The sequence below is a fragment of the Dermochelys coriacea genome, chromosome 13 (assembly GCF_009764565.3).
Source record: "Dermochelys coriacea isolate rDerCor1 chromosome 13, rDerCor1.pri.v4, whole genome shotgun sequence".
NCBI lineage: Eukaryota > Metazoa > Chordata > Testudines > Dermochelyidae > Dermochelys > Dermochelys coriacea.
In genome coordinates, this window is record NC_050080.1 from 30,617,539 (window position 1) to 30,905,896 (window position 288,358).

Sequence of the window (288,358 nt, forward strand, 5' to 3'; positions counted from 1 at the left end):
TTTCACATACCTATGTCAAACAAAATAGAAAGTGGCTAAAACTTAGAGTCTCTCAGTCTCTCTTACTGAAGCTGTTTCTCTGGCAGAGAGAGGTGACTTGAACCTGGCTATTTCACAATGCACAAGGGCTGTACCCCAGGGGTTGAAAGTTACAAGGTGGGCAGCACTACTTCTTCCCCCCATCCCCTCGTTTGGGGGAGGTAGACATCTACCTTATTATTTTTACAATAAATGCCAAGCCACCTGACTCCAGGAGGAGGGTTCTCACTCATGGGTTGCTAGCAGATACGCACCTCTCTGCAGCCTGTACCTATCTCAGAGAGGAGTGGGGCTTAGGACACTCCCCTTTGGTCAGCCTCTCACAGGGCCAAGGCCCTTCCATTTTAGGTTTTTACCAAAACATTCCCAGGGTTTACAATAGCTATTACTTAGTTTTTAGCAATTTTCACCACAATTTGGATCATTAAACTACATGAAAATACTGATTGTTAAGCAAATCCAATAAATTACATTAGATAGGTGTTTGTTGTTAATAAATTAGTCTGACTGTAAATGCAAGGCTAGCTGTTTAAAGTAAGGCAATGTAGTGGAAGACACACAAACCAGTGCTTGAGTCCTAGAAAAAAGTAGCAGAACTCCCAAGACCCAGCTCCACACTCCAGGAGAGATGACAGCTATGTAACTTGGACAGACCCTCTGAAAGGAGATGGCAGCTTGGTAACCTGGGCTGCCAAGCCACCATTTCATCTTCCAGAATGGAGAGCCTGATCAGAAGTACTCTTTCCCCCCACCATATCCTCCCATCCCACAGTATTAGCCCTGGTATTTACCCTGAAAAATGTGAAGTTAACTTTTTGCACCAATTCTCACTCTTTTAAAAAATGTTGTAATGAACACTGATAAATTTACAGGAAATTTTAAACAAAATAAACTAAAACAAAGGGCCTTGACCATTGGCTACCTTGGTTTCTCCGTACCTAGCCTGCTGGCTTTTGTGAATCAATCTAAGATACCTATCGCTCCCCATTGATAGATAAGGAGAGTAGGCGTCTAACTCAGGCTTTGTGAATTGCAATGTTGCTCCTGTGATTTTCTAAGTGCCTAGAAGTTAGGCATTTTGATGCCTACCATGGCAATGCCTAAATCCCTTTGTGAATTTGGGCCTAAGTACTCAAGGTATGACAGCCAAAGTATTGTCATGGATCAGAAACTGAGTATAAGCAGAAAACAAGTAGGTCAGAAGAAATGGTCAATTTTCATCATGGCAGAAGGTTAACTGCAGTTGCTTCAAAGGTCTGTACTAGGCTATTCAATGTATTTACTAACAATATTGAAGAGGATGGCCACATTTGCAGATGACAAAATTATCTGGGCTAATCAAGACAGGAAAGGGGTGTGAAGAGCTTCACCAAGATCTAACTAAGCGACGTGAATGGCAGCACGATGGGAGATTAAATTCAATTCTGATGCCAAGTAATGCACATTGTAGGGAATAATCTGAACCTCTTAAACAACTTATAGGATGTTCTAAATTAACTATCAGCTCAGTAAGAGATCTGTTCTGCTTAATGAAAACCTCTCTAAGTGTGCAACAGCAATCAACAGCAAACAAAATGTGAGGATGTATAAGGAATGAGAGACTACTGGCGTGGTACACCTCACCTGGAAGGGGTTCAATTCAAGTGCTGTATCCATATAGAAACTGAATCCTGATAGTTTTGTTATATCTCTCACATTGTTTAGAATGACTCTTGAGGAAGCGTGTGTGTAGTACATGTGACAATTCCACTGAGCAATATTTTAAAGATCAAGATAAATTCTTTTCACTCTAGTAACTTGATAATTGTAGGAAAGAAAATTAAGCAAAATAATCTACTTGGCTTTTGTCTGTTGGGGGACAAAAATCTGTCAGTAAAATGAATTTAAACAGTTCTCAGAACTTAAACACTGCATCCTTTTCTCATTCTTATTCCCTGTTGCCATCTATTTGGCATTATTTTACTCCCAGGCCCTGTCTACACAAGGAAATTGATCTGTGGTTGACAGATGTCAATCATAGGATCCAGGGTTTTAGTTGCTTAAGTAAATAAAGCCAATTTAAGCATAACATTACTTACAGAAAGCATGATTCAAAGGTAATTTTCCTAGTATACGCAAGGCCACTGAAAACTACAGGATTTTTTTTAAAATTCTAACATTTCACCTTTTTACTATTGTTGAAGGGCCAAAATCCATACGCTGTTTATGTATAGACTATGTCAGCTCTTTTTACAGGCTCAAAGTCCAGAGTTTGGTCAAGAGGCTGGAGGCCTAGCAAATAGTAAACAATATTAGCTAAGAGAAGCAGAACAACCAAAAGACAACCTTGCTTTTTGCTAAAATAAGCTTGGTCAGCAAAATGCCAGGTGACGAGCCATAATTGGTGTCTTTATTTGAAGCTGCAGACCGACCTAAGGAATGAAAGGGGCCCTGTTTCTTCTGTAGGAAGAGATACTTTCTCACACATCAACCTTGAGTTTATGGAAAAGGTTCAAGCGTGTCAGGATGAGATATCACATCCTCCCTCTCACAGATGCACACCCCTCCTCCCAAGCAACTACCAGTGCCTGCCTTAGAAACACAAATGAGCAACTGAAAAACAATTTCTATCGCCATATACTTTTCACTGTTTTTCTGTTTTAACCCCCAAGGTATGTACCACTTGGACAATTAGAGGAGCAACTTCATTCCTATGGACCCCAAATCAGAATTCAACATATATATTTTATACTAATACACTTATACATTGTTTGAAGTACTAATTGTATGTTACTTGTTAACTTGAAACCATGGGCAGAGACATTATATAATCTTTGACTATTGGCTACTGTGCTTATCTTGTCTTGCTGCTAGACCTAGTCACTTTCCTCCGCCCATGGAAAATCCATATAATCCACTGTAATCAATTGATTGGCAGTGTCTCTGAGCCTGATAAGCAAGGTGACACTCCGCCAGCGCTGTGTGTAATAAACCGAAGTGCTTGATTCTATATGGTGTCCATTTTGTTCCATCAATTGACTTAAACTTAGTTTCTCTCTGTCACTCAGGCAGGAGCATTATACTTGCTCTTTGAGATGGTACATTTATTGACTGAAGTACAAGCAATCTGGAAAAATATGGATAGAAAATCTGGGGAGATAACTGCATACAGAGGAACATGAACATTTACCTATTTGTCACAGAGATATAATTAGACTCTAGAAAGCAGGCATAAATTACTACAGACAGACAATGTCAGTCATCACACAGTTTTAAAGAACTTTTTATGGTAAAATACATATTTACAAATGAAGGCACTTTTAAACCATAACAAAACTTTAAAACCTAACAGTTTGGCAAACTGTTCAAGTCCAAAATTTACTTTGCTCTATCAACATTAGCATCTATTCTGGGTCAAATTTATTATGAAAAGGAATTAAAAATCCAACCAATACTTTAAGTTTTAATAAAAAACACTAAACCTAATCATAACAAACAAATTTCAGAACTATTATTTTAATTCAAGATCAGAGAAACTGAAACAGTCTACAGGGCATACCTCTTAAGAAATAAAGTAGGTTTACACATGATGAGAAATTAAAACCAAGTGACTAAATTATTGCATCATCCAATACTGCTGAGTGACAGCTTTACTGTCCAACAGACTATCCTAGCCTAGTTTTCTTGAGGAATATAACCCTCATGCAGAGATTCAAGCACAATTGACTCCATTTACGTGAAGTCTAATTCAAGATCTCTTTCCACAACAAGGTAGGTTTTCCAGGGCTGTGCTCAGGACCATGATTACCCATGCACAAATGCATCTTGTCAGTAACTCAAGACTGGAAGTTGGTATTATGTCTTTTTTCAACTGTTAACGTTATCACATACTTAAAAGGAGTTAACTGTAATCTGAGCTAACATTAGTATATATTTTGTTATGCCACTTTATAAGACTGCTGTCTTCATTTTCAAAAGGCAAAATACATTTTTCAGAGCAGTTAAAACAATGGCAGCCTTCAAAAAGTTAATCAAAACCTTAGGGGACTTGTGAACTTTCCCTTTACTGCTGATTACCAAGGTGAATATGTAAACCAAAGTGCTCTCCTTTATAATCAATTTCATCCACCAGATTTCCAGTTCTGTTACCAGATTAATTGAGTGAGACTGTAACATGTGACAAAACTTCTTCCTTCCACTGAAAATTATGATGCATCAAATCCTGGTGTGCTCAATAACCAAGCTAATAAAAGCTAAGTAAAATAGTCAGAGCTCTAGAAAAAAGTTGTCCATTAAAAAGACTGTTCACGTTTGTAAGTATAAGATACTTATAGCAACTTTGAACAGAAAAGTTCAACACAGAATTACCTTCTGGCTCTAAGCTTTAAAAAAAAATCACAACGGTTAAAATTAGACTACACTTATAAACAGTATTATACAAACATTAAGTTTTCCTCATCTTGATAAAACAATCCTATCAAAATTATCTCTAACATTTAAGATGTAGGAGTTTTGCTGGAATTTTACACATTGCCATTGTAACAAAGCTAAAACTACACATCTGTACTAGCTATAAAAAAAAAATGTACAAACATGCCTCGTCTGTTTGGGCTTACAATCTGTGTAGATACTACACAACATAGGAGAGTACACGTGTCAGAAAAAAATATAAAAATCCTAAAAAAAAAAGAAATTTTAAGTTCATTAAGTGAATCATCACACATTGTTACATCAGTAACTGATGGCCAAAGCCCAGAACTGTTTAACCATTATTGATACACGCTTGCCTTTTTCAGTTAAGATACAGTATCTAGGAATATTTAGTGCAGCAGCGGCTGCGTGCAGAAGAAAGGAGTGCTTCAGATCTGTTGCCTGTGGCAGCATTCACTGCTCTGGAGGAAGCTGAATTCAGAAGAGGCTCCTAGAAACATCTCCCCGACACTCTAGGATAAGTGTGCATTCAATTTATGCCTCTGCAGTTGTACTTGCTGATTTCTCTCCCAAACCATAAGAAACATATTTAATCCATGTCACAACATTCACTTTAGTTGACATCCTGAAAGTAGCTGGAGAACAGCATTTTACCAGTTACACTCAGCTACAAAAGCCAAAAATTAACCCTGGTCAAATCACGTCAAGTCTTTCATAAAAGGTGACTTTTTTCACGTAATATAGAATGCAGAACGAAGAACAGATGGGTTTATCTAACCCTTAATGTAGTAAAACAAACAAGTTGTCTCCTGATCTGTCCACATTAAAGTAATGCATAAGATTCAGTAATCTTCATGTAAAAACAAAAAGGCACTTGAGGTGTTTCCCTGCAAACAGATCCGCAAACGCTGAGTATAGTGATTGCCCCTTCTGCTTTCCTACATCCAGTCAATTCAATTTCAAAAACAGAACCACTGAAACTAGGAGCTGGCCCTCATGCTCAAAGCAGAACCGCTAAACTAGAAGATTAGAGGTGAATATCTGACATGGCTCAAAGAACCATTTCAACATGCTAATCAGCAGATAGATTCAAAGCAGGCCTGACAGCAATAAAGTTAATGTGATCATAGCCTCTAATTCCCCACAGTTCAGTCCTTAACCCTTCCTTTTTGCATTCCTACTGAAGTCAGGTGACAGTACAATTTTACACATTAATTATTAAACTGCCTGCACACACCACAGCTGGAAAACTGGAAAAACTGTGTCCCAGGTGTGATGAACTCGAGGCTTCAGTCCCTTGTAGATGTTAGTGATTTGCTCTTTCACTGACAACATTCTGAAGACGTTTTAGTAAGACATCATCATTTTCCTGGCAGAGTCGTTTTGCTGGAGACTCACTGTCACTGTCAATTGTAATTGCTCGCTTCTTACTCCTGTGTTCACCTTGTTTTATCATATTGTTGATGTCTTTCAAACTCTATCAATAAGAGGAGATTTATAATTAAAATCAAATATTCAAGCCACTATAATTACTCAGCATGACTCTCGGTTTTCAACATAGTCTAAAAACAGTATTCCTACTCTGGACGAACACAGCATCTTCCATCTGAGAAGCACTAAGTGTTTTATCCTTTACTTCAGGAACTGCAAGACCAGTTTGAAGAAAGTCTTTGCAGCACTCTCTTATGAAAAACCCCAAAGCCAGTCAGAAATTTGGAAGAGGGAGAAATCTTTAAGCTTTGCAATCACTAAAGGTCTTTTGTGAATGTCTTACCTTAGAAGGGCTCCCATTAAACTTGTATAGTAGAGCAGTCTGAGGCGTCAGGCAGGCACCATTCTTGTGTGGTGAAACATAAACAGAGTGTTGCTGGGATATCCGCCGAGGAGACACTGGCTGCTGTTTAATGTAGGGGAATGGGGAAAGTGCTTCCACCTTAAAAAAAAATGGTGCACACACAGTTTGTCTGTAAGAATTTACCAGATGCATATTAAAGAATTAACTTTGTAAATAAATGAACACCTTAAAAAAAAATGGTGCACACACAGTTTGTCTGTAAGATTTACCAGACGCATATTAAAGAATTAACTTTATAAATAAATGAAACGCACATCCATTTTTATCAATGTGTCCTTTTGGGCCTTCTGCTCCAGGTTAGTTACATTCTAACATTCCAATTCAGTATTCAGCCTGGCAATCACAAAGGAAACTTTTATTTTTCAACTGTTTCACATGGATGAACTGAGGGGCACTTAAATGCCACTCAGTTTCCCATATTAATATGGCACCCACTCATCAGTTTCTGCTCCATTTCAATGGATAGCCTGTTAGCAGGACAGACATGCAATCTTGCTGCTGTAGTATGTTATAGCCCAGAACTATGATTATTTTATTTATGCAACCATGTAGAAACAAACACAATCAGATGATGAGGTGGATCCATTTCATGGTGAGCGTCAGAGGGTGGGTTTAGACATATATAAGACTACAAAGTTTATGATCTACAGGGCAGAGACAGCAACAGCATGAGTTTTTAAAAGCTGACATTTTATGTCTAAAAGTCAATAAAACTACCACTAAGCATCCACGCACACTATTAAATATATCCAAAATTAGAATGTTACTTACTACATGATCCTGGTTTGTGACATCATACTTGAGTGCAAACGATTTTACTCTTCCTACATAGACTGCATTATAAAATTTTATCAGATCTCCTCTCTCCTCCTTTCCTGATTCATTGGAGTTCTCTGGTGTTGACCTTACAGGTGAAAGACACACTTTCCCAGGAGAGTCTATCACAGTAGGAAAAAAAAGAAATGTCAGATTTAAAACCCTTCATGTCAGCAATCTAAATTAGATTGTTAAGATACAAGCTAATACAAAACCAGTCACACACACTATAAAAATTCCACTTGTAAAGAGTTAATAAAATGATTAAGAGAAGGTTACTCATCTGGTGCAGTAACTGAGGTTCTTTGAGATGGTTATCCTTGTGGATGCTCCACTTTAGGTGTCTATGCGCCCTAGCTTGTAATTGGAGATTTGTGGTAGCAGTGCCTGGTTGGGTCACTCATGCACCGTCACGTCCCACTCCAGGCGGTTACATAGTGCTGCACGATCGATCATCCCTTGGTTCCTTCTCTACTGCGGAGAATCTATGTGAAACTCCGAAGCAGAGGGAAGGAGTAAGGGTAGTGGAACACTCACAGAGACAACCATCTCAAAGAACTTCAGTTACTGCACCAGGTGAGTAACCTCTTCTTTGCGGAGTGTCCCCTGTGGGTGCTCCACTTCAGGTGACTGTTGAGCACTGCCCCTCTGTGGAAGGGAAGGGCTTTGGAGATGTGTTACTGATGGTGGATAACACGAGTCTAAAGCAAGCATCCGATACTGACTGTTACTCTATAGCAATGTTTCATGAATATGTGGGTGTGACGGGTTCCCCACCTCCAGGGTGCCACCTGGGACTGGGGTACCACTGAGCCTGCCTGACCCACCAGCCTGGGCTCCCTTTCACCCTGTAATGCTGTGACAAACGGCAGACGCTCCCAGTCTCACACTTTCACCAGCACACAAGTAGGGACACACCCAGCTGCAGAAACACACGAACACTGAAATTAGCTCTGCCTGTGAAGGCTCAGTTAAGGAATTGTCCAGTACTCAACTGCACACCCCCTTTCTAGGGTATAAACCCAAAATTATACGGTCTTGCACTGCACAAAGAACTCATGAAATTCACCCCTTCCCTCAACATGGAGAGAGATATACACAGCTTTCTGCCCCAAGTAAGGATTTTTACACACACTGGTTTTAGATAAAACAAAAGTAAGTTTATTAACTACACAAGATAAATTAAGTGATTATAAGGGACAGCAAACAGATCAAAGCAGATTACCTGGCAAATAGAACCAACACGCAATCTAAGCTTAAAAGCAGAAAATTCTCACCCTAAATGTTGTTCTAGGCAGATTGCAGAGATTCTTGAAGGTAAGCTGCCCTTGCTTGCAGCTTAAAACTCCAGATACTCCTTTTACAGGCCAGACATCCTCTAGCCTGGGCTCAGCCCTCCCCACCCAACTTAGTCTCTTGCTTCTCAGGTGTTTCCAGCAGCTTTCTTTCTTGGGCAGGAGGGTTAGTGAAGAACAACCCACAACGATGTCACTCTCTTAAATAGTTTTTTGCATATGGCGGGAATCTTTTGTTTTCCAGCGATCCCCACCTCTGGTCAGTGGAAAAATACTAGTATTATCATGAGTCCAACACCAGGTGATTTGGTCACATGACCCTACAGCCATAATTCAGAGGCTGTTTGTAACGTTCCCCAGAAAGGCTTCTCCGTGGGTGATTAGCATCTTCTAAGAACTATTGTTCTCCCTAATGGCCCTTCCCAGTGAGACACCTAGATGGATTGCATTCTGCCTAGTAGGTATTCCCCAGGTGTAAACATATTTGTAATAGATGCATAGAAAATATTCCTAACTTCAGATACAAAAATGATACATGCATACAAATAGAATAATCATATTTAGTAAATCATAATCTTTCCAATGATATCTCACATGACCCATTTGCATAAAACACATCTTAGTTATGCCATAATCATATCATAACCATATCTCTATGAAGAATGTGGAGTATAATGCCACAGTGGGCTGATGCCCAAGTTACTGCTCTGCAAATGTTGATAACGGGGACATCATTGAGAAAAGCTACGGATGCTGAAAGTGCTCTGGTATAGAGTATGTGGATGCCATTGTAAAGGAAAAAGAAAAGGAGTACTTGTGGCACCTTAGAGACTAACAAATTTATTAGAGCATAAGCTTTCGTGAGCTATAGCTCATGTAGCTCACGAAAGCTTATGCTCTAATAAATTTGTCAGTCTCTAAGGTGCCACAAGTACTCCTTTTCTTTTTGCGAATACAGACTAACACGGCTGCTACTCTGAAACCTGTCATTGTAAAGGAAGTTTTTGATAAAGGTGGATGCATCCTGATATCCACTGAACGTTCTATTATAGAAGTGGTTCTCAAACTATTGTACTGGTGACCCCTTTCACATAGGAAGCCTCTGAGTGCAACCCCCCTTATAAATTAAAAACACTTGTTTATATATTTAACACCATTATAAATGCTGGAGGCAAAGCGGGGTTTGGGATGGAGGCTGACAGCTCGCGATCCCTCATATAACAACCTCATAACCCCCTGATGGGTCCTGACCCCCAGTTTGAGAACTCCTGTATTATAGAGACAAATAGTTTTGGTGACTTTCTAAATGCTTTTGTTCTTTCAGTGTAGAAAGCTGATGCTCTTCTAATGTCCAATATGTGGAGTGATGTCTCTCTTTCGTCTGCATGTGGTTTTGGAAAAAAATTACGGTACTTAGTTCCTTCATCCATCTGGTGGATGTGATGGCGATGAGGAAAGCCACCTTCTTAGATAGGTGGAGTAGTGAGCAGGTGGCAAGTGGCTCAAACAGTTTTCCCATAAGATCGCGAAAGATGAGGTTGAGCTACCATGTAGCTACCACGTAGAGGGATGGATTCCTTATTTCTGGATAAGTGTTCTCAATGCCCTTGAGGAAACGTTTAGTTGTTGTGTGGGTGAATATGGTGACATCATCCACCTTATTATGGAAAGCTGTGATCACCACCAAGTGTACCTTGATGGAGCTTGTGGACAGCCCGTTTTTATATGTAATCCAGTACCCTTGGTAAAGGGGAGGATGTTGATAAGATCTGTTTATCTTGGCACCAAGTGCTGAACCATTTCCACTTATGCACATATGTGTCTTTCTTGTGCTCTGTCAGGGTTCCTTCCCCACTCTGAACTCTGGGATACAGACGTGGGGACCCGCATGAAAGACCCCCTAAGCTTATTCTTACCAGGTTAGGTTAAAACTTCCCCAAGGCACAGATTCCTTTCTTGCCTTGGGATCGCTGCCACCACCAAGTGATTTAACAAATAATGAGGGAAAGGACCACTTGGACTCCTATTCCACCAAGCCTAAACCCCTCTCCTGGGGAAGGCTTGAACATATATCCTCACCAATTGGTTACAAAGGGACTACAGACCCAAACCCCTGGGTCTTAGAACAACGGAAAAATCAGTCAGCACAGAGGAACCCCCTCTAGCTTTAGTTTCAAAGTTACAACGAAACAGGGATAAACCTCCTGCTAGCAAAGGGAAAATTCACAAGTTGAGAAAACAAAGATAAACTAATACGCCTTGCCTGGCTGTTACTTACAAGTTTGAAATATGAGAGACTTGTTTAGAAAGATTTGGAGAATATGGATTGATGTCCGGTCTCTCTTAGTCCCAAGAGCAAATGGCCACAGAAACAAAGAACCCAAAACAAAACCTCTCCACCCCACCAGATTTTAAAGTATCTTTTGTCCCCATTGGTTCCTTTGGTCAGGTGCCAACCAGGTTACTTAAGCTTCTTAACCCCTTACAGGTAAGGAGGAATTTAGGCTACCCCTATGGTTATGACATGTTCTTTCTATGGCTGTTCATTAGTATGTCTTTTACTTCCTCTGAACAGGGTGTCTCAACTCCTCTTTGCCATGGAGAAAAGCCAGGCCTTGAGATGGAGTATTGTGAGGTTAGGATGGTGAACATGCCCCTCATCTTGTGAGAAGAGGTGAGGTATTAGGGGAAGGATCTGAGGTAAGCGTACTGCTATCTTTAATAGGAATGGAAACCATGTTTGCCTGGGTCATGTAGGTGCTATTAGAATGATTCTGGATTTGTCTCTCGATCTTGTGTATGAGCGAGTTTAGGAGTGGAGTCGGGGGAATGCATATATTAACAATGCATCCCATTTGATGAGGAGAGCATTGCCTAAGGAATGATGTCCCAGTTCTGCTTCGGAGCAATATTGTGGGCACTTGGTGTCCCTGTGCTGTTGCAAAGAGGTCTATGAGGGAATCCCCATAGTTTGAGTATCGTAAAATTCTGGGATCCATCTCCCATTCATGACTGTGACAACTCTCTGCTTAGTGCATCTGCTGTTGTGTTTTGACATCTCAGAAGACAGGATGCTGATATGTTGATGTTGTTGCTGATGCACCAATTCCAGAGCTGCACTGCCTCTGTCCATAGGGAGTGTGACTGTGCCAACCCCCTCCCTCCCGGCGGTTTATGTAATACATGCACACTATATTGTCTGTGAGGATTCTGATGGCTTTGTTTATGAGTATAGGTAGAAAGTGGTTGCATGCGTTACAGACTGCCCTTAGCTCCAGCAAGTTTATGTGCATGTTGGACTCTGATAGGGACCATTGGCCTTGGATTGTGTTGTGGAGTTGATGCACTCCCCAAACTATTAGCAAGGCATCCGTAGTGAATGTCATTGTTGCAGTCCTTTGTAGAAACGGGACTCCTGTTCAGATGTTCTTGGGTTATGTCCACCATTTTAGGGAGTCTTTTTTTACCCTGTGTGGCATCATAAAACATCTGCTTAGGCTGTGCCTGTGTGGCATGTACACTGTTTGAAGCCAGGCCTGCAGGCATCTCACGCGGAGTCTGGTGTGCTTGACAACAAATGTCCGTTGCTGACACATCTCCCAGTAGTTATACACATGTTCTGGCACATATTTGTGAGCTGTCCTTTACCATTGAAATTAAATTGACAAGTGTGATGAAGCGTTGCTGAGGTAGTGTTGCTGTTGAACAGTCTAAACAAGCTCCTATGAATTCCAATTTCTGGACATGAATCAATGTGGGCTTTTGTGCGTTATTTGTAACCCTAAACTCATGAAAAGGGTTATCGTACTCTGTGTGGCACTATTGCTTCTTGTTATGTTGATGCCCTTATGAAGCAATCATCCAAATATGGAAATATCAAGACTCCATGTCTGTAAAGCTCAAATTTCCTATAATCTATTAAAATAATTCAAATAATAATATTCAAGCAGTATGTTTGCTGCCAAGGTTTTAAAGAAATCCAAACGCCCTAAACTGATGAAAGTCACTGGCTAAACTCCTGGAACCAGACCTTTGCAGATCAGTAGCTTCCTGTAGCTGCAGAGAAACTATTTTCTTAATTTCTGTTTATTCAAACTAATTCAGTTCAATGATTAGTTCATTCAGAGTTCAAAAACTGATTGGGAGTTGAAAAAAGAAGGAAAGATTGTTTCCTTCTTCCAATCTATAAATACATATGAGGTATAAGAGGATGTGATCTACTAGTTCTAAGATCTTGAAGGACATAGTAACTAGAAGCAATCAGTTCAATTCTAACTATAGATAATACTTCCTCTGTTTAATATATCAATTAGCTTTAAATACAAAACATGTTCTGATAAATATTTTTCTTCTTATGTGTCCAATACATTAAGGTAGGTTATATTTATTTAGAAAACACTTTTAAAATGCTGGATTTGTGCACTTTAATTAGATTTCTATCCAAATGCAACTTGACACACATGACAAGTGAAAATACCTAATCTAATAAAGAAATGCATCATTCACCATTTTCTAACAATAAAAAAGTAAAACTTAAGAATCTGAATGAATGTATATTAAGCTAAATAATTGCTTAAGTAACTGTGTATAAACAGAACATATCCTCCTCGTGAGTAAAAAGTACCATCAAATACAGAGTAAAGGCTATATTTAGTTGCAAATCAACATGTTTTAATGGGAATCAACCTTTCTTTGGGAAAGTAATTATAAAGTACAAATACAAAACAAGATTCAAATAGATTATTTAAATAAAGATTTCCTGTTTACTGATTTAAATCATTTTGATTAAAATTAATCCACCATAGGGGCAAGGGAACAAAGATCACGTCGCTCTTTATTTAAATAATGTTAGAGACAGCATCTCTAACTTGCTGGGCTAATGTCAAGACACTGATCTCTTTGAAATTACTGGTCAACAGCTGTAGTATGCTGTTCTCATTTAAAGCCCCAGACTGCTATGAGGTAACTCTAGCTTGCTGAGCTGATGTTGAGAGAGAGTCCTCTGAGGTCAGTGGCTCAACGTCTCTCACTGACAAGATAACAGAGACCCCAAGATGATTATATGGGCTATAGACCAACTAAGGATAACTTTTCTGGATAAATTAGACTTCTGTTGATTACTTTTATGGTTTGTAATAGTTAATGCCTTAATTTGATCAACTGTGTAGCAGCAGAAACTAATTTACATAGCATCGCTTCGAAAAATCTATCTTGCATTTTGGAGAAAGAAAAATGCTTTAAGAAAAAATATAGACATTTACCCACACTCTTCGCAAAAATCAAAACAGCAGACATACTAAAGCCAAGACTCCTATCTACGTCAGGACAGTAAGTGTTTCAATGAAAGAGCTCCTCATTGAGCCTTCCCGAAGAAGTGAATCAAACCAATCTACCTTCTGACATTTTAAAAAGATGTTTCTAATCAGTCTTTAGAATATCCCATCACTCACTCTCTTTCCGTTTATTAAGTGTTGTCTCAAGAGAGCTGCACTTATATAGAATCATCATCAGTTGCTCATTTAAAAAAATTACGGTTCAACCAACCTAATTTAAAAATAGGGATTCTTAAAGCATTTGTGAAGTTCTATCCTATTTGTTCCAATTGTGAAATGCATCTTCCATGTCCTAGCCTACACAGCATCTGACTATGAGTGTCTGTCTCCTTATGTCAATACTGTTGCTTTTTAATCGGTTTATGATAAAATTAAATGCTAATGTTTTCCTCTTCGCAATTAGATGCAACTATTCTAATGGATTTTATATTACACATTAGTTCTTTTAAATCCATTTAAATATTATTTTAAAAACAGCAGGTTAACTTTATGAACTTACCACCATGGCATGCATCCGATGAAGTGAGCTGTAGCTCACGAAAGCTTATGCTCAAACAAATTTGTTAGTCTCTAAGGTGCCACAAGTACTCCTTTTCTTTTTGCGGATACAGACTGACACGGCTGCTACTCTAAAACTTACCACCACCTGTCATCTCCACATCTTGGTTTGAATTTGTATTTTCTGATGTGACCTCTTTGGGACTATTTTTCAACAAAACACTCCTGTAAACCTGCAGTACATGGGGAAAAATGCAGTTGTCAAGTAATACAAGAAACTCAAACTTAGATTAAATCACAGTTCTCAGGTTAAATGCGTGTAACATTCATTCTCCAATATTAGTATGAGCCTACTTGAAAGAGAGCTTGTATCAAACATTTATCTACAGGGAAGACACTGTTATTTACTCACATTGCTGTTTGCTTGTGGCTGGTTTCTGTAGCTTTTCATTATGTCCTGAAAAGTTCTTTCCTCTTTGGTCACCTGGAAAAGAAAAAATCCAAGAGGAACTATTTAAGACAAAACATAACAACTATGATTGTTATATTACAGCACATGAGTACTTATGCTTGTTTAAAAGCGTAATTTTCCAGTGTTTTCTTGATCTCACTTAGTCTGAAAAAAGTAATGAATCTACGAAAAGTAAATGATATATAAGAGTAGGAATAACTCACGTATTTTTTCTGGCCTACAAAAAGGTGATCTTTAGTTTAATGAACAGCCTGCTCCAACTTTCCTTTCCATTACAGAGAAAGGGAATACTGTGCCACATTCAAGAACTCTTAGTATGTTGAAAGACTTTGGGGGGTTATGTAGGGCTTCACAGTAGTGGGAATAGAAGCTAGCCCACCCTAAGCCCTCACTTTCCAGCCCACACACAATACAACTTCTAAATAGGGAAGGATGGGAAAGCAGATTAGCCTTACTTCAGCAGGAGAGAAAAAGATTAACATGTTTGATTCCAACATGCTTTATTCTTGTATAACTCAATTTGTGTAGTTTTGCTGTGATGTTGCATATTTCAGAAATATGCTTTGTACATTTGATTTCAAATCCATACTGTACATTTTTCATGAGCATTATATATAGCTTGAACTTATACATTTAAAAATGTAGTTCTGACATCTGAATATGACAACATGAGGAGAACAGTTTTTAGTTAACAATTCCTGCTGCTCATCTGCACTTGTAAAATTATTACTCCCTTAAACTGAAGCGTAAAAAATAATTCTTCCCTTTCCCCTTCAGAAGCTACATTTATTAAGTCTTAGTGGGTAAGTAAAAATTTTAGTGATATTTGAAAATTGGATTTCTTATCCTTTGTTACTGGTATCTTCCTTATTTTCCGGAACAAGATGCAAGGTTACAAGGACACACACATTCAGCTCTGTTTCAAGGTAAATGACATGAATCACCAATTTGAATAGAAAATGATCAACAGTTTTGCAGTGGAACTACAAGAAAAATGTATCAAGGTCCACTTGCTGCAGTTGGGCTGTCAGGTCTCATTGCACTGGAGGCAACACTTCAGAGAAAGGCAGGAATCATGCAGCTGGCCCACCTACTCAGTAAGATAAGGGAACACAGAGATCATTCAATGGTGGTATTTTTCTGCACACCTTGTAGCAGTGTCTAAACTAAGATTTAAGAATTGCTTACAATTACTAAACGTATAAGCAAGTAATTGTATTCCATAGCAGCTTCATTCCACAGGTAACACCTCTTCTCATTTTGTCTTTCCTATTAAGGGCTCATTGGGCAAATCAATTTAATATTCTCATCCCATTCAGCACAATGGAGTCCTGGTTCATAACTATGGCTCCCAGGTGCTACAGTAATACAAATAATTACATTGGCACCTTGCCTAGTTTGAGTCCTGTGTTTTGTTTTATTTTTTCCCTGAGTTTGCATCAGTCAGAAATAAGATTACAAAACTCCCATTTGTGTGATAAGTTGGGCTGTTTATAGCACCTCAAAACATAATGTGAACAAGCTTGCACATCCCTTTTTATTTCTTAGCAAACGTTTTATTGTGAAGATAGATTCTTAGCTAGGTTCCTCAACCTTAATATCCTGTGTATGCAACTGCTAGAAGAATTGTTTTACTGAAGAAAGTGAAGTGTGGATATATAAAGTAAATTATTCCAAGGAGGTGCAAGCCCCAGCAGCCTTTTAATTAGTGCTCTGCATAACTACACAGATGCACAAAACTTTCTAGTCATAGTCTCTCACTTCATAGACCAGCAGGGGTGCAGGCAGAGCACCAAAGATAAACAATGTGAGGCAATCCCTTCTGGAGACAGAATATAACTATGTCCTTTCAACTGACAACGGAACAGTGTGAATGGGCTCAAAAAAAGAAGTACCATCCAGTCCTGAGTCAAAAGGATTGTTGATATAGGACCTTGAGGGAGAATATGTAAAGGAAAAGAAGACTTCAGGGCTTCATCAACATCTTGAAAGCACCTCCCCTCCCCAATAAGATATCAAGAGTAAAACAATTGGATAGGAGATTTGCAGTTTATTTTATTTACTTCCTGGAAATAGCTTAAGATATAATACTTCCTAAAATCTATACGTTACCTTTGCCATAATGTAAAAGGCACAAAGGAGGAGCTGATCCAAATGTCTGTCTTTCATCAGATCAGTGCAATGAACTAATGTGAACTCAAAACATGTCCATATCTTCCTGAGCAACTCAATGGAAACATCCAGTTTTAAGCACAAATCACGCAAGCGCACACTTGCCAAATGATACACCTGGGATGGAAAACAGCACAACAGAGAGTGAAGCCAACTGAATCTTGAAATCTAGTTTTATCGCAATTGTGAGTCTTAAAACAACAAAGCATGCTAGCAATTAAAGGGAAGAAAGCAATTTTTTTTTTTAACCTGTACATGTTTCTGCATCTCAGAAACAGCAATTTGAGATGGTTGGAGTGTATGTACTCCAACTCCATGATTGTATAGCTAGATAAGTTCTGCTACCTGTCAGTTAAGCACCTTTTGGACCCCAATTCCAGCTCTTTGTTTTCTAGTTCCAGACGAATCCTCCACAGCATAAACACAAACATTCAAAATGTTAAAGCAAGGAAAACAACAAATCAGAATCCTACTTAGCAAAATACCATTTCCTTAACCAGAAGCAATTTACCTTCACAACACAGAACAGATGTCTAGCTCCCACTCCACCAGTTTTCTTGTCTCTTAGCAACCAGAAACTAGAATAGAAAACTTCCATTCCTATATTTGAAACTCAAATATCTACAGGTAAAACCCTACTTTCAGCATGTTCAAATTTATAAGTCCAGAACTGACAGGATCTATGCAGCAATCCCTTCATACAGAGACCAAATTCGAGAGTGGCTAAAAATGAGAATCCATCAACTAAAAGCTACTCTAATAAAAAATGCTAAATGTACCCAAGTTGCCATCCTACCAATCTCTGCAAAGGGTTCTGCATGGGAGAATGTACTCAAATACTAAGTTGTCATCTGTGCCTTACAGGCTTCAGAAATACAAAGTTTGATCCATCTGGCCAGTATAATTTGACAAGCATTGTACCTAACTACTCCATCTACCTGACCACATACCTTGGGACCCCTCCAGATGAGCAGGAAGTTTGAAGAGGTCATATACTTTACTTACACCCAAGGAGAGTCTTGGATTAATCTACACAGTATTTATCAGGTTTCTTTTTAAAAACACCTACTTCAGATGAAAACATGAGATGACCTTGACAAGTGCAACATGATTAACAGTCTTTCATTAACTTTAGAAGTTCTTTCCCTCCACGAAGAACTAAGAACACAAAGGCATTTATATCTGGAAGTAAAAAAAGAAGACTTTTAATGATCTGCTCTATTGAAAAGTTCCACAAGACAGGCAGAAGAGAAGAATACCCTTTTGTGCACAAGGGTTTGAGTTTGTAACCTGTAACCAAAAGATCAAAACTCCCCTAAAGATGGGGTTTCATCAGAAGCTTGGATTTTAACTTTCTTAGCAACAGGGAAGAGTAGTTTTGCTTATTATATAATTTTCCAAGCACACAGTGAAAGCAGATAAAGATGCATAAAACCATTGTATGATTGAAAATTAAGCTTGCACGTTGGTTGGACATTAATTTGGACCAACTTAATTCTCAGCCCTCCTCAGACAAGAGGTGGGGATAGCAGCCGTTTGATTGAAAGCAGAGAACCAAACTCCATTCTGCCTGTGAGATCCTAAGAGAAATCAGAATCTCTAAGAATAAGTTTTATTTTCTCTCTCTATAACAAAGCACTCCAATGAATGAATCTCTCACTGCTAGTGTTGCTGGCTGAAACTATGGCCACCAGGAATACAATTAAATAAAGAAGCAAGAAAACTCCAACAGGGAAGCATACAAATAGTGCAGGTACTATGATTTAAGTTTTTGGAAGGCAGATTAAGACTGATCTAATCAGGTATACTCAGGGGGTCTGCTCATGTTTATGGATAAAGAAATCTTCCCTCACCTTGTCTCTTTCTAAAATGAAAATGCAAGAGAAAGGCAGCAAAACTCCTATAAGTTATTCATGCTTATTCATCCCTCAAATTCCTTCCTTCCTCTGGTAAGCAAACATGTTATTCCTCTTTCTGAATACTGTCCCAGAGGGCTTAAGTATCCAACATTGCTTTGTGAAACCCCACATAAGCAGCCAATTCTGGACGGGTCGGTGGGTCCAGGAAACAGATGTTACTTCCAATAGAAGAGATGACAGAATGGAATTTTCAGAGACAGGAGAAGCCGAAATAAGAGTGTGTGTCTGAATACTAATCAGTTACAGGAGGACAGTCTTCCCTTCAGCATGTCTAATCCATGCATCTGAGAGAGGGATGATGAAAGTTTCCCAAGTCCTAGTTCAAAACCCATTAGAAAAGAAAGAGCTCAGAGAGATTTAGAAGAGAAAACACCCTGATTTGAGGCCTTACCCCAGCCTACAGGGTCTATGTGCATTATCTCCTCTCTCTGAGAATTTCTGGCAAAGCACTAAGGAGTTGGAGCTAGTACAGCTATCTGCATCCTCAGCAAAGCTGGGAGACAATAAGAGCAGGAATAAGGAACCAAAAAGCACCAACAATTTGTGGTTAGCTATTGGAGATGCTGCCTGTCAACCAAGGAGATCAGAGAACAACACATCTGGCCCTAATTAGTGGATCTGAAAAGCAATTTTTTAGTAATAGGATTTTAAAGCATTTTCTGGCACAGGTGCCTTTATTAGTGCCAAAGGAAATGTAACTGAATAACACAGGAGTATAATGGAACAGTTTGCTGAGAGACAGACAAATTTAAATATAATCAAGCATTAACAAAACAGAGCACTTGGTCAATAAAAGATTACTTCACCCACCTTGTATCTCTAAAATAGAGAAAAAACATTTAATACAAAGCAACTCTTAGCCAAGATATTTACCTTTCTGTAAAACAGTGCCAGGGAGCCAGTTTTCTTTGGTTTGCTTCCTGCTGACTGATGTGCTTCCTGTGCTTGATTCATACGGGAATGGTTTGGAGATGCACCAGTTAAAGCTTGAGCAGTGAGAGGTACTTGTCCATGACTCTCCACTTTAGACTGCTGAGATAAATTCACTGAAATGGGAATCAAGGTGATCCCTCCAGTGTCGTTTGCAATCCCTGAAGACATAAATAGAAACATTATTTTACAGCCAAGCTGCACAGTTTAATTGCAAATATAATCATAATTCACAGAAACAGTTAATGTTAAGATTGTTCTGCAGTGTTTGATGTCAAAGGAATCCTTGTTTCCCTGGCAGTGCATTCATAAAGGAACAACTTTATCATACTCTTGAAAATACTTGAAGGGAGGGATACTGTAAACGTGAAAGATCACACTTCCGTCTAAAAATATTGTTGGTACAAAATTTACAAGAAACATTAAAGAGTCCTATAACTGAAAGCTAGCAACATCTTGCTTATTTTTTTCCAGTTTATTTTGTGCAGTCAATTTCACTGTTTCCCCTGTTATAAGTTTCTCTATCAAGCGCCAAAGGGGAGAGAAAGCACATACATATTTTTAAATCAATTTCAGAATAAACCTCAAGACCTACTGTTTAATTAGAAAGTGTAATCTATCAGAAATAAATATCCTGAAATCGACACATTTACAATAACCTAGAGCTGACTGTCCCTTTAAGAAAGCAGTTACTTACTGCCACTGTGATTCTTCGAAATGTGAGGCAGACATGTATTCTAGTTAGGTGTGTGCACTCCCAGTGCACTGGAGCCAGAGATTTTTGCTAGCAGTACCTGTAGAGGGGCAGGTTTCAGAGTAGCAGCCGTGTTAGTCTGTATTTGCAAAAAGAAAAGGAGTACTTGTGGCACCTTAGAGACTTCTCTAAGGTGCCACAAGTACTCCTTTTCTTTTTGTAGAGGGGCAGTGCTTGTGTCTTATGGCTCCTCCCCTGGCTATATGAGGTGGCGCCGCCCCCACCCCACTCAGTTCCTTCATAACGAAATCCCATGAGAGGAGACTCCGAGTCAGAGGGGACAGAGGGTGGGTCATGGAATACACGTTCTCAGCATACTTTGAAAAACCAGAGTTACAATAAGTAACTGTTTCTTCTTCTTCTTCTTCGAGTAGATGCAGATGTGTATTCCAGTTAGGTGACTTATAAGCAGTACCACAATCTGTAGGCAGGGCTCAGAGTTTACTGGAATAGGAATCACAGGACCGTCCTTCTGAGACCTGCATCAGCTCAGGAAGATGTGGTAATAGCATAATAGTCCATAATCGTACATATGGATGACCGTGTGGCCACTTTCCAAAAGTCCAGTGAGGAAACGTCACTGAGGAATGCTATCGATGTTGCTTGCACCCTCGTGGAGTGAGCCTGTATCCATTGAGGAGGCATAGCCAAAGCTATCTCAAACATAGTCTTGATACAGGATGTTATCCATCTAGAGATGGTCTGTGCAGAGACTGCTTGACCCTTCAGCAGTCTGTATATGACACAAACAGGTAAGATGAAGCACAAATGGCTTAGTCCTGTGTGGGAACATGGTGTATCTGTGAGCTAGTTAAGAATATTTATGAGCTAGTTAAGGTCGCGGTGAACCTTTAATGAACTTTGAGAAAGAATTACAGGCTGGAACGTGACCCAGGCAAACTGGCAACATCAGACTTTGTTGACAACAGATAGCGGACAGCTGTGCTCCAATCTTGTGCTCCAATCAAGAGGAAGGACGCACGTGTATAGCCCATGCTGAGGCTGCTCGACCAACGAGATGTCTCCGTGACTGGGTGGTGGACTTTGGAGGGGGTTGAAAATATTATGTAAAAGGAGTGAATAAAAGCAATGAGAAAATAACAGATAAACGGCTTAGCTACCAACCATATTGGCTGTTGTGCTTTGTCCGGCTCGCATGAAAACCCCACAAATGGTGACCCCGACATGATCCCTTCTGAAAAGGCGAGGGTTCTAGCCGCGGCAGGAGGCACCGGCTTTTCGGCTCCTGGGCGTCCGAGAGTGACGCAAGTGCGCACAGGTGAGCAGCTTTAAGTAGCAATGGGTACCGCTGTATCAGCTGAAGAGAAAACCATGCATGAATTTTTACTTGGTATCATAGAGAGACAGGGCGAGAAAGTAACTGCAGAATCCTTGTCTCATCTGCTGAAATGGGGACAGAGGAGAGGGTTTCTGAAGAGGCCAAACCATGCTTTTGATGGACAAGTGTGGGAGCGATTGGGACAGGATCTTTGGGACTCCGTTGCCCATGGGAATAAGGAGGCTGTGTCCCTTAACCAGACCTGGCGCAAGGTTAAGAAAGCTATAGCGGCCCTTGCAGCTGAGGCGGAGGTGCAAGCGACCGTTTCTGAGATGTTCTGCCCCAAACCTAAGGATGATCCCCCACAGGTTCTTCCTGTGGGGGCCCGAGACTTTTTTGGTACCCCCGAGACCGTGATTCCTGTGGCTCCCTCTGCGCCCGTCCCGGCGCCAGACCCAAGTACTGTTCCGCTCCCACCAGATGATGTGCCTATGGATGCCACCGAGCATGTCGACTGTTCTTGGGTTAGAGATATGCCTACATATGACCCCCACCCTGTCGTTTCAGATACGCTTCAGTGGGATCCAGGGCAGTCAGTGCCCTTTGCAAATACTTCTCCCGCTGTTGTTCCCCAACATGCCACCCAGCCTGCCTCTCCCGATCTTACTAAATTGACTAAATCCGACACGTTTCTGCAGGAGATGCGCCAGCAGGGCCAGCAGCTGACTGACATGCTTCGGCAGTTGGCCCTTATGGCAGGCGATCCGCCTTCTGGCCCTTCTCAGGTGGCGAAAGTATTAGGGACTCGGGGTGGTTCGCCCCCACCCCCGGTCTACTCCTCTGATGAGGAGAAGGAATCTCCTGAGTTCCCGGGGCAGAAGCGGGGAAAGGGCCCCCCAAATCCGGTGCGACGCTGGCACGGGGTGATAAAGGATGCGATTATCGAAGGGGAGTTTTTCCCTTCGGCGTACCCAATAGTGCTTGAGTCGCCCGTGCTTTACCCTGTTACTATGGAGGCCAACAGGCGCCGAAGGTGGGCCCCCCTTGATTGGAAATTGATTAGAGAAGCACAGAAATCCGTTATGGCGTATGGCTTAGATAATCATTATGTCCAATCTCTAATTGAGCAAGTGTTCTCTAGTCAAGTTATGTGTCCTTATGACGCGCAAAAATTTGCAGATATGCTGTTGACCCCGACCCAGCGCCTGCTATGGAAGGATAGCTGGCGTCACAGGGCTGAGGTGGCGATTCTGCGTAATATGGATCAGCCGGACTACAGCCCCTTACGGGCGGTCACCCTAGATGTTTTGATGGGAACTGGGGAATATACCAACCCTCAACTCCAGGCCCGCCTAGACCCTGGCATCCTGCAGCAGGCGCAGGGTCTGGCGTTGGCGGCGTTTAAAGAGGTACCCCAGATGGGAAAACCTTCCCCTCCTTATGCAAAAATTGTTCAGGACGCATCGGAGCCATATTCCGCCTTTTTGGACCGCCTACGGCAGGCCTTAGAAAGATCTCCTAACTTAACGGAGGACGCCAGAACGGCGGTGGGAATGGAATTAGCAACGCAGAATGCTAACCCTACTTGCCGTCGCATTTTGGCCTCATTGCCAAAAACAGCCTCCTTAATGGAAATGATTGAGGCATGTAACCGTGCCACGGCGGTTGAGGAGGCGGAAAAGGCTACTATTCATGCGCAGGCCCAAGCGACAGCCTTAGCCGTTGCTCTTAAACCACTCATTGGCCGTGCCCCTGGGGCTCGCGGGCCCATTCGACCCCCAGGTTCGTGTTTTGCCTGCGGGCGCCCCGGCCATATGAAGCGAGATTGTCCCAACAGAAACGACAGGGGTGGGCAACGGGTTGTGCCTTCCATCTCTTCTCGCCCATTTGCTGGCACATGCAATCACTGTGATAAGTTTGGGCATCGTGCTTCGGAATGCCGTTCTTGCTATAAGAAGGATGGAACCCCCCTACCGGGAAACGGACAGATGAGCGCTCAACGGAGGGGCGCACGGATACAAATGCCTCCCCCTCGACCGGCTGTTTGGAACACCTCACAGGAGCTACCGCCGGCAGTGCCGGAGTGGACCTGGCCCTCGCCACTGACACCTCCATAAATGATGAGCAAGTGCTTGTTCTCCCGTCCACAGCCACGGGACCCTTGGAATATGGACTAAGTGCCCTGATAATCGGTCGCTCCTCCGCCTCCCGACAGGGTATTTTTGTTCTTCCGGGCCTTGTCGATGCAGATTTTACCGGCCCGATAAAGATCATGGTGCGTGTTTTTTGTCCTCCTGTCCTCATTTCAGCAGGCACTCGTATCGCACAATTAATCCCTTTTCAGAGCGCAGTTCCCCATACTAATCCAGTTCATTGAGGCTCTGGTGGTTTTGGGTCTACTTGAATTCCTGAGATCGCTTTTGCAATGAAAATAACTGCCAACAAACCGCTTCGAGCTGTATGTTATAAGGGCCCCGACGGACATTTGCTTTCTCATGATGCCCTCTTAGACACCAGGGCCGATGTTACTGTTCTCCCACTCCAGTCATGGCCTTCAAATTGGCCCCTGCAAGAACTTAACACCCCCGTGCGTGGCATCGGGGGAACTCAGAACACCCGTATTAGTACCGAATTTATTGCTGTTACTGACACTCAAAACCCCTCTACTGTTGCGTGGGTACGCCCATATGTTATTGCTACTTCTGTTTGGCTCCTAGGCCGGGACTGTTTGAACCAATGGGGCGTCACGCTACAAAATGAACTCCTTTTTGCTTAGCGGTCACTGATGGGCGACCGACCCCTCGACTCGAATGGTTGACCGACTCTCCTGTGTGGGTTGCACAGTGGCCGCTTACAACAGAAAAGCTCGCCCATGTTAAAAGACTTGTAAACGAACAGTTATTGGCGGGTCATTTGGAGCCTTCCACTAGTCCCTGGAACACTCCTATTTTTACTATTCCCAAAAAATCTGGACAATGGCGCTTATTACAGGACCTCCGTGCGGTCAACGCTGTTATGAAAGATATGGGTGCCTTGCAGCCTGGGCTGCCAACCCCTACCATGATCCCCTGTGATTGGCCCCTTCTTATTGTTGATTTGAAAGATTGCTTTTTTACTATTCCCCTACATCCAATGGACCACGAGAAATTCGCCTTTTCGGTCCCGTCACTGAATAAAGCTGAGCCTGCTGCTCGTTTTCAGTGGACCGTACTCCCACAGGGCATGAAAAATTCTCCTACCATTTGCCAGCTTTTTGTGGCCTGGGCTATTGCTCCCCTTTGCCACGCGCACCCTCGCTGGCTTATTTACCATTATATGGATGATCTCCTATTTGCTGGTATTGATTTGTGTCCCGATACAGTTATTCAAGAAATTCGATCCACCCTCCAGGCGGCTGACCTTGTAGTTGCCCCTGATAAAATTCAGCAGAGTTCCCCTTTTCAATACTTGGGCATGGAAATTACTGATGCCGTTGTGCGGCCCCAAAAACTTACCTTTCATACTGATATCCGCTCCCTTTACGATGTACAGCGTTTGCTTGGAGATCTCCAGTGGGTCCGCTCTATATGCGGTATTACTAATGATGATTTGCAACCCCTCTTTAGTCTGCTTCAAGGCGGACAAACTCCTACCGATCCCCGATCCCTTTCTCCGGCTCATATTGTGGCCCTTCAAAAAATCGCAGATAAGGTTGCGTGTCGATATTCTGGCCGTATTACCCCTGATCTCCCCTTTTGTATTGCCCTACTCTCCCACGATACCTCCCTGGAGGACCTTTTATTTCAGTGGGACCCCAGTCTCTCTGATCCTCTCATTGTGATAGAATGGATCTTCCCGCCCTCACGTTACCCCTGTACAATCACCACTCGTGTCGATGCTATTGCCCGGCTTCTCGTAAATGCTCGAGACTGCTTGGTGTCCCTCGCGGGTTGTGACCCGTTCATTATTTATCTCCCCTATGATTCCCGCACCCTTACTCGTTTACTTGCGGAATCTTTGCCTTTTGCGTTGGCCCTCTTAAATTACGCTGGCCGTCTGGACAATCATTACCCCCCACACCGCCTTTTTTCTGCTCCCCTTCCGTTGGAACGTCTACCGCTCCTTTCTCTGGCACCTCTCTCTGGCCTTACGGTCTTTACTGACGCCAGTGGCCGCGTTGCCCGTGCCGGCCTTTTTTGGCGTAGTGCTGACCGCTGGTGCCATGAGGCCGTTGTGGCAGAAGGTTCTGTCCAAGTTCTCGAATTTTGTGCCGTTATTCGTGCTTTTGAAAAATGGCCTACCACACCTCTTAATATTGTTACTGATTCACTGTATGTTGTTGGGGTGGTATGCCGGATGGAACGTGCCTTTCTTCGCCGCGTTCCTAATCCTGTTCTCTGGCGTGCCTTTTTACGATTATGGCACCTCCTTAATGCTCGTTTGATCCCCTATTTTATTATGCATATCCGTAGCCATTCCGGTCTTCCTGGGCTCCTCGCGGAGGGTAACGCGCGAGCCAATGCGTTTGTTAATCCCCCACAACTGTATGCTCAGCTTCCTAACTCCTTTGCCCAGGCTCGCCTTTCCCATGACTTTTTTCACCAATCTGCACGCGCTCTTGCGCGTCAGTTTCGATTGCCCGTTGCAGACACCCGTGCAATTTTTGCCTCTTGTGCAGATTGTCAGAGGCATTCTCTACCCCTTTCTTTCGGTGTTAATCCTCGCGGTCTTGCCTTCCTTCAGCTCTGGCAGACTGACATTACTATTTTCCCTGAGTTTGGCCGCCTTCGCTCCGTTCATGTGTCTATTGACACTTTTTCCAGCTATGTCTGGGTTACTGCCCTTTCTTCAACCGGCACTCGTGATGTTATTCGCCACTGGCAAAGTTGCTTTGCCACTATGGGCGTTCCGGCCACCATTAAAACTGATAATGGTGCTGGTTACGTATCCCGCTGTACGGCTCATTTCCTTGCTCGTTGGGGTGTATCCCATATCACTGGGGTTCCCGGTAATTCCACGGGTCAAGCTATTATTGAACGTACTCATGCTTCCCTTAAATCTTTATTACTTAAACAAAAAGGGGGAGTAACCCCTGACCCACATCCAGATGCACTTGAGCATACCCTGCAGGCCCGTCTGTTAAAGGCATTATATGTTTTAAATTGGTTACAGCCTGGCCAACATGACGCACCCCCTGCGTTCCGGCACCACTTTGGGTTGACCCGGGACGAACAAATCGCCCAGCCCCAAATGCGCTGGTTTGACTATCGCCAACAGATGTGGAAAGGGCCGGTGGAATTGTTAACCTGGGGAAGGGGATATGCTTGTGTTTCTACTGATGCAGGTCCCCGGTGGATCCCGGCCAAGTGGGTACGTCCGTGGCTACAGCAACCTCGCTCGCCCTTGAACCCGGCGCCTGGAGAACAAGATCCCGCGCTTGGAGAGGAAGCATCAGAGGAGGTTGTGCTTGCGGCCATATCCTGTTTATTTCCAGAATGAGGATGTGGGTTGCCAAAATTGTTATAGTATTATTGCTTGGGTTGCAAGGCGGGCTCCTTGTACCCCTACGCGTGCGAATGACATATAACCTATGGGAACGTCTAGCATTGATAGCCAATGTCACACACTTTTGTTTGTCTGATTCTGTGGCAGCCGGGGAACTACTGGGCTCTTGTCTTGTGCCCATATGTCATCTTCCCGAAGAAATTGGCAGTCACACCATGCTTGCAGCTTATGCCAATTTGTCTTCACAGTATTCGACTATGGCAAATTGGGGCCCCGCCAATTATTCCTTGCCCCCTGGGGCCCTATCTTTACATACCCCGTATCCAGCCGGGGTGAATAATGTAACGTGTGCGCGAGTGGTTAATTGCACACACGCAAAAGTACCCTTGGGCTGCCAAACAGTAAGCGCCCCCTTTTTGAATTGTACTAATGTGGTTAATGTTTCTTTTAATTATGGACATATTATTTTGCCATCTGGTTGGTTTTTTACCTGCGGCGCACGGACTTTCAGTTATATTCCCGCTAATTTAAGTCATAATACCTTATGCTGCCTTAGCCGAATGACTCTTTTGTTGCCTTCAGCAGCGAAGTCGGCAAAGCACGGCCCTGCAAAACACGTGTTCCGCTGATGTTACCTTATATAGTCACTCGGAATGTTTGGCTTTGATGAATGCCGTTGCAGGCATTCCTGGCTTTTCAACTTATTACACGGTACAAACCTTGAATGCATTAGCTTGTTTTGCTGTTAAAGCGCTTAATGCTACTTCACAGGCTATTGCTCTTTTGAATAGGGAACAGGAATTGAGAGATGCCATTTTAGATAATCGAGCTGCGATTGATTTTCTATTGCTTAAGCATCATATGGGATGTGAATCTTTTAAACATATGTGTTGTTTTAATCTTATGGATAATAGCCGATCCATTGAGGAGCGCCTGGATGAGTTGACTTCTCTCACTGAGCACATCCGTCAAGATACCGGGTTTGCGGGATTTTGGGACTGGCTTACAGGGTGGTTGCCTTCTTTGGGGTGGCTTCGGCAATTATTTGGAATCATAGTTTTTGTATGTATTGGTCTTATTTGCCTTTGTTGCTGCCTGCAATGTCTCCCCTCCTTGTTTGATATATTCCGTAAAATGCATCACTCCGCCCCCGTTAGGTCACCCCTGTTAATGAACGAGAATTGGATGGAACTACGCAAGTGACCAGTGGTCTGTGTATCATGTGATAAAAAGGGGGGAGATGTGGGAACATAGTGTATCTGTGAGCTAGTTAAGAATATTTATGAGCTAGTTAAGGTCGCGGTGAACCTTTAATGAACTTTGAGAAAGAATTACAGGCTGGAACGTGACCCAGGCAAACTGGCAACACCAGACTTTGTTGACAACAGATAGCGGACAGCTGTGCTCCAATCAAGAGGAAGGACGCACGTGTATAGCCCATGCTGAGGCTGCTCGACCAACGAGATGTCTCCGTGACCGGGTGATGGACTTTGGAGGGGGTTGAAAATATTATGTAAAAGGAGTGAATAAAAGCAATGAGAAAATAACAGATAAACGGCTTAGCTACCAACCATATTGGCTGTTGTGCTTTGTCCGGCTCGCATGAAAACCCCACAGTCCTGTGCAGATAAAAGGCTAGATATGACCTGACATCCAGGGTATGGAGACGCTGTTTCTCCAGAGAAGTGTGTGGCTTATGGAAAAACATGAGTAACTGCACTGCCTAATTCAGACGAAACAGAGACCACCTTGGATAAAAACTTTAGGTGTGGTCACAGCATCACCTTGTCCTTGGAGAACTGAATGTAAGGTGGCTCAGCCATAAGGGCCTATAACTCACACCTTTCTTGCAGAAGTGAAAGCTATCAGGAACACAGTTTGCTGAGACAGGAGGAGCAGTGAACAAGATGCAAGGGGTTCAAATGGAGAGCCCATTAGAACAATCAGAACCATATTTAGGCCCCAAAGAGGAACAAGTACTTGGATCTGAAGATGTAAGCGGAGAAGCCCTTTCAGAAATCTCATCACCATGGCATTGGAAAAAACAAATGCTGATATTGCTGCCAAATGTACTCTTGGCGAACTGAATGCGAGGCCCGATTTCTGACGATATAACATGTACTCAAAGATGCCCTGGATGGAAGCCCGTCAGTTGGGTCCTGCAGGCCAAGGACCACATTGAGAACCTCTTCCCTTTACGTAGGCTGTCTTAGTGGAGGACTTCCTACTGTTGAGTAGGACTTGTTGGAAAGCCTCTGAGTATTGCTCTTTCTCTTCATTCAGTATAGCAAGATGGAGGGTGCAGCCATGGTGCTGAGTGAGCAGGTTGGGATGGAAAGGAAGCAATATGGGAGGCTGAATTGACAGAGCAAGGAGATCTGAGAACCAGGACTGTCTCTGCCATGCTTGGCCCAATCTGCCTTGAGTTTGTGGATGACCTGAGGAATGATCGGAATAGGTGGAACGGCATACAAAAGAGTTGACTGCCAGCTGCAGTGGAAGGCGTCAGAGCGGGAGCCCAGACTGAGGCCCCCTCAAGAACAGAATAGTCGACACTTTCTGTTTTTCCTCATCACGAACAGATCAATCGCGGGGATATCCCATGTTCCAGTGATGACCTGGAGGACACTTGTGGCTTGTGGAAGAAAAGCCTGCTGAGATGGTCTGTGAAACTCCTATGCACCCCATGCAAGCGGATTGCTACTGGAGTGATGTCTTCAATGCAAAATTGCCACAGGTTGATCGCCTCCAGGCAGAGTAACCTGGAATGTGCTTCCCCTTGTTTGTTCACACAGTACATCGTGGCAGTATTGTCGGTGAGTATGTGAACCATTGAGTGTCTGATGCAGTTCCAGAAGGCAAGACATGCATTGTGGATGGCCCCAAGTTCCAACACATTGACATGGAGTAAGGCTTCCTGTTCCAACCACTGGCACTGCACCCTCAATTAATCCAGATGTACTCCCCAACTCAGATGGGAAGCATCGGTAACCAATGACTTGGTCTGAGAGGGCCAAGTGAAAGGGACTCCTTGGCACACACTGTGTAGGGACTCCCAAGAGCGCAAGGAATCTAGGACTGGTGGAGAAAGGCAAATCAATCTGTTCAGAGAATGCAAGGCAGGGTAGTAGACCATCCTTAGGTACAGCTGAAGAGGGCGAAGGCACAGTTTACTGAACAGGACTAGTTGCATGTAAGTGGGCACATGACTCAACATGCTTAGACACACACAGACAGTCGTGGAAGGCTAAGATTGTACACTGAGGCAGAGCTGTTGAATTGCTTGGAAGTGGTAGATCAGCAGGAACACCGTTTACCTCGTGGAATCTAACAGGGGTCTAATTAACTCAAATTTTTTTTTTTCAGTAGGAACCGTGATTGTCTTTGTGGTGTTTAAAGTCAGTCACAGACGGTCAAGCAAATGCAATGTGGTGTTGACATGGGTGAGAACCTCCTCTCTGGAGCCACCCTTCAGCAACCAGTCGTCGAGGTACAGGAGGATGTAGATTCCCTTCCTCCTGAGATATGCCATGACACCACCATGCATTTGCTGAAGACTCAGGGGGCAGAAGAGAGGCCGAATGGGACAATAGTATAATGAAAGTGGCATTCTCCTACCGCACAATGCAGAAATTTCCTCTGTATCAGTAGAATTGCCACATGAATGTAAGTTCCAGAGTAACAAATCAACCATTCTGAGACCATGTGAAGAGTTTAGCCGAGAGCGAGCATTCGAAATCTCATGTATCTGTTGTAGAAGTAGGAAGAGGGGAAAAAGAGGATTTGAGTGCAGCCATCTTAGTTTGTTAGAGAAAGAGCAACAGTCAGGCTAACACAGATCCATAATAACGTGAGATTTGTAGAGGCAGGACTGGTGAAGCGTATTGGAAACTGCAAGCAAAGCTGTTTTTAACCTTGCCTTGAGATAACAATGGAATGTAATTGTTAGCAGAAAATGTTGAAAACAAATAAGATATCAGAAAGAAAAATGTATAAACAAGACACAGGTTTATATAATGAAAAGGTATAAATACTGCTTTATATTGTTTTGTATTTTGAAGATTTGCATAAAGACAGACACTCTGTCAAACTGCTGTCTTCCCTGCAATTGCATGAATAAAATTGTCTCTGACCTGTTGCAAACAACCTAAGAGTGAAGACTGAGTTTTCTTCCACTCCGATTAACTTGCTGAGACCGTGAAAGTTGAGAATGGGCCTCATCCATCCTTGGATTTCGGTATCAGGAAGTGCTGGAAGTAAATGCTGTGGTCCTGGTGCTCCAGGGGAACTTCCTCCACCACTCCCAATGTCAACAGAAAGCAGATCCGCTTGATGAGCAGACTCTTGTGAGAGGGGTCCCTGAAGATGGATTTGGAGGTGGGATGCGTAGCCTGATCTGATAGTGTCTAGGACCCAGCTGTTGGGAGACAACTGAGTCCCAAGTACTGCAAAAGCAGACCAGCCAGTCCCTAAAGAGACAGAGAGGGTGGAGTATTGACTGAATCAGTGCTCTGGACTAAGGAGTCAAAATGGGTGATTAGCCAGCACTGAGGGAAGGCGTGTGGATTGTCCAAAGCCAGAGCCTGACTGATTCCTCTTGTGGGATCTATCCCTCTGCCTATGGTAATCCTGCTGTTTCAGGGGGAAAGGCTGTGTGAAGAAATGCTGTGGGCGATATTGTTGCTGCTGCTGTGCCCCATAGTGGCATCTTTGTGCAGATGGCATGCACCCTCCCAAGGACCTCAAGGTAGCCCCAGAATCTTAAAGGAGTGCAAAATGTCATCAGTCTTGTCCAAGAACCAGACCTGATGCTCAGAATAAGCAGTTTAAGCAATTGCTTAGGGCCCCAACCAGCTCAAGGAGGCCCCCTAGTAACTACTGGCATGTGTTGTGTGCCACCAATAAACATTCTTCAAAAAATGCTGGAAACTCCTCATGCAAGGTCTTGGGCAACTGGTTCTTGAATCTAGACACGGCTGACCAATTGAGGAAATCATACTTGGACAGTAAAGCTTGATTTGCGATCCTCATCTGTAGGAATGATGAGATATAGATCTTTCTGCCAGAATATCCAATCGCTTGGAGTCTCTGTCCTTGGGGGCAGACTTCAACCTACCTTGGCCCCATCATTTACTGCCATTATGGCCAGGGAATTTGGGGCCAGGTGTGACTAGAACCCCTCAAATCCCTGCCTGGGAAAAAGGAGTGCTTTTCCACGTGCTTAGCCCCTGGTGGTATCGAGGCCAACGTACTCCATAGGGCTCTCACTGGCATGAGGTGCATATCATTGATCAGGAGGGCCATTCTCCAAGGGATGGCAGTCTGTAAAATGCCCACCAGTTTGTATATGTTCTCTTGGAGAAACTCCGCCTGGACGCCCAGGGATGCAGCTACCTGGTATAAAAGGTCCTGATTCATCTTAAAGACCTCCAGAATAGAAGGGGAAGACGAACACGGCAGCATGGCATCATCTGGAGATAAGAATGAGGGTCTTGGCTAAGACATAACTGGCTCTTGCTCCCGGGAAGACATACCCAGAAGGGAGGACTCCAGCTGCTCCGCAGGAAGATCGCTGATGCCTGAGTTTGCGGCTGATCTGCAGTCACCACCGTCAACCTGTTGGGTGATTTCAGCTTTCAATGGGATGAGGAGCATCCCACTGAGTCCAAAAAGGCCACTGATAAAGGTAGGCACATTGGTAGCCAGTAGGAAGCGCGCCAGGGACCGCCATCGCTACCATGGGGCACATGCCAGCCCTGGGAGCCATACTGCTCCACAGGTAGGCCTCAGAGCTTGTCAGGTGATGTGGAGCAGGAAGATGACGATCCAGAATTGGATTCTGGAGAGCCCTGAGATCTCAGGAATATGGGCAGAACGACGCCCCAGGAAGCCAACAGATGGTCCGATTCATCTGTCGCCCAGAACAAGGCAGGAATCAGTGCCCCTGATGAAGGCGGTATCATTGGTGCCAAACATGCTGGTGCCACAGGCAGTGTCGGTCCTGGTGCAAACAGTCGTACTGGAGTGCCCCAGTGCATCAACATTGAGGGTGGTGAAATTCTCCATTGGAACATCTGCAGCGTTGAAAGCAGAGGGGCCATAAACGGTCCTGGTGCCAAGGTCCCTGGTACCAATACCAGTACCAGCTCCATCCCCACCAAAGGAAGAGGTGCATCTGAATGCAATGTTGATGGATACGAGAGTTCAGTGGCTCACTTCATCTGAGGGGCTATAGGTGGTGCATCCCTGGAAAAGTCCTGGATCAATTATAAGGGTTGGGACTGAAAAGTAGAGGAGGTCTGCGGCTGCCTGATATGACGATGATATGGACAAAGTATCAGCATTTCCCTTGTTGGTACTGGACTCAATGACGCTTGGAGACCAGAACCAGAGTCGATGGTACAGGGTTTCTGTCCTTTCCACTCAGTACTGGGGAAGAGTCAGAGGTACCCATGTCATCCCGCACAGTGGAACCGGTGTTGGGACAGTCCGCACTTATCCTGGGGGAGGCAGAGGAGTTACCCCATGATCTGGAATGGTCCCGATCGGTCTTAGAAGACCCCTTCCTTGGACTGACAGAACGGCTACTGCACATCTTCAGAGAGGTGCCTGCCCTGGATTGAGAAGCAGCAGCGCTCTCCAAGCCTGAGGGTGATCTTCAACCCGAGGAGGACTGTGCTACCAGATCAGGCTGCATGGCCTGTTCAAGCAGAAGCTGCTTGAGACAAAGGTCCTGTGCCACCTGAGTCTGCTTCTTGAATGATCTATAGATCGAATAAGGTTCTTTAAGGGGCCTTGCCACCACAAGCAAACACCATGTGTGGGTGTCACCACTTGGAATCGCCTCTTCACAAGAACAGCAATGTTTAAATCTCGGTTGACACTATCTACTGACTACTAACGATAAACAATAAACTAGGCTAAGATTAAACACGTGGTTGTGAGACAACAACCACACAGTTCTGACTTCAGCCACAGAGATTGAGAAGGAACTGATGGGGGTCAGGGTAGCGCTGCCTCTGCCTCATATAGCCGGGGAAGAGGCCATAGCTATGTGTCACCCCTCTATAGGTACTACTAGGCAACAGTCTCCAGCTCTGGAGTGTTGGGAATACACACACCTAACTGCAATACACATCTCTATCTACTCGAAGAACAACCCTGGCACTTATATGTGCTTTTCATTCATCAATCAAAGAGAACTTTATAAAGCAGGGTAATTACCATCATCATCATCCCCCCACTCCCTAGTTTTACAGATAGAGAAATTAAGACAGGGTAACTCATCCAATATCACAGTGAGTCAGTGCCAGCGTCAAGAATTTAACTCGTTTCCTGATTTCCAGTCCTGTGCCTTATCCACTGGCCATGCTGCCTTTCATACCACCCCCCAAACCTTGCATTTATCCAAGATCGCTTTTTTTTTTTCTTTTTGATCACAGCTCCTGTAAGCTGCATGGACACTTTTCAAAAACACCATAATAGAGGCTCAACTTAAATGTATACCTCAAATTAAAAAACACAGTAAACAAACTAAAAAGAGCCACTATGGCTTAATAACCATGTAAAAGAAGCAGTGAGAGATGAAAAAAGCATCTTTTAAAAAGTGGAAGTCAAATCCTAGTGAGGTAAATAGAAAGGAGCATAAACACGGCAAATTAAATTTAAAAATGTAGTAAGAAAAGCCAAAAAGGAGTTTGAAGAATAGCTAGCCAAAAACTCAAAAGGTAATAACAAAATGTTTTTTAAGTACATCAGAAGCACGAAGCCTGCTAAACAACCAGTGGGGCCCCTGGACGATCAAGATACAAAAGGAGCACTTAAAGATGATAAAGTCATTGCAGAGAAACTAAATGAATTCTTTGCTTCGGTCTTCACGGCTGAGGATGTTAGGGAGATTTCCAAACCTGAGCCATCTTTTGCAGGAGACAAATCTGAGGAATGGTCACAGATTGAAGTGTCACTAGAGGAGGTTTTGGAATTACTTGAGGAACTTAACAGTAACAAGTCACGGGGACCAGATGGCATTCATCCAAGAGTTCTGAAAGAACTCAAATGTGAAATTGCAGAACTATTAACTATGGTTTGCAACCTGTCCTTTAAATCAGCTTCTGTACCCAATGACTGGAAGATAGCTAATGTAACACCAATATTTAAAAAGGGCTCTAGAGGTGATCCTGGCAATTACAGACCAGCAAGTCAAACATCAGTACTGGGCAAATGAACTGAAACAATAGTAAAGAATAAAATTGTCAGACACATAGAAGAATATAAATTATTGGGCAAAAGTCAACATAGTTTCTGTAAAGAGAAATCATGTCTTACTAATCTATTAGAGTTCTTTGAAGGGGTCAACAAACATGTGGATAAGGGGGATCCAGTGGACAAAGTGTACTTAAATTTCTAGAAAGCCTTTGACAAGGTCCCTCACCAAAGGCTCTTATGTAAATTAAGGTTGTCATGGGATAAGAGGGAAGTTCCTTTCATGGACTGAGAACTGGTTAAAAGACTGGGAACAAAGGGTAGGAATAAATGGTACATTTTCAGAATGGAGAGGGGTAATTAGTGGTGTTCCCCAAGGGTCAGTCCTAGGACCAATCCTATTCAACTTATTCATAAATGATCTGGAGAAAGGGGTAAACAGTGAGGTGGAAAAGTTTGCAAACAATACTAAACCGCTCAAGATAGTTAAGACCAAAGCAGACTGTGAAGAACTTCAAAAAGATATCACAAAACTAAGTGATTGGGCAACAAAATGGCAAATGAAATTTAATGTGGATAAATGTAAAGTAATGCACATTGGAAAAAATAACTCCAACTATGACTTATATATGACTTATGCCCTATGGAACTCTAAAAGTGAACTGCAAAAGCAAATAATTCAGACTAGGTGGACACACTTGCGAGTTTCAAAATAAAAGTGCACTTGGGCATCTGATTGTGCACAGGTCATCCCATTTACTCACTAAAATTCCTACTCAAGGCTAACCGTTTGCCAAGCCTGACATTGCAATTGCCAAGACTTACTGTCAGTATCTTCAGCATGTATAGTAATGGTGCATCTTGTATACGGGATTATAGTCCAGCTCAGCTCAACTAACACCTCTGGTTTTATCATTTTATGAATGGGACTGATAGCAGGATTTGTTTAAAATACATCTTTGTCAGTCCAATCATTTCCTTCTCGGAGAGCTTTTCCATGCTTCTGTCAGGTGGAGAAGTTTCTATGGTTCGCCCTTGGAAAATCATGGGCCCTTTGTATTTCCAAAACACAGATTTCCAGCTCGGCCACGGGACCACCTTGACAGTCTAGTGCAGGAGTTCTCAAACTGGGGGTTGTGACCCCTCAGGGTGTCGTGAGGTTATTACATGGGGGGGTCACGAGCTGTCAGCCTCCATCCTAAACCCCGCTTTGCCTCCGGCATTTATAATAGTGTTAAATATATTTAAAAGTGTTTTTAATTTATAAGCGGGGGTCACACTCAGAGGCTTGCTATGTGAAAGGGGTCACCAGTACAAAAGTTTGAGAACCACTGGTCTAGTGCAATTTAGCTGCACTACTGTCCACGAGCATCTGACAGACAATGACACCATGATGCCCCATGCATTGTCCTCGCACGTTACCATGGTATACAGAGCTAGAGAAACATGAAGCAGCAAGGGAGAAGCCTGGAGGACTAACAGAAGATTCACCCCCAAATCCAATTGCTTGTGTCAAGAATTATGGCATTTTTATGCTGTTACTATGATTGAGGTGATGAAAGTTGTCTTCTCAGCCTTAACTTCTGCAAAATCCAAATCAGAGGAAGCATTCTGAATTGTGGGCAGTCTGATTAACCCAGATTGTCTCAGCAATGTAAAATCAAGTGTTTCTCACATGAATAGTAGTCAACGTACACATCAGATAATATAAACTGGAATTCAGTCAGTCAGAGCTGACCACTTCAATAGGAACAGTACAAGAGTGGGAGATAAAATATGCCACCTGTACTGGGTGGCTCTCAGATGGTTTCTCTTGTTGAGGTTTTGGTTGTAACCCCAAGCAAATCACATCATGTATGGAAAGGGCCCTATGTCCTTCATGGATGATGAAAGCAATGGAAAAGACAACAGGCCCATTATTGTCAAAGATTCCTAATGCCTCCATTAGGGATAGCAACATACTAATAACATTTAAATAAACAGTGCTTAGGACCTTGCTCAAGAAACCATATTTGATTAACACACAGTTTTGTCTTGCCTTGAATCTTCCCTTTTAAAAGAAGGTAACTGAAAAGATAGTGATGAGCCACTTCCAGTACTGATTATACAGATTTTGATACCTAACTTCTGGGTTCAGGCTTGTTTATGGAAACATCTCTATTGATATGGATGATCTTCTAGTGATGATGTAAAAGGTAAAGTTCCCAAGCTGATTTTAATAGATTTACCAGCAGCTCTGGATAACATTGTGACTGTAAGGTCTGACTGACTTGCCTGCAAGATATTGCAGGAGTGGACTGAGGAATCTTTCAGTGGGTTTACTTCTTCTCAGAAACTTCCAAAAAGGGTAGTGCTGGGCAATCTCTTCTTCCCTTGGCCCCGCAAATGCAGGGTTCCATAGCATACCATTTTGTAATCCCTTCTGTCTGACATTCCTATTAAGCCACTTGGAAAGATCAAGAGTTTGGACTACTGGGTCATCAGTATAACAATACTCAGCTCTTTGCCACCATCTCAAACTCCATGACGTCTATAGTCTCTTTATTCTGCCAGCATACAATATAGAGAGATGGATGAAGATTCAAGCTGGGAAAAGCTGCAGTTTTGTTTCCTGGTAAGGAGAAGGAGATGGGGGGATTAAGCCAATGGTATGTCTGCATCAGCTAATAAGGGTGTAATATCTGACTTTCACCAAAATGGTTCACATCCTCAGGGTCTAATTGGATTTATCGCTGCTCTTTGACTTAAACTGCATTGGTGACACATAGTGTGGGTGAGTTTGCTATTGATCATGGACCATTCTTCTTCGATCTGGATCTCACACAGTCATCCACACCTTTGTTACTACCAACTGGGACAAATGTATTTTAGGACCAATTCCTCCAGCTACTTCAGAACCCTTCTGCCTTCCTTCTAACGGCTGCAGGATGCCTCAAACACAGGACCTGAGATCCAGTCTCTACACTGGCTTTCTGTTTTCTTCTGGCTGTAATTCAAAGATGTTGGTAATCATATTCAAAGCCTAAATGGTGTGGAGCCAAGGTATCGAGAAAATACCTCTCACCCTATACACCTGCATACCAATTAATATCTATTAAGATCAGCTGGGAGACTGCTGAAATTGAACACTCAGGGCATGATACTATGCAATGCAGTTGTAGGGTGCTGCAAGTACAAGCCTAGGTAATAAAGTAGTACAGGGAGTGCAGTGGAACGTACTCCTAGATTAGTGAGATAGACATTATGACTGCCAAGTCACTTCTGTCTAGGAGCCTTTAGAAAAGAAGGCAAAGGTAAGTGTCTGAGTTATATTCCATGGATTGTTGTGTACTGCTCTATAACTTTCAAGAACATGGTTTTCCATGTTTGGCAGCATGGCTCTCAGTCAAAGGTACTACCCTTAGAATTTGCTCCTCTTGGTATCACGAACATATAACGGTTTCTGAATGAATTTAATTTAGAGAGCACTTGACTGACTATTATCTTATTTTCTGTGGATGGCATATCTAATTTTATTTTGCTCCTTTAAAGGTCGCCATGGCAATAGACCTTACAGAAATTTGTAAATATTAAACTTTAATATGCTTTTTTTTATTGGAAATTAGAGAGAGCTCCATTAAATCATCTAGTCCATTCCTCATGGGCCAGAGCAGGATATGGGGAGTTGCCATACAACCAACTTCAATCTGTCAGAGTCAAGTACTGTGAATCTTTCATGTATCAATTTGTTTCTAAAATCTATATCCCCTTATCCTTAAGTAAAATCATGACATACTGAGTAAACAGATAGGAAAACAGATAAGGATACAGCTGTACCTGAGGACCTAAGCATTTTAAATCCCCAAGAATTACTTGTGTCATACATCTTCATAAGGCTTCATCTGTGATGAAGCAAAATTTACAAAGCAACTACTTCACAAACCCTGCTCCAGCCTGCAGTAGACGCATTACCAGGATAATCTGTAAGCAACAAGACTTTGTTTAGACACTAGCCCATGCAATAATAAGCACTAGGGATGGCAAAGTATATTTTCTCTTAATTTTTCTTTTCAAAACAATTTTCTTTAGATGTTACTTGTTTAAAATGCAAAGCCCTCCAAACTGAATCTACATTATGTTTGATAGTACAACCAAACCCCAGAAAAAGGACATAGTAAAATATTCAGCACCATTATAAAGTGCAGTGAAGTAAAATGAATGGATATCTTACCATGCAGTGGGATTGTAACTTTCTGTCCCATTGTCCCTGTTACAGTAGCTGTTGCCATGGTCAAAACTGTCTGTCCCGTTGAGAGAGACACGTTTTCAGCGGCAATGCTTGAAGCTGGGGCAATTTTCAATTTAGTTCCTTCAGATAGAACCTTTTCTACCTGCATGTCTTTTGGGCTGTCATCGCCAAAGAGCCTTCTCTTAGCACTTCCAGCTGTAGGAGAACTGTAGCGCTCATGAACAGAGATCGGAGACAACGGCTGCATGTCTAATATGCAAGAAAGGAAAAAACATCATTACAATATGCAGCAGTTTAATAGAAATACAATTTCCAAACTGGGAGAACTGCTAGTCCCCAAGCTATAAAACAGAAGTCAGAATCACAAGAAACCTTCCACTGACAGAACAGTAGCACCATAATACACAGATCAAAGTCCTCTAGCCCTTCAATTGCTTCCCCTTATTCTCTACTATTCCCAAACAATTTCATTTGATTGACAATATGTTTGGATTCTTAGTCGCTGGAAAGCAATGGAGACCTCCTCCTCCTCCAGTCGCATCTTCTCTGTGCTCTAGCTACTTGGACATCTTGTGTCTCTGTCTCTTCCTCTTTAATTCCCTCGCTATTATCCAGCCTGAATCCTCCCTCCCTTTGCTCATTCCCTTATCTTTACTGCTCAAAAACTCTGCTCACTTTTGCTGCTGCCCAATAGCATGAGCGGAAGCAGTTAAACTGATCAGTACAATATCAGTTTCACTCTTTTCCTCCATGGAACCCTTTGGAAGCTCAAGATAACCGCCAGCTGCTTAAGATACTACATCCCACAAAGCAGAAGAGCTTTGTGTCCCTCTCCATCCCACAAAGCAGAAGAGCTTCTGAGTAAACAGCAAAGTGAAACTGGCTAAAAACTTGGAAGTTTCACTCTGCCTCTAGCTCTCACCCACTCCCAGCGGACATTTCCTTGTCAGCAGAGGCAGGTGCATTTTTTCAAGCTCTGCTCTTCTCCCCTTCAGTATGCTTCTTTACTTTCTGTAAATTTCTTTGAATGGTAACAACAGGTCATACAGTTCAGTGGACAGAAATGTTTGCCTTTTTGTGAAAAAATAGCAAGTCCAAATTGTTGGCTGTGGGGTTTTTTGTTTTGCTTTGTTTGTTAAAAATAAGTGTCCATTTAAGAACTAATGAGATAGAGGATAGTATTTTTTTAAAAAAGAAATTGACCAGTCAAATCTGAGAGCGGAGGCATAAAGATAGAAAATACAGGACAGAATCAAACTGCATAGTGAACTATTGAATAGATTAGAACAGCAGGAGAAGCAGAGCTACCAGCTGTCAAGGATTACAGCTACACCATCTGAATCACTATAGACAACCCTAGAAAAGGCACAAAGGCAAATATTACTCTGATTCAAGTTAGGCAATGTGGACATAAACACTGGTGTGTCACTCACTGCAATACAACTGATGGAAGCACAAGCAATTGAGTGTTATGGAGAGAAAGCCATGGAGTTAGGGAGAAGATTTCCAGACAGAAAGTTTGAAAAGACAAATGACTAAGATTCTAAGCAAACACAATTCAAAGACACCCAGGATTTCTCTATGTATTACTATGAATGGTTTGAAATACTATATACTACAAACACATCAGAACTCTCTACTCACCCCGTCGTAAACTCCCACCAAGATCTGTGCGAACCTCTTTCACGCGGGGATGCACAATAGGCGATACTGGCATCATAGGGAGGTGCCCTAGTCCACTTCCTCCATTACCGGCTTCAAAATTACTTGGGTATATTACCTGGGATATAAGAGATGCCATTTTATGAATAAATAATCTTCACCTCTTTGTACCATCTACCATTATTAAAAAGGGTGTGAGAGAACACTGTATCTTCATTTTATACTTATTTCACTACTGGATAAATTGTTGCATTAATATCCTATGCAAAATATCAGCCCTGGAAAAGGAGTACATTTGCATTTTCTGGTAATTTATTTTCCCTTCAACATACTTCTTCACAGGTTGGGACCTTGTTTTCTGAGGCTTGCAGAGCTTTCCATAGGGCAGAGTCACTGGTCCAGGCTAGACTCTCCAGAATCTGTTCTTCAATGTTGTTGAGGTGCTTCACCATGTCTCTGGAGAGTCCTTCCTCAGACCGAATCAATACTTCAATCACCTAAAGGGAAGCAAGGCAGTTTAATCAGCCATGCTAAAAGCAAAACCACCTCACCCATTCTTAAACACACTCTGACAGAATGCTAGTCATAGCACCCTGGTCACTGACATTGCTGCAGCTCAGAAAAGGTTGCCGGCACAACTGGGAATAATTAGCTATTTTCTGTTGGTGGATTATGAGTACCTGGGTTGTAATTACTAGACTACTGATACATTTGGGAGAATATAAGTGGGAGGAACAGGAAGCAAGAGGGGAAGCTCAGAAGATGAGCTGTACAAAGGAGAGAAGCAGTGTGGAAAGCTCCTGCTGCAATATGTCTGTGTCATGTTCTGTTTAAAAAAGAACTGTGGAATAAAAGATACATGTGATGAAAGGAAAATGACCTGGGTGTGTTTATGACTGTGAGACTATGGGAACAGGCTAGAAAGCATGGTACACTCATCAACTGACCATTCATTTCAGGTCCAGTTCAACCCTCCCTCCTTGTTTTTAAAAGCTCCAGCTTCTATTACATACCTTGCATGTTTCTGCTCCTCTTTCTGATACCTCTGCTCATCCCACACACTCCCCTCACCCCAAAACATACCATTTTGTCATAGCTGATACAAAAGCATTCTATGCTGGAATCCTGTGGTCTGGAATAGCTTCCCTACATCAATTCTCCATCTGATTTCAAGTCCCACAGGGCCTGTGTTATACAGGAGTTCAGACTAGATGATCATAATGGTCCCTTCTGACCTTAGAATCTATGAAGACATTTCCTCCTTTGATATATATTTGTTTCTTTCTCCCTCTCCTTCTTCATCTTCACTGAGCGAAAATATAGTTTTGTTTAGAATTTTAATACCCAGTATAAAAGGTTTCATGTGAAATGGTGATTATATATATACACACACACACATATCATCATTTCCAGTTTACAATTAGATTTAAATTTAGTTTTTAATAGATGCTCTACCACTTTATAACTAGGTGATGTTCACAAATACCATTAGCCATCAATTTAAACCTTCATTTGAAAAAAGGTTAAAGCCCTTAAGGTTGTGAAGCTAGCTTTACAAAGAATAATCTGACACGACAGATATTAGTGACATCACTTAATGCACTGACACAGTACAGTGAGGAGTGTGGTTTAAGAGCCTATATCAAATACAAAATGTGATTCAAGTATAAACCAATGCTGTGGAAGAGAAAGTTACTCACCTTGTGCAGTAATATAGGTTCTTCAAGATGTGTCCCCCTGCGGGTGCTCCACTTTTGGTATTCGTGTGCACCTGCGCTCGTAATCAGAGATTTTTTATAGCAGTGCCCGGTTGGGTTGCACATGTGCGGTCCCCATCTCGCGCTGTTTGAGGTGGGTAACTGGTGCTGGTTCTATTCCTTCTCTACTGCAGAGACTAAGTAATAAACTCCAAAGTGGGACACATTTTGAAGAACTTCCGTTACTGCACAAGGTGAATAACTTTCTCTTCTTCTTCTTCTTCTTCTTCTTCATCGAGTGCTGTCCCTGTGGGTGCTCCACTTTAGCTGACTTCAGAGCAGTGCCCTCCGGTGGAAGGAGGGGCTTTGGAGTTGAAGTTGTGATAGCAGACAGTACAGTGAGTCCAAAAGAGGCACCAGACGTTGCCAGTTGTCTTAATGCGTAGTGATGCGTAAAAGTACGGACTGAGGCCCAGGTTGCAGCCCTACACATGTCCATGATGGGCACGTTGTTAAGGAAAGCAATAGAGTCAATAGGGCTCTGGTGGAAACGTGCGAATCCCCGTAGGGGGTTGTCTGTCACATTGATGGTACATAAGAATGGACGTACAGGGTCAGACCAAAGGTCCACCTAGCCTAGTATCCTGTCTTCCAACAGTGGCTAATGCCAGGTGCCCCAGAGGGAAGGCACAGGAAATCAACAAGTGATCCATTTAGTGATAGTGATTCATCAAGTGATAGCATAGATTTATGCAATCAGAGATCCACTTGGAGAGCCTCTGTTTGGATATGGCACTCCCTTTGGAGCGTTCAGTGATGGAGACGAACAGTCTGGGTGATTTACAAAATGATCTTGTTCTGTCTATATAAAAGGCCAATGGACTCCGTATATCGAGAGTATGAAGTATGGACTGCCTTCTATCCTCGTGGGATTTGGGGTAGAATGTCAGTAGGTAAACGGGTTGACTAAGGTGGAAGGCTGAAGATGACTTTAGGTAAAAGCTTGGGGTGTGGTCTTAGGGATGGATACTTTATCTTTAAAAAAGAGTGTATGAGGGGGGTCTGCAAAGAAAGCACCCAACTCTCCTACACTTCTAGCAGATGTCATGGCCACTAGAAATGCCACCTTCATAAAAAGGTGTAGTAGTGAGCATGTAGCCATGGGTTCAAATGGAGAACCAGTGAGGGCCCGAGGGACTAGGCTGAGGTCCCATGGTGTAGTAGGATCACGTAGTTCTGGGTAGACATTGGTGAGGCCTTTGAGGAAACATTTGTTGAGCAGGTGAGCAAAGACAGAACATTGATACACTTTGTGGTGAAAAGCTGTGATAGCGGAGAGGTGTACTCTTATTAAACGCATGGAGAGGCTTGACCTTTTAAGTTCTAAGAGGTGATCTAATATTGAGGGTAAAGAGCTAAGTTCACTGTATGCTGCACGGCCGTGCAGCAGCCTATTTAGCGCCATGCAGATGCTCAGGGAACCTGCCCGGGGACCTGCCAGGGGAGGGGCAGCCTGAACCCAGCCCGCACCTTCTGCAGCTGGGGGCACTCCTCTCCTGGCTCCAGGCATTCCCATCAGGGGAGGCTTTTGCCCCCCCTCTCCCCCCCGAGAGGCTGACTATATTAAACGGTAAACTGAAATCTAACTTCTAACGAGAAGTTATAAAAATAACTTAATAAAAAAAAATTTTTTTTTTAGAAGAGGTAACGAGGACAAAGAAAAAAACCCAAATCAACTATCTAAACTAAATAATGGTAGCAAATAGGCTAAAAGAACTAAGCAGCAAGGCGCTGCTAAGTGCTCTGACTTGTAGCCCAGGGCGGTAGAGAAGGAACTGAGGGGAGTGGAGGGGGTTGGTCGTACAGCGCCAGTTGAAGTGGTGTGAGAGGGGACTGCGGATGTATGACACAACTGGGCACTGCTACCAAAAATCTCAGATTACGAGCGCAGGGGCGCACAAACACCTAAAGCGGAGCACCCATGGGGACAGCACTCGAAGAAGAATGTAAGTCTGCAGACAGCCAGAGCTCAATTGCCTCTGCTGTGGCTCAGAGCTTCCACAAGCAGCACAAAGCTGAACAATCTTTTTTTTTCAGAGTCGCAGCCGTGTTAGTCTGTATTCGCAAAAAGAAAAGGAGTACCGGTGGCACCTTAGAGACTAACAAATTTATTAGAGCATAAGCTTTCGTGAGCTACAGCTCACTTCATCGGATGCATTTGGTGGAAAAAACAGAGGAGAGATTTATATACACACACACAGAGAACATGAAACAATGGGTTTATCATACACACTGTAAGGAGAGTGATCACTTAAGATAAGCCATCACCAGCAGCAGGGGGGGGAAAGGAGGAAAACCTTTCATGGTGACAAGCAAGGTAGGCTAATTCCAGCAGTTAACAAGAATATCAGAGGAACAGTGGGGAGTGGGGTGGGAGGGAGAAATACCATGGGGAAATAGTTTTACTTTGTGTAATGACTCATCCATTCCCAGTCTCTATTCAAGCCTAAGTTAATTGTATCCAGTTTGCAAATTAATTCCAATTCAGCAGTCTCTCGTTGGAGTCTGTTTTTGAAGCTTTTTTGTTGAAGTATAGCCACTCTAAGATCTGTGATCGAGTGACCAGAGAGATTGAAGTGTTCTCCAACTGGTTTTTGAATGTTATAATTCTTGACGTCTGATTTATGTCCATTCATTCTTTTACGTAGATTCCACTCATGATGCATTAAAAAGGATCTGCTGAGCCTGTCTGCAAGCTGGTTCTGCACCCCTGGTAGGTAAGAGGCCTCAACCGCAATCGAGTGACTAATGCACAACTCCCATAGACGAACTGCTTCTCAACACAGGGGAGAACAGTGAGCCCCTCCTTGCCTGTTGATGTAGTACATGGTCGATGTATTGCCTGTGAGGATCGAGACTGCTCTGTTCGTGATGTATGGTAAGAATGCCTGGCATATCAGCCAGACTGCCCTGAGCTCCCTGACATTGATATGGAACAGTAGGTCCTCTGCTGACCAATGACCCTGCGTCTTGAGTGACCCTAGATGGGCTCCCCAGCCCAGTTCCGAGGCATCGGAGACTAGAAATACTGACGGCTGAGGCTTTGTGAAGGGAATCTCTTCGCAGACTACTCGGCGATGCAACCACCACAATAGGGAACCAAGGATGTGTGGGGGCACAGTGACAACCCTGTCCAGGTGGTGTCTTGTGGGGGAGTACACCGTAGCGAACCAGGCTTGGAGAGATCTGAGTCTGAGCCTTGTGTGCCAAACAATGTACATGCACAAAGCCATGTGGCAGAGTAGACTCAAGTAGAGCCTGACCGTAGTGATTGGTTGGGATTGCATGTGACATACCAGGTCTATGATCGCCTGGAAGTAATCTTCTGGCAGAAGGGCCTTCACTCATGGGGTGTCTAGGAGTGTTTCTATGAATTCTATTCTCTGCAAGGGTACCAGGGTGGACTTCTGGACATTGATGAGAAGTCCTAGTGCCTGGAAGGTTGACTGAATAAGGGCAATGTTCGCCTGCACTAGTGCCCGAGACCTGCCCTTGATGAGCCAGTCGTTGAGGTACGGGAATACATGAACTCCTCTCCTTCTGAGAAAAGCCACCACCACCTCCATGCATTTGGTAAAGACTCTTGGGGCTGCTGCGAAGCCGAATGGCAGGGCTGCAAACTGGTAGTGTCTTTGGTTTTCCCTGAACCTCGAGATTTTTCTGTGGTCTTGGAAAATCGATATGTGGAAGTATTCATCTTTTAAGTCAAGGGCAGCATACTAATCCCCTGGATCAGGTGACGGGATGATTGATCCCAAGGAGACCATGCAGAACTTCAACCTCTTGAGATATTGATTGAGATGACACAAGTCTAAGATAGGTCTGAGACGTCCCTTGACTTTGGGAATCAAAAGATTACGGGAGTAAAACCCCTTTCCCTTTAGATAACCTGGGACCTCCTCCACCGCTCCCTTTTTGAGGAGGGACTGAACTTCTTGCTCTAGCAGAAGCTCAAGAGAAGAGTCCCTGAAAAGGGACGGGGAAGATGGGTGGGAAGGTGGGGTTGAAATAAACAGGAGGGTATAACCAAACTCCACTGTGTTCAGAACCCATTTCCAGGCCTGGAGGAAGTGGGAAAAAACAGTTGAAAAAACAGTTGAAAAAATGGTTGAAAAAAACAGGATTGTGAGGAAGTGGTGTGCTGTCCTCGACAAACCCATCAAAATGGGTGTTTCGAGGTACCTGAGTGACACTGGGCTGATTGTGAAGGACCCGGAAAGGAGGAGGAAGAGGAGGTAGCCTATGCCCAGAACCCTTGTTCCTGCACCTCCTATGATCATAATGATTCTGGTGAGGGTAAAAACGGCCATACTATATTGCCTCCTAGGCTGCGACTGGGACTACAAACCCAGGGATTTCAATGTTGCCTTGGTGTCTTTAACCCCATGGAGCCTGGCATCTGTGTGCTCCAAAAAAAAGCGAAGGCCCCTCAAATGGCAGATCTTGTATTGCCTGCTGGACTTCTTGGGGGAAGCCTGCCACTTGTAACCACAAGCTCCTAGGCATAGTCACAGCTATGGCCATAGATCTGGCCACCAAGTCCACAGTGTATAGGGCCACCTGCCAGGAGGCTCTGGTCACTGTTTTGCCCTCATCCACAAGGGTGGAGTACTTCTGCTAACTATCCTGGGGGAAGTCTGTCTCTGAATTTGTTCATTTCCTCCTACGTTATAGTCATAGCAATCTAGCAGCGCTTGCTGGTTCACTATCCTCAGCAAGAACCCCATGTCGAATAGGATTTTCTCCGCAGAAGATCTGTTTTCTTGGGTTCCTTTGGTTTGGGGGTAGACCCCATCTGACCCTGGCGGTACTTTTCATTGAGAGCCACCACCGCGAGGGACCCGGGAGGAGGATGAGAGAACTGAAACTCTCAGCCTTTGGCAGCCACAAATTACTTCCTTTCTGTTCTCTTTGCTGGGGGTGGAATAGAGGCAGGAATCTGCCAAATGGCCTTAATCAGTTCCAAAATGGCATTGTGTAGGGGCAGGACCGCCTTAGCAGGGGCTGCGGCTGACAGAATGTCCAGGAACCCATCTGAAGTTGAACCCTGCAATCTAGATGTCACCCTCTTTAACAAATCTTGGTGGGCCCTTAAGTTGTCCTGAGGCAGGGAAGACCCCTTGAGCATAAGCACATCCTCTGGAGACAATGAGGTGATGGCTCATCTTAAGTGATCACTCTCCTTACAGTGTGTATGATAAAACCCATTGTTTCATGTTCTGTGTGTGTGTATATAAATCTCCCCACTGTATTTTCCACCGAATGCATCCGATGAAGTGAGCTGTAGCTCACGAAAGCTTATGCCCAAATAAATTTGTTAGTCTCTAAGGTGCCACAAGTACTCCTTTTCTTTTTGCGAATACAGACTACCACGGCTGCTTCTCTGAAACCTGTCAAAATGAGGAAGAGGTGTGCGCTGCCATAGCATCCCTTGCCGCCTCTTCCCTAGGACCACAGACTTGGGTACTGGTATCAGTTCTGCTCTCGGTACAAGGGAGCATCCCCGCTTTGGCGCTGGCAATGGTGCTGGGATCTGCTCCGGCACTAGTCCCGGAGGTTAGCTCTGGGGTACCGCCTCCTGTCTCCTGTCCGAACTTGGCACTGACAGAGTCATTAGCTCCAAAGCAGCAGCGTAGGCTTCCAGGGCCGAAGGCAACGCAAACTGGTCTTCCAGGTGCTGACCTGTCAGTTGGTCAAGTGCTACTGGGGTCCGTGGTGCTGGCAGTGTTGTTGCGGTGCCAGGGAGGGAGAGCAGCCCAGCACAGGTCTCGCTCTATCCCGCTGTGCTCGCTTGTCTGCCTTCGGTGCCAGCGAGCGTGTCTTCTCCTGGAGGCCCCAGTGCTTCTTCAGCACAGGTGAGGAGGACCGGTGCCAAGAGCCCCTAGCGGTGCACTTTGTACTGATACCGAAGTACTCGGTGCGGAATCTGATCTCAGCTCCGAGGTGGATCTCAGCGTCGCCTCCAGAAGTAGGACTTTCAGCCTTGCTGCTCTGTCCCTCTGCGTACGGAGCTTAAATTCCCAGATGTTACAGCGCTCTTTTCTACAACCCTCTCCCAAACACTTCAGACAACTCAAGTGAGGGTCACTAGTAGGCACAGGCTATGTTTAAACCCCGGCGCCCAAGGCATGTCCCGGTACCAGGGGAGGGATGGACCAACTCTCTGAGTATGAAAAGGAGTCAAAGTCCTAATCTATAACTAACAAACCTACTGGAACTACTAACACTATGAAACTAACTATTTACAATGCAAGAACAGTGGAAACCACTAAAACCACTTTGCTCAAGGCAAAAGGGGAAGTTCCGACAGCTGCATGGGTGGTAAGAAGGAACTGAGGAGTGTAGACTTGGCAGGAGCCCCATATACTGGTGCTATGAGTGCACAATACCAGGGGGTGCCAGTGCTGAGCCTATGGATACCACTAGGGGAAAGTCTCCGACAGCTGTGCTTGGGGCAGTCGCACATTTAAATCGGAATGGACATGTGCAATCACTCGAAGAAGAACTGCAAGCAACAGCAGAGGCACACACACTGGGGCTATTGCCTGAGGAAAGGGACTCTAAAATGAAGGCTAGGGGAATGTTTCCACTACTCTACTCTTGCAGCTACCCTAAAGCTGAGGAAGTGGTAGAGTAGCAGACACACCCCAACCTCCAAACATCAACAGCCAGGAGGCAATGGAAGGTCGGAAACAGAGGCTTTGGGAAGGGAAAAAGAGAGCGGGCAGGGAAATACACCTCATATACCATACTGACAAGAAAGGCTGGAGTCCCCAATGAGGGTCCAGGAACAGCACTGTGACTAGAGTCTCAACACCCTCTTGGTTTCTCAAAGGCTGGCTTCTATCTTGGGCATTGCTCCTGAAAAGCAGGGCCCCCACATCTTAGCTGGCTGGCTAGACCTCTGACTATTAGGGCCTGGAAATTTTCACTGGATGCTTAGGTATTGGTATGTCTGTAAGAGAGGCCAAAAGACAGAGAGACTGAGATAAGGTAAGTTAGTAAAGAAGAAAGATACAGAATTTGTGGGGGAGAAGGGGAAGAATAACGGTGACAAAAAGGTGGAATTGGGGAACAAGAAGAGAAGACGGTGCTCTGTTGCAGGAAATACAGTTAAGTAAAGACAGGAAGGGAAAAAGATTTAACAAATGGGATGTAACAAGTAGGACTGATCAAACAGTACTCAACAAATATATTATTTTGAAGTATTTTATCAGTATTAGTTTAAGAATTTCCCTCAGACTTTTGTGGTATGTGACCAGTTCTATAACTGTTGAAATATTTAGTAAATTTGAATACTGGTAGAAATACCAGTCAAATATAGTCTAAGAATATTTTATTCCACTATTTGACCAACCACAGTAGTAAGTCAGGTTTGCAAATCATTTGTTACATCAAAAATTAACTGACAGCATGTTACAATTAAATAAAGTACACAAACCATGCACAAGTGCTTTATTCCTTTACGTTACAAGGGAAAGAGTGTCACAAGTATTCATATGTTGGATAATAGATGTCAATTCTTCGTAGCATATTCAAGGGCAGTGTGGTGGGGCAGTGCCCCACCCCCATGCCAGATTGGGCTACAGCAGGCCAGAGCAGCTGTGCAAGGTGGCAGCCAAGCAGGGAGGGTCTGTTAGAAAGCCAATCAGGGCCAGTATTACAGGCAGCCAATCAGGGCTAGGCTAGGCCCTATATAAAGGCTGTCCAGGAAGGGGGCAGGCAGTCTGTCCCAGACCTTCATGGGGGAAGGTCTGTCTCCTGAGCAGGAGACAGACACCTTGGACAGAGCAGTGCTGGGCAGGTTTGGGGGAGCATAGAAGGGCTCCGGCCCAATACCTGCCAGACTGAAGGCCCTGATAGAAAGGGCCTAGAGGATGTGAAGGGCCAGAGGGGAAGTGGCCTAGGGACAGTTAGACAAGGGGAGAGAAGGAGGGCAGGGAGTTGTCACTAGAGGGTCCCTGAGTCGGGACCCAGAGTAGTGGGTGGGCCTGGGTCCCTCCCCTTTCTCCTTGTACAGCACCTAGCTGTGGAAGGGTGGCTGTGACAGACTGCAACTGGCCCTTGAACAGAGGGGCTAGACTTGAGGGGTTGTGGTTGGCCACTGTGGCAGGAGCGAACTGGAAAGACTGCTGTTAATGCCCCCCTGGAAGGGGTCGAGTGTGGACTTGGGGGCACTGCAGGAGGGCAGTGTGCTGAAGAGGATGCCAGGAGCTGGGAGCAACTGGGTTGAGATGCCACTGGCAGGGGGTGCTCTGCATGAACTGACCTAATTCCCAGAGTGAACAGCAGGAGGCACTGCGGTGGTGAGTCCCAACCCCGTCACAGGCAGCCTTAGACTAAAATAGCACACGTTACAGGTCAGCACTAGCCCCTCTGCTATACCTAACTTAGGAATAGAGGGCTTCTAGGACTGTCAATCTAATACTAAATAGAGGTACTTTACAAGTTTATAATTCAGATCCAAATATTTGAACACTATGTTTATGCTTACCTTATAAAAATAGAACGGTCGGAGATCAAGAACCTCAATAATCCAAGGGAAAGTTCGCAGTGAGCTATATGCAAATAGCACAATCTCCAAACAACATGCCATCAGGGAACGATGGAAAATATCTTGCTCCAAGAGAGCCTAGGTAGGACATAGAAATGGCTTTCAGCCACATCACTGAGGAATTACTCATAAATATGTTTTCTTAAATGATACCAGAAAGACTGAACTTCTGAGAAAGAACAGCATTCTCATCGTCACACACACACAAACTATCCACACTCGATGAAGTATGATGATTTGATCTGCTAAGGCCTGCATTAAAAAAAATTTAGAATAGGAATTTAAGTTTAGTTTTAAATCATACCCTGAATTTACTATCCATTAATTAAAACTTAACTGAATTAAGATTTGGGATATGGAAAAAGTTACAGAAGAGCAAGCACTGAAAAAGAAGTCAAGAGACAAAGAACATAGATTCCAAGGCCAGAAGGCCTTGTGATCATCTAGTCTGATCTTGCTTATAACAAAAGCCAGAGAACTTCCCCAAAATAATTCCTAGAGCAGATCTTTTAGAAAAACATCCCATCTTGATTTAAAAATTGTCAGGGATGGAGAATCCACCATGATGCTTAGTAAATTGTTCCAATGGTTAATTATCCTCACTGTTAAAAATGTATCCCTTATTTCCAGTCTGAATTTGTCTAGCTTCAACTTCCAGACATTGGATCATGCTATACTTGTGTCTGTTAGACTGAAGATCCCATTATCAAATATTTGTTCCCCAATGTAGGTACTTCTAGACTAATGAAGTCACCCTTTAACCTTGTTTGTTAAAATAAATAGATTGAGCTCCTTGCGTCTATCACTATAAAGGCACAAAAATGATTAAAGGTCTAGAAAACATGACCTATGAGGGAAGATTTAAAAAATTAGGTTTGTTTAGTCTGGAAAAAAGACCGAGGGGACGTAAGTTTTCAAGTACATAAAAGGTTGTTAACAAGGAGGATGGAGAAAAATTGTTCTTCTTAATCTCTGAGGATAGGACAAGAAACAATGGTCTTAAATTGCAACAAGGGAGGTGTAGGTTGGACATTAAGAAAAACTTCCTGTTAGGGTAATTAAGCACTGGAATAAATTGCCTAGGGATGTTGTGGAATCTCTATCATATGGAGATTTTTAAGAGCAAGTTAGACAAAAACCTGTCAACAATGGTCTAGATAATACTTAGTTCTGCCATGAGTGCAGGGGACTGGACTAGATGACCTCTCAAGGTCCCTTCCAGTCCTATGATTCTATGTTTTGTAATCTATTAATCATTCTTGTGGCTCTTCTGTGAACCCTGTCCAATTTATCATGTCATTTAGCATGTCTGTTCCACTCTTTACAGCCAGACTTGCTGTCTTATAAGCAGTACAGGTGCTGACACACTGGAGAAAGAATAGCAGATAAATCAATTGTATTACAACTAGCACATTGCTAGATTATGACAGTTTAAGCTACAAAAAGGAAACTTCCAATGGCATACTTAAGTATTGTACTACATTCAACTACTTTACATATTTGTTCCCTGAAAGATTAATTACTGTTTCTTTTGCCCTTTCCATTACTTCCCGCTTTTCCAAAAGTTTCAAATGGTAAAGGCTGGTTTTATACTTGTTTATCTAGTAATAATGCAAGTTGAAAGGGAAGCAGACCCTCACTGCCAATGACAGTAAAGCTGCTTTGATACTATGGGTAAAAGGATAAAAGCCTGCTCATCAGGAGTTAAAGCAGAATGCAGGGTGTACTATCTGCAGTTACTGCAAAGCAACAGACCTTTTTTTGAAGGATAAAGTGGAGAACAAAAATGCCTTGCCCAGCATCTATGTTCTAAAAGACAATATAGGCTAAGAATTAGCAGTTGTAGGCACCTTCACATATAGTTCTTATTATTGTCAAACGCTAGTCTATTCAGGTATATATCACATATCAACACATACGAGCTGGGGGAAAAAAAAGGAGATATCAGTATTAAATGCAGATGAAAGGAATCATTTCAGATGCAGGAGAGAAGGATAACATGCAAATATTTCTCTCCAAGATTGATTTTCTTCTGTAAGTCACTTTTCTTTATCAGTTCAAATTACTTGACAATCCAGTTTTTGATTTAAAATCAGGTAAGTTCACCTTTGTTGTAGTTAGGGATGTAAAATATTAAACAGTTAACTGGTAAGCATTAGTCTTACCAGTTTACTGACTCTAACCATTAGCCCCCAGGCCCGAGCCGGACAGCCAGAGCAATCCCAGCCCCTCTCCCTTTAATCTGTTAATTGGTTAAATGATGTAATTTTAATAATTTAAACAGTTAATTTTTAAAATATTTACATCCCTAGTTGTAGTACAGAAGAGTGTGTAGGATTTACTACACAGCCATAAGGAAGGAACTATGTTAGTTGAAAGACTAGTAACACTGAACAAATATTGAGCTCTCAGGAAACGACGACTGGGTCAAATGTCTTGAAATCTCATTTAAGGAATAAAATTAATATTAAACTGGAAAATTGAGCCCATCAATCCACTATTAGCTAGTCAACAGACTGAGGAACCAATTCTGCCTTCAGATTAATTTAAATGGGAGCTCTGTGGATTGACCCAAATATAGAATTTTTCTGAGAGTATTCACGAGGGTGAACTTAAAGAAGAGGAGGCTCTACTTACTGTCATGTCCTTCCCATGCAATCTTCGTGTTTCTTGTACCACTGTCGTCTCCAAAATTTTGTAATACAAAATCTCTGCCAGTTTTAGTCTGTTAACAGCAAAATCTGCAATTGAAACCAAACATTGCTGAAAGCTTGTATTCCAAATCAGCAGTCTGGGGGGAGGGGAGGGGATGAATAAACAGCTTTGATTAAGTTAACCAGTATTTTACTTTCCATAACAGAAACACGTGTGTTATAAGCCAAGAGGAAATACTACTCTGAACGTCTTTAGCAATGCCATGTGATTCAAATCTTGCATGCAATTAATGTATTTCATACTCTTTAGATGTTCAAACTTTATAAATGCTTATGTGTAAGGTCTCCACTCCAATTTTGTAAAAGTTTTCTGAATTTCAAATATGCAATGTGTTGCATTAACACCCATACAGGGAAGTTCATTTAATTAGGAAACCTTGTTTCCCACTTCTTATGTAGTTTTTGTGTATACTATTTCCTTTTAATTTGATCTCTTAAAAATAATTGTTAGATAAATGCAAATTTACAGTCTTAAGAGTTTCAATACAATTTCTTTCAAGAGCCATCCATTTTGAACTACAGTAACTCCTCGCTTAACATTGTAGTTATGTTCCTGAAAAATGCTATGGTAAGCAAAATAAGTGAATCCAATTTCTGCATAAGAATTAATGTAAACGGGGATAGTAGGTTGTAGGGAATTTTTTTCGCCAGACAAGATTGTGTATGTATGTACACACACACAAGTTTTAAACAAACAATTTAATACTGTACACAGCAATGATTGCGAAGCTTGGATGAGGCGGAGTCAGGGTGGAAGAGTGTGATATTTTCCAGGGAATACCTTGCTTCTAAATGATGAACTAGCACTCAATTGAGCCCTCAAGGGTTAACACATTGTTGTTAATTGTAGCCTCACACTCTACAAGGCAGCATGAATGGAGGGAGGAGACACAGTGGCTACAACCATTCCCTGTGGAAACTGAACATGATGATGAACCCATGCTATACCACTGGAGCGCACCACTCCCTCCACTTTCCAAAGTCCTGGGGGCTGCAAGTGTGAGAGAGACATGGCAGTGGGGGGAGGGACACCTGATTGATAGCCTGCTGGGTGGCTGCCGCACAGGGAACTTAGGGAAGCTGATGGGGGGGGGGCCTGGAACCCTGGTTCCAAGCCTCCAACAGCTAGCTCCAACAGGCCGCTCTTCCTGCAAGCAGTGGACAAAGCAGGCGGCTGCCAAACAACGTTATAAGGAAGCATTACGCAACTTTAAATGAGCATGTTCTCTAATAGATCAGTGACATAACAATGACACAATGTTAACCAGGATGACCGTAAGGGAGGAGTTACTGTATAACCTTGCATGGTTTCATTCAACTCTGTACAATGTCCTGTTTGGTAGTTATTGACATTTTGCAATGAAAAGATGCAACAAGTTTTGAACCAATGAGTAGAGGCTCAATATTTTAGTTTATTGTTGCCTTTATTTTAATAAATAAGGGATGCCTTAGTAAACTTTTTAAAAAGATACTCTTTAGTTTGATTGCTGACCTCCTCAATGCAATATTCTTACTATCTTATAAATGTCTCAATAGGAGTTGTACTGAAGGCACCTTCACCTCCATGGAGTTGGATTGACGTATGGATGAAATGTCCCAGAAAACACACTCTAAGGACATTTATCTCTTCAAAATTTTGATCAGCCTGGCCCAATCAATGAGGAGTTGGGGTAATATTAGCACATTTCTATGCAGCAAGTGGTCCTTTCATTGAAAATTCAGTTTCCATCTACACCAATTGTTCATTTTATTTAGTACATGAAGAATCAGCCCAAGCATTTTTCTTCCCATAAATGTGTTGCCTTTGATACTAAAGTGATGCACTTCAATATGCTGAAACATTCTATGCGTTTCACATATTCCTACCTATGTGAGATCCTGGCTGGTCATCTGTTGACTTAGTATAACTCCGACAGAAAGCCTCACCTATTTCTTTAACTCGGTTCATGATGCTTTCCAGAGGGTTGCGTATGCAAGATCTACAGCAGGACCCAGAAAGAGAGAAACTTCATTTGTATATTACAGAAACATAAAGCCCTTAGAAGATTCATTTCACCAACCTTTCCTCTTGGCAACCAATGTCCCATCCTTTGACGTATTTTTACACTCTGGACAGTGCACATTCAAACAGGTTTACAAGATAACCAGAAAAAGACAGTCTGTTGGTTTTATTACTGTTACTTGCAACTCCTATTCTGAACTGTAACCTTGCCTTATTTCATTCCGTTCTGTACAACATTCTGTTCAATGGTTACTGACCTGTTGTACACAAAGAAAAGATGCAACATGTGTTCCAGAACAGAGTAGCAGTACAATATTTTTAAAAGGCCATACAGGATCTGATAGTTTGAGAAGTGGAGTAATGCACACTATGGAGGTATCAGAGTAGCAGCTGTGTTAGTCTCTAAGGTGCCACAAGTACTCCTTTTTCTTTTTTGCGAATACTGACTAACAAATTTATTTGAGCATAAGCTTTCATGAGCTACAGCTCACTTGATCGGATGCATCCGATGAAGTGAGCTGTAGCTCACGAAAGCTCATGCTCAAATAAATTTGTCTCTAAGGTGCCATAAGTACTCCTTTTTCTCTTTTATTATGGAGGTAAGATTTCTAAAGGGAACTAATTATTGTGGATTAACTACTCTGAGTAGACCCTGCTGGTGCACACTAAAGATTTCCTAGTGCACTTTAATGTAGTAAGTACTAGTGCTTATTATGTTAAAGTGTACTAAGAACTTTTAGTATGCATCAGCAGGCACAGACCAATTAATCTGTAACACGTTAGGGTACTTTAGGAATCTCACCCCATAGTGTGCATTACTCCACTCTGTAGATAAGCCCTGACTAACCCCATTATCACTCTTGTACATGAGGAGTGCTTGATAAAGAATGTGCTTATATAAACTGAATTCTGTTCTCCACAGCAGTGCACTGGTTCCCCTCTTTAGAAATAACAATGGACTTTTGTTTCTTTTAACCTTACATTACTTCTACTTTTATATTACCTTAAAGGTATTAAATTACTATGTAAAACTCTGAGCATCCAGACAGGGAGATTGTGGGAGGATTTTATAAATTATTTTAAATTACGCAAATTGCTACCCCACAATTAAGACCAAAACAGATGGGGTTTGGTTTTGTTTTGATGCGGGGAGAAAGGAGGAAGAGAGACAGAAGAAACGTATTGATTCAAATAAAAAAAAAAAGAGGAAATGGATGGAAAGTAATACTAGTCAGAATATAACACCTCAGTACTTTGATATCCACATAATATTTGCACCAGAGATAACTTGGGCTACCAATAATTTACCTTTCAGTAGCCCAATCGATTAAGATACAACTAGAATGTTCCCCTAGAGCAGGGGTAGGCAAACTATGGCCCGTGGGCCAGATCCAGGATGTGGTGCCAGCCGCTTCTGGGAGTGGTGCGGAGCCTGCAATCGCTACCCCGAGGCACTGTGGGCCCCATGCTGCTCCCAGAAGCAGCTGGTACCACGTCCCTGCAGCCCCTGGGGGAGGAGAGGGCAGAGGGGTTCACGCACTTCCCTCGCCTGCGTGGACTGCCTCCTACTGCTCCCACTGGCTGGGAACGGGGAAACGCGGCCAATGGGAGGTACCCGAAGGCGAGGACAGCACAGAGCCCTCTGCCTCCCCTCCCCCAGGGTCCGCAGGGACGTGGTACCGTCCGCTTCTAGGAGTGGCGCGGGACCAGGGCAGGCAGGGAGCCCACATTAGCCCTGCTGCACGCCGTTGCCACCCTGGAGCCACTCAAGGTATGCGGTGCTGGACTAGAGTCCGCACCCTGAACCTGCTGCTGCACCCCACATACCTCCTGCACCCCAAACCCCTGCCCGGAGCCTCCTCCTGCACCCAACCCCCTCCGTGAGCCCCCTCCTGCACTCTGCACCACTCCCTGCACCCCAACACCTGCCCTGAGCCCTCTCCCACACTCAGTGTCAATAAAAAGTAGATGCACAAAGTATGTTTAGCTGATGAGTAAAACAAATTTGGCCCTATTAATCTAACAGTAAGTAATGAGGTTTTTTTAAAAGCCATACTTTTCAAGAAACACAGATTCATTAAGAAATAAAAGGTTTAGGTTCTCACAATAAGGCCTTTCAAATGGAAACACTAAGAAGATGGGTCGCTCTTTTTCCCCAGCAATCCTCATAAAACCCTTTAAAGAGACTTGAGTATGGAGCAAAAATGTAGTAGCTTAACAAAACCAAGTCTGAAGAGAGGGGTCATCTTTTGTAATGAAAGTAGGGGTTAGTGACATGCTTACTCAAAGATAGCTATAAGCTGTTCACTTGGTGCATTTTTCAACCCAGCCACAATGCTCTGTAAACGGCTCACACTTTGTGTTGCTGAAGCAACAGGAGTGATTATCGCTTCCTTCTCTCTCAGGTACCTCCTTCCTGTCAGTGGTGTAGAAGGTGCAAATGATCTTTTCTGCCAGGTAAGATAGAAAATAAGTTAATCATCAAAAATTATGTTTCTACAGATGTTTTGAGACATGAACTGCAAAGTCATTCCCAAAACTCACAGGTACACCACAAACCACAGAGAAAATGAATATACACTACTACAGTCACTACTACAAAATAGGCTGAGATTTAAAGTAAAGTGTGTTTAAGGGCAAGTTCTATAATAAATTACAAACTTAATAAAATCCCCAAACTAAAAGTCAGAAGTTTAAACAAAGAGAGAAATCAATAAAATACAAGACTTAAACGTCTTAAACATAGACAAGAGGTTTAAGATCACTTAAACACTGACAAATGGTAAAGGCAAGACCACTCCAATGCATAGCCATAACTATACAGATGATGATGACACAGAACTACTGTATAATCAACCTCCCCTTTTAATCTTAATATATTTATCCTACATGCTGCAATTACAATTCAGTTCCAAAGCTCTTCTCTGCATGCACCGCATTTGGGTTTAAACTATGCTTATATTTTACAAAATGTACTAATATTTCAAGTGAAGCAATGACATCCAAAGAAAGCTGAAGCAGTATTTGTAAACACTGAAAGACTATATATAAACAACCAACGTTTTTCGCACTACCCACTTAAAGCCTCTACTCTCCTTCATGGAAAAACACTTCCCCCTATTCTATCCTTGCCTCACTCCACTATCTACAGACCCCAGTTCACTCCTTAGCACAAAAGTTTCCCATTCAGAAGACTGAGATTCCTTTAGAAGTGAATTAATGTAATTTTAAGAAACAAGCTATTTGATATTAGCAATATTTTGGGACAGATTCCCAGCTGCAATCAAGGAGCATTTGACACAGAGGAGGGGGATTCCCCATCCACTTCCAAAGGTGCCCAATTCACTACCAGTCACAGGACTGCTCTGTGCAAGTCTCCCGGTCCAAGTTAAACCAGTCTGAAGGCTGCTCTAGCCTGCACCACATGCCTGCAACCTCATTATAGCATGCTGTAGTGATTCACAGCTAAAGAAGCCCCACCTATGCCATCTTCCCCACCAGCCACTGAAATGGCACTGAAGCTGCTATACCATCTGAGGATCCCCTTACATGGGAAGAGATGCTCTGGGGGATGGATCCATCTATTTGAAAGCCACTTAATACCAATGGAGTGGCACAAAGTGGCTAGAGCACAATCCTGGACTGTATTGATTATATTTTCCATTTCCACAATTCAAGATGTGAATAATGTAAGAAAATATTATTTTGTAATATTAAGGTGGCTACTTTTCAGAAAAGTTGGAAGGATCAAGGTTAGCCAGAGCCTTCCAAGTCACAATTTATAAGTAAGCAGAAAGCATAAGAAAGGATCTGCTGTGCTATGAAAAGTTCAGAATGGGCAAAATGAGTCAAAATCACTGCTCATTCACTCAGTAAATGTCAAATATAAAGCCCAATAGCTTCGCACTGTATTGAAGAATGATTTTACAAAATTGATTTGTACCTGTGCTAGCTTCTAGGAACAATTCTTTTTCAGCTGTATCCAACTTATTTTTGAAACTGTCTAAGCAGCATGAAACTAGTAACACTTGTCAACTGTAATTGACACACCATCCTTCAGAGAGACAAGATGCGTACGGTAATATCTTTTATTTGATCAACTTCTGTGGGTGATAAAGAGAAGCTTTTGAACACCACACAGCTCCTTCTTCAGGTCTGAGCATCACAGCTAAATGCAAGGTGGAACAGATTGTTTAGCGTAAGTAGTTAGCATATATTAAGGCATTCTCAAACTGGTGGGTGCAACCCCCCGGGGGGGTGTGCAAAATGTATTCTGGGGGGGCAGGTGTGAGAAGCTTTAGGGAAAAACCAAAAACAAAAAACCCCTTAGTGCACACATTTTACCCACAGCAATGAATAACTTGCAAAGCTGATTCCTCCAGACATATCAAATCCTCAGATGGCGCTGTGCATTTTGACGGATTTCTGTTAAGCTGGCACAGCATTATATAAAGTTGTTGCCATCTGTACGTTAAATCTGTTTGCTACAATGTGGTATGCTCATTTAATTGTAAGCATTGACCACAATCGCAGTTTTGCTTTTGCTCTTATTACAGTGGCTCATTGGCTCATTTGTGCAACAGAAAAAAAACACCCCAACTCAAGTGAAAAACAAAGCCAAAACTTTTCTGAACTACTTTACTGTACATTAAAAACTGACAACGATCTCATCTTCAGGGACAAAGAGATCTCCAGATAGCTGTCTCAAGCATCCAACCCAAGATGGAATTGCTCTGCTCCAAAAATCGGTGCACCCATCATACTAGTAACAACAGTGTGATGCCAATAAGCAGTATATCACTAAAAATTTAAATTACTATATACTTAAATGGCTGTTTGAATAACTGCCTTACTGTTTTTAATATTTAGTAAGAGTTGCACGGTGATTTTTTTTTTTTAAATTGGTGTATGTACTGTGTGGTGGCAGGGGGGAGGAATGTAAACTACTACAGACACAAAGAAGGGGAGCATGGTCAAATAAGTATGAAAACCAGTGTATTAAGGGACCATTCAAAGCAGAGTGGCCCCTCTGCAGTCATAGGACAAAAAGAGGGGGTTATTGGTTACAGATTGTTGTAATAAGTAGGGCCCTACCAAACTCACAATCCATTTTTGTCAATTTCACAGTCACAGGATTTTAAAAATTATAAATTTCATTATTGCAGCTATTTAAATCTGAAATTTCACGGTGTTGTAATTGTAGTGGTCCTAACCCAAAAAGGAATTGGGGGGAAATGGGTGGAGGGGTTTGCAAGATTATTGTAGGTGGTACTGTTTCTGCTTCTTTTCTGCACAGCTGCTGGTGGTGGTAGCTAGAGAGTGGTGGCTGCTGGCCGAGAGCCCAGCCCTGATGGCAGAGCTCCTGCCAGCAGCAGCGCAGAAGTAAGGATGGCCTGGTGTGGTATTGCCACCTTTACTTCTGTGCTGCTGCCTGCAGAGGTGGGCCCTCAGTGAGCAGTTGCCACTCTCCGGCCACCCAGCTCTGAAGGCAGCAGCACAGAAATAAGGGTGGCCTGGTATGGTATTGCCACCCTTACTTCTGCGCTGCTGCTGCTGGGGCGCCATTGTCAGAGCTGGACGCCCGGCCAACAGCCGCTGCTCTCTGGCCACCCTGCTCTCAAGGCAGCACAGAAGTAAGGGTGGCAATACTGTGACCCTCCTAAAATAACCTTGTGATCCCCCCCCCCCCGCCGCAACTCCCTTTTGGGTCAGGGCCTCCAATATGAGAAATGCTCATCTCCCCCATGAAATCTGTATAGTACAGAGTAAAAGCACACAAGACCAGATTTCACAGGGGGAGATCAGATTTCATGGTCCATGACACGTTTTTCATGGCTGTGAATTTGGTAGGGTCCTAGTAATAAGCCATAAATCCAGTGTCTCTGTTCAGTCCATGATTTTTAGTGTCTAGTAATTATGAATTTAAGCTCCCAGGCTCGTCTTTTGAAAGTATCGTGCAGGTTTCTTTGAGGATGAGGACCAATAGGTCAGAGTGATCAGTTTGGGAAAGTGTTCACCCACAGGAGATAGGGTGTTTTTGTCTTTTATCAATTCTTGAATAAGATCATTTTAGAGCATAGTGATTGTCTGACTTCACCCACATAGTTGTTATTGGGGCATTTTGTGCACTGGATGAGGCATGCCACATGTCATGATAGGCAGATGTAAGATCCATGGATCTTGAAAGGTGTGGGGTCATGTTGATCAGTGTAGCAGTGGAGATATGTCTGCAGGTTATGCAGCTGTTCTGTCAAGGTCTGATGCTGCTTTGAGTTGGTGTGTCCTGATCTGTGGCAAACCTGCTTATGATGAGCTTAGCAAGGTTGGGGGGTTGTTTGAATGCCAGAATTGGGGGTTCAGGAAAGATTTCTTTGCAGGATTGGGTCCACATCAAGTATGGGTTGTAACTGTTTGATGATACCCCATATAGGTTCCAGTGGGATGGTAGGCAACAACTAGGGGTATGTAGTTGGAGGGGGTTTTATTTCTGCATTGAAGCAGGTTCTCCGAGTATTTAGGTGGCCCGTTCCACGATGTGATCTATTTCTCTGGCGGAGTGTCCTTGTTTGGTGAAGATAGTTAAGTGTGTAAAGGTGTATACCCCAGACTTTCTCCTTGGAGCATATTCTTTGGTATCTGGCTGTAGATAACAGATTCTTTGGTGTGTTTTGGGTGGCTACTAAATCCATAAAGGTAGGTGTGGTGGGTTTCTTGTCTATGTTTCTCTATAGGATTTCACTTCTGAATCTGATTGTGGTTCCCAGGAAGTTGATGTTAGTGTGGAAGTGTCCCAGAGAAAGTTTAATGGATGGTGGTGGTGGCTGAAGTTTTGGTGAAAATCTAATTTGGTGACAGACAGCTTAAACTCTCTCAGAGAATGGAAATATCATTGATGTATCTCAGGTATATCATTGGTTTTGTGGTGCATTTTTCCAGAAATTCTTCATGAACAGGTTGGCATATTGGGGAGCCATCCTAATACCCATGGCTGCTCCCATGGTTTGGGCAAAATGTTTGTTGTTGAATATAAATTGTTATGGGTATGGATGAAAAGGATGAGAGGGTTGTCTATTGTCCTGTAAATATTTGAAGCAGGCAGCTATGCTGTCATTGTGATAGATGTTTGTGTATAGAGAAGTGACATCCATGGTGGCAAGAATGGTGTTCTGAGGGAGGTTATTAATGATGTAATGTCTGTGGAGTAAGTCGTTGGTATCCTGGAGAAAGCTGGCCCTTTTTGTGGTGGATGATTTGAGGATGATTTCTGAGAGTACCAATATTCCTTCTGTTAGAGTGCCTTGGCCAGATATGATGGGTCTGCCTGAGATCCCTTGTTTGTCTATCTTGGAAAGCATGTAGAAGGTCCCCGGGGTGGGTACATGCTGATGAGTTTGTAGATTTTCTCTTGGAGTTGTTTGGGAGGGGAGGATTTTGATGATATCCTTAAGTTCCTGGATAAACTGTGGCGTGTGGTCATCTTTGAGTTCCTTATAGTAAGTGGTGTTGGAGAGTTGTTGGTTGGCCTCGTTAACTAAGTCATTACGTTTGAGGACTACAATGCCACCCTTTTTATCTGCTGGTTTGATCACTATCTTATGGTTAGATTTCAGTGATTGTATGGCTGTCCTCTCGGCAGTGGAGAGATTATGGTGGATTTGATGTTTGTTAAGGATTTTATAGTCAATTTTTTTCCTGAAGCTATCAATGTGATGATCAAGAGTGTGGGTTCATCGGCTCTGTGATGTCTAGTCAGAAGATTCTTTTTTCTTGTGATTGTCGGTGGGAATGTGGTAACTGTGAGTGGTGTCGTCACTGTTGTGGAAGAACTCTTTGATGCAGAAATAGTGGAACAACTAGTCTAGTTCTCCATGTTAGGATGGTATCAGGTACTGTGGTGGGGCAGAAGTTCAGTCCCTTAGAGTACAGATAATTCACTCCAGTGAGGGATAGACTTTACAAATTGATGATATTTGGGTGTCGTATAGTGTCCATGTGGTGGGCACTGGTGCCATGGTTTCTCCCAGAGATGGTATTCTGTGGTTTGAATGGTCCCTTAGAATATGTACTTACTACTTATGCTAAACAATCTGTTCCATCTTGCATTTAGCAGTAACTCTTGGAATACCTTTCCCAGACCTGAAGAGCTCTGTGTGGCTTGAAAGCTTCTCTCTCTCTTACTAACAGAAGTTGGTCCAATAAACAATATTACCTCACCCACCTTGTCTCTCTAATATCCTGGGACTGACCTGGCCACAACTACCCAGTATACCCCATCTTTCTGACAGCTAATTCTTATTTTTCCCCTTAGTTTTTCTTTTAAAGTGATCCCTGAAAATATTTTTCCCATGCTCATATCAAACACCAGTTTAAGATAATGAGAAATAAATAGATTTATGCAGCTGGCTTAATTTTTGCAGTTCACCCAGCATGGACAATGAAACTAGACAGATGAAGGGCACTCTGTTTCTAGTGTGTTTTTGATTTCTATTTTTCACAAAACAGCAAAATGTGTTGGGGTTAACTGCCTTGGAGAAGGGTTATTTTTTTTTTTAAATCAAAACATTTTAAGATTTCATAATACTCTTATTTGGTTATACCAGCTTAAAAAAACCCCCAAATACAAAGCCTATATTTTCAGACTAATCTCCTTAAAATACATTTTTTAATGCCAAAGTGTATTACTTCACATGACAAAGCATCCTGTGAAGAGTGAGTTCCTATTTCCAGATATTTGAAGTATTATCTACTGAAGCACAGAGAAAGAGAGATATAATGAACAATATTCTTGGGTTACATGTAAAATGTATTTTTCCCAATTTCTGACAAACAATGGGCATTGAAACTTGCATATGTAAATAATAAGAGTGAAATAGACAGGTTACATTACCTTTTCAAAATGCTGCTGAAGATGACATTCCACGTGAGCTCTTGTTGTTGTTTTCCCCACTGGCATGTCAGCGGCAAACTTTCGGGGAGTTCCAATTTCTTCTTCTGCATCTGCTCCTAAGAAAACCCTCTCATCAAAGTCACCCACTGATAAAACATACTCTTCATACTCCTTATTCAATGCTTTGCTGGAAAAGAAGCCATACTGCATTTATTAAGGATTAAACTGTTAAAGAAGCCAGATAAACTAGCCAATGGAATTAGTCTATACAGTTGAAAATAATGAATAGTCAAAACATTTATTAATTTTAGTAATAGCACTCCCTGTGATTGGAACCTAACCAATATCAGTAATACTGCACATGCTAACAAATGCCTTGACTCCCTTTTTCTAACACCATATCCTAACGGTTCTCAACCTATTTACCATTATGGGCCACACATGCAGTTCTCTGTGTGTTATGTGGGCCGCATCCACACAATATATATACTACCTGTTTGGCCCCGAGGATGTCACATGGGCTGCAGCAGTGTGCTGATTGGGCCGTAAGCAGACCATGGGTTGAGAACCACTGCCCTATCCTGATTCCCTTGGGCTCACTGCAGGGCCTGGTCTCCCTGGCCTCTCTTGCTGCTGGTGACCCTCCAAGACTTGGTTTCCAGTAAGTATTGAAGGAAGTGAGTTAAACTCTGCTCCCACTGGAAAATGAAACAGCCGTGGAGCAAAGCTGAGATGTTTCTTGCATGTATAAATGGCTTAACTTTATCATTGCTTAAGAGCATCATCCAGCACTTACTTGTTATCTGCAAAGCTGCAAAAATCCAAGAGACAGTCTCCTTTTAAAATCTGGAAACAAGAGAGTTGAAAAATAAGATTATATGTAATACAATTTTTAAAAGGTAATAAATCCAAAACCTGTTCAATTCCAGAAGAGTGGATGCATGATAGTTTAATTGTAATGCAGATGACTAGGATCAAAATCATTCTCTGGATTTTTGCTGCACAAGACCAGTGAGGATGAATTTGTTGTACAGATGACATCTCAGCAGTATAAGCCTCCTCACTCTGACAATGTTTTGCTATATCCTAGCCAGAGAACTATGCTACCAACTATCCCCATAGGTAGTCTATAAAATTGTTTTATAACATAGTTCTCACATAATTCTCAGTCAGAAAGTTCCTGTCCACAATTATCACAATACTAGAATTCTGCTGATATATTTAAACACTACTGTCACTAGCACTGTTCTGGTCCCAGTATAGACAGGGCCTTAGCCAGTCCACATAATGGAGTTTCAGAATCAAGAGGAGAAGGCAGGAGTTCTCTGCTAGTGTATAACTGGGGAAACAAAACAACAACAAAAACCCCACAAACCTGACTAATCTCTCTCCTTCACAGAAGAAAAATGTTTAAACAAAAATACCCACTTCTGCCAAAATGCCCGACTACCAAAACCTGTGCCAATCACTGTGTCCATTTGTTTCTATGTTACATCCCCACTTAAAATCATAGAATCATAGAATATCAGGGTTGGAAGGGACCTCAGGAGGTCATCTAGTCCAACCCCCTGCTCAAAAGCAGGACCAATCCCCAATTTTTGCCCCAGATTCCTAAATGGCCCCTTCAAGGATTGAACTCACAACCCTGGGTTTAGCAGGCCAATGCTCAAACCACTGAGCTATGCTCTCCCCCTCCCCCCGAATTTAATATTCACGAGGCATATTTCCTAAAAAACTCTGAAGATTTCAGAAGCCACAGCACATACATGCATCATGGTATGTTTTATATAAGTGGACATAGAGAGGTTCCCTTTGTTATCAGCTAAGAATACCACAAGGACATGACTCTAACCATGCCTGTATCAATATATTGTATTGTAAAGGTTTCTACCAAGTACTTGAATCTGAAAAATGTATTTATTTTTGGGAGGGAACAGCAAATCTCCCTCAGTTTGAGCCTCCCTCAGAGAGCTCTCTCTCTTCCTCACTAAGGAGCAGCTAGAATTCCAAGTTTCTACACCTTCATGGCCAAGTCTCCAAGGAGGTAAAGATTTAGACACCTAAGAGCATAAGTGATTCCGAACAAAGACAGCCTTGCAATGGAGAAGCTGACCTGATTTGATAGTTCATGCTCCTTAAGCCCCAGTCTGTCTTAATGACACAAAAGCAAACCAAGAATGGGACAAAGAAGGGAACTCAGAGGACTACAATCAAGAAGTGAGGGAGCTTCACTCAAACCAGATAAAGCTACTTTGACACTGAAGGGTCAGGTACCCAAGACACCCCCCGTTAAATAAAACGGAACAAAGAACAAAGGAGTACCTGGCTCCCCATCACTGCCACCTCCTTGGAAAGGTGAATGTGGCCCCTATCTCCCCCTCCTTCCCAAAGGACAAGGAGAAAATTCAGAGGGGCCTCCCCCATCTCTAACCCTCCCAGAGATACAAGGATAGGGTCACCAGGAGTCCACTGCTTGCCCCCTTCATCCTCCCCCCACAGAGGAACTAGGAAAAGCCGGTAATATTTATTCCCCCCTCCAATCCCCACCTTTCTTGGAGGGTTAGAGAGAGGGAAGGTGGGGCACCTGAGGCCCAAACATTACCCTCATCCCATAAGGGAGAAATGAGGGGCAGGTAGTAGGGAAGGCTGGGGGCAGCCTCATCACCCCCACCACCCATAGGGAGAAACAAGGAAGAGGAGCATCCCTCTCCTGCCCCTTCCCAGATCCGGCCCCCGGGACAGCCAGACCACCTCCTCCTCCATCCATCCATCCTGTACAGGAACCTGCCCTTACAGGGGCAGCAGCTTCCCCACCCCTTAGGAAACCTTCTGCTCCGTTCAGGAACAAGCTGCTCCGGTTCAGCCATTCCTCTCGCTCAAAGACTGCTGCCCCCCCCATGCCCTATAGGCAACTTTCTCCCCAGCCCCTACGGTAGGAGCCGCTGCCCCCACACTCCTATACATGACTCCCCCCATTTCCACATGAAGCTGCCGTTCCCCACGCTCCTATAGGTGACTAAGCCCCCACCCCTTGTGAGGCAGTCACTGCCCCCCCCGGCCCTGTAGGCAACTCCCCCCATCCCCACACAGAGCCGCTGCCCCCCCCGGCCCTATAGGCGACTCCTCCCCCATGGAGCCACTGCCCTCCACTCCCCTATACACGACTCCCCTCATCGAGTCCCCACCCCCCTACAGGCGAGTCTCCTCTCAGCACCTATGGAGGGAGCCCCTGCCCCCCCCGGCCCCAATAGGCGACTTCCCCCAACACCGATGGAGGAAACCGCTGCCCCCCATCCCCCAAGGCGACTCCCCCCAGCACCGATAGAGGAAACCGCTGCCCCTTCTTATCCCTCTATAGGCGACTCCCCCCAGCACCGATGGAGGAAGCCCCTATCCCACTCCCCTATAGGTGACTCCCCCCCACCTGCACATGGAGCCTCTGCCCCCCCCACTCCTTTATAGGCAACTCTCCCCCCAGCACCTACAGAGGGAGCCGCTGCCCCTCCCAGCACCTATGGAGGGTGCCCCTATAGGCGACCCCCCCTGCACACGGAGCCCCCCACGCCACCCTGCTGCCGCTCACCTGCGTCTCCCCTCCGGCCGCCGCCGCCCCCCTGCGCCGCCCTCCAGCTGCTGCTCCCGGTAGAGTGCCCAGAGCCCCATGTTGGGCAGGAAGACGAGGGCGGCCAGCGCCAGCCCCTCCGCCTGCAGCAGCCGCTTCCGCCGCATCGGAGCTGCCCGACCCGCCGCCCCTTTGCACTCCTTTGTTTATGTGTAAGGATCATTTCTTTATATGGATGCTACCATTATAAGAATATAAGAATGGCTAAAGTGGATCAGATCAAAGATCCATCTAGCCCAGTATCATGTTTTCTGATAGTAGCCAATGTCAGGTGCTCCGGAGGGAATGGTAGAATAGGTAATCATCAAGTGATCCACCCCGTGGAGCCCATTCCCAGCTTCTAGCGAACAGAGGCTCGAGACCCCATCCCTGCCCATCCTGGCTAATAGCCACTGATGGAGGATAGGTCTAGTTCTTTTTTGAACCCTGTTGTAGTCTTGGCCTTCACAACATCCTCTGGCAAAGAGTTCTACAGGTTGACTGTGCGTTGTGTGAAGAAATACTTTGTTTGTTTTAAACCTGTTCCCTATTCATTTCATTTGGTGACCCCTAGTTCTTGTGTTATGAGAAGGAGTAAATAACACTTCCTTATTTACTTTCTCCACACTAGTCATGATTTTATAGACATCTGTCAGATCCCCCTTAGTGGTATCTTTTCCAGGCTGAAAAGTCCAGTCTTATTAATCGCTCCTCATATGGAAGCCGTTCCATACCCCTAATCATTTTTGTTGCCCTTTTTTCTGAATCTTTTCCAATATATCTTTTTTGAGATGGACTGACCACATCTACATGCAGTATTCAAGATGTGGGCATACCATGGATTTATATAGAGGCAATATGATATTTTCTGTCTTACCCATCTCTTTCTTAATGAGTCCCAACATTCTGTTAACTTTTTTGACTGCTGCTGCACATTGAGTGGATATTTTCAGAGAACTATCCACAATGACTCCAAGATCTTTCTTGAGTGGCAACAGATAATTTAGACCCCACCATTTTATATGTATAATTGAGATTATGTTTTCCAATGTGCATTACTTTGCATTTATTACCACTGAATTTCATCTGCCATTTTGTTGCCCAATCACCCAGTTTTATGCTACCATTTTTTTTAAAAAACTCTTAAGTTATTAGTACGTACCTTCCTATCAAAGAGTTTTGAAATGTATGGTTTAAAGTAGTGTTCCTTTATTCCTTTGGCTTCTACCATAAGTCCATCATGTAGTTCACAAAGTGTGGCAATGATGCAAGGAGGCTCTTCAGAGGCCTTGACTTCAGCAGTGTGAAAGTCTGCTGGTAAACCTGGAAAAAACAAAAAGGTCAGCTATCAATTATATTTCAAAAAGAACAAACAAGAAAATATGTCTTTCAAATGCAAACACTAACATACCTTTGAATGATGGATTTAGCAACTCTCTCCTATCTGGGTACAAAAGGGCATTTGCAAAAATCAGGTCCAAGCAGCACAGAAGCAAATGATAGGAATTTACTAAATCATCTCCTATCATACGAAAATTACCTTTAAAAGACAGCAAATCACATCAAATAAAACCACAAAGTTAATCACTCAAAATGTGTACAATGCAGGCAGCTAATGAAAACAGCTTACCCTTGGTGTAAACAAAGAGTGTCCAGCAGAAGTTGAACAATTCTTTAACACTGCACTTTCTTCTACCAGAAAAACAAAACAAAACAGGAGAAAAGGTAAGACTTCAATCCCATAATATGGGGCCTTACTTGTTTGTTTTATGGCTAGAGTGCAATTATTTCCTCATGTAAAAAATATGGTCAGAACCTAAATTCCCTCTAAGCTGCGAGGCCGCACAGCAGCCTATTAAGCATTGCGCAGGCACTCAGGGCTCTGGCAGGGAGAGATGCCTCTCCCCACTGGCCCCCAGCCCAGCCCCGGACCTGCCGTGGCCAGGGGAGAGGCATCCCACCCCCGGCCCCAACCCTGCCATGGCCCGGACCTGCCATGGCTGGGGGAGAGGCGCCTATCCAATGGCCCCAACCTTGGAGCTTCACAGTGGTGAGAGGCACCACTCCGCCCCAGCTCAGGTGCTGCTATGGGGAGAGAAAGAGCTGGGGGGAGTCCTCTCTCCCCACCATAGCCCCAAGGCACCCTGCACCCCAAACCCTGCAACCCCTGCCTCACCCCAGAGCCTGCACCCCAGCTGGAGCCCTCACCCCCCCTCAGACCTCAACCCTCTGCCCCAGCCCTGAGCCCCTCATCTCTGGACCCCCCCATAGCCCGCACCCATCCACATCACAACCTCTGTCCCAGCCCTGAACCCCTCCCACACTCCAAACCTTTTGGCCCCACCCCCACCACATGAATAACAAAATTCATTCTGATGTGTGTGGGAAAAATTAGAGGGAACACTGGTCAGAACGACTTCTTGACTATTTTGTTTGAAGCTGAAATGCAAATTAATTAGGCCTGTTGATTAATCGCAGTTAACTTACACGATTAACTCAAAAAATTGTGATTAAAAAACTCAATCATGATTAATCGCACTGTTAAACAATAGAATACCAATTGCAATTATTTTGGGATTTTTTCTACATTTTCAAATATATTGATTTCTATTACAACACAGAATACAAAGTGTACAATGCTCACTTTTTTTATTTTTGATTACAAACATTTGCACTGTAAAAATAAGAAATTGCATGTTTCAATTCACCTCATACAAGTACTGTAATGCAAGCTCTTGATTGTGAAAATATAACTTACAAATGTCAATTTTTTGTTACATAACTGCATTCAAAAATAAAAATGTAAAACTTTAGAGCCTGCAAATCCACTCACTCCTACTTCAGCCAATTGCTCAAACAAGTTTGGTTACAATTTTCAGGAGATATTGCTTCCTGCTTCTTATTTACAATGTAACCTGAAGAGAGAACAGGCGTTTGCATGGCACTTTTGCAGCCAGCATTGCAAAGTATTTACATGCCAGATATGCTAAACATTTGTATGCCCCTTCATGCTTTGGCCACCATTCCAATGGACATGCTTCCATGCTAATGATGCTCAAAAAAAAAAAAAGTTAATTAAATTTGTGACTGAGCTCCTTGAGGGAGATTGTGTCTCCTGTTCTGTTTTACCCACTTTCTGCCGTATATTTCATGTTATAGCAGTCTCAGATGATGACCCAGCACGTTTGTTTTAAGAACACTTTCACAGCAGATTTGACAAAACGCAAAGAAGGTACCGATGTGAGATTTCTAAAAATAGCTACAGCACTCGACCCAAGGTTTAAGAATCGTCCAAAATCTGAGAGGCATAAGGTGTGGAGCATGCTTTTAGAAGTCTTAAAAGAGCAATACTTGGACGCAGAAACTACAGAACCTGAACCATCAAAAAAGAAAATCAACCTTCTCCTGGTGGCATCTGACTCAGATGATGAAAATGAACATGCGTCAGTCCGCTCTGCTTTGCATAGTTATCGAGCAGAACCCATCGTCAGCATGGATGCTTGTCCTCTGGAATGGTGGTTGAACCATGAAGGGACAAATGAATACTTAGCACATTTGGCATGTAAATATCGTGCAACGCTGGCTACAGCAATGCCATGCAAAGATCTGTTCTCACTTTCAGGTGACATTGTAAACAAGAAGTGGGCAATATTATCTCCTGAAAATTGTAACCAAACTTGTTTGACCAATTAGCGGAAGTAGGACTCAGTGGATTTGTAGGATCTAAAGTGTTACATTGTTTTATTTTTGAATGCAGTTATTTTTTGTAGATAATTCTACTTGTATTAGGTGAATTGAAAAATACTATTTTGTTTTTTACGGTGCAAGTATTTGTAATAAAAATATAGTGAGCATTGTACACTTTGTATTCTGTGTTGCAACTGAAATGAATATATTTGAAAATGTACAAAATATCCAAAAATATTTAAATAAATGGTATTTTATTATTGTTTAATTGTGTGATTAATTTTTTTGATCACTTAACAGCCCTAAAATTAATGAAAGTCAAAATTACACAAGTTATATGATGAACACCTCCCTTGTCCACAACCTCTCTAATTCGGCACAGGACAACATTCTGCGACCCCACAAACTCTTCCTAATTCTTTTTTTGGATCTTCTGACCCCTTCCTAGATCAGATGAGCTCCTGTTCTGCTATGATTAAGGCTACATTTATGTCACGGAGGTCATGGAAGTCACTTCCAGAGACCCCCATGACATTCTTTGCTTCAAGCCCCAGGGGCTGTGGGACCCTGGAGCCAGCAGCCAGTGGGGCCCTGGCAGGGTTCCAGCTATAGGCGACAGGGGGCTCCCTGAAAGGTTCCGGTGACAGACTCCTGAGGGGGCCCTTCTCAGGGTTCTAGCTACGGATGACAGCCTTGGCTGCGGGGGGTGGGGGGAAACAGGACAGGATGTCTTGGGCAAGTGGCTCAGGGTGTCCCATTTTCTCTTTGGGAAATACGGTCACCCTGCAGCTCCCAGCTATCATGGGTGGAGGGGGACCCTCCTGCAGCTTCCAGCTGCCGTGGGCAGACAGGGTACCCCCCCCCCCCAGCTCCCAGTCACCACGGTGGCAGGGGAAAACCATGAAGCTGCAGCAGCAAGTAACAGACAGGTCACAGCTTCCGTGAATTTTTGTTTATTGCCAGTGACCTGTCTGTGACATTTACTAAAAATAACCGTGACAAAATCTTAGCCTTAGCTATGATACCCTAACATACAGCATGATGCTGATGTCACAACTGTATCAGAACTCTCCTGGAATTGGTCCACAGTGGGACAACTAAGGGCATTTTATTAACTGTTTTTCTAAGTATTTTAATGCCTTAAAGTATTTAAGCAACCCTACCAACAAAAAATATGAATAGAAAAAAGTAAAATACAGAAGAATGGTTCAATGATATTAGGGGCTGAAGTAATTCAGATCCAGGGAATGGAAAGAACTACTAGGGAAGGTACTTATGAAGACTGCTATATTCTACACAAAAGAAAGTCTCTGGTTATGAAGGCTGTCTCCTCACTGTAAATCTATTAGGGGTCAACTGTCCATTCAGTGCACATGTGTAAACCTCACTAACGCTAAGGAGATTTTGGTCACTGGAGAAAGCAGCAGGGGAAGTAAGGATGGCAGAATAAAAAAATAAGTGTGAAATTTTTTCATTCATTTTAATGAAGTTTTAATATCAAAAGTTATTTGTAATCACATATTAATCACAAATCAAAATTGTGGATCTTTAAGGATCTATATACTATGTAAATAGTTACTTCTAGGGCAGGGGTGGGCAAACTTTTTGGCCCAAGAGCCACATCTGGGTATAGAAATTGTATGGCGAGCCATGAAATCTCACAAAATTGTGGTTGGGGTGCGGGAGGGGGTGAGGGTTCTGGCTGGGCAGTGCGGGCTCTGGGGTGGGGCTAGAAATGAGGAGTTCAGGGTTCATCACTTGACAGCCCTAAAATTAATGAAAGTCAAAATTACACAAGTTATGTGATGAACACCTCCCTCCACGCCTCCCGCCGTGCAGGAGGCGGCTCTGGGCTGGGGCAGGGGGAGTGCGCGTGTGGTGGGGGCAGTGTGTGGAGTGGAGCCCTCTGACTGCTCCTATGCATAGGAGCTGCAGGGGGACATGCCTCTGCTTCTGGGAGCCACGTGGAGTGGCCCCCAACCTTGCTCCCCGGTGGAGCGCCGGAGCAGGGCAAGCTCCAAACCTAGCTCCCCAGTAGGGGAGCTCAAGGGCCGGACTAAAACAGCTGGCAGGCCGGATGTAGCCCACAGTTTGCCCACACCTGCCCAAGGGCAACACAAGTACCTGTTTAAAGGTCACCTGAACTTGCAAAGAAAAAATAATGGATTTATAACTTTTATATTTAATAATGTTATGCTTTTCTGCATTAGAAGTTCAGATTTTGTCTATCCTGGAACTTTATAGACAAACTAATAGCATTCTCAGATAGAATAAGACTGAAAGTGAGAAAATGATAGAGGGGTTGATTAGAACTCTTTTGTTTACACTAATTTCACAGCTACAACACACCGTTGAGAGGAAAAGTCAGTTGAATTCAATTACTCCTGGGGGAATACTGCACCACTGCATGCACAATTAACAAGCTATGCATATTTTAAATTTTTTGCACAGAAAAAAACTTCCAGAAAGTTGCTTTAGTTCCGCCTTTTTCCCCACCCAAGGGCACTGTGGCACTAGAACAGAGCAGCAGCTCCCAGCCAGCTAGGAAAGAGAAAGAGCCTGCCTTCTTCACAGCGCCTGTTAGGCCAGGTCAGGAGACGGGATATGTGGAGACTGCATGGTGCTGCTGTGGGGGTCAGACAGTGGCTCATAAGGGCTAGTGGCTCATAAGGGCTAGAAGGACAGCCTAGGGCAGGGAAATGGGAATGGAAGCGCAGGGCTATAGGGGGAGTGAGGTGCAGGGCCACATGGAGACAGGAGGATGTCTGAATGGAGGCACAGACACATGGGGACAGGCGAGTGGGTGTCTGAAGAGGGAGTGGAGGGACAGGTTGACAGAGGGTGCAAGGACACATAGGGATGGGGGCCAGATGTGCCTGACTGAATGGAAGAGGCTAGGAGTCAGCCAGAGTCTGCATGGTGGAAACTCCCGAACAATCCCTTCCCACCACCCCAAAAAAACCTGTTCCATACTTTTCCCCAACCCTCCAAGTTCACATCCAGGTTCCTTCCCAGCAATTACTTCCCTCTCCCTCAGCTATTCCTAACTCCCCCAGTCTTTGCACTACCTCTGAGGGGTGCGGGAAACATGGGTCTGTATTGTAGTTTAAATGAATTATTACTCAGCATTCTGTATAAAAAATGAATTACTCAGAATTCTGTATTAATATACCTAGTAAGGAATCTACTTGTCAAAAAACATTTCCTGAATCTTTTTTGTTGTCTGTATTGTTACAGACATACTTGCTGACAGGTATTTTGAAATAAATGACCAAAAATAATTGAAACTGGTGTGATTATATTGGGTTATTTTGACAAATAAAATATGCAGAATTTCGCAGAATTTTAAAATATAGTGCGCAGAATTTTTAATTTTTTGGAGCAGAATTCTCCACAGAGTATTCAATTCTCCCTTCAATTAAGATAACAGAAGCTTTCCAACAGATACATGCAGGGTGGATTTGATTTAAATCACTACTTAGGAAGACTATTTAATCATGGTTTTCTACATAAAAGTGCATTCTTGTTGGCTGTTATAACCTTAATACGTGTTCTTCACAACTCGGAGATAGATGTAGGTTTCATTTTTAGAAGGTACACACTATACATTTTTAAACAGTGATTTATTTTGAAAACTCTTCATATTAGTTTTACAGCTATATCAGAAAATGAATGATTGTTTGGTTATTTCATTTACTAAAGGTAACTGAAGCAGATATTTATGAAGTCATTGGGAGGTGAACAATCTCCAGTTCAACAGGTTAATCATTAATATTTGGATGATTTTCTTGCTATGCTGAATTAGGAGGAGATCACCACGAGACAGACATTTAAAAATTGTTTTATTTAACTAAAACAACAACATCATGTATTCTGGATTTTTTTCCCTTCAACAGCAAACACATAATATTTTAACAAAAAAGCATATGTCCCTCACTTCTCACATTTAGCTCCAGATTTCTTCTCCTTGTCCAGATCTATTCCGCCCCCAACAATCTTTCATTAAACTTTTTGAAAATTTGCACTTTTAGAGAGAGGTAAGGGATTGACTCCGTGTACACAAATGTGCAGAAGGACAATAGAGTTGAGGTCTGTTATTTCTCACCTCTATATATTATTTATAAACATTTTTGCTGCTAACAAGTACGTTACCTCTGGAGTGAGAAATCCAGTTTGAGAACTGCAAAACTAAAGCATCTCTGATGGTATCTTCTAGACTGAGCACTGACTCCCATTGGGTAGATAGAAAGGTTAACCTAAATAATCTATACAGAAGCCCCTGAAACCCCATAAAATTGGGTCCCTAATCCATGAACCATTGGAACTCATTTACAAAACTTTTCTTAAACATTACATTACATGAATATATTGTCTCATTCTATAGAATTAGAATTTTTCATCTCTATTCCATGCTATACCTTTGAGCTATAGTGCATATTAATTAAAAACGATCCAAAAATTTTTTAAAATCATTGATTTTTATCCACCCTCGATACATGAGGACTCCCAAATCTCTTTTTTCTTTAAAAAAAAAACAAAACAAAAACAAAACAAACACCCACCCACCAGAAAAACAAAAAAACCCACAGACTTGATCTCTCACATTTCTCATGTAAGACAATCAGAAAACTTTTTTTTAAAATGAATATTCTTTTGGACATCAGAAAGAAGCACACAAACCCAATTAAAAAAAGAACTATGTAGGATACTTGACAATGCATAACATTACGTATCAATTCAGAAAAGTAAAACAATACTGTAGGCTTCTGAATCTAAAGGAATCATTTCAGGAAGACTAATTACAAGAGCTAGTATTTGAACAGGACTCTGAAGCCAATACACCTGCTCTTGAAAGAAGTGCTATAGGATTTTTGTTGAACACAAGTAATCAGAACTTTAGCTTGAGGTTTCATTTGAAGAATAGTATCTTCAGCATCACAGCAGGTGCTTAATGCTCACCCAAACAGGGGCACTAGTGTTGGCCAAAGTCCTGATATCTTGCAACTAATTGCATGCAGGATGACCAGACACTTATTCAGAGTCCCACTGACATCAATGGAACTCCACGGGGCATACATGCAACTAAGTGCATCTCATTGCAGAACTGAACCCAAAAGTGACATCTATCAAGTCAAACACCTTTTCCTGATTTTCAAAGTATGAATCATGGCCTTACCATTGCTTAAACAGAAGTTTTCAGTAGGACTGTCAAGCGATTAAAAAAAATTTATAGCAATTAATCACACTGTTAAACAATAGAATACCATTTATTTAAATATTTTTGGATGTTTACTACATTTATTTTAATTACAACACAGAATACAAAGCGTACAGTGCCCACTTTATTTTTGATTATATACATTTGCACTGTAAAAAACAAAATAGTATTTTAAATTCACTTAATACAAGTACTGTAGTGCAACCTCTATCATGAAAGTTGAACTTACAAATGTCAAATTACGTACAAAAAAATAACTGCATTCAAAAACAAAACAATATAAAACTTTAGAGCCTAAAAGTCCACTCAGTCCAATCGCTCAGACAAGCAAGTTTGGTTACATTTGCAGGAGATAATGCTGTTCGCTTCTTGTTTACAATGTCACCTGACAGTGAGAACAGACATTCGCATGGCACTGTTGGTACCATAACAATGCTGCCTCTGGCAGGACACAACAGAGTATCAATTCAGGATAAATTGCTTAGAGCAGGGCAGTTACAGACAAAGCCTGGGTTTCCTTCACTATTAACGCACACCAAACCAACCAACCAACCAACCAACCAGAGAAGACTTTGGTTTTACCCCACTGGCTAACCAGAAATCATACAAGCAATTCCCTTAGATACTCCAGTTCCCTTGTATCACCACCAGCACCACTTCTTATGGAGATGAATGGTTATGAAAACCAATACTCCATTAAAAGAAAAAAGGTTCTCCCAATCCCAAAGGACCAAGTCAGATCTTACCCACAAATCACGCTGTTGCCAATCCTTTAGAATCTAAAATCTAAAGGTTTATTCATAAAAAGAAAAATATATAAAATGAGAGAGTTAGAATTGGTTAAATGGAATCAAATACATACAAGAATTGCAAAGTCCTTAGTTCAGGCTTGATGGGATTACTGCTCATTTAAACCAATCAAGTCTCTGGAGTACAAACATCCCAGCTTGGATGGGTTGTTCAGTCCTTTGTTTGGAGCTCCAGTTTCAAGCAAAGTTCCTTCAGAGGTAAGAAGCAGGAATGAAGACAAAATGGAGGGGTTTCCAGGGCCTTTTATATCCTCAGCCATGTGGAAGGAAACCCCTTTTTTCTCCTGTGCAAAATCACAGAAACAAGATGGAGTTTGTAGTCACCTGGGCACAGCACATGTCCATGAATGATTCAGGTTTTTGCAGGCCGACGCCATTCTTTACATGTTAGTTTGAACGCTCCCAGGAAAGCTCAGATGTGGATTGGCATCTCCCAAAGTCCATGGTCAGTTAAGTGTTTCTTGATTGGGCACTTTCTGAGAATAGTCCTTTCTCAAGAAGCTGACCAAATGCTTCACTGGGGCTACTTAGAATCAAACCCATTGAGATACAAGTACATAGCCAATATTCCTAACTTCAAATACAAAAATGACACACACACACACACACACACAGAAAGCATAATCATAACCAGCAAACTACAATCTTTCCATAAACACTCCCCTGGACCTCTTCTGTACAATATTTGCTGCAAATATATAAACAGTGCTTGCAACAATGATCTATACAGTCACAGTTCATGTCAATAACGTCACACCGGCGTTGCAAGATATTTACATGCCAGATGTGCTAACCACTATTCCAGAGAATATGCATGCATACTGATGACGGGTTCTGCTTGAGAACGATCCAAAGCAGAGTGGACTGATGCATGTTCATTTTCATCATCTGAGTCAGATGCCACCAGCAGAAGGTTGATTTTCTTTTTTGGTGGTTCGGGTTCTGTAGTTTCCGCATCCAAGTGTTGCTCTTTTAAGACTTCTAAAAGCATGCTCCACATCTCATCCCTCTCAGCTTTTGGACGGCACTTCAGATTCTTAAACCTTCAGTCGAGTACTATAGCTATCTTTAGAAATCTCACATTGGTACCTTCTTTGCATTTTTTCAAATCTGCAGTGACAGTGTTTGTAAATCAAACAACATGTGCTGAATCATCATCTGAGTTCTCCCGCAAGGAGTTCAGTCACAAATTTAATTAATGCATTTTTGTTTAAAAAAAACAAAAAAAACAACCACCACATCAGCATGGAAGCATGTCCTCCAGAATGGTAGATGAAGCATGAAGGGGCATACGAACGTTTAGCATATCTGGCATGTAAATATCTTCCAATGCCGACTACTAAAAGTGCCCCATGCGAATGCCTGTTCTCAATTTCAGGTGATATTGTAAATAAGAAGCAGGCAGCAGTATCTTCCGTAAATGTAAACAAATGTGTTGATCTTAGTTAATGGCTGAATAAGAAGGAGGACTGAGTGAACTTGTAGGCTCTAAAGTTTTACATAGTTTTGTTTTCGAGTGCAGTTATGCAACAAAACAAAATAATCTACATTTGTAAGTTACACTTTCATGATAGAGATTGCACTATAGTACTTGTATGAGGTGAATTGAAAAACACTTTTAAAATCATTTTTACAGTGCAAATATTTGTAATAAATAATGTAAAGTGAACACTGTACAATTTGTATTCTGTGTTGTAATAGAAATCAAAATATTTGAAAATGGAGAAAAAACATCCAAAATAGTTAATTTCAATTGGTATTCTATTGTTTAACAGTGCAATTAAATGCGATTTTTTTTTAATTGCAGTCAACTTTTTTGAGTTAATCGTGTGAGTTAACTGCAATTAATCAACAGCCCTAGTTTTCAGTAAAATCATTTAAATCTCTCAATATACCTCTGTTTCCTGCTCCTTTGTGGTTTAGATGTTTCTTCATAAGGATTTTGAAATACATCCAAAAATATTGGTTCAAACTTTCTGAAAATCACGGTCGATACTTCAAAGTTTCTCTCTAGCCTCTCCATTCGCTCCCGAAATTCCTGTGGCAGGTCTGACATGTCCATCCACTTTTTCATTTTACTAAAAAACTGAATTAAACTTAAAAGAGCAACATTTAATTATCATTTAATATCCAGCCATGAAACAGATCAAACAGTTTAGACTAAGATTCCCCCCCCCCTTTTTAAATCTTAATCTTTTCTTAAAGAGATGGACTTTTGGTGAAAACCAAATCTGACTAATTTATTGCTTAGTAACTGCTTTAATTACAGAAAAGGATAAACACACTTTGCTAGACTCCAGTGCTGAGTATGTTCCACAGAGTTAACTCTTACTTGTGGATTTCCTTTGGTTTCCACACCCTTATATGGATTCATTCAGATCACAGAACGTGGCTCTCTTTGGTGGGGTCAGAAAAAACAGAAGAGTTGAGGGGCAGGGAAAAAGTATTTCACACAACTGGGTGCTTAAACCAGGACAACTGTATTGAAGAATTAGATGTTGAACTAACACTGAAGTGCATAAATACTTATGTAATTATATATCTCTAAGCACCCAAGCATTCATCTGAGTTTTAAAAAGTTAGCAGTTTTAAAATATTTAAATTTAAATGGTTAACCAATTAAAGGGCTAACTGGGGCCCAGCCAGCGTGGGGCCGGACTGGGGGGTTAACGCTTATCAGTTAACCGGTTAACATCCTACTCTGGCCTATGTTATGGAGGAAATAAAACTAGAGATCTTAACAGTCCCCTCTGGCCCCAATATCTGTGAAAATTGGATATGTGCTGGATTTTATATTTGTGCAATATCAATGATGCCCTACTTCCACCGCTATGAGGAAAGTGCCATTCTGCTTTCAGTTAGAATGTAAGTAAAACAACAGTCAAAAGGGGAGCAGATCTAGAATAAGGGAAAAGAGGCTGTGACTACTACACAGACGTTTAGGTCTCCAGAAAAAAGCAAAAACCAAACACACAAAAGTACCTTAGTTTGGCTGACCGTAGTATCCTAGTCAGTGAAACGCAGTTTCCTTCCATAAGACCACTTCCAACAGTGGGAAGTATGCTTTTACGACAAGCAACATATAGAGCACAAGCCAACCAATGCACCACTTCTCCCTGTCAAACCAGAAGTAAATGATCAATGGACAAACTTTTCCAGGGCAACAATGCTCAATTTGCAGTCTCAGCTTTTCATTTACTTCACGTATCTCTAAAATCCTTTGGGACAGGAACAAAAACCAACATTTACTCAGGGTTGGATGATTTTTTTTTTTTTAAATCTGGCCAGAACAAGGGATCCATAACTTCCTAGGAGTGGAGGACTATCCTTAATTTGCATGGAACAGAGTAGACAGCAGCTGATTGTTCCTTTAAAAACAGACACTACAAGGCCTGCAATATGATTTGGCCACTTAGATCACAATAAACCACTGCATATTGCAGAGCCCTGAGGTCTCTGCTGACAGCACCTCTGTATTAAAGATAATATACTGTAGTACTCCATGAGGCCACAATCTGGCTACTGATCAGCTAGAAACGCATTATCCTTTCTGCAACATCAGTGAAGCCAGCCCTGTCTATTTTATCCCCCTACTGGCACCTTCACATGGAAGTTCTTCCACGTTTCCTTACAGTTAGAATGCCCTCTCCAAACTATTGTTAAAGCCCATGGGTGCCGGTTGTATAATTTTTGGTGGTGCCCAGAACAGGTCCAAGCAGAGCCGGGGCAACCGCCCCGAGCTTCAGGGGGATGGGGGGGTCCAGGGCGGCCTGTGGGGTTAGCAGGGGGCCTGTCGCTGGCAGCAGTGAGCAACCTGGCTCCAGCCCGCTCCGCTGGCTCCCAGCAATGCTCAGGGCAGGGGGCGAAAGCCAGAACAAGGGCTTGTGGGAAGAGGCGGGAGAGGGCTTGGGGGAAAGGAGGTGGAATGGGGACATGGCAAGAGTGGAGCAGGGGTGGGCATATTCAAAAGAGCTGTGTCATTACATATAGACAGGAACAAAGTACCCAAACACAGTATGAACTCCACTGCCCAAGGGTCACAAAGACTGGAAGCCTCTCCCCTTTAAAGCCCTGCGAATTTTTAAGATTCCTTTTCCTGATTGCCCGGCTTGTAAGCACACTTACCAACTGGAGTAATAGTAATAGGATGAAATTTAATAGTGAGAAGTGTAAGGTTATGCATTTAGGGATTAATAACAAGAATTTTAGTTATAAGTTGGGGACGCATCAATTAGAAGTAACAGAAGAGGAGAAGGACCTTGGAGTATTGGTTGATCATAGGATGACTATGAGCCGCCAATGTGATATGGCTGTGAAAAAAGCTAATGCAGTTTTGGGATGCATCAGGAGAGGCATTTCCAGTAGGGATAAGGAGGTTTTAGTACCGTTATACAAGGCACTGGTGAGACCTCACCTAGAATACTGTGTGCAGTTCTGGTCTCCCATGTTTAAAAAGGATGAATTCAAACTGGAGCAGGTACAGAGAAGGGCTACTAGGATGATCCAAGGAATGGAAAACTTGTCTTATGAAAGGAGCTTGGCTTGTTTAGCCTAACTAAAAGAAGGTTGAGGGGAGATATGATTGCTCTCTATAAATATATCAGAGGGATAAATACAGGAGAGGGAGAGGAATTATTTCAGCTCAGCACCAATGTGGACACAAGAACAAATGGGTATAAACTGGCCACCAGGAAGTTTAGACTTGAAATCAGACGAAGGTTTTTAACCATCAGAGGAGTGAAGTTTTGGAATAACCTTCCAAGGGAAGCAGTGGGGGCAAAAGATCTATCTGATTTTAAGATTCTACTTGATAAGTTTATGGAGGAGATGGTATGATGGGATAATGGGATTTTGGTAAGTAATTGTGAGGGAGAAGAGACTGTGAAGGCACAGCTCTGATTCAGCCGTAGAAATGTTGCCCTCTATGAACAGACAGTTCAGGGGATGTAGGAGAAGGGGTAAGTCATAAATATAAAGGGAAGGGTGACCACCTTTCTGTATACAGTGCTATAAAATCACTCCTGGTCAGAGGCAAAATCCTTTCACCTGTAAAGAGTTAAGAAGCTAAGGTAACCTTGCTGGCATCTAACCAAAATAACCAATAAGGGGACAAAATACTTTCAAATCTGGAGGGAGGGGAAAAGCTTTTGTCTGTCTGTGTAATACCTTTGCTGGGAACAGATCAAAAATGCAAGCCTCCAACTCCTGTAAAGTAAGTAAGTAATCTAGCTAGAAAACGCATTAGGTTTTCTTTGTTTTGGCTTGTAAATTTGTTGTTCTGGAGGGAATGTGTATTCCTGTTTTTGTAACTTAAGGTTTTGCCTAGAGGGATTCTCTATGTTTGAAATCTGACTGCCTGTGAGATTATCTTCCATTCTAATCATACAGAGTGTTTTTATCTTTGTTTTGTTCTTCTAATAAAGTTCTGATTTTTAAGACTCTGATTGGGTTTCTAGGGTCCTAAGAAACCCAAGCTGGTCTGTGCTCAACTTATTTATTCTCAAGCCTCCCCAGGAAAGGGGGTGTAAGGGCTTGGGGGGATTGCAACTCCCAGTGGTCCTTTTCCCTGGTTCTTTGCTAAAGCGCTTGGTGGTGTGGCAGCATACTGTTCAAGAACAAGGCAAAGTTTGTGCCTTGGGAAAGTTTTTAACCTAAGCTGGTAAAAATAAGCTTGGGGGTCTTTCATGCAGGTCCCCACATCTGTACTCTAGAGTTCAGAGTGGGGAGGGAACCTTGACAGGATACGACAGGGACCAGCAGCACTGCCATGTGAAAGCCTAGCAGCCGCAGCAGAATACCAGGTGGCCAGGGAGGCCAACAACCAATTTATTGCCAAGCCACAGACCTGCTGCTTTTACAAAGAGCTGCATGCCATCCTTAGCAGAGATTGCAGCACCCCTCTCAAAAGCACCATGAATACCTTGAAAGAGCCTAAGTCACAAGCCCCTGCCATGAACAGCTAAGAGTAGGAGATGTTGGATGAAGAGGAGGATGGGGGACAGGTGACCAAGGGATCCAGCTGTGCAGTGAGCCAGGATCTATTTTTGACTCCACCGCAGTCCAGCACAAGTGTGCCCAATGCAGGGGAAGGAACCTTGGGTAAGAGTACCTAAATTTTCCAATTACAAAGTCCCCCCCCCCCAAAAAAAAGTAGCAGGACACAATCTTTTCACTTTCATTAATTTACTCATGCTAGAAGAGTTGGTGGTACAAGCAAAAGGTAGAGCTGCTTTCTGATTTTCATTCCCCTCTAGAGCTAGGGAGGTGGACCAAGCATAGCAGTTTGTTTATGTACACAGGGATGTCTCTTGAATCCTCCCGAGAGATCCCGATGAAGCTTTCACAGAAGTACTCTGCAATCCTCTGATGGTTTCTAGGAAGGGCTGCCTTGTTTCTTCCTCCAAAGTAAGGACACTTTCCCATGCCACTCAGTGATAATTTCAGCAGGCACCATTGCAGTACACAGGCTAGCAGCACATGGGCCCAGGTGCCTTTGGGATGCCAGCAGCAGCTGCATGAGAGCCTTTGATACCCTCAAGAGTGAGATATCAGCTAAAATCACCATCAACTGTGGAAAAGGGTGCCAGTACTCATGGTCATTGTCCTATATACTATTAGAATCATGCAACTAAGTAATTCCCTTCTCCTTTTCCTTCACCTGCCATGATGAGTATGGCCTACTGGGGGGACAGGGATTGGTGCCAAGCAGAAGTGAGAATGTAGTGCTTAAAACTTTTGGGGAGCAAGTTCAACATCTTAAGTTTCACTTTCTGTAGTGAATGCACCAACAACAGCACCGCTGTGTGTTTTATCTTCAGCTGTTGCCACTGTGGCCTTCAGAGTCTCCCCTTCCACAAAGGTGGAGAAAGAAGACGACTCAGAACAACATGTTCCAGGACATCCTGCAAGCCAGTGCTGCATCGGACCATAAGCACAGGGCATGGAGGATGAACACTGCAGACAGCCTGGAAAAAGGAAAGAGTGGAGAGGAGAAAGGCCCAGGAGTCCCAGCAGGAAAAGGAGAGGAAGATCAACAGGGCACAGTGGAGCTTCTCAGGCAGCAAACACAGATGCAGCAGACTCTGGTGGACTTTCAGATTCAACAATCCCAGGCTTGCCTCCCTCTGCAGCCCATTGAGAATTCCATATTGAGACCTCTCATAACCACCACACCCCCAACATTCCAAATGGCTTCAGGAGTCGTTGCAGTACCCTTAATGTCCATCAGCGTAGAGTGATAGAGACAATCACAGCTTTACATACACAGACCTGTGAAAGCCATAGTTGGTATCTGTGTTGCTGAAATGGACATGAAAATTCTTTCATCCTTCATAACTAAATTTATTAAGTTTTTAAATGTATTTGTTGTGAAATTACAATTTTGCACTTTTGTTTCAATAGAATTTTATTCTGTAACACAATTCATTTTTATTAGTTCACAACATATGCTGCCCTTTATCTCTTACTTCATGTCACGCAATCCACATGACCATTCACAAAACAAATAGGTGAATTAATGTTATATTCCTACTTGTACAGCAATCACCACATGATTCCTACCAGGCCACAAAAGAACAGGGTCGGATAGAGCACACTACAACACCACACATTACTTACTATTAAAATGGTCATTCAAAGCCTTCCTGAGCCATTTCGCTCTGCCTTGAGCCCTTGTATCTGGATGTTCAAATTCATCAGACAGCCACGCCACCTCTGCCATCCACCTCAGCAAAAACTTTCACCCCTTTGCCATACATACATTATGCAGGCCAAAGCAGACAGCTATAACCATTGGGATATTTTTCTCACTGAGGTCCTAACTTGTGAGTTAACAATGCCAGCAACCCTTCATAACAAAAAGCACATTCAATTGTCATTCCACACTAGCTGAGCCAGTAGTTAAATTGTTCCTTGGTGCAGTTGAGGTGGCCGGTGTATGGCCAGGGGAAAAAGGGATAGGCTGGGTCCGCCAGCATCACTGTTGACATTTCAACATCCCAATAGTAATCCGCCGGTTAGGAAAGAGAGTCCCTGCTCATAGCTCTATGAACAGTCCTCTGTTCTTAAAGATGCAAGCCTCATGCACATTCCCTGAACAGCCCACATTGATGTCAGTGAAGTGTCCCTGGTGATCCACCAATGTTTGCGTAACCACAGAAACGTAGCCCTTTCTGTTGATGTACTCAGTAGCAAGGTGGTCTGGTGCCAAAATAGGGATGTGTGTGTCGTCCATTGCTCCACTGGATTCCCAAACTACCATTCCTGCAAATCCATCCACTATGTCCTGCACACTGCCAGAGCAGGAGGCAATTAATGCCGCCGCACAGTCGCATCACAACGGCCTCCGTGGTAGATTTCCCAACTTCGAATTGATTCCCGACTGCCCAGTAGCAATCTGGGGTTGCAAGTCTCCACACTGTGATTCCCACTCACTTCTCCACTATCAGTAAAGCTCTCATTTTGGTGTCCCTGTGCTGGAGGGCAGGTGCGAGCTCAGCACATGAATCCAGGAATGTGAACTTGCACCAAAAGTAGGGATGTAAACATTGGTTAAAAAATGTAAACCAGTTCAACGATTAAAATTTCATGTAACCAGTTAACTGAGGTAGCTGGGGCGCCAATCCAGCCAGGGTCCAGCGCAGCCATGGCTGGGGTCTGATGCATTGCAGCCAGGGTCCGGCCAGCCGAGGCTGGGGTCCCCAGCACCAGCCTGACGTGGGGCCGCCAGGGTTAATGCTTACTGGTTAACCTTTTACATCCCTAGATGAAAGATCTACAGCCACTGCTTGTCATTCCAAACCTACATTAGAATGAGATCCCACCAGTCAGAGCTTGTTTCTCGAGCCCGGAAGCAGCACTCCAACATCTGCAGCTATTCTGTGAATGCCACCAACAACCTTGAATTGGTTCTCATGATGTAGCACAGCAATATGTCCAAGAAATCGTCATGTTCCCCACTGATTTGTTTTTTCAAGCACCTCTGCAAATACTCCAGGATTGCACACCCTGTGCTTTCAATGTTTATGACAATAGCGCAAAGCTAGGCAGTGTCCACGCTTTTGTCAGAGATGACAGACAGCGAGGAGGGCCACATGGGTTTGTGGAGTTTTGAAATAAAGGCACAAAAATTATGGGATACAGACAACATTATGAAAAGAAGTACTTGTGGCACCTTAGAGATTAAAATTTATTTGAGCATAAGCTTTCGTGAGCTACATTGGATGCAACCGGTGAAGTGATCTATAGCTCACGAAAGCTAATGCTCAAATAAATTTGTTAGTCTCTAAGGTGCCACAAGTCCTCCTTTTCTTTTTGCAAATACAGACTAATACGGCTGCTACTCTGAAAGATAACATTATGAGATGGAGACAGCTGCAAACTGGGAAGTAGACCCCATGCTCCCAGTCACCCCTGCATGACTCGTTTCGGCCCTATCATGCATTGCCAAAACTTCCCAAGACAGTGCGCTAGACAGGGGTGAGCTGCACAATGGGATACCTACTCATGGTGCACTGCACTCTGCATTGATACAAGCACTCTTGGTGAGCATGAGCATCACCAGCATAAGCAGCCAAGTATGCACACACACAAGCAATGTACTAACAGTGATGGCCGTATGCCAACGTAACTTGAGTCAACGCAAGTTTGTAGTGCAGGCATGGCCAAAGTACCTCCTGCTCCATCCAACTATCAAACAAACTTGGGGGCTGCTCTAACTTGTGCAAGGGAACTAGGGATCATATGCCAGATGGATCTAGCTCAGAGGTGGGTAAACGACAGCCTGCAGGCCGCATCCAGCCCACGGGACCATCCTGCCCTGCCCTTGAGCTCCTGACTGGTGAGACTAGTCCCCGGCCCCTCCTCTTCTGTCTCCCACGCGCCCCCCCTCCACCCCCCTGCAGCCATGCTGTTGCACGGGCAGCATGGCTTGCGCCCGCCCACCTCCCAGGCTTTCCAATAAGCCAGTCCTGCCGCTATGAGTGACATGGTAAGGGGGTGGGGAGTTGGGGGGTTGGATAAGGGGCAGAAGATCCCAGGGGGCAGTCAGGGGATGGGGGGGTTGGATAGGCGTGGGAGTCCCAGGGGGCCCCAGGAGGGGCTGGTTAGGGGACAAAGAGATGGGTCGGGAGTTCTGAGGGGGGCAGTCAGGGGGCAGGAAGTGGGAGGGGCAGATAGGTGGCGGGGGGCCAGGCTGATTGGGGAGGCACAGCCTTCCCTACAGTTTTGCAACCCCAATGTGGCTCTCAGGCCAAAAAGTTTGCCCACCCCGATCTAGCTGGTACACAGCATGCTCTAGCCATTCCTACTCTCTGCACCAGGGGCTGCAGTAAGCTATATCTGCATGTGGTTTCTGTTCTCCCTGCAAATAAGTGGTGAAAAGGGTGAAGGACAGGGCAAAACTCTGCCCCAAAACACTGACTCCTGATTTCTTTGAAAAAGTATGTTCAGCCATTAGGCTGAAAAATTTGGATACCACTGCTCTGACCTTTAAGATCAAGATCATTCTAGCATCCTTTGAAAGCAAGACACATATACCCACTTATGTTTCCCCACAAAGACTAAACAAGAGTCAGTTCAAATATTGTATCTGAATCTTCCTCCTATTTCTTAAACAGTTGTTTGTTTAAATATAAATTCAAATCTCTTTTTGTCATTGGGAAAAAAGGGCTGACTGACCATTCCAGGAGACAAGTGAACACAGGTGGGATTAATTGTTCCCCAAGTAGTACCCAATGACAAAAGAGCTTGAGAGGTGCTGCACTCCCTTCCCAAAAACAAGGCTAATAGGAAAGTGTGCTGGAATAAAATGATCCCTCAGACCTTAAATGCACAATGCCCAACTAACATTTACGGCTTATTTTCATTTAAAAGTTAATTCAGGTTAAGATAGGATGTGAATTTAAGGTGCAATAGCTACTCTCGAATAACTGAGCGTGGACACTCTTGTTCCAGAACAAGGCACTCTTATTCCAGAATAAAAGTGTCACACATGGACTCCAGCCCTGAATAGCTTGGCATGGTCTTAATGCTTATACTGGCATAACAATATCCTCCAAAGTAGCAGCCGTGTTAGTCTGTATTCGCAAAAAGAAAAGCAGTACTTGTGGCACCTTAGAGACTAACAAATTTATTAGAGCATAAGCTTTCGTGAGCTACAGCTCACTTTGAGCTGTAGCTCACGAAAGCTTATGCTCTAATAAATTTGTTAGCCTCCAAGGTGCCACAAGTACTGCTTTCCTTTTTGCGAATATCCTCCAAGAGTGTGATTAAATGACACCACCACCGAGCTATGCTGCCTAAACCTCCAGGGTGGACACAGCTGTGAAGCCTTCCGAGGGCATAGCTAATATTGTTTGGGGAGCTGGTGTTCTGGCCCCAGAAGTCCTCCTGTCGGCGTCCACTGCATCTCCACAGCGGGGGAGGGGCAATACATGGCACTCTGCGAGGGAGACACAGCCTTCACGTGTAGGCAGGCCCTTATGCCTTTTCTCTAATAAGTCACCCCTTTACCTGAAAGGCGTTTGGCCAACCCCCATTGGCGGAGCATTCGTCTCCTGCCAAGCGGAGTACCAGCCAAGGCGGTCAGACCCTGGGGCTGGAGTCTGATCCGCGCAGCCCGACAGGAGCCCGGGGAACACATGCACCCACCTGAGCTGGTGTCGGCGCCGGACCTTCCGCGGGCGCTCCGCGTCCGTCTGCAGCCCGCAGCCCCAGCGGGCCGGCAGTTCCCGCCGCCGCGGCGCACGCATAGCCCAGCGCGGCTCCCAGGGAGCCGCCTCTGCCAGCACGAGCGCCCCAGAGCCAGCGGGCACCCAGGGGGGAAGCCTGGGCCCTGCGAGGCCGCGGGCAACCCAGGAGCTGCCTCGGCAGCACGGCCCCGGGGGCGCCCCGGCCGCCACGCGGCCCGCTTGGTCGGCACCCTGGCGCCTCCTGGGGCAGCGCCGGCTGGGCCCGGCGCCTGCCCGCTGACCCGTCGGGCTCCGGGCGGAGCCGGCCACGGCCCTGCCGCTCACCTCCAGGCTGTACGTGCCCCGCAGCGCCGTGAAGTCCCGCAGAGCCTCGGCGGCGCTGGCCGCGTCCAGGTTGAGGTCCTGGCAGAGGCGGTCGATGACGGCGCGGGCCGAGCCCTGGGCCTCCCCGGCCGGGGGCGCCTTCTGGGACATGGCGGCTCCACAGCCCCCAGCGCCGGCCCGGCGGCTCCGAGCCCAACCCACAAGCCCCTGCGCTCAGCGCGCCAAAACCGCTTCCCGCGGCGGGCCCCCGTATCCCTCCGCCCGGCCGGGCCCCGCTGCCGCTCTTCCCTCGGGAGCGGCCCCGCGCAGGAGACCGGCCCCGCAGCTCTGCGGCCGTTGCCTCGTCCCCGCGAGCCGCGCTGAGGCCGGGCCGGCCGGCCGCGGAGGAAGATGGGGCAGCGGCGGCGCCGCGCGCTACGAGCGGGGACGTGGGCTTGGGCCAGGCGTAGCGTGAACGGCTCTGACTTACTTTGCCCCTGGTACAGGGCCAGCCCGTTGTAAGCGGGAGCGGTGACAGAGGTAAGGTTTCGGAGCAGCAGCCCCGTTAGGCTGTAGTCGCAAAAAAGAAGGGGAGGACTTGTGGCACCTGAGAGACTAGCGGACTTATTTGCTCATAAGCCGCGGAAGGGAGCTGTAGCTTAGGCTCAAATAAATTTGTTAGTCTCTCAGGTGCCACAAGGACTCCTGTTCTTTTTGAGGGGCAAGGATGTTCTTAGGGGCTGCCTTGTCCTAATTTGCCAATACTGGTCACTGGTGTGGGATGGGAGCATAAAGTCTTCAGCTTCCAAAGGTCCCCGCCTGGGGTGTAGGTATGTCTCACTTACCTCTTAGTAGAGGGAGGTCATTTCAACATTTATTTCGCAGCTTCATTTACTGTGCTCACAACTTAGTATCCTGACATTGATACTTCTGCCCAAGTGATCAGTTCCTCCTCAGGATTAGTCCATTAGCCATAATCAGGGCTGTATCCCCAGGCTCTCGGTGTCCCTAGCCTCTGACTGCCAGGTGCTGGGAGTGGATGATGGGCTGGTTCACTCAGGTGATTGCCTGTTCAGTTCATTGCCTCTGAAGCACCTGGTACTGGCCTAGGGTGACCAGACAACAAGTATGAACAATCGGGAGGAGTGGGTGGGGGTAAATAGGAGCCTATATAAGACAGACCCAAAAATCTGGACTGTCCCTATAAAAAAAAGAGGGGGGGGGACATCTGGTCACCCTACACTGGCCGCTGTCAGAAGATGGGAATACTGGGCTAGAGGAACTATTAGTCTGACCCATTCTGGCAGCTCTCATGTTCAAGAAAAATTACAATAGGTTTTACTGAATATTTGAGAATCAAGTTCAACACACAAGCAATGGCTTGCGGAAAAACACTACGGGCTGGATTGAGAGGCAAAACAACAGTTGCAAAAGGCAATCCCCATTGGTGGATTGAATGAAAACAAAATTTTGAGACGGGACTTTTAAAAAAAAAAGTCAGACTGGAAGTCACATGATACAACAGAATAAACTTGTGCTCTAAAAATAAGAAAAGTTAGAATTAAAGATTCCAAATTAGCAATCGCAATACTAGAAACCGAGATGCCATTGCTAAACCTGCTAGCAAGTACTATGCTGCTTGGGCTTTGCCAGCCAGGTAGGGAGCCAGTTGCAGGGCCCAGGTTGTCTTCTCTCATCCTGCTCCCGTGGCTACCTGCTCAAAAGTACCTAGGAAGGCTTCGGGATCATCTGCAGGGCCCATTTTATAGAGTCCCAAGCCCAGTGCCCAAATGCCATCCCCCACCATGGGACTCACCATCTTCTGGATGCTGGCCTGCTCTCATATAAAGTCCTGCAGACTCTTCTGCTGCTCTGCTTGCCAGTTAAGCAAGACCTGCCTCACCAGCTGGTGGGACTTCTGAAAGGTTTGCATTGCTTTTTGCACCTCTTCCTGCTGCTTTACCAGCCACTGCAGGGTCTCCTCTATCTCTGGGCTGCCAAAGTCTTCCTCTGGCACAAAATCACAGACAAGCCCCCACATGTAGCAGTTTACGGCAGGTCTTCTTCACTCCTGCCCCTACTGTGCTGACAAAATCACTTGAAGATCCTGGGGGTTGGTAACCACTGGTGCTTTTTATTTACAGGTTGTGCTCCCACCACCTTTTCACCATATACAGCTTGCTTCTAGTGTCTGCTCCCAGGAGGGAAAAGCTATCACTCTGCTTCCTCTCCTCCCTCTAGCTTCCTTCCCTGCAGCCTTTATATAGCCCCAAGCTAATTGGGCAGGCAGCTGTCTCCCATTCACCCATTAGGCACAGGTTTTCTCTAGCCAGCTCCAATTTGCTTTCCATAATGGGGACTGGCTTGACAGAGGGCCAAGTCAGCAGTTCTTGCCCAGCAACCTGTCACACATATATAAATAAAATGGGGTCAGATATGAAAGACCGAAGTTCAAGTCCCTGTTCTAGATCAGTTAGAGAAGGATTTGAAAACAGGTCTCCTACATCCTACACAAGCTCCTGAACTGCTGGGCTATTGGCTACAATGGGATAGGAGAGAGAGGGAGAGGGGCACGTGTGTGTGTGTATGCATGCGCGTGCATGTGTGTGCGCAACCCCCCCCCCCCTCATTCCAGGATCCATGACTGTGTATCCCAAATCATAGATTCTAAGGCCAGAAAGGATTGCTCCAAACTTCCACACCAGAATTCCTAGAGTAGATATTTCAGAAAACAATCACATCTTAATTTAAAAAATTGTCAATGATGGCGAATCTACCACTACCCTTGGTAAATTGTTCAAATGGTTAATTTCTCTCAACTATTGAAAAGTTATGCCTTTTTTCCAGTCTGAATTTGTCTAGCTTCAGCTTCTAGCCATTGGATCGTATTAGACCTTTCTCCGCTGATTGAAGAGCCCATTGTTAAATATTAATAGTTGAGGTAGGTCCTGCTTTGAGCAGGGGGTTTGACTAGATGACCTCCTGAGGTCTCTTCCAACCCTAATCTTCTATGATTCGTTCCCCATGTAGGTACTTCTACATTGTAATTGAGTGACACCCAACCCCCAACCATCTTCTCTTTATTAAGATAAAGAGACTTAACTCCTCGAGTTACATTCTGGTGTGCAATACAGACCAGGGAGAGGTTGCGTCATGTCATCACCTGCCCTGTAACACTGGGTGCCTTAAAATGCTCTGCTGCTGTAGCTCCCTTGCCTGGAAACTCCCAGCCAGCATACAAACATACACTGAGTGTCTGTAGGATATTCAGCCATGGACCAGCAGCTCTGCTTGTTACACCACAGCCACACTCTGCCTCCACCAGCCATGGTTACACCAGCCAAAATGACTTCAATATCACTCAGGCCTGAATCTTCTCAAAACCATGTGCTCTGAAATGTTCAGATCTTTTCTGGACTCTTCAGAGGAATAAGGTTTGTTTGCTCCTCCAAAGAGGCAACCTGCGCGGTTTATCACGGTAAATGGCGTTAGCTATCACTTCAATTCAACCACAGCACTGGGTTGTTTTAGATTAAAAAGTAAAACAAAATTAATAAAAAGGAGATAGGATTTTAAGTGAGTTCAGGTACAGAGGGTAGAGTTAAAAATGATTCCAAGAAAATAAAAGTGAAAAATGCTTTCCAGAGTCTCAGACTTTAACAAAACTATAGTCTTAGTTCAAGGTAGAATTCTTGTCACACTACCTTCCAGCAAGATGGCTGACCACCCCTCTTCTCAGGATCTCCCACAAAGTCTAAAGTGCTCTGTTCCTTTGTCTTCATAGGTGAAATAACTTTGGATTCCTTTTCCTCTCTCTTTTATAGCCCTTTGAAAAGGATTCTTCTGAAGGTCACCCCCAAAGTAAAAGTTCATTCATGCTGTGAGCAAGGAGACATGGCATTTCTTGGTGAAGGCAATTCCAAGCTGGTTTCTTCCACTGCTGGTGTTAACTAAAATACTAAGACCACTTGATGGGATTGCTACTCAACTGTGATGACACTTGCCTGGAGGCGTCAGCCTGTCCCTTTTCTGGGGGAATTCTGTTTACCCATGCCCCAAACTTGTCTGGTAAACATATTTTAGTTCCAGATTTCCTTCATACCTGCATGATCCCTTGGATGTTTACCCTATATACATACCGCAAGAATATTAATGATCAGTGTTGTTAGTTTTCCAGTGATACCTTACATGACACATCAGATACAATTTATGACATTAATGAATTGGGGCACAGTGAACTGCTTAAACCAGCTGAAACTCATTACCAGATACCATTGAGCCCCTTGCCCTCTGGCACTGGGATGCTGTTAGGGTCAAACACTCTAAGGCATGTTTTCTAATCCTTTAGTCATTCTCGTGGCACTTTTCTGAACTGTCTCCAATTTATCAACATCCTTCTTGAATTATAGGCACCAGAACTGGACACAATAGTCAGGCAGCAGTTGCACCAGTGCCAAATACAGAGGTAAAATAACCTCTCTGCTCCAACTTGTGATTCCCCTGTTTATGTATCCCAGGATCCTTTTGGCCATAGCATCATGCCAGCTCAGATTCAGGTGATTTTTCACCATGCCTCCCTCCCCATTTTTTTTGGGGGGGGGGGGGCAGAGTTGCCGCTCTCAGTCCTGGAGTTAATAACTTAAGATTTGAGGGGCAGGGCTTAGGCCCCACTCCTCTCCTCAGGATTTCCTACTGGCTAGCTTAGGCAACTCAGCAGACTGGCGCCGGTGGATCCCATTCTTAGGCACCTAACTCTCCCCATGTCTTATATAGGGAACTGGATACCTAACTCAGGGCTTGGAGGATTCCACTGGGCAGCAGGGCACATAAAAGATGCTGTGCTGCCTACATCCCTTTGTGGAGCTTGCCCCAAGACAGTTTTTGTAAGTCAGTTGGACTTGGGCATTTTGAAAAACGTACACTGCCTAGAGACAGCTCTAGGTGGTTAACATTTTGTGGCTTTTTCCTTTTCTATATCTCAGTTTTCCCACCCGCAAATTGTAACTAGCATCTCCCTGCTAGGGGTGTTTGTAAAGTGATTTGAGCTTGTCTAGAGAAGGGAAAAGTGGAGGTGGGGGGGAAATGAAGCCCAGGGAGGAGTAAGAAATGTGTTTAGTGGTTCATAACTAGGACACACCCAGTCAAGTAAAAACAGAAATCCCACAAAGGGTTTTAGTTATTCCTCCAGTTCCAAAGATTTGTGCTTTGTAACCTTTTGCTTTTCTCACAGTGGGAGTTTTTTCAGTCATACCATCCTGCACTGTGACCCTAATAGTTCAAGCTAAGTAGGTAAGGCTGAGTCAGTATTTGGGTGCAAGATGCCTAGAAAATACCTAGTTTGCTGCAGGAAGTGGGGGTGGTATTTTGTAACTAGTGCTCTTCTCTCAGACTTGGTATAGATCCAATGCCCCAGGATAATACTGAGGCACAAGGAGATTCCTTCTTTCAGAAGAGACATAACACCCATGTGAAGATCTCACAGAACTTTTGTCAGTGAGGGTGTTAGCAGAGATGACCTGATCAGATTTCATTTCAGGAAATTACACTCTACCCCCTGCAGTTTGAACTGGTGTGATGGGGTGCAACTCACCAGTGCAGTGCCTCCTGCTGATTGTCCCAGGGATTAGCTCTACTAGCCAGTGCACCCTCTTCTAGTAGTTTCTTGCTGCCATCACTTCTGCTCCAGGACCCATCACTCCCAGGACCATAGCATCCGCCCCATAACAGAGCCCTCCGGCTGTACCACATTCTGTTCTCCCACATTTCTGGGGGAACTGCAGTCCACTGTCCAGCCACTTCCTTCAGTGGTAACTGCAGCCAATTGTATAGCCACTTCCTCAGTGGCCAGGGGTGGGGGAGGAACTGCCCACTATTCCAGTCCCAGCCCAGGGACCCTGTAGACAGCTACTACTTGCTGCATCCCCTCTGACTCCTCAGTTAATTTCCCTAGGCCACTTCCCCTGGGCCCCAGAACCTTCTTTATCCTTACCTCAGGGCTTTAGCCTGCTAGTCTTAGTAGCTAAACAGGAGCTCTCTCTAGCTTTTCCCATCTGTCCTGTCGCCGGTGCCTCCTGCTAGGAGCCTGATGTTACCGCCTGAAGCTCCAGGCAGCTACTGAAGCACCTCTACCCTGTAGTCCTTCTTGTATATACCTGCCCAGCCCTCATTGGCTGCTCCTCACAGCCCCTCTCCTATTGGCTGCTTTCTGTGCCGCCTCTCTCTCCATTAACCCCTTACAAGCCAGTGTGGGGGTGGATGCCCCATCACAGCTAGACACAAATCTTATTCACTGCTTTTCCTACTTGTATTCTGCTGTTATACAGCTGTCATGTCCTACTTCAATGCAATGGGGGAATTTATATGTATAAATCCTGTTAGCATCTGTGAGAGTCATTTGTGTAAATTTCCAGCTGCTGTGAGGAGAGAATATATTCTTTACACACTGTAAAATAAAATTTTAAAAAGCAACACTAATGCCAATGCCCAAACTTTGTTCAATAGCTGTATGTGTTAGCTCAGGCAAACCTGGATGTTATCTTACTCATAATCTGCATAAAACAGGGTGGATTGCACCTGTCCTCAGCTTTAATATGAAGGTTCAGCCCATGGTGAGTATAGGTTCCAGCACACAGAGCTTCATCTTAGGTCTAGTAACAGTCTAGCATTAGATACCTGTAGCTGTTGTGGTAAAAATTCTTTAGGAAAGATTAATACTGCTGCAGGCTGTACCGTTGAATTCCATTTGCTGTATTTAGCCACCCCAAACGTAAAGGGACTCTCAAGAACAGATGTAAAATGTGATGTACCTTGATTTTTTTCTTAAGGCCATGTTCAAACTTCATGCCATTCTTTGGAGGTAGGCTCTTTTTCCTCTACCACTTTGATACTTTTTGTCCCTGTGCTTCCCAAAATAAACCTACCTCAAAACAATGGCTGCAACTGAGTCCTAGAGAGCAGCTCTATTACACCACTCCAAAGTATGTTCATATTCTAGGGAACCATGATCAGAAAACAGCTTTAAAATTTCAAGATTCCAAAGAATGGAGTGTGTCCAATGGTTAGGGCAGGGCCTGGGAACTAGGACTCCTCTACTTGTTGCTAATACTGTTGCTGGACTTGTTTGTGACTGTTGATAAATCACCTTAGTTTTTCGGTGCATCTATTTACCTAGCTGCAAAATGAAAATTCCACTATCTTTCTAAAGCATAATGAGATCCTTCGATTCATTATTACAAGCGTTTATTTGGCACCTACTAACATAGTACAAAGTTTAAATGGAGACACTTAAGAGCTCAATAGGAGAAACTAAACACTCGGCTCCTCTTCTGCAGAAAGGTGGTGTTGTGCAAGGGCAAAGGATTTATTACTGGCTCTTTGGATTTTATGAACAGTTCTCTTGGCTCCCACTGATTATCTTAATGTAGAGTAGAGACTCTGTGTACCACCAACTGCCTGTCTGCCATTCAGTTAGGTGCATTTAAGCCTGCTATGTAACTTGGGCTGCTCCATTGCACTATTTGTTCAAGCAGCATGGCAGGTTAATGTGTGCAAAATTGAAGGGCAGGCAGCAAACACTGACACAGCTGAGGACGTAGTTAGTAAACTAGCTCATTTTCTTGAAAAGTCTGTGAATCAACAGCAATTAGTCATCCCCCCCCACAGTAAGCTCCTCAGTTCACATGAGGGACGATCTGAAAAGAGAGTGTGCTGTATATAACAGCTGTGGATATTGTTCGTGCTGAGAAAAAAGCAAGTAACGTTTAGCAGAGTCAAGTGAATCAAACATTCACATATATTTGCTGAAAAAATTATATACATCTGTGGCAAGGCTCTGCCAAGTTTGAAAGATAAGCATCATCTAGTCACTAAATTAAAAAAATAAAAATTTGACTTTTAAATCTTTTTCTTTTTATCCATGTTCAAGAGCACAGACAGTTTATTTTGTTAGCACATTTGGTGGAAAATGTATATTTGTGTGAGTATCCATGAAAGTGGTGAAAACTGGGTATTTGTTCTAGGATATGATGATGGAAAGTAATAAGAAGCCGCTTATGCCTTACAATGTAAATAATCCACAGAGTTTCTCTATCGGATTTCAAAAAGGGTCACACAATAGCAGCCAAAGAGAAGCCTAAACACCCAGAGACTTAACATACATGTTTGATAAGTAGGAACATGCTGGTTAGTTAAATACATTTCACTTTGAACCCTGTTCCTTACGAGTGCAACCCTGGTAAAACAACCATCCCATATAAGAAATGGACTCTGCAGAGATTTCTATACCCATTCACAGTAAGGCTTTGAAGATATATGAAGTTTTATAGCATTTGTATTTTAAGGATTTAGGGCAAGTACATGTTCTACTGAGTAAAAAGAAAGTTAGTACTTAAAAGGTTCAAAAATATATCAATCAAGTAATTTTTTTACATAAATAAATTATATTGATTTTGGATTTAACAGCTGAAAAAACCCTTTCTGCTTCCACTGGAGGCAAAACTGAACAAACTGTTAGTTAAATAGAGATAGCAGCATTTCTAAGAAATCTGTCGATAATGATACAGTATTTATGCTACAAGGGTGTTATTAAATAGAACATATTTAATGATCTGATTTTTTTGCATTATGATCAGTTACATAATTTTTTTTAAAAAATCACATCCAATTCAATAAAGTGGGAATAAATTCCTTGAAAATATAAATTTTAGGTCATGGGTAACAGACTTCTTTGAGATGCTAATTGTAACATGTACATAATTTATAATCCCAAATGTATAAAAGACAATGACAAAAAGCATCATAAATAAATAATGCAAACTGAAATAGTTATGTCAAAACATTTGGACCATCTGATAAATTAGGAAAACTGTAACAGAAAATAAGTAAAAAATACAGTAAATGGTGACAATCAAATGCAAAACTGATTACTAGCACACTTCAGCTCCCTCAAACAGTCTGTCATTTCACTGCTGCACCACTAAGTGTTTATTTCAAGTCTCAAACCATGAGCTGCAAATTAGAACAAGCCCAAGTGAAAGAAAAACTAAATAGGAGCAGTGAGGAGCGAGGACTACATGGAGTTTACCTGTGGAGGTGTCATAAGACACAGAGTTTGGTGGACTGATCACATTAAAAACCCGTGAATTTAAAATGCATACTGTAGAATTATTTGCCAACGGGACTGCTGGGAACACTGTTCAACAGCAAATAGAACAAAGAGGAATGGAAAGAAGAAGCAAAAATAATCTCTTCACAGTCTAACCCTAGAAAAGGAAGATAAACACAAGCTTTGAAAACCTCAACAGTCCTTCTCAAAGGACTCACAATTGTAAAGCCAGTCCAACAGCTTTCTGTTTGTTTTGTTTTTGTTTTCAGAAAATATGTCACTTATGGGGGGAGGAGGAGAACTGTAAAAAAATTTTAAAACTCAAAAGCCTCAGTATTCATATAAGAGCATTATATGAGTGGCCTGTCCATTGTTGGAAAAACAACTCTTTACAGGACTTCTGATGCCATAGATGAGAACTGAATACTAGCAGACCGGTGAAGTAACTGGTAGCTTTAGGTACAAGAACCTCAATGAAAGACATGCAGGATGTGCAAAACCTTTTCAGCACAAGCTGGAAAAGTTCTTGTAACTAACAAGGAAAGGGCAATTGAAAGTCCACTAAATGTAAAAAACTTTGGTTTTAAAAAAATATAAAATAAAGTCTACGTAATCTTTTCACTTACTGCAGTTTGTCTCCAAAACTCCAAGGAGTGAAAGGGGAGGAAATTATATCACTACCAGTTATGCTTTTTTTTAAAAGAAATGAATATATGCATTTTCAATCATTAGTTATATACTTCTGTCTATACTACTATTCTAGTAACCATGATAAAATAGGGAAATACTTTAAATCAAAAATACACATTAGCACTTACTATAGCTGTGCTTTTTACCCCAAAATACAGTTTTATTCATTCAGTGTCACTGTAAAAAGAAATACCCTTGTCTGCATTGAGATCAAGAGATGAAAGTACTTTCTTTTACTCCGGTTTTGCTTTTTAATTTTTCCCCAGATAACTGAGCAATTTTGGGGGTGACCAAGTGCTGGATTTACTATTGTTGATTGGGATGAACAACTGGATAACAGAAGAAGAATTCTGTGCCTCCCATACTAACTAGACAACACTGTTTATCTAATAAAGTGGCAAGACCCTGCAACTATTAACATATAATATGTCACCATAGTTTTCTTACAGGGAATTAGGTAGATAATATTACTCATGGAAACACAGGTTTTATGAAGGTGAAGAGGGGGCAGGAGGGTAAGTAACAAATATTTATGGGATAAGAAACTTACAAGCCACAATCTTTTTTCTTAATGAAACAAAAATTCTAATTGGTATTGTTAATTTCTTTTAATTCCTTCTCTTCCGCTTGTATGTCATGTTCTTTCTCTGATGACAAAGATTGGGTTTGCTCTGTACAGTTTTGACTGTTTGCAGCTTCTTTTTCAGACAGCGAGACAGTTTCTGGTTCTGGATTTGTTGGTTCCCCTTTAGCTTTCTTTCTCTTCCGCTTCTGGCTTTCTAGATTTGTTGCCTCAGAATGTCTGGTTTGTTGTATGCCTGGCAATGTCATGCCAATACCAGGGGAAAGAAACATAGATGGATAGAGCAGTCCAGGGGACATTCCTGGGATAAGAAATGGATTAAAAGCAACAGGACTACTGGTAGTTATTGCAGATTCTGTCTGATCAGAAAATGAACTAGGACCAGGTTTGTCTTCAGACAGAGGTTCATTTTTCACATCCTGGCTACTTTGTTTGTCCTCAGTAGCTTTTCCTGTATTTGATGTACCACTTTTAGTTGTGCTTGTTAATGAAGCTGGAGCAGTTGAAGTACAAGTAGTTGTCATTGGTGGGTTTAGAAGTCCTCCAACACCAAACATCTGCGGTACAGTAGCCATGCCCGGCAGCATCATAGGCAACATACTTAGGGTGCTTTTGACATCCTCACCAGCAGGCACTGCTGCAAATCCAGCAGGAAACCCAACCAGCCCAGTTAAAGGGATGCCTTGCATGTTTCTCATGTTCTGAAGTCCCACTAGATCCATTCCAGCAATAAGTCCATTCATGAATAATGGTCCCATTCCAGAAGAAGAATCCGATACAACGCCAGGGGCTTTAATAAGTTCGCTTCTTGGCCTCCTCCCTCTTCGACGGGGCCCGGTGTCCCGGAGCACAGGCTCAGTTAGGATACGATTGAACTTGCTTTCTGGGAGGAATCCCTGAGAGTGACAAATGAAACAGAAAAAGCCCAAAGGTTATTGTAGTCCCAAAGAAAACTCAGCTTGTCATGTGCTTACACCTGGGCTCCCAAAGTTAGCAACACACGAGCCCCTGTTGGTATGGTTCTGAAGATGGGATTTGAGAGGGATAGAGAACTTTCACCAAAGGGATGCTGTCAGTGCAAAACACCTCCCGCCCTGCCCCTGGCATGATGCTGCAGAGAAGTCCAAAAGCTCATGGGGAGGAGAGGAAAAAGCACTTTTTGCTCTGTGTAAACAATACAATTTCTGCTTTTCCTGAGCTTCCTGCATGGGTGAGGTCTGTTGCTGAGAACTGACATCTTTGATGACATCAAAAGCACAGGGGCAGCCCAGTGTCAGTGATGCTAAATCAGTTCCCATCCCAGCTTGAATTCTGGCTGCATCACCAGGTGAAAAACATGACTGTTTAGACTTTAAGGGCCAAATTTTCAAAATCCCACACAACAGCAAAGCTGCAAAAAATGCACATGCAAACAGAGTGTGCTTATTTTCTGGAGCTCACCCATTACTTCGAGCTTTAATATATGGCTCAAACCGTTTTGTATAGATATTAAACAATAAGGGTCTTCTGGATCCCCAGACATAGGGCTAAGCTACACACACAACCTGGTGTGACTGTGTCTGTTTAAATTACAAAATAACCTAAGAGCATCTACAGAATAGCATTAAAACCTGTTATCCAACATTCTTAGCACAAACATTTTAATATCTTTCCTCTTACGCCTAATTCTTGGGGTTTCAGGATAGCAAATAGGTTGCAAATGATGCATATTTAAATGGAAACATTTTGCATTTAGACTTGAAAAGGGTAGGAGCTCCATGCACTGCATGTGCCCTGCAGGCTGGATCAAAATATACTGGAGTTTCACATGGCACAACTACTGCACATAAAAGGGTAAATTTTCTACTCAGCCTCCACCTGTGCTTGTGGCAAACTGTGTGTGCACATGTGTGTGCCCGGACTTGGGAGGTGCAAACATCACCCCATGCTAACGCTTGTGGGAGTGCAGATGCTAACAGACATGCAAATGTTAAGCTAATAGAAAGATTGCACACAACAGTTAGCAGGCATGAAGGCCTTTGCATCAGCAAAGTGTGGGCACAAGTGGAGGTTGCTTCTTGAAAATGTATACAATAAATGCCAAACCCAGTCCCTGAAGGAAGCCTAATGACTCAGTGTGAGATAGAAGTTGCACTGGCGGCTTGCTCTCTGGGCTGGTGGAGCTGGCACCATCCTGGCCCGGCAGCTCTTTGTTTCTTGAGGGAATAGGTCAGTCTGTCACTCTCTAGTGCCAGTTGTAGAGCAGCATAAACCTTCAAACTGCCCATGCTCTCCTCCCACCTCCCAACCCAGCATGAGTGCCACACACAACTCCACAACCAAGAAAAGGGGGGGGGGAGGGGAAGAAGAGAACAGGGCCACATTAAAATGGATTAACCCCACCCAACACTAGCTGAATCTCCTTGCGATCCCTGTCAAAGGGAAGTAAGAGCTCCCACCCGTGGCAGCTTGTTGTTCATTGGGGCAGTGATTCAGAGGTCAGGAACAGAAAAAATAGTGGGGCAAATTTTGAAAAGTGCCTCCCTGCACATAAGGCCTATTAGGCCTGTTAGAACATTTGCATGTTTCTTAGCAAATGTGGGATTTGCAGGAGTTGATATAGAAGCTGAGCTGAGGCCACCTTGAAATTCTGACCCATATGGTCACATTTTGTCCGTTTCCTGTCCCAGTCCGGCCTCATGCACGAGTGTTCCCTCTACAATATTTCTAGTGCCTTGTCTCGTCATTTCTAAACATCCCAAGTCTTAAATCTCTCTGTCCAGTAGATTTTCTTGATATTTAGCCTAAACTTGCCTCCTCCCTTTCCCATCACTGCTAAATATTTCCTCTTCCACTTTTCCTAGCTACCTGTCAGCAATCTGCAGGGTGCTCAGCTCCTCCCTGAGTTGTCACTTAGCCACACCAGGCAGAGTTGCTCCTGTAGATATTCCCTCCCATGTGTGTAACTGAGGCCCTGCCTCCCAATTCAGGGACCCTCCTTGGAAAAAAGGGGGTGGGGATGGGAAGAAGAAAGAAAAGATGACATGATACAGATTTCTCCAAAAGCTCTAACTTACTGAAAGCTTAACAATGTCAGCCCAGTCTGCTGCAACAGCATACTCCAAGTTTGCATCAAGCCACCTTGGCAATTCCTTCAATGCTGGTGCCATGGCTCCCCCTAACTATAAAACACAGTAAAAGGATGACCTCTGTTCCAGAAAGAGAGTTATGCAAAGTTACATAAGAAATATGATTAACCTTCTAGGTGTACACATAAGTGAGGTGCAGCTGGCCTCCCTGTTCAGGGGCATTACTGCTGCTCCCCAACACTCGGCAGCTATGATCATTTCTTAAAACCAAACAGCCTGGAGTTTTGATTCCTTATGTGGCATCAGCAACCCAAGTTTCACCTGCAGACAGTGTGTGGTGTCCAGTGAGGTGCACAGCCTGGGCCTACTCCCGTCTACGTCAGAGAATTTTGTCACTGGGAGGAAGGATCTCGTGCCGAAGGCTCTGTACTAGCACTCAGCCAGAAACGGAAGCCAGTGCTCCTCTGCCAGCAACTCGCTGAGACCTGGCACAAGTCACTTTTTCTCTGTGTCTATGTCCCCCATCTGGCAAACAGGGATAAGAGCATTTGCTTCTTCTATTTATTTGGACTGTCTGACTCTATGTTTGCAGTGCCCAGTGCAGTGAATGTCTGTATTGGTGCTGACTGCAAGCTTCCTCTGTGCTGCTGCCAGACATTGTGGCTCCCTGACCTGTGGAGAGAGGGAAGTTCAGTTTCGAGGGTCTGTTCCGTCTCTGGCCTCCCTGCTAAGCCTGCCAATGAGGGGATCAAGTTGTGGTGATGGTGGCTTTTGTGAGGGGGATGCTCAGGAGCTGGCCTGAAACTCACCAGCTCTGTCCAATGGCGGTCTCACTGCTGCAGCACAAGGAAACACAAGGGGAGCTGAGCCAATGTCTTTCTAACTCACCAGTTTGTTTGATTTTTAATTAAATGATTATTTTTAAAGTCACCTGCCACGATCACATGGGTTTGTTTTAAATGGAATTTTGTGGGCAAGTTAAGGTCCTTCATCACTGTAAGGAGAAGATACAAGAACTCAGCTGCCTGAGACTCGTCTTCTCTTGTCACACCGGGGTTTGCACTGCAGAGACAAAACCATGATCTTGACTCAGACTTTGTGCTACTTTCTCAACATTTTTGAAACAAGTGAGAGAATGTGCTTGAGAACCTGTCCACTGCTTGCACACAGCATGGCTCTGCCCAGGACTTGGAAGAGGATTTACATGCTGTTCCTGCACTTCTCAATCAGGGACAAAACAAAGACATTTGCACCACATCAGAAAAATACAGTTTGTGAAATAATTCCAGGAAATTGACAGGTAAGGATCAAATTAGCCCCTGCAGCCAACTGCAGGCATTACTTTGATCCTTTAAGCTGAATTGCTTTCCTGTTGTGGGACCCATGTGCCTTGGTGAGTGTGTATATCTAGAAAAGACGGTTACTAACCTTTCTGTAACCACTGTTCTGTAGCTCACGAAAGCTTATGCTCTAATAAATTTGTTAGTCTCTAAGGTGCCACAAGTACCACTGTTCTTCAAGAGGTGTTGCTCATGTCCATTCCAATATAGACTTTTTTTCCCCTAGTTGTATCTGTCAGGTCGACTCTGGTGCCCCCTGGAGTGGCGCCTTCATGTATTGGTATATAGGCACCGGCTGACCTGCCGCCTCCTCAGTTCCTTCTTGCCAGTAACTGACAGAAGGGCAGGAGGGTGGGCTGTGGAATGGACATGAGCAACACATCTCGAAGAATAGTTATGGAAAGATTAGTAACTGTCTTTTCTTCTTCGAGTGCTTGCTCATGTCCATTACAATATAGGTGATTCCCAAGCAATCAGTCAGGTGGTGGGATTAGATTTTCTTCAAGACATGGACTGGAGGACCGCTGTACTGAAGGCTCCATCACCTCTTGCCTATTGAGTAATGGTGTCGTGTGTAGTGGATGGAAGACCAGGTTGCCACCTTGTAGATAGCTATGACTGGGACATGAGCCAAGAATGCTGCTGCTGAGGCCTGCGATCTCATAGAGTGCACTAAGTGTGGGGGAGTGTGACAGAGTGCTAGGTATGAAAGCCTGAGTCAGCACTCTGTTCACAGCAGCTCCTATCAGGCAAAGCAGATTGGAGCTGACTAAGCAGAGCTCTGCCTAATTTGTGGGCAGGGTGGGGCAAGGCAGAAAGGCTAATTAAGCCATTAGCCAGAGCCCACAAATAGGCACAGGAAGGAAGTAAAAAGGTGGGAAGCAGGCAGTAAAAAGGAGAGAGAGATTGCTCTCCCCTGCTTGTTAAAGGCGCTACGTATGTTGTGATGGTGGTGGGCCTCCTTTATAAATAAACTGCACAAGGTGTTGGACCAGCACGAGGGTCTCTGCGTAGTTTGTCGACCAAGACAGAAACAGGACCAAGCAGGCTCCGTTACACGTGGGGCCTTGTCTGGGATCTGAGCCAGCGCAAGGGTTTGGTGGCCCGTGCAATGGAGGAGACCCTGCAATGGCTGGTAAAACAACAAGAGGTGATGCAGAAGGCCCTACAAGGTTTTCAACAATCCCACCACATGGAGAGACAGGCTTTGCTTGCCTGGCAGGCAGAGCAGCAGAAAAGCCTGCAGGACTTCATAAGGAAACAAGCCAGTATCCAGTAGCAGCTCCTACGGAAGGTGGTAATTTCCCCGATGGGAGATGATGCCCAAACACGGAACCTTGAACTATGTAAAATGGACCCTGCAGATGACCCAGATGCATTCCTGGACACTTTTGAAAGGGTAGCTATCGGTGCAGGTTGGTCTAGAGCAACTTGGGCCATGCAGTTCACCCCTTATCTGTTGGGAGAAGCCCAAGCAGCCTATATGGCGGAGTGAGGAGCAGGCCAAAAAATATGAGATGGTGAAGGCAGCCATCCTGGATCGGGAAGGGATGTCTACTGGGGAATACTGCCAAAAGTTCAGATCAGCAAGGTTAACAGGAGGTTTATGGCCCCTGGCATTTGCACAAAGGTTGATGGACTGGGCCACCCGCTGGTTGAGACCAGATACCCAAATGGTGGTGGAAATAATGGAAGCTCTGGTATTAGAACAGTTCCTTCAGGGCCTCCCCAAGAACATACAAGCGTGGGTCAGGCAACATCCACTGAGCACAGTGGATGCTGCTGTGAAACTGACAGAAGAGTATGCAGAGGCAGCCTTTCCCAGGAAAGATGGGCAACCATGTAAGGATCCAGAGCTGGGGAGGAAGACTGGAGAACCCACAGCAAGAAGGCGCATGGACAGGAAGAACCCCGAAGAGTTCCAGCTGGGACTCGACCCATTATTCGCAATGTGGACTATCTGGACAGATGAAAGGGGACTGCCTGTACCTGGATTTTGCCAACTTTTGTGGCTGGACCAGGGCAAGAGGGAAGAAAAAAGGGCAAAAAACTGTTCACCATTTCTGTGATGGTGGGGAGGAAACTCCAGAAGGGCCTTGTGGATACAGCCTCAGCTTGCTTTCTTGTCCAGAGGGAGCTGGTGAATCCTCACTGGATAATTCCAGGAGCAACTATGGACACAGAGTGCATCCATGAGGATAAGAGGAATTGCCCCATAGCCCAGGTGCCCCTGGAGGTTCGGGGAAGATTTTGGTGGAAACAAGTTGGGGTAATGGAGGAACTGCCTTATCCAGTTGTCTTGAACATGGATTAGAGTCCCTTCCCCACTGGGAAGCAAGGTGGTGGGAGGAATTCCACATAAGGAAAAGGAGAACTGGCAGGAGAGAGAGGAGGAACCCCCAAAAAGAAGCAGGAGACACCCCTAGACAACAAAGCCTGAATCAGGAGACAAGAGATGTCCCCAGGGAAGTAAGGAAGGAGGTATGGAGGGACAGACAGCCCAAACTCCTTTGTAGAGGTCGGGGGCCAATGGAGCTTCCTGCGACACAACCCCCAGGAGAAGAAACCCAGGCACAGTTTGGAGACTTGAGGGAACGTGGTGCCCTGGGTCATCCAGGGGATGAGGGGAGTAACGTCTATCCCCTGCCAGATTCAAAGAGAGAGAATGAGAGGAGTAACCCCCCCCCCCCAGGATGGCCCTAGTGTGAAGACAAATGGGCTGCTAGAGAGCTATGGGGGATATTCACCCCCCACATGGTGAGAGGTCTGTGGGTGTGGGATGAACAAATCATCTGGGAAACCCAGATGATTGCCCTGGAGATAGAGAGGGCGGCCCCTCCGTAAGGGAGGCAGAGCACAGGGACAGAAGAACCTTGTGATTAGATAAGGGGGGGAAGGTGTGTGACAGAGTGCTAGGTATGAAAGCCTGAGTCAGCTCTCTGTTCATAGCAGATTGGATCTGACTAAACAGAGCAGTGCCTAATTTGTGGGTGGGGCATGGCAGAAAGGCTAATTAAGCCATTAACCAGAGCCCACAAATAGGCACAGGAAGGAAGTAAAAAGGGGAGGGGAAGCAGGCAGTAAGAGGGACAGAGAGAGTACTCTCTCCTGCTTGTTAAAGGTGCTATGTATGTTGTGAGGATGGTGGGCCTCCTTTAAAAACAAACTGCACAAGGTGTTGGACCAGCACGAGGGTCTCTGCATAGTTTGTCAATCGAGACAGAAGCAGGACCAAGGAGGCTCTGTTACAGGGAGTCACCTTCGCCAGTCATAGCACTTGAGGATGCAGGATGTTATCCAGGAAGGGATTCTCTGTGCCAAGACTGGGTTCCCCTTCATCCTTTCTGCGACAGCAATGAAAAGTTGAGTGTCCTTCCGAAAGGGTTTGATCCTTTCTATGTAAAAAGCAAGGGGACGTCTAACATCCAGAGTGCAGCTTCTGCTCCTGTCTCTTTTTATGGGGCTTGGGATAGAAGACTGGGAAAAAGATGTCCTGATTACTGTGGGAATGGGATACCACCTTTAGAAGGAAGGACAGGTGTGGGCGAAGCCTAGCTTTGTCCCTGAAGAAGACAGTGTATGGTGGTTAGGAGGTGATCTCAGAAACCCTCCTGGCTGAGGTGATGGACACCAGGAAGGCAGTCTTCCAGGATAAGTAAATCAAGGGACACATTGCCAATGGTTTGAACGGGGGCCCTGTCAACCGAGATAGCACCAGGTTGAGATCCCAGGGGACCAGAAACTGGTGCACCTGTGGATACAGGCGATCTAAACCCTTCAGGAACTGAGCACAAATTGGGTTGGAGAAAACCGATCTACCATTCACCGATGGGTAGAATGCTAAGATTGCAACTAAGTGGACTTTTGTGGAAGATACTGCAAGATCTTCCTTCTTCAGGTAAAGTAGATAATCTAGGATAAAGGGCAGCGTGGTCTCTAAGGGGGAGATCCCTTTCTGAAGTGACCACAGTGAGAACCTTTTCCACTTTGCAAGGTAGGCCAATCTGGTTGACTGCTTTCTACTACCTATAAGGATGCCTTGAACTGACACCCAGCAGTACTGTTCCATCTCACTCAGCCACAAAGGTTCCAAGCCGTCAGGTGCAGGGACTCTAGATTCGGGTGGAGCGTGCAGCCGTGCTCCTGGGAGATCAGATCTGACCACATTGGAAGGCTGACTGGCATGTTTATTGAGAGGTCCAGCAATGCTGTGAACCAGTGTTGCCACGGCCATGTCGGCACTATGAGAATCATATGAACCTTGTCCTTTCTGACCTTGAGCAGAACTTTGTGGATGGGGGTGTGGGAGGAGGCCCCATGTCCGAGGCATTTGTGACTAGCTCCATTGAAGGTGTGGGCCTTGTGAAGGGAACACCGGCACACACTGTCTCGCTCCAGCCACTACTGAAGGGCCTTGAGTGTTGCCGGTGGAAGTGAGACCACTCTGTCTAGTGGCTGACAACCTGATATGTACACTGATACCAGCCACAGTTGGAGAGGGCGCAGTCTGAGATGTGTATGCTGCACGGTGCAAGAAGTCATGTGGCCCAGGAGCTTCCAACAGCTCCTTGCCATGGTGGTTGGACATGCTTTCAGGCTTTGTATAAGAGCTACGATGGCCCAAAATGGTTCTCCAGCAGGAAAGCCCTCACCTGATTCGCATCGAGAATTGCTCCTATAAATTCTGTCCTCTAGACGGGTATGAAGTTAGACTTGTGTTCGTTGACCAGGAATCCCAGGTTCCTGAAAGTGAACAGTACGAGGCCCACGTGTTGGTCCACAAGCACCATGGATTGGCCGCTGACCAGCCAATCGTCTAGGTATGGGTAGACCTGCACCCCTCGTCTCCCGCCAGGCGTTGCATAAATATTCTCGGTGTTGCCAACAGGCCGAAAGGCAGCACTGTGAACTGATAGTGGTTCTGGTTTACCACAAATCAAAGATATTTTCTGTGGTCTCGGAAGATAGCGATATGAAAGTATACATCTTTCAAGTTGAGAGTGGCATACCAGTCCCCTGGATCTAGGGAAGGAATAATCAAGGCCAGAGAGACCATGCGGAACTTCAGCTTCTTCAAGAACTTGTTGAGGTTCCTGAGGTCTAGGACAGGCCTGAGAACTCCGTTGGACTTTGGGATCAGGAAGTAGTGGGAGTAAAACCCCTTGCCTCTTAGCTCCATGGGAACTTCCTCCACTGCCCCCACCCTTAGAGTGACTGCACGTCCTTGGCCAGAAGTTTTTCGTGAGAAGGGTCCCTGAAGAGGGACTGGGAGGAGAGGTGAGAAGGAGGGGAAGAAATAAATTGCATGGTATATCCCACTTCTACCATGCAGAGCATCCATCAGTTGGATGTGATGTTGGCCCGTGCCCAGTAAAAGTGGGACAAATGGTCCACAAACATAGGGATAAGATTCAGGTTTTGAACTGGTGCACTGTCCTCGGGTGCACCCTCAAAAGTTTTGTTTATTTCCCAATAGTTGTTTTGCGGGCGTAGATGTCGAGGCTGATGAGGAGTGAAGGGCCTCTCTTTTCCAGAGCCCCTTATTCCTCTTTTATCCAAAGTCTTGTCTCTGCTGGTGATGTGGCAGGTAAAAATGGCCCATGGGCTGAGGCTTACAATGCTTCTGGGATGGGGCCAGAGTGTGGAGGCCCAATGACTTCAGGGTCGCGATGAAGCTGGGCATCCATTTGTTCTGAGAAGAGGAAATGTTCCTCAAATGGGAGGTCGTAAGAACATAAAAACAGCCATACTGAGTCAGATCAAAGGTCTATCTAGCCCAGTATCCCGTCTTCCGACAGTGGCCAATGCCAGGTGCCTTAGACAGAATGAACAGAACAGGTAATCACCAAGTGATCAATCCCCTGTTGCCTATTCCCAGCTTCCGGCAAACAGCGGCTAGGGACACCATCCCTACCCTCATAAGGTAGGCAAGACAACTGAAGCCAGGAGCTTCGCCTCAGCACTACCCCCGTGATCATCGCTCGGATTGCTGTGTCTGCGGCATCTAGGGATGCCTGGAGGGATGCCTTGGCTATGGCCTTGCCTTCTTCCGCCAGGGCCGCAAACTCTGACCTAGAATCTGATGGCAGGAGCTCTTGGAATTTTTGCATGGCTGACCAAGAATTAAAGTCATACTTATTAAATAGGGCCAGGTGATATGCAATCATTAACTGGAGACCTCCCATGGAGTAAACTTTTATCGGCAAGAGGTCCAGTTTCCTGGCCTCTTTTGCTTTGGGCAATAGTCCTTGCTGTCCTTGCCTTTCCCTCTTGTTGGCCGCAACAACAACCAGGGAGCCTGGTGAGGAGTGGGTGTGCAAATATTCATAGCCCTTATGGGGGACGAAATACTTCCTCTCCACCCATTTAGTCATGGGCTGGAGAGAGGCCAGGGTCTGCCACAATGCCCTTATAGGCTGTAGGATGGCTTCATTCGGGGGCAAGGCTACTCTTGCTAGACCCAAGGGAGTCTGGATGTCTGCCAAGGCCGGGGCTGATTCTGCAATCTCCTCCACTTGGAGGTTGAGGTTCTGAGCCATCCGATGCAGGAGCTCCTGTGGGCTTTGTAATCATCCTGCATTGGGGCTATGGCCATGTCCGCCACTGCCTTGTTAGGGGAGGATGACAAAGAGGCCTGGACTGCCACGGGGCCTTGTATGTCATCTGGTGCTGACGGGTCTCCCGCAGGTGTCATCTGAGAGTCCTGGAGTTCTGCCCCGGGAATGGAACCCCTTTCTGACAGGGATGGAGGGAGCTCATCTCAGAGGATGCTGAAAGTGAGCGTCTCCTGTAGGAGCTCTGGACCATGTGCAGCCAAGGGGTCAACATCGATCACTGAGGTAGCATCTGCCATTGACCAGGGACCCATGCTGGAGGAGCGAGGCCCTGGACCATGTCAGCTGGGCATCTATGGTCCGCTCAGAATCTGCTCCCTTGTCAGGTGTACGACTTCTCCTGTGATTCGGAGCCTGAGGACCCGTTCCCTAGGCAAACAGGGTGGTGCCTTGCTCCTTGGCGCCGAATAACCGTACCATGATGGAGAGCAGCATTGTGGTAGAGAACGGTGCTGCAATGGAGAGCGCTGCTGTGACTTTGAGCGGCACCAAGACTGTGACTGGTCACGGGAACAAGACCGGTGTTGGGGCAAGGTGCAGTGTCACTGTGGCGAGCGTGTCTGTGGTGTCGAGTCTCTTGACGATGAGCAGGACAGAGGGCGGTGCCTCACCATCATTGCAGGCTCGCCCAGGACTGGTGCTTGCTCTCTTGGAACTGGGCCTTGCGGTGCCTGCGTTGTCCCTTGTGGACCTCCGTTTGGAGGGGATGGCGGTGCTGGGAGAGTTAGAAGGTTCCACACTGCCTCATATGCCTCTGGTGTCGATGGTGCTGCCAGGGTCGTCTCCCCTTCTTGGCTAACCCTATGTGAGGAGTCCATCGGTACTGGACTCAACGGGTTCCTCCCCTGGGGCCGGAGTCAACAGAGATGGTTGGATTGCAACTGATTGAAAGTGGCCCACCACAGATCTCACTCTAAGGTCTTTCTCACAGGGGAACGCCCCCGTTTTGACTTTTCTGTCCTCTTCTTCAGCACTGGTGATGGAGAATAGTGTCATGCTGTTGGCACTGACCTCTTGGGTGCCAAAGAAGCATACGGGGAGGAGGTCAGCACCAGGGAGCCTGGTTCATGCTGGGTTTCCCTAATGGATGCCAGTACACTCCTGGTCAAGGAAGCACTTGGTGCCAGGTCAGGCTGCAGCTCTGAAGCGGGGTGAAGTGCCCCCTCCACGAGAAGGAATTTCACCTGATTGTTTCTTTTTTGTTCTTGGTTTGAAATTCCTACAAATCTGGCACTTTCCTTGGATGTGACCCTCCCAGGTATTTCAAACAGCTGACATGGGAGTCACTTACTGGAATGTGCTTGCAGCACGCCCGACACTGTTTGAAGCCCTTGGATGTAGGCATGGCCTGGGCGGGATAGCCTTGCAGGGTGATGCTTACAAGTAAACTAACTATTAATTACTTACTATACTTATTCTAACTATTTACACTTATTTACAATTAAAAGTTAAAGAAAGAAGATCACTACGGGGATCACTTGCTGAGCAAGAGATAGGAGCATTCCAGCAACCACCATGGACAGAAAGAAGGAACTGAGGAAGAGGCAGGTTGGCAGGTGCCTATATGCCATGCCATGAAGGCACCACTCCAGGGGGCACCAGAGTTGACCTGACAGATACCACTGGGGGGGGGAAAGTCTTCCACTGACAGTGCACGCGATAGACACATACCTATACTGGCATGGACATGAGGAAGCACTCAAAGAACAGTCTGTATCTACCCTGCTGAGTCAGTTAATTATTGTCAGTAGGTTGGTATCCCCCAGGCACACTTGTGGCTCTGAGAGTGGTATAGAACCATGTGTGTATTACAGACTTGGTTACCATCCTACCTACTTCTCAGGATTTAAAATCCAGGTGGGACAGCTGGGTCTCTGCTAACTATTTCTATGCAGACCAAGGACCAAGCACAGCAAATGTCTGCTTACCCTCCGTCCTGTACCCTTATGGACCACAGGCACCCGCTCCTCTCCCGTGAGCGAGTTTATGTCCAGTTTGCTGGGGTCCTTGCAGCGCTGCCTCCTCTGCTTGGGCTTGTCTGAAAAACTCTGGAAGGCACATAAGAGAGCATTAATGAGAATGGATGGCTAGAAACTTGAAGGGAGAATGGCTAAGCCAAGCTGATGGTGTGAGGCAGGAGCATCTGTGCAGGCCCCACTGCACAGTTCTGCTTTTTGGATGAGTGCAAACCTATTTTGATAGGTCTGAAGATGCTTTTGCTGTGCCTCAGCCTAGACTAACTACTCCATCTCTGGCTGATATCTCTGCACACCTAGGAGTGCTGCCTGTCACTAAATTCACAGCAGAGACACTATGCTGGATCTTCTTAAAAAGTCCCAGCCATAATTCGGAAAGGAAGAGCACAGCAGTATGTGCCACAGTGTGTCAGCATCTTACATGCCTGGCCATCTGTCTGTGCCCAGCTGGTGTCTCTTGTCTTACTTATCCTTAGATTGGAAGCTCTTTGGGCCACTGGATATTCTTTTGGTTCTGTGCTTGCACAGACCTTGTGCAATGGCATTCTGGTCCAAAAATTAGGACACCTCACCACTATGGTAATACAAGTAATTAATAATCATGCTTATCCTACCAGACGTACTCCAGATACAAACCCTAGCCCCAATCTCCTTCTACTCTCAGAGTGCAAGTCTAGGGGAGCAAGTGTGGACCCATGGTTAGTGCATAGGACTGGGAGTCAAGATTCCAGGATTCTAGTCAGACTCTGCCCCGACTTCCTGAGTGATTGTCGTAAAGTCCCTTAATTTCTTTGTGCTTCTCTTTCCACATCTAGCAGGTGGATAAGACTTATAAGTTTTGCAGTTTCCCCATTTCCTGAGTCAGTTTGATTGTGACCAATCTCTTCTCTGCATTATGGCTTTTGGGCTAACAGGGCACCAGTCTGACCCCTAATCATAGAGGCTCAGGGACATTAATACAGGCCTCAGTGTCCATGGACCCTTGTTTATTATCTGCCTATCAGTTGATCCCACCTGAGACACTCAGAGAGGGAAATGTCCTACTTGGTCCCTTTTAGGGAGCTCCCCCCAGAACCAGGACCGCTCTTCACAGACTAGTTGCCAGTGTTGTTTTAAATGTCCCATGAGAGGTGCCTCCACCCCTTCCCTTGCAAGTTGATTCCATAATTTGCTGTCGGGAAGGTTTTCCTGTTATTCAGCCCACATTTTCCTTTGCTTAATTTCATCCCATTCTCTTGCTTGCTGATATTCCAGCTTTACCCGCTGCAAACGCACTGAGCCATGTGAACTCTAGATCACTGTTCTTCAGAGGGCAACCTGCACAGCTGCAGTAAGCCAATGCAAATGTATGGAAGGAAGAGGAAAACATGCAGCTACCTAAATCAATCAGAAACCAGGGTTTTTCTGCAAAGAAGAGGCCCTAGACCCAGTCCTGGCCTTCAGTAAAGCCCAGTCTGTACTGTCAAGGAAGCACAGAGCACATTAAAACTGCCCTTACCAGACAGATGAGGATTGCCCCCACATGGGGAATCCCACAGAGCCAGTGTTACACCACCGCAGGCACAGGGATGACTGGAATGCACAGTGCTCCAATAGTACTCACTGGCAAAACAGCCCCTTTGGGTGCAATTTAGAGCTTCTGGCTGCCTCTAAGACAGGACGGGGAGAGTGGCAAGGTAGCAGAAGGCCCCCCACACTTACGTGTGTTGAGTGCCACTGCTTCAGGACTCCTGAGAATCTGGCCTTGTGCATGTCGCTAGTGAGGTTTCTTTGGGCTATAACTAGTTCTGTCCGCAAATTCTGGGTTTCTCAGTTCTAAGCAGTTGGTCATGCTAACGTACCCATCCGCCTCAGGAGCCACTCACTGCCTTGCTCCGAGTTCCCAGGGAATTTTTACACACCTCAGACTGCAGTTCGGGAGTGCACAATCCCTCAGCATTAAGACACAGCTTTTTTATAAGTTTCAGAGTAGCAGCCGTGTTAGTCTGTATTCGCAAAAAGAAAAGGAGTACTTGTGGCACCTTAGAGACTAACAAATTTATTAGAGCATAAGTTTTCGTGAGCTACAGCTCACTTCATTGGATGCATTCGCTGGAAAATACAGTGGGGAGATCTATATACATAGAGAACATGAAACAATGGGTGTTACCATACACACTGTAATGAGAGTGATCACTTAAGGTGAGCTATTACCAGCAGGAGAGCGGGGGGGGGGGGGTGGGGGAGGGAACCTTTTGTAGTGATAATCAAGGTGGGCCATTTCCAGCAGTTGACAAGAACATCTGAGGACAAGTGGGGGGTGTGTGGGGGAATAAACAAAGGGAAATAGTTTTACTTTGTGTAATGACCCATCCATTCCCAGTCTCTATTCAAGCCTAAGTTAATTATATCCAGTTTGCAAATTAATTCCAATTCAGCAGTCTCTAGTTGGAGTCTGTTTTTGAAGTTTATTTGTTGAAGAATTGCAACTTTTAGGTCTGTAATCGAGTGACCAGAGAGATTGAAGTGTTCTCCAACTGTTTTTGAATGTTATAATTCTTGACGTCTGATTTGAGTCCATTTATTCTTTTACGTAGAGACTGTCCAGTTTGACCAATGTACATGGCAGAGGGGCATTGCTGGCACATGATGGCATATATCACATTGGTAGATGTGCAGGTGAACGAGCCTCTGATAGTGTGGCCAATGCGACCAGGCCCCACGATGGTGCCCCCCCGAACAGACACGTGGACACAGTTGGCAACGGGCCCCGCCGCAAGGACAGGCTCCCCGATCAATGGCCCTGCCGCACCTGTGTGATATATGCCATCATGTGCCAGCAATGCCCCTTTGCCATGTACAGTGGTCAAACGGACAGTCTCTACGTAAAAAGAATAAATGGACTCAAATCAGCGTCAGAATTATAACATTCAAAAACCAGTTGGAGAACACTTCAATCTCTCTGGTCACTCGATTACAGACCTAAAAGTGGCAATTCTTCAACAAATAAACTTCAAAAACAACCTCCAACTAGAGACTGCTGAATTGGGAATTAATTTGCAAACTGGATATAATTAACTTAGGCTTGAATAGAGAACTTGGAATGGATTGGGTCATTACACAAAGTAAAACTATTTCCCCTTGTTTATTCCCCCACCCACCCCCCACTTGTCCTCAGACGTTCTTGTCAACTGCTGGAAATGGCCCACCTTGATTATCACTACAAAAGGTTCCCTCCCCCGCCCCCTCCCCGCTCTCCTGCTGGTAATAGCTCACCTTAAGTGATCACTCTCATTACAGTGTGTATAGTAACACCCATTGTTTCATGTTCTCTATGTATATAAATCTCCCCACTGTATTTTCCAGCGAATGCATCCGATGAAGTGAGCTGTAGCTCACGAAAGCTTATGCTCTAATAAATTTGTTAGTCTCTAAGGTGCCACAAGTACTCCTTTTCTTTTAGCTTTTTTATAGACATCATCAGTATCTCTCTTGATTCTCTTTCCATAATGTTTCATGGTCTGCATTCAGATTAGTGAGCTACTTTATAGGCTAAATGAGCCAAAATATGAAAAAAAACAGCCCGTTGGAAGAAGAATTGGGTGTTTATGAGCTTCTGGGAACAGGTCTGGCGTGTTCTGAACACACGCTCCTCTCCTGTCTGTCCTCCATAGATCCTGGATAACAAATAACACACAAGTGGGATGGGTGATCAGGGGGCCTTTCCTCAGACACTCAGAGCACAAGGGTTTCAAATTTCATCTTCATTTCAACTTTGAAAGGCAAGAAATTATGTTCTCTCCCCTTCTGGTTTTGCTTGTGGTTTTGTGGCTAGCCCAATTCATAGATTCCAAGGCTAGAACGGGACCATCATGATTATCTAGTTTGACCTCCATAACATAGGCCAGAGGCCTGCCAAACAATAATTCCTGGAGCAGATCTGTTAGAAAAACAGCCCATCTTGATTTAAAAGCTGTCACTGATGGTAGAATCCACCACACCCTTAGCAAATTGTTCTCACTGTTAAAATTTACACCTTATTTCCAGTCGGAAATGTGTCTAGCTTCAACTTCCAGCCACTGGCTCATGTTTAAACTTTTCTCTGCTAGACAGAAGAGCCCAGTATTAAATATTTGTTCCCATGTAGGTACTTGTAGAATGTGATCAACTCACCCCTTAACCTTCTCTTTGATAAGCTAAATTGATTGAGCTCTTGGAGTCTATCACTCTAAGGCTGTTTTTCTTCTCCTTTAATCATTCTGGTGGCTCTTCTCTGAACCCTCTTCAATTTATGAAGTATCCTTAAATTGTGGGCACCAGAACTGGCACAGTATTCCAGCAGGGGTCACACCAGTGCCAAATATGAAGGTAAAATAACCTCTTTTTCTCGCCATATAATTATCTACATGAGGCTCATGTGCTAGTGCAGGGAACAGAGAGAAGCTATCAGAGCTGGGACAGCAGGCCTGGCTACTGAACGATGGGCTAAGGATCGGATACTGGGACAAGCTCAAGCTGTGCTCAGCCTGGGAACGGAAAGATTAAGCCTATGGAGGTTCGTGCTGGTTGGGTCCCGGAGCGACTGTGCCTGTGTGGTGCTGTTCTGCTAATCTAGGCTCTGTTCCCTGGGAAAGTGACACATCCAAACCCTCGGGCACTGCAGTGTGACTTGCCTTCTTGGGTTGTGTGGCTTGAGACTTGTAAATTCCTCCTACTTCAATGCCCTTGAGGTTCATTAGCAGCTCATAGGGCTGAGTAGGACCATGCCTGCTGCCTTCTGCTCTGTTGCAAAAAGTCTCCTTTGACTTAGCTGTGCTTTGTCATCCAGTGACCTAGATGAGATATGAGCTGCAGGCACAATTTTGGGGGCACCTAGATTCACAGCTCTGCCCATTCCCCAACCCATTTTTTTGAGGCACCAACCTCTAGTCCCTCAACAATCAGTGGGCAGCAAATCCTCAGAGCAGAGGCCTGCAAACAGAGAGCAGGTGTCAATGCCCTCTGCCAGGAATGTGGCAGCTATTCAGTGTCTTGCTTTGCCCTAGGTGTGTAAAGGAAGTGTATTAGCCCGCCAAAAAAGGAGATACCTGCAGCTCTGGAGACCCAGCCCCACCCCATTGCATCTTGACTCTAAGGCATTCCGCCAGGTCAGGAAGGAGGCAGCATTCGTAGACCTGAACCGTACTGAAGCCCGAGGACACCCCAGAGGGTCACTCTTAACTGTGCTGAGCAGGGACATCGATTGTGTAGTTCCGGACTGCTGTCCTTAGCCAGTCCAGGAGACTCTTGTTTGGGAACAGCCTTCTCTGTCCGGATGGCTTGTGGCTGTGACAATATGCGGAGTTGAGGTAGCGGTGACCAGCCCGTCTGGGTGCGGGCTGCTCTGTGCAGGCTGGGTCTGATCTTCCTGAACATCCTGAAGTGAAGGGAGAAGGGAGAGCCCATGTTGGGAACAGCATCATACTGCTAGTTCTCTCACCCCGATGTCACACAGAGCACCCAGGCAGAACCCGCCTCTGCAGACACCCAGGCAGGGCTTGGCAAGCTGGAGCCCAGGAGTTCCTGGTGTCCTTCACTTGGATCACCAAAAGCCACCAGGAGAAACGATCAGCCTCACAGACACCCTGTTTTCACTAGGGGTGAGAGAGCTGGGAAATGTGGGACCAGTCTGTGCTTCTGGGCGTCACCTGGAAAATGCCCTAATTGCCATGAGGCACAATGTGCTACCGGCAAACACAGCCCGGATCCTGGTTCTTGGGGAGAGGCCTCGCCCCACATCCTCTCTAGGGAGGAGAGGCTCCCACCAGCTGCATCTAGAGAGGGCATGGCACTACTTCAGGCAACAGGCTCTCTGCACCCCTGGTTTGCTGGCAGTACCCAGGCTGTGGGAAATCCACCCTGAGTGGGGTTTGCAGTGCTGCAAATCACCCACAAACTTTGCCAGGTGGCCTAGAGCTGGCTGGCTCCACCCAGAATGGGTGCGATTTATTCCTCACCCAGCCAGCCTCCTCTGGAGTCCCAGAAGGAACCTAAAGCTTCCTTGTTCCAAGAGCCTGCTGCCCTTTCCGGGGTGAATCTCCTGGGGCATGAGGAGGGGGCAGAGCCCTGCCTTTTGCTGGGGTGGGGGAATTCAGCCCAGTACCTTCCCTGGGCTCTCCATCCCTGTGAAGCCCTGTTGTGGTAACCAGGCCTATGAATTTACCCTCATTAGGAGTCCAGCTGTGAAGTGAATTAGAGCTCATGGATTGTCACAATAACCTATAATAGCAAATGGTGAGTGGAAAAAAGAGATAGGCTGACTTAGTCCAACCCAAAGGCCTCCTGATAGATCTCAAGGACTGTATGAAGATCATGCGGTAAATGAGCGCAGTGTGAGCCTGGAAATCAATGAACCAAAATTGGTGTGTTGAGAATTAGGCCTGTTGGTGGACAAAATATTGAGAGGATGGGACCAGGATGGGCTATTGTGCCCATCGCCCCATTTGGAGAGACTGAGAGAGACAAACTGGCTGTGAGGAAGTGAAGGGAAACGACTGCTGACTGACAGAGGCGAACCCTGGCTGACTGACGGTGGCAGGAGCTGGCTACCACAGCACTGAGAGAAGGGGAAGGAGGGTACTTCACTATCATGGCTGCCACCCATATCATCTCCTTCTTCACCTGGATCCTGAGAGATGTCCTGTCCAGACCAGGTCAGTCATCACCACCTCCACTGGTTTGATCTAAATGCTGAATATACCGCTCCCCTCCCCCCTGGTCTCGCTCCCATGCCCCCAATATACTCTGTTCCTTCCCACCATATTTCTTGTTTTTCCTCTTTTGCCTTTGCCCTTGCCTTTTTGGTTTAATAGGAGTCTGGATTAGCCAGCCATGATAGTATTTTTGCAACACTGCTGTGAACCTGTAACCCAAGAGGCCAGCTAAAAGCAAGGCCCTCAACACCCAATGTAGGTATGAGTTTGCCAGTGCTCACACCATGTGTGCAGCCAGCAGTGAGGCTGCAAGGAGGATTAACTGCAACTGCATTTTCCTACCTTTGCTGGTCTTTTCTCTCCCTCTTTGTCTTGTCTGGTCCCTCTAGGAAATGGGGATTGGACTTTAGAAGCACAGCACCGATGACAGATTCCCCCCTTTCCAATACACTTCTCTTTCCCTCACAGGAGTTCTTTAGCATCTTTCATGCCATGTAAGAGACGGTTGAACAAGGGGTTTGTCCTTCTAAAGGCTCTCCAGCCTCAAGGGAAAGGGAGCTGGTACAGTGCAAAGTCGGACATGGACATTTCGCATTTCAAATGCTTTGAACTGGTTTCCCTTCTTTTCTGTATCTTCACTGCAAGGTTAAAAGGACATTTAATGGCATGTTTGCATGGGACTATGGCAGGCTGAGGTCTCTGTATACCAAACCCTGAAACCTTGTTTACCGCTGTCTCCTCTTGGACAGTGACTGAATGCACGTTAACATCCTTGACTTTCTGAGCCTCTCATTCCATCTACATAAATACAGTAACCCCCACATGAGGAGATCAGGTTTAATGCTAGCAGTACTCAAGCACTCAGGGGAAGAATGCTCTGAACCGGGGGCTGTGGGAAGCCTGCAAGCCCCCACCTCCCCCCTCACCAAAGAGGGCAGGGGCCTGCCTCTGGGGTTGAGATCTGTTTCTCCTGCTACCAGGTTTGCCTCAGGCTGTCAATGAGGGGCATTCGTCCAGCCCTGCCCTGCCCTGTCCTGGGATGGACCAGCAGAGCTAAGCAGTTATTAGGTGAACAGCTGGATCCACTGAGCATTCAGGTGCTGAATCCTGCCTGCTTTGGAGGAGGGAATCATTTACCCACCTGCAGCCCGGTTTGAAGGCTCCTCTCTTTCAAGAAGATAAGGTCCATCCCTTCCACATTTTTTCTCCTGCCCCGTCGTCTCCTCATGGCAGCATCATCTCTCCGGAGGCTTCCATTGACAATCTGCCCTGTGACAGGATGGATTAGCCCTGCCTGGAGGATGCCGGACAAGTCCATGCCCAGGGATCCCTGCAGGGAGTGCACCGTCCCTAACTTGGGCAGGTTGCTGTTCAGGGGGAAAGGACTAGGGTTTCCTGGGGATCCATCAGATGCTCTGGCCAGGTTCCCTGCCGAGTCCCGCCAGCCGTTCAGCACTACAGGTGGACGGGAGTGTGATGCAGCTAACTGTTCGAGACTTCTAGGTTTGGCATCTCTCTCCAGCTCAAACTCATAGGGCTGCCTGTGCTTTCGTTCATCCTTCGTAAAGGCAGGAGCCAGGAAGCTTTCCTGTGTGCAGCAAAGCCAGAGAAATGGTCACAGCTATGGCCTACATCACACAGGCCTTACAACACTCAGAAGCACCTTTTAAATCCAGCGCTCACTAGAATCATAGAACTATAGAGTGAGAAGGGACCGCAAGGGCTAAAACACTGGCAAGAGAGAGGTTTCATGGGGCTAGGAGCTGGGGGAGGGGAGCGTCTAGAGACAGGTGGCTATCGAGACTGGACAGAGCTCCTCAATCTCTGCTGGAGCCCTCTATGACCCTTTACCCCCGGCGCAGAAGATAGCCACCACTTCCTTGCTAAAGGGATGGATGGAGTGGGACTTCCTGCAGAGCCCCATACTGCAGCAGGTGTGCTGCAGCTCAGTGAGCTGTAGGAGGGGCTCCTGCCAGCAGCTGTTGGCCTCAGAACCAGAGCCCAGCCGCCTCTCGCTCAGCAGGACAGTGCATAAGCAGGGTCTCTGTGCTCGGAAGACAGAGCACTCTACTCAGAGTGCCAGCCCCAGGACAGTGCCTCTGTTACACCCTTGTTGGGGCGTAGGCAGAGCACCGTGTTCTCGGCTAAGCTGAGTGCGGGAGGAGGGATTTTGGAAGCACCTCTCCCTCCGAAAGAAAGTGAGCAGAGCTGCTCACAGAAATGCATCGAGTTGTTTCACTGGGAACTCCAGCTGCTGTTTTCATGTCAGTAAATAAAGGGGCACCCCTGGGCTGAGATTATACATGTTGCCCCAGGGGTTGCTGTGACTCGTCACCCCACAGTCACCTAACTCTATCCACCCGCCTGGTACCTGGGTGAATGCCAGGTGTGTGGGGGGGAAGTGTCTCCAGGCTGCCCCTGGGACTATACAATACACTGCAAATTGCAGAACAGTGAAAGCCAGAGGAGGGCAAGCTGCAGAGTTTCCTGGGCTGGGAAGCCCTGGACACCAGGGAGATGGAATTCCTAAGGGGTAGGTGGTCTGGCCACGTGCCCTGACCCCTCACCTTTTGTACCTGTGCAACTAACACTCCGTTGTTGAAGCTGGGGTCCGGGGCTTCTGGCTCAGCAAAGCTGTTCCTAGTGCCTGTGTTGCTGGCTAACCCTGATGTGGGCATCAGGGTTTGTGTCTCAAACTGCTGGCTAGAAGAGGGCCACTTGCCCTTTAAGACGGCGTGACAGATATTATCTATGCGATTAATGATCACTCGGTCCTGCAAGCAGAAGCAAACAGCTCAGTGGCATGGCAAACCCAGGGCCATGGCATGCAAAGGGCAATGTGGACGCACAGGCCCTTGAGCCCCGAGGGAAATGCAGAGAGCCTGTGGGAGTGAATATGGAACCCCCTCTCTTTTCACAAATGTTGCAGGGACCAATGCTTTCTGAAGATTTCTGAAGGCCCCAGATACACATGTGAACTTGTGTCTGGGTGCACACCCATGCACATGTGTGCCATAGGACACTGAGTATGGAATGGGAAATTCAGCCCAGGCAGAGAGCCTATGCTAAGTCTGTGCTTCACTTCCATCCCACTGGGCCCCCTGCTCAGCCTCCCTGTGGTACCCCCAAATCCTGCTTGCAGCAGTAGGATTTCTGTGCATTCAGTCCCTTGCCTGCTCACTAGCAAGGACCAGGGCCATAGAGGTGCGTGGCTGGGGTTTTGCCCAGGACTAAGCCTAGTAAAGGGTGGCAAGGCAGAGAAGCTGGGCTGGGGTGGCCCAATTTGTGAATGATTCAGACAGGTGCAGAACTGATTCTGATGCCACCTTAGGCCACTCCGAGAAGGAGTAGAGCGTCTTCTCCTGCAGCAGCTGGGCGATGGTGGGCGCACGGGAATCCTGCAGCTCGTCCATCTCTCCAGGCTGGGCACAGGGAGAGCTCTTGCTCTCCTCTTCCGAATACTTCTCTGGACAATCTAGGCAAAGTGACAAACAGAAGGGGCCATCTTAACCCTGGAGCCCCCCACTGCGTGGTTGGTGCCGTCAGCACCCTACTCACCAGCCATCATTTGGGACTATTTTTCTTTTCAAAAAGTGAACCCGTTGGCTGCGAGTGGGCTGAGCGGCTGGTCAGCAGGTGGCTGGGGGAGCCCTAGCCCCGGGAGTTCTGTTACTGACCTCAAGGGAGCAGGGCTTGGCCCAATGCCACTGATGAATGAACCAGCCGAAGGCCAAGGCCAGCCATGTTGGCAGGAACGGACACAGCCCTGCCCAGTCTGAGCCACCCAGTCCTAAGTGGGCCGGGCGAGCCCCCCTGCCACAGGCCACTGCGCAGTCCTGGGTGGGGGCAGGGAGGCCAGAGTGAACCCCCACATCACGGAGCAGTGCCCAGTGCTGGCAGGGGCAGAGAGGGCAGGATGAGCCCTCTTGTCATGGGGGCAGTGCCCAATGCTGTCGGGGGCAGGGAGGGCGCAGAATCACACCCCCCCGAAGGCCTCCTGGAAGGCCCAGTGCAGTCTGTGTTTGCTCCTCTTACCCCAGCGAGAATATTATTTCTCAGAAAGCCACATGCCCCCCAACCACAAGGCAGGTGCAGCTGCCACTGATGTCGCAGGCTGGCACACACACAGGCTTGCTGCCCAGGGTGCATGGGCATGCCTGACAGCCAGGACAGTGCCGTACCTCGGCTCTGGCCCATGCCCTCTTTCTCTTCCTCGCCTTTGTTCTCACATTCATCGTCTTCCTGATTTGGCTTGTGCTCTTCCAGGTGCCATGTGCTGCTCCCCATCTGCGCAGCAACCAGCTTCCCAATGCTCCCCTCCATGCTGATGGGCCCAGCCTTTGGGAGCTCCAGCTGGGCAGCTGCAGCTGGGCTGGGTGCTGGGGGGAGGCTGTTCGGCCAGTCTGGCAAGTGCTCTGCAGCACTCTTGTGGTCGGCCTCCCCATCCCCTGCCCCACTGTTACACTGCGATGCCACCTGTCCTGAAAGCTCAGCCTCACCATTCACTCCTGGGCAAGTGTTCTTGGGAGCAGGAAGGCTGGAACCAGATTCCTCCCCCACTAGTGTGTTAGCTTTGGGGTTCCCATCAGTCCTGGCCTCTGGGGTGCCCCTCAATCCTTCTACAGCATCTGCTGCCATCTCAGAATTCTCCTCCTCCTCCTCCTCGCTGTGGCTCTGACTTGGAACCGATTTATCCTCCAAGCCTTTCTCGTGTAACAGGCCCATGAACCTCTGCTCCGGTGGGATCTTTATCTCCAAGTTATGAAGACTGGGCCCATATAGGCCTAGGTTGATCACCCCCTCCGTACTGGCGAGCTCAGGTGACCCCGGCCCTGGACTGGCCCGCTGCAAGGCATCACTGATTTCGGTGGGGACACTCCTGGAGGGCTGGCTGGCTGGGGCTGAGGGCCAAGGCTCCCCACCTTCATTGGGACTATCCATTTGGTCACAGCCCATCTGCAAGCTCTCCAGGAAGGAGGTCTCTCTGATGGCCTCAGCCTCACAGCTGGATGGGTCCTCATCCCCATCTAGTTTGCCCTCAGCAAATTTGGCAGCACTGTTGCTGACATGTGTGCAGCTAGGGCTATCATGGGCGAGAGAGCTGTGCTCACTGGGGCACGCCTTCTCCTCATACATCATGCACATCAGAGAGTCCGGCAAGGAGCTCTCATCACAGTTCATGGAAATGATGTCCCGCACTGTTGACAGGAACGTGTCGCAGCTCATGTCCTGAGGGCTGCCCTCCGCCCGGGAGAGCGCATCCTCCAGGTTTTCGAACTTGATCTGGCTCTCAGCTTCATTCTCAGGGACTCACAGGGTCCTTTCCATCTGGCAGTACGAAGGGGAGCCGTAGAGTTTGGAGTTCATCTGATGGAGGCAGCACAGGTTCTCTGGGCCTTGGGCACCTGCTCGTTTGTGCTGAGCATAGTTTCTATATGCATCCAAAAACGACAGCTCAGGATCGTTCATGATGTAGTAGTCAGTGCGGTTCGTCCATGCTTGGCTGTTCCAAGCAGCAGGTCCCGGTCATGCTTGCCCACACTCCCACCAGACAGGAAGGTACAGGCTGGGCCTGCCACAGTGTGAGTCGCTCATGGAGCTGCGGGTACTTGAGCACTTGCTCCCGGACCTTCCTTAGAAGTTCAATCCGGTAACAGCGTTCTTGCAGCACGTTCCTCTGTGATTGGCTCAACGTAGATGCTGGGATCAGGTGGACCTGCAGCGAAAAGAGAGAGGCAGAGACCTCATTACTAATTAGACAGAGCACAGAAGGGTATACAGACAGACCTTGCAACTACGCTGTACATTGGGGGTTACTGTTTGGCTGAGGTTCACAGGTGTGAGAAGAACTGTCAGGGGTGACAGCAACAGCAGCTTGGGAAATTTATCACCGCCATCTAGTGGTTACCAGTCAGTGTGGTCTCTGCTGCAAATTGCACCATGGAGAAGCAGCAAGTTAGGGATTGGTGGGGCTGCTTGTCTAGTTTGTGTCTCCACAGTTCAAGAGTCATTTGGAGAGGAGCCGGGAACAATGTGAAGTTCCTGATTCGTGGGTATTGACCCTGGAATCACATGCAATTAAACTGGCCAGGGTTTGGTTTCTAAATTTCCTCTCTAACCAGCCAGAATGAAGAAGAGTTTCTCACCTTCACCAACTGCTCCAAGAGTAGCAATTCACTAGCTGATATTTCAGAGCCCTCCTATCAACTCTGGGATGGGGGGGAGGGATAGCTCAGTGGTTTGAGCATTGGGCTGCTAAATCCAGGTTGTGAGTTCAATCCTTGAGGGGGCCATTCTAGGGATCTGGGACAAATATTGAGGATTGGTCCTGCTTTGAGCAGGGGGTTGGACTAGATGACCTCCTGAGGTCCCTTCCAACCCTGATATTCTATGATAAAAGAACAGGAGGACTTGTGGCACCTTAGAGACTAACAAATTTATTTGAGCATAAGCTTTCGTGAGCTACAGCTCACTTCATCGGATGCATTCAGTGGAAAATACAGTGGGGAGATTTATATACACAGAGAACATGAAACAATGGGTGTTACCATACACACTGTAACAAGAGTGATCAGGTAAGGTGAGCTACTACCAGCGGGGGGGAGGGGGGAACGGGGATGGGGGGACCTTTTGTAGTGATAATCAAGGTGGGCCATTTCCAGCAGTTAACAAGAAGGTCTGAGGAACGGGGGGAGAGGAGGGGGAAATATACATGGGGAAATAGTTTGAATTTGTGTAATGACCCATCCACTCCCAGTCTTTATTCAAGCCTAAATTAATTGTATCCAGTTTGCAAATTAATTCCAATTCAGCAGTCTCTTGTTAGAGTCTGTTTTTGAAGTTTTTTTTTTTTTTGAAGAATTGCCACTTTTAGGTCTGTAATTGAGTGACCAAAGAGATTGAAGTGTTCTCCAATTGATTTTTGAATGTTATAATTCTTGACGTCTGATTTGTATCCATTGATTCTTTTACGTAGAGACTCTCCAGTTTGGCCAATGTACATGGCAGAGGGGCATTGCTGGCACAGGATGGCATATATCACATTGGTAGATGCGCAGGTGAACGAACCCCTGATAGTGTGGCTGATGTGATTAGGCCCTATGATGGTGTCCCCTGAATAGATATGTGGACACAGTTGGCAACGGGCTTTGTTGCAAGGATAGGTTCCTGGGTTAGTGGTTCTGTTGTGTGGTTGCTGGTGAGTATTTGCTTCAGGTTGGGGGGCTGTCTGTAAGCAAGGACTGGCCTGTCTCCCAAGATCTGTGAGATGTGATCAATCCTTACTTACAGGACAGCCCCCCAACCTGAAGCAAATACTCACCAGCAACCACACACCATGCAACAGAACCACTAACCCAGGAACCTATCCTTGCAACCAAAGCCCGTTGCCAACTGTGTCCACACTATCTAATTCAGGGGACACCACCATAGGGCCTAATCACATCAGCTACACTATCAGAGGCTCGTTCACCTGCACATCTACCAATGTGATATATGCCATCATGTGCCAGCAATGCCCCTCTGCCATGTACACTGGCCAAACTGGACAGTCTCTCCGTAAAAGAATCAATGGACACAAATCAGATGTCAAGAACTATAACGTTCAAAAACCAGTCGGAGAACACTTCAATCTCTTTGGTCACTCGGATTGCAGACCTAAAAGTGGCAATTCTTCAACAAAAAAGCTTCAAAAAACAGACTCCAACGAGAGACTGCTGAATTGGAATTAATTTGCAAACTGAATACAATTAATTTAGGCTTGAATAAAGACTGGGAGTGGATGGGTCATTACACAAAAGTAAAACAATTTCCCCATGGTTGATCAGGACTCTGCACTTGTCCTTGTTGAACTCATCAGATTTTTTCTGGCCCAATCTCCTTAATTTGTCTAGGTCCCTCTGTATCCTATCCCTATCCTCCAGCATATCTACCAGTCTAATGTCATCTGCAAACTTGCTGAGGGTGCAGTCCACGCCATCCTCCAAATCATTAATGAAGATATTGAACAAAACCGGCCCCTGGACTGACCCTTGGGGCACTCTGCTTGATATCAGCTGCCAACTAGACATGGAGTCATTGATCACTACTTGTTGAGCCCGACAATCTAGCCGTTCCTTCTGAGCAGGGATCCCACCACGCACAGAATCATAGGAAACGTAGGACTGGAGGGACTCAAGAGTTCCAGGTCCCTTAGACCATCACCGACAGAGGTTTGTCTAGCCTGTTCTTAAAAACCTCCAGTGACAGAGATTCCACAACCTCCCTGGGCAATTTGTTCCAGTGCTTAACTACCCTGACAGTTAGGAAGTTTTTCTAACCTAAATCTCCTTTGCTGAAATTTAAGCCCATTGCCTCTTGTCCTGTCCTCAGTGGATAAAGAGAACAATTTATCACCCTCCTCTTTATAACAACCTTTTACATACTTGGAGACTGTTCTCATGTCCCCACTCAGTCTTCTGTTCTCTAGACAAAACAAACCCAACTTTTTCAATCTTTCCTCAGAGGTCATGTTTTCTAGACCTTGATCATTTTTGTTGCTCTTCTTGGACCTTCTCCAGTTTGTCCACATCTTTCCGAAGTGTGGTGCCCAGAACTGGATTCAGCCCTGGTCTACACTGTGGGCGGGGGGATCGATCTAAGTTACGCAACTCGCTACATGAATAACGTAGCTGAAGTCGACGTACTTAGACCTACTCACCGTGGTGTGTTCACCGCGGTAAGCTGACTGCTGCCGCCTCTCCCGTCGACTCTGGCTGTGCCTCTCGCGGCGCTGGAGTACAGGAGTTGACGGGGAGGGGAGAGCGCTCGGGGTCGATTTATCTGTCTAGACTAGACGAAATAAATCGATCCCCGCTGGATCAGGAAGTGAAGCGCTCTAGGTGAGGCCTTACCAGCATGGAGTAGAGAGGAAGAATTACTTCTTGTGTCTTGCTTACAAAACTCCTGCTGACACATCAGTTTACACAGGGCATTTCCTGAGGATCAATGATTGCGAGGAATTGTACTGGAGGTGGGCATTCCAGGAACTGCTCAGGGATGAGACTGCTGCTGCTATTCTTGAAAGCAAATCATTATATGTTCAATAATCCCCTGTGGGTGGTTTTTCTATCTCTGATTTTTCAGTGCCATGTAGCGGGTAGTCTGGCAACGCAGGGAACATCTAGAGGGCTGGTGCCGTGTGTGTTAGCTGGCCACGTCCTCCCCAAGCCCATTGTAGACTTCCAGGATGGCTCATCCTGTGATAACTCATCCCTAACAGGAAGTCCTGCAGTGACTGGGACATGGCCGTGCTCTAGATTGCACTCGGCCTGTATCAGCACAAGTGACAGGAAGGGAAGGTGGGCTACACAGCTACACTATGAGCAGGGCAGGGTACCTGTATCAGACAATGGGCATGTTCAGTTTTGAGGACGTCTGCTTGGGGCTGTCTGGTTCCCTCCATTGTTGCTGGAGGTTCCCATCTCAGGTCAGGACTCATTTTATCCTTACTTCTTTTTCCGGAGTGTCCAGGGAGGGCTGGCGAAATGCCAGGGACATGCTGGCCATGGTGAGGTAAGCACTGTGCAAGCTCCGTCCAGGCTATCAAGAAGGGAAGGTCTCCAGCCAGAGCCTATGGCACTGGAAAGAGCCTACTGCTTGATCAGGTGCGAAGGGTCACATGACAGGCAGCCAATCAGCAAAGAGATGGGCAGGTCACAAGAATTCCAGTCGCCCCCACTTTCCTTTCTCCCTGACAAGGTGCCAGTTCCAGCCCTTCCAGGGCATTCCTGGTCCAAGAGGGCCTCCCCACCACTGCCCCACATGCTGGCAGCGTCCTCTCCACTCACCGTTCCTCTTTCCAGGGGGGAGACGGCAGACGTTCCTGCACATGGCCACAAAGCTGTAGAAGTATTTCTCCAGGCTCTCGTCTGTCTTCTTCTCCAAGCGGGGGAAATGGCTCGGAACTGAGTCCAGTCAAGGCCTTCTTCTCCTGGTCATAGATGACCCCAAGGAGGAGACAGTACGGTAGAAATCTGCCTGCTCCCTTCTCGTCCATCTGAAGGGCAGGAAAAACGTGCACATTCATGAGACACATTTTCTTTATAGTTTTGTGCTTTCCCCACTGTGTCTGGTGCAGTGAGAGGCACTAGCTGGAGAGCCCTGGGGAACAGAGTGCTCTCCCACCCCCAAGAACAGGCTCCACACACACTTCCCTACAATGGCCCTCAGGGACTTCCTCAGAGCCAGACAGTTGTTGCCCCTTGGCTCAGACATGAATAAGGGGGCCCACTTGGTACCATTGTGCTGTGGACACTTGGCCAACAGGAACTGGACTGACTCAGGCTACAGCACCACCAGAGGTAGTGGCTTAGTCTGGGACATGTTCACCCCAGTGGTGTAGAGCAGCCAGCCCCAGTCCCGGACAGCCATACAGTCTGTAGTTGTCAGGTATAGACAGCTGGATGAAGAGTTCAGTAGAGCTCTCCTGATCTGCAAAACTTTCCAAAGAACTTCCCCAATCAGCAACTTCTTAGACATATTGTACAACTGGGTATGAGGCTGTGGCATCTGCAGGTGCAGAGCTCTTCTCCTGACTCATCCTTGGAGCTAGACCAAGTGGGTCTTATTAAACTCCACTTAGGCTCTGTCTCCCTGGCAGGAGATACAGAAGGAAGGGTAGAAGGCCCTGCAGGGAGAAATCCTGATCAGCCTGTCCATAAGGAAGTCTCAAGGATGGGCACGTTTGCAAGGGCAGCACTGCCTTGCTGAGAATGACAGCAGCCCTCTGTCAGACGAAGGGCTGGAGTTTGGTTGAGTGCTATCCCGCTGCCCTCCAGCCCCGTTCAAGGGTTTGCAATTTCACCCCAGGTTTCTGTCTGAGCAGCACTAGAGCAAAGGCATTTGATTGGGACATTTAATTTTACTGCATGATGGTTTGTCACTGTGCTCCAGTCTCTGCTTTTCTATCATAGGGGAACAAGAGGCTTGCCTGATGATATTAAACAACAGCGTACTTACAGCCAATGCAAGGAAATGCTTCTCTGCCAGCCAGTGCCACAGAGAGCAGACAATGTGGCTGGATTTCAAAAGCAGTGGGTAACTTCTGGGCATTGGGCACACTAGCAACACAGGCTCAGGCTGTGAGGATGGTAATCCAACCTCATGCTTCTGGGTCCAGGTGGAGCGGCAGGTAGGATCCCCAGCCCCTCACACATGGCATGGTCCAAGCTGGGGCTAGAGTGTGTCCTGGCAGCACAGGGAAGTAGCCCTTGTAGGAGGCAGGAAGCCAGACTAGATGGCCCAATCTGGCACAGCAGTGTGACCCAGGCCATCAGAAATCCCCCTCATTCTTCCTTTCAAATAGCTGTAAGCTGGAACAGCTCCAGCCTACATGGAATGAGATCCAGCCTCAGCCCATGCTGGTGCCTGCCTGGGGGTCTGGGACCTGCCCGGCAGGTGTTACCCTAGGCACCTGATTTCCGGGTGGGAGAGTGCAGGCATTTTCCGGCCACAGGGACTTGCTTGGCGGGTGTTACCCCAGGCACCTCATTCCCGGTTGGGGGGAGTGCAGGCACTTTCTGGCCACAAGGTCAGTGCATGTGCCTGAGAGATGTTGAGCCGCCTTGGAAGACAGAGGCTGTTCTTGGGGGTTTCACTGGGTAAACGCAGGGGACAGTGACTCTTGGAAAGGGCCTGCTCAGCTGCTCTGTCAGCCAGTCCCTTCTGTTACCTTTTCTGCATTTCCTTGTTCACTGGGTCCATCTCAGCAGCTCTTCTGAACATCTCCTCCTGCAGCCAGTAGCCATGGTTACTGGGCACAAGCATCTCAGCTCGGGGGGGCAGCTCCTTGCGGTTGCAACGCTGGTAAACGGTGACGAGCCGCCGCAGTCTGGCTGTGAGGGCGGACGAGACAGGCCAGCAGGATCTTTCTGAGTCGGAGCCATCCTGGGCTTCAAACATCAGCAAGGACATTAATATTTAACACACACAGCCAGAGGAAGGTGGGCGGGGGGGTCCCTCATTAAACAGCTCTCTAGCCCTCACACAGAGGGGCCAGAGGATCAGGGCCAGGCCACTGCTGCCTCCATTCCCCAGGGCAGCAGAAGAGGGCGCCAGGGGCTGGCTGGATGACCATCCATGAGCCCTTCCTTCTGGACCCCTGCATCACAGCTCAGCTTGGCTTGTGCTCCTTTCAGACTGAGCCTAGTTTCGGGGAAAGGGGCTGGAACAAGAGCCAGCTCCACGTCACCCTGGAGCGTGCCCAGCTCTCATGCGAGAGGGCGGCGTGGCTAATGGCTCATACGGCCCGTCTCTATTCTGCAAGGGGGCTGCTAGCACTGGCTCCAGGACCCGACCACCAGGCACTTGACTGAGCCCCACCTTACTCATTTCACACAGGCCATTGAACAGCTGGGCCCCATTCCTGCCTTGCAGGCACCGCCAGGCTGGGTTTGACTGGTCCCGGAGGGGAAAGGCTCCATCTCCCAGCACTGTGACCCCCAGTGTCTGCTGGCTGCCTCTCCCAGGCGGCGAGTACCTGTGCCATGCACACATCTGCCTCAGATCAGCTATGCCTGAGCTGGGCTATGGGGCAGCCCCCTGGGCACAACAGGAGGTTTGCATTTGGGGGAGGGACAAGGGGCACATTTTGGTCTCAATTTTGGTTGGATTCTTCTGAGATCAGACTTATTCCACATGGGAGCTAATTCCAGTTTGAGTCCAGGCAGCAGGGTTGGGTGGGTGATCTGGAAATGGGAGACAAGATGCTCATGCTCCAGTTTCCGCTCCTCCACTGAACTCATGTGGGCTCTGCTTGCTGTCTTCTATAACAGGGGGCAATTCCTTTCCTTAGGCTGGGTTTGATCAGTGCTTCCAGAAGGCACAGCTCAGCTGCCCACTGTTGTTACCCAGGGCTCCACAGCTGTTCCCTGCGCCCCAGAGAGGGACCTGCCGGCTGTTTAAGAACACGCTGTCATTGTTGGACAGTTTCACATTAGCAGCACAGATGCCTTGTATAACTCTGCCTTCCTGCTGCCTTCTGTTACTGCAGTGCCTAGCAATCCCAGCTATGGGCAGGGCCCCCCGCACGAGGTGCCACACACACAGAGCAAGCCATCCAGAAGGCACAGCCTCACCTGCCACATTGTCGTCCTGCTTCTCAGCAGCTTCTCCACACAAATTCCCACAGTCCTGCAGGAAAAGAAAGACCCAGGCCATCAAAATCCACCCTGAGAGGAGAGCATTTGCCCACCTGGCCAGTCAGGAGCAGGTGTCGAAAAGATCTAAGCAGCCACACATGCCCATCTGCTTCCAATGCCTGCATCCTGCCTGATGGCCGATCTCTGAGTGCGATGGGCCTGGCACTGTCCGTGCTCATCTCCCACCTATCTCTCAGCACTGGCAGTGTCTCACTAGCTGCAGGGTTTGCCGGCAGCCCTGTCAAGCAATGGGAGCTCCTCACCCTCTGACTGGAGGGAGTCGCTCTCACGACACAGCCCAGACGCTCTCCCATGCTGGCGCCAGCCTGGGAGGGCCATGCAAACGTTAATGGTCTTGTGTCGCTCTGGGGCATTACAGCGGATTCACTGGTTGGGAAGAATCACTGACCCCGCAACATGTGCTCTGCCCTAGATGGAGAGCAGCCCAGAAGAGTGCAGAGCTCAGCTGCTGCTGAAGGGCCCAGTGCTCCCAGGGAGCCACTGGAAAGAGAAGGTGTGGCCCTAGCCCCTGCCCACACGGAGAGGGCAGAGCCAGGCCCAGGACACTCTGCTGGGCCTGCACCTTGCTCTGGGGCCCAGCTACCCTGCACTAAGCTGGGGGACAGCCCATAGAACTCTTGGCACCTACGAAGGGTCTGGCAGGATCGAATGTCCCTATAGGCCTTGGAAGAGGTATGGAGCCAGGGTGACTTAGGTCTCAGAGCCCTCTGGAAGAAGGCGGATCCTGCAGATGGACGGATTCGTGGTGCAGGGAAGGTGGTTTGGGACTCACTGGGTGGAGGTAGGAGTGGAGAAAACAAGCCAGAAAGAACACTAGCCCATGGCTGAGCTCTCCTGGAGGCAGCAGTGGAGGAAGCAATAGTGGGACAGCGAGGCGAGTTATCCAGAGTTGTCTGGCCAGGCCCTGACCAGCAAGATGGCTCAAACTCTGTCACATTGACTGTCCGCAGGCTACCCCTGCTGGAGCTGCACCCACCCTAGCCAGGCTAGGGGCTTCTAGAGAAAGAGCAAGCACCACCCCATGGGCAAGGGGAGAGCCATCTCTAGGGGCCCTGGTAATCCCACGCTCCATTCTGGGCACCTCAACGCCAGGGCAACAGGTGCAAACTGGGGGCTCAGATGTGAGCAATGAACATGTTCAGAGCCTGCAAGGGCTGTTTCCTGGGGAGACGGACGGCTCACTCCTGCCTGGCTCAGTGATGCTGAAGATGACAGCAGTGGGCCACAGCTGGGAGTGGTGCAGCCCAAGTGGTACAGGGGGTAGCTCGGAAGAGTAGAGGAGGTCTCAGGGAAAGCTTGCTGTAAGTTGTACCAGGCTGGGGAATTATCAACAAGGGTAGGGGGCAGTGACATCACTCGGGCCTTTTATGACCAGCCTGCACTGGACAGGGAAAAGGGGCTGTGGGAAGGGTCCTGTGCGGGAATTCTGTACAATCCTACTAGGCATATGTCCCTTTCCCAGGGATTTGGGGGTGCAGGGGGTGGAGTTACCTGGAGAAAGGCAGACCCAGCAGCATGGATCTAAAGCTACAGAGAGAGAGCACAGCATGGCTAATGCAGATAGTGGGGAGAGTGGAGGGCTGCTGCCCCAGGTCCTTTTAAGAGGAAGCATCTCAATGTGCCATAAGCTGCAGCCTCTATGGAGCCAAGTCAAACAAGTGGTGTGTGCATTGCTGCTGCATCTGCTGGGCTTCAGAAGCTGCCTGTTCTCCCTGCGCAGCTCAGCCTGTTGCCCCAGGAAGGCGCCTGGACAGAGAACTTGTCAGTTTCCCGCAGACACAGAGGCTGCTGGAGAGGGAGTGAAGCAGACGCCTTTCCTCAGCCCCCCCAGGCTCTCAGATGAGAAGCAGCTGCTGCTCAGAGCTGAATGATTTGCAGGGGCAGCACATGGCAGGCGTGGGGCTCTGGTGGGGCCCTTCCCTCTGCCAGCCTAAGGGTGGTGAGTGTGGATCCCAGATGTCGGGATCAGCAGCTGAGCAGACGGTTTGTGCTGCCCTCTCAGTCAGGATGAACCCGGACAGCACAGGGTGGGGCTGATGGTGCTGGCCCCTCTTCACTGCTGGCTGGGCCTGGCCCCATCACTGCACTCTCTACCCTGCAGCTCCAGATTTGCTCCTTCTAAATCCTTCCCTGCTGAGCCCTGTCTCATCTCCCACTCTGCACCCTCCCCTCAGTGCCTCTGCTATCCTCCCCGGGTGCTAGGTGCGGGGGCAGGGCTGCCTTGGGCTGGGGGGGCTGGACTGCCCTGGGCCAGGCTAGGCACCAGATGGGGGGCAGGGGACTGAGCTAGATAGCAGATTGGGGTTCCTTAGGCCACAGAGCTGGGCAGCCCTGAGCTGGTCTAGATGACAGGCTGGGGGAGGAGGGCTGGGCTGGGGAGGGGGGTTAGGCTGCCCTAGGCTGAGCTAGATGCCAGGCTGAGGAAAGGGGGCATGGGCAGGCTGCCCTGGCACCCAGCATGTTGGCCCTCGTGGAGGAACTGCAGGCTGGGGGTGGTGGAGGAGGTGCCCAACCACTCTGAGATCCTACTGATCATCAGGCTCCTGCTTGGGGCTGGTCCTAGCCCAGCCCCACGGGAAGAGCCGGTCTTGGCATTTATGGTAACAGTCCTCAGCCAAACAGGGCAGGGCTCTGCTTGGCGGTGAGATGGTGAGATCTCTGCTGACTGGCAGGCCCGGGCACATCCAGGAATCAGCTGACTGGAGACCAACACCAAAGCTCCCACGGGGGGGACGATTTTGGAAGGACCCTCCCGTGCAGCAATGTCACCTACTCACACTCTCCATCCCAGCAGCCATGTGCTCCTGGGAGCAGTCACAGACAGCCTGGGCGCCAGACACCCTCCCGACAGCTGTCCCTACTGAGCCCGACTAACAGCAAACTGGCTCAGCCAGGAGAAAAGGGGGGGGGTCTAGCCCACTGCTCTTTCCCTAGCCACGGCTGTACACCAGGTGTCTCCCAAGCCAGCAGGGGGCAGGCCTGGCTGGAGCTGGGGAGCTATTCCCGGCTGTTCCCACTCACCTCCTGCTGTGGCAGCCCCTCGACTCTGTCTCCACCGTTCTCTTCTTTCTCAACGTTTCCTCTAGACAAAACAACCCGACAGAGCATTAGCCCTGGCAGCCCCGTTTTGCCTTTGCCCACCCCAGCAATGCCCCAGCACCTGCAGGGTGAGAGCCGGCTCCCCCACTTTCACATTGCCTGGGCACCCTTGCTGGCTGCCCTTCCATCATATGCCCAAGCCTGGACCTGCTCCCTGATCTCCGCCTGCAGGAGGGAACTGACATTCAGGACATTCTCAACCTTTATGTTTGCAAAGCTGGCAAAGAACCCAGTACCAGTCCCGGCTCCAGGTCAGTTCTGGGATTCTCTGGTGACACACACCACCCCTCACTCACCTGCTGCAGCACGCCAGCCAGCCAGCACTTCTTTCCCCATTTCCTGTAATCGGAGGCTGTGAACTCTCTGATCAGCCCCTCACCCCCCCAGCCAATGAGCTGCTCCCCAAAGCACAGCACAGCTTCTAAGGGGCTTGCATGTGTCAGTGCCCCTGGCTGGGTGGAGAACCTGCGCCTAGGTGAGTGTGAGTGGCGCATGCACCTCCCAGGCCCATTGAGGGCATTAACTTAGGGGAGCAGTTCCCACACACCTGGCATCCTGCCTGCCCTCTCCCACTATCATACACAGTCATGCCCAGCAGACATTGGCATTCCCCTGCCGCCCTGGGTCACAGGCACCCTGCTGGGCTGCCAGCTTACTCTCCTCGTCTCTGCTCTCACTCCGTTCTGATGCCCACCCCCACAGAACAGCATGACGCTCGTCCTGCTTCTTCTGCCTCCAGGAGCCAGCCAGAGCCCTCCCTCCTCCTGCCCCCGCCCACCTTTCTGCAGCATCCTGTGCCCCATCGTTGATGCCCTGTTCCGCAGACAGCAGCTTCTCGTCTGGCATGCCCACCTTCTCCAGGAAGCATAGTGCTGGGTCTGCTCGCATGGCGTTGTACCTCTCATAACCTGGCAACACCAAAGCTGACATTAAACGGGATAATGTCCTAGCCAGGGGCCAGGCCACCTGGGACTGGCTTTGGCTAAACTCTGGCTGTGCCAGTGGGGCCGGCCTGAGTGTGCCTGACTCCAGAGTGAGGACCTTGCCATGTGGCCCACAGATAACCTGGTCCCTCAATAGCAAGTTTCACCCAAAGCATCCAAAGCCTTTCACAAATGGCTGCTGATTAATCCACAGCCCTTCTGTGTGGGAGACAGAGACACAGGAATCAACGTGTCTGCCCCAGAGATGTAGCCACTTCTGGGATGGAACGCAGCACCAGGGTAACAGTTTAGGACAGGCAGTGCAGACTCCTGTCTCCAACAGAAATTGCAAGAGGAGTTTCAAGAGGCAGAATGTATTGAGCGGAGATAGAATTTGGCCAGGAATGTGGACACTCCCCCTCCGTCCCTGAGTCAGGCGCTTGGCTTGATGTGGCCAAGCTCTGCAGCATCCCAGGGTCTGCTAGCCCCATGCTGCCCACTGTGTCAGGGCCAACACAGGTGTTGGAGTGTCTCTACTGAGTCACATGGAGCAAGGCCCAACTCCCAGCAACTTGGGAGAGCTGATGGAGCTACAGCCCCAGGTGCTTTGGCTCAGCCTGATCTCCAGGTAAGCTGGCCTGGACGGGATGTGCACGACACGAGCGCTCAGCACTGCCAGGTCACGGCAGCAAAAACATGCGGCTTCTTGGGGCTCCTCGCTGGAGCACCCAGGATGCGGTGGGTCCCCGGGTGCGACATTCCACTAGCTCCGCCCTGGGGAGGGAACATCGACATGGTGCTCTGAACTCAGCAGCCACTCCTGGCTCCTGGCTCAGGCAGTGGGAGTACCCCAGCAAATCGGGGCGGGGCTCAGCACTTGACAGGGACAATACCGTGTTTGAAAACTCCAATAAGCAGCGATTTATCGGCTTCTGCATTCCACCAGTCCACTGGGATCTCCACATAGTCGATGTCTGGCAGCAGCACGTCCAGCTCCCTGAGAGGGACAGGCCATGAATGCACCCTGCTCTGGACTCCCCAGGAACCCCCGCTTCTGCAGACAGCTGAGTGGGCTCAGGGGTCCCACGATGCTGGGGCAACTGGGGACTGGCCTTCTGCCTTGATAGCGCTCTGGTGATTGCCTCTCCAGAAACACTGGGGTCAGGTCCTGCATTCCACTGTGTGTAAGCTCCCCGAATGCCAAGAGGACCAGCCATGGTAACAATCGAGCCTGGTACTAGGCTAGCTGAGTCCTGCTGTCAGCTTCCCCTGCACACACCAGTGTCACCGGACCCTCCTGTGAGACAGGGATGGTGGCCATGGCCTGACCTCCACCCCTCCTACTCAACCTGGCTGGCCCATGAGCTCCCGGGACTCACTAGAGTGGCATTTGCCTTAAGGCTGGAGAAAGTTTTCACTAAAGCTACCAGCCACAGACAGAGCAAGAGCAAGGCAAAGCAGCTATCTGCTGGAGTGCACCGAGCCTTCAGAGAGGCAGGCAGCACCCTCCCTGGCCTCCCTTCAGTGAGCTGCTGGGACACAGACTGACTGCATATGTGCTGGGCACAGGAGCACCCTGGGAAAGCAGCAGCCTCTGCTGAGACAGGAAAGCAGAGGGTTTCAATAAAGTATCAGGCTCAGCAAACCTTGCTCTCCTCTACCATCCTGGGAGCCAGGCTTCGGCAGCAGGCTCCCTCTGCCACTGCTCATTATGTGACACCAGGGCAATTACCAGGCTTTGCCCAACCCAGCATCCCTTTGGGGACTTCAGGAGCCTGAGGGCTGCAGCCATTTCAGTCCCCCGTGCTCCCTGCAGAGCAGAGGGAGGGAATGGAGGTCCCAGCTGGCAATGCTCCACTCTGGTCTGAGCCACCTGGCTTGGATGTTAAGGCTAGGTCAGGACTGACTAGGGGCTACAGCTTTATATTAGAGGTGAATTTGTTGGGCTGTACTGTGGGGAATCCTGATTCCCAGCATGCTGGGACTGGCAGGGTTAGCCGCAGGCCTCTGCACTAGCAGGTGAAGTCACTCCAGCCAATCAAGCTTCAAATGAATGTGCACCTGCTCATGTGTGTGCGCATCTCTGGGGAGTGCATGAGTGTAGGGGGATGGGGAGGAAGTCTGCATGTGCCTTGGCATGCACACCCATGTGTACGTGTGTATGCATGTAGCTCAGGTGGCTCCCAATGGTGCTATTTCACAGAAGCAGTGGTCCCGTCCCCTGGACAAAGGAGCCTGCTGTCCCTGCTCAGCTCCACTGCAGAGGGAGCTCTCTAAGCTGCAGGAGAAAAAACTCTGCCCGTGTCTGCCTTCTGCTAGGGCCAGCCTCTAGGGCCCAATCCTGCAGTCTCTACTCAGGCAGAGCCTCCACCAACGGCGATAGGAATTTTGCCTGAGTGAGAACGGCAGGATTTGGCTTCAGATACTGTGAGGTGACTGACCCCTCTCACACTGGCACAGTGCAGCTGGGGACTTCAGCTACACAGCAGCTGGAAAGCTTCCCCATGCCAGCCCAGAGCAGGCAGGGGGCTCCCCATGCAGCAGGGGCACTGCAGCCAAAGATATCGGTCGCTGTACCTCCGCAGCTGGGCATGCAAAGCGATCCGGGCTGCTGGGAGCATCATACCTGGCTGGGGTCCCTTCAAAGGCTTTGTCAGCCACCTCTCCCAGCACTTCAGCTTTCAGGTAGTAGAGCATTCGCACTCGCAGCAGCACCCTGCCAAGGGAAAGCAGCAGGTCAATACAGACCGAGCACTGGGCTGGGATCCAGCATGGCACAGCCCCTACGCATAGCGACGCAGCATTTATGGGCTGGCTGGTCTGTATGGCAGCATAGGGCAGTGGGGATCGCTGCCCAGACCTGCAGTCTGTGCGGTTATATACCAGGACAGAAATGGTGGGAAGCCACTCCCCTTCTCATGACAACACCACCCAAGGCTGAGCGCAGGCATGGCAGCAGCTTCGCCCGTCCGTAGCTGCCCCTCGCACTGTGACACGGCAGGACACCCAGCCACTGGGGCTCAAGAGGGGAGGCCTGAAGCAGCTGGAACGTGGGGACGAGAGGGCAGGCCCCCTCCACAGGGGAAAATGGTTCAGGCTGGCAGGGAACAGGCTCCTCAATCAGCTCAGTGGGCTGTAGGCCTGATTCCCACCACCTGGGCCTCGGAGATCTCACCTCACTAACCCTGTAAACAAGCAGGTTTAAAACACTCATGAAGGAGCTCACCAGGAGAGGGGAGGTGCCAGGCTGAGAGCTCACTAGGAGAGGGGAGGTGCCAGGCTGGGTACCCGCCTCCCCAGCAATGGAAGCGACACACCTCACTCCTAACCCAGTGAGGGAGGGGGCTGCGCTACTTACAGTGCTCATGGCTAGGAGAGCTCTTGCTGGGAGCTGGGATGCAGCATCCTCTGAGTGGGTGAGGAAACAGCTCTGGGTTACTGATTTGTTAAAATGTCTCTCTGTTCTCCTCTGCAAAGAGCTGTACCTGCTGGGCCCCACTCTCCAGAACCCAAGAGCTGCCCACCACCCAACAGGGCCCCAAGAGCCGTCTCCCTCCAGGCTCTGCCCCCCCACTCCCCAGGTCCCAAGACCCCCTCCAGGCTCCACCCCCTGGATCCCAAGGGCTGTCCCCTTCCAGGCTCTGCCCTTCAGGTCCCAAGAGCCATCCCCCTCCAGACTCTGCCCCTCTGGTCCCAAGAGCCATCCCCCTCCAGACTCCGCCCCTCTGGTCCCAAGAGCCATCCCCCTACAGGCTCCGCACTCCTGGGTCCCAAGAGTCGTCCCCATCCAGGGTCCAACCCCCGGATCCCAAGAGCCGGACCCCTGCAGGCTCCACCTCCCCGGCCCCCAAGAGCCATCCTCCTCCAGGCTTCGCACCTCTGGGTCCCAAGAGCTGTTCCCCTCCAGGCTCTGCCCCCTCCCCCCATGTCCCAAGAGCCAACCCCCCCGCAGGGTCCGACCCCTGGGTCCCAAGAGCCGTCCCCCTCCAGGCTTTGCCCCCTGGGTCCCAAGAGCTGTCCCCCTCCAGGCTCCGCCCCCTGAGTTCCAAGAGCCGAACCCCTGCAGGCTCTGCTCCTGGATCCCAAGAGCCGAACCCCTGCAGGCTCTGCTCCTGGATCCCAAGAGCCGAACCCCTGCAGGCTCTGCTCCTGGATCCCAAGAGCCGAACCCCTGCAGGCTCTGCTCCTGGATCCCAAGAGCCTGTCCCGCTCCATTCTCTGCCCCCAGGTGCCAAGATCCGTGCACCTCCAGGCCCCGCCCCCCCGGGTCCCAAGAGCCATCCCCCTCCGGCTACCATTAATGCACAAGTCTGCAGTTTGATGCTGGTGCTACCATGGTGTGCTCAGGTATCTGACCAGCCCTGCTTCCCAAGCCCCTGACCTCAGAAAGCTGTGACAATAAGGAAGCATCCTAAATGACAGCTGAGCTGCGGGCAAGTGCGCTGCACCTAGCGGCAGGGAGATGAGAACTCTGTAGAGCTGCGGCTGCTGGCATGTAAACAGCACTTTACAGCATGGCAAAAACTACCCAAGGTCAGACGAGCCAGTGGGCACTGACCCAACGTCCCCACTGGCCTCTCCATACTGACTGCCTGGGTGAGTCCTTCCTCTTCCGACTCTGTGCTGCAGCCCACTGGCAGGACGCAAGCTTGGGGCACATGGCCGCGCTCTGGGCCCAGGGCGAGACACACAGCATGGAGTGTGCGCTGCAGTCCCCCGGGGCAGGGGCTCACACTCACTTGTTGCAGTGCTGTTTCAGGTGCTTTTTGTAGCTGTCATCGTGCAGGACTATATCGGGGTTGCAGCTGGCCAGCCAGTCCGCGTTCTTTATCTCAGGCAGCAGCATCTGGTTCTTCGTCTTCTTCCCCTTCCGGCCCCTGGGCACTGGGGCCGACAACCCTGCAACAGTGAAAGGGAGCGCATAAGCGGCACCGCTGCAGGTCACACATCACCCTGACAGGCACCTGAGAAATGCTCTGGATCAGACAGGACATAGACACTGGCTGGCAGGAGCAGTGCAGCTGGAAGGACTGAAAGCCAGCTCTTGTAATGCTCTTAGACCCTCATCCCACAGCTCAGGTGGGAGTTGGGGAGCCAGAGAAAAGGTAGGCAGGGTCTCTAGCATACCTAGTGCGTCTGTCCAGGCACAATCCCATAGCTGAGCCATGCGTACATGGTGCCCTAGTTAGACCAGGTCAGGCCATGCCACATCCACACCTTCCCAGCAGTCTAAATGCATGGGGCAGTTCTGAGCGCAGGAGGTGGCTCGGCAGAACAGGTTGCTGGATGCCGCTGCTGGCAACCCCGCCCACAGAACTGAAGCAAGCTGGTCTGGGCTCTCGGCAGCCTGAATGTCAACATCGTCAGATACAGGTCCGTGGAAAGATGTCAGGTCTGTGTGCTGGGACAGGGAGCTCCAACACCTGCACTTTGCCTGACACAACCCACCTCCCCACTGCACACTGACAGGCCCAGACCACCCACAGCTCTCCCTGATACACCTGGCCCACACCCTCAGCAGTGCCACTGCACATCCACATCTCCCCGCACTGAGCGCACAGCCAATGCTCAGCGCTTCCCTAACACACAAAGCGGACCCCACTCAGGCTCTACACTCAGCTCCACTGTAGCCCTACCAAAGCTACTCTAGCCTTCTCCTGACAGAGGTGAGAGCAGAACCCAGCACAGACATCAGGGCCAGACACCCCTCATGAGATGGCATCCAAGCAGACCTGTACTCATGGCACCTGCCAGTCAGAGTCCTTGCCTCTTCTATACAGCAGGGTCAGCCTTATGCCACAAAGGCGGGGGCGGAGTAGTCCTTGGAGCCTATTCCCTGCGTTGGTTCCCTGGCCACGTTTCCCTGTGTTTTTATTCCAACCAGTTCTTGCAGTTTCACTTCTCGCATGAATCCCTCTAACCCTGGACAGGCCCAACTCACACACTCTTCCTCTCAGGACAGGACCAGCTCCCCTTCAGCAGCTCTCCAGACCTTTCCCTGCCATGGCTGCCATTGCACAGGGTCAGGGCATGGCTTGTGCACAGCTGGGCTGGAATTCAGTCCTGTACTGCCTGTCGCACACCCAGACTCATGGAAGCAGAGGCCTCCCCAGGACCTGACTGAGACGTTCTGAGGCTTCCCCTTGCAAGGGATCCAACTGGGTTACATTCAGTGCTGCAGCTGCAGTGCAGTGTTCATGACCCTCAACGGACCATGCCGCTTGCTCGTTGCATTACTGAAATGTGTTCCCATATATGCCACCCTATCAGTTTTACTATTGCTCTATTGCATGCTAATGCACTGGGGTACGCCCAGCAGCCAGGTGTGTGCCATGGTTCCTTTGGTCTGACCAGCACATGCCTGATCCCCCCGCCCCGGACCATCCTGCCGAGATGGCTCAAGTGCTGGACAAAATGATGATATTAACTCAGAACTGTAGGCGATGGCGTCATTCACGCCCAGGGAGAGATGCGATGGCCGTGAATGTAACCCAACAGCACCAGGCATGGGGGGGATTTCTGACCGGACCTGGGACTTCAAATCCACCACAGAGCCTGGCTGCTTTCTCCTGCACCGCATGGGAGAGCCTCGTGCTTTACACTGCTAACAGCCACTTCACAAACAGCCTCTGGCGTGCCCTGTGGAGCGGAAATGGGAGCAGCTGCCTCAGCTTTCAGCATGGCTCACCCGTGACAAACTACTGAGAGGCAGCGCTGGGAGCCAGCCGGAAAGGGCTGCCAAACTTAAAGAACATTGTGCCATGGATTGGGGCACCCACACGGTGCCCAGCCAAGGGACTGCACTGGCTACTTGCCAGGCGCCAGGCCTCATTTGCATTAGATCTGAGTACCCAGCGCTGGGGGATCTACAGACAAGCAGCGTCCCACAGGGGATGACCACTACAGAATGGAGTGGAGTCATCTTTGACATAGTGTGGCTGCCTGCAGAGACCACAGGTCCAAGCATGCAGCCAGCACTGGCCACACCTCCACAGTTCTGAGAATAAAGGCCACTATGGGCTGCACTCTGCAGGCGACATTTGCCCCCCAACCCTGATGGGCCCAAGCCTGTTCACTGGTCTAAGTAACAATCTAGGCCTCAGGAACAGGCAGCTCAGGTTGGCCTGGTGCCCTAGCTCTCCAGCTGCTTCCCTCTCAGCTGGGCCAGGGCTGGCCTTTTCCTGTATCACAGAGCCCCTCTGTCCTTGCCTCCAGGGGTCTGGACACAAGTCAGCCCTGTGACCTCTGGGCCCCACACAGTGGTTCCTTGTTGCCCAGCTCTGGCTGTTTGTGTGGCTTCTGGGATCCGCTCTAGTTTAACTCTCTATTCCTGGGCACTGAAAGCTGGGCATACTGGCAGCTGACAGTGGAACAATAACTGGCGGGAGAGAGAGTACCTGAGTGATTTTGCAGGGCCTGGTTCTGGCCGTCCTTCGTCGGAGTGATCAGATCCCAGATAAAACTCTTAATCTTCTCATCTCCCTTGTAGTGTTTGACGCAATAGACCAGGAGGGCCCGACAAATCATCTCCATGTCCTTCTCGTTCAGGTGCCACTTGAACCGTCCATGGGTCAGGATATCCTTCCAGCGCCCCCAGCTGGAGGAGCAGAAACACACACCATAAAGACTGCAAGTGATTACTCTTCTCTAGTGCCCTCCAGTGGGGAGCTCACAACGCTGCATGGGGCACTAATGGACAAAGCCTGGTCACTCCCCAGAGAAGTAGGGAAGTAGGGAAACTGAGGCACAGAAAGGGTGTGGTATTCATCCAGCATCACACACTGGGTCAGTGGCAGAGGCAGGAAAAGAACCCAGGAGTCCTGACTCCCAGCCCATGTTCTAGCCACAAACCACACTTCCTCCCATAGATGTGGGGATTGCGCACAGCACCCAGCAAGTCCCCCCGGTGGGGCACTAGCTCTGCAGCTCCCTGCCAGGTTTATGCCCCTCTGTGCAGCAGCCTGCGACAGGCACAGACAGACCATATCAAACATATGACACCAAACCACCCGAGAGCCACAGCTGCACTGGGGGTCAGCCCAGCCTCACACGGTATGCAGAGCCCAGATGAGACCCACCCGAATATGAGCAAGTTCTTCTCCACGCGGAAGCACTCAGCCCGCAGGTACCGCCGCGTCTTCTCATTGAGGCGCCGCGAGCGCGTGGGCCGCTCGTCGGAATCACTGTCCAGCTCCGAGAACTCCATCAGCTCATCCTCCTCGAAGGAGTTGTAGTGCTTGGTCTGCTTGCGGACACGGGGCCTGTCGATCACTAAACTCTCCTGCCGGGGGAGATAGTGAGAGGCTAGTGCGCCCAGAACCACCCGGCAGACCCTTCCCTCTGCACGGCGCCCCCCTTGGCCACTAGCATGATGTGTGCTTCCCTCCTCTGTGCTGCCTTCTGGCCTCAGCAACTCCTAGCACCACCCAGCTCTCTCCAAACCTAGCATCACACCCAGCATCTGGTACCACACCCAGATGGCCTGTTCAGCGCCCAGCTACTATGGACTGCCACCCACAATTAACTGTGGGTGCAAAAAATGGAGATTACTTACGGTAAATGGAGGCTCTTTGAGACTCCATATGTGAGTAGGCAAGTACCCCGAGTCCGGAAATTCTTCCAAGAAGTGTCTATTGGCCCACACACACGCCATACATCTCCTTGTGCTCCTGACTGAGGGTGTAAGAGACAGTGCAGGCTGACGGCGTTCCTCCTCTTATCCAAATCCAACAGGATCTGAAGCAGAAGGGAGGGAGGGCGGGCAGTGGAATACAGACAGGGACCACACATCTTGAAGAACCTCCAGTTACAGTACGTAACCTCCATTTCTTCCAAGAGTGCTGGTCCCTGTGTGTATTTTACAGGTGGATGATTGGCATGCAGCGCACAGACTGCAAGTGGGTGCGAGGAAGCTGGTAGCAAAAATGCTTGCCGCGCTGCAGGTCCTGCATCCGCAGCCTGAACTAAAGCGTCGTGCATTGTGAACATGTGGACAGAACTCCAGGGGGCCGCTTTGCAACTGTCTTGTAGCGGGACACCGTGTAGGGATGCTGTGGAGATGGCCTGTGCTCTCATGGAATGAGCTGTGACACCCACAGGGTGGGGGAGGGATCTTTGCTTCCCGACAGCACTTTAGGATGCATCCTGAAACCCACTTAGAAATCCTCCGGTTTGCCCACGCGATCTGCCTGCAATGGCAATAAAAAGCCTTGGTGATTACCTAATGGGTTTCGTTCTTTGCAGGTAGAACACCAAGGCACATCAGACACAGAGGCAGCGAAGTCTCGTCTTCAGCAGAAGCATGAGGTTTTGGGAAAAGCAGAGATAAGCAAATACTTTGGTTGATGTAGAATTCAGAAACGACCCTGCAGAGAAACTTAGGGTGTAGGTAAAGGGAAACCTTTTCTTTGTGAAAAACTGTAATACAGAGGGTCCACAATGATGGCTCACAGCTTGCTGACCCTCCTGGCTGAATGATAGCTACTAAAAATGCCACCTTCCTGGACAGGCAGGCAGGTCATGGAACACGTTGCCATGGGCTCGAAGGGTGAATCGGTGAGTGTTGACAATCCCACTGTGGTGTGCCCACAGTGTGAATATCTCGCTTAGGACTGAATTGTGCTTCTCCCATGCGTGGTCCATCGAGAAGCGACTACTCAATCGGGTGCTGTGGTAAGTGGCCTGCATCATGATGTGATTCCAGATGCACCAGTTCCAAAGTTTGATGGCTTCCAGCTTTAACTCCGGCAGGTGACGTCCACGTGCATTCCATTATCTCAATGGTCTGGACTGTTCACAAGTAAGGAGATTGATGCAGTGATTGCAGCCACGAAATTGAGAAAAGCAGTAGGAAAAGATGGTATCTGTCCTGAGTCCCTATATAACCTGAATTCATTGGCATGGAAATGGATGATGAAACTTTTCACCCACATTTTGGAGACCAGTGAAATTCCCCACGTGTAGCAAGAAGCCAAGGAGATTGCACTCCTGAAGTCTGGGAAACCTGTGGATCACCCTTCTAGTTCTAGGCCATTCTCTCTTGAGCACCATCTACAAGGTGCTGGAGCATATGATTCTGAACCAAATCGGGTCCATGGTGTATAGTACCCTACCCAAGAAGGAAGCTGGTTTTCGACCGCACAGAAGTTGCTGTGACCAGGTCCTGGCTTTCACTACAAACATTAAGGCTGAATTCCGACAAAAACTCACGATTGGTAACGCTTGCACCGATCTGTCAGCAGCACGTGACGTAGTCCAGAAGGATGGTCTGCTACTGAAACTGGCCAAAGTGAACCTGTTGGTGGATTCTTAGCCTACCGAACACCAGGCTTAGTGGCCACAGGATGTTTGTATACCTCAGAGGCAAACCAGCAAGCTGCACACTTTAAATAATGGGCTACCACAAGGCTCTGTACTTGCTCCAACCCTCTTCAATGCATATGTGAGCGATATACCTGAAATGATAGTGCAGAATTTTGAGTATACTGATGATATGGCACTCACAACTCAGGCTCATAGCTTTAAAGAACTTGAAGTGACCCTTACATCAGACCTTAAGATCACGGAGGAGTACTTCGAAAAGTGGCGGTTGAGACCTAATCTGGGCAAATTGGTAGTCTCTACTTTCCACCTTGACAAGAGAATCGCACAGAACATACTGTTGAGTTTTGTGGTGAAACTGTGCATTAAGACCCAAAGCCAACATATTTTGGCATCATTCTTGACCACACACTGACCTTGCATGACCACCTCAAGAAAGTAACCTACAAAGCAAAGACTTGCATCAATATTTTTCAAAAGTTATCAGGAACAAGCTAAGGATCAACTGCCCCAGTGCTACAAACATCAGCCTTGACCCTGGTGTACTCAGTTGCAGAGAACCGTACACCGATGAGGACAAAAAGCTGCCATACCCAACTTGTGGACAGGCAGCTGAATTAGACCACGCGATTCATCATGGGAACTTTAAAATCAACACCTTTACTGTGGCTTTCTGTATTAGTAAACACCGAATCCCCAGCTATCCTTTGAGATATAGCCTCAGCATGAGAACTTAAACACACCAGATTACCCAGAACTTCCCATCTGGCACATTATGGATAACATACCCCAACAATGACTGAAACTGTGAAAATCACTTTGGATCACACGTGACCATCTCATGCCTCTGGATCTGGGCAGGGAATGGTGAAGTGTCTGGACCTCATCTACTATTCCAAACAAGCACATTATTACTGACACAACAAGATGCCCTCCCAGTTTTGATCTGCCACAGATACTTTGGACCACACTGAACTGCATCTGAATAAACCACAGAAGATGTGGCTACTTGTTGTACAATTGGAAAATCAAAGACTCACGTTTGCCTGACTACAGTGAGAGCATCCAAACCATCAAACACATCATAACACAGTGCCCCAAATCTGGATTCAAAGGTGAATTGAATGATATCCATGTCACAGAGGAGGCCTTGAAATGGCTTACGGATCTACAACTCTATAGAATGTTGCTTTGCAGATGCCATACATGCAATAAAGAGCCAGAGAGAGCCAGTTTCCAGGCAGAGGGGACGAGACCTCGATCTGCCCTGTTTGTATCATGGTGGTGATATTGTCTGACATCACCTGTATATGGAAGGAGCGAATTACCTGAAGGAAAGCCTTGCACACAAGGTGGACTACCCTTACTTCTCCTACATTTATACGTAGTCTGGCCTCTCGTGGGATCCAGGTTTCCTGAGCAGTGTGGTTATTCAGGTGAATGCCCCACCTCAGGAGAGAGGCATCAATCTCAATGGTGGCTTTGCGGGTGGGCAGGTTAAAGGCAACACCCACCATGACCTTTTTTGGGTTCAACCACCAAGCGAGGTGGACAATAACTCCAGTGGTAATGGTCACCCTCGAGTTGACATGGTCCTTGTTTGGTGGATAGATTGTGTGGATCCAAGCTTGTAGGTATCGCAAGTGAACCCTGATGAATAGTGTCATGTAAATGTGTGTGGGCATGTGGCCTAACAGTGAAAGGCATACGTGCAGTATAGTTCTTGGTTTGCAGGTAATGCGTGAAACCAGTTTGCTCATTATATGAAACCTGTCTGCAGGGAGAAATGCTCTCACTGAAACCGAGTCCAGTGTTGCTCGTATAAAGTTTATCGTCCTTGTGGGCAACAAAATGGACCCTTTTCTATTTTTGCAAACACCTAGGGCTACCAGAAGTTTTATGAGAAACTCTGTTGCTGACCTGACCTCTGCCAGGTGATGATAATAAACTGCATGAGGAGGGGGTGGCCTTGGCCTAAAAGGCTGTCTCTAGTGTTTCCTCCTGGGGGCTGGAGTGTAAATTCCCAGGGAACAGAGGGTCCTTTAATGAATGCAGGGACTTGAGTCCTTTAATGAATGCAATTAGACAAACACTTGTCAGGGATGGTCTACATAATACTTAGTTCTGCCCTAAGTGCAGGGTACTGGATTAGGTGACCTCTCGAAGTCCCTTCCAGTCCTACGATTCTATGAGTCATCTGTTCTCTGATTGAAGAGATTTGATTCATCAAAGGGGAAGTCCTAGATTGTGTTCTGGACCTCCCTAGGAAACCCTGATGACTGCAGCCAAGAATTCCTCCTCATGACTAAGCCAGAGACCAGACTTCTGGTAGCTGTATCCACTACATCCACTATGCCTGGACAGCTGTTTTTACCATTAGCTTTCCCCCATTTATAAAGGACTGAAATTGGGCTCTGTCCTTTGTGGGAAGCTTATCTATGAAATTCGCAAGCCTGGAATAGTTATTGAAATCATATTTCACTGAGAGAGCTTGATAGTTAGCGACATGAAATTGCAGGCCTCAGAGGAGAAGACCTTTCTTCCAAGGATGTCCAGTCTCTTAGAGCACTTGTCTGTTGGGGTGGTCCTTTGATAGTGTGACTGAGCTCTTTCTGTAGCTACCTGTACCACCAGTGAGATGGGGGCAAGGTGGGAGAACAAAAATTCAGCTCCCTTAGTGGGAATGAAATATTTCCTCTCAGCTGTCTTTAGAGCAGGGGCACAGGATGCTGGAGTGAGCCATCCACTCTGGCTGGTTCTAGGCTGGCTTCATTAACTAGGAGGGCCATCTTGCTTGGTCCCTGAGGTTGCAAAATATTCAGAAGTTGGTGTTGAGAATCCTGGGCCTTCTCCAGTGGGATCTGGAGGTCGCTGGCAACTCTTTGCAGTAGCTCCTGGTACTGCCCATTGTCATCCAGCAGAGATAGAGAGGGAAAAGTGACCGTTTTCGTCCAGCGATGATGAAGAGACACCCATCAGAACTGTCAATACCTGTGGATCTGGGTCAACTTCTTCCTCCTTGTACACTGACAGATCCAGTTGGCAGGCAGGAGAGGAGCAGTACGATTCTTGAAAAGGGCCCAGATGCTTAGAATACAGATCCATGGACCCCAACAAGGCCAGAAGAAGGGGGTCGATCAGTTGTGGGGGGCCTCAAGAAAATCAGTACCAGAGGTGCCTGAGGAGCAGTGAGCATGACACTTAGACTGTCTGTCAGGGCTCGACTGTCCCCAGGGAGATATTGGAGCAGCTAGCACCTCCAACACATCCAAGTCCAAAAACTGCTCCACCGGTAGTGGCTGGGCCATCGGTACTACTATACTATAACTAGAACTACAACTATTAATCTATAACAATACTATAACAACAAACTATGAACAAACCGTAGGGTGAACGCTAGCAAGAGTGGAGAGTAGCAAAGCCAAGCTCCACAGTTCCAACAACTGTCACAGGCGGTAAGAAGGAACTGTGGGGGCGCTGGGTCGGCTGGGGTATATATCCAGCGCCACGAAGGCACCGCTCCAGGGGGCTCCACAGCCGACCCACCGGGTGTTGCTAGGGTAAAAATTCTCCCACGGCCGTGCACACGATGCGCACACACCTAATTGGAATCGATATGAGCAAGCACTCGAAGAAGAACCACACCTACTATGAACTTTAACTAACTACCAAGCTAAGAAAAATAGCAATTTACAAATGTCTTTACAGGTGTTACAAGAGCTGCCGGAGAAGACACAGGATTCTGACTCAGGCCAGGTGGTAGTAAGAAGGAACTGGAGAGGTGTTGGCCTGCACTGTCTCTTATACCCTTAGTTGGGAGCACGAGGAGATCTACGGAGCAGGCCAACGGACACTGCTTGGAAGAATTTCCGGACTCAGGTGCATGGCATGCATGCGTACCCATGTGTGGAATACACATTGGGACCAGTACTCCATGAAGAATGAGTGTGTGTATGTGTGGCAGGGGTGGGGAATGACAATCATTTGCAAGCACAAAATTGTGCCTGGGATACCACAGGCGAAAATTAGGCCCAACAGCTACAAAACAACCTACACTTAGTAGCTGACTCATGCCCCACCACACCCAGGCAACACAAATGGTGGGATAAATGCTGTGCTTCAGGGTGGCATAATTTACTTGTAGAGGGGGTGGAGGAATAGGGCTGTGACAAGAGAATCAGCCTGTCATAAATACAGAGGGAAGGGTAACCACATTTCTGTATACAGTGCTATAAAATCCCTCCTGGCCAGAGGCAAAGTCCTTTTACCTGTAAAGGGTTAAGAAGCTCAGATAACCTGGCTGGCACCTGACCCAAAATGACCAATGAGGGGACAAGAAATTTTCAAATCTGGAGACGGGGGGGAAAGGCTTTTGTCTGTCTGTGTGATACTTTTGCCAGGAACAGATCAAGGATGCAAGCCTTCCAATTCCTGTAAAGTTAGTAAGTAATCTAGCTAGAAAATGCGTTAGGTTTTCTTTGTTTTGGCTTGTGAAATTCACTGTGCTGGAGGAAATGTGTATTCCTGTTTTTGTGTCTTTTTGTAACTTAAGGTTTTGCCTAGAGGGATTCTCTATGTTTTGAATCTGACTACCTGTAAGATTATCTTCCATTCTGATTTTACAAAGTTGTTCTCTTATCTTTTTTTGTTCTTCTAATAAAGTTCTATTTTTTAAAAATCTGATTGGGTTTTTTGGGTGTTAAAAATCCAAGGCTGGTCTGTGCTCATCTTGTTTATTCTCAAGCCTCCCCAGGAAAGGGGGTATAAGGGCTTGGGGGGATATTTTGGGGGAAATAGGAACTCCAAGTGGTCCTTTCCCTGTTCTTTGTCTAAATCACTTGGTGGTGGCAGCATACTGTTCAAAGACAAGGTGAAGTTTGTGCCTTGGGGAAGTTTTTAACCTAAGCTGGTAAAAATAAGCTTAAGGGGTCTTTCATGCGGGTCCCCACATCTGTACCCTAGAGTTCAGAGTGGGGAAGGAACCCTGACACAACCGACAGAAGGTGTAGGATACAACAGCACTCCACACCAACTGGAGTCACACCATACCAGTATTCGTTGCTGGTCCTGCTGAATCCCATCTCTCCAGTAACACAATGTCAGAGTCAGGCACACGGAGTCTCTCTCTCTCTCTCTCTCTCTCACACACACACACACACACACACACACACACACACACACACACACACACACACACACACACACACACACACACACACACACACACACACACACACACACACACACACACACAGAGTCAGGCACACAGACACAGTCACACACACCTCTTTTCCTGTTAGAACAGTGAAATCTGAAGAGCTGCTATGAAATGTTGCCCATTAAGCCTCCCCTGTGCTACCATCTAAGTCCATCTGCTGTTGCTGCCCTAGCTGGAATTTCAGAAGCCAGAACCCCTCGGGAGGCACTGAAGCTGGCTGCACAGAGGTTTGCACATGCCAAAGAAAGCTAGAGCGGAGAGGCCCAGCTGTTTGGCTGAGCATGCAGGCCCGGCTGGACATGCTCCGAGAGCAGGACCAGAGGACCAGACTCCATCTGTTCATTCTTTCTTCCAAGCAGGCAAAGCCCTCATTCGTTGTGTTTAATGTTCTCTTCTAGAAACATCTTCTACCACAGACGGTGCAGGCAGGTGCCACAGGGAGCTGGGGCGGCTGGTACTGGCTAGATGTTCCCAAAGGCTATGCTGTGAACCTTCCTGAGGCTCTGCTGCTGGAGAAAAGGCTGACTAGCAAGTGTCTGGAAATATCCTGGCCTCTCAGGGTACTCCAGCTGCCATATTTACCCACTATCACTGCTGGGTAAAGGGCAGTTTACAGGTGTGAGCAGCACGGCAGCAGCCACAGCAGAACCAGCTGCAAACACTCAGTTATCCCAGTGAACCACCCAAGCGTAGGACAGCTGAGAGGATTCCCTGGCTGTGTATTTACTGTCTGCATTTCTCTTATCTTGGACAACAGCAACAGGCTAGTCAGTTTCACTTCCCGGTTCCCCTGCACTAGCCAAATTCTTCCATTCCTTTTTACAAAGCTCTCTCCAGTCGATCGCAATCGCCGGATGCTGAAAGTCCAGTGGTGCAGCAGGGCTGCCACTAAGGCAGGCTCCCTGCCTGCCCCAGCACCACGATGCTCCCGGAAGCAGCCAGCACACCCCCACAGCCCTGGAGGGATGTGGGGGGAGAGGGGGCTCTGCGTGCTGCTCCTGCATGAAAGCACCATCCCCGCAGCTCCCATTGGCCGGGAACGGGGAACTGCAGCCAATGGGAGCTACGGGGGGCAATGCCTGCAGAGAGGGGCAGCGCGCAGAGCCACGTGCCACTCCCACCAGGGTTTCATTGGCTCCTTCTGGGAGTGGCGTGGGGCTGAGGCAAGTAGGGAGCCTGCCTTAGCCCTGCTGCACCGCCAACTGGGAGCCGCCCAAGTGCTGCCCAGCAGGAGCCCGCACCCCAACTCCCAGCCCCCTCCCAGAGCCAGCACCCCATACCCCCTCCTGCACCCTGCACCCCAAACCCCCTGCCCCAGCCCTGACCCTGCTCCCAGAGCCAGTACCTTGTACCCCTTCCTGCTCCCCAAAACTCTGCCCCAGCCTGGATCCCCCTCTTGCACCCAAACTTTCTCCCAGAGCCTGCACCCGCACCCCCTTCAGCACCCCAACCCTCTGCCCAAGGCTCAGACCGGAGCCCTCTCCCAAACTCCGAACCCCTCGGCCCCAGCCCAGAGCCTGCACACCCTCCTGAACCTCAACCCCCTGCCCCAGCCCAGTGAAAGTGATTGGATTTCTGGTTTAAGGCATACACTAAATGATAGAAAAAAAACCTGCTGGAGCCAGCATTCCCACTGCATGGCCTGGAGTTAGCGCCTTATCTGCGGAGGGATCAGGGCCAGGCAGCAGCTTTGGTGATTCCTGGTAAATGCTCAGCCCTGCTGGTGGGGCAACGAGAGCCCCGAGTACTAACGAGGTGAGGCAGAGAGAGCTGCTCCCATGAGAATGTTGGCCAGGTACTGTCTTGTACACAGAGCAGCCTATCCTTGTTATGGCAACCCCCAGCCTCTGCCCACCCACTGCTCCCTGCCTGGCCCATGGCCCAGGAATCGGTGAAGGTATGGGGCTATGGCAGGAGCTGGCATGGGAGATCACAGCAGGTGGGAGGGGCACACCAGCGATGCCACTTGTGGGGTTTGCCCTATGTTCCAGCACTCAGCAAGGCGCTGAGGAGGAGTGAACACTTCTTAGCACTCTGAGGCTTAAGTGAATAAAACAGCCAGGATCCCTGGTACAAACCACCTGGCCAGCCCCATTATGACATGGCACCCACCCCTCCTCCCCACAGAACTAGAGGGGCCGAATCCACCTCCAGGGTTGCTGGGTCGAGAAGGGCCTCAGGACAGATGGACAGGGCCCTGGGCTGTGCTAAGACACACGTCTTCCTGAGTGCTGGGAGCTGCAGCCAGCCACCGTCCATCACCCACATGGAAGCGGAGCCAGGAGAACCCAAGTACAGCACCAAGTGATAAATGCAGCTGGGGACCCACGTGCTCCCTCCAGGGCAAGGCTTTCTTGGATGGGCACGACCATAAGAACTGTCAGACTGGGTCAGACCAAGGGTCCACCAAGCACAGTATCTTATCTTCCGACAGCGGCCAGTGGCAGATGCTTCAGAGGGAATGAACAGAACAGGGCAATTATCAGGTGATCCATTCCCTGTTGTCCACTCCCAGCTTCTGGCAGGCAGAGGCTGAGGGATACTCAGAGCATGGGGTTGCGTCCCTGACCATCTTGGCAAGTAGCCATTGACAGACCTGTCCTCCATGAACTTATCTCATTCTTTTTTGAACTCAGTTATAGTTTTGACCTTCACAACATCCCCTGGCAATGAGTTCCACAGGTTGACTGTGCGCTCTGTGAAGAAGTACTTCCTTATGTTTGTTAAATCTGCTGCCTATTTATTTCATTGGCTGACCCCTGCTTCCTGTGTTATGTGAAGGGGTAAATAAAAATTCCTTATTCACTTTCTCCATGCCAGTCACAATGTTACAGACCTCTGCCATATCCCCCCTTAATCGTCTCTTTTCCAAGCTGAACGGTCCCAGCCTTTTTAATCTCTCCTCACATGGAAGCTGCTCCATACCCCAATCATTTTTGTTGTCTTTCTCTGGACCTTTTCCAATTCCAATATATCTTTTTGGAGATGGGGCCACCAGAACTGCATGCAGTATTCAAGATGTGGGCGTATCACGGATTTATATAAAGGTATTATGATATTTTCAGTCTTCTCTCTCCCTTTCCTAATGATTCTTTACATTCTGTTAGCTTTTTAGCCTGTGGCTGCACATTGCATGTAACTGACAGGTGTGGGTGTGACTCCCTGGAGATCAGTGCTGTTCACTCAGCCTCAGGCAGGCACTCCAGCACTGAGAGCGTTCGGGTTTGGTCACTCCCATTTGGGCCCCACGCTCACTACAGCCTCCTGACGTGCCTCATGGCAGACAGCTGTTCTGAGCCGGGCATGGGGCAGGCAGTGCTGAGCACCACATGCATGCACACCCCCAGCCAGATGCCATTGACCCAATGGAACTATATGCTGAAGCTAGGGAGGGCTGGGGAGCTGGGGCCATTTCCTGAGGCCCCCCTGTAGCTGGGCTGGCTGCCAACCCTCCCACCAAGTGCTACACTGGGAGGTGTTTACAGCTCCCAAATAGCCCCCTCTTCGCAGGGGAATTGTGAGGTGCCCCCAGTGCAGCTCCATGCATCCCCCCTTATCCCCCACATGCCAGGGGATGGTCAAAGCAGCCTGTTGGTTCCATCGCTGCCGAATAAACCGGCTGGGGCAGTGTCTTACACTGGGCTGCTCTTCCCATGTCTTCCCTCAGGAGAGCACAGACACCCCAGCCACTGCTCTCAACACTGTCACACTGCCCAGCCTGAGGGAGCCCCGCTCGGGCTTCCCAGAGCAGCCAGAATTAAGTCACTCACCTCCCAGCAATCCTTCCTTTGGGTGAGCTACTGGACACTTGGGCTCTGCACTTGCACCGAACCCGGCCATGGGAGCACAGCACTGCAGCACACCTGTCCTGTCTGAGAGGGAGGGCTGCAGCTGGGTTTGTTAGCAATGGAAACGTGTGCATATGCAGCCACCCAGAGGAGCGTGGAGGAGTGTGCGGACCCCCAGAGGAGCATGCGTGCATGTGGAGGAGCGTGCATGTCCATGCATGAGCATGGCTGCCCATTTTCAGGCTCTACCTTTTCGTTCTTTGCATCCGTGTCCAGCTCTGCTATCTTGGCCCACTTCTGCCAGAAGTTGGGGTCATCCAAGGAAATGTCGGTTCTGTTCCCTGAAGCGACAAAGCTGGCCTGGGGAGTGAAGGAAGAGCCAGTTAACAGTCTGCAATCCATCCTCAGCAACAGCAAGAGAGTCTGTGTGCTCCCACCTGCACCCTGTCTGTACAGAGAAGGGATCACTACCAGCAACCTCTTCATTTGCTAAGGGGTCCAGGAGCCAGGGTTGTTTCCAGCCCCCTGGAAATTCAGCCCTGGCAAGGGATAAGAGGTGGGACAGCCCCACCCTGTCCAGCAGTGCCCAGATTGCCAGCCTTGGGAGCACAATGCAGTACAGCTTTCATGGGCTTCCTCCTCTACAGCAGGCACCTCAGCAGGTGGTTAGAGCTGAGCTCTGATGGCACTGACGTATGGCGCACTGCACTCCCCCTGCCCAGCAACAGGAGCACACAGCAGAGCCAACCATTGCCCCCTGTGCTTCAGGGCAACACCCCCTCAGAGTCAGGTCCTATGCAGCAGGAGGCAGGAGGCAAAATTAGGCCACTGGGGTCCAAGAATGGATACTGAGCTGGTGTCTTTTCTCCATAAGCACAGGGAGGGCAGCACTGCAAGAATAATGGCCCTGCATCTCCAGACTGCTTGCAGCCCCGGCTATCAAGCATGAGTGCGCTGCTGCTCTGGCAGCAGGGGTTCCATGGGGCGGACAGATCCACAGACGCTGTGCACCTGGCAGCAGGGGTTCCATGGGACGCACAGACCCATACGTGTTGTGCACATGGCAGCAGGGATTCCATGGGGTGGGGGCTGGACAGACTTTGGATAAATGTGCTCAGGCCCCCAGTACAAGGCCAACCCTGCAAATTCCCTTGGGATCTGTGAGAGAAGCTCGGCTCTTTCCTTCTCACACTTCCTCCCCACAACAGAGGGCGCAGGCCTGGCTCAGCCCTGAGGGATCCAGGACAATAGATTTAGTGGGGGCAGGAGAGAACACACAGCCGGCCCTGCCATTGGGATGCATCTGGCAATCACTAGAAGAAGCAGACTCCAGCTCCCTCCCCAGGGCCATGGGGCCTCCAATGGTCCCTGTTGAACAGGTTCTGGACTGGGCAAGGTCTTTGTGCAGCCAACCAGTATCGTTGGGGCCTTCATGACAGCCCTTTGTGCAGCGCAGACAACGACGCACACTGTTGAGGAATGCCAGCTGATTATGTTCAGCGGTGGCCTAGAAGAACTGCATCATGCCACTAAGATGCCATCGCGTGGCTACACAACTACGCACACACTGAATAAATAAAATGATGCGTGAGTGACCAAATCTGCAGAGTACAAGGGATCTCCTCAGAACAGAGCAGCATCTCCTGGAGATTCCTGAGGCGGGGGAAGGGATCTCTTCCAGAGCTGAGATCAGAACCCCCATCTCACTCTAACCACTAGAACACTCCCCTGCACAGCATGGATCGGGCAGACACCGTGAGAAATGCAAGAGCCTGGGAAAGGCTCCACAGGAGACATCCATCCTGGGTGAACTGGACAGAAGCCAAGCTGAGCTGCTCACATGGCCACCCCTCGCTGCCAAAGGCTGGCCACGGCATTCCCTCCTACACCCGGCGCCCTCCCGTGCTGCCCCGCTTTCTGTACCACCTGGACTCAGCTCCTGACCTCGGTGGGGTGGAACCCAGGCTGCACTGACACACACAGGGATGCTCAGAAAGCAACAGGCCAAGCCAAGAGCAGGGAAACGAAGTCTGTGTCCCATCTGCCCAGTGCACCCCACCCTTGCCCTGCCAAAGAAGGCAGGCAGCTCCCCAGGCAGTGTGCACAGCACCTTGGCAAAGGTGGAACCCTTCCCCTCTGACTGGATAGTGATCGTTTGGGTTCTGCGCTGCAGGATCTGATCAATATCTTCCTCGCAGAACTTGGAGCCTTCATCTTCCTCGTCCATTAAAGCCCCGTATGCTCCTTTCCGTAGCAAGTCCTCGACTTCCATCTTTGAGAGCTGCTGCACCTGCAGAAGATACAGGATGTCAGCACTGTGCCAACCGCCCCAGAGCTGGGGCTAGGCTGGGAGCGCAGGCATGGGGGACGGAGATGCCCTACCCAAGCCAGCCCTTGAAGGCAGAGGCATCTAACAGTCCCAGAGCCATGGTGCTAACTAGAACTGCAGCGCCCATCCCTGCAGATGGTGCCTGTGGAACTGCGAGAGCCTGCAATGACGGTGCTAGACTGCAGCTGAATGCCCCCAGACACAGCCCGCTCCTGACCCCAGAGTGGACAGGGAGGGATCTGGGTGAGATCAAACAAATACACAGAGGGAAAGTGAGGCAAAGGGCTGGGTAAAACCACAGCCCCTCTGCCTGGCTACCCCCTGGAACTCCTGTTAACACAGCTGCCCTTCCCAGCAGGGCTCTGCAGCTTCCTCTGGCCTAGGAATGATCCAGTCAAGCTACAAGACTTCACCTTCTCCTCACTGGTACCTGACCCTTCTCCTACCCCCACCCCCAGACACCTCCCTGGGAATCAGGGCTGTCACATGGGTGTGACGGGTCTTTAAGCTATCTTGTTTATGATGTCATGGGGCAACTGGCCACCCTTGCTGTTCAGAGTGCTAGGAAAGTTCGGAGTCTGAGATGGGAGAGCCCTACAGGCCCCAGCCCCCAAGATCCAGGCCCAGCTCTGTTACTGGAAGCTGTTTGTGTGCTTTCACACTTCCTGCTAAGCTGTCACCTCGTCTCGCTGGCAGCGCCACCTGGGCACAGCAAGCACCGCCACGTGCCCTCTGCTCTCTCGCAGGCAGTTCCCATCCATGGTGGTTAGTTTTGATAGCAGGGGACAAGGCACCTTTGGGTACACTCAGCTCCATCAATATAGGATCTCAGCACCCCCGAGATCCTGGGGTAGGCTCAAAACTCAGTCCTTAACGGACATTCATCCATCCAGAGCCACAATAAACCTAGCGGGGTTGGAAGCCTCTGCTCAGGGCAAGCCAATGGCCAGACGAGCAAGCATGTAATGGGGAACAACTGTGGAGGCTCTAGAGCTGGGATAGCAGGGGGCTGCATGTCAGGCCTGAGGGCATTGGCAGCGCCGGGGGGCTGGGCTGAATGCTGCAGAACAGGACTGATGTCCATGGCGGAGGTACCTGAAATCTGTTCTGTCAGGGACACGGATTCTCCTCAGGGTCTGCATGGCTCCACACACTCACCCATGCTGTGCGGGCAAGCGAGTGGGATCTGTCCTGCGCTATGGGCCACGGGCCTACCCAGAGGCTCAGCCCTGTACCCCTCTGCGCAGCCAAGGGCACTGGGGGCACACACAGGCGCAGCCACTCGGGGGAACACTGCAAGGAGCAGCAGAGGTGCAGAGCCTTCCCAGGGCGGGCAGACAGGCAGCCTACCCCGTTGGTGCTGCCCTTGCGGTTGATGTCCTGCAGCACGGCCTTGTCCAGGCCCAGCTTGAGGCTGGCCTTGTCGAACATCTCGCGCTCATAGGAGTTGCGGGTGATGAGGCGATAGACCTTCACCGCCTTGCTCTGCCCGATCCGGTGGCAGCGCGCCTGCGCCTGGGACAGCAAAGGCCACAGTGTCAAATACACGGCTCTGCCTGCAGCAACCAATACAGGAGCCCTAGGGCACAATGGGCTGAGCCCAGCCCCCACCCCTGCCCAGAGCACAACGGGCAGAGCCCAGCCTCCGCCTCAACAAGGTGTCCTAGCGCTGACCTGAAGAAGCCGCCTTGGCCAGTCAAGGGACACTGAGCACTGTGTGGATGTGATGCAGAGGCCTGTTCTGGACTCAGCGCCCCCTGCACCTGAGCTGCGCTCATCTGGGGCTTCCCTTCACGGCAGTGCAGGCCACTCTGAAGCCAGGAAGCTCTCAGCGACCAACTCCGCATCCCCCCACCCCGGGCCATGCTGGAGCAGGCACCCGAGGGCGGGGGGGGAAGGTTCTGCGCTGCTCCTGACCCCCCAGCACAGCTGCTCTTTACTGTTCGGCACTTCCAGCACCACTCTGCTCTGACTGCCTGGGCTGGCCTTCTTTAACTGGCCCTAGCACGGGGTGGTATCTTGTCCCATGGACCCATTGGCTGTCCCCAGCGATTGGCTGGCACACAACTCCTCTGCTCTAATCAGCACTATTATTCATGCAAACCCCCCACCCCTCCCGCCCCCCCAACCCCATCATGGCCCTGCTCTGCAATACCTGGAGGTCGTTCTGTGGATTCCAGTCCGAATCGAAGATGATGCAGGTGTCGGCAGCTGTGAGGTTAATGCCCAGGCCTCCCGCCCTGGTGCACAAGAGGAAGACGAAGCGGTCTGAGTCCGGTTTGCAGAAGCGATCGATGGCAGCCTGGCGCAGGTTCCCGCGCACCCGCCCATCAATGCGCTCGTAGGTGTATCTGTTCAGACAGGGGACACAGGCAGGTCACCATACAGCCTGCACCATGTGGAGCAGGGCATCTCATCTCCGCAGACCCAGCTCCTAGAGCTACGGGGTGCCAGCCACCAGACTTAGAGCTGCTCTGGCAGCTCCAGGACACCCATTCCATGCAGGCACAAGGACCCCAGCTCTCCTGCTCCTGAGGCCAAGGGCAGCCAACCCCATGTGGCACAGGGGCCTACGGGCTGTGCAGCACCTGAGGGCAGGAAGTGCTGCCATTCTGGAGCAAAGACAGGGCCAGGGGGGCTCTGTCAGAAACGCGTGTAGGGGCCTGTGCTGATCAGAGCTCTATGCCTGCATTCACAGGAGGCCAGCAGGAGCCACACTGCAACAGAGTGGGCCATGACCTGGCCAGCAGACCCTGTGGCCTTGCCCCTGCCTGACCCTGGGGGCAGCGTTCTGCAGGGTTCCCTCCCCAGAGGCTCCCACACAGGAAGACAGTGCAGCCTGCACCTGCTAGCTCCGGCCCCAGTACACAGTGGGTGATTGTGGGCTGGGGACACTCTGCTCTGCTGGTCATGATGGATGCGGCCTCCTAATAGGCATCCTGTGAGTTAAGCAGCCCGCACAGCCTGGGCTCCTTGGGGCCAGCCAGCGCCAGCTGTTGCTTCCCCATCCAGAACCAGACTTCTGTGGCGGCAGGGCCACTGAACAGCATGTCAGCTCAACACTCAGCCACGAGGCTCCCAGGGGCCATGGGGAAGGAGCGATAGGCACAGGGGAGCCTTAGCCCACAAGGTCTTGTCTCCACCTGGACACTCCCAAGACGGGTCACCAGACAGGCCCGGGTGTGCCCAGGGAACGATGCTCTAAGATCTCTGGGCGAGCCAGCACTGAGGGGGGCTCTCCGGACAAGACGCTGTACAGTAGGAACAGGCCTCCACACTCACCCCTGGGGTAAATGGTAGTGAGGCTCTCTGGGAATACTCGATAGGTGGGGCCAGACCCTCCCCCATCCCCACTCCGTACACGCTGATGGCTCAGAGCCGTGTGACGCTGCCCCAAGAGGCAGACATATTCCCGCAGGGTAAGAAGAGAACAAAACAATCACCCCCTTTGTGGCTCTGGCATAGCAGGCACGGGCAGGGTCCTGAGGCTGCTCTGTGCTGGGGGAAGCACACAGGGGTGTGCAGGGGCCTTTCTCCACAGCCTGCACTGAACACAGCTTGGCTACCTCCCGGCTTGGGACCATCACTCATTGCAAACTGACCTCAGAGCTCACTGGCAGTGGCCATGACAGAGCATGGCACAGGGTGGGTAAGTGGCGCTGATGTAAGGATCCAGGAACTAGAGCCCAGGTCTGCAGAGCCTGAGATGGCTGACGTTCCCACAGTGCACTGGGAGGCCTTGCAGATCCCCAGCCATGGGGCAGTGTGGGGGGCAGGCGTCACAGAGACCCAGAGTGACAGCCCTCTGACTGGCCAAGTGTCCTATTGAACCCTGGAGGGTGCCCCAGGAAGTTGTCTGGGCACTACACGGACTTTGGGCTTGCTGCGACTCCAGAACTCCCCTCGTCTCCTCGTCTTGGCTTCTGACCCTGACCTGTCTGACCCTGGTTCCTGCCTCCAGCCTGGTACTACCGCTGATCTCTGATCTCCTACCCCAGCCTGACTTTGACCTGACTCTTGCTAACTGAACCCAGCACTAGCTCACTGACTGCCATCCCTGATGTGTGGACCCCAGCCCAGCCGTGACCATTAGGTCCCTTACAGTGGACAAGGCAGGGTGTGAGCACAGTGGGTGAAGGGTGTGGACAAGGCGGGTGAGGGGCAGGGCAGAGGGGCTGGATGGGCTGATCCATGTACATAACAGAGCAGCATCTCTAAACCATTTTCCTGCCACTTCCTCTGGCCACTTCTCATCTCTCAGCCACAGCCTAGTGTGAAAGTATCTGGAGGGAATATGGCCGTGGCAGCTGCGACGGGGGGCTGGAGATGGGCAGAGAAAGGGGCCAGGAGCAAGGGTCTATGCAGCTACCAGGACACCCAGGATCTCCCCAAGAGCACCTGGGAATGGCTCGGACAGTCGAGCATCACCCCGATCTACCACCACCCTCCGCAGTCTCCCACATGGCTCTTGCCTGGTGCTCTCCACCCTAGCCAAGGGGGAGCTGGGCGTGACTGAGTGCTGACTCAGCGGTGCTGGGTGCACACCAGAGCCCAGTGACCCCGGCCCTGCACACCCGGCCGGGCTAAGCCCCCGCAGGCCTAGCACAGAGGGGGAGCCCCAGCTGGCAGGCTGCAGGGAGGGGCCAAGGATCTGGGGTGGGCAAGTAGAGAATGGAGTACGAAGAGGAGGCTGCTGAGGACCAAGGGATGAAGGAGGAAAGCTGCGGTGAGCTGGCTGCAGCTAGCTGGGCCCTCCAAGCTCAGGCGGTGGTGCTGCTTCGAGAGCAGGGCGTGGCCATGCTTCCCTGCACTGCATACCAGGGCACAGCCCGAGTTTCTTGCCCAGCCTGTTCTGTGTGGGCAGGGAGGGTCGAGAGGGCATGTGCCCGAGAACTGGAATGCACAGCAGGGCGGGGGGAGTGGGGAGAGCCAGGCAGCGCAGGCTGTACTGACCGCCTCTGGATGAGATAGTCCTCCAGGATGTCCAGGCAGCGCACCATCTGGGAGAAGATCAGCACCTTGTGCCCACCGGCGATCAGCTTGGGCAGCAGCTTGTCAATCAGCACCAGCTTGCCAGCCGCCTGGATCATGGCCTGGAGCTGGAAGTCCAGCGCCTCTGGGCTGTGCGACTTACGGAAATCTTCCAGGATTTTCTCCTCCGCCCCTGCAAAGCAGGAGGGGAAATCAGCCCTGGCTAGAACTGTGGCCCACCTGCGTTGCCCGGGCACAGCTGCCCTAGCCCTGCTCACCACTGTCACACACCACAGGGTAGCAGGCACCAGCTGCTGCCAGAGCCAAGCCCGACACCCGAGCCAGGTGGTCTAGGAAGCTGGTAAGTGGCCAGAACTACGGAGAGTAATGACTACACCTCACTCATTGCCCCGGGGTGGGAGCTGCTGAAAAGCACCCGCCCTGGCCGGAGCTCCTCACCACCATGAGGCAGGGCAGCTGCAGCACTGGCACAGCTCATGGTGCTGATGAGGTTGGGCATGTTGGTGTGTCTTGCCCCTGGTGCCCCATGCCCTACGGCTCACCATTGATGAGATAGGGGTGGTTGCAGCACTTGCGCAGCTCCATCATGGTGTTGATGAGGTTGGGCATGTTGTGCTGGTTGGCGCCCTTGGACAGGAAGGAGAAGTTCTTCTCTAGGATGGCCCGGTAGTATTTCTTCTGGATGTTGGTCAGCTCCACCTCGATGATGGTCTCCTGCTTGGGTGCCAGGTTCTTCTCCACATCATCCTTCAGCCGCCGCAGCATCATGGGCTTCAGGATTGACTGTAACTTCTTCACCTGCCCAGGACAAGCGCAGACGCACTGTCCCCCCGCCGTGTGCATGGCAGGCAGTGAAGACAAGTGCAGAGCCCTCTTGGGTCAGCCACCATGCACGTGAGGGCTCTGTGCTAATCGCCTCCCAGGGACACCAGGGCAAGCCTGTTCTACTGACACCAAGAGAAGACTTCTCCAGCTTCCAGCTCTGCAAACTGCGCTGGGGTCTGAGAGCCGGGCTGGGCTTGGATACCCCCGTGCAACCCCACTGTTTTCACCCGGGCAGGTGTGTGACTACCAGGCTGTGCGCCCAGAGTTCATAAACACTTCTGCCAGTGAGCCTGGCTTCCTCCCCAGAGCACAGCTCGTTCCCAGGAGCAGGCAGGCCAGGGAGCAGGTGGTCTGAGAGATGCCTGCTGAGCAGAAACCCGTGTGAACCCTCACTGCACCGTTCATTGCCTCCTTCTGAGCACCCAGTTTATACCCAGCTCCTGCCTAAAGTGAGCCTGCCCCCTATGCCCCAGTGCGATTCCTCCCCTTGTGGGCACAAAAAGTGTTGCTGTCACAATGCAGGCAGTTGCTCTGAACTGGGCCTGTTGTGAGCAGAAGGGAGGTCCAGGGCTCCAGTCCCACTGGGATGCTGCTTGCTCTGTGGCTCCATGAGCCCAAACCCGCCGCACAGTGAGGAGGGGCAGACTCTGCAAGCTCCACCAGGCTCTCAAACAGCCGCAGCAGAGGCCTCCGGATGGACCCAACACCAGGGATTCCGGAGGGCGTGTGCAGAACCAGCTGACTGCGCATGGCAAGAACCAGCCCAAAGGGCACAGCTTTTCCAGAGCAGAGCCACTGACACGCGGATTTAACTGTCCCCTTTGCGTCTTTACATTTGGGAATGGGGAGCAGCAGGAAGGACCTGTGCACAAGGGTGATGTGCATGCATGTAGAGGTTGTGCGCTGTAAGCGTAGGGTCCGTGCAAGTGAGCATGCAGGGTGTGTACTGGATGCTGAGGGGTGTGCTGAGCATGCATGGGGTGTGAGTGTGCTGAACATGCAGAGGAGGGTGTGAGTGTGCACAGAGCATATAGGAGATGTGTAGAGAGTACAGGGGAGGTCGGGGGTGCTGTGTGTGCATTAGGGTGTGTGCTGTGCATGTGCATGCAGGGGTGGTGGTGAGCGTGCGGGGGCATGCTATGTGTGAACAGGGACTGTGGGGTGCATGTGGGGGACTGGGGGACTGTGCGTCCAGGGCATGCAGAGCATGCCGGGGGTGCTGGGTATGTAGGAGGGTACTGGGCATGCAGGGGCTGAAGATATGCTGGGCATGCAGGGCTGGGGAGGGGGGCAGGAGCCTGGGCGTGTAGGGTCTGGGGGGCGCTGGGCATGCGTGGGACTGTAGATCTGCTGGGTGTCTGCAGGGTGGGGGTGCTGGGCGTGTGTGGGACTGTAGATCTGCTGGGTGTCTGTAGTGTGGGGGTGCTGGGCGTGTGGGGGACTGTAGATCTGCTGGGTGTCTGCAGGGTAGGGGTGCTGGGCGTACAGGGGACTGTAGATATGCTGGACGAGTGGGGGCTGTCAGGGAGCTGGCCAAGCAGGGGCTGTGGTGCATGAGGGGCTGGGGAATGCTGAGCACACAGGGGTTGCGGGGGGCTGAGCACGCAGAGGCTATGGATGTGCTGGGCATGCGAGGAATGGCGGGGGATGTGCTGGGTACGCGGGTGCTGTGGGTATGGGTGCTGGGGAATGGCAGGGGATGTGCTAGGCACGCGGGTGCTGGGGACGATGGGTGTGCAGGAGCTAGGGGGTGCTGGGCACGCGGGAGCTGGGGAATGGCGGGGGATGTGCTGGGCATGCAGGGGCTGTGGATGCTGGGTGTGCAGGGGCTGGGGAATGGCGGGGGATGTGCTGGGGATTGTGGGTGTGCGGGGGTTAGAGGGTGCTGTGCACACGGAGACCATGGATGCTGGGTGTGCAGGAGCCAGGGGGTGCTGGGCACGTGGGGGCTGGGGAATGGCGGGCCGTGTGCTGGGGACGCGGGGGCTGTGGATGCTGGGTGTGCAGGAGCTAGAGAGTGCTGGGTGTGTGGGAGCTAGGGAGTGCTGGGCACGCGGGAGCTGGGGAATGGCGAGAGATGTGCTGGGCATGCAGGTGCTGTGGATGCTGGGTGTGCGGGGGCTGGGGATGCTGGGTGTGCGGGAGCTAGGGGGTGCTGGGCACGCAGAGGCCGTGGATGCTGGGTGTGCGGGAGCTGGGGAATGGTGGGGGATGTGCTGGGCATGAGGGTGCTGGGGATGGTGGGTGTGCGGGGGCTAGGGGGTGCTGGGTGTGCGGGAGCTGGGGGGTGCTGGGCACGCGGGAGCTGGGGAATGGCGGGGCATGTTCTAGGTATGTGGGTGCTGTGGATGCTGAGTGTGCGGGGATTGGGGATGCTGGGTGTGCGGGAGCTAGGCGGTGCTGGGCACGCAGAGGCTGTGGATGTTGGGCTGAGGGTGCTGGGAGTGCTCTCAGGCAGGGTCTTCGCTTGCAGCAAGAAGGAGCCCTATTGCCTTTGCTGGGATTAAAGTTAAGCACGTGTTTAGCTGTGTTTCTGGATTGAGGCCCAGGTGTGCTTCACAGCTCCTGGGCCACACCCCCACAGCCCTGGGCCCTGCCCCCTGAGCCTCGCTCCCACAGTCCCTGAGCCTTGCCCTGGGGCCCCGCCAGCTCTTAAGCCTCACCCCCAAGCTCCTGCCCCTGCAACTCTGAGCCCAACCCCTAGGCCCTGCCAGCCCCTGAGCCTCACCCCTGGGCCCTGCTGGTACCTGCTCCTCTGTCTTCAGGTCCCCAAACTCCTCCAGGAACGCCGTCTCTGAGGGGAACTGCTGGGGCTCCAGGAAGTTCAGCAGGCTGAAGAGCTCCTCCACTGAGTTCTGCAGGGGTGTCCCAGTCAGCAGCACCTTGTGTTCCTGAGCAGAGCAGGGTCAGGGCTTCAGTTTCAGGGGGCAGAGCTCAGGCAGCCAGAATCAGAGCAACAGGTTCAAAGGGGCTGGAAGACTCGCACCAGGGACACTCACTTGCCCTAGCCATAACTTCACTCCTGCACCAGGAGGCCAGGGCAGTGATGCAGCAGACTGCAAACCCCAAGGGTCTGAAGGACAACCGCTGGCCCAGAGCGCTGGTACCGATCTGCTCCAGGTCAGCAGGCCCCCATGCTATCCCTGGTCAGGACACAATGGCCATGCACTGGAAGGTCTCTGTCCAGCCCTGACTAGTCCCTGTGTCACAGGATCAGCAGGGATGCCAAGGTCAGAGTGGTGCCAGGGCAGGGCTGCGGTAGCTCAGCAGCAGCACCGCATTGGAAGCTCACCCTGCCCCTGGCTGCTCTGCCCGGGCTCTCTGGGGAGGAGTTCTCCTCAGTGCCGCTGGGCCAGGCCCTGTGCCCCCACAAGAAGGACCATGGTCCAGCAGTGAGATCAGTGGACTGGGAGGCAGAACTCCAGGATTCTATTCCCAGCTGGCAAGTCTCGGCACTGCTCTGATCTTGCGTTGCCCCCAGCATAAAAGGGGCCTGACAGTAGCGACCTGCTCGAGGGCTCCATGTCTCTACAGTGGCTGGTTGGGGCAGTCACTGCCTGTAGTTGTTCCTGTAACAGGAGGCACTGGTCCAGCAGGGGCCTGGAGCCGAGCGAGCCCAATGGGGCCAGCTCCTCCGGAGGGAAATGGCACCCCTGACTTTGGGTGGGCAATGGACAGTCGAGTACGCCCAGCTTCAGGAGCCAGTGGGAGCTCAGGGCGAGCTCGTGCTGCTCCCCGGGCACTGCGTTAAACACTCACATTTATCCCCAGGTCGCTCTGCACACGGAGAGCAGCTTCAAGAGCTGCCGGCTGAGAGAATGAACGAAAGCCAGGGGTGCTGGGAGGCTGCAGCTTTCCATGGGCATCGTGCGAAGAGCAGAGAGCAGGGAGCCAGTGGGCAGCGCGGGAGTGGGGCCAGTATGAAATGGAAGAGGCTTGCAGCAGCATCCCATTAGTCTTGTACTGCCCACACCTGCAGGTCTGCTGTGTGGGCAACCCCCCACGTCATGGGGCACCAGAGAGTCAGACACGGACCCTTTTATGGCCCAGCACAAGCCCCATGACGAGTGCCATTCTGCAGTGCAGCAGAGCCTGAGCACACCAGTGTGTTGGTGCCCTTGGAGAGGGGACCATGTTTGCCCAATACACATCCGCCCCTGGCAATAGTTGGCACTGATCTGCTTCTCAGCCTTCACCCCTCTGCATCATCCTGGCACTGACAGCTTTGTGACCTCACTGAATACCAAGAAAAGAACTTGTGTCTAGAGCACCTTTCATCCCAGAGCCCTTTACTTACCATTGCTAATACAGTCTTTGTGCCACCCATCACTGGAAAGCAGCTGCCTCTAGAGTAGAACACAGCAGCTGTGCAGAACACAGTACCACTGCAGTACAGATGGGGCAGGGAGTGCTGGAGAATAGCAGCTCCCTCTGAGAGGGCAGAGGATGTAATTAGCCACGGTGGTCTGGCCAGGAACTGAGGTCGATGTCCCTGCTCTAGTGAACTGGGCCATAAAATTTGTAATGAGCACAAGTGGTCAGAGCCCCTTTGCTAATGCCCTTCCGGCAGCACCTCATGCTAGGTCAGCAGCATCTGACACTCCCCTGGAGGGCCCCAGCCGAGTACCAACCAGGCCCCACAGCCTGAACTGGGGAAATCACAGCCCAGGGTTCAAAAGCCAAGGGCATCTTCCCAAGGACAGCCGTGCCAGTTGACGGGGAGGGCTGGTTCCCCTTCACAGCCAAGCCCTGGTTGTGCTGGAACAGTACCAAGATGTGGCTGAGTCCAGCCCGCTCTGCGCTCCTGTGAGTTCTCACCAGAGCCATAAGCTTCAGCCCCTCCAGCAGCTTGCAGTTCCTGTTCTTCAGCCGATGGGCCTCGTCGATGACCACGCAGCGCCACTGTATCTTCTTCAGCTCGGGGCAGTCGGCCAGAATCATCTCAAAGGTGGTGATCACCACATGGAATTTGAAGATCCCTGGAAGAGGGTTACCCTGAGGAGACACAAGCCAGACAGTGCTTTACTCATGTCGGGCTGCAGTACACCCCAGACAGGCAAGTCAGCTGGACACAGCTATTGGGCAGCCCAGCCCTGATCTGCGGCAGCTCTTCAGAGAGCCAGGGGCTTCATCAGAGAGGCATTTCGGAGTGTACTACAATGTATCTGTGCAAGGGGAAGGCACTACCATCCGAGGCCACAGTGACACCACAATGGCAGCCATAGGCCTTGCGCAGGGCCAGCGAGGGGACCGGCAACCTGAGGGTCTCCAGCAGCCAGAGGGTGATGTAGCTGGAAGCGCTGGCCTCTTGGGAAGATCCCCTTGGGGACACTGAGACAGGGCTGCACAGCGGTCCTGACAGGTCACACCTCAAATGCAGACTCCCGAGACCATCTCTCCTCACGCAGCAGGCTGGAGTGCGCATCCAGCCAGGACTCTCAGGGCCCCTCCCTGCAAGTACAGGGGGCTCCCAAAGGGCCTGTATCCCACAGACTGGGTGCCTCCCTACCCCTCAGACTAGGTGCTCCTGACACTCCGAAACTGCAGGCTGGGTGCCCCCAGCCCACCACATCCCTCAGGCTGGGGCCCCCGAGAAAACCACATCCCTCAAGCTGGGTGCTCCCCAGACCACCACATCCCTCAGGCTGGGTACCCCCCAGCCCTCTGCGCCTCACAGACTAGGTGCCCCCCCGCTCACCGCGTCCCTCAGGCTGGGTCCTCCCAGGCCCACCGCGTCCCTCAGGTTGGGTACCCCCCCGTCCACCGCGTCCCTCTGGCATTCTGCGCCCCACAGAGATTGGGTGCTCCCGACAATCCACACCCCACAGGCTGCGTACCCCCCACATCCCTAAAGCTGGGTGTCCCTCAGCCCTCCGCGCCCCACAGATCAGGTGCCTTCCCAACACACCACATCCCACACACAGGGTGCCCTCTGGTAGGCTGCTTTCCAGAATCAGAAAAGCAGGCTCCTGCTATGGAGGAGGCGAGCCCATTCTCAGAAGAGGAAGGGACACGCAGCATTCCCACCCTCCTGCATGAGCAGTGCATGTCTTGGTTTGCATTGCACCCCATCACTTGGGTGCTTCAAGAGCACCTTCCCCGCAGTTAGGGCAGCCCCACGTGCTGGGCACACCCAGGCCAGTCACTTCATGAAAAACATACCTCGTGACGCAGAGCTAGGCAGGGAGCCAGGCTGCAAGGCTGACCCCAGGGGTATCTGTGACACTACACCCCATATTCATCAGGGGGTATGATTATGACATAATTATGATGCCATTTGTACAAGATAAGTCATGTGATGTGTCTAAGGAAAAGTTAGAATTTGCTGAATATGATTATCTTATTTGTGTGCATACTTCATTTTTGTATCTAAAGTTATGAATATTGACTATACATCTGTATTTCAAATGTAGTTACCCCTGAGGGACCTCATCTGTAGGCAAGATGCTTCCAGTCTAGACAGCTGGTTGAAAAGGGCCTATTCAAGATAATGGGTCATCAGGGGAAACAACAGGCCTTAGGAGAAGCTTATTCCTCATCTGGTGAGCCTTCCTGAGACTGCTCCAGACAGCCTGTAAGTAATGGCAGCTATGACTCAGCAAGGGCATGTGACCAGACCACATGACACTGATCTCCATTTTTCCCACAAAGGGGGCTGAGAACTGAGGTTGGAACAAAGGGTTCCCGCCATAAATTAAAGCTATATAAGGTGGGGTGTGACGTCACCTAGGGGCCTCACTCCTCACACAAGGACACTCCTGGAAAACCCCAAAGAACAAAGACTGGACTGGGGGAAAGAAAGTGTTGGACCCAGGCTAAAAGCATTTCTAGCCTGTGTATGGAAATCTGGTGAACTGCTTGTATATCAACCAGGGTGAGAGATTGCTAATTCGTATCCAATCTATCTAGTATGTTAGGCTTAGTTTGCGGTTTTGTTTATTTGCTAGATAATCTGCTTTGATCTGTTTGCTATTATAATCACTTAAAATAGATGTTTTTGTAGTTAATAAACTTGTTTTATGTTTTTATCTAAACCAGTGTCTTTGAAGTGTCTGGGGAAAATCTCAGCTTGGTTTAACACAAGTGTATCGTACATATTCCTCTCCACATTGAGGGAGAAGCGAACTGAATAATAAATTCAATCTGGTTGGGCTTTCAATCAGGGCAGCTTTGATCAAGGTAATCACTTGATGATTACCTGTTCTGTTCATTCTCTCTGGGGCACCTGGCATTGGCCACTGTCGGAAGACAGGATACTGGGCTAGATGGACCTTTGATCTGACCCAGTATGGCCGTTCTTATGTACACAGCATGTTGGGGAACCCACAGCTTTGGGGTCCTAGGCTGAGGAGCTGGAGGTTGTCTGTAACCTCTCTATTGTTGGTTCATGCAGTGCCTCATCAGCCTGCATGTAACTGCAGCTGGGTGTGTCGTTGCCTGTGCAAATGCTGGTGGGAGTGTAGGTCTGGGAGTAATCTACAGCTTGTCACAGCAGCACAGTGTGAGAGGGAGCCCAGGCTGGTGAGTCAGAGAGCTCAGTGGTACCCCAGTCCCAGGTAGCACCCCAGAGGGAACCCGTCACAGTATCCATCCACAACAGCAGCGGCCAAGGAGGAGAGATCTGAGGGTCACTGGGCCATGGGGAGCTGAGAGCAGCAGGCACCTGCATATCCCTGTACACCATCTCGTACTGCTGGATCATCTGCCTGCTGATTTGGCTGCCATGGTACACGATGGCATTCATCTCCGTCCAGGTGCGGAACTCCCGCTCCCAGTTGGTGATGGTGGAGAGCGGCGCAATGATGAGGAAGGGACCATGAATGTCCATCAGGAAGATCTCAGAAAGGAAGGTGATCGATTGGATCGTCTTCCCCAGGCCCATCTCATCCGCCAGGATGCAATTCTTCCTGCAGATGCAGCACAACACACACGGGGACACATTACGCATGGGGACACATTTAATAGGCAGCAGGTTTAAAACAAACAAAAGGAAGTCTTTCTTCACACAAGGCACAGACAATCTATGGAACTCTTGGCCTTCACAACATCCTCTGGCAAAAACTATAACATGGTTCAAAAACAAACTAGATAAATTCATGGAGGATAGGTCCATCAATGGCTATTAGCAGAATAGGCAGGGGTGGTGTCCCTAGCCTTTGTTTGCCAGAAGCTGGGAATGGGCAACAGGGGATTGATCACTTGATGATTATCTGTTCTGTTCATTCTCTCTGGGACATCTGGCATTGGCCACTGTCGGAAGACAAGATAATGGGCTAGATGGACCTTTGATCTGACCCAGTATGGCCGTTCTTATGCACATAGCATGTTGGGGAACCTACAGCACTGACACTGCCTGTCTTGCCACCTTGGGCAGGTCATGCCACCTCTCTGAGCCTAGGAGCACTGCAGACAGAATTGCCTCCCAGGGGGTTCAGAGGGGGAACTCAGGGCCTCTAAAGCATTACAAGATGCTCACATTAAAGATAGTCCAGGGCCAGCCACCAAAATATCTGCAAATTACAGGCCCACGGTCAGTGGGAAAACACTCACACAACTTCTATGGGTGCACACACAAATCAGGCTACTGTGCATGCAAAGGCTAACCATCTGCATGTCCATTTGCTCCAGGTATTTGTGCATGGGTCAGTGCATAGCACTGTGTACATTTCTGTCTCTTAAGGGCATCTGTGTCCCTGCTATTGGGAGGGGCACACCAGCATGGCCAGCACCAACCAACCAACTACCCAAGGGACACTCAGTGGAGTCCTCATTCTCCTGAGGCCTCACCAGCCCCAGGAACGCAACAGCACCTAGCACACACTTCATGCCATCTGGGAGGAGCCAACTTCATTGGTATTAAACAATCATAAAGGTAAAATTACAAGAATAAAGCTATATTGGTTGCTGCATACATGCAACCTGACAGCACGGTAAGTAGTGACCCATCAGCCCATGGGAGTGGTAAGCCCATTACTCCTGGGGGAATTCTGCACCACTGTGCCCACGCAGAATTTATGTCCCCTGCAGATTTTTTTTTTCCTCACAGAAAACAGATTCTGTCAGGGAGGCACTGCAATTATACCTTTCACCCACCAGGGGCTGCTGTGGCACCAGAAAAGAGGGCAGCTGACTCAGGGCCAGAGCAGCCAGCCACCGCAGAGAGGGAGCGGGAGGGCTGCCTTCCTCACAGCATCCTGCCCACAGGGCCAGGTGAGGAGGTATGGGATATGTGGGGGCGGCTAGAGCAGGACACACGGGGCTGCTGGGGGGGTCACACAGACTGGTGTTCAGAAGGGCTAGTGGGGGGCATAAAACGGGGTGGGGCACAGGAGCAAGGGGTGTGATAGCATGGAGAGAGGGGCCGATGGGAGTGGGGGTGCAGGGCCACATGGAGATGGGGGGTGGAGGGGTGGCTGAGTGGGGGTGCAGGGGCACATGGGGAGGGAGGGGAATGCGGGGTGTCATAAATATAAAGGGAAGGGTAAACACCTTTAAATCCCTCCTGGCCACAGGAAAAACCCTTTCATCTGTAAAGGGTTAAGAAGCTAAGATAACCTCGCTGGCACCTGACCAAAATGACCAATGAGGAGACAAGATACTTTCAAAGCTGAGAGGGGGGGGACCACAAAGGGTCCTCTCTGTCTGTTTGATGCTTCTGCCGGGACCAGAGCAGGAATGCAGGTCAGAACTCCTGTAAAGATTTAGTAAGCAATCTAGTTAGATATGCATTAGATTCTGTTTTGCTTAAATGGCTGATAAAATAAGTTGTGCTGAATGGGATGTATATTCCTGTTTTTGTCTCTTTTTGTAACTTAAGGTTTTGCCTAGAGGGATTCTCTATGTTTTGAATCTGATTACCCTGTAAGGTATTTACCATCCTGATTTTACAGAGGTTTTTCTTTTACTTTTTCTTTAATTAAAATTCTCTTTTAGAACCTGTTTCAGAGTAGCAGCCGTGTTAGTCTGTATTCGCAAAAAGAAAAGGAGTACCGGTGGCACCTTAGAGACTAACAAATTTATTAGAGCATAAGCTTTCGTGAGCTACAGCTCACTTCATCAGATGCAACTGTTGCATCGGTGCATCCGATGAAGTGAGCTGTAGCTCACGAAAGCTTATGCTCTAATAAATTTGTTAGTCTCTAAGGTGCCACCGGTACTCCTTTTCTTTTTAGAACCGGATTGCTTTTTTCATTGTTCTTAAGATCCAAGGGTTTGGGCCTGTGTTCACCTATGCAAATTGGTGAGGATTTTTATCAAGCCTTCCCCAGGAAAGGGGGTGTAGTGCTTGGGGGGATATTCTGGGGGGGAGACGTTTCCAAGTTGGCACTTCCCCTGTTATTTTTGTTAGACACTTTGGTGGTGGCAGCATAAAAGTTCAAGGACAAAAGGTAAAAGTTTGTACCTTGAGGAAGTTTTAACCTAAGCTGGTAAGAATAAGCTTAGGGGGTCTTTCATGCAGGTCCCCACATCTTTATCCTAGAGTTCAGAGTGGGGAAAGAACCTTGACGTGGGGACAGGGGAAGGGGTAGCTGAGTGTGAGTGCAGGGACACATGGGGATGGGAGGAGGTGGTACAGGGATGGACAGGGGGAGGGGCAGATGTCCCTGACTGAACAAGAAAGGCTAAGGTTCAGCCAGGGTCTGCATGTGGGAGGCTCCTTAACAATTCCTTCTCCCCTCCCAAAAAAACCCACTGTTCCATACCCCTCCCACCCACACCCAACAATCCTCCAGGCTCACTCCCAGGTGCCTACCCACCGATTACTTCCCTCTCCCTCAGCTCCTCTGTTATTCTGATTCCCCAAAATATTTGCACTGCTTCTGAGGGGAGCGGTAAATATGTTTCTGTATTGTAGTTTAAAGGAATTATTACTCAGAGTTCAGTATTAATATGCCTAATAAGGAATCTATTAGTCAAAACACATTTCCTGAATTTTTGTTGTTGTCCATATGGTTACAGACATACTTGCTAATAGGTATTTTGAAATAAATTACCAAAATAATTGAAACTGGCATAATTATATAGTGTTATTTTGATAAATAAAATATGCAGAATTTTGCAGAATTTTAGAATATTGTGCGCAGAATTGCTAATGTTTTGGCGCAGAATCCCCCCAGGCATAGCTCATGCATCTGCTTCAGGAAGCACCCTTCCCCTCCAATGGCACAACACTACACCTGGCCACTGACGTGTGAAACACCAGCAGTGCTCCTTGTGATGGGGCGTGCTCTGGCCCCTGCTCACCTGTTGTACCAGTTGAAGAGCAGCCAGTTCATTCCCTCCAGCTGGTACTCCCGTAGCTGGTTGCTATTCTTATAGTCCCGTGACTTCTCCAGTTTCTGCCAGAACTCGGAAGCGGGGCGCTCCTAGGAGGGAGAGCAGAGAGCATGACCCACGGAGGAGAACAGGCTAGTGCTCAGCGAGGTGTAGCTGCAGACTAGGGACAAGGGACAATGCTGGGCTCAGGCTGAAAAGGGAAAACTTGGGAAAGAGGTTTCAAAATTATTAGCAAGCATCAGCTGATCAACAGCAAGGCCTCAGCCCCTAGATGCCAGCACCTGATTTTCCCCACCCCAAACGTGGGGGATGCAGGGGATCTGGGTCTCAGGATCAGAACAGCAGGGGGCTGCAGGTCAGGACTGAGGGGCATCGGCAGCACTGGGCGGGGGCTCAGGATCCAGGGGCATCAGAAGCACTTAACCAGTACTGGTGCTAACAGGCCTCCCTCTCCCCGCGTCACAGAGAGGCCAAGAAGCCGAAGGGTACTTTACCACATGTTTGATCTCTGGTGGGATCTGCAAGGTCTCGAACTCTTTGATTTTTCCAGGGTCAACGTCTTCCTCCAGCTCCCAGGTGCTCTCCTCATACGGCAGCGAGCACCACTTGACAAGGTAGTGGGTCACCTCCTGCAGCACAAGGAGAGGTGCTTCGGGATCAGGGAGGGGGACATGTTCTGGAAGGCAAGGACCGGGGGCCACGCACTCTCTTGCCCCATGGGGTGTAAGCCCCCGGCATTAGCATGAACACGCATGCGTTCCAGCCCACCTGCCTGCACGTACTGCACACACAAAGACACGCACTCACACACGTGAAGACATGCACATGAGCCTGCCTGCCTGCCCGCACACACGTGAAGACATGCACACTCAGGCTGTGCAGACCCAGACCTCTGCTCAATCCAAACCTGGCCCAAATATCCCCCTGCATGGGCTAGGCCCTCAGGGTTCAAGGTCTCCTCCCCAGGCCCCAGATGCCAGCCGACAAGGAACACAACACACCATTCTCTGCAGGCTAGGGGGCTGAAGGATCTCAGCACCAGCCTCGGGATCACCACATTTCTAGCCCCCTGCTCCCAGCACTTCTTCCCTCTGGGTTTGCCGAGTCAGCACTTGGTGATAACTACACTGGAACCAGCATTCCTGAAACCCACAGCTCCCGGCAGGTCCCATAAACAGGCAAATAAACTTTCCTTCCCAGGTTACTTCCATTGAGCTCCTCTGGGCACAGCCTCTACCCTCCCCATTGCGCCTTGCTCCCCCCGTGTCCAGATGAAGATCAGCTGCATGCTAGGGGTGGCACTCACCTCCCCGGTGTCAGAGTCCTTCGTGTGAGCCACCTCCAGGATCCGATCCACCTCCACGTAGTCTGGGTTGAACAAATCCTCGTCAGGCTGGTGCAGCGAGAGGAGAGAGAGCGACACATTCAGTTTGCCTGCTGGGCCGAGCAGTGCGAGGGTGAAAGGGACATGGTCCCAGGGCTCCACAGTGCAGGGAGCACATACCGGAGCTGGCCCCTGCATCTGCCTCCAGGGGACCACCAGCAAGGTGTCGGGAGGGCAGGCCTCTTGCTGCCCTAGAACGCATGAGAATGCTGGCTCTGTGCTGCCGCTGATGGGAAGCGAGGAGCTCACACCAGGGCACAAGCTAGCTCAGAGCCTGGACCTGTGTGCTCGTGCATCCAAGGGTTTCCACCGATGAGCAGCCAGACACAGCCCCAAGCAGGCCTTCACACCCCTCCGTCCTGGCAAACCTCAGCAACCTGGGTCACCTGCTAGACACAGCCCTTCCTGACTCTCCTCTGCCAGCTCAACACAGCCAGGCTGGCACCAGGCTGTAGGGGCCCTCACCTCCCCACAGTCCCACCACTCTCCTTGGCAGGAGCAAGCTGCAGAGGTGTCACTGCCACTCTGGCAGGCTGTGGGGAGGGAGGGGAAAGAGATCAGTTTCCTTGCTGTGCAGCTTAGAGACTGAGGCAGAGCACGACTTGCACCCTGCCTGGGGTTAGGGGCATGATGCTCTCCAGTAGGGACGCTGCATCTGCACATTGGGCAAGGGCTGGGAGTTGGAGCCCCTGAGGGTTTACAGCCACGCTTACAAAGACATTGCCATTTCCTCAATGCTGATTTACACTCGCCAGGACATGGCACAGGAGCCGCCGGCAAATATCTCCGGAGCGAATGCTAGGAAACGGCTTCCAATCTGCTCACAAAGTGGAGGGGGAGGGAGCAGCCCAGCAGGGCCTGGGTGTTTATGGCTCCTTCTCTCCCTGCAACAGCCCTGCCCCAGGAGATCTCACTCACCCGCACCCTGAGCAGGCACATTGCACAGATGAGTGCGTAATGCCAGAGGGCTCTCCAGGGAGCCAAGCTGCCCTCATTCCTGCAGCAGAAATACATCATGGGCTACAAGAGGAGTCCAGATGCAGATGCCGCCCCATGTTATACATCCCCTGCCCCGATACACACTGCCCTGGCACGATAGTGCCACACACACCCTGCTCACACTGCCCTGATACATGCTGCACTGGCACAATGGTGCCACACGCCCCTGCTCACACTGCCCCGGCACGATGGTGCTGCACACCCCTGCTTACGCTGCCCCAGTGCACACTGCCCTGGCACGATGGCACCATACACCCCCTGATCAAAGTGACCATGACCTGCTAAACTGAGGCATGAGGTGCCCATGCCAGAGGGGGCTGGGTTAGCTCACATGTAGGCAAACACTGGCCTGACCCCTACGTCTTTCCTTAGACAAACGTGGACTGTCAGTGTGATCCCCAGAGCCACAGTGGGTTGGGGACAGCAGGGCTGACAGCTTGCAGTTATGTCTGGCACCGTGGGGGTGTCACTGGCCCCACAAGCACTGCTGAATACCTCTCCACCACCCGTCTGCCTGGGCTGCTGTGAGGCTTCTCCTGATCATACACACGTGAGCCAAGGAGCAGAGCCCGTCCAGTCTCCCCTTCAACCCGCTGGCATTGGGCTGGAGCTAGCAGCCAGCCCCAGGACTAGGATAAAGGCTGCCTGGCTCCCTCCAGCTGGGACGCATCGCTCAACACAGAGCTGGGGCAGGCTGGGCTGAGCCAGCCATCAAGCTGAAGCTCCTGCACTGTAACTGGGGACAGCTGGGCAGTGAGCATGGCAGATGGCAGTGCCCAGCCAGGGCTCACGAGCAGCACCCAGCCAGTTCACCTAGCCCAGCTCTCCAGAGAGGAGATAGAAGTGTCAGCCGCCCGGCCATGGCCTCACCTCCGTGAAGATATGCTTCATCTGGGCCTGCTTGTTCCGAAAGCGCTTTATCTTCTGAGAGATCCTGGGGTCCTTCTCCAGCTCTTCCAGCGTTGCCCACTTGCAGTGCAGGTAGGAGCTGCGGAACAACAGGCAGACAAACATGAAAGCCTGGTGGGTCGCGATCCCGCCCCCCTCCCAGTGTGAAGGAGCCCTCAGTGACCCCCCACTGCACTAAGCTCCTGGTTTGTAACACAAGGCCAGAGGCTGGGGAAACAAATGGCTCTGGTACAGCTGAGACTGAGCTCCATGGCCAAGGATGGCAGTGACTTCCTGTTCCTAACACCCTGCCAGGGGCATGGGCTCAGAAGGAAGCCCCGGGGGAGAGGTTCCAAGCACCTATCCAGAGCTAGCACAGGCTGGGTTTGCAGCAAGCTGGCAGCCATCCCAGCAAGGTGGATGCTAGTGCGAGGGGAGCAGCATGGGGCACGCACGTGCACACACACCTCTGCACACAGCACTTCCTCATACACACTCTGCATCCAGTGTACGCACACACACACCTCTCTGAACATCTGTACATACACCTCTGCACTCATCGCATGCGTACATCTTGCCACACACCAAGTGCATGCGCACATCTGCACGCAGCATGTGCACACACATCTCTGTGCATACCACGTGCATGCACACGCATATACTTCTCCACACAGCACTTGCATACACACATCTCTGCACACAGCACATGTGCCAATACAGAACATAAACGTTGCACGTACAAGTTCCTGTACTTGACGTAGAATTCCTCCATCTCATAGGCCAGGCCGCCCGGGTGAACCTGAAACCAAGAGTGAGCGGGTTAGCACCAGCCAGCGCAGGGAAGGGGTGCAGGGCCAGGTACCTCTCCCCTGGTCAGGGGTCCGACTCGGCTCCTCTGGCCTGCGAGTAAGCTGGAGGCAGAACTGGAGCATGGGAGACAGCGAAGAGGAGAGCGGAGCAGCATGAGGCTCTGGAAGATGATGAGCGCTGCCCCAGCTCTAACCTGAAGTTTCAGTGGCCCTGGAGGGCCAGGAAGGTAACCCAGGGACAGAACTTCCTCCATGCGCTGCCCCAGAATACGCTTCCGCAAAGGGCAGCCACATGCCAACAGCTCACCAGGCTCAGGCTCCCACCCATGTTGGCTCACTGCCTGACTGATGGGCAACGGCCTTCCCCTGCCCAAGGCCTGGTGGGAACCACATTAGCCCCACCCACAGGAAGCGCTGGGATCTACCACACCCCAGAAGTGTGGGATCCAGTAGAAGTTGCACACAGCTGGCACTGCGGGGACCCAGTACTTGCCTCTTTGGGATGTGCAGGCTCTGCCAGACCCCTCTTCACGCACCATGTCCCAAGCCCGCAGTCCACCCCGCTGCTCCAGAAAGGACAGTGTTCCCATCTCTGCCCTTCATGGAGCTGCTCTGTTGTGAGGCTCCTCTGCTGGCCTCACCCAGGCCCAGCAATGGCCATAGTCAGCCAGTCAGAGCCCTTCTCTCATCGTGCCCACTGTACCCTGAGAGAGCCCGGAGCAGATGCTCATGGGAGACAGCAGGGACTAACTCCTGGGGAAGGGAGACTCCCCGTCAGTGGGCTATGCCTCTTCCTTGGGAGTGTCCAACCCCAAACGGTGTGACATCACATTGCCTCAGCCCCTGGCGAGGAGGCCATGGGCAGCCATAGGGCCACATCAGTATGCCAGAGCTGTGCCCAGGTGTCTCCCTTTTCTAGACACAGGAGGAGAGGGACACTCACCTCCTTCTGCACCAGTTTGGAGGCAAGGATCTTCTCAATGATGTTGGCATCATCCTCAGGGGGCTCCTGAAGGCATCGAAGGGAAAGCAGAGTCAATACCTTGGCCTGGTAGTGGGGCACAGCACCCGCAGCCCTGCCACACAGAGCTCACTGGCCGCCCCACTCACCTTCCACCCACTGGGCTCACAGCTGTGTGGGAGCCTGGAGCTGGCAAACAATGGGATGTTCTTCACAGTCCCAGGTCAGAGGGATCAGAGCAGCACCACTCACTGCTCTTCAGACAGGCCAGGAGCAGCTTCAATGGCTCCTGGATGGGGCTGCAATTTCCAGGGCTATGTTTGGGGTCAGGAGAGGCGAAGCATCATCCCGGCACCCTGGCTCCTCCTGGTGGCACGCAGCTGAGGCCGCCCAGACCCCGCCTGAGCCCAGCAGTGCCCAGCACCAAGGCGCTATTCCTTCCTGGCCACACAAACGCAGGGGATGGTGCCAGCAAGCCAGGGGACTGGGAGGTGCTCTGCACTGGGGCTGGACAGAGCCTCAGGGCCAGCGTCTGCCTGTCAGTGCGCCAGCTCCAGCCTCTCCCGGGGGCACGAGGGAGCCAGCAGCACACAGCATACACACAATGCGGGGGTACCCTGAGAACACCAAGACTGCATAGGCACGACAAGGGTCCTCTTCCACCCTGCAATATCACTGGGGCAGAGTGTCCCAGGGCAGGGCATGACTCCCCCTCTCCACGGGGAGGGGCTTGTGCTCTGCCGCAAGCTGGAGCAAGTACAGAAGCAGACCGCAAGTGGAAGGGCTTGGGGGAGGGGGAGGAAATACAGGCCACAGGCTCCTGAGAGCAGGGCAGGTGGGGCACCCAACTACATTGGGGAGAGCCCCACACCTCATGGCCGGCTGCATCACTATCTGTGCCACTCACAAACTCCCCATCTCCATCCCTGGGGGCACCATGGGGTGCAGCCATGCTCACTGCCTGCACACGGGTATTGTAAGAGCCTTGTGGATGGGTATTGTTCCTAGCCTGGGAAGGGCCAAGGTGCCAGTGGGTTTCCCTAGCCACAGTTGCCATGGTCACTTCTAAAATGCTGGATGTCAGATGGAGGCAACGAATGCAGCCAGCCCCAGTGGCCGCAGCTCGTTGGACTTGCTGGCATAATGCTGCAGGGTAGCGGGAGGCATTGAGCATTTGCACATAGTGACCCACCCAGAACAGGGTTTTCTCCAGCGTATGCTGGGGTCAGGCCACATTTGCCCTGCCCAGAGGGAAGCAGATGGCAGGTGGGGCCAATGGGCCTGCCAAGGCCACTTCCCTTTCCCATTTGGATTTCAGCAAAGGATTTGCTGGGGTCTCTCAGGAAGTCTCACTTGCAAGATCATTTCCATGGGCCAAGCTAGGATCACAGGCCTATGACAGTGGCCAAAGGAGAATCAGCAACAGAGAGAAAGGGCCGAACATCTCCCCTGGGAAGAGCAGCAGGGTCGCGTTGAAGAGCTCAGTAAAAGAGATGACTAATATTCATGTGGAAGCTTGGCTGAGAGCTGACTAAGTGGTACACAAAGAGAGGCTGTAATCAATATTGAACAGCTTCATTAAAGGGCTGGAGCAGGGAGTGAGCAACCAGTGCTTGACACTCACAGCAGAGACTCAGCCGAGAGAAGCTGTCAGAGTCAGCCAGGACAGATCACTGACACAGAGGAACCTGGTGAGAGTAGAGACATGGGCACCGAGAGAGCGTGTAGAGAGGCACATCCGAAATGTCTCAGGACTCACAGTGAGTGGCCAGCGTGCCAGACACAAGGTGATGAGGCTACAAAGATGGTGAGCACAGCGCTGGGCTGCAGACAGACCCCATACTCTGGAGCAGGGAAGCGACTGCCCCATGCCGCATGGTGGATTGTGATCACAGCCCCCACACAGGGCACTGCATTGCCAGAGATGCCAAGAAACTGGAGAGGGATCAAAGATACCAGCAGGCTGGAGACACTAATCTCCATGGCCTCAGTCCTGACAGCTTAGTGTGGCTAGGGCATGTGGAAGGAGGGACATGGCAGCAGCCCACAGAAACCCCGAGGGTATTAATGCCAAGGAGGAAGGGGATCACTGAGTGTGATGTCAGGGGCAGAGCTGGATGGGGCAGGAAGACAGCCTCCCCTGGGAATAGCCTCCCAGAGAAGGGGCAGAGCAGGGCCGGCAGAAACAAGAGGGAGCTCAAGCCCCGGACCATGGGCTGAGAACAGGCCCTCACTGACCTGGCAGGCTGACATGCTGGGGCTCTGGATGGTCCTTCCCATCCCTTAGCGCTAGGAGGTGCTGGGGTTGAACGCTTCACTTTCGGAGAGCCCCCCGCACACTCTGCAAGGAGCCATGCTGAGCTCAGCTGGACAATGCTCTGGGCAGCTCTCACCCATCCTCTTAGGCACATGCACTGCCCCACACAGCTGTCTCCCCCTCGGACCCACACGCTCCTGCTTGCTTTCAGTACACAGTCAACAGCACATTCATGCCCCTCCCTCAATCCAGCAGAGCCCCACCCCCTCTCTAAAGGGAGGGCTGGTGCAAGACAGGCTAACGGGCCCTCCCATACCTCTGCCTGCCATGCCAGCGTGGACGCAGAGAGTGCGGAGGCTCGCCCAGCTCCCAGCACTGCTATCGTCTCGCCATCATCATCCACCACTTTGAAATCCAGGTCCTCATTGTACTTCCTCCGCTTCACCTGGCGACCCGAGCGGCGCTTCTGTGTGGTAGACAACACAGGCCATCAGAGGGCTGATGGACAACGCCACCTCTTCCTCCCCATGGCCACGGGGACTCACAGGGGAGGGAAAGGTGCTAGAGGGGAGACAGCACAGCCACACCTGGGAGAATCCCATCCCCACCCAGGCCTGTGGGACAACAGTGCCCTATGCAGCAGACACTGCCAGAGTGCGCGGCTATTCTCACAGTGATTTCTGTCTTCGTCTCTTGGCTCTCACACAGGGCACTACCAGAGATCAGATCCCCCCTCCCCAGGCCAAAAAGACCAGCTGCTCACATGCTCCCTGAGAACCCCTAACATGGAGCACGGTGTTTGAACCCAGCATTCCAGCCCTGTGGTTCAGATGCGTCCATTTCGGGCCCATCCTGGTAGGTGCCCAGGGACCGCAATCCTCAGAAGCCATGGGGTATTAAGGGCGCCTGGCACCTCTCAGGATTGGTTTAAGCCACATGCTTTTCTAGCCTGGCTCAGAGGTGGCGGGGGAGCACCGAACACGGGACAAGGCTCTGGCAGGGGTGAGCACCGAACACGGGCCAGGGCTGAAGGATGCTGGGGGATGGTGAATCCCCTGTCCAAATCACATGGGCCATCTCTTAGGGGACCCCAATGGAGAGCTGTGCAACTGCTGGATTGCGGAGGGAGGTTCCCAACATGACGCTCCCAACCCCATGAATGGAGCAGGCCACCTCTAGCACTGCAGCTCTGCTGCCCAGAGAGCCAGAGACCAGCAGGGCTCCACAGTGTGGGAGGGTGCTGCCCATGCTGTGCTCAGCACACCCTCCCGCTGGCCTGAGGAGCAAGGCACTCCCAGACTCACTGAGCTGGGGAGCAAGGGGTCAGAGGGGAACCCGGACAAGTGATGTGCAAGGGCAGCTTGCTGGCGTTAACTTCTACATTACCAGCCGCAAACCTGGCCGAGGTAGCTATCCACTGACCAACTGCTACCTGAGCTCAATGCACAGGCACCCAGATGTAAGAAATCAGCCGTAGGAAGTCAGAGCTGTGTTAGATTCCCAGGACGTACAACGGGCTCTAGCCAGCTGAGCCCACGGAGGCTAGCGCCCTGCACATACCTGGCTGTCGGCCGACTCAGCAGACTCCTCAGGGCTCTGCAGAGACTGGCTCAGGAGGCCTTGATCCAATTCCAAACTCTCCACTGGGATCTCGTTTTTCCTTTTCCCTTTCTTCTTCTTCTCCACCGGGGTTGGTCCTTGCTCCTTGCTGCCAGGAGAGACGGACAGTTAATCCCTTCTCCAGAGATGTCAGAGCTCAGCAACCAGGGAGAGGCCAGCAAAACCCTTTCCCTTTTTAGTTCTTTAATCCCACTTTGGGGAGCTTCTGCATCAGGTCACCAGGATGCACAGAGGCCAGCAGGGAGAGCTCCCCTTGGGAGTGAACCCCGACTGTGCACAAGACACCTGGCCCCACAGTCACAGCGTTCTGACCATGGGCCTGGCCCCATGGTCAGAGCACCGCATGAATCTGGTCAGGATGCCTAGCCCTGTGGTCAGAGAGCCACACAGACGTGGCCAGGACACCTGGCTGCACCGTCAGCCCTGTCAGGGAGTGTGGTCTACTGGTCAGAGCAGATATCTGGGAGTTATAAGAGGAGGTTACCTATCTGTAACTGAAGGCTCTTTGAGATGCATGGAATACCCTACCTGTATTACACTGAGGGGTCTGAGCATGCACCTGGAGCTGGAGCTTTTAAAAGTAGTAGTGTCTGTGTTGAAGCCCTTGGTTTCGTCCAGGGTGGACTGACTGTGCCCTCAGCTCCTTCTCCATCACAAATCAATCAGATCTGCAGCAGAGGGGAAGGATGGCAGGACTGGAATACAGATAGGGACCACACATCTCGAAGAACCACCACTTACAGGTAAGTCACCTCCTCTTCTTCTTTGCATGACAATCTCTATGGTATTTCACTGAGGATGATTAACAAGCAGTACCTTAAGTAGGAGGAAGGTGTGAGGATGATGATGATAAAACCAGGGAGAGAAGGATGGCTGCTCCGAAGGAGGCATATGTAGAAGAGTCCCGCACCAAGGTGTAATGGGAAGAGAAGATATGTACTGAACTCCACGTGGCTGCCCTACAGATGTCCATAAGGGGCACGTCATGAAGCACGGCTGCAGTTGATGCTTGAGCTCGCTTGGAATGGGCCTGTGTCCCATACAATGGAGACAGCCCTGATAACTGGTAGCAGAACATAATGCACCCCGAAACCGACTTAGAGATCCTCTGAGCAGAAATCACTTGTCCCTTAATGCATTAAGTTACAGCAATAAAGAAGCCTAGGGGACTTCCTGAAGGGTTTTGTCCTCTGCAGGTAGAAGGCCAGGGCCCTGGGGATGTCGAGGGAGCGAAGGGGTTGTTCCTCCACTGAAGCATGAGGCTTTGGAAAGAAGGCAGGTAAGTGTATAATTTGGTTGATATGGAAACAAGGGACAACCTTAGGCAGGAACTTGGGATGCAAGCGTAGGGAAACCTTGTCTTTGTGAAAAGTGGTAAAGGGGCAATCAGCCATCATGACCCCCAGTTTGCCCACCTGTCTCGCAGAAGTGATAGCCACTAGGAAGGCAACCTTTATGGAGAGAAGAGAGAGAGCATGAGGCCGTAGGTTCAAAGGGTGACTTTGTCAATGTCGTTCGGACAAGGTTGAGGTCCCATTGGGGAGCGATAGACTGAACAGGAGGGTAGATTCATAGAAGACCTTTCCAAAACCTGGAAGTCAATACATGAGTAAATACAGCGTGTCCCTCAAATGGAGGGTGGAAGGCACTGATAGCAGCACTGGATGGAGCTGAGAGTGAGGCTGGATGCCTTCAGAGAGAGGAAATAGTCCAGAATAAGATAGTTGTCCACATTTTCAAGGACAAGGCTCCAGCTTTGGGACCAAGAAGTGAAATATTCCACTTGGCCCCACAGGAGCATCTCGAGGATTCCTTCCAGCTGCTCAAGAGAATGCCCTGCATTGCCGACAAGCATTCCCACTTTAATAAAGATGCCCATCCAAAAACAAAGCTCTGGGGTGCCGGATCCATCTGCCCTGTTGCATGACCAGTTCTGGGAGAGGTCGTAGTGTGGAGTGCACTGACATGCAGAGAAGCAGGGGAAACCAGAACTGTCGAGGCCAGAAGGGAACAATCAGAATGACTATCACTCTTTCTCATCTGACCTTGTGCAGGATTCATGGTAGGAGCAGTAGGGGAGGAAAGGCATAACTGAACCGATTAGACCAGCAAAGGACTAGAGCATCGCCCTGGGACAGGACACCAAGACAGCCTCTGGAGCAGTATTAGGTGCACTTGTTGTTGGCCTGGGAGGAGCAGAGGTCCCTGATTGGAGTTCTTCAGCAGCTGAAAATGCTGGTGACTAGTGTCGTGAAGCTCTCATTCATGAACTTCTGCTGAGAGAGTCCACGATTATGTTTTGAATTCTGGGAAGGTACACCATGGAGAACAGAATCTTGCAGATGATGCACCAATCCTAAAGGCCTCTGTCCAGAGCATGGGAGACCTCGTGCCCCCTTGCTTGTTGATGCAGTAGACAGTGGTATTTTGTAATATGATGAGGACATGACAGGAATGGATGGATGGGAGTAATGCCCAACACGCTCTCCTCACTGCTCTAAGTTCCAGGGTGTTGATGTGCATCCGGGACTCCCAAGCAGTCCAAGTGCCTTGAGTCTTGCACTCACCAATGTGGGCCCCCCATCTAATGAGCAATGTATCCGTGATAATTGTCATGGAAGAGGAGGATGGGAGGAACGGTATCCCAGTGCACACCCGAGCCAGATCTGTACACCACTGGAGTAGGAAGAGGACCTCATGGGGAAAAGTGGAGAGAAGATCCATAGAAAGATGCTGTGACGAAGATGGGGATTTTTGTAGTGTTTTCTATGAATAGTGTGGGCACATCTCAGTTTTCCTGTGTGCTGCAGGTTTAACAAGGTGGTGAGAGAGGGTTGTTGGTGCAGAGGACCAGGTGTGACGTTGCGTAGCAGCCGGGACCCCCAGACAACAGCCTGGAGATGGGGTACCCTAACAACTGGTGACCTGGTGATTAAGAGGTCCACCCCAACTTGGCAGTCAGTCGGTTCTGGCCTGTGGGAGGACAAAGGGCTGAGGAGAGAGGACCCCAGTGACCTGTTTACCTGGGACAGAAGACAAAGGACAGGCGAGGAGCTGCTGGGGGAGACGACATCAGATAATTGGCTGGAAGGAGGGGGCTGCTGGAGTGGAGAAAGGGAGCAGCCAGAGGCTACCTGGATGCAGGAGAGACCTAGATATATGGTGCTGAGGGATGCTAGGCCTGAGGGCCTGAAGAGTTTCCTGTGCTAGGTTCAAATGCTCAGTAAACCTTTCTGTTTTATGCTGGCTGAGAGTCACTCCAGCCTAAAGATCAGGGTTGCATTATTCCCTCTGGGAGTGGAGGTCCGGGGGTCCAGAGCAAGTGGACTCCCTGAGGGGACCCGTGGTGAGAGACAGGCGTGCTGAGGGCTCAGAGAGGTACGGTTCCAGGAGCCAGAGAGGCCTGCAGCTTAACCGCTGTGAGAGAGTGGACCACCGAGAAGGGCTGTCACACTGAAGGGGGTTCCTCCCTGGGACCGTACAGAGCCAAGAGAGAGCACGTGTCCTGTAAGTCCATGACAGGTGTGTACAGAAATATACCCTCTGGAGCCATAGGTGTAGGCAGCGAAACCGCAGATGAGCGAATGCAGACACACAAGTGCAAGCGACATGTTGCCAAGAAGAGAAAGGCAGGTTCTGGCTGAGATAGACGGACTGGATGCCACCCTGAAAATTAGGTCCTGAAGGGTCTGGAACCTGTCCTCCAGCAGGTCTGCACGAGCCAAGACCACATCGGTGCGTGCCCCAATGAACTCTAGCAATTACATGGGGTCCAAAGTTGATTTTTCAATGTTTATGCTCACTCCCAGGGAGGAGAGGTGTGTGAGCAGCATGGAAATCAAAGCTCAAGCTTCCCTTCTTGATCGTGTCGTCAGCAGCCTATCATCTAAATAAGGGAATAGAAGGATCCTTCAACAGTGGAGGTGGGCCACCACAACTAAGAAAACTTTGTTGAATACATGAGGAGCAGTGTTGAGTCCGAACAGGAGAACCCTGTACTGAAATTGATGATGATCTGCCATGAATCTTAGGAATCGTCTGTGGGCAGGATGGATGTCCACATGAAAGTAAGAGCCATAAACCACATACTTCTTTCTAGGGAAGGAATGATGGCCACCAGAGTGACCATACAAAACTTTGGTTTTCATACTAATCGGTTGAGATGACATAGATCTAGGATCGGTCGCCACCCGCCTGTCTTTTTGGGGACTAGGAAATAAGTGGAATAGAACCCTGCCCCCTGATGGGCTGTGGGAACAGGTTCTATTGTGCCCATCTGAAGTAGGAAGTCTATCTCTAGGGTGAGGATACGGTTGTGAGAACAATTCCTGAAGCGGGGGTCAGGGATATGGACGAGGTACTGTTTGGAACTTAATTGTATAGCCATATTGAATGACATCCAGGATTCACTTGTCCATTGTTACTGCACTTCAAGCTGGCAAGAAGATAGCTAGGCACCTGCCGAAGGGGCTGGGCCGGGAGCACAGCTTGAGGCACAATAGTTGGCGGCTCTCTTAGTGTTCTCAGAAATAGCGCTTCTGAGATGTTTGAGAGTGAGATGCAGGAGGTTGTGATGACGATGAACTGGAAGGATAAGATTGCTGGGTCCTCTGCTGTTTGCGAGAAGGCTCATAGGACCTTTGGAAAAATTGGGGAGCTTTGAACCACTAGGTTGGAGGTGGATGGTAGAATTTGAGCTTGGGCGCCGGTGTGTAGATACCCAGAGACCGGAGAGTTGCTCTAGAGTTCTTGAGGGAGTGAAGAGAGTCATCAGTCTTCTGATCGAAGAGGTGAGACTCATTAAAGGAAGATCTTCTATGATGGTCGGGATCTCCTTCAGGAAGTTGAAGGAATGTAACCAGGACTCTCTGTGCATGACAATCCCTGTAGCCATCATATGCGAAGAAGTGTCTGCTGCATCAACCGCGGCCTGCCCAGCATTGTCCTCGCCACCAGCTTCCCTTCCTCTAGGAGAGCTTGGAATCAGGCCTGATCCTGCAGGGGCAGTTTATCAGTGAAATCCATATGTTTCCCGTAGGTAAGGAAGTTGTATTTCACAAACAGAGTCAAGTAGCTCAAAATGCAAAATTCTAGGTTGATAGAGGAAAAGACCTTGTGGCCCAAAAGGTCCAGGTGCTTGCCCTCCTTATCTGCCAGGATGGAACGTGGGTGCTGTTGGGTGAGCCCATTTGGTAGCTGCCTGAATCACAAGAGAGTTCAGTGGAGGATGGGAGAAGAGACACTCAGGTCCCTTCAGAGGCACTTAGTACCTCTTCTCCACTCCCTTGGGGGTAGGTGTGCAGGTATCCAGAGTGTGCCAAATAGTCCTAGCTGGTTGAAGGATAATAGCTCATTGACTGGTAGGGCCACCCTGGCTGGTACTGAGGTATTTAAGATATTGAGCAGTTTGTGCTGCTTATCTTGCACTTCCTCCAGTGGGATGTTGAGGGCACCCACCACCCTACAAAGCAGCTCCTGAAACTGTTGCAAGTCATCCAGGGGCGAGGGAGGAGTAGAAGACACTGTGGCATCTAGGGATGTAGAGGGGAACTGCTCCTGATTTAGTGGTACCATCGGAGTTGGACTCAGCAGTGCATTACCTAATGCCGAGTCTGAATGTGTGCTGGATGATGGTCGGAGAGGGGAGAGAGGGGATTCCTTGAGGACGGAGAAGGAAGATTCCAACAGTGGGTACTGCAGCCATGAACCGCAGCATGGCCATCCTGGCATGGATCCGACTGCGAATGTTGAGGAGGGCCCCATAGAGCAGGGTACTAAAGACACCAATACTGGGTAAATGGCGGATACTACCATGAAGCCAACAGGGCCTTGGAGTACTCAGACCGGTGCTACAGGAGGGGAAGGCCTCGGTCCCTGAACAAATCTTCTGAATCCAAGAAATAAGAAGCCAGTTCAAATGGTGGTGCCATCAGAACTGAAGAAACTGTAGAAGGCTCTACGGATCAGGCAGGAACATGGCTCAAAGAAGGCAAGTCCAACCTGAGAAGAGCATTCTCTGAAGAGGCGACAGCACCAGAGGGCAAGAAGGCCTCTCCTCAGCAAAAGAAAACAGCTCATGTGGCTCCGGAGGCTGACCCACGTCTCCCCAGCATCAGTGGCATGCGCTCTTCAGCTGGAACCGGAGCTGGAGTGGAGGACTGCTATGGATCTAAAGGTTTTCTGGACCTTGGCAGTGCCAATCTGGAAGGAGTATGAGTTTCAGTGGACGGGGCCGACAGATACAATGGTCTGTGCGTCTTCTTGTCGTGCTTGTGCGCCTTGGAACGTGCTGCTTCTCTGTGGACACAACTCATGGATGGGGTAGTGTTCTTTTGGACATGGAGGAAGACTTACTGCCATGCTTGCGTGCAGGCTTCCTTGCCTCACAGGTAGGCCCCAACATGGGTCCATAGCACTGGTACTGGTGGAACTGGACTGAAGGTCTCTGGTAGGAAACATGCTCTTAGCTTGCTCAGGCCAACGTACAGGGACGTTCCGTGGCCTGGATCTGACTGCAGCCTCATGGTGACTTCCATGAAGTGCTTCTTGAAGTGAAGAGCCAGCCTTCCCACATACGTGCAGGGAAGGAGAGACAGATAATGCAACTGGAAGCAACTTGTGCCTCCCCCAAGCAATAAGGGCGGCATTGGTACTTGTCACTGACCGAGAATGAGCGATGGCAGGAAGCGCAGATCTTGAACCCTAGTGTCTTCACCATAATCCAGTACCCATGCCTGGGTGCTGGGAAGACGGAGGGGACAGGGAGGAGAGAACGGGACTACCAGTGAAAACGGCATCCCCAGTCCTTAAAATCCAAAGAACTACCACTGAACCTATAAAAATAACAAAACTATTAACTATGTACAAGAATAGGAGTCTTTTTTTCCTCTGTTTGCAGAAATACGTCACAAGAGACAAGAGAAACAAAGAGGCTCCAACTCCAACCATGCAGCGATGAGAAGGAACTGAGTGCACGGTCAGTCTGTCCTGCTCTTTATCGCCTCGGTTCTAACCATGAGGCGAATCAAGGGAGCATGCGTGAACCAACAGACACTACTATTAAAAGCGCCAAAGCTCTAGGCACATGCACAGAACCCTCAGTAGAATACAAAAGGGACCATCATTTTCCCACCTCTGAGATCCACGGGCTGAAGATGCTACAAAGTACAATTATTGCAGATCTCAGAATGCAAAGTGCAATCCTGGCTTCCTCACCCACATGCCTCATGGACTGCTCCTCTGAAAGCTCTATCTGAAACAGTTCAGTCCTCTGCAGAAGGAAATGAACATGAGAAATCTGATCAGTTACCTCATGTCTTTCCCCACGTTGGTTCTGATACCCCAGTCTGTCAGCTCTGCGTGGGCAAAGTGGAAGGAGTTGTGAATCTTCCCTGAGCCAGTAATACTGCTAGCTCGCATTGGGCTGTCTGAGACAGAGACCTCTCGTTTCTAATGGTACCAAACCCAAGTGCTTGGCAAACAGATTGGGGAAAGACGTCTATAATCCTGGTGCCTGCTAAAGAGATGATGATGTAACCAGGCCCTGCAGCCAACTGGCAAGAGAAGACACCAGGTTTAAGAGGAGAGGACCATCACCTCCTCTCACACCTCCCACCTGGAGAGCTCAAAGCTCCTTTCAGACAATGAACTGATCCTCATAAAATGTCTGCTTGATGCCAGGGACACCACTACACTGGGACACTCGCAGCCTGCAGGGCAACACTCAGTGCAGTGTTTGCCACATCTTCCCATTCTAAGTGTGGGACCTGCCCGTTTCCTAACAACACACCGCACTGGGGGTAGTATCCCTCGCTCACAGAGGTAAGGAGAACTGAACTGACTGCTCAGGACTCGCACAGCATGTCAATGGCAGAGTCAGCAGTAGAATCCACGTTTCTGGATTCCCTGTCCCATGCTTTAGCCAAAACATCATCCTTCGCCAGGAGCCATTGCTCCAATCACATTACCCTGGGGCAAACTGTGGAATCCTATCTGCAGCCCTGCTATGGTCCCTGTCAGTAAGGCACCACTTCAGAGAGGGAGGCAGGCTCGAGGAGCACACAATGGGTGGGGGATGACAGCCTAAAGCCTGGCAGAAGATATTCTCTCTGTTCATCTGCATTCTCCGCAGAACTCTAGCTCCCCCTGGAAGTCACTGTCCGGCTCACTCTGCAAGAGAGGGATGCAGCTGGCACACCCTCCCCAGCACGCCTGTGCAGAGCTACATAGTGCTGCCCCTCATTGTGAACCAGGCCATGAGCAACAAGCAGGAGCAGGAAGTCCTGCACCACTGCAGTGCCCTCAACACGGGAGCTGGGAACCGCCGCAGCACCGCTAACGCGGGAGCAGGGAGTCCTGTGCCACCAACGCAGGAGCGGGGATTCCTGCGCCACCACAGCGCTGTCACCGCATGAGCGGGGAGCCCTGCACCACCACAGTGGGAGCAGGGAGTCCTGCGCCACCAATGCAGGTGCAGGGAGTCCTGTGCCACCACAGCGCCACCAATGCAGGAGTGGGGAGCCCTGCACTGCTACCAATACAGGAGCGGGGAGCCTTGAACCACCTCAGCGCCGTCACCGTGTGAGCAGGGAGTACTGCACCACCAACGTGGGAACGGGGAGCCCTGCACCACCAACGCGGGAACGGTGAGTCCTGCACCACGACAGCACCACCAAGGTGGGAGCGGGGAGCACTGAACCATCACAGTGCCACTAACACGGGAGCAGGGAGCCCTGAGCCGCTGCAGCACTGCCACCGCAGAAGCAGGGAGCTCTGAGCTGCTGCAGCACCACCACTGCATGAGCAGGACACGGGGGGATGTGGGAACGCAGGGGAAATGGATGGATTCACACAGTAGTGGGGAGAGGACCTAGACACCTTCTCCTTGGGTCTGGGGCTGTTTCATCTCTCTATCTTAAATGTATAAAGGCCCCAGTACAAAGTCTGGGGGTGGCGAGCCGTGAGGAACAGAGACTCTTATCTACCATAATCATCTGAGAGAGGCCTTCCAGCCTGCCTTGAAGGTCACAAGAGTCGGACCAGAGAAAGGAGGCAGTGGGACCGTCCCCCTGCATTGGGAATGCCATTTCCAACGCTCCAATAGGGCTCTCCAGACCAACGTCAATGCCCTGAACTGCAGCTGAAAGCAATGGGAGGGGAGTGCAGGTTCTGGACCCTCCTGCTGTCACCACGCCACGAACAGAGGTGGCCCCAAGAGGGAGAGGTCAGAGCAAGTCACAAAGCCTGAAGCAGAGAGAAAAGGCCTGGAGGACCAAAGGGCTTCACGTCAATGTAGCCACCCAGGAATCCTATCACAGTTGGGGGCTAGGAGCACCAAGCTGAAAACCTGCTGGAAAAACCACAGGCCACCTTCCTCCATACCCAGAGCAGACACCCCCGATACACCTGCATCACCCCTGACCGGTCTGCTCTGAGCTTTAGCCAGGTCCCTCTCCTTCAAGCCCAAGCTTCAGGAAAGCAGAAATCCTGCACCATCTTGGTCCAAAGAAGAAGAGGCCTAGGGCTGCATGTCACCTACATACTGATGGCACTGTATCCAAATTGTCTCACTAGCGCCCCCAGCAGCCTCATATGCAGTTGACACACCATGCTACAGAACTGCCTGTGGAAGAGTCCTCAGATCCAAGGTGCAGGTGTAAGCTGTCCTAGCACATCTTGGAGCTCACTGAGCTATACCAGCCTTCGGAGAAGTCCTGGCAACATCCGTCTCAGTCATATTTTATTTCACTTCGATATCTAATTGTTTACAGTGGCCAGCAGGGACAAAGGACAGCAACTCTGGGAAAGGATGGGCTTGTGCTCAATGCTCTGCACTGGGCAGTTCCCTAGCTCACAGCTCCCTGTATGACCTTGGGCAAGTCACTGACTCTCTCTAGGCCTCAGTCCACTGCCTCTCTCCTAGATATTCCCCCACTGAACAGAGGGGAACTGAGGCCCAGAGAGATGCAGCCCAAGGCTTCACAGGCAGTCTGTGGAAGAGCAGGGACTTGAACCCAGGACTCTCAGTCCCAGGGCAGTACCCTAACCACTGGGCCAGCCTCTCCCCACCTCAGCTGTTCAGAGTGTAAGCTCTCTGGAGCAAAGACTCTCTCTACCCACCCATAGGGGCCTTGAGCTCACCTGGGGCCACTCAGCAGTACCGGCACACAAACAACAAAGAGTAACCGACAGGGTAATGACCCGGAGGAGGGAGGCACCAGCTTGTTCAACCCAAGAATGGATCCAATTCAACTTACAACACACACACACACACACACACACTTTGTACAGGGGGTGAGAGAGATACAGACAGCCCAAACTCCCAGGGCAACAGTGTCAAAAGTGGCCACTAACTGTGGTTGCCAAATGAGAGACACTTCAAGGGTTCCTGGACTGGGCTCCCAAAAAAAGAGGCGGAGTTCCTGGCGATCTGCAAAGCTCCTCTCCTGTCTGCTGGGCAGCTCTCCAGTCTCTTGCTTTTCCCCGGCAGCAGGCTCATGCACAGGAGTGTGACAGGATGACGGCCCTGTACTCTAGGAGAGCTTCACCCCAACCCAAAGTCCAGCAGAACTCAGCCCACCCCCAGCAAATTCAATAGAAAGATACTCAACGGCTACAGCAGAGTTTGATCAAACCTGTCAAGCCTCTGCCCAGCACCAATGGGGCACAAACACTGGCTGCACATGCTTTCCAGGTGAGTCGGCCCCATCTGGAGTGAACCAGGCAATGCCACACACTGGTTCCAGGCATGCATCTGGAAAGTATCGGTTCAAAGACCATGTGCTTCTCACACATAAACATCTTTCCCCCTTACAGGTAACAGAATCTCACATATAAGCCAAAAGATTTTTGGAAGTGAACGCGCGTCACTGTGCGCGCTGCCAGCTGTCGCTGTGCGTAGCTCTCAGCTGAGCCAATGAAACATGAGTCAGATTCCCTTTGGCTATGGCCAATTCCACACAGGTTCTTAAGCACTAGCTCACAACACAATGTTTGCCAGGCTGCAGAGGAAGGGTTGCTACACACAAGATGCATCCGTTGGATTGTGCCCCCCAGGTTCATGGGTCGGCCAGGATTTGCAAAAAGTGATTGAGACAAATGTGACATTTAGGCCGTAAGTGGCCTAGCCTCGCACCTGTAATACAATTAAAGCCCTGAAAATGCACGGCCAGTGTAACTTCCACCCAAGAGACTGACTGGTGTGTCACAATTAACAAATGTTCCATTCATGAACCCATGTGATTAGAAATCATTTACAGGAGACTGTGCCACTATGCTCAAGTCTTTAGAGTGTGTGGCAATCTTACCATCTGCATCCAGAGATGGCTGTGGAGCGCTGCCTGGCCTGACGAGGCCCTCCCTCTCCTAGTAAGGAACCACCTACTCCATCCCACGCCAGGTTGACCCAGCCTTCCCCATGCAGATTATTCATTAGCCAGAGGTGTGTGTGTGATGGAGGCGCCACCAGAAATGATCACGACCTGCTCTTCACCCTCCCCAGCAAGGCTGGAAGAAGCTGCCTCTGCAATGCTGCCAGCCTGGAGAGCATGAGCCCCAAACTCTGATCCCCACCCTGCAGGGAAAGGGGCTGAGACAAGCACCAGCAGCAAATAGAATGGAGGAGCTGTTCACAAAAAGCAGCATGGCCTAGTGGAGTGTGCATGGTGCTGAGCCTGGGGCCTCAGGCAGTGTAGCGAGGCTCTCACCCACCTACAAGGTGGGGGCAGATGAGCTGGTCTCCTCCTTGCAAGGCACAAGGAGCAGGTACGGAACCAGCCCGCTGAGAGTGGGAAGGGCCAGGAAGGTGCTGAGGGTAGGGGACTGCCTCCCCTTGGCCTTGGCCTGGGCCTGGCATGCTAGCTTCCCACCCTGCCCAGCACTGGGACCACGGTGCTGCTGGTTCACTCTGATATAGGAGGGACAAACTCCCTTCTTCACCTCTGTCCAGCCCACTTGTCTGCTACCCCTTTGTCCCACCCCCTCCTCTTACCCTTATCTGCAGCGCCCAACCCTCACCCGTGGCCCCCTGGCCCAGCCAAAACACTGGTGTTAAGCTCCCCTTCCTTCCTGGATGTTCTGCCCAGGTCACTTCCCATCTTCGAGCCCCTCCCCACTTCCATAGCCAGCTCTGGCCTCTGCCCAGCACCTTTGCCTACATTGCAATGCCATCTCTGTCTGCCCTCCCCCAGCCTTCACTGGCCCTCCCTCCTCCTGCTCTCATCCTCACTGTCCACTCAACTCCTCCTCAAGCCTTGCTTGGTCCTGTCCCTGCGCTCAGAGGCACTCCTTTTGCCTCTTGGTTTGTTCAGAGCTGCCCTGGCTTGAAGACCCATGCAACCAGAGCAGCTTTTCCTAGGTGCTTGTGATTTTCTGAGTTTGAAGAACAATACACAATGAGGGCAGGGTGCAGCCCTGCCTGCAGAGGGCTCTACTGCACAGACCAGGATAGCTGCCGGCTGCCCCATTTCACAGAAAGTTGGTGACTCCAGCTCCTGTTGAGTTGCAAATGCAGCCCTCACACAGGCAAAGTTTGGGAGCGCCCAGAGATGTTTGTCTCTTGCCAGCACTGCAGTCCCACAGGTACTAACCTTACATCATGGAAATGCACTCAGCACATGGATTATGCATAGCATGCCACAGCACCCAGATGCCAATCAATAAGTGTGTTTGTTACAGAACCCTCCAAAAACATTTATTTTAGCCAGCCGGACAGACAGTAAATCAAATGCAGCTGTGCATATTACCAATTAATGGGCTTTCCCCAGGAATGGGAGCTCCTCTACTGGCCCATCATGTCATTAATTAAAGGGAGGAGAGGTAAGCAAAAGCAGCAGCGTTACATTATGCAACACAAGAGAATTCACAGGCCCTCTTAGAGCTACAACACCTTCAGCTGACTCTTACACTGCAAACAGGGGGAGAGGGGATCATGCTTTCCATTGGGAGCTTAGGGCAACCTAAAATTTAGTTCTAGGGAGATGGGATCTAGTAGTTACAGCAGGAAAGTCAGAGACGGGACTTGTGGGTTCTGCTTCTAACACTCACTCCTTTCTGGGTCAGCGTTCTCGTCGTAAAGCTGGGATAAAACTTACCTTCCTCAATAGGGCTGAGAGGGTTTACAAAGTGCTTTGAGATCCTTGTGTGATAGGCCTGCCAGAGGAAGAGCCTCACCTAGTGCTCTTATTAACATCCTTGCTATTCGCACACTCATGCAAAGGGTTCCAGGTACTAATCAAACCCCAGAGTCTGGCTGGAGTGCATGTGGTCTGCTTCCCACATTTGTTGAAATGCTCTGGACAGATTTACTCTCCTATACCCACTACTACTACTACAACTTCCTTGGAATGGGAACCGTAGAGTCCTTGTCAAACAGACTGAAAGGCCTATCTTGTGTCACCACCATTTCAGTAAGTGCCTCATTACAGACCTGCCCCATATAGGAATCACTCCTACCTAATGCCCCTAAGAGGTGACAATACACCCAGCCCAGGGGCCAGGGAGGGGAGGACACAGGATTCTGCACAGCATGGTGCTAACAGGGCTGGCGCGTCGTGTTGCCCAACCACTAGATATCGCAGTGGTGTACACACACTTTGTACGTCAATCTCAGCAAGAGCCCTGCAGATAGGAGTGCCCAAAAGGTGCTGCCCACACAGCTCATTCTAATATGCCAGTGGCCATCCTGCCTCCAATATAGGAAGCCCCCCACACAATGCCCTTCTGGACTAAATGGAAAGGTGGCCCTGGTCTGCTCCTAGTAGCTACCACTCTGCCCTGGCCTGGTTGCAGTGTGGTCCAGGCAGGACCCCACAGCACTGCACACACAAGACCCACCTGGCCTTCTTGGGCTTTGCCTTGGGGGCTGGCTCAGTGCTGCTCCTTTTTTCTTTAGGCTCCTTGGGGGCTTTGGCCTCCCGGGGTTTCCTGGGTTTCTTGGCTGCCTCCTTCTGCTTGGGCTCCCTGGGTTTCTTGGGCTCCCTGGGTTTCTTGGGCTCCTTTGGCTCTTTGGGCTCTCTCTTCCTCTTTGGTTTCATCTCTCTCTCCAAGGCTCCTTTCTCCCCCACTTCCAACTCCCCCGGAGCCTTTTTCTTCCGTTTCTTCTTCACCCCGGTGCCCCCACCTCCGCTGTCCTGCATGCCATTCTGGGATGGTGTCCTCTTCTGTACAGCCTCTCCAGGCTCCTCCTCTGGGCACTGGTAGTGACTGGCCAAGTCTGCAATGTTTACGTGGGGACACAGATCCTCCCGATCGGCGCTGCTGGCAAAGGGGGCCTGAGGCTTGTACTCGCAAGGGAGTGAGGCGCCAGACATCAGGGAATGAGACAGCTGCAAAGAGAGCAGAAAGGAGGAGCATTAGCAAATGGCCCCTACAGACATGGCAGGTGGGGGTTGCTGGGGCTCTGCCACTCTACAGACATTATGGATCTTTACAAGTCTAGGGGCAGTGTTACACACTGGCCAGGATGCTTACAATACAGCCTGACTGTTCTGCTGAGGTTCCCTGGTGCAGCGTCATGCACAAGGACTACACTGGGTGCCAAACTGTTCCAGCAGGACAGCGTTCAGTGCAGTGCACGCTGCTAAACAGATGGATGCTTGGCATAAAACTATGAATCAACAGTAACAATCACCACTTGTGCACAGTTTTGCAACAATGCATTGGAGAGCACTGTACAAAGGTGTAAGTCTCACTCCTCCCTTTGACAGCGGGGAAGCTGAGCCCAGCAAGGTCAGTAGCAGAGCTGGGAGCTGAATGCAGGCCTTCTGGGTCCCAATCCAGTGCCCCCCGGGAGCAGAACCCACTTCCTGATGGCGCTGGGGCAGAGAGGGGGAAGTTTGCACCTCCCCTATTCAGGGACTGTGGAGGCCTAGAATCCATGCCTCAATGGCCTCATAGGGCTTTGCAGATTTCGGAGTTGCCCTAGCTACACCGCACCTCCTGCCTGGCCTTCACACACCCAGTGCACTCAGACCTGCTGTAGAGGGGACGTCGAGCTGGCTCCATGGCCAGGCAGGTGTTCCCAAGCCAGGGATGTTCCCTGGATTTAAGCCTGCCCTGCAATCTCTTTACCGCTGCCTCACTGGCCTAGAGGGGGCATAGGGAAACCCCAAATGGTTACCCCTGAGGAGTGTGCAGTATTTTTCATTCAGCATGCAGACAGGAGGCAGCTGCCCAGCCAGATACAATGCTGGGCAGTGTGATCACAGGGTCACTGGTGCTTCCTTTTAAAGAATCAGACACACCCAGGCCACTCCTGACACCAGGGGCTATGCAAACTTTAAGCAGTCAGGCATATTCTCTGTTTCGCCCTGTTTCTGGTGTTTGTTTATTTTTGCAATTTCTTCAGCACTAACCACTGAAAGAATTCAATCCCCTCCTCCCACTGCTCCCAGCCACAAGCAGACAAGGTAAAACCAGCACAACAACCTCCAAAGCTGGCAAAACAGGCCGCGATGAGGGGAGCAATAAAGTGACCAGAGAGCTCCAGGGCTAGACTAGGGCACCCTGGCGTAATGGGGTTTACTTTCCCCTGAAGAGAGGACTGTTTGGTAGGACTCTTGCTGGGACTGGGGCTGTGCCGAGCACCCATGGGGGACCCTGAGCTCCATGTGGTGTTTCAAACCAGGACAGGATGCATCATAGGAAACGTTCCTCAGAAAAGCTGCCAGAGATAGACAGTGACTGAGGGATGCTCACAAGCCAGCCAGAAACTTGACTCTTTCTTTGCAAATAATGAACAGGATGAAATTATAATGAGCATGGGGAAAGGGGTAGCCCAGATTCCTTTTCAGCTTCCCAGTCTCACGAGCCTGTGAGAAAGCAGGGAGCAGTGTTGCCTTTCGATCTGGATGCTTTCAGCCTGGCCATCCCAGTGTGAAAGGGAATGAAAAGATGAAAATTCTCAGGGCTAGCACAACATGTACAGATCACTGGTTGTCCCTGCACTGCTAGGGACTGAACAGCCCCAACTTGCCTGCTGACACTCACCAGAAGAGAGACGAAAGGGGAAGGGTGGTGCAAAAAGTAATGAGAAGGAGCATGCTTCCTTTCCTAGACAGATCTCCTGCCGGACCCTGCCACACCTGTGAACAGGTTGCCTCCTGCAGCTCCTCTCTCACTGGCACATGTCGAGACAGGCAGAGCAAGCACCATGGGCAACCGCAGCTTCCCACGATCAGAGACTTGGGAGGCCACAGGAATGAATGATCAGCAACTGGGGGAGAGAGGCCACAAGAAACTCCCACCTCTCAGCATCCAGGGACCATGGGCTCATTGCTTCTGGGCCCGCAGTGGGGAGCGTTGGTCCCAGCTGTGGAGTGAAGTGCTGGCCCAGTGAGTAGCCTGGCTGAGAGCAGGGCTCACGGGTGGATCTGGAGGCTCAGACCACTGCTCTGTAATACCCAGAACAGACTGCAACACCCGGATACCGTGGCTGCTGAACACCCACAGATATATAGGACTTTCCAAGTGTCCAAGATATGGGAAGGGGAATAAAAGTGATCAATAATCCAAAAAGGTCTGCAGGTGCAGACTGCGCACAAGCTTTCAGTGAGTGCCAACTCCACGGAGGGCTGAAGAGCCTGCATTAGTCCATTATTGAGATAATTCTTAATAACAAAACCTGAATTCAAATCTATTAATGAATTGGAAATTCTCAGAAGCTTCCTTCTGTTCCTAAATCACAGGGCTGTAGTCTGGGGGAGGATACAGTGTATTTTTCATACATACCAAAGCAGCAAATCCCAATTTAGCTCTAGAGCAGGGACCAACCCCTCCATAATCTCTCTCTGAGACCCTCTCTGATGTCAGCACTTGCTGCAGGATCCAGTACCTCAGGACATAGATGATGGGTTACACAGCCTTTCCCCGTATAGCACCAGCTAGAATCTAGCCCCGCTCAGTTGGGACTGAAGAGTTTGGTGGGTCTCAGTTCCAGGTCCCACATTACACACTCCCCTCCATGCTTGGCACTAACTGGCAGCCTTCTGATGACCCAGGGTTGAAGCAGGCAGAGGGGTGTGTTGGAGAAGTGTCCTGCTGCTGCCCTGTAGATAAATAAGGGACCTCCATTCACTCGGGTTCTCAAACCGATGCCTTCACCAGCACTAAAGCCACATTCCATTTTTTAATCATTGGCCTGTATATGCAAATTATTTGCAATATGCAAAATAACTAAATAGCTAAATGAATACTTGGTATTAATGATGTAATAGTGACTAAGTGCCACTAATTTCCGCTGAAAAGGTGGCAAAGAAGTTGAATCCTTGCTTTAGGGGGAAAACTCAACTCTAGAGCCACAGCCAGCATCTCTGTAATGCCTGCTGCTGAGGCTGGAGTTCAGGGTTTGCCTTGCAGATGCACATTGGGTGAGTAGAAGTGCTCTCCTTGGGAGTGCAGTGTGTCCCTGCCACTGTGCAATGGGATGTCCAGGTGCCAGGGGACACTGGAGACTTTTCCTTTCACTTGGCACTTCCTTGATTTGACAGGGCTGAAGGAAACCTGATCTGCCTGCGAACAAAGCTTTGATTTTAGGAATCATCAAGCGGATAGAATTCTTTGGAAAATCTATAACCATGGGACAAGTATGTAACTGTTTATGCTCCTATGTACTGAAAGGCTGAGTTTCTATTTGCTCTGGTCCAAGTGCAGGCTGCTCTGGGAATTTCTGATTTCTAATCTGTATTTACACACAAGTAGGGAGTGAAATGTTATCAGAAAGAGGAACGATTCCTAACATTCCTGAAAGACCCTGACAGATGGATTCTTTGTATATCCAGGGATATTCAGGAGTGGCTACAGCATGCTGCTTGTTTTGGCACCCCTGCAATCACTGCAGCACACCCTGCTGTTCTAGTCCTGGACCTCCACACAGCTGGGCAGCGCACCCAGCATCGCAGACTGTTCCATGGCTACCGTGCTGATCTATGCAGGAGATTTAGGATATGGATGAAGACAAACCAGAATGCGACCAACCAACTAATGCTCACTTGTGTCTAGGTTAAATGTAACATACTCAACCAGGGTGCTGCCCTGGTCCTACCCACACTGGCTTCAGCGATAGATCTTACTGCAACTCAGCCTCCACATGAAACCTGGGCACTACAGCCCCAAGTTACTGACCAAGGGGAACTTTCTACACCAAGGGAGAAGAGCAGCTCTGAAAAAGTTGACTCTGAACCCAGCTGCCAGGTACTAAAATCTGCCCCCTGCCCCACCTTCCTGAGAACATCTTGGATCTTCCAAGATGCTTGAGTCAGGGATCGACTAGAATGATTTACAGGAGTAGCTACAAAGCCAACAGCCCTCCCAAGAGGCCAAATCTCCCTTCACTTCCTTGCTAAGGAGCAGCTGAGCGCAATTACCAGATGGAAAGCAGAACTCCAGCATCCTATAGCAGCAGGGTAACGGCTTGTCCTTTCCAAATGCATCCCATGGCTTTGGGCCTCAGGGCATGCCACACGCTACCATAGGCTGACCTCCCCAACTGCAGGGATCTCCCTACCCAGGGGGCCTGTAGGCAGCACCTCAGGTGCTGTTCCCATAATGGGACATGCCAGCCCCCTCTCAATATGTGTGGGAGCAGATGGGACACCACATCAGGACCTAGAGATGGAAGATCAGCACCGTCATCCCCCAGCCACCTGGAATGGGTCAGTCTCTCAGCCAACAGGTCAGGAGGCTGAGCCATAGTGGGTGTGGAAGATGGTGCTGTGTGGAAGATGGTGACTCCTCCCTAAACCTTTGCTGCTTTTCCTACCACCTCCCCCAATATCTGCCTTAACATGAAGAGATTTTCAACATCATCATGCACTTCCCCATGGCTCCTTTCATGTAAGCAGCACCATACAGCGCTTCTGCGTGGGACCACTCCTCAAATGGTCTGCAAGAGCCACATGCTGGGAAGTCTGTGGCTGAGTAGAACGTGTGTGTGTCTTGGTGGCAGCATGAGTCCCAACACTGAAAGCCCAAAGCAGATGTTCTCTGATCATAAAATCATCACCAGACAGGGGCGGTGCAGGAATGTGCAACTCCTCCAAGGACAACGCTCCAGCCTTGCTATAGTTATTGCAGTTCTGCACACATCTGGGCATGCTATGGATGTGAGCCAAATTGGTCAGAAGAGGGCACTCAGAGTTGGTTCCTACTTCCACATTTAAATTGGTACTTCCAACAATGGCCACACACTGGACAAGTGGCTCAGTCCCCAGCTCTGTCACCCCCACGCCTCACAGAATGGTTCAGTGACCTGTGGCTATGGGTCCAAAGTACCACAACACAAGCCACTGGGCAGGGCTCTGCTTGTGCTCTGAAGACCTGTGAATTCCAGAGTGGGGTCCCCACACTGAACGTTAACCAAGTGCAGCCAGTCAGCACATCTGCTGCCCAACAAGGTCCTCCATACACACAGAAGAGTCACATTTCAAGGCCTCACAAAGGACCTCTATAATGCAGTTTGCTTTGCGTGTTTGCAGAGTCCATGGTGTTCCTTAGATCAGTTTGAAAGGGTGCTTCAGTGACCACTTGCAAACACAAGCCAGCACACACAGCCCCATGACCACGAGGGACCCTACAATAACAAACAAGAGTGCACAGCCCAGTGCCCATGAGAGAGCCTACAACAATAAACTAGCACATGCAGCCCAGCGCTCAAGAAGAACCCTACAACAACAAACCAGCCCAGCCTCTGCAAGGGACTCTACAATAACAAACCAGAGTGCATAACCCAGTGCCCATGAGAGATCCTACAATAACAAACCTGTGCACATAGCCCAGCACCCACAAGGAACCCTACAATAACAAACCAGGGAGCACAGCCCAGCGCCCATGACAGACACTACATCAACAAACCAGTGGTGAAAGAAAACTTCAAGAAGCTTCCCAAGGGATTGTAAGAAAGCAAGAGGGGAAGGTAAAGTGCTAGAAAAGCCCCTTCTTTCTCCTCTTAGACCTTCCCCCTGCGGCCAGTGTCTCCGGGAAGTGACTGAGCAGGCATTACCGGCCGCAGTTTTGAAGGGGAGAGCACATAAAGGCAGGGTCCCTTGCAGGCCACCTGCTCTGCAGGTTCCTGGTGACACTAAAGGAGGCCATAGTCTGTTTTATTGCCAGGTGTTTGAGAGCAGCCACCCACCACCCTACACAAAAAGACTCTAACTCAGCCCAGCGTCTCAGTGAGTCATTGTCGGGCCAAGCAGCAGACTGGTGGAATGGGGGGGGGCTGTGTAACTGGTGGCTTGCCCCTTAAGGGCAGGAAGCCTGGGGCCAACCAACCCTGGTTACTGAGGGGCACAGCTGAGAGAGATCAGTGGGTCCCCTACAAAGAGCAGCAGGAAGCTAAAGAGGAGGAAGCTCGGGGAGGCAAAATGGAGTACAGAGGAGTGACTTCAGCACAGGAACCTGGGTCTGGAGAGTGAGACTCAGGCAGGGAAGGCCTGGCAGTGACCTGATAAGAGGGGAAATGGATGGACTGGAGTTGACTGTATTTTGAACATTTGTTAATAAAACTAGACCCCAAGAAGGGGTGGTACTGGACGGAAAGCCTGGGTGTAGAATTTATTTAAGGAGCCCTTTGAAAGGGGAAACTGAGGCAGGCAGCCTGTAAAGCCACCTCAGGCCACAAGGGGTGCTCAAGAGGGGGTTTGCCCTAAGATATGTGCTTGGGAAAGGGCCCATCCAGCACCAGGCCATTGGATCTCAGTGTCTGACTTGCAGGTCCCAATTCCCATCCAACCCCAACTTATGCAATGCCTCTTTGCACACCCTAACCCAGCCAGCACATCCCCCAGCCACTCGTAGAGCCCAGTACAACCTGATGCGGGCCCCAGTAATACCTCATGACCTAGCTCTTCATTGGCTGACGTTCCCACTTCACCCTCATACCCTTCACTCCCCCTCTTCTCCATAAGCCAACCTCCAGGTTGCTCATGCTCATGTTCCTCCAAGCCCTTGCCCCAGTGCTCCTTCCCTCTGTAGGAAAGGCTGGAGGTTTGCCCCAAATGCCCATGTGTTCATTGTTCCCCCATTGTTAGGCCACTTCTCTTGGTGTCAAACAAACCCCTCTTATTAACTCTTTACAGCCAAGGCAAGTATATGTGCTGCTGCCCACCAGTTAAGCTGTCGCACTCAGCTGGGCAGCACCCTCTGAGTGGCACTGGGTAGCCCCTTGTGTGCCCAGGCCTCTCCCTGTGAAGTGCAGCTAGGCAGTCCTCTGACACTGCTCCTACTCCCTGGCCCTAGAGGGTTTGGCTGTGGAGCCATCAGCCATGTACACTGTGCAGCTCTGGGATCTGCTTTACACTTAAAACATGTCACCAGCACACCTGGTGGTGAGGGTTGTGATTCCTTACTGCCACAGCCATACCTGTAATACCCTAGAGCAGATGCACTTATGTTGGCACATGGCACTTTGGCCATTTCTACACTCCCACTTATGATGGCAAAACGTTTGTTGCTCGGGGACACACACCCGAGTGACATAAGCTTCATCAGCATAAGTGATAGTGTCCACAGCACTATGTCAGTGGGAGAGCTACTCTCGTTGGGGTGGTTTAATTATGTCAACTGGAGAACTCCCTCCCATCAGCACAGAGCAGCTACATGAGAGATCTTACAGCAGTGCAGCAGTAAGCTCGCTAGTGTAGACATGGCCTGAATAGCAGCACAGCTCATCTTGCTCCACCAACTGGAATACGCTGAACCCATCTAAGCACACTCATACTAGTATAACTGCATCTACACCAGCAACTGCCACTTTGCTGGCACAGGTAGATCAGCAAAGCCCAGATCCACAAAGGTATTTAAGGGTCTAGCTCCCTTTCATTTCCATGGGAGTTATGCACCAAAACACCCTCGTGAGTGAGCCAAAACTCTGAAGTGCGGACAAGGCCTTTGTTTCCTCTCCATCAGCCCAACCGGGCACAGAGCTGGGCTGTGACTCGACTAGTCCGAAGCGATGCCAAGGAGGCAGCGGAAGGATCCTGCGCTTACATGGGGAAGAGCTCCTGCCTTACTAGTGATGGACCTGATCCAGCACCTAGCCAAGAGGTTCATAAGGTGAGGCTGCTCCTGGAGCCCCAACTGCTGCTGGGCTTGTAGGTGGGAGCTCTACCAGAAGTACCTTTTTCCATCTGTGGAAGTGGCAGGGGTCTTTGACTGTGTCTTCAGATCCAGATCTCACCCAGCCAGCCCAGGTCTTGAAACACTGCACAAGTTTGCATGCAGCTGCCTGGCCCTATTAACTGAAGGGAGCACATTACCCAAGATGATCTTTGCAGAGCTCTCTAGTCATCTGCAAGAATGTTGCCAGAGAGCCATTTAAATCCCTGGCCCAGCATGAAAAGGCACTGGAGACACCAGTTTAAACCAGCCAATCAGTCCCTTCCCCAATGTGATGGGCTAACTCACACAACTGCTAGTAAAACAGCAGAGAGACAAGGTAGGTGAGGTAATATCTTTTACTGGACCAACTTCTTTTGGTGGAAGGTGCAAGCTTTCGAGCTATACAGAGCTCTTCCTCAGATCTGGGAAAGGAAGCAGTGTCTGAGCTAAAGACAAATTGGGATTAAGCAGAAGATGTAATGCACGTGGGGGAAAGTCCCTTAAAAAGAAGTGAGCAATTGGAGGCTAGATTGTTACATACAAAGGGTTTCAAGAGGGCAATTAAGGGTAGCAGACAGTGTAAGATGTTACAAATTGTAATGAGCCATAAAACCAACGTTCCTGTTAAATCCGTGGTCTTTGGTATCTAGCAGAGTTATGAATTTAAGTTCCCAGGCATATTTTCTGAAGGTGTTGTGCAGATTTCCTTTAAGGACAAGTACTGAAAGATCAGATATGGAGTGAGCGCACTTTGAGAAAAGTGTTCACTCACAGGAGATGCCATGTTTTTGTCTTATTGTTTTTCTGTGTGAGTTCATTCAAAAGCATTGTGATTGTCTGGTTTCACACATATATTTGTTATTGGGGCATGTGATGCGCTGAATGAGGCACAACACGTGTTGTGATAAAGCATCTGTAGGACCCATGAATCTTGAAAGGCGTGTTGTAGAGTGTACTGGTAATTGTAATAGAGGAGATATGGCTCCAAGTTTTGCATCTGTTGCTATGGTAGGTCTAGTGCTGCTTTGAGTGGGAGGTTAGTTTGAAGGCCAGAAGAGGAGTTTGGGGAAAGATTTCTTTCTGATGTGGTGTTCATCCAATAAGGGTTATTATTATTTGATGATCCCTCATATGGGTTCCAGCGTGGGGGACAGATGACAGCTAGGGGTGTGCAGTCTGTGTGTGTGTGTGGGGGGGGGTGTCCTGTATTGAAGCAGGTTCTCCTAGGGTATTTGGGTGGCCTGTTCCATGGTGTGATGTACTTCTCTGGTGGAATGTCCATGTTTAGTGAAGGTGATTTTAAGTGTGTTTAATTGTGTCTCCCTAACTTTCTCACCACAGAAATTCTGTGGTATTTGAGTGCCTGGCTGTAGATAAGTGATTTTTTAGTGTGTATGGGGTGGTTGCTGGATCTGTGGAGGTAGATATGGTGATCACAAGCTTTCTTGTATACAGCTGTTTGGAGGCTTCTATTGTTGAAGCTAAATCCATGTGTTCAGGAAGTTGATGCTGGTGTAAGAGTGTTCTAGAGAGTCTGATGGATGGGTGGTGGTGGTTGAAGTTGCAGTGGAAATCTATGAGAGAGTTTAGGTCGTTTATCCAGAGGATGGAAATATCAATGTAGCTCAGGTATATCATTGGTTTTGTGGTGGATCAGATCATAGGATCAGATGGAGTTTAGAACATTTACCAGCTGGGTAAAAGGCAGGGCCTGACAAGCCAGGATGGGCTTTGTGACAGCACTAGTGCCCACCAGAAGCATCTGCAAGAATATTTCCAGAGAGCTATTTCCAGCCCTGGCCCAGCCACAGGAAAAGGCACTGGAGACTAGGGGCTGGGCTGGCCAGAGACATCACCTCACTGTTCACAGAGGGATGGCCAAAGAGAGCAGCATTTCTCGAGGCAGTAACCATGAGAAGCCAGAGAACTACCTTCCCACTGCTCCAAATCTTCTGCCTGGATTTGCTCCTATAGAAAAGGCCTTTGTGGTGATAAAGCAGCTCCCAGGAACCGGGGCCTTTGTATGCAGAATCACACCAGGTTAGCTAAAAGTCTGATTTCCAACCTATTTATTTCAACCAGTACAAACCTTCATGGAAGCTCTGATTTCCATTCAAAGAAGTCCCCAACTGACCTAAGCTCATTGGAAATTAGCCTTGTTAACCCAGAACCAGAGCGTCCATGGCGCCCTCTGTCCTGGTGTAAATGGGTTTAAAAATTACATCTGCGACTTAACCACTGTCACTACACATGCCGACCTGCATGAGCTATAGAGCCCTCCCCAGCCACGCGCGAGCCAGTGGCCACCCTGCAGCAGCTCTCCCAGCGCACAGTTTAGATTCATTAGCTGCCATCTCAGCTACAGAGGAAACTCCTGCCTCCCTTCCACAGTAACAATGACGCGAGTGACCCATGTAATGAGACTGACAGGGAACATCTTGCATAGGCTGGTGTCACGTTCCCAGCTTTGCTGGCACAGCTGCTTTGAGCACTTACCACAGTGGCAAGGAAACCCAAGCACATGATAGGCTGGAGCCTCCCACCCGTGTCCAAACTCACAAGTTGCATCACCTGCCCTCACAGCAATACCCCCAGGAGAAGATCACCACGTCAAGCTTTCCCAGCTCACATTGTTCTCTTCTCTGTGCTGATGAGAGCTTTATGAGCCCTAAGCCAGGCAGAGGATTTCAGCTGGAGGGCAGACCGGAAAGAAGAATTATGAGCCCAGTTGGTCCTTCTAGACCATGTCTCTCAGAGCAGTCAATGCCAGCTACTGCAGGAGAAGATGAAAGATACCTTGTGTGGACAGTTATGGGGAAGCTTCTTCCTATCATATGTCCTGAGCAATGGAGTTGGTATCCTGTCTCATTTTATCATCATGGAGACACTGGTCATGATGTCATGGTTAAGGCTGAGCTGAGTTTTGCAGCTGAACCAGGGCTTCCACCGCTTCATTATGCATGAAGAATGTGCATGCCCTCCCAAATTCCAGCACTTACACTTTGGTACAGAATTCATTCTCTGAGAATTTACAAGTGAATCAGTTGGTTTGTTAGCTCAAATTGTTTTGAAAATGGGTCTTTTAAGAAATTTAGCCCCTCGTATCAGCCATTCTCCAGCCCCCACTCTCAGAATGATCTTAATAATGGAATAATACAGACTCTTCAAACTTTCCACCAAATTAAAACTCACTTAAATCCTGGGCACTGGTTATGTGTGAAGAAATAATTGAGGATTAATGGTCATTTTTGTAATTATTTTTCATAACTGAAAATTTATCCTTCAGTGGAGGCTGGTGCAGAAAATCTTCCCCTGCACAGTAGCACCACCAGGAGAAAAAAGGCATAAAAATAATCTACTATGTTTTTAAAGATCCAATTATTCTAATCTGGGATTACACACACTCCTAGGGATCAATCGAAGATAACTGCATGGCATCACTAGAGGGCAGAGATGAGGCTAACTGAGTTGCCCTAACTGCATTTCCCTAACCCAGGGGTGGGCAAACTACTGCCCGGCGGCTGCATCCGGCCCTTCAAATGTTTTAATCTGGCCCTCAAACTCCTGCTGGGGAGTAGGGTCCAGGGCTTTCCCAGCTCTGGTGCTCCAGCCAGAGAGTGGGGTCAGGCCTGCTCCATGTGACTCCTAGAAGCAGTGGCATGTCCCACCTCCAGCTCCTACATACAGGGGCAGCCAGAGGGCTCTGAATGCTGCCTCCGCCCCAAGCATTGCCTCCGCAGCTCCCATTGGCCGGGAACTGCAGCCAATGAGAGCTGCAGGGGCACCACCTGCAGATGGGGCAGCACGCAGAGCTGCCTGGCCGCACCTCCATGTAGGAGCCGACAGGGGGACATATCACTGCTTCTGGGAGCTGCTTAAGGTAAGCGCCGCCCGGAATCCACACCACTGACCCCCTCCCATGCCCCAACCCCCTGCCCCAGATCCCCCTCCCACCCTCCGAACTCCTCAGTTCCAGCCCCGAGCACTCTCCTGCACCCCCAACTCTTCATCCCCAGCCCCACCCAGAATCCACACACCCCGCCAGAGCCACACCCCAACCTCCTGCCCCAGCCCAGAGCCTCCTCCCAGCACCCTGAACTCCATATTTCTGGCCCCACCGCAGAGAGCCCACACCCCCAGCTGGAGCCCTCACCCTCTCCCACACCCCAACCCCTAATTTCATGAGCATTCATGGCCCGCCATACAATTTCCATACCCAGATGTGGCCCTCAGGTCAAAAAGTTTGCCCACCCCTGCCTTAACCTAACATGTTTGGATTCCTTTTAAAGTTTAACCTTGACTCTGAATTTTCTGAGTTTATAACATCTGGTTTTGGATAATTACAAAATCCATGTAACATTTTTACCCTAAACTGCCAACATGTGCTTTCAACCTTATCTCCACCTCAATATAGTTTTGATCTGGGAACACTGATGTAACTGGAGATGTTTCCATTCTCCATACAAATGGTGATTCCTTTTTTGAATCCCCCAGTCTCTCAGCCTCAGGCATCTCTTGTGGCAGTGAGTTCCCTGGATTATGTGGGGGATTTGATTAATAACTTACATTTACTTCACACATTCATCCCAAAGCATTTCACAAACTATGAAGCAGAGTCAATCACTCAGCACAAAGCTGTGTTATGTAGCAGGGATTGAGGAAGAATCCCAGCTCCAGTGGAGCCTGGAGGGAGGGGGAAAGGGGGGGCTTTCCCATTCGTGTGTTCTCTCTGCAATCCCTCTGTACCAGGAAAAGACAATATCCTCAGCCAGAGCTAGACTGTGAAAAGTAGATCTGCCAGCAACTAGATGAAAGCCCATCTCCATAGAACTTGATCTCTGGCAAGTGTTCTCAGCCCCAGGGCAGGGCCCAGGGTGCAGAGCTATGCCAGCAGGATGAGCTGGATGCAAAGTAGACAGGATGCACAGCTGACAGGAAGCTCCTCATGGACAACACTTACTCGTAGTGTTACAAAAGCAGCTCACAGTGATATTCCACTACTCTCTCTTCCCTCAGACATGAGAGTCCTTCGAAACAACAGCCCCATCAGATATCATCCAAGCAGCTGCCTCAGCCTCCCACATCAGTGACAAAACCACAGGCTCAGAGTTGGCCCTGGGGGACACTTTATGGAAGCCAATGGGGTTACAGCCGGGATAAATTTGGACCATAGGACCTAAACACAACAAGCTTAGGACCCCTCATGATGGCAGTGCCCCTCCCATGCCCATGCTGTGAGCGCCATGGTAAAGCCAGTCCTCTGCACAACAACAGAGGCAGGTGTCAGCTGCAGCTAGTAACCAAGCAGACAAAACTAGAGGTTTCATTCTTCCAGAGCTTATAGCCATTTGTGCCTTGGAGCTGAGGCAGTGCAGCTCTCCCGTCTCCCTCTAGTGGTCAGATTACATGGAATGGTTTATAAACCTCCTTTTGCTCAGGTAGCAGATATGCATGCATTTAGATCCAGATGTCAAGGGTTCAATCCCTGCAGATAACCCAGCCAGCGGAATCACTATACAGCTCATCTTTAAATTATCCTGGTGCATGGCAGAGTTACACAAGCTGCCACACACCCCTGGACCTGCATGTGCTGCTGTCAGTGCACACTAAAACCATAAACCATAAAACCTTCAACCACAAAATAATCAGACTCTTCTGGTATCAGCCCGATTCGGGATGTGACACTCTGGCTTCCCCCTACTCATGGAGTCCTAAGAGACGCACCTGTATCACCATACTGAGCTTTGAGCTCCTTTGTTTCACAAGCAATGTGGGGGCCTGCAGCTGAGGGTGCTGGCTTTGCCGTGTCGTTTGCTCCTGGCCCAGATTGGGAACTGTGCCAAGTACAGCTGAATTCACATTGCACATGGCATGTTGCGACAATTACTAAATTAGTTTGACAATTTCATATCAGCCCCAGGCCCAGGAACAAGCCCATATTAGTGATGCCGTGTGAGGCCACCTGTCAGCAGCAGCTCCTGCAGCATGGCACAGCAAGTCAATGCTGCATTGGCTAACACCAAAAGCTGCATTTAAACTCCTACCCCCTTGCAAATACTGTTAAAGCACAAGCCAGCCTCCACTCAGCCCCATGCTCCCAAAAAGAGGGAAGGCCTTGCCTGTATCCTTGATGGCCCAGAGCGCCTGCTTGGCAGGATCACCCTCTGCCATGCCAACATATCGGTCAGGCAGCTGAACAGTGATTGAGAGAAGGTGAAAACCTGCATCAACCCACTGGAGAGCTTGGTGCAGACAGGCTCCAACCCATGCTCCCAGGCGACAACAGGCCATTATAACCCACCTGCCTCAGAGGCATAGTCTTTATTGCCAGTGGAATAACACAACTTGTGCAAGTCACAGCTAGGCAGCACAACAACCTGGCACCCCAATCACACACAAACTTGGTGCAACTCCAACACTGGCTAACATTTATTTCCATGATAAAACTTTCCAAGGGAAAACAAAGAGAGTGGGGTAGACTGGAAGGCTAGATGGGTAAGATTAGGACTTGCCAGGCAAGAAGACTGGGACGGGGATGAGAAGACCGGGACGGGGATGAGAAGACCAAGGGAGTCTGGAACTTTGTAGGCAAGGAGAAAGCGATGAGAACTCAGGTGTGTGGAGGAGACAAGACAGGGACAGGGAAGAAAAGTCTGCAACCCCTAGAGAACACTCCCATCCAAAGGCTGGAATGGAACCGAAGACTCTGGAATCTCAACATTCCACTGTCAGCAAATGTCTGTGATACCCTCTGGCAAAGTGTGTGTTTTAGCCCCCTCCAATGTTGGTCCACAAAGAGCGCAGCAGCCTGCTACTGCTGTCTGTTACTCCCTTAGCTCGAGTGACAGAGATCTGTGTGATGGATCTAAAGGTCCCAACCCTGCTGATGACCCGTGGGGTGCCAATATGATACCATGTGAGGGAATTTCTGTTTTTCAGTTTGCTTTTTTAAAAACCCAGGAAATTACATACAGAAAATTACATTAAAAGAACATTATTAAGATTGCAAAGTCAATCACATAAATGTCAGGAAATGTCAGTATTAAGGTTGCCTGTGCAACTTTCATTCAGCCCCCCTTGTGCATATGTATTGTGATACTGTCTTCCATTACATGATCACATAATATTTTTTTCCACGGTACCCCGATCTCATTCAATGCACAAGCTGGACCTTATCTGGGATTAATCAGGGCTGGGTAGAGAAGAAGGCTATTATCTGTGGAACCCCTGCCTCAATTGTTGCAGAAGTTAGAAGGTCTGTACGGCATGGGCAGGTGATTGCAGGAAGGGAAAGGATGGTCTCATGGTTAAGAGAGTTAAATGCTGCCCTGGAGAACTGGATTCTATTCCTGCCTCTGCCACAGAGTTCCTGTAGGATGTTAGTCAATTCACTAACCCCAACTCTATACAGGGGGTCACTAATTGTGTGATTTTCATTTTCTGGGTGCCTGTCTTGGAGCTATAAGTTCTCATTTGCAGAAGTGCTGAGTAAAGGTAGTCAGAACAGTCATCTCAGTGAAATATGCTATTTGGTCAGAGTTGAAACGTTTGGCAGAGACATATCAGTTTCCAAAAAAATATTCATTGGGAAGGTTCCTGGGCCTGTGGTGAGGCACGAAAGACAAACTCTATAGCTGGGTGAGGATTGTATTGGTCTGGGATGTGGGAGACCCACATTATAATCTCAGCTCTGTCTGATCTGGAGTGGCCTGAGACGTCCTACTGCTCTGAATCAGACAGCACAGGGACTTGAACATGGCTTTCCCATGTTCCTGGCAAGCATGAAGACATTTCCTGCAAAAATGTTTAAAAGGTTTTGTTTTCGTTCCACTGAAGAACAAAAACAAATGTTAAAACCTTGAAAGTTCCCATGAAACGTAATTGTCCTCCCAGCAGGTCTAGCACTGAGCACTCACAGCTGCAACAGAAGTCAGTGGGAGCTGTACTATGAATGTATAAACTGCTACAGACTGTTACGAAGGCATGTCAAATTAGGCACCCAAAATCAATGGAAACTTTGGACTTAATCTCGCTGTGCCTCAGTTTCCCATCTGTAAAAGAGGAATACCTTCAAACCTCACAGGGTCATTCTGAAACAGGTGCTACAGTGAACAGTGCCACAAAAAAAGCCCATGTGGAAATACACAATTCTACCTTCAGAGCAAGGTTTGAATAGAGTGCAGTACACGAGGCCTGGGGCTGCCCACTGAAGAATGAGAAGAAACCAAAATATTGAACAGCTGCTCATTCAGTGAGTATTGTCAATCCTGTGCACTGAATGAGGCAGGGTTCCTGTGAAAAAATAGCATGTGATCATGTAATTATCGATTATTATAATTACAGCTGACTGAAATGCAGAATTTTCATTTCAGGGAAAATAACATTTCAAAAAAAATTTTGTTCCAAATCACTGTGAAAACAAGTATTTTCAAATTTTCCTGAAACACAAATTTCCCTCCTCAATCATTTCAAAATGTATTTTTCTGGTATTTTTAAAATTACTATTATCTTTGTATTATTCCATTCCAGGAGCAGTAGATAATATGATGTCATACCATGTCAAGTTGTCACAATGACATCATATTATATGCTATTACTACTGGCATGTCATGGAATAATGTAAAAACAACAGTAATGTAAAACTAAAATACAATATAAAATAAATTTCAAAATGAAAATTTCAGTTTGAAATGACATTTCAAAATTTTTCTAAAACAAAAAAATTCAGCTTAGTTAAAAACAGCATTTGCTGACAGAAACCCATGTTGACAAATGTTTTCTGACCAGCTGTAATCATAATGCATCCATCTCCCAAAGGTGCTCCATGCTGGAAGGAGTCACACTTGACTAACCGCATCGCAGCTCTCTTCATTCCCCCTTCAGTTACAATTGGACTCTCGACTTCACTTCCTGTCCCAGGCCCCTGCAGCCTTACATTGCTGAGCCATGTGAAACAAATACCATTGCCTCCCAGAAAATGTTACCAAAGAGGAGTCCCCTGTATATTATCTGTCACTGTACAGGTCTCTGCGCTCCTTCACAATATAAGAAGCTATGAAGCAATTGCTCCAATAGAGTTACACCAGAGATGAATTTGTCTCCTTAGGTTTTAGCTCCAGAAATAAAACCGTCTTTACTAATGTACAAACAGCTACCTCTGAATCCCAGCTTGTCCCACTCCTCTCAGCTCCTTGCATTGTGAGGCCTGCAGGCCCCAGCCCCAGCACTGCACCACTGAGAGCTGTGCCTCTGGACTCCTTCAGCAGTGAGTGCTCACACAAAGGCTCCTTCTTTAACCTCAGGCTGAATGCAATCGGATACTCAAGGAAGCCCTGTGTTCAGACAGCAGCATGGAAGTGACACCAGAAGGGAATGGCAGATGGGACCTGCTGCCACAAAAATGGACCAGTACATCCTGCAAACTGAGCATGAGGAGATGGAGAACTCCAGTGATTGGGAGTCTGGAGACAGGCAGGCACCACCAGTCATTAGCAAAGGGTACCCTGGGGAGCTGAAAAAAGAATGAGATGAGTTCATGGAGGATAGGTCCATCAATGGCTATTGGCCAAGATGGTCAGGAATGTAACCCCATGCTCTGAGTGTCCCTAGCCTCTGACTGCCAGAAGCTGGGAGTGGACGACGGGGGATGGATCACTCAATGATTGCCTGTTCTGTTCATTCCCTCTGAAGCATCCGGCACTGGCCACTGTTGGAAGACAGGACACTAGGTTAGATGGACCATTAGTCTGACCCAGTATGGCTGTTCTTAGGTTCTTATGAGTGATCCCTAGAGGTTCCAGCCAAGATCAAGGCCTCATCGCAGGAAGTCTGGACAAGGCAGCTCTCACAGACAGAAGGGCTGGTCTCACCACACAGGAGCTGCTAGGAGGACACAACTGTGAATCCTTTACCCAGCTCTACGCACAGGGGAACATGAAGTGCTTGTGTCTTTATCACTACAATGTGTTTGGCAGGACAGAGACGGGGGCCTGAAAAGAGCAGTGAGCAAACTGAGGGGAGAAAAGCTGCAGCCCACGTTCTGGGGCAGACCCAGTGCCCTCAAATCTAGTGAATCTGTGAATGGAGACCTCACCCCCCCATCTGCCAATGGTATTTCAAAGGTGCCCATCACCTTGGTATCTAGCTAAGCACCACAGATATATGTAGGGCCTCTTTGAATGCATAGACTCTAGCAATGTTTAGGGGTTACCTATGGTATCATGTGTTAGTTAACAACTCTAACAGGAACAGGCCAGGCAAGGGATCAAGGCTGAGATGGACCATCAGGCTGGGTTATGGGATTTGTTACAATCAGCCAGCACTCAGCAGAGGGAAACTTCAACAACAGGGTCTAGCCCATGTCCTTGGGGTCTGTTGCAATGTTCCCTCTAATTTTTTCCATCCATGTGCGGAATAAATTTTGTTATGTGCACTGAGGTATGTGCCTATGTGCGCCACCAGCAGAAACAAAAAACCTAGATACAATATATATTTTTTAAAAGTTACCATAGGAATAATTACTCCAGCCAGGATTGGCTGCTGGGGAAAGCTGTGTGCTGTCTCTTTAAGACACTCACAGAAAGCTCACCCGTTCTATCCTAAGCCTGGTTGTCTCCCCTCCCCAGCTCTGCAGAGATGGGGTACATGGACAGGGGGAGAGGGAGATAGAGAGAGAGAGACTGTGCGAGCAGGTTGCTGGGGAAATCTCAGAAATAGTGCACTGTCTCTTTAAGAAAGGCACTCAGCCACTCACCATTCAAACAGTCCTCCTGAGCCAGGCTGTCCCCTCTGCCCTGCTCTGCAGAAATGGGGTACAGGGGTGGGGAACACCCTCACATCCTTTCCCCCTCCCCTGCTCTGCACAGCTAGCAGGAGGGTCCCAGCTCCTGGGAGGAACTGCAGGAGGGAGCAACATGGGAGGAGTGGGAGGAGGAGCACCTGAACACATGCTGCAGGCTGTGCCTGCTCTCCTAATCAGCTGGGCAGCACTTGAATCTCTCCTGCATGGCCGCCCAAGTGCCAGCTTACAGGGAAAACAGGCCTATTGTAATAATTTGGCCTATAAATTTACCCTGTGAGCTCAACTGTAAAAAATATTGTCATGAATTGTCACAATAATCTGATATATAAAACTGTTTAAGATGTGAGGCGACAGACAGACTGAATTAATTTAAACAGAAACGGGCTACTGACACCATTCAAGGACTGTGTTAAGATTATAACTGGTAAAAAAGAGTAGCAGAGGACTGGAAATCAATGGACCAAAAATTAGGAAATTACAAAATTTGGAAAATAGGCCTAATTGGTGGGAAAAAATAATGAGAAGATGAATTATTCCACCCATAACCTTTTTGGGGCCCTTAAAAAGAGACTTGTGCTCCCTTCCATTGAGCAGGTGCAGACCAGTGATCATTGCTTGCTAAAAATCTCCAGACCTAGGCACATCATGCACATATGCGTAGGCACGTGTGGAATACACATCAGGACCATCACTTGAAGAACCACCCTGAGATACCTGTTGTGTCCCCTTCATGGTTCTCACTGCATAAAGGCATACATCACAGTATTCTTATATCTGATTGTCCTGGACAAGTTACCCACTGTAGAGCACCCACCAGATCCATCAGATGGCACCACCCAGGGGGCTAGGCAATTCACAGCTTTGGCATCTCCATTTCTGAAACATGGAGTGAAACCCTCAGAGTAAAGCAGAAGCTAAGAAACTCTCCCCTTCCCATCGCTTCTCCTTATGATGGACAAGTAGTTACTTAGAGCTCTGAAAATTCAGATGCGCTTGAGCGCAGGCTCCTAATATAAGGAACGAGTCTAGTTATTTCCATATGTATATGATAAGGAAATTTGCAGGCTCTGTGGAATAACTCAATTTGGTTTATTTCTACAGTTCTCACATTATTCAATAAGACAGGGCTTGGCAAAAAGAAAGCCAGCGGTAGAGGGAGCTACTCGATGCCTTAGGGAGAGCAGAGCACAGACTTCCATGTGCCCTTCCCATGAAAAAACCATGAGGAGAGGGAGGGCAAACTAGCTGCTGGAGCCTTAAACCCAGCAAATAAATCTGTTCCCCACCCCCAGAGCAGTAACATGCATAAATCAGATTCTAAACCCTCACCCCACCAGGACAAGGGCCTCCAGGTTGGGAGCCCCGCAAATCACATGGAAAGGTCACCGATTTCAAAGGTTGCTCACAGCAGCTGACAAATCCTCATTTCTCATGCATTAACAGGGAAGGAAGGAGATGCAAACACAGAGCTTAGCAGTATGAACAATCCACGGATATCAGACAACTTAGTAATATAAATAGTGAGAACAGGTCTGTGTGCAAGGCCTGGCATTCCAACCACAACCGGCAAACGCACCAAGATGGCAAAACCTGACTCCCCAAGGAGAAAAGAATCCTATACTAAGAGATCCAGATGACTGAGAAAGACCTTGGAATGCTAAGTCAGGCCTTGCAGTTAACAACTGATAGTGTTAACAGCACACCAGGTTTTTCAAATGCACTGGCCAGCAAGGTAATTTGGGATGGGATTTCCAAACGAAGCAAGCAGTTAGCAAATCCATCTCCAAAGGGAGAGAGCGGCATCTCCTCACCTGAGAGCCTGCAACACATCTGAGCCTCGACGTTCTGCCTCGAGCTTCAGCTTTGGCCCCAGACCCCAGCAAGTCTAACGGCAGCTCTGGTGACCCCATTAAAACAGGGTCCCGACCCACAGTTTGAGAACAGCTGGACTAGATGATCTGGTGCTCTCTTCTGGCCTCAAACTCTGTGCTACCCAGTGTCACACAAAGCGACATAGTAGGGGCTGCTGACCACACACTACACCATCCATCCTCATTCTCTCGACTGCTCCTTCCTAGCTAAGGCACAGATGCACTGGGGGGGGGGGGAGAAAGAGGTGCTTTCCAACACTAGAGTGTTACACCAGCCTCACCCACAGGAACGGAAGCTGCATGAGATTCACGTCACTCTGGAGGAAGCCCCACTGGCTCCCCCACTCCCTCTGGCAGCACCAGCTCCTGCAACACTTTCGTTTTTCTTGGTCTGCACTACACCCCTACCTCACACAGAAGTGAAGCTGCCAGCTGCTCTCCATTCTACCTCCATGCACACTCGGGAGCAGTGTCTGGAGGTAGGAAAGCAGGTAGGGCTGTGGGAAGGGCACCCTACTGCTATGATTTTCCAGGACAGACACTAGAAATGTCTCATTTCTCTGGTAAAATAGCAGAGAGCCCACTCCAAAGCAGAGAGAGCATACGTCCAGGAATGGCAATGGGCAGCTCTCAAATGAGAAGATTCTGAGGCAAGTCGCTGTGGAATTACACCAAGATAAGTAAGGTCAGAACCTGACCCAATGTCTCTTTGCCTTTGCTCTGGTGGTTCAGGACTCATCGCTACAGGAATCCCATCTGATGCCACTTTCAAGGGAATACTCGCCAGCAATCTGCACGATAACCAGAGCTGGGAAAAGGCTGCTAATGAGGAAGAATTTTTACCAGATTCCCTTCCCTTGGTACATATTAAATCTTGCTGGCAGCATGCACTCTGCTGGGAAAGGGCTGAGTGGGCTTTGCTGACTCCATGGGGGAGGTGGTTCGCGATCCAAACCAGATACAGTGCACTCCATTTATAAAAATCATTGATATAAGAATCAACGACATACCGTGATCAAAACCACTGGGACAAAATCATTCCTTTACTAACTAAAATACTCCGCTTGTAAGAATCAAATCATCCAGGATGGATGTGATTCTTACAAAAGGATTGCCCGGTACAAGGGGGATGGCAGTGGCTACCTGGAGAGAGAGAGGATCTAGCGTGTGGGCTGAGCAGTCCTGAGAGAAGAGCACTAGGAGCAGTAAAGCCAGAGGAGGTGGCTTGAGCTGAACTTCGTTATTATTCATTTCTTTGTCGATAAGGCGAGACCCCTGAAAGGAGATAGCTGCTGCCCTGGGGGTTTGCTTCAGAGTAGGCTGAAAAAGGCTCCCACTCCCTTTAAGAGATTTATCCCATTGTTCGATGCTCACTTTAATGGTTTCCCATTAAAAGCAGCATGGACACAAATCCATGAAGGGCAGACTGGCTTGTTTTACACCCTATAAACACCTTTCACCCTGGAGGCAGAGTCTCCATATCTTGAACAGGTTCTGTCCCTTTATCACAGAACCCAGGGGCAGCTTCTCCCCATGCAAATAGCAGAGACAATGACCAGCAGCTCATAAATCTCCTCCAGAAGCAGATTTATTTATTCAATTTGTATCATAGTACCAGATACAACATGTCAGAGTCAAGGGTCAGAGGCTTGGTGGGCCAGGATTATTTCTGAACCAGGCAGGTTTCCCAAGCTGGCACTGCAGGCCTCCCCTCCTCCTGCCCCAACCCCTCTCTGCTTCCAGCTTTAGCTGGGATGGATATTTAACAGCACTTATTGCAACAACTTGACCATTTTTTCTAAATCACAGTGGTTGTGGAGCCAGACAAGCTGGAATGGTAGAAGCTTCACTACCCAGGCTCACACAAACAATTAAGTGTGTCTTGTTTATTAAATGAAAAATAAATCCCACTCTCTGAGGCCTTTGCCCCAAGCAGAGATTTATGTGCCCCAAGCCCCAGTTACATTGCAAAGCACAGTTCTGTGGCCCTGACAAAAGGGACTGAAAGCTGGAAATGCACATATACCCCTTGGCCACACAACAAACACAGGCTGTAGGTCAGCTTGCTACAGCCACCACACTCACACATGACAAGGCACTGAAGCCTGACAGACTGATTTAGGTGAAGGAGAGGGGATCACAAACCTGCTTTTCTTTCTTCTGTATTTTCATTATCATCAACTTGAGGATGAATGTTACTTCTGCAAAACACAACACAAACACTCATAGTAAAGATCAGTGTAGCATCAGTGCTGGAAGCCTTTCAGGTAATGCCCCCTGACTGACTGCGTGAACCCCACTGAAAAGGGCAGGACAAACATCAGCCATGCTGGAATATTGTTAGCAGGGATGAGGAACAGTATCTACAGTCTGCATCTCCTGATAAACAGGAATCCACCAACTTGTCTCAGACATAATTGTCACAGTTTGCCAGACCTTGACAAAACACAGAACTTTAGGCCTTGCCCGCACACACACACATTGTACAGTCAAACCTATTTGAGTTAAATGGTGCAAACAATGCTATGGGTTTGATGCTGATTACAGCTTTTCAGTTTGTGCCTGTAAATTTACTGAAGCAAGCTAAGCAGACATGAACGTCCACATACAGACTGGCAATTGTTTAACTAAATCAGCTTAAAATCACACCTCCAGTGAAAGCAAGGCAGTGCTGTGTGTCAAGCAGGCCTTCTGCTCAGATGCTCAAAGCCAGCAGAGAGAAGGCAAGTTAACACAGACACCTTCTCAGTTACCGTAGAGCCAAGTGCACTACCCACAGAATGAACCAAGGGACGTGTCACCCACACCAACTTCACTGGACAGGAAGAACAATTAAAAACCCTGCCAAATGGGAAAAACAAAAGGGAAAGAATCAGAGAGGGCAAGCACGAGTTATAAACCAAGAAGAAACGTCTTCCCCCTCATTGTTTTGACAGCCCTTCATCTCCTTCATTCTGGTGTGTGTGTTTGTAACCACCCTTTGGAAACCTGGGCTTGAAATTGTTTCCTTATTAAACAGTGCTTGCCTGTTCCTCCCCTTATGCGCGCACGCGCGTGCATACACACACACGCACTTTTGTCACTGAAGGGCAACCCATCGCAATGGGCTGCCACGATCATGGGCGCTGGAAGCCAGATGCTGAGTTAGGAGCAGTGAAGCATTTATTTTGGAAAAAACTATTCAAACCCCGAACTTTCAGCATTGCAGCACAGCCTATGACCCATGCTAGCTGGTGGCAAGGGAAATCTATTATGCTAGACGGGGGAATTGTGGGGAGTGGGGCCCAGTCTGATGTGATGACCCCAGAGGAGGGGGATGGGCCCTGAGGCCATTGACAGGTCCAGGGGAATAAGCCCAGCCCAGGTCTCTTCCACCCAGCTGCTCAGACAGCTCTCAGACATTTCCAGTGATGTGTTTGCTGCTGCTGCTGCTGCTGCTGAAGTGGTGGTAGCATGGGGCCAGTCATAGAAGGTTCCTGTGTTCCGTGATTCTGGTGACTCTCCCCAGAAGAACAGCACCACAGAATGGAAATAGCTGTTTGTAACAGTTTACATCTCAGCAAAAGATTAACAGAATTTCATGGGATTTGGGTCTGTTCTAGATGGTGAAAATTACCAGCATAATTACTGATATAATTATATTGCTCTTCTTGTTCTGGAGTAAGAGTTATACCAGCATAACTGGAGAGGTATAATTAATTATACCGGCAAATTTCCCCATGTAGATAAGCCCAAAGAACAGACACTTCTGTGGCCTGAGGTCCTTTCCCCTGCTGAACATCAAATGTCAGCTGTAAACAATAGTGAGACAAAAATTTCTCAAAGAAAAGGTTGCAACAATCCTTTATAATGGAAAATGTTAGACAACCTGAATATAGGGGTTGCTACCAGCTCTCTCCTTCTCTACTCTAGAGCATTTTGGCCTTACCAGCCCCAAAGCAACCTCCTAATGCACCAGTAACACATCTCCCATCCACAAAGTGCCCACAGCTGTGCACGTTTGCATCACGCCTTTAAGCGATTGCACTTGCTCTGAGCACCGCTAAGCTCCATACCCTCCACTGTAGAGTAGCACCAGCACAGACAGCAAGCGCTGATGTAGCCGTTACTCCTGCTCCCCCTTCTGTGACAGCTCAGAATGCTGGCTCCATCATCCTACCAGCTACTCCCCTGCCAGGGACATTCACCCCCAGGAAAAGCCCAGGTAGTCCCTGGTCACCCCTGCATCTGCCTGTCCCTCCTACCCCGACACTCCCACAGCATAGAACGAACATAAACAAACTGACAAAACTTATTAACAGATTGAAACAGATGGAACTTTCTAAAATATTTTTGGTCTCAGAGATTCATCTGCAAAACAAGAGACAAAACTCAAAGACAAGCGGCAGACACATAGATACAAGGACACATACAGACAGGGCCCTCCCCCAGTGGACACATTTTACTGCCTGGGAAGCCCCACATCCATAAGACTGCGGAAAAGGGATTATCGGCTACAGGCTGCACACAAGGTTCCCAAAGCCCCCCACCCCAAAGCAATCAGTTATCTCCCTACTGGGCACTGCCTATTCAGCCCTGTCCCCATCCCTTGCAGAGATCAATACACCTCCAGGGTCAATGCCTTAGGCGGAGGAGTGGTTGAGGGAACTTGATACAAAAGCAGAAGGAAATGGTTCATGCAGCTGCCAATAAGGGGGGAGGGAAATCAAAGTCTAGCAGCCTAACAGAAAGCCAATGTCTGTTCCTCTTGCAGCACTGGCCAGCAGCCCCCCTCAGCCTGGCACTTGGCGGCCAGCAGAGTAGGGACTCTCCACCCCAGCAATTGCATCACCAATGCAGGGATGTAGCAAGGCCCCTCCTCTGCTCCTCATGGTGCAGAGCAGATCCACATGGAGAAGCGTCCAGTTCACGTGCTGGAACACACCAAAACGGGGCAGGTGCAAAAGAGAGAGGGCTCAGAAAGTCTCTGAAAGCTCTAAGTGAACAACTGTAACCAATGTAAAAGGCTGGGCAGCAACACTGCTCGACAGTGTCAGCTAGCCAGGGCCAACTCCTCCTCCCGCAACATGCTCCAGGACACGTCCTGGTCCCTCCAGCCTCCTGGATGTGGTGAGGCCAGCACAGTTCCACTTTGGCAGGAGGCAGGACTTGTGGAACCCACTGAGCACAGGGTTACAGCCCTATGCACCACAGAGCTCAGCTTGATGGGAGCTCCCTGAAGCCTAGCACACAGGGGGAAAGGCTGGGAAAGAGCAGGACTAGTAGGTGCTATGTGAATCCACCAGCCATTGTCCACGTGTACAATGTCACCACCCCCAGGAGCGGCACCTTCTGAAGAGCCCTTTCCCAGACTCATGTATAGGGTTTGGTACAGGCTTTGGGCAGAGGTGTTTTGCTGCTAGACTCACAGGAGTCACTAAGAGCTCCTTCACGGTCTCAGGTGTCTCACCCCAAATTGGTTCTGCGTTCCTCAGCTAAGTACCTGTCCCCAACAAAGCCCCAGGATCAAGAACTTCCCACCTGACAAGCAGTGCAAGCGCAGGCATTATGGACTGGATAGCACAGAGACAAGCAGCAGCTTAACATGGCACACTATGCTAGGAGCTCTCTGCTGCTACCTGCTCCAGCCATGTGAGACAAGGGGTTCATTATTTCTCATTTCCTGGCACCCTAATGAGAAAAAAACAGCTGTGGCAATAGCTCTGCCCTGGGCACAGCTGGTGAAGAGATGTGTTCAGGGTGTCAGTAGGACAGGCCTGAGATGATCTATTTCCATGTATCTGCCTGTGAGATCTCATTGGGAAATGCCACCTTCCCAACGCACCCTGCTAGAGCTGGGAATTCAGTCTGCCAGATCCAGTGGGTGAAGCCAGACTCCAGTGCACCACCACTAGCCCAGAATCCTGCTGCACAGCTAGCAGGGTTAATCTCACCTCAGAGCACCACCACTAAGCCAGCCTGGCTTTGGAGAGAGGGAGCTGCCAGGGTAACGGCTCCCCCTCCCTCAGAGAGGAGGTGCCATAAAGCCATTTGAGGGAGTGGCAGGGCTTAACTCTCCCTGCGGTGTGGTGGAGAAGGGGGTCTTGGCCCCTATTTTAAGGCCAGTCCTTGTCCTGCCTGGCTCTCTCCTCTTCCCCTTGTATTGGTGTTTCCCACCCCATCTCTGTTGCCCTGTCTCTCCCCATCCCCTGGTTATTCTGGCGATCTCCTCATCCTGTTTTCCTGCTTCCTGCCCCCAGTTCTCAATGGGATGGAGAATGGGGCTCAGCTTTCCAGATATGAAGAGCATCCTCGCACCACAGGTTTCCCCTGCACCCTCTCCCATGTGCAGAGGCCCCTGTGTTTGAGGCTGGGGACACTGAGCAGCCTGAGCCTCTTCTCACCCAGGTGTCTTCTCCCACAATTTAGAGAGTGCAGACATGTCCCACATACACTCTGTGGGGAGACACTCCTCCTCCCTCCCCCTCTCTACAAAGGACATGGGAAGCCAATGGATCTTGCAAGTCGTTTCACTGCTGGCTGCAGGGCACTGGCCTAATCCAACCCTTACATACTTCGGCATTAACACTAATGCCCCCATGCAGCATGTGGCTGCCAAGCAACCGAACCCTTCCACTAGTCTGAACTTCTATGCATGACTAAGACCTCAGCGTTAACAGGGCCCATGTTCCCTCTCGGGGGCTAAACCATGATCTGGATGCTCAGGTATTCCTATTCACACTATTCAAACAGCCCAGGAAAGCGAGCCATTGCTGTGGAGGGCAACAAGCACAGGGCTCCAGCTGGCAGCACGTACCCCAAACATGAGCCAAACCCTATGCCAGCAGAGCCCACACCTGATCTAGGCATCCTATGCAACATCTGGGGAAGAGGATTTTAACTGCACTTTTGGACAGGAAACTCACTCATTAACCTGTGCTCCCTGCCTTATAAGCAAGCCTCCCTTCCCCATGAACATGTGATTCCCCAGTGGGAGGGATCTTGGGCTGCAAGATGAGCACATCACTGCAGCTGGATGTGTCTGCTAACACAATCAGCAACAAAGCTGACATTCAATTTGCCATCATTATGTTCCAGAGTTAACTGTCATTCAAACAAAAACTGTTTTTTTCAGGCTCCCTGTAGACAGCACTGCACGTGTTCACACTCAGATAAGCTTTTGAAGATTCATGGATTCCAAGCCCAGAAAAGACCACTGTGATCACAGAGTGTGAACTCCCATCTAACACAGGTCAGAGACCTCCTCCAAAATAATTCCTAGATCAGAGCTTTTAGAAGAACATCCCATCTTGAGTGTAGCCTTGTAAGCAGAAGTGCTAGAAATCTGTCTGGGTTCTGGTTTGTTTTTAAGTGAAAACTTTGGTCCATAGCCATGGAGTGCATGGTACGAAATGCACTGATGTCAATCCACCCCATGCCACAAAGCAGCACGTAACCAATCACAAGCTCTCCAAGCCATTAGCTCTCACAACGCACAGTGAAACCCAGAGGCCCAGGGTTGATAGTACTATTCTAGCTGTAGCACACACTGGATTGAATGGCATCCCCAGGTCTCCTTCCAGCACTGGACGCACAGTGCAGGTGATGCTGTGTCTTGCTTTGCCCAGGCACCCAGCAGCAATAGGGCACCCAGTTTCTTCCAGTCACAGCAAAGGAATGATTATTTCCAACACATGGCAGCGTGAGGCCAGGGCACAGTGAGGTGGATGTGGCATGATTCCTCTCTCATCTTTGGAAAATGGAGCTTTTCCTAAAGTTAGACATACTCCCCTTCCAGAGTTTGTGTCACTTCACCAATGCTGCTTCCCCTGCAGGGTCCCTCCAAGCCAGGAGGGAGCTCCTGCCCACCCTTATCAGAGGGCTCCACACCATGAAGTGAGCATCCAGTTCTGTCCCACTCCACCTTCCCTAAAGCTAAACCCAGCAGCTTTTCCTTTGGGCTTCTCTCTGTCTGATTCACTGGCCAAACAGCCCCCACCTCCTCAGGGTCCTGGACCCTTCCTTCTTCCATAGCCTGTCTCCAGTTCTTCCATTGACTCTTTGCCTGGAGAAGCCCACAGCTCCAGCCTCTTCAGTAGTCTCCAACCTAAACAGCTCTAGTAGCAGCTCCTGCTCCATCTAGGGCACTCTGCTCAGAGGTTTTATCCCCAGTTCGATTTCCCAGCACCTAATTCCTAGACTTCCCTCTAGATTACAAGTCCCAGCATGCCTTGCTGCAGGGACTGAGCAGTGCTTGATTGTCAGTCTACCTTAAAGGGCCAGCACATCCACTTGTTACAGTACACAGTATGGGAACAAATCTGGGTGCTCCTAGACCCAGGGAACTAGAGCCCAAGCTCAAAATCTCACAGCTGATGACTACATTGTGCTGTCAGCACAACGTCTCCCCCATGGGTCACCGCCGGACCCTCAGACAGCTGGGGATGGTGTTTTGATCTGGGTAGAGTGCAGCAGCTCCAGCAGGAGGCTTGAACTATTTCTTTCCCATCATTAAGTGGGATATAATTACTAGCTCTGCTGCAGCTCTACAACCTGCAGTCCTTCCCATCCACAGTCCCATCAGGCTGTATTACCCCAGAACTGTACTTTTGGGATTTGCTCCCCTTCACCTTCCTCGGAAGCTGAAGAATGGTGTTTTCATCCTTTGTTAAGTTCCCTGCATCCCTCTGACAAACAAAGAGTTTTTGCCAATGCCTGGAATGAGGCTGAAACGAGATGAATGCAGCTGCCAGTTTGACACATTCAGCTAGTAGTACACTGACTTTATCGCAGCAAGACATCTGTGTGCAGTTGCACCAGCCAATTCCAGCTCTGGGAACAGCATGTGGCATGTGTCTGCATAGAACAGCCTGCAGGGGGAGCAAAGGATGAGATGTTCACTACAAGATCTCACACCAGTGGAATGAATTTGAACAGAAGAACAAATGGGACATTGGCAGTCCCCTCTCCTCCCCCATCCCTCACGGTGCAGAACGGAGGAGAGGGCTAGCATCACCTTCCACATTTCATTAGCAGAACTTCTCACTGTCTCACTCCAAAGCAAAGTACGAGAGCCCCCTTGTAAATCTTAAGGGCTTCAGGAGTACCCCAGCCCTAAGTTTTGACCCAGCTTGACTCCTAGAAGCGAGAACACACAAAGCAGGTTCCTCCAGGAGTTCCGCTGCAGGCTCAGGAGCTTCAAGGGAAGCAGGACTCTGAAGCCATCTGCTTTTTCTAGGCATCTGCTTGCAAGGTGGCACTTCAGCAACGCTTCCGGCAAGTAAACACAGATTCATTGCTACGAGACTCTCAGCTGCCAGGTTAGTCAGGGCTGAGCATATCAGTACCCAGCAATCCAGTGGGCGACTAAGAAACTAAATGGGGTAGTCTTTAGGCCTTTTTGGTTTTGGTGCAAGAACTATGCCAGTCTGGGTCATACATGGTTCAACAACCTGTCCAGAGGTCCCACCCATCCTCTGTTAGCCCTCTGTTCAGTCTCTTTTTAACTTCAGCAGCTGCTAGAAGATAAGACAAGGATGTTAAAGGAGAAGGGTTTTTCAGCGTGCTGTGTGCAGCAAGGAGCTAGCAGACAGCAGTGCAATGACTGTGAAGGCAACCCCTGCAGCATTTATATGCCCTCAAGGCCAGGGACATTATACCGGCATGGCTTTGCTTCACTGCCCTTGTCTCACTGCTCCCCTACCAACTCATCTGGCACCTGTCTCCACTCTGTCACCCACAAGCGCTGGGCACTGCTGATGCCAGAGCCTTCACCTCTGCAGGTCTCACCTACTTCATCCAGCTCATTTCAGATCGGAGCTGCAATTAGCTCTCTTCCCACTGCCGAAATCCCTCAACGTCCCCTCTTGCTCCACTGTCATTTCCTTATCGCATTCAGATTTCTGCAAAGCATGCTAGGAAGGGAAGGAGTTTGCATGAAAGAGCACCACATGATCATCAAGACCCACCAGCACACCCAGAGGGAACAGAAAGAACTTCAGCTCCTCTGATCAGGAAAGGAAAATCCCCTAACAGCACAGTAGTTCCCCAGTGCTAATGGGCTGGGTCAGCACTAGGTATGAGCCCAAGACCCAGGAGGAGACTTCAGAGTGCTACCTGGTGAGCCACAAGGACACTCGAGGAGGATGGCCCAGTGGTGCTGGGAATTGTGGTAATGGACCAAAATCACCATCCTGTGCAGCTAAGGGGAAGTGCTGCAAAGGAATCATTTAGGGAAGCCCCACCTGCAATCGGATGTCAGCACAACTGTCACTACAGGGTATCTCCCGCTCAAACTCATTCAGTTGGAGCAGACTGAACAAACAGGGTAGATCTAAATCTTAAGAGCCAAAATATTCACCCAGGTTTCCTGGTCAAATTCCACCAGGACAATTGCAGCCTGTCTCTCTAAGTTGTCTTTGCAGCTGCAACAGGATATGTTATTTTTCTTCACAGCCCATTCTAAGATGCTGGGTGGCACCTCTGTGCACTTTTAAACAACTGCCATGTTCACCACAGAGGTAGCAGCAGTCTAGCAATGAGTGGAGGGATTGCCGTTTCTGTACAGAGATACCTTGTACAGAGATACCGTATGCCCTTACGGTTTTGCAGTTGTTAAGCATAACTGGTTATTGCTGTTTTAACACCATTTTTTTAAATTTACAAAACAATTGCATTGAAGTTTGCTGTACACATAACATATAAGCTCCCTGGGATGTTTAAACTATGATGTCTCTAAGAGCAGGTTAGCTAATGCTGTGAGCCCAAAGGAAAATCTCTCAGTGTTTGGGGGCAGTAGGCAGAAGAGAAGACAAAAAAGCTCCTCTCCCCCCAGTAAACATTTATCCAAATGGGTATTCAATTCAATTCCAAGGTCTAATCTTTCCTATTTCCCCTTCTCATTCTCACCTTTTCCCCTGACAGTCCTCCTCAGAGCTCACTTAAGATGGAGCAAGCTCAGACATGGTCACCATGCATGTTCTTGTTACTTAAATAGTTTTTGTATGAGTGTCACTCCATTCTGTGAGCCAAAGCCATACTCAGATGAGAAATCCTTTTGCAGGGAGAAATATCTCTATAAGAATCAAGAAAAATCATCTGGCTGCTCAGCCTTCCACTTGCTGCCAAAACTAATGGAAAGACATGTTTGGATTACACACAAATGGCTGGAATTTATCACCCAGTGAGGAAAATTCTCTTGCAGCTAATTCCCACATAGATATGGAGAACTGGATGAAGGACTGGCCCATATCCTCCCAACTACACACACTGAGTGCACTGTAATGCTTACAAGGTCTAAGAGACTACACTTGCGAGTTAAAGGAGCCCCAGGCGCACCAGTGCACTACCCATCCACACGGGCAAGGCACGGAGCGCTCTGACTCCACAACTACAGCGCTGCTGGTACTCCACCTCGGCGAGTGGAATAACTTTTGCTGCGCCCCTCGCTGGAGCACCATGGGCCAGTGTGCACGAAGTGTTGCTTTACTGCGCTCTGATCAGCCTCCAGAAACGTCCCATAACTCACCTAAATCAAGTGACCACTCTTGTCATTGTTTGGAATCGGCTGTAGGAATGCGGAAATGCCTGTTGAAAGCTCCGATTCTGACAGCCAACTGCTTATCTCCTCGGAGACAAAACAACCATTAGTGTGGAATGCTGTAGGGGGAAGGGGGAGGATCTGCTGCTGTCTGAACTCACAAGACAGCACGCTGACATGCTCTCAGCCCCCCAAAAACCCACTCTCTCTCCCCCACATACACACAACACACACCCCCATTTGAAAAGCACATTGCAGCCACTTGCATGCTGGGATAGCTGTCCATAATGCATCGCTCCCAGTGCCGCTGCAAGTGCCGCAAATGTGGCCACGTCAGTGCACTTGAAGCTGTCAGTGTGGACAGACTGCAGCGCTTTCCCTACTGCGCTCTCCGAAGGCTGGTTTAACTCAAAGTGCTCTACATCTGGAAGTACAGCTATGCCCTCAGAAGCGAAGTATTAGTGCAAATCAATATGGCTTTACGCCAGGAAGACCAACAACAGAGGTTCTTTTTGCACTGAGCCAGCTAGTGGAAAAAGAAAAAATATTCATATGGTGTTTCAAAGGAAGTCATCTAATGGTACATGAGGGAGAAAACGGTACCAGAACTTGTTCAAGGCACATATGAAGAAGTAACAGTAGTAGTTAGAACTTCTTGTGGTGAAACAGATGAACTATGAATAAAGGTGGGAGTACATCAGGGATCAGCACTGAGCACTCTCTTGTTTATCCTCATCTTGGATACCCTCACAAGGAACATACAGAAGGGGGCACCTTTGTACATGTTGTTTGCAAATTATATTCTATTCAGTGAGAAGAAAGATAGTCTAGAAGAGCATCTTGATAAATGGAGAGACGTGCTGGCGCGACATAGGTTCAAAATAAGCCAAGGAAAAATTATGGTATATAATTTCAACAATGTGAATGCCACCTTTATATACTCCTGAGGGAATTCTGTGCCAAAAAATTAAAAATTCTGCACACAGTGTTTTCAAATTCTGCAAAATTCTGCATTTTATTTGTCAAAACAACACAATATAATCACACCAGTTTCAACTATTTTGGGTCATTTATTTCAAAATACCTGTCAGCAAATATGTCTGTAACAGTACAGACAACAAAAAAAGATTCAGGAAATGTTTTTTGACAAATAGATTCCTTACTAGGCATATTAACACAGAACTCTGAGTAATAATTCATTTAAACTACAATACAGAACCATGTTTCCCAAACTCCACAGAAAGACAGGACCAGAGGTCCAGGTATGGTGCCTGCTGGAAGATGACAAGATGGGGGGGGGGGAGGGAATAATGATACATGAGGACAGCTGGTTCCATAATTCTAATGTTTGTATTCTAGTATTTCTTCAATTTTGGCTCTATGCCAGAAAGTGGAGTTGCAAAAGGGAAGAGGGGAAGCTACTTACCAAAGCCTGCTGAGAGCTTGTTTAAACCTGTGTCATTCAGGGTCTGCCACTGAGGCACTGGGAGAAGGTGAGAGGACAACCCACTACTTTTCCTCTTTAAACCATCACATTTGTACCCTCTTCTTGCAGTACTGTAGCCATGGAAGGCCACACAAGTTATGCGTCCCCACCTCAGTCATTTCAAAATGATGTCACTCTGGGATCTGCCTCCTTGGCTCTGGGAGCATCTGAACTATGGTCAAGGGCAGCTTCTCTCCTAACTTTGCTCTTCCCACCTCCCCACCTGCAATCAGCCAATAGAAAGTGTCCCTCCTTTGTTACGTGACCATCACTACTGGGATACCCAGAGCATGTGGAGAACAGAATTCACCCTGAAAAGCCCTTTATGAGCAGAGCTAGAGAATATCCCATTTGTCTTCAGGTTGCAGACAGTAACCTGCATGCACGCAAACAGGCATGCATTTTAATGCAGCCAAATGCTCTATAGGAACAGAGAAGTTAGGCCACCCTTATATATTCCTGAGGGAATTCTGTGCCAAAAAAATAAAAATTCTGCACACAGTATCTTCAAATTCTGCAAAATTCTGCACATTTTATTTGTCAAAATAACACAATATAATCACACCAGTTTCAATTACTTTTGGTCATTTATGTCAAAATACCTGTCAGTAAGTATGTCTATAACAAAATAAAAAAGATTCAGGAAATGTTTTTTGACAAATAGATTCCTTACTAAGTATATTAACACAGAACTCTGAGTAATAATTCATTTAAACTACAATACAGAACCGTGTTTCCCACACCCCTCAGAAGCAGGGCAAAGGCTTGCCGGAGTCAGGGATAATGGAGGAGCTGAGGGAGAGGGAAGTAATTGCTGGGAAGGTGCCTGGGTGTCAACTTGGAGGATTGTTGGGAATGGGTGGGGAAAATATGGAACAGGATTTTTGGGGTTTGGGGAGGCATTGTTAGGAAGCTTCCCCCAGGCAGACACTGCCTGACTCCTAGCCTCTCCCAGTCAGGCACATCTGCTCCTATACCCATGTATCCCTCCACCCCCACTCAGACACTGACTCCCCGCATCCCCATGTGTCTGTGTGCCCCCACGCAGCCACGCCATCCCTATGTGGCCCTGCACCTCTTCTGGCCCTGCACCTCCTTCCCCCTGTGCTAATCCACTGCTATTCAGCACCTGCCCCAGTCTGCTCTACCCCACTAGCCCTTATGAGGCACTGACTGACCCCCCCCAGCAGCCCCATGCTGTCTCCCCATATCCCTTGACCTGGCTCAACAGGTGCTGTGAAGAAGGCAGGCTCTCTCTGTTCCCTAGGTGGCCAGGAGCTGCTGCTCTGTTCTAGCACCACAGGGCTTTCTAGTGAGCAAAAGGCAGAACTGCAGCAACTTTCCAGCAGTTTTTTTCTAGGCAGATAATTAAAAATATTCACAGCTCATTAATTATGCACATACAGAGTGGTGCAGAATTCCCCCAAGAGTATTTTATAGGACAGGAGACCATATCCTGGAAAGCAGCAACTCTAAAAAGGACTTGGGGGTCAGCGTGGAAGCCAACTGAACATGAACTCCCAGTACAATGCTAGAGTCAAAAGGGATAATATGATCCTTGGCTACATACACAGGAGATTAGGGAGCAGGACCAGAAAGGGAATGTTACCTGTTTACAATATTGGTGAGACCATTATCAGGCTACAGTTCTATCATTTCCTCTGTGTGTGTGTGTGTATGTGCCTACACAGATGCTGAGAATGCATGTGTAGTCTTTACCAAGGAAAACCGAAGTGCAAAAAGGAGTTCATGCATTTAGCTCTGAGCACGTTGAGTGTCGTGATGCAGGACTAACCCCCATGTTAGTTCCATCTGCCACACACCAGAGCCTCCCCTGGTGGTTGGGAGCTTCCTTACTCCAGTGAAACATGGCTGTAGTTGGAGGCCCTGGTGACAGAGGAAAGGTGAGTGCTCAGGTAGCAAGGACCAGTCCCATGGATGGCTTTGACTAACTGGAGAGAGGCTTTAAGCCGGACTCTTTTCGGGGGGACCCAGTGCACAGCAGAGGACTGGATGATGTACATGCAGCCACCTGTGCTCCTAAGCACATGGCCTACCTGTTTTGTACCAGCTGGAGTTTTTTGGGGGCATGGGGCTTCATTCCTACTCAGATATGACATAATTACCAAGATAAAAGTCACCATGAGATAGTGTGGGGATGGGCAGGCATGGGTCTTAGTCCAGCCCCTAGGGGACATGGGCTCACACCATGAGTCATCACCACAGCTGGACTGACATCCTGGCCAGCTGCCTCAGCAGAGTGGCCCAGGAGTGAGTGGAGTCTGAATGACCCTCTTCTTCCTTGCAGAGCAAAGAAGAGCTGAGACAGGGCAGCGTCAGAGGGCTAAACAGGGCAAGCATGCCCTAGAGGTGACCACAATGACAATAAGGCTCTTTCTCTTAATGGTGCTGTAGGGTATGCCTGGCCTCCTGAATAAATCTACAACTGGGCCTCCCCCACTGACAATCACCCCCAAACCCTCAGGATTCTGTACTCTGGAGACTGGAGCCTCTCCAGGTACTTGCTCAGATGGAGCTGTTGCTACATGATCTTTGCATTAACACACCATCATGCAGCTTTGGCGGTCTATGTTGAATACCCAGTGGAGAAGGAGAATTACAGTGCTGCCACTTAAGCAGTTTGCTAACCTGATCATTCCAAAACTGTGTAATAATTACACATTATGTCATTAATTATACATCAGTGGGCCATACCAGGTTGGAATGATTTAAAATCAAAAGGTATTTAAATCAGAGTTGAAGCATGACTTAGAATGGGCAAGCAGAAACCTTGATTTTAAATCATGTTTACATTTGAACTTTTTATTTTCAAGAAAGGTTGAATTTCCATTGGTTGGTAACTATTAAAACATGGTGATTTGTAACTAAATATAGCATTTGTGCTAAATTTGTTGCTTCTTTGTGCTAACCAGGAGGATACACTAAAGACACACATTTATTTAACCAAGTATATAGCTTAACTTGCATTTATCCAGATTCTTAATTTTTACATTTTTCTATGATGGCAGAAAATAGGGAATGATGCATTTCTTGTTTAACAGATCAATTTTTTACTTGTGATGTGTATCAAGCTTTATTTAAATAGAAATCCAAATTCAATTAAAAATACACAAAAACAGCATTTTACTTTATTTTTATTAAATAAAACTACCTTAAAACTTGCTGGCTGCACAAGAAAAAAGTTTAACAGGTTTTGCATTTAAACCTTATTTATTAAGCAGTAGTATTATTTGTATTTTGTGAAAGGTTTGTTTCTGGTCACCACGTCTGTGGAGATGTTAGAACTAGTAGATTTCAACTTCTCACACCCAGTTTTTATTGATAGATTAGAAGAGGAAAACAAACTTTCCTGCTTTTTCAACTCCCAACTAGTTAAATTTATGAACTGGTCATTGAACTTCTGGCATATGGCTTTTGACAGCACCAAACAATGAAAGCAGTTGGGTAAGTGACGCAGCCACTATCACGGCAGCCTCATCCAGAGTACATTCATTCACCCTCAAGATGATAAAGAGAACAGTCCATAACCAGATGCGGTTTGCTCTTGCGCGCCAGAGGCAGGACAGGGAGTTCAAGAAGCCCCAACAGTAAAGATGCAAGTTAAACCACCTGTGACAGCGTATCCTGTTGTAACAAGGAAGGCTTTTTCAGTTCATAGGGTTGTTCCAAGGGGCATGTAAGAGCTTATCCAGAGAGACTAGGGAACACAGGTCTGAGTTGTCTATGTTTCCAGAAATGTGCCATTGATCCAAAACTACAGTCCCACACCACCTCTTGCCACGGTATCTTAGAAAGGCCTAATGAACTATCAGACACTCAACTATCTTAGAAAAGGGGCATCTTGACTTTAGCTAGCATTTTTTATGTGGCTTTGAGATGGAACTGTAAAATAAACTTTCTTGATAGCTGGCTGGACACAGTAACGTGGCCAGAACCCAATCTTCATACCTAATCACGAGGGGAGCAATGCCAGCCAAGACCAGTAACTGAACTGAACTAACTGAATAAACTGAAATGAAGAAAATATTCTCTCTGCAGCTGCAAAAGTCTACCGCTGTGAAAAGCTTCAAACAACTCTGGTTCCAGATGCTTAACCAGTGACTTCCATCAGTTCAGGAAGTTGACTTTGTTTAAAACATGGCAGCAAACATGTACTGCTTAATATTGTTTATTATTTAATTGATATTTTAATAGATTATAAGTTTAGGTCTTAACATACATTGTCAATTTCAAATTAAAAATCTGACCTGATTATTTTTAAAAAGCACTGGTTTTTATCCACCCTGGGATCCATTCTGTCAATCACTTGATATGTTACAAATACACCCGGGGTGGGGAAAGAGAAGGACCTCTGGAGCATGCAGAGCATATGAACCATCTCCACATCTGCCCTTTGTTCTGAGAGTGTCATGTTTCCTATTGCCCCAGGGCCTCAGCCCCATGCTGGCCTCATGGGCTGGTACCCTTTTGCTAACATAGCATCTCCAGTTGGGGAACACGAATGGTGCATCCTCTTTGAAAGTACCTCCATGCTGGCATGCAACTATATCGAGATCCTCACTTAATTAGCATGGAAATAGCTAGTTAAGTATGTGCAGATTAACCAGAGACTCTAATCTCAAATGAGACAGCCCAATTTTCTAAACGAGTTTATGGTTTTCATATGGAGATCAACACGTTCTCACTCGTGCATCATGCAAGTCCACCTGAGTCATCTGAGGCAGTTTTATTGCCACTTGCACAAATGAGTTTTATGCTCCATTCTCAAGTTTTTAATGTCTTTTTAACCCAATGTAATTTGTAAAAAGAAAAGGAGTACTTGTGGCACTTTAGAGACTAACAAATAAATTTGTTAGTCTCTAAAGGTGCCACAAGTACTCCTTTTCTTTTTGCGAATACAGACTAACACGGCTGCTATTCTGAAACCAAATGTAATTTGTGTGTTTCATGCCAGTACTGCCAGCCTGCACAACACTAGTGCCACCCAGTCACCAATGCACAAGGCTGGTGCAGCCTACAGTGAATCCTCCCCTCTTTGGTTTATTATTACTGTCCTGAAAACATGGCACATCCCTGCACCAGGGTGAAGCTCACATTTCCCATCATTTCCACTGAGGCCCTCATGGCAGATTGAATGGAGCTGTCCACATGTATGTACATACGTGTGCACACACAAATTCCATTTAAATCTACTTCTGAACAAAATGTCACCCAAGCTCCCGGAGTGAGTGAACAGGAAACCCAGAGACCACAGCTGCCTTAGGAGATGTCCAAGCTCATTTCTGACATCTCTGCTCTGCTGCTGAGGGATTCCTTTGCCTGGTTCCTTTGAAACGTTGCTCACAGGCTACCATCACCTGTAGGAATTTTGTAGAGTTACAAAGAGCTAACATTGAGAAGCTGTATTCAATCAGATTGCCACAATTACGCATGCAAAACACACACTCCTAACTTGTGCATACAATCACAGATATACCTGGTAAATAACCATTAAGCACGGCCATCTGCACCTGCAACTCCAGAGGCACATGCATACATCATGTCACCTGTGAATAAGAGAAGTTAAAGATGGACTGATTTGCACATACAATTTGATGGAGAAAAGGCGACTAGTTTTAGGAGCAAAAACCCACCTTTTGCAGCAGATACTCAACGGGAGCAGAAACCCTGGGAAAAAGGAATGCAGAAAGTGACTCTGGTAGCAGGGGAGCACCTCAGGAGATGGCAAACTCTAGCATAGAGAAACCTTGAGATGGAAAAATATCAGCAAGGGAATTGTGATGTCTGAACTGGATTATAGCCCCCAGTGCTATATGGAGCACACACACCTGAACAGTCTGAAATAAGAGCATATATGCAAGATAAGGCCCTGCCGCTCGCCTAAGGTTTGCCATGGACAAAACTAAAACACATACAACTGCAGTGATGGCCTTTTTTAAAAGCCTTCCAGATAAAGGAATGATTAGTCAGAAGATAAATTGCCTTCTATTTAAAATTATCCTCAATGACCTGGAAGAAAACATAAAATCACTGATAAAGTTTGCAGATGATATAACCATTGGGGGCGTGGTAAATAATGACGAGAACAAGTCACTAATTCAGAGTGATCTGAATCACTTGGTAAACTGGGCATAAGCAAAAAGTGTGTGTTTTAATATGATTACATGTAAATGCATACATATAGGCGCAAAGAACGTAGGCAATACTTACATTATGGGGGACACTATCCTGGAAAGCACAGACGCTGAAAAAGATTTGGGAGTCGTGGCAAATAAGCAGCTGAACATGACTTCGCAGCGTGATGCTGTGGCCAAAAGAGCTAACATCCTGAGATGCATAAACAAGGGAATCTTGAGTAGGAACAGAGAGGTAATTTTACTTCTGTATTTGGCACTGATGCAACTGCTGCTGGAATACTGTGTCCATGGTTCAAGAAGGAAGGATGTTGATAAATTGAAAAGGGTTCAGAGAAAAGCCACGAGAATGACTGAAGGATTATAAAACATGCCTTACAGTGATAGACTCAAAGAGCTCAATCTGCTTAGCTTAAAGAGAAGGTTAAGGGGTGAATGGATCACGTGGTCACATAACCACCACCCTATATCGGAAACCTACTGACCACTATTCAACAATTTCCATCCCACCATCAATTTCAGCCTGGACCAGTCCACACAAGAGATCCACTTCCTGGACACTACCATGCTAATAAGCGATGGTCACATAAAACACCACCCTATATCGGAAACCTACCGACTGCTATTCCTACCTACATGCCTCTAGCTTTCATCCAGATCATACCACACGATCCACTGTCTACAGCCAAGCTCTACGATATAACCGCATTTGCTCCAACCCCTCAGACAGAGACAAACACCTACAAGATCTCTATCATGCATTCCTACAACTACAATACCCACCTGCTGAAGTGAAGAAACAGATTGACACAGCCAGAAGAGAACCCAGAAGTCACCTACTACAGGACAGGCCCAACAAAGAAAACAACAGAACGTCACTAGCCATCACCTTCAGCCCCCAACTAAAACCTCTCCAACGCATCATCAAGGATCTACAACCTATCCTGAAGGACGACCCATCACTCTCGCAGATCTTGGGAGACAGGCCAGTCCTTGCTTACAGACAGCCCCCCAATCTGAAGCAAATACTCACCAGCAACCACACACCACGCAACAGAACCACTAACACAGGAACCTATCCTTGCAGCAAAGCCCATTGCCAACTCTGTCCACATATCTATTCAGGGGACACCATCATAGGGCCTAATCACATCAGCCACACTATCAGAGGCTCGTTCACCTGCGCATCTACCAATGTGATATATGCCATCATGTGCCAGCAATGCCCCTCTGCCATGTACATTGGTCAAACTGGACAATCTCTATGTAAAAGAATCAATGGACACAAATCAGACGTCAAGAATTATAACATTTAAAAATCAATTGGAGAACACTTCAATCTCTCTGGTCACTCGATTACAGACCTGAGGGTGGCTATCCTTCAACAAAAAAAGCTTCAAAAACAGACTCCAACGAGAGACTGCTGAATTGGAATTAATTTGCAAACTGAATACAATTAACTTAGGCTTGAATAGAGACTGGGAATGGATGAGTCATTACACAAAGTAAAACTATTTCCCCATTTTTTCTCTCCCCCCCACCTCACCCCCCACTGTTCCTCAGATGTTCTTGTTAACTGCTGGAAATAGCCTACTTTGCTTGTCACCAAGAAAGGTTTTCCTCCTTTCCCCCCCCGCTGCTGGTGATGGCTCATCTTAAGTGACCACTCTCCTTACATTGTGTATGATAAAACCCATTGTTTCATGTTCTCTGTATGTGTATATAAATCTACCCTCTGTATTTTCCACCAAATGCATCCGATGAAGTGAGCTGTAGCTCACGAAAGCTTATGCTCAAATAAATTTGTTAGTCTCTAAGGTGCCACAAGTACTCCTTTTCTTTTTGCGAATACTGACTAACACAGCTGCTACTCCGAAACCAGTCTAAAGAATCTATATGAGGAACAAATATTTAACAATGGGTCCTTCAATCTAGCACAGAAAGGTCTAACATGATCTAATGATTGGAAGTTGAAACTGGACAATTCAGACTGGAAATAAGACACGAATTGTTAACAGAGAGGGTAATTAACCACTGGGAAAATGTACCAAGGGTCATGATATGATTCTCCATCACCAACCATTTTTAAAACAAGATAGGATGTTTTTCTCCAAGATCTGCTCTAGGAATTATTGTGGCAAGTTCCATGGCCTGTGCTATACAGGAGGCTAGAGAAGATGATCACAGTGGTCCCCACTTCTGGCCTTGGAATCTATGAACCTATGCTATTGCAACAGAGAGAGTCAGCATGTCTGTGGGAGAGGAGAGGTCCTGGTAAGAGGGGCAATGTGCATTTTCAAAACTTTCTGTCATGCAGCATAGCAGCCTCCCATTATCCAGCTCCTCGCACACAGTTTGAAAATCTAGCTGGTTTCTCCAAATAAGAAAGGTGCATACTTGGGTGCCCAGTTTTCATGTGCAGCTTCTATAACTGCATGTGCAAATTGCATAATTATGAGCACAAATGGCCTAAGTGTCCATTTGCAAATAGTTACCTCAACTGCGCATACAATGATGTTGACCACACAAATGAATTGGGCATATAAATACACACACATTTCTGCATCCAGACTACTGGAATAACAGCCCTTTCACACCAAGGCAGATCAGTTTCTACAGTAAGCAGAGGCTTGACACTTGTTGAGGTATGTCTACTCTGCAAATATGCCCGCAGCAGCAAGTCTCAGAGCTTAGGTCAACAAACTCAGTCTCACAGACCTTGTGCTACAAGGCTCAAAATAGCAGCATAGATATTTGGGATCCGAGACCCACCTCCCTCTCCAAGTTTCAGAGCCTGAACCTCTGCATTGTTGTTTATAGTCCTGTAGCACAAGCCTGAGTGTGATAGTCTGTACCCCTATGCTTACCCCCTTTTACAGAAATATGATAAATTTTGTACAAAGTATGCTGTGAGGTATCATTTAAAAACTCCTAATTTGCTGACTATTGTCCTGGTATGTGCGGCAACACTGCATATAAAGTTACAAGATTCCTCTCGGTGGTATTACTAAGACATCTTCCAAGTCTTGGGGAGCAGCCACAAACCAGTTCCCCAGAGACAGAAAGCTAGCCAATGCATCAGCCAGATGTCAACAAAATCAAATGGATTATCATAGGTTTAAGTGGCCATTCTTTGGCAGGAAAGATGATGTGGCGAAAATCTACATCCTCACAAAGAAACAGCTGGGGGTTCCCGTCCACACAGACTTTCGGTCTCCTTTGAGAATCGTCTCCACTGAGGTTCGGAAGAGAAAGAACCATAAAAAGTGGATAACAGACACCCCAGATTATTCCTTCCCTGTTCTCTCTACCCATGGCATACACAACCACCTGAAGAACAAAGGAAGCAACAATGGACTGGGGGAGGGATCCTGACTGAAATTCAGCCAGCAAGACTGCTGTAACATGGGGTGAGACACACCTTTGCTTTGTGGCACCTTAGAGACTAACAAACTCTAAGGTGCCACAAGTACTCCTTTTCTTTTTGCGAATACAGACTAACATGGCTGCTACTCTGAAACCTTTGCTTTGAATTCACTTAGCTTAAGTTAGATATTTTTGGGGTTTTACTTTTATTTTCTTGTAACCAATTCTGACTTTCGTGTCTCATTAGGGGTAATCTATATTTTGTAGTTAATAAATTTGTTTTGTTGTTTTATCTAAACTAGTGTGTTTGCATGGAAGAGTTTGGGAAACTCCATTTGGAAAAACAGGATTAGTGCAAATCATTTTCTATTAATAAAATGACAGACTCTATATGAGCTTTTATTGTCCAGAAGTAAGCAGGGCAGTACAAGTCATTCAGTTCCGGGGGAAGTCTGGGACTGGAAATTTTCTGGTGTTGCTCTGCAGTGTAATTCAAGGGTGGCTGGCTACAGCACTCATACTATAGCTGGGAGTAATTTACCTGCTGGAGGCTTTTGGGGGCAGACCAGGAGTGGTAAGTGCCCACAGCAAAGCAGTACAAAAGGCACCCCAGAGTGGAAAACCGAGGGAACAGCTGTTCATCAGTCCAAATTGTACCTTTGGTAATGTCACACAGCTAACCTATGCTCTAAGACTTGCTGTGGCAGGTCTTTTTCTTGCAGTGTAGATGCCCCATGGGAGGCAGCAGTTATTCCTCCCAAGGATTGTGAAAGGGCCGGTTAACACATGCTTCTCACCAAGGAAGGGTAGCATGCTGCAGAAAACTCACAGCACTGGAGATGGATGCAGTTATAGAAGGGTGTGAGGGTCTGCCCCGGGTGCCAAGAGAAAAGCCATATGCACCACATTGGATCCCAGCAAGCAGATCTGCTGTGTCATTAATAGCAGCTGTGGGGGCCCACACTGAGCACTTCACCCCAGCCCACCAGGGTACTGCTTTGTCTGTTTATTTTGAGGGCCCCAGGTCTTTCTCCTGCCACCTCTTCCCCCCCCCCCATACACACTTCTCTCCCCCATCACATAAATTTCATGATTTCAGCTATTTAAATCTGAAATTTCACGATTCATGACCTGCCCTGTCCCCAGCAAAGAGTGCTGCTACTGCTTTGGGGCCCAGTCATTGGTCCCAGACCAGCCGCCATGGGAAGCCATTGCCCTAGGTACTATGCAGTGGCCTTTCAGAAAGGAGTGGGTACATCTCAGCCCAGAAGCCACCACCACAGCTGGCAATAACTGTCCCTTTGTCCAGAGCAGACGCAACTGAGTGTGCGGGGCCAGCAAGCCAACCCCCATGCACACCAAGGGCCTGGCTCAGCTCTCCCAGCAGTGTTTCTGTACCTGCCAGAGGCATGGGGCAGAGGACAGGCCTGCCAGCCCAATGCCTTTCACTAGCATTGCATTCACTTAAGGCTAAAATATTCTGACCTCTCATAGGCCAGTGGAATGACTCCAGCCAGAACCAGCCCCATTGCTATTCATCAAGCAAATCCCCTCAAACAAAAAGAGTTTGCTGTGACATAAGATTAGAGAGGACAAGTACAGCAGCTTGCTTCATGCTCCCAGGTGAAGTCTTGATGCTCTCTGTTAGGCAGGCTGGGTTTGTCAGCAACACCCCACCTTGCCAGTAGGTGCTGGGAAAGAATGCAGTGGGTTCTGCTGAGAAGTTGGTGCATGCAGCTTGCAAACCAACTGGCTACCAGGGAGGTGCGAGCAGCTCTCCAGGGAGAAAAAGATCTAGGGTGTGGGCAGACCAGCCCTGAGTGTGGGAGAAGAGCAGAGCAGAACAGCTCAGCTGATTTCCTCTTATGGCAAATAAAGCCAGACTCCAAAAAGGAGGTGAGTTTATAACTAGGGACCTACCAAATTCACGTTCATGTTGGTCAATTTAATGGTCATAAGATTTTTTAAAAAAATGTAAATTTCATGATTTCAGCTATTTAAATCTGAAATTTCACGATGTAATTTTAGAGGTCCTGACCCAAAAAGGAGTTGTGGGGGAGTCACAAGGTTACTGTAGGGGGGTTGCAGTACTGCTACCCTTACTTTTGTGCTGCTGCTGGCGGCGGCGCTGCCTTCAGAGCTGGGCAGCTGCCGGCCAAAAGAACAGCTCTGAAAGCAGAGCTGCCGCCAGTAGCAGCAGCGTAGAAGTAAGGATGGCCTGGTGTGGTATTGCCACTCTTACTTCTGTGCTGCTGCCTGCAGAGCTGGGCCCTCAGTCAGCAGCCATCACTCTCCAGCCGCCCAGCTCTGAAGACAGCAGCACAGAAGTAAGGGTGGCAGTACCATGCCATCCTTACTTCTGCACTGCTTTTAGAGCTGAGCATCCGGCCAACAGCTGTCGTGCTCCAGCCACCCAGCTCTGAAGGCAGCACAGAAGTAAGTGTGGCAACACCACAACCCCCCTAAAATAACCTTGTGACCCCCCTGCAACTCCCTTTTGGGTCAGGACCCCCAATTTGAGAAACACTGATCTCCCCAATGAAATTTGTATCGTATAGGCTAAAAGCACACAAAAGACCATATTTCATGGGGGAAGACCAGATTTCACAGTCTGACACGTTTTTCATGGCCATGAATTTGTTAGGGCCCTATTTATAACTCTTCCCAGCACGTGGACTCAGCTTTGGACTAGACTGGAAAAGGCATCTGCTCACAGGTTATTACTGGGGGGGGGCGTGAAGGGGGGGGTTAAATTATTTTTAAACTGACAAAACAGAAAAATTTCTGGAGTGGAGCTGGACTGATTGAGAGCTGCCCAAGAGGGCACAAAGCTGCATGTGGGCTTACAAAATCCTAACAGGATCAAATCATCTCAGAACAACAGAGTTAACACTTAGAAAGGACTTTAAAAACATCTGCAAATGAGAAGTAAGCTGTAAGCCCTTGAAATCTTTACTGAAGTTACACATTAAACTGGGGTTGTCTCCCACAGACATGAGGTCCCTCTCCCATCACAGACCCTGTTCTCCAGACACAGGGAAGACACCATGACTTGGCCATAGATGAATTCAAGATAAAAAAATACTGCTGGAGACATCCATATGTCACAAAACATGCTACTGTTTTTCCACACCTATGGCTCCATCCTCCCCACCTTTCTCTATGCTGGTGCACAGGCCAGGCCCAACATTCACATTTTAAAAAAAATCAAGGTTTTTTCCAGATTTTTTCCACTTTAAAAAACTAAACAAGCCAGTTTGACACAATGGCTGAGGACAGGCCCTGTACATGGCTCAAATAACTTCCCTGTGCCAGCCACCCACTGCTCTGCAAAACCAGATGGAATGCTGCACCGAGTTGGATTCCAGAGCTATTTCAGCAGCCTCAGTGCAGCATGGCTTCAGCAGCTATTCAGTATTCCTGGGGTCCGGTGGTTGGGGTTTAATGAATGCAGGACTGAAGCCAGAGAGAGGGCTGGGTATGAAAACAACATAGTACTATCCTTGCTTCCACCCCTCCCTGAGAAAAACAAGCAAGAATCATGGCCAAGAACTGCACTAGGATGAGAGAAAGCCTGTGATTCCATGGAATATCAGATGCTCACTTGGTGCCAGCATGGCTGCCTGACAGCAAGCAGTGCAAACTTTGGGGGATGGGCACAGCTGATGGGCACAAATAGGTTCATGCCAGCCAGCCAATAAGGAGCTGCTCTTCTCCAGATCTGGCTGTACAATGAACAAGCAGAAGGAGGGAGGGAGAGAGAGAAAAAAAAAAAAGCAGAACAGAGCCAACCTTAGGAGAGAAAACATACTATAACTTATCCACCAAGCCAGGGAAGACAAGGTCCAGGAAGAGGGACAAGACTTTGGGAAGGCATGATAGAATCAGGGAGCAACCAGCCTTCCAGCACACTAAACACCAGTGCAGACTAAAGTCTCCCCCATAGAAACTTGTCCATCAACTCCTGGAACGATGTGTGTCCAGATACAAAGACTGGCTTCAGATTGAGCAGTACAAAATACAGTCGCTCACTCCAACTCAAAGTCTCCAGCAAGTCTTACAACCTCAAAAAAAGGCACACCAATGCCTGCCTACCTCTTCCTTGCTCCCCAACAGGCATTCTTTTCACCCCTTACCAAGCCCTACGAATCATGCATCCAATGCCAAAGGCTGGATGGGCAACCTTCACAACCTCTCTGGGCCACTCCTTAACTGCCCAGAAGGCATTCCAATGCTAGGCTTTCACCAAACTAGGGACACTGACTGCCCCTGAACACCCTGGCCTTGCAGCCCTAGAAGCAAGAGGCAATGGCCTCAGCCCTGAATTGAACCCAGCTTTCTTAAGTCCAACCCTTCCCTAGCACAGAGGTTCTCAGGCTCCAGTCAAGCCCAGAGTTACATTGCTGAGCATCCCAACCTGGAAAGAGAAGACGGGGCAATTAGCACCCCAAACACACTTTAGGGGCAGTAGTTCAGCTACAGAAACTGTATACTTCAATGGTACCAATTAATTGTTAATGAAGGTGGGAGCTCTAATTATTTTAAACCAACAGGTCCAAGAACCCAAGCTGGGCTAGTGCACTAGAGAAAAGACCCGACACTAACTAGGCAGAGGAAGAGGGCTCCCTGGGATCACTCCCTGATGAGCGCAGGCAAAGAGCAAACAGAGCCGCAACAGGGAAAAGGTACATAGGCCTTGCTACACTCTCACAGTTCCATTCATTCAGTGCAGTTAGCAGCACAGGACGGCAAACCAGAGATTTTAGCCTCACACTTGCCCTTGTAAAGCAATTTTAAAAATAAAGTCTGGTGCCCCCAAATTCACACTAGGGAAATGTGGATTCTGAACATCCAATACTGCCTTTTCAACAACACAAATTATTCTTCCCAGGCCACTGCAGGCCAGCTGCACGGTGCAGGGAATAGAATGGGGAATACGGTCTTGTGTAGATAGGGCAGGGGAAGAGGATATGCTGACATTTAAAGTAACTAAGGCTGGTTTAAGACAGCTCTGCCAATTACTCCTGGGGGAATTCTGCGCCACTGCATAAGAGCAGAAAAGACTGTTACTCACCTTTGTAACTGTTCTTCAAAATGCGTTGCTCATACCCATTCCAACCCTCCCTCCTTCCCCTCTGTCGGGAGTAGCTGGCAAGAAGGAAGAGAGGGTCCGAGCGGCAGAGTATGCAGTGTCCAATGAGGTCTGCAAAGCGGTTCGCGTGACCGTTTTACCCTCCTCTACCAGAGCCCCAAACTCTTCTCTGGACTCCGGAGAAACCAGTTTCTTGAACTTCATCATGGAGTTCCAAGACCTACAATTGTATCGGCTCAGGAGAGCCTGCTGGTTTGCAATCCGGAGTTAGAGCCCCCTGAGGAGTAGACTTTGCGCCCACATAAATCGAGGCGCTTGGCCTCTTTCGATTTAGGTGCCGAGGCTTGCTGACCATGACGTTCCTTCTCATTCATTGAGGCCACCACCAGCGAACAGGGCTGCGCGTGAGTGTAGAGACAGTCATATCCCTTGAAGGGAGCAAAATACTTCCGCTCCACCCCCTTAGCAGATGGGGGAAATGGAGTCAGGTGTTTGCCAATTATCCTGGCCATGGTTTGAATGGTCCGGATAAGTGGCAAGACCACCCTGGAAGGAGCCTCTGCAGACAAAATGTCAACCACAGGGTCCTCCAACTTGACCACCTCCTCTGCTTGCACGTTTATGTTCCGTGCCACCCTGTGCAAGAGTTCCTGGTGGGTGCGGAGGTCTATCGGCGGGTGTGGGGGCGGGGGGGGGAGAAGACCCGATATACCAGTCCCCGCCACAGCCTCATCAGGCAAAGATGAGGAGGATGCCACAGGAGGGAAGAGGATCACCCCACCGCTCCAGTACCACAACCTTAGTGTTCGGGCCAGGAGCTGGAGGAAGAGGAGCTGGCACCTGCAAGGACGACACCACTGTCTCCATGCCTCCGGGAGCAGGACGGCTAAGCAGAGGCCTCAGGCACTTGCGGCTTGAACAGGGCCGAGCAAGAAGCCCCAGAGGGAGCACCCTGGGCCGGGTGGTACACCGAGGGTGTCCAAAAGGGCCACTGGGTGGACCCTTGAGCAGGCCCTTGTTCTTACACCTGCCATTGATCCGCCCCTAAGCCTAGGCGGCCATGATCCGAGTGGAAGCAGTCTGAGGAGCGTGACCCTGCCTCAGACCCTGATGAGTAAGAGGCGGAACGCGATGGCCACGGTGGTGTCGAGTGGATTTGCACCGAATCACGTTGACAAATAATGATGTGATTGGAATAACAGAGACTTGGTGGGATAACTCGCATGACTTGAGTACTGTCATGGATGGATATAAACCGTTCAGGAAGGACAAGCAGGGCAGAAAAGGTGGGGGAGTTGCATTGTATGTAAGAGAGCAGTATGACTGTTCAGAGCTCCGGTATGAAACTGCAGAAAAACCCAAGTTTAGAAGTGTGAGCAACAAGAGTGATGTCGTGGTGGGAGTCTGCTATAGACCACCGGACCAGGGGGATGGGGTGGACGAGGCTTTCCTCTGACAACTAAACGGAAGTTACGAGATTGCAGGCCCTGGTTCTCATGGGAGACTTCAAATCATCCTGATATCTGCTGGGAGAGCAATACAGCGGTGCACAGACAATCCAAGAAGTTTTTGGAAAGTGTAGGGGACAATTTCCTGATGCAAGTGCTGGAGGAACCAACTAGGGGCAGAGCTCTTCTTGACCTGCTGCTCACAAACCAGGAAGAATTAGTAGGGGAAGCAAAAGTGGATGGGAACCTGGGAGGCAGTGACCATGAGATGGTCAAGTTCAGGATCCTGACACAGGGAAGAAAGGAGAGCAGCAGGATATGGACCCTGGACTTCAGAAAAGCAGACTGACTCCTCAGGGAACTGATGGGCAGGATCCCCTGGGAGAATAACATGAGGGGGAAAGAAGTCCAGGAGAGCTGCCTATATTTTAAAGATCCTTATTGAGGTTACAGGGACAAACCATCCCGATACGTAGAAAGAACAGTAAATACGACAGGCAACCAGCTTGGCTTAACGGTGAAATCCTTGCTGATCTTAAACACAAAAAAAGATGGTTACAAGAAATGGAAGATTAGACAAAATGACCAGGGAAGAGTATAAAAATATTGCTCAGGCATGCAGGAGTGAAATCAGGAAGGCCAAATCACACTTGGAGTTGCAGCTAGCAAGAGATGTTAAGAGTAACAAGAAGGGTTTCTTCAGATATGTTAGCAACAAGAAGAAAGTCAAGGAAAGTGTGGGCCCCTTACTGAATGAGGGAGGCAATCTAGTGACAGAGGATGTGGGAAAAGCTAACGTACTCAATGCTTTTTTGCCTCTGTCTTCACGGACAAGGTCAGCTCCCAGACTACTGCACTGGGCAGCACAGCATGGGGAGAAGGTGAGCAGCCCTCTGTGGAAAAGTGGTTCAGGACTATTTAGAAAAGCTGGAAGAGTACAAGTCCATGGGGCCAGATGCGCTGCATCCGAGAGTGCTAAAAGAGTTGGTGGATATGATTGCAGAGCCATTGGCCATTATCTTTGAAAACTCATGGCAATCGGGGGAGGTCCTGGATGACTGGAAAAAAGGTTAATGTAATGCCCATCTTTAAAAAAGGGAAGGAGGAGGATCCGGGGAACTACAGGCCGGTCAATCTCACCTCATTCCCCAGAAAAATCATGGAGCAGGTCCTCAAGGAATCAATTCTGAAGCACTTAGAGGACAGGAAAAAGTGATCAGGAACAGTCGGCATGGATTCACCAAGGGCAAGTCATGCCTGACTAATCTAACTGCCTTATGACAAGATAACTGGCTCTGTGGATGAGGGGAAAGCAGCGGACATTTTATTCCTTGACTTTAGCAAAGCTTTTGACACAGTCTCCCACAATATTCTTGCCAGCAAGTTAAAGAAGTATGGGCTGGATGAATGGACCATAAGGTGGATAGAAACCTGGCTAGATTGTCAGGCTCAACGGGTAGTGATCAATGGCTCCATGTCTAGCTGGCATCCAGTATTAAGTGGAGTGCCCCAAGGGTCGGTCCTGGGGCCGGTTTTGTTCAATATCTTCATTAATGATCTGGAGGATGACATGGATTGCACCCTCAGCAAGTTTGCAGATGACACTAAACTGGGAGGAGAGGTAGATACGCTGGAGGGTAGGGATAGGATATAGAGGGACCTAGACAAGTTAGAGGATTGGGCCAAAATAAATCTGAGGAGGTTCAACAAGGACAAGTGCAGAGTCCTGCACTTAGGACGGAAGAATCCCATGCACCGCTACAGACTAGGGAGCAAATGACTAGGCAGCAGTTCTGCAGAAAAGGACCTATGGGTTCCAGTGGATGAGAAGCTGGATATGAGTCAACAACGTGCCCTTGTTGCCAAGAAGGCCGATGATGTTTTGAGATGTATAAGTAGGGGCATTGTCAGCAGTCCGAGGGACGTGATTGTTCCCCTCTATTCGACATTGGTGAGGCATCATCTGAGTACTCTGTCCAGTTTTGGGCTCCCCACTACAAGAAGGATGTAGAAAAATTGGAAAATGTCCAGTGGAGGGCAACAAAAATTATTAGGGAACATATGACTTATGAGGAGAGGTTGAGGGAACTGGGATTGTTTAGTCTGCGGAAGAGAAGAATGAGGGGAGATTTGATAGCTGCTTTCAACTACCTGAAAGGGGGTTCCAAAGAGGATGGATCTAGACTGTTCTCAGTGGTAGCAGATGACAGAACGAGAAGTAATGGTCTCAAGTTGCAGTGGGGGAAGTTTAGGTTGGATATTAGGTAAAACTTTTTCCACTAGGAGAGTGGTAAAGCACTGGAATGCGTTACCTAGGGAGGTGGTGGAATCTCCTTCCTTTGAAGTTTTTAAGGTCAGGCTTGACAAAGCCCTGGCTGGGATGATTTAGTTGGGGATTGGTCCTGCTTTGAGCAGGGGATTGGACTAGATGACCTCCTGAGGTCCCTTCCAACCCTGATATTCTATGATTCTACAATACTATGAAGCTAGAGATCGGTGCTGAGATGGAGAAGAATGGTGCTGTGACATAGGGGAACTAGATCGGTGCCGGGACCTGGACTCGAGCCTGGATCTGGACCTGAGTCTCGACGACAATGACCAGCATCAGGAGCGGCGTTGGGACCGGGATATACTTCTGGATGGTGACCGGCAGACAGAGCAGTGTCGAGACCGGTGCCAGGACTGAGCGGCACCAGAACTGGAAACGGCAGTGCTGGAGGGTGAATAAGAGCTGACTTGCCCCTGGATGGTGCCACGCGGACAGGTGGCAGTGCCCGGGTCTGTTGATGTGATGCCGATATTCAAGGTGATGCAAATATTCAAGGCAATCAGATACCTTTGTGGCAGCAAGGGATCTCGCGTAGGTGGCAACTGGACCTCAACCACGCTGTGAGTCGGGAAGTTCAGTCGCACCAGACTCAACGGCTCCATCCTTGGTGCTGGAGTCAACGGTGCCAAGGCAGTCACCTGTGTCCCCGAGCACTTTGCTGCAGGACAAGGCGGATCCAGAAAGGGTGGTGCCAGCTGAGGTGGGCCAGCCTCTTCAGACTTCCAGTGCCGCCTCTGACCAGGCGAGTGAGAGCGGTGCCGAACTGAAGATGTTGGTTGCAGTGCTGGGGAACCTCGGCGCCGTGGCTCTCTATCGGAGTCCGACTGCAGTACCTTTCCTGTAGCTGAAGCCGGGGAGCTACATACCGAAGAGAGCTGAGAACTAAGAGCCGCCTCCATAAGGAGCTGTCTCAAACGGAAGTCCCACTCCTTCTTAGTCCGGGGACGAACGCTCTTCAAATCCTGCACTTCTCCGCCTGGTGTGGTCCCCCCAGAATCTTCTGGCAAGAGTCGTGGGGGTTGCCCATTGGCATGGGCTTAGAGCAGGATCCGCAGGGCTTAAAGCCCGGAGCTTTGAGCATGAGCCCAATCAAGTACGGGGAGGAGGGGAAATCCCCTTCTCCCCAAATAATACAAACTACTATACTATAACTAGAACTACAACAATACTATAACAAACTATGAACAAACTGTAGGGTGAATGCTAGGGAGAGTAGTTCAAACGCCCGTCACAGGCGGTAAGAAGGAACTGGGGGGGGGGGGGAAGGGAAGCTGGGGGGGTATATATCCAGCGCCATGAAGGTGCCACTCCAGGGGGCTCCGCAGTCGACCCACTGGGTGTTGCTAGGGTAAAAATTCTTCAGTGGCCATGCATGCGGCACGCGCACACCTAATAGGAATCAATGTCCCTGCAGATTCTTTTTCACACACATACCCCACCCCAGATTCTAATGGGGGATGTGAAGAGAATTTGCAATTACACCTTCTGTCACCACCTGGTGAGCAAAAGAGAGGACAGTGTGCTTATGGGCCAGAGCAGCCAGCCACCGCAGAGAAGGAGGGGGAGAGGCTGCATTCCTCACAGCACCCTGCCTGCAGGGCCAAGTGAGGATGGATGGGATATGTGGGAGGACGGACAGAATGGGTGTCTCAGCCTGGTGTTCAGAAGGGCTAGGAGGGCACAGACTGGGGCAGGGGCACAGGAGCTAGTGAGGTAACAGCACTGAGCCAGGGGCGGAATGAGAGAGTGGGGATGCAGGGCCACATGGGGACAGGAGGGAGACATGGTGCAGGGCAACATGGGGATGGGGGGGCAGCTTCACAAGGGGAAGAGGCAGCTAGGTCTGGCTGAATGCGAGAGGCTAGGGGTCAGCCACCGTCTGCACGGGGGAGGCTCCCCAACTTCCTAACAACCCTCCTCCCCCACAAAAAACCCTGTTCCCTACTTCTCCCACCCACACCCAACAACCCCTCAGGTTCACCCCTAGACTCCTTCCCAGCAATTATTTCCTTCTGCTCCTCTATTGCCCCTGACTCCCCAAAGCCTTTGCACTGCTTCTGAGTGGTGCGGAAAATACATTTCTGTATTATAGGTTAAAGGAATTAGTACTCAAAAGATCTGTATTAATATACCTAGTAAGGAATCTATTGGTCAAAACACATTTCCTGAACTTTTTTTGTTGTCTGTACCATTACAGACATACTTGCCGACAGGTATTTTGAAAAATATATATCTCATCAAAATAATTGAAACTGGCATGATTATATTGCGTTATGACAAATAAAATATGTTGAATTTTGCAAAATTTTAAAATATTGTGCACATAATTTTTAAGTACAGAAGTCCCCCACAAGTAGCCATTGCTCCTTGTCCTGGGCTTTCCACACAGAACCTTATGCTTGGCTTATTTTTGATGAAATCTTTGCAGGTCACCTTTAAAACCCTCATGAGAGCTTTAAAACTACTTTACAGGCTGCAAAATTAGTTGTGCCCATAAAGCTGTTGATGTGCTTTATGGCAACATTTAAATGCCAATTCAGAATACATACTTCTTCAGTGTCCAACCAGCAACAAGGAGCATCCATTCTCAGATACCATTGAGCACTCTGTCCTTCCTTTAGCTACTCAGGAACACCCGAGTATTACAGTGCTGATTGGCTCCAATCATTTCCAATGTTACCCCTCACTCCCACTTCACAAGATTTTAGAAGAATGTGAAAGTTGCAAAGTCAAGCATTCAGAAGTCAGGAAAAGTCAGATTTAAGGGTGCCAGTGCACCCTTAACTCTGCCCTCTCTGTGCTTGTGTTTTATGAAACAGTCTTGCCTTCCATAACATTGAAAGCTTGTAGCAGTTCTAGGAATAGAACCCAGCTCTCTTTGGTTTAAGTCCAGTGCCTTAACACACAAGAACACCTCTTCTTTTCTTGAGATCCTCTGATTTTTTTCACTGTCCATCCTGTGGATAGAATGAGGCAGGGGTGTTTATGTGAGAAAAGACTGTACTGTTCTACACATGCAGAGGAGGGCTGGATTAGGACTGCAAGAACATTTCTAATCTTTGACTGCTTGACTTTGCAACATTAATATTCCTTTAACATATTATGTTATTTCCTATCTTTTTTAAAAAGCAAACTGGAAAAAAGAAACGTTTGTCCTGTAGAACCATAATGACCTCGTACATGGCTCATTAGCAAGATAGGAACTAAGGACCTAGAGTGAGTACAACCCTCTACTGATCAAGCTAAAAGAATAGAGCTGTAGCTCACGCAAGCTTATGCTCTAATAAATTTGTTAGTCTCTAAGGTGCCACAAGTACTCCTTTTCTTTTTGCGAATACAGACTAACACGGCTGCTACTATGAAACCTGTCAATAGTAGACTGTTACCCTTTTGAGGGCCAGCTACTAGAGGGGGACACAACATGCCAATTTTAAACAGCAAACTTCTTTAAAAGCTTGATTGACCACGTGTGAATATTGATTTTGAGAGGCTTATAGCGTAGACAAATCTGGATGAATTTTCATAAGGTCAACAAAAGGCACCTCCCTGACCCCAGGACAACACCTCTGCCACATATTGCTTTTTTCTATAATCTTGGTCTCAGAAATGACAACCATTTCTGTTGAAACTTTACAAAAACCAAAACAAAATCAACACAGTCTGAAGAAGAGCAAACATGGAATTTTTCAGTCCAAAACAATTAAAGGTAGGAAAACTTACAATTAGGGCTCTCGATTAATCACAGTTAACTAAAAAAAAAAAATCAATCACAATAATCACAGTTTTAATTGCACTGTTAAACAACAGAATCCCAAATGAAATTAAATATTTTTGGACATTTTTCTACATTTTCAAATAGACTGACTTCAATTACAACACAGAATACAAAGTGTACAGTGCTCACTTTATATTATATTTTATTACAAATATTTGCATTGTAAAAAATGATAAAAAAATAGTATTTTTCAATTCACCTCATACAAGTACTGTAATGTAATCTCTTTATTGTGAAAGTACAACTTACAAATGTAGATATTAATTTTTTTTAATCACTTGGCAGCCCTAGTTATAACAACTGAAAAGAGGGGTTTATAATGGAAAGTTTTGTGCCATGTTGCCAACTCCACTTATAATGAAATTATTTTAAAAATAGATAGGAAGAGGGACTGCACTTAGACTGTCCCAATTGCTACAGGTGACCAGCTTGAGCTATATTAGTCATTAAAAAGCAGTGGGAAGTCACCCAGGGTTACATGCCCCTGAAGAAGGCTTGACAGCTAAGGAGGTGATGGGACACACCAGCTCCAGTCCAGCACAATCCAAGTCATACCCATCTGATGGCTGTCTAGAAGAAAATCTGGTAGGTTCTCAAATTTAATTCCTAGAGGGTATCACAGAAATCTCCATTACAACTCGAAGTCTCAGCAAGATAGACATCACACAGCTAACTCCTACCTCACCTTCGGCCTCTGAATAGCCTGGATAGTTGCCAAAATGAGTACCCAGCAGAAGGAACCCTCTGCCAGGTAATGACAGTGGAGTGGAAACCAGCACAACACACATACATATAAGTGACAGCCCCTGCTGCTTTACAGTCCCTGGGGGATAACAGCCTGGGATCTCTCACCCAGTCTCTGCCCTGCATCGGTATTTATTCATCAACAAGGTCCTAAAAACAAAGGTGACCAAAGTTCAGCTACTGGACCCACACAGTCACACAGGGTCTACAGTGCAGCTCTCACCTGGAGACACAGCTAGTCCCAAATTTGACTCTGAGCAACCTCCACTTGGAGCTCTCCATAGTATACATCTCCAATGTTAGTCTTGAATCTGCCCTCAAGACATTTTAGTCTCTGCAGATTGGGCACAGTCCTTGATATTGATAAACTGGAGGGGGTTCAGAAAAGAGCCAAGACAATGGTTAAAGGATTAGAAAGCATGTCTTACCGTCACACACTCAAGGAGCTCATTTTACTTAGCTTAACAAAGAGAAGGTCAAGGGATGATTTGATTACAGCGTACAAATACCCACTTGGGAAACAAATGTTTAATAACGGGATCTTCTATCTAGCAGAGAAAGGTCTAACATGACCCAGTGGCTGGAAGTTAAAACTAGACAAATTAAAATGCTGGTTGAGATTAGAGGGGCTACAAAAACAGAAAACTCAACAAAAATGGGGTATTTCAATTATCCCCATGTTGACTAGAAACATGTCATGTCACGATGGAATGCAGACATAAAATTTCTAGACAGCATTAATGACTACCTCTTGATTGACTGGAGCACAGGTTCTGCTCCAAGAGGGGACTATAGATGAACTGCTTGATAATAGGAACCATAATGTAGTTAAATTTGCATCCTTGTAAGTGGAAAAATATTAAAGAAGCTCACCACAGTCGCATTTAACTTAAAGGAGAAGTACACAAAAATGAGGAAGCTAGTTAAATGGAAATTAAAAGGAACAGTCACAAGAGTGAAATGCCTGCAAGCTGCATGGAAACTTTTTAAATACACCATAGTAGAGGTTCAGAGGACCAAAAGAAAACCACAACCATGGCAAAGAGAGAGAGAAAGAGAGAAAAGCAGTAATTAGAGGCAAAAAGGCATCCCTTTAAAAATTGGAAGTCAAATCCTACTGAGAAAAACAAAAAGCAGCATAAACTCTGGCAAGTCAAGTGTAAAAGTATAATGAGGCAGGCCAAAAAAGAAGCGCAGGCTCAGGCAGGGTGTTGGGGTGTGGGAAGAGGTATGGGCTGGACGTGCAGGTTCCTGGGTAAGGCCAGACATGAGGGGATCGGAGTGCGGGAGGGGGCTCCGGAAGGCTGGGACTGAGGGTGTGAGGACTCTGGCTGGGGGTGCGGGCTCTAAGGTGGGGCTGGGGATGAGAGGTTTGGGGTGCAGGAGGATGCTCTGTGTTGGGATCAAGGGGTTCAGAGGATGGGAGGGGGATCAGGCTGGGGGGACAGGAGGGAAGGCTCTGTGCAGCGCTTACCTCAAGCAGGTTCTAGAAGCAGCTACATGTCTTCCTTCCGACTCCTACGCAGTTCCCGGCCAATGGCAGCTGCGGGACGGTGCTTGGGACAGGGGCAACATGTGGAGCCTTGGCTGTCCCTCCGCGTAGGAGACGGAAAGGGACATGCCAGCTGCTTCCCGGAAGCCCCGCTGTGTAGCACCATAAACCAGACAGTCAACGGCCCAGTCAACGGTGCTGACTGGAGCTGCCAGGATCACTTTTCAACCAGGTGTTCTGGTCCAAAACTGGATATCCGGTCACCCTAGTCCTAGACTGAGGTGTCAATAGAGGTGGTTTTGGAACAAATTGATAAATTAAACAGTAGTAAGTCACGAGGACCACATGGAATTCATCCAAAAGTTCTGAAGAAACTCAAATATAAAATTGCAGAACTACTAACTGTATTATATAAACCTATGGCTAAAATCAGCCTATGGACCAGATGACTTGAGGATAGCTAATAGGACATCAATTTTTTAAAAAGGCTCAAGAGGCGATTCTGGCAATTAGAGGCTGGTAAACCTAACTTTAGTACCAAGCAAACTGGTTGAAACTATAAGAACAGAACATGATTTGTTGAGGGAAAAAAATCAACAGCTTTTGTAAAAGGAATTCACACCTTACCAATCTACTGGATTTCTTTGAGGGTGTCAATAAGCATGTGGACACAAGTGATCTAGTGGATATAGTGGACTTGGACTTTCAGAAAGCCTTTGACAGAATCCTTCATCAAAAAGCTCTCAGCTAAAGTAAGCAGTCACAGAATGAGAGGAAAAATTTTCTCATAGATCTGTAACTGATTAAAAGATAAGAAACAAAGAACAGGAATAAATGGTTGGTTTTCACAATGGAAAAAAGTAAATAGCAAGGTCCCCCACAAATCTGTACTGAGATCTGTGCTTGTTCAACATATTCATAAATGATCCAGAAAAGGAGGTGTAGAGTGAGGTGGGAAAATTTGCAGATAATACAAAAGAATTGAAGATAAGTAAGTCCAAAGCTGACTACAAAGAGTTACAAAGGGATCTCACAAAACTGGGTGACTGAGCAATAAAATGGCAGATAAAATTCAATGTTGGTAAGTGCCAAGTAATGCACATTGGCAAACATTATTCCAACTATACATACAAAATGATGGAGTCTAGATTAGTTGACCTTGGCAGATAGATAGTTCTCTGAAAACATCTGCTCAATATGCAGCAGCTGTCAAAAAAAAAAAAAAAGACTGACTGACTGTTAGGAACCATTAGGAAAGGGATAGATAAGAGAGTAAATAGAAGGCCATGGTATGCTCACACCTTAAATACTGCATGCAGTTTTGTTCACCCCATCTCAAAGATGATATATTAATTAGAATTGCAAAACGTACAGAGACTAACAAAGAAAATGATTAGGGATATGGAACAGCTTCCACATGAGGAGAAATTAAAAATTGCGTTTTCAACCTTTCTTTCTGAGGCCCCCCCAATACGCTATAAAAGTTCCACAGCCTACCTGTGCCACAACAACTGTTTTTCTGCATATCCAGTACATTAAAAGCCAGAGCAGCATTAGAGGGTAACAAGCTGGCAATTGCCTGGGGCCCCATGCCACAGTGGCCCCATGACGGTAAATTACTTGGGCTTTGGCTTTAACCCCAAGCAGCAGGGCTCGGGCTTCAGCTTTCTGCAAGTCTAACGCTGACCCTGCTCTCTGGTTTATTCTGGTGGATCCCCTGAAATCTGCTTGTGCCTACAAGGGGACCCTAAGCCCTTGGTTGAGAACTACTGATTAAAAAGACTGGAACTGCTCAGTTTAGAAGAGAGACAACTAAGGCAGGGTATGATAGAGGTTTATAAAATTAAGAATGGTGTGGGGAAAAAAAAAAAAGTGTTATTTACCCCTTCATATAAACATAAGAACCAGAGGTCATCCAATGAAATTAACAAGGAGCACATTTAAAACATAAGGAAGTACTTTGTAACACAACGGAGTCAACCTGTGGACCTCGCTGCCATGGGATGCTGTGCAGGCCAAAAGTAAAACTGGGTTAAAAAAAGAATTAGGTAAGTTCACAGAGGATAGGTTCATCAATGGTTATTAACCAAGATGGTCAGGGACACAACCCCGTGCTCTGGGTGTCCCTAAACCTCTGACTGCCAGAAACTGGGATTGGACAACATGGGACAAATCACTCAATAAATTGCCCTTTTCTGTTCATTCCCTCTGAAGCATCTGGCACTAGCCACTGTCAGAAGACAGGATACTGGCTAGATGGACCATTGGTATGACCCAGTATGGCCACTCTTATAGATTCATAGATACTAAGGTCAGAAGGGACCACTCTGATCATCTAGTCCGACCTCCTGCACAGCGCAGGCCACAGAATGTCACCCACCACTCCTATGAAAAACCTCACCCATGTCTGAGCTATTGAAGTCCTCAAATCATGGTTCAAAACTTCAAGGAGCAGAGAAGCCTCCCTCTAGTCAACCATGCCCCATGCTACAGAGGAAGGCGAAAAACCTCCAGGGCCTCTCCAATCTGCCCTGGAGGAAAATTCCTTCCCGACCCCAAATATGGCAATCAGCTAAACCCCGAGCATATGGGCAAGATTCACCAGCCATCTAGATACCCAGGAAAGAATTTTCTATAGTAACTCAGATCCCATCCATCTAATATCCCATCTCAGGGGATTTGGCCTATTTACCCTGAATATTTAAAGATCAATTATTTACCAAAATCCCATTATCCCATCATACCATCTCCTCCATAAACTTATCGAGTAGAATCTTAAAACCAGCTAGATCTTTTGCCCCCACTGCTTCCCTTGGAAGGCTATTCCAAAACTTCACTCCTCTGATGGTTAAAAACCTTCGTCTGATTTCAAGTCTAAACTTCCTGGTGGCCAGTTTATACCCATTTGTTCTTGTGTCCACATTGGTGCTGAGCTGAAATAATTCCTCTCCCTCTCCTATATTTATCCCTCTGATATATTTATAGAGAGCAATCATATCTCCCCTCAACCTTCTTTTAGTTTGGCTAAACAAGCCAAGCTCCTTAAGTCTCCTTTCATAAGACAAGTTTTCCATTCCTCGGATCATCCTAGTAGCCCTTCTCTGTACCTGCTCCAGTTTGAATTCATCCTTTTTAAACATGGGAGACCAGAACTGCACACAGTATTCTAGGTGAGGTCTCACCAGTGCCTTGTATAACGGTACTAAAACCTCCTTATCCCTACTGGAAATGCCTCTCCTGATGCATCCCAAAACCGCATTAGCTTTTTTCACAGCCATATCACATTGGCAGCTCATAGTCATCCTATGATCAACCAATACTCCGAGGTCCTTCTCCTCTTCCGTTACTTCTAATTGATGCATCCCCAGCTTATAACTAAAATTCTTGTTATTAATCCCTAAATGCATAACCTTACACTTCTCACTATTAAATTTCATCCTATTACTATTACTCCAGTTTACAAGGTCATCCAGATCCTCCTGTATAATATCCCGATCCTTCTCCGAATTGGCAATACCTCTCAGCTTTGTATCATCTGCAAACTTTATTAGCACACTCCCACTTTTTGTGCCAAGGTCAGTAACAAAAAGATTAAATAAGATTGGTCCCAAAACCGATCCCTGAGGAACTCCACTGGTAACCTCCCTCCAACCTGACAGTTCGCCTTTCAGTAGGACCCGTTGCAGTCTCCCCTTTAACCAATTCCTTATCCACCTTCTGATGTTCATATTGATCCCCATCTTCTCCAATTTAACTAATAATTCCCCATGTCGCACGGTATCAAATGCCTTACTGAAATCTAGGTAAATTAGATCCACTGCATTTCCTTTATCTAAAAAATCTGTTACTTTTTCAAAAAAGGAGATTAGGTTGGTTTGGCACGATCTACCTTTTGTAAAACCATGTTGTATTTTGTCCCATTTACCATTGACTTCAATGTCCTTAACTAATTTCTCCTTCAAAATTTTTTCCAGGACCTTGCATACTACAGATGTCAAACTAACTGGCCTGTAGTTACCTGGATCACTTTTTTTTCCTTTCTTAAAAATAGGAACTATATTAGCAATTCTCCAATCATTCGGTACTATTCCTGAGTTTACAGATTCATTAAAAATTCTTGCTAATGGGCTTGCAATTTCAGGTGCCAATTCCTTTAATATTCTTGGATGAAGATTATGTGGGCCCCCCGATTTAGTTCCATTAAGCTGTTTCAGTTTCGCTTCTACCTCTGATATGGTAATATCTACCTCTATATCCTCCTTCCCATTTGTCATGCTACCATTATCCCCAAGATACTCTTTAGCCTTATTAAAGACTGAGGCAAAGTATTTGTTTAGATATTGGGCCATGCCTAGATTATCTTTAACCTCCGCTCCATCCTCAGTGTTAAGCGGCCCCACTTCTTCCTTCTTAGTTTTCTTCTTATTTATATGGCTATAGAACCTTTTACTATTGGTTTTAATTCCCTTTGCAAGGTCCAACTCTACTCGACTTTTAGCCTCTCTGACTTTATCCCTACTTGTTCTGACCTCAATTAGGTAGGTTTCCTTGCTGATCCCTCCCATCTTCCACTCCCTGTATGCTTTCTGCTTCTTCATAATCACCTCTCTAAGATGCTTGCTCATCCAGCTTGGTCTATAACTCCTTCCTATGAATTTTTTCCCCTTTCTTGGGATACAGGCTTCCGATAGCTTCTTTTTGATTTAAAGTAATCCCAGGCCTCAACTGCCTTTAGATCCATAAGTTCTTCAGTCCAATCCACTTCCCTAACTAATTGCCTTAATTTTTGAAAGTCAGCCCTTTTGAAATCAAAAACCCTAGTTGCAGATTTATTTTTGTTAATCCTTCCATTTAGTTTGAACTGAATTAGCTCATGATCACTTGAGCCAAGATTGTCCCCTACAACCATTTCTTCTATGAGGTCCTCGCTACTCACCAAAATTAAATCTAAAATGGCATCCCCTCTAGTCGGTTCAGCAACTACTTGTTGAAGGAATCCATCAGCTATCGCATCTAGGAAAATCTGAGCCCTATTATTATTACTAGCACTGGTCCTCCAGTCTATATCTGGGAAGTTAAAGTCTCCCATGATCACGCAGTTTCCATTAGTATTTACTTTATTAAAGACATCAAAAAGGGCTCTATCCATAACCAAATTAGATCCCGGAGGTCTATAGCACACCCCAAGCACTATCATAGGAGAGGCTTTACTAGTTTTCTTCCCCAATGTAATTTTTGCCCAGACAGACTCTGTCTTATCCATTGCATCGCTTCTTATTTCTTTACATTCTAACTCATCGTTGATATACAATGCTACTCCACCCCCTTTACCTTTGTTTCTGTCTTTCCTAAACAGCACATACCCTTCAATACCTGTAGTCCAGTCATGACTACTATTCCACCATGTTTCTGTTATCCCTATAATATCTGGTTTCACTTCCTGCACCAGTAGCTCTAGTTCCTCCATTTTGTTACCTAGACTCCTCGCATTGGTGTATAAACATCTTAATTTTTGCTGTTTGGCCTCGCTCACATTTTGTACCCTATTAGGCACAGTCATTCTACAGCCATTATAACCTATTAGACTAGTATCCACACCGCCCTCGCTCCTTATATACATTCTCCTACCCATGGCTGTATCCTTTCTTACTTCATCTTCTTCCCTCTCAATGCTAAAATCTGGCGTGGAGATTTTCCGGACATCTCCCATCCATCTCCCCCCAATTCCTAGTTTAAAGCTCTCTTTATCAGTTGTGCCAGCCTCGATCCTAGAAGTCTATTTCCTTCCCTACTCAGATGAAGTCCATCCCGAGAGAACTGACCTCTGTCCGTGAATGCCTCCCAGTGGCCATACATCCCAAAGCCCTCCTTATAGCACCACTGCCTAAGCCATCTGTTGACAGTCATAATCTTGTCAGACCTTTGTTGCCCTTCTCTAGGAACAGGAAGGATCCCGCTAAAGATCACCTGAGCCTCAATTTCCTTAAGCGTCTTCCCCAGCCTAGCATAGTTATCTTATGTTCTTCTGGCCTTAGAATCTATGAATCTCACATGCCTGGCAAGTTGCCCCTAACCTACCATCTTCCCACTACAGATTAAAGGGACAACAGTGATAAAGGCTTTCTGACCCAGATGCTGTAACCAGGAGCAGGTACACTAGTGGGATCTACAGTACTGGACCTAGCACAGCATCTAAAGGGAAAGTTTTAGTCTCAGTCTCTGTCCGAACAGCAGGTTTCATTTCCCGAAGGGAAATCAGGCGGTATCACCAGAGGAAAGCCAGAGATTTAGCGAAGGCATCTTGCTCTGAATGCAGTCTTGCAGAAATGCAAGCATATTGTACACACAGCTCCTACATGCTATGTTTCGGTCTGGAAATCAATGTGGAGAGAACCTCACTTGGCACATTCCAAGCAGGGAGCTCAAAACCAAAAGCAGTTCATGCACAATACTGCCCAATCCCATTCCTGCTGCAATAAGTTAGTCTTTTTTGCATTTATTCTTTTTTAGAGGAACCCCATATGAAAAGCATAAGCACCCCCTGGAATAAAACAATTACATCCTCTTTATTATGTGCTGTATTAAACTGCAACATTGTCAGCCAACTTTTTTTTTTAAATCTGTAGCCTCTCTTCCATTTCCCCAACTACTGTGCTAAGGGTGTGCATTTTCACTGCTCTACCCCACTCTCAACCTTCTGGCTGCTTTGGAAGTGCTGGAGTCCTGGGCGCCAGGGAACAGCTCCATGGCCTGTCTCAGTCACTGCTGAGAACTTCCTCAAGCAGCTGCAGAGCTAAACAAACCAGGCAGTAAAAACTGACAAGACTCCAATAAGTCTTTACTCTGCAACTGCTTGGCCAAGCTCCGAGCAGCAGCAGCATAGGTACTGGGGTGAGCTGCATGTACACTCAGGTAGAGCCTGCCTCAGCTACATTCCATTCAGACCTGGAAGGGTTTTATTCACACCATAAGGGCTACAAGCTTTTTAAAAACAGCTTACTGCCTGTTGCAGTTGATAGCATGTGACCAAGAACACTCCTTATTCAGCATGAAGGGGGTGGGAGGGCAGAGTGGGTTCAAGCCTTAAACTGAGCATCCTCATTAGTTAATGTAGGATCCCACACTGCCGTTTTGTGCTCTTTGGAAGAGACAGCTGACTTGTTTTTTCAAGAAAATAAAAAACAACATTTTTGTCTTGAGAAATGAAACTACCGCTAAGAAACCCCATGGGTCAATGCAAGTGACTAATAAAAATGAAGAGCCCCAACTGTGGCTCTGCAGACATAGCTGAGGGCCCTTTCTAGGCACAAACCAATGCAGGGAATGAGAGCTCATTTTTAAAGAGAATGCTAGCTGCCTGCAGTCTGGCAGGACTCAAAAGAAAAAACGATTCCAAAGAATATCAGCATACAAGAGCAGTCTTGCACAGCATGAGTGGGAGCCCATACTTACGGGCCCAAAAGTTGAGCACGCAGCCCCCTACTGGTCAGAAGTGTTTAGATTTACAACACTTCTACAGACTGGGTTCATTCCCTTGTTTTTTCAAATGATCTCACAAAAGAGTACTCCCCCGCTCCACACAAGCCCAGCAATAGAGGGGAATGGGGGTGGGGAGGGTATACAAACTGCATGACACCTTTTCCATGGAAGGGATGAAGCCAAACAAGCCACTTCAAGGAACTGCATCCCACCCAGACTCAAGCGCTAGTGCCTAAAACAAAGAAATCCAAACCACTGAATTACAGGAGCATTTAAGGGGGTTTCTGGGCTACAAGCCGTGCGTGTCCCCTTGGAGTCATCAGGCAAGGCTTGCATCCTCTTGTCTCAAGACAAGGGTTCCTGACACTAGCTCCATGAGGACAGCAAGCAGGCTGAATCCAGAACACAGCACACTGCTCATGCAGTCACAGTTCAAGTTAAGCAACCAACCTGCTGGTTGCATCATCCCCACTCCCCTCCAGGCACTGCCACAGCTGACTCAGCTTCAGGGAGGTGTTCAGTGCCCCCAGTGCACTCACACTGCAAGGTCTTTCCACCATCAACTTATCCCACTCAAACCACACCCAGAATCCTCCTTCTGGAAGGGGCTCACCCTCACTCTACATGTATTGGCAGCTGAGAGCACATACAGGATAAATGTTAACTTCTCTCCCCCCATCTCCAAAGTGCCTCCAGCAGTTTCCATCAGAGAAGTAATTTCATAAAGGCACAGCAACATAGATGTGCACAGCACTTGAGACACTCAGCAGAAACAGTCCAAGCCCCAAAGAGGGGACAGGTTAGACTCCACAGACAAGAGGGACAGCTAAAGAAGGAACAAGGACTATAGAAAAAAAAGAAAAGGAGTACTTGTGGCACCTTAGAGACTAACACATTTATTAGAGCATAAGCTTTCGTGAGCTACAGCTCACTTCATCGGATGCAAATGCATCCGATGAAGTGAGCTGTAGCTCACGAAAGCTTATGCTCTAATAAATTTGTTAGTCTCTAAGGTGCCACAAGTACTCCTTTTCTTTTTGCGAATACAGACTAACACGGCTGCTACTCTGAAACCTATAGAAAAAAAGAAGGTCATGAGGATACTGATGTTGAAAGAAACAAGCTGTTTCTTGGCTCACTCCAGAAAGGGCTGCAGTTTAAGAGTGGTTTCAGAGTAGCAGCCATGTTAGTCTGTATCCACAAAAAGAAAAGGAGGACTTGTGGCACCTTAGAGACTAACAAATTTATTTGAGCATAAGCTTTCGTGAGCTACAGCTCACTTCACTGGATGCAGAGTGAAGTCTCATTTCTATACCTGGATAGCTCCAATGTGAAATGAAGAGTTTATTTTGTAGCAACAGACTCTCCACACAACAGAGTAGTGTGAGCAGTGTCTACGAGGGAGAGACCCAGCACTGAAATGGCAGAGGGAGCTGAAGGTCAGAACTGAGGTGGGATGGCAGAGTGGTGTGCTGCAACTAGCCTAAGATGCTTAGGATGCTGAAAGCATCCTGCTCTGCTCGATGAACAGTCCGTATTTGTATCACTTTAAGCCTCTGGCCTGTTTCTAGACAGGAGTGCAAGGGACTGAGTCTGTATCGAGTACCCCACAGGCTCTGATCAGTCCACACATACACAGCAGGGAGAAATCAACCTCAAATAGGTGCCTCTTCAAGCAGCGCATATTCTTCAAGCCACTGCCAGGTTGGCGGTGGCATGCTTCTTGGGCTGGGGGAGCAGGGCAAGACTCCTTCCCCCAGAGCTCCAAACCACTCCCTTTCTGTTTAAACTTTCACCTTGCTGCTCTTCAACCTGGTCAGCTCCTGGCCTGGCCCTCCCTCTAGGACATTAACCCCTTCCTTTCTCCTCCCCCGCACCCACCACCACCCAGTGAGATATGTGGGTTCCCCACAAGCGAACAGATGCTATTTCTAACCCTGGTAGTCTAAGAGATAGCAGATCTTAAACAAAACCAAACCCCATATAGCTCCGGCCATCCCCACCCTCAGCTCCGGCCATCCCCACCCCCAACCCCGGGTCAGTGGGTGCTATCTTCCCCAGTCACAGCAAAGCTCAGTGCCGTGCCCACTGTGAGACAGCACAGGACCTGGGCTGTCAGTGGTGCATAACCAGAACACCAACCCCGAAAGCAAACAAACATGGAGTGCAGGCTGACCTATTCTGTCACCACCTTGGTTGTGGATGGTCACGGGATGAATGTCTCAGGACTTCTACACAAGGGAGATGTTCATATCGGTGTCTTTGCTGGGCTCCTTTCCATCCCTGCAGCACCCCAGAAATTGCCAGAGCTGTTAGCACTAGGCCATGGCAGAGAAACAGCACCTCTTATCTCCACACTGACCAGGACTAGCTCTGTCAGGACTCCCGTTATATGGGCTGGGAAACCTGATCCAACCAGACACTTCAGTGCCCATTGTATAGCACTCCAAAGCATGCCAGGGCCCTCACCCAAATCAAAAGAGACAACAGGGGACTGGACCCATACAAAGCAAGAGAATACAGCATCTCAGCTGTGGTCTGCTTCAAGGATGGGTACAGGGTAGGAATAGCAGGGGAGTGCAGCTAAGAATCAGTAACATCAGTGGGGCCCAGTTCTGGGACATCAGAAGCTACAGGTCAGAGTTTGCAGGGGATCAGCAGAGCTGTGTGGTGGATCCCATATGACAGGATGGTGTCTGTGTAGGGAAACACAGAGAGATTCCCAGACTGCTAATACCTACCCATCGCGAGGGATGCTTCCACTGCCATCAAGTGCTCCATGCCATGGCAGCTGTTCTGTCAGAGATATCAGTTAGAAAGGCTAACAGCACCCAAACCCAATGGGACTGGGCCCTAGACACAAATATAACATAAATAATAAAGAATTGCCATCTGTAACTCACACACATACCTGGCAAGGCTGTCAGCAAGAGCTACTGGCGCAGACCAGGTGTTAATGGACATGCAGCGGGCCCTGGGTACCTGCCTTGTCAGTCTGCTTGGCTTCTCAAAGACCCTCTTTGATTCACTGAACAACAAAAGGAAAGGCCCACACATGCTCCTGGAGCTGTTTTGTTCCTGCTACCTTATCAGCTCTTGTTCCCAGGCAGGGCTACTCAGCTGGACATGTCTCAGCCAGCAAAGCCACTGGAGCTTGAAGCCAGGGTACCTCTGGTGCAATCCAGTGGGAGGAACTCAAAAAAAACTACATTCCTGTGGTTTGAGTGGCAAGAGGGACTCTGCTAAGGAAGATGCATTGGAGAAGATAGCTCAGTGTCTGCAAATAGCAATGGGGCACAGCTAAGATGGATGGCTATTTCCCTCCCTCCCTCACCTCTCCCCATCTAACCAATGCAGCACATCAACATGCTACTCCAGGAGGGCAGCAGGGCCCAGCAAAGCCTCTCCTTAAGGGGAAGCAATGCCCCCTGCAGCCGTTATGCTACTGCAGGGTTTCTCAAACTTCATTGCACCACAACCCCCCTCTGACAACAAAAAATTACTATATGACCCCAGGAGGAGGGACTGAGCTCGCCCAAGCCCTGCTGTCCGGGGGTGGGGCAACGCCCGAGCCCTGCTGCCCCAGGGCAAAGCCAAAACCCAAGGGCTGAAGCCCCAGGCAGGTGGTCTGTTACCCGAGCCCCGCTGCCCAGGGCTGAAGCCGTTGGGCTTCGGCTTCGGTCCCGGGCAGCGGGGCTCGGGCTTTGGCCCCAGCAAGTCTAAGCCACCCCAATGACCCCATTAAAACGGGATTGCAACCCACTTTGGGGTCCTGACCCACAGTTTAGAAACCACTGCGCTACTGCATACTCGCCATTCTACAGGACGCTGTATTATGGGGGCTCCCTCCTCCTAGGAGCCTAGCAGAGGAATCTGTTCACCATTAGGAGTTACTGTGTTTGCAGGCTGTCCATTTATGCATCCCTGGCAGCAGCAGAACCCGCCTCTCCCCAGTTTCTTTCTGCAGCAGAATTTGTTTATGTATCTGCAGCTGCTCAGTACATTCACTGTGGGAATCCAAGCTAAAATTCCAGCCTTGTGCAGCAAAGTACCTCCACTGCATTCCCATTGCACTGCCTAAGGAATCAAAGGGGGCCCATACCCCCTAGAAATGGTCAATCTGGAGCAAGGACTTGAATTCCCAGCCCAGGGCTCTGCAGTCCCCTCCCGCAAACCCTGCTTCATTCCTAAATTTGGGTGGAGAAGGGGATGGGATTATTTGCTTGCAATTTTTCCAAGTGAAAAATAACCCAGCAGTTCAGTGAAAGGAAGGGGCAGCATTGCTAGGCAGCCGTCTGGGAGCCTGTAACCTCACTACAAGGTCAACGCAGAAGACTCTCCCTCTCCAGTGAGCAGGATGTGGAGACAGAACCTCTTGGGGCAGATGTCCACACATACACACTCCCAATGCAGCCAGGCCCCCTCCCCATCCCCAATTCCTGGGAACTGTAAGCATGAACTTCAGCTTCTCAGTGAGCAGAGCGCTCCTCTTTTCATTGCTGGCCTCTTCATCCCAGCAGCTGCTCTAAGAGTGCATATTCTCTGCTTCCTGAATCAATGCCACTAGCAGAAACCTGGTAGGAATACGTCCACTGGCCCAGACAATATTATAACAGGGATGGGGGTGGGGAACTGCAGCATGTGGTCTGAGCAATACAATCGACTGTCAAAGGAAGAGTTGGAGTTCAGAAGCACAGAGATCCCTTTGCTGGGGAGCAAATGCCCCTCGGAGCTCCACGAGTGCTGCCTGGATCGGGCTCCCTCAGAGTGCCTTGCAAGTGCACAGAAATGAGGAAATGACATTTAATGCTTCAGGGCTGTTGTCTCCTAAAATATTCTGATCTTAAATATGGAGATACTACACAGCACTGCCTGCAGCTGAGCATTCAGACTTGGCATTCTAGGTCGTTTGAGAAAAACGGGATCCTGGCTACACCATACACTGCCCCCTGCTGGCCAATCCACGCAGCAACACTGACATCATCCTTGTGGCCCAGCTCTTGACCAGCATCTGCTGGGAAAGGAAGCGGCAGCAGGGCACAATGCAAATGAGAAATAGTATTCGCAACAGACAGACAAGAAATAACCACACACTCCCTCTCAATTTGGTGACTGCAAATCTTGCAGAACACAGGACATTCAACAGCTTTAGAAAACACTGCTAAACCATCCCCCAAAAGAGTCTTTCCATCATAAGAACGATAGTCTCAAGCCCTATGCCCTTTCCCACCTCTGAGCCCCTACTGACAAAGAATACCTTTACTCCAAGCAGAGTTATGACCCTGAAAAGGGAAAACACATCTGAGACTCCAGGGCATCCACTAGGGACTATGCTACTAATTTTACGTGGAAGGTACCCAGATACTATGGTGTTGAGTCACAGTAAGAAACTGATAAATTAGGTGTTTCTCATCCCAACACCACAAGCTGTGTTAACTGATCTACCGTTATCTGAGCCTCACAACTCTCCCCCCAGATCCATGCAAAAGAAATGTTCACCCCGCTATTTGCGGTGTCTCTGAATACAGTACCTTAACCAGGTTTCTGCTCTACTGCCTTAATACACCAGTTATTTTAGAACAGGATAATAGCATAAACCTTCCTGAGAACCTTCTTCACCTCACAGTGAACACTGCAATGAGCCAGGAGTCCGAGCAGAACGTCTCAGCTCAAGGAAAAGGAAAACCACCAACCCAGGAAGAGGGTTAGACCTATATCTTCACATAATAAGGCACGCAGCAATGAGCACCGAGCCTACTGGATAATCTGACAGTTGGAGAAGGGATACAGATAGCGTACCTCGCCCTGTGAACGGGTAGAAAAGCTGATCTGTAGGCTTGCTGTAAATTAAGTTCTATTATTTGGTTAAGAAGCTACTGAAACGAAAGCAAACACTGCCCTGCAACAGCCCTGAAAATCTCCATCCCCCATTGTTCACTTCTTGTGCCCTGCGCTGCTGCACTTCCCAGGCTCACTGTACCTCCCAGGGCAGGGATGGACACCAGCACTAGTCACCAGACCAAGAGGTGGGAATGACAGCAGGGTTTCTGAAACCTACTCTCAGTAACTGTGCTGCACACCCAGCTTTTGGAAGGACTCACTGCTCTTCTCTTGTGTTACAGTGAGCCCTCCGCCACAGTAATGCTGGACCAACCCAAACACTGCCCCCCCAACACACACGCCACCTGTATCCTATCTTAGTGCCAGCTACATTTCTCTCCCCTCGCCCATCCTCAGCATCTCCTACTCAGCTGCCCTTGTGCTGGGGAGCAGCCAAGTATGACAGGTTTCTCCTTCAACCGCACCTAACTCTAGTCTCTCTAAATCGGCTGGCCAAGAATCAGGATCTAAACAATGGCTTGTGGGTCCCAGGCAGTTTAATCTGGTGTGGATTTTAATCCTCAGTAGCAGCAAGGGAAAACTGAAAAAGCAGTTCTATGCAGTCCAGCACCTGTGCTGACAGTAAAAAGGAGCTGGCAGGTGACAGACAGCCAACCACAGCCCCTGCCCTGCAGCTGGGGCACTGCAGCTTTGAGCCACCTATTCCAAGCAGGCCTGGATGGCACAGTGGCAGAACGCCAGCAGGCAGGCTCCAGCAGCAAGTGATGGGAGACATTCCTGAACCTCAGAGGAGGTTTGGCCCTAAAGTCCACAGGCCACCATCTCAGTCATTCTACGCGAGAACTGCCTAGCATACGGCAGTTTCTTTGCTTCCCCGCTGACTTCTCACAATCAGCAGCTACAGGATCATGAAATTATGGTTGTTTGAAGTCATTATTTGGTGCATGCTCATAAAAATGACCACTTTCTCCCAATGCAGAGTTACAGCAGGTGGCCCTGCACCCACATCTCTCCATGATACCACCAATGAAATGAAGTCCCAGAGGAGCAATCTAGCACCCAAATGTCAGGAGGTGCCACAAATTCAGTTTCTGTTGCAGCATTAGCACAGCCATGTTGCATAGATGTAGCATTTTTTCTGACTGTTCTCCTCCTTAAGTATGAATGCATTCCATTATGGGGGGTCATCTATGTCACCATGTAGACAGGCTGAGTTAACCCTTCACGTTCTCAGTAACCAAACTCTGATATGCTCCGTTTCTGAACGGCGTGACAATGAATGTAGTTCATGAAAAGCTGGCAGCAAACACACAGGGTAGGCGTTCCTCTCCTGTAGCACAACAGGAAGGGAAGAGTCTAAGCATGTGCAACTGGTGACAGGGGTGGGGGAAAGTGGCTGTTAAGTCTGCTTTCTCCCTCTCTGGGAGCCCACCCAGCCCCCTGCAGCAAGGTGGGAGGAGCCATCAATCCCCCATCTTACTCTCCTTGGGACCCATAGGTTTCCACAGAACAAGTCCTCTAGGAGCCAGGGGATCTCAAACTGGGGGTCATGACCCTCAGGGGGTCACAAGGTGGTTGCGTGGGGGTCACAAGCTATCAGCCCCATGGGGCTGACAGGCTGAAGCCTGGCCATGCATGGGGCTGACAGGCCCAAGCCCCCATTGAATTAAATTAAAATTAAATTACTCCTCCCTTCATTTTTAATTTTATGGAGGGGAGGGTCACACTGAGATACTTGCTTTATGAAAGGGGCTATCAATACAAAAAGTTTGAGAATCACTGAGCTAGATCCAACACTTGGTAGTGCACATGTTGCTCCCAGAGAAAGGGCAACGCAGAGACAGGCCATCAGGCCATTGAAGGAGATGCCCCAGATCTGCAGTGTTACAGGCTGCTGCCCCCCAGTCCACACTGTCTCTAAGAGGGAGGGAAGGCCACAGCAGCACTCAGGATGAACCTTGCAGAGCTTTCCCTGGAGGAGGAGAAGAGAAACACATGCACCTGCATCCACATTCCTGGATATGGGTTGATTTTAGCATCTCATTTCCTACTTTTAACATTTTTTTTTTTTTTTAAATTGCAGCTACTCTTGCAAGGATAGAAACTTCCTGCATGCAGTGGGAGGGCAGAACATCTTGGGAGAACCCACTTCTGTGACCATGCCATTAACACATGCCCTGGCACAGCATTTATAGAACCCACACAGGACCTCTATGAAGGCAGCAGGGCTGTGGAATGTGCTGGGAGATGCTGGAAGTGAAATGGGAGCTCCTCAGATAGGGAGTCAGAGAATGACCAGCTCTCCTGCCAGGATAAGACAGCTAAAGAGGAGCCTGGACCCTGCTCTCCACCTTCTCCTCATTGTCCTGGGAATCTACACCCCAGTCAGCTGCTTTGAATGCTTGGGGCTTGTGTCCCAGAGAGCCCAGAGGCCTCCCAATGCCAGCAGGGGGCAGGTGCTGCAGACAGCGAGAAGGAAGAGCCCTCCCAAGCTAAGTTCCCTGTAAGTTGCATGGCCACAAGGCAGGCAGAGTTGCTACGGACTAAGGAGAGGTGCCTCTCACCCAGCAGCGAGCTGCTGTGGTGAGAGGGGGCTTTGGGATGAGTGGGGAGTCCTCTCCCCACCACAGCCCTGGGGCAGCCTGCACCCCAAACCCCTCATCCCCAGCCCCATCCCAGAGCTAGCAATCCCAGCCAGAGTCCTCATCCTCCCACACCCCAACTCTCTGCCCGTCCTGAGCCCCCCTCCCATGCTCCAAACCCCTTGGCCCCACCTCCACCACACATCACCTCCATATTGATGCACATAACAAAATTCATTCCACACATGGAGGTAAAAAATTAAGAGGGAACACTGCTCACAGGCTCAGGGGCTAGGAGACTTTGAGCCAGAAGCCAGATTCAGCATGGGCACTAATGCTCTAACAAAGCACAAAGGGTTGGGAGGGGCTAGGTTAGGAAGCAGGCTTAGGGCAAGCTGTGTAGGGTGACAGCATGCTTGCCAGGATACTCATGCATGCACACACAGTCTCCCACAAAACATTATTTCCCAGGTTTGAGGTTCCTTTCCACTCTGAGGAGTCTGTAAAAACAACACCGCCTTACTGCACAGATCTGATGCCTGGGTACATCGGGGCAGAGCTGCAACACTGGCTACCCAATAAATAATTTAATGCTGCTTTTAACTGCTGTCATCCTTGCAGCATCAACACAGCTCTAGAGATTTTCCAGCTCATGCATCGTGGGAAATGTTAAATGAACTCCAACCTCTGGGCCACCGGCACAACCCCACTGAAGGCAATGGCCTCACCCAGGTATCACCAACAGCATCATTTAGCTCAGAGAACCTTTATTATTGGCAATGGTGCACAAGCAGTACAGTACTCAGCTTGGATCGCAGACCCTCAGTGGAGTTTACAGATCTTGCTGTTAAAACCCCTTTTGTACACCCAGTAAGTTTGACTGGGAATCATAATGAGTGTGGAGTCCTACAGTGCCATGTTGTCACTTTTCAGATCAGAACCACAAGGTAACAAGAGGTAACGCCTACATTGCAATAAGACCCGCAGCATAGCCATGTCTGGCCGTGTCAGCTGACTCGGCCTTGCAGAGCTTAGGCCACAGGACTAAAAATTGCAGTGTAGATATTCAGATTCAGGCTGGAGCCCAGGCTCCAGCCAAAGCTAGAACATCTATACTGCAAATTTTAGTCCCATAAACCTGAATCCGAGTCATTGACCCAGGATCTGACATCCAGTGCCACAGGTTTTTTGTTGTAGTGTAGACATACTCAAGATGGTTTACTAAGTATGTGCAGTATTACTAGTTTCAACTGACCATCACTTCAAATTACTATTACTTAAATCCATTTTCCTCACACTCTGCAAAGGCACCACTCACTCCCTATGGAGGGACAGTTACAGCCACGATTCAAACATCACCTACTTTTGATGCAGCTTTATCAGAAAATAGAGTGACAATAACATTTTGTTGTTGTTTGAAAGGAAAAGGACTGTATTTCTGCTGGCCTCATGCACAGCTCTGAGCCTTAACCTGAGAGCTTGGACAGCAATGCCACACTCCTGCTCTAGCAGCTGAAGCAGGGAGCTGACTTGGGTGTCTTGACTTCTATTCCCATCGCCACCATGAATTCAGTGCTGGTCTTATGCGAGTTACTTAGACCAAAGTTTTCCACTTGAGACACATGCTTTTCAGAGGTGCTGAGCACTTGCAGCTTCCCTGAAGGTTATTAGTCAAGGGCTCAGCACCTCTGAAAAAAAATCAAACACTACATGTCCCAAGTTGGGCACCCACAGACTGAAACACCCCAAATCACAGGCCACTTTTGAAAATTTTGGCCCTCCCGTCCCAGGTCCTGTCGTCCACTCAGTACAGTGGACGTCAGATGCCAGAAAGGAGAGAATTCTCATGTGGCTGCATTCTGCACCCAGTTTCCATAATAAATGACTCAACAAAGCACAGCAGGGCAGAAGCAGCCTCTGCACCTCAATTCCATCATCTGTAAAATGGGGATAACAACACTACCTTACCTCATGGGAGGAAATGAACTAATGTTTCTAGCATGCATTCAGATTCTTGGCTACAGACATCAGTATCCTTCCTGCCTCTGACACTGCAGCAGAGTGAGCCACAGAAACAGTTATTTCATATTTTACTGCCCAGATTCTTCTCTAGTAAATATTTACCAGGTTGCACAAGCTCATCATGGCAGACAGCCTTTAAATCAGTCTCAATGTTAAGGCCATTTAGCTGGCTTTTAAGACTGTAAGCTCTGCAGGGCAGAGACCATCTTTCTGTTAGATGTTTACACAGTGCCTAGCAAAATAGGAACCCTACTCTCTGTGTCGTCACTGCAATACAGACAGCATAGCGAGGACAAGCCTTGCTCTGCTATTGTGGCGTGCACTGCACGGCAGGGCAGTCACTCCAGAGACTTGCACAGTGGAACTGCAGGAGGAATTCTTTCTAAGAGCACTCTCTCCATTCTCTTCCCCTGTACCTCTCTGGGCTCTATGCTGCATGCCCTTAGGACAGGGCAATGTGCTTTGCACACACAGTATGTTGTCTGCAGAATGTGTGCTGTGCATTTTGAATTGTTATTTATAAGCCAAGTTAAAGTAGCCTTGAGAAGTGAGGACACTTTATGCAGGGCTGGGTCAATGCTGCCACTGTAAGATCCTGTTCTCAGGGGCCTGGATTATAGCCTGGACATTAAATTTCAGCCCTGATCAGAATTGTGTGTCTCGGCTCACATACAGTGATTTGGGGGAGGGGAGGGAGGTGGAGGCAGGAAATGTTATGGCGATGCCAGGAACACAAGGACACCTGCCATAGCACTAGCCACTCCAAATACGGAGACAAGTGGCAGCAGCACTATGGCCCCACCTCCTCTGCACACCTGGCTGCCAGGACAGGGAGCCCACTTTGTTCCCTCTGGAAGGAAGGAGTCTCCTGCACTCAGGGAGGTGCTTTGTCTGCTTCGGGTAGCTTTTCTCCAGGAGCCTGTTCTGGAGGTGCTCTTCATGCTGCCCCCTACTGGGGGTGTGGCTCACAGACACCACACAGCCTGATGACATTCATTACCAGGCATGCTGTCCATGTGACAGCAGAGGGGCAGGCAGCAAAGGGGAAGGCAACTGCTGCAGAGACCCAGGATTTGAAATAGTCAATCTTACATAGATGTACTACAGTCTGTGCCATGTTTGAGGGGCTCCCTGATTCTCCGCAGCTTTTTAGCCTCCCTTATACTAAGTTTAAAAAAAAAATACATGAGACGAAGAGAAGCTAGCACAGAAGGATTAATCCAAGATGGCAGCAGCAGCTCCTGCTGCTCTGCACCCAGAGCCTCATACTGGAGCACTCAGCCTGCCCCTGAGGCTCTTTAGAAACATGGGCAGTTGAGAAAATTGAAGCAAAATCTATTGTCCCCTGGGTTTGACAAGTGTCCTTCACAGAGCAATGGTTCCGTCTCCAGCTGCAGCCATTGCAGCCCCTCAGAAGTGATGTTTCCACCCCTCGGGCAATAATGTTATCCTACCATATAACCTTCGACCCAGTGGGCCTGCTAGGGACACAGCCATCTCGCTGGCAAGGCACTTCCCGGCCAAGCTCACATTTCCAAGGGCTCCAAACTGATTTTTGAAGTTACTCCTTGGGAAGACAGTTTTGTCTCTGTTCTCATGCCAAAAGCATTGGAACATCCTGGAACCACTGGGAGAGAATCCTTCCAGCCAGTTAGCCATCAGACTATGAGGAAAGGCTCTGTGGCAACTGTCCTCATGCCTTTGTGTCATGTATTCCAACATGTTTTAAGAGCCTCTTGAGCTGGTGTCCCTCGCTACCAAACAGAGGGTACTGCTAGCAGGTTGCTGTCTGGAAGGCAGGAATCCTTCATTTTGGAACCTCTCCCCACTCCCATCATTTTCCCATCCTTCCAAGCACTTTGCAAAGCTTGTTCAGGCTATTGAGGAAGGTGTGGGTCGGGGGTGCACATTCATGGGCAGGCTGTTTATATGTTTAGGTTGTAATTTGTAATGCATGGGCTACATACCAAGAGCTCTGGATAGGCACCTATCATAGCACTTAGATTCATAGATACTAAGGTCAAAAGGGACCATTCTGATCATTTTCAAACCTTTGAAGAGATAAATGAAATGCTCTGAAGAGTGGTTACTCAGAAGCAGCCCCGTCTTACTCTAGATCTGCCCCAATGTGCATCAAAGTCAGATGACTTTACTTTAATAAAGTTTTACGGCTTTTAACTCCTGTCAGACCTGCAGAGCCAACAACGCTGCTCCAGGAGAGGCAACTGGATTCCTTGGCAGCCAATTCTGTTGAAAATGCCTAAGTTCCAAATGGTGAGACCTGTGCAGGGAAGGCTAATGGGAATGCACAGGTGTCACAAAGGCAGACTACAGTACTTTCATTTCTGGAGAAAGAGCCCAGATGGGGAAGTATGTAGAATGGCAGTTGTGTACATCTTTTCAATCATAAAACTGAGCACATGTGATCTGCAGATCATCACGAAGGGATAATAAAAACGGAGCCCCAGGAGGCCATTTTTACAGAATCCCTTTTCCAACAAAACCTAGCCCATTATAAGCCCTGAAACCCTCCAACAGGAAGCATTATGCCCTCACAATGCTCTCTGCTGGAGCATTGCTGTGCCCCTCCTGGCAGCTAAGAGGTGCACAGCACACTGGCTATGCTTTGGATCCATGGGGAACCCCACAACTCACCCCAACACCTTGCCTCCCCAATCCAAACCGTATGTGGCAGAAACACTCACAGGTAATGCCAGTTACCACCTAGAATGCTGATCATTAGAGACACCTGCCGCCTGTCCACAGGCTCACAAAGGTGAATAGACAGCCATCTGACCAGCTCCTGCTGATCTATGCAAGAGGAATGGGCAGGCAGCACTAGTCACTGACAACCTCTATCTAGATTGGGGTGGGCAAACTATGTCCCATGGGCCAGATCCTGGCCCCTCAGGGCTTGGATCCAGCCCGCGGGATTGCCACCCCCATGGCGCCACAGGCCACACTCCACTCCGGGAAGCGGCCGGCACCACATCCCTTCGGCCTCTGGGGAAGGGAGGGCAGAAGGCTCTGCACACTGCTCTTACCTGTGGGTACCTCCCCCAAAGCTCCCATTGGCCAGGAACGGGGAACCGCGGCCAATGGGAGCTTCAGGGGAGGTACCCACAGGCAAGGGCATCGCGCTCAGCTCTCCCTCCCTCAGGGGCCGCAGGGACATGGTGCCAGCTGCTTCTCAGAGCAGAGTAGGGGTAGGGACAGGGACGGCAGCCTGCCCTGGCCCCAATGCGCGCCACTGCCACCCCGGAGCCACTCGAGGTAAGCAGCGCTGGGCTGGAGCCTACACCCTGAACCCCTCCTGCACCCAAACCCCCTGTCCTGAGCCCCTGCCTCCACCCCAACCCCCTGCTCAGCCCCCTCCCACACCCTGCACCCCTGCCCTGAGCCCCCTCCTGCACCCCATACCCCCTTCCGAGCCCCCTCACATGCCCCGCACCCATCCTCTGCCCCAACCCCTTGCCCTGAACCCCTTCCTATACACTGCATCCCCTCCCTGCACCTGTTGCTCCATTACCCCAGCCCTCATCCCACTGGGATCCATCCTCATCCCCAGTGACTTCAAATAGATGAGAGCCACGTGGGGGAAATCAGGACAACACGGATTATTGGCTGGGCATGTTCAGATGACCACCCCCCTTCATATCAGACACGAGCAGCAGCATTTCCAAGAGCAGTGACTGGATAAAGAGGGCAGCTGAAGCCAAGAAAGTCAAGGAGAGGCTGGTGGGGAGAATGAAACACTGAGAAGAGCTTAGCACTTCTCTAACACCACCCTTAGCTCAGCAGGGGAGCTTCCAGCTCCGGTGTCTGCCTGCATTTCATAAAGCAACTGGACACCAGCCACAGATCTCCCTTTCCAGAGATAGCTGCCCAGAGCACAGCACCTTCCCTCCTGTCAGATTTGGGCATAGCACTCAAGAGTCTGCAGGCCTCATTACTGTAATCCTTTACACCTGGATATGAAACCACCATCCTTCAAAAACTTAGATTTAGTTAAACATGCAGCCATTCACACAGCACCACAGGCAACAGAAAGCCACTTTATATGCTGGCTTCCCTTTGGGATACCAGGGCAAATTCAAGAGTTAGGTCCTCATCTCCCAGACACTCCATGGGACGCTCCCAAGCTACCTCCAAGAGTGGCCAAGCCAGCTACATTCCAGTGAAGCGAGGGAACCATTGCCCTCAGGAATTAGACTTGTATGTGTGTAGGAAATACAGATTCATGGGCCAGTCATCGAGAAAGTAACTGTCTATCGAAAGATCAGGGTGACCACAAACCTCAGTGTCTTCACAGCTAACTGCAAGCGCTGCTCCCGTCAGCCTGCCCACAATAACACCATACCAAGAACAAACAAAGCCCGGCCCAGCTGGCTGGAGCAGGGAGAGTGAAACATATATTGCTTCATACATGCATTCTGGGAAGTGCTCAAATACCCCTGTGAAGGGCACCACACAGGAACCAAGACAGATCAATAAGAAATGTAGGTTTTCCAAATCTTTAAAAGAGAAACTAAAAAGAGAGCAGCACACTGTACACACAGATAACATATTTCCTTCCTGACTTAAGCGAGCATGGAGAATTGGATCCAGACAGTTACCTGGGAATCTCAGAGAGAACTCGTTTCAGAGTAGCAGCCGTGTTAGTCTGTATTCGCAAAAAGAAAAGGAGTACTTGTGGCACCTTAGAGACTAACAAATTTATTAGAGCATAAGCTTTCGTGAGCTACAGCTCACTTCATCGGATGCAGTCAGTGAGCTGTAGCTCACGAAAGCTTATGCTCTAATAAATTTGTTAGTCTCTAAGGTGCCACAAGTACTCCTTTTCTTTTTTCAGAGAGAACTCCAGTCTTCTCTCTTCTCAGGTGTTTAACAAATACACACAATGCACTTAATCACTATTTTATTTTGTAAAAAAACAAGGACATTAAATTTAAAACCCATATTAATTCAGGATTATGTTTCAGGTGTTTATATGCACAAAAGCCAGAAAACTCAAGGCTATGGTTTCCATAGGAATAGAAGTGCTAACTATTCATAAGTAGCAAAGCACTGATGTTTATTTCTGTAGGTAGGGTTAACCTTAACAACTTATTATATATGTAAAGAGAGCAGAGATAAGAGTTCTTTTAAGAACCATCACTTGGAATTTCCTGACTCCTGGGCAGGTAAAGCTTCACCCAGAACTTAGCACTGGACTCATTTGGGGATGTAATGCACATTGTGCGGGTATGTGTGTGCCTAGTGGCTGTACTTAAGAAATTCACTCTGGTTTCAGAGACTACCTATTTGAGCAAAACTGTCAATATGTAATAAGGGGAACACACCTGGAACCAGTCATATTGTTGTGCTGATACCAGAAATAATTTTTAAAGTGAGCTCGTTGTGTATATACACTTACACGGGCACATACAAGTCGAGGAGAGACCACAGACCCTCCTGCATAAATGAGGGTGAATGACCAACCTCAATTTTTCAGTTTCCTCCATGGCTTGCAAGGAGAGAGGTTTAATAGACCAAAGGACAATTTGCTCCCTAAATCCTCATGACAAATGTAGGTTTTTAATAAATACACCTGGGCCAAAATTCTTGAAAGTAGCCACTGGTTTTGGGTGCCCAACTAGAAACACCTTGAGTCTAAAATTCAGGGAGGTTTCCATCAACTTCAGCTGGAGCTGGGAGCCCTCACCACTTCAGAGTCTGATCAAGGTGTCTCAAGTTGGTCTCTTGGAAATTTTGGGTGCCTTATTTTTGATGCCCCTCTCAAGTTGGTGTTTTTTTCTTTAACATTTCACACACACACACACACACACACACACACACACACACCCCTCCCTGTTTGTGTCACAGTGCTTCCTCCCGAGCTAGAGTGGTGGCCCCTCACAGAATATCCCAGGGCAGCTGCCTCCCACTCACTTATCTATCAGACTGGAAATAAGACACATTTTTAACTATGATATACAGGAGGTCAGACCAGATGATCTAATGGTCCATTCCAGACTTAGAATCTACTGTCCCTCCCTACTTTCCCCCCCCCCCTTTTGCTGGAGAAAAGTCTAGCACCATCTGGAATAAGCAGGGATGTCTGCATTGCGCTGGCAGTGCTCCCACTGTGGAAGACTCCATTATATGTCCATTTTGGACACCCAGAACAACTTTCCTTTGGGGTGAAGCTTTCCCAGTCTGGGCTCAGTCCTAGAGTCATTGGCTGGTTGTTTTTTTAACTTGAGTAAATTGGGCTCCAAAGCTCTCAGAAATTTGCTATACCCTCACACGTTCTGCACATTCCTCACTTCCATTTGAAAAAAAGTTTCCGTGGCAAGGATGGAGCCACGTAAAAGTGACTCAAGAAGCTGCGGTTCTATAATCCCAACCTTGCTGAGAGCTGCCTCAAGGCAGACATCAGAGAGAATTCCAGCCTCTGGCCCCATCCGAGTTCATTCCCCCCAGTAAGCCACTGGCTGGGGAAGGTTACATCTTAACATTACAGAATAAAAAAAAAAAAAAAATTAAAAGCTAAAAACTGTTAATGCAACAATAAGACTGTTCAGTTAAAGCTAGGGAGAAAGGCAGACTGCAGAAATTAGGGACATGCTGTAATATACCGAATATCAACAAAAATACACTGAAGTACGCAAAGAAGGAGAGAGAAGGATGGCAAATACAACATGCATGCAGCAGGGACCTGATAACGCCACTGTGAGATGCTTAAGGTTGGCATGTCTTGACTTTTATTTACTGTCACTGTCAACCTGAATATTGCACGTACTCACACTAGGAACATAAACTGGGACTAGCGGTCTCTCTGCAGGACTTTTAGAAACAGCACATTGTGATTAAAAACATGCGATTCTGCACATGCGTGAAGAAGGCTGCACACCAATGAACTCAGACCCCTCACTAGCCTCCATATTTAAAATGGCTCAGCAGGTTTGCTCCTCCCATTGTTCCTGGTTTCACAGCAGGGTTTACACCCACTGCAAACCAAGTATTTTCTAGAGGCAATAATACAACTCCCCAGGAAGTAAGGAAACTGCTTCTGGCTGAGGCACAAGGGCCAACTGCATCACTTCCTCCATGGAAAGGGGCCTTACAGTGGTGAAGGGGTGAACATCCCTAGATGCTATTAACTAATAACGTCATTCAAGTGCCTGCCTCTCCTTGAAGATTTTGGGGCCCAATCCCAACAGGCGCAGTACCCTCAGTTCTCACTGACTTCCCAGGGAGCTCACAAACCTGCTGGAATAGCCCCCAGGAAACGTTCTCCTAGCCGACCACCAACTGCCTGCCTTGAGCATTAAAACCCAAGAGCAGAGTTGAAAGCAGTTCCTCCGGGCACTGCCACAACATCAATATTAAATAAATAATAATAGCCGCATACTGTCAGATTACTAGACTGCATGCTAGATAATCCCATATAAGGACAGATTGTGATGGTCGGATGCATTGTCCCATCACATAGGAAAAAAATACTCTACCAGCCTTAAATAATAGGAGAATCTGGGGGGGGGGTTATTTTGGAGTTCTTTTTATATCATGAGCTTCCCCCAACCCCACAAACACACGCGCGCGCACACACGCATGTTTTTTGTATTTCTCTGAAGACTCATTGTTACAAAAGAATGTCAGCAAGATTACCCCCAACTCTCTCACTCAATTGGGCATCTAGAAATTCCACTGCAAGCTCTTTAGGGCAGGCATTGTCTATCCTCAGGTGCCTGTAGAGACTTGGCACACTGGGACCCCCATGCTAATCAGGACCTTGAGGCTACCACCAATATACTAACAGACTGCAATAATATCTAGTGTATCGCTTTGGGGGCAAAGGTAACACTGATTTTCTATTATTTGTCAAGGGGCCTAGAGAAATCTTTTTTGAGGTGTCTTAAATTGAAATAGGCCACTACTGTATCCATGTGTGGGGTTGTTACTAAATGCCCACAGCTTACTCCCTTTGAGAAGTTTGCTTTCTGCACTTCACCCAGCTTGGACACTGGGCACTTCTACTTCCTGGCAGCAGCTCTACCTCTGCTTCCACGCGGTAGCACAAAGCTGCAGTATGTGCCTTTCAAACATTTCAGTGGAGGGTTACAATCTACCTCCCTGAAAGCAAAAAGTTTTCACTCTTAATTAAAGTAGTAATTAAAAATCTCTTCTACTCATGTAAGGTTCTGTTGACCTCTGGAAAGAATCTAAGTTTAGGGCTCAGGGGACTCAGCAGTGTTCCTTTAAGACAACTTCAGAGAAGGTCTTAGAAACCTGCCTGCTTCCCCTGTACTCAACACACCAAATCCACATTCCTTTATTAATGGGATCACCTGGAACAGGAGCCTGATCAATCCTTCCCTCTCTCCTTTTCAAGAGCAAATCCCCTCCTGTAAATCTATGTGCAAGACACTAGCTCTTATCTCCAAGAACTCGGGCCAAAACGCCACAAGTTCATACAAAAGCAAAAAGGCCTGAGCTAAGTCTCGCTGCTCTGCGAGGCCAAAAGTTTAGCTGCTAGCCTCTTTAGTTTGTTTGTATGAGCAAATGACTTTAGAAATAAGACACTATTAAGTAAAATATTTTGCATCATCTACCTGTAAAACTTGATGTCCCTAGAGAAGTTATTATGGAGAAAATATTAAGAATCCCTCAAGGGATATTAATCTTAAAAATTATGAAACCACAATTCTAGGGAAAGAAATTTAGGCATTTGTTTCTCGTTCAGAGATGCAATAGTGCAACATAAGGAACATCTCCATTTCTGAACACCGTCAATTTACTGAGTCACTAGAAATCAGCGGATCGCAAAAAGATATGCATTATTGGATCTAGCAACATTGATGACAAAGGGCCCAGGAAACTACTGAAACCAATTACTAATAAAGACTGGTAGCACAGAAAGGGCCTATTTCTTAATTCTGATATATAAGAGAATGGAGAGAAGGGTTAATGTAACTAGTTAAATAAGGCCCAGTTCTCTCCACCTAGCAAACTGCTATATAACACACTGCAATAGATCATGACAAAGCTTAATGACACCCTCTAAAAAGGACATACTTTAGTCACACACCACAGAAAAATGGTGCAAAAAAGTTTGCTAATTCAGAGGGTCAAGCTAGTTAATTGTTAACGCAGGTGAGGTGACCCCTGAAAAGGGACTGCTACTTTCTGAGAAATATCACAATCCATGGCTGTGTTTAGATGCTTTGGATGTTAAGACAGCAAGACATTGTCCGCAGATCCCAATGAGTGAAGAACCAGGCTTGCACTGTCAGTCAGTTTAAAATATTACCTTTTATTCTGCAACATTTTAAATGCCACTACATAAGGCAGGGGTTGGCAGATCAGAGTAATCCACTGGCAGGTGGCAAGACATTTTGTTTACGTTGACCATCCGCAGGCACAGCCCCCCGCAGCTCCCATTGGCCGCGGTTTGCCATACCCAGCCAATGGGAACTGGGGGGACGGGGGGCGTGCCTGCAGCAGTCAACATAAACAAAATGTCTTGCGGCCTGCCAGTGGATTACTCTGATGGGCCACGTGCTGAAGGTTGCCAACCCTTGACATAAGGTGTCCACAGAGGTTTTGCTGGGATGTAATCTTAATAATATTGCATACTATATCATACTTTACATCTTCAAAAAGTGTTATATAGACATCATTCATTAACCTTCAACACATCTCTTCTATGTGCGCACACACCCCTTATAAAAGGGGAAACTAAGGCACAGATTGTTCAAGTGACACATCCAAGGCCCCAGAGGGAGTTGCTGACCTTTCCTTAGCAGGTGATTTTAAAAGGTTGCTCATTTACTCAAATTTATTTAACCTTTAACATCTCAAAACTAAAGAGAAGAAAGTATTAAGAGTCAGTACTGGAAGAACAATTTCTCTACCAAGTCAGTAAGAAGGACACCTGGGTATGGCAGCTCCAAACAGAACTAAAGTGAATCAGCCAATTTTCTCCAAGAGGGATTTATTTCTTGTGCAAAAAAAGTGTAAAGTCTGAAGCATTTATGGTGTTGCGTGGCCCAAAATGAATTTCCTTCTGGAGAAGAACATGACAGAGATGCCACCTGAATGAAGTAAACAAAAGATCAGAGACAGCACTGGAGCAGCTGCTTTCTTACCTATAACATGGATACGATTGTGGGAACAATGTTAATGTGCTGCAGTGGGCTCACATGAGCCCTGCTCAACTTTCCCTCTCATTTGAGCTATATTCTCACCAACCTGACACCATGACAATTCAGCAATATGAGCAGTGCCACCTGCCAAGCATCTGTAAACCTGTAAATGAAAGGATTTGAAATGAAAGGCAGTCTGGGAGTACTACTCTAACAGTCAGGCCATTCCCAAAGACACCACTTCAATGAGTCCAGCAATTACAGAGAAAGGAATCAGAGCCTTCTATATAGATAGATGGGATAATCTAACCCTCATGGATCACCATTCAATCTGTTCTGCTACTCTACTGACCTAATAATAGGAACCCAACATTCTTTAGTCCCAGAAAGCATCTGCCCTGCTTCCTAGAGAGGGGATGAGGGGAAGGAGGAGACTATGTTTTCACAAGAAGTGTCTCAACTCACTCAAAAATAAACCAAGCACTTTCCATACCAAAGTTAGTAAAAGGATCTCCCACATCAAAGGCCAGCAGCTGTCCCAGCAAGACCAGCTCCCTGTGCACCTACAAAGAGTCTGTGTACTCATCCTCCTCAGCTCCTAACTTTACTTGAGTTTAGCACAATAGACAGGAAAGTAAACTGATAAATAGAGAAAATCTTAGCTGTTAAGTGTGCCGCTAGCCAGTAATATCAGCTAATGATTTGTCTTCATCTTTTTATATTGTTTGTCCGTCTCTCTCTGACTTCTCAGAATGTTTACCCTAAGAACCCTGCTGATCAACACTAAGAAATCTATTCTGATCATCAGTAAAGTCACTGGTAAGGATACAGATGATTACTTTGTGGAATTATCAAAATTATTAGGATTAAAGCTTTGTAACATAACTGCTAGCTAACCCTGAGATGACTGCAGCATGAATGAGATGTGACTTTTGTGCCAGTGATGCCATTATATTGTGACATGGCTGCAATGTCACAATAGATCTGCGTCTGCTTTGCATAAAGCAAAAGAGGCAGAACCGATCAGGGGTTCTGTAGGAAGGGTTGCTCCTTAATAGCATTGATTTCTATCTCCTAATCAATGCAAGGTGGAAGATGACCTTGCTTGCCATAGGTCAGTTGACAGGAAGCCCTTAAAGATGGTACCCTGGCCTTTGAAGCGGTTTCTCTGCTAGCCTTAAAGTTTTAAGACTTAATTATGGATTTACTTTGCTATAATTCTAACCAAAATACAGAATAGACACCCAGAAACGATGCAAAGCCAATTCTCTTCTGACACAGCTAATAAACAGCTTTGCAATAGGAGCGTGTGGAATCCATACATACATTCAAGGCAGCCCTCTTCGCCATCCTACTCGGGCACCATGGTACCCAATATCTGGTAGCATATCTGATTTCTAACTACTCGTTGGTAAATCCCATCAGTTGCCCTAGACCCCTACATGCAGCCACAGCAGATAGTGCAGTTTTATGTAAAGTGACTCCGGACTCCACCTGGCTTCACGTCCCACTGTAGCATACTTCCTTTGGGGGTTACTGGCTCACAGTGGCAACGGCTCGTCACCGGCTCAGATTTTCTGTAGGATGCCATCCGGGCCCGCAGTGCCCCGTGTCACTGCAAACGGGCTCACGCTGGAGGGACTGCCCAGTGCCATGGTAGCGGGCTGCTTTCACGTCGCACCAGCGCCAGCCCCAGAGCCCCCGCGGCAGGAGCACGCTTCGGCCCCGCACACGGCCGGAGTATTGCAGCCCCCGCTCCCAAGCGGCCAGCAAGGGATGCCCGCACCTGGCGGCCCGCGCGCAGGTGAGCGCGCGAAGCTCCGCGGCAGCGGGGCGGGCTGCCCCCGCCCCCCAGGCTCGACCCAGCTCCGGCCAGGTACCGTCCCGGGCGGCGGGCCGGGGGCGGCGGAAGGGCGGAGCGCTGGACGCGGGCCACAACTTCTCCGGGGCAGACGGTCCCGCCCCCCTCACAGCAACCGCTGCCGGGGGGGTGGGGGTGGGGGGAGGGGAACAGCCCCTGCCCGCGGGGAGCCCGGCCCCGGGGGTGCTCGCAACGAGCCGGGCCGCGCCGCCCCCACAGGTGTGACCCGCCGGGCCGGGCCGCAGCCCAAGGACGGAGCCCCCCGCCATGGCCGGGTCGGGCCCCCCCCCCGCCGGCGGGCCCCGGCCGCCGAGTTCATTCATCGGGCGGCGCCCCGCGCCCGGGCCGGCCCCGGCAGCGCCGCGCCGCCGCCGCAGCCGAAGTTGGGCGCAGAACTTACCTAAAATGGCTCCTGCGGCAGCCAAAGCCCAGCCAGCTATTATTTGGTGAAGTTTAGCCAGCCGCCCCGCGCGCGCAGCCTAGCCTGGCCCGGCCCGCCCCCGCGCCGCCGCCACTGGCCCCTGGCCGGCCCGCCCGCCTGCCATTGGCCAGGCGGCCCGTCAGCCACGCGCAGACCCGCTCAAGCTTGGCTGCAGCGCGCTTATTGCTAGCTCCATTGTGCTCCTATTTGCATTGATGTGATCGCTGCTGGGATTGGCTGGGCCGGGGCCGTGCAGCCCCCCCACCCCCACCCCCACCCCCACCCCCAGCCCCTCGAGCCTCCCGGCTCTGCAGCCCTTGCCCCGCTGCTTCTCGCCCCGTCTCGGC

General features: G+C 48.3%; 2 protein-coding genes and 1 long non-coding RNA gene across 11 annotated transcripts; 1 reads left to right on the top strand and 2 right to left on the bottom strand.

Annotated features, from left to right (window-relative positions):
• Nucleotides 1–3,285: 3,285 nt before the first annotated feature.
• RBL1 (RB transcriptional corepressor like 1) lies at nt 3,286–90,774 on the bottom strand. Of its 9 annotated transcripts, none has more exons than XM_038369957.2 (22): nt 90,592–90,774; nt 81,560–81,693; nt 80,473–80,673; nt 70,494–70,555; nt 70,275–70,403; nt 70,026–70,186; nt 66,059–66,108; nt 65,263–65,449; nt 58,659–58,825; nt 56,240–56,352; nt 54,297–54,400; nt 51,600–51,737; nt 41,681–41,845; nt 41,331–41,466; nt 39,669–39,935; nt 19,683–19,900; nt 16,831–17,007; nt 14,659–14,730; nt 14,389–14,479; nt 7,076–7,242; nt 6,224–6,382; nt 3,286–5,926 (listed from the first exon to the last, which is right to left on the bottom strand). In XM_038369957.2, exons 1-22 carry the CDS (start codon nt 90,739–90,741, stop codon nt 5,756–5,758), a joined length of 3,219 nt encoding a protein of 1,072 aa, XP_038225885.1. In that variant the 5' UTR covers nt 90,742–90,774; the 3' UTR covers nt 3,286–5,755. The 9 variants fall into 9 exon arrangements, with proteins under 9 accessions (XP_038225885.1, XP_038225886.1, XP_043351982.1 ...); XM_038369958.2 differs by having other exon boundaries at nt 56,300–56,352; nt 90,592–90,741; XM_043496047.1 differs by lacking the exon at nt 90,592–90,774 and adding an exon at nt 90,227–90,570.
• Nucleotides 90,775–90,971: 197 nt separating this feature from the next.
• On the top strand, nt 90,972–97,038 carry LOC119842052. The gene is made up of 2 exons (XR_005288662.2): nt 90,972–91,110; nt 94,395–97,038. It is a non-coding gene; the product is annotated as an uncharacterized LOC119842052 (long non-coding RNA).
• A 3,588-nt stretch (nt 97,039–100,626) lies between these two features.
• Nucleotides 100,627–238,901, bottom strand: CHD6 (chromodomain helicase DNA binding protein 6). Its single transcript, XM_043496052.1, is given in 47 exon segments — nt 100,627–101,842; nt 104,003–104,107; nt 113,897–114,016; nt 119,104–119,217; nt 119,219–119,239; nt 119,241–119,339; nt 121,757–122,203; nt 123,183–123,389; nt 123,942–124,090; nt 124,797–126,107; nt 126,110–126,152; nt 126,154–126,189; nt 126,191–126,268; nt 126,270–126,331; nt 130,443–130,542; nt 130,545–130,573; nt 130,576–130,605; nt 130,608–130,651; nt 132,326–132,545; nt 133,731–133,785; nt 136,836–136,896; nt 137,692–137,821; nt 138,730–138,833; nt 140,463–140,552; nt 142,576–142,735; nt 145,234–145,433; nt 145,915–146,117; nt 157,412–157,522; nt 159,273–159,452; nt 160,842–161,006; nt 161,647–161,842; nt 164,445–164,655; nt 165,026–165,281; nt 168,056–168,199; nt 170,127–170,303; nt 172,972–173,215; nt 176,553–176,674; nt 177,080–177,214; nt 177,892–177,978; nt 179,839–179,956; nt 180,597–180,655; nt 181,609–181,674; nt 184,200–184,349; nt 185,444–185,591; nt 199,337–199,827; nt 222,416–222,471; nt 238,772–238,901. Coding segments are annotated over 47 exon segments (8,286 nt in total). The 5' UTR covers nt 238,830–238,901; the 3' UTR covers nt 100,627–100,948.
• Between the last annotated feature and the right edge of the window lie 49,457 nt (nt 238,902–288,358).

Bases quoted from the DNA above. Each gene is read 5' to 3' on its own strand.
- RBL1 (XM_038369957.2), bottom strand. From the start codon at position 90,741: ATGTCCCAGAAGGCGCCCCCGGCCGGGGAGGCCCAGGGCTCGGCCCGC. The intron at 56,353-58,658 runs GTAAGCATGTCA...GTCCTGCTGTAG, and splicing joins CAGCTTATAGCTATCTTTGA to ATCTTGCATACGCAACCCTC. The intron at 54,401-56,239 runs GTAGGAATATGT...TTTCAATTGCAG, and splicing joins CCAGCCAGGATCTCACATAG to ATTTTGCTGTTAACAGACTA.